Raw genomic sequence first — 288,358 nt, forward strand, 5'->3', positions numbered from 1 at the left:
TAACAGTTTTAGAAAAATGTTGAATTTTGAGCAAACCTTGAGATCTATATCATGTGATATTTCATAAATTTGCCATGAAACAGTTAACAAACAGCCCGGTTCTGTAAAGAAAAAGAACAGGGCTTTCAAATGGAGTAAAAAAAATTTTTGGCGGCCATCTTGGATTTGGTCGCCATATTGGATTTTATCAAAAAATTACCGTTTTCACCATGAGCCCCCCAATAAAACAACCAGTTATTTGTAGCAAGGTTCACAATTTTCATATCATTATTGTGATATTTTCAAAATTTGTGATATTTTTGCTATAAAACAAACTACAAATGACACGGTTTTGTAAAGAGGGCTTATAGACGAAGTGAAATTGGCGGCCATCTTGGATTTGGCCGGTCGGTCGGGTGGATCACGGCTAAAACGGCGATTTTTTTTTCAAAGTCCAACATGGCGACCAAATACAAGATGGCCGCTGATTTTTTTCACTTCGTTTATATGCCCTATCTCTCCTCTTTACAGAAACGTGTCGTTTATAGTTTGTTTCATAGCAAACTTTGGAAATATCACAATATATTATATGAAAATTTTGAACCTCGATAAAAATAGCTGGTTGTTTTATTCGCCTTTGCATTTTATGAATGTTCCTTGTAGCATTTTTTCTCAGCTTTCCAATGGTGGTTTTAAAATAAAAATCGGTTGGGGGCCTCATGGTGAAAACGACGATTTTTTATAAAATCCAATATGGCGATTTAATCCAAGATGGCCGCCAAATTTTTTTTTGCTATATTTGAAAGCCCTGTTCTTCTTCTTTACAGAACTGGGTCATTTGTTAGTTTTTTCATCGCAAATTTATGAAATATCACATGATAAGATCTCAAGATATACGGCTTTTGCAGTCTACGAAAATGATTTTAAAACGATATTTGTTGTATATACAACTAAAGCAAATACTATTCACAGTCGAAGTCAGTACAATATAGATCCCATGACTAATCTCAAGTTTTTAGTCTTGACCTTGGAATGAGGTCATACATATATTAATATTTTTTTTTGAAACGATGGTTCTACAATTGATGAAGGGACGGTAGGGGAAAGAAATGAAAATTTTTGGTGAAGGAGGGGAAGAGCGGAAAGGAAGGGGGGGGGGGGTATTGGTAGCTATGTTTGACAAGTAGTCATTTTGACTCCTACCTTTTGTCCAATGCTGGAAGGTGCATGAGTCGAACCAAGCTGTAATCTGAGATTATAACCGGATTCGAACCCACAACACCCGCCAGGGCATGTGGTTCGCTGGTACTTGTATCTTTGAACCATAGAGGCGCTGGGAGATCCACGGATCGAACTAGGCCAATTATAACCGGATTTAAAATCACTTGTCCTCTCAATCCTTTGTAGATGGCAGATATTTGTTATCTTACCACAGTAGGCTGGACAAAAAAAGACTCCACAACCCCCCATTCCATCGAACACCCGCGCTGAGAATCGCGACAAACACACTAAAGGACGAGTAATAGTAACGTCACGTGCAGTGCCAGAGTATGTTATACGAGAAGAACGCAGCCTGGGTGTCGATCTCCAAAACCAAGACAGCAAATCCAGTGTGCTCGGTATAAGAAGCGCCCCTGGAAAAAATGGAGTGCGGGGACAAGGAACATTTGTATCATTCTCAGAAAACGCGTAAATTGTGCAAGAAACTGAACGTATTCCGCAAAGGTTTTGTGTTACGATCCGAAAAATGTCGGGACAAAGATGGAGGGATCTGGTCGGATGAACATAAGGTGATCGAAAGGTTTAGGCACCTGAATAGCGCCGAGATGGAATACCAACACAGCAGGGGGAATAACTACATCAGTACGGCGGATGATGGTGGTGTGCCATTCCCACAATACCGGAAGAGTGGAAGGAGGGGCGCACGATTAAAAGTGTTGCGGAGGATTCCTTCACTTAACCTGCCTTTTCGTCGCACCAACTATAGTGCTAACAGCGCAATCACTGGTCTGCAACATGCATTCAAGCGAGTTTCGGTAGTGTTCGACTTTCATCTGTCTCAGCAAGTGTTACGTTCTAAATTTATCTCAATGCTTCGATGTTTACTTTGTTATGGGCCATTAGGGCATTGTTATCTGTTGGTAAAGTAATAACAATTAATTAACAATTAGGGTCGAATATTAAGTCCCGACGCAACACTTATTTATAGATTTCAAGGCAGCCAACGATACCATCGACCGTGAAAAGCTGTGAAAAATTGTGGACGAAAATAGCGCGTTTGAAACACGCAGGGGAACTTCTACAATGCGATGGTGTTTGCTGCATTTTATTCAGTCGCGCTAGAAGTGTTGTGAAACGTGGCGAAAAGCAGTGAAGGTTCTAAAACAAAGTACCTATTAGCAGGAGGAACCAAGCGCGATCGAGTTCGCATAGACAATAGTTTGGTAGTCTAAGGGGACGGGGACAAGTTCGAGGTTGTGGACGAATTTGTATACCTCGGGTCGTTAATGACATGGGATGATAACTGCAGCATAGAAATACGCAAACATATTCTTGACGGAAGTCGAGATTACTACGGGCTTCAAAAGACCTTAAGGTCAAGTAAGCTTTACCCCACCACTAACTGTATCATGGTAAAAACGCTGACAAGACCCGTAGTCCTCTACGGGCACGAAATGTGGACAATGTTCGACGGGGATTTGAAAGCACAGGGCGATTTTAAACATCGTTAGTCTTTGCTGGGGTGTGTGAGAACGGTAAGGTTTATTTCTAATTCCCGTCGTAGTAAGTAAAGCCATTCTAATTTTCATCATTCGTGGGATGGATTTAATGAATACTCCAAAAGTTCTTGTGCTGATTTGACTAAACACACACTTACCTTTCGATCCGTGAACTTTGAAATCACTGAAAAGCGATTGTCAAAGCATTTTATTGAAATTACGCAACTGACTTTATTTCTTAAATTCGTCGTACCGTTTTAAAATCCGTCCATCAAAATTTTTCATCGTCCGAACTAAAAATCATGACAAATGTTTTTCTGCAAAATTTCTGCAGGTCAGGTAAGTTTTTCTGGCTGTAGAATAACGACAATGCCTTGCGTGAGTCATTTTCATTTATGAATGACGGAAATTAAAACGATTGGTCGACACTTTCTTCTTCGTCGCACGAAAAAACGTAGGAAATTTGGCTGGTAGGACTTCTTTAATGATAAAAAGCATTTAAATAGATCTCAGCTCATTTTGATCAATCGCGTATGATAGACAACAAATTAAAATATTAGGGGATAACTAGTTTTGCATTATGTGTCATAAAAATGCTGTTGGATAGGACGGGAATAGGTAATTACGACGAAGCAGCAACATACCCTATATGACGGAGAAGGATGAACCACGCAGCTGGCGCTGTTCTTCGGCGAACCCAGTATCCAAAGAGTTGCTAAAGCTGGAAAGGTATAATGGGCGGCACATGTCAAAGGAACGCCAGGCAACAACCCCGCGAAAATGGTGTTCACCTCGAAACCAGTTGGTACCAGACGCAGAGGTGCGCAGTGTGCTAGATGGTTAGATCAAGTGAAGCAAGACCTGGAAAGTATGGTATGGAAGGTATGGGACAGCCATGGACCGAGTTTTAAGACGAAACATTGTTATGCAGATGAAATCCAATGGAAAGTTAAGTAAATATTCTGGTAAGATGCTCCAAAACAAATTGTAGTTATCTGTATCAATTGTTTGTGGATCTCAAGGCGATTCGAACGGTGCAGGTTGGATTCAAACCAAGCGTCAAAATAGTGAGTGAGACCTCAGTCTCAGTATTCGGTCTGAAGCAACGCCATGCGCTCTTAAGGTTAAGGTCGTCAGAGTCCAGTTGCTTTTTTACTGATTTCAGTACTTGTTGCCACTAACGTTTTGTTGAGAATAGAGTTGCTAGTAGTAGGTAATAATCTGTTATGAACAATTATGAAACGTAGAATCGCGTGTTGAACTAGATCCGACAATAATTCTATCACACAAAATATTGATTACGGTGAATTTATTATCAGTGAATTTTATAAGTATATTATCGACACTCTACGACCTTCATTTTAATAGCGAAAATAATTGGTCATTTTCATGCTCAAATGTTTTCGTTGGCATCACTCCATATAAACGTCCGTTCCCTTGGCAACGTACAACAACGACGGTCGCGGATTCGGAATTGCAATCGAAACGAAGTGAAGTTTTTCCTATCAATTCAAGTGAACAGTTTGGGCAAAATCATCATAATATCTTACTAAATAACTGTTCCGGTGGTAAATTAAAGTTTTCTGTGCCTCAAGCTAAGTTTCGCAAGTGATGTGACGACTAGAACGGCCGAAAAAATTAATGAAAAATCTCAATATTTAGTGTAATTTATGCCTATAGAATGGTTAGTGCTTTGAGTTGCAAGATCTTATTACGGCTAGCAGGTTAGTTGTACTGATTTTATTTTTTGTAATGGTTTCCCGAGTCTATGGGAGCATGTTGGTACACTGAAGAAGGGAAGGGAAGGGTGATATTCGGTGCCATACTGACTGCCATATATGTACTCTGACGACCTGGTCGTTAATGTCTTTAAGATTTGACCCTTCTTTATCAACATACTTTGATGCCAGTTGTTAGAGTATAGGACAGTTACGGGGCTAGTCCAACGATCCTACTAAATCTATAATATGACATTTCTGAATCAACCGGGGAGGAAGAAACGGGGACATCTTGTACCATCCGTTTCTGATTATTATTGATCAAATGCCGAGATATTTGTAAAGCAGTTTTTGTGGGAAACCTTCTGACAGGTAATATCAACTCCCATTTTATTCTCGTACAAATATAGTATTAAGGCCATTGCAAATCATTTTCAAAGTTTTTGTCACCCCCCCCCCCTGAAAATTGGCTTGAAAAATCGGGGGGCAAAAAAATAATTTGTAGGATATGAGTTAATTTTTTCTATAAAATCAATTGTCTGTGGGCTCTACAGCCTGAAAAACTCAAAAAATGACTGTTCGAGTCCATGAGAAATGGAAGTAAAAATAGTGAAATTTCCGGAATTCGGCAAAAAAAATTTATTTATTAAATTTATTAAAATAATAACGTATTTATTAAAAGCAAGAATAGATATGGTTTTCACGTTTAAACTTTAAGTGAAAATTCCTAAAATTCATATTTTTTTGCTCGATTAAAAAATTCTCTTTGTTTTTTTTTTCGCCCCCCCCCCCCCCCTTCAGTGGCCCAACACCGGAGGGACAAAAACTTTTTTAATTATTTGTAATGCCCTAACGTTCCGCCAAGAAATCTTAGATCATAGTAATTACTAAGACTGCAGTACTAGCGCACTAAATATGGTCAGAACCAACCCATAAGATTTCCATGATTAGTGTTAGTTTTAAAAATCGATCAAGAAGCTTGATTACTATATATGCAAGTTTTGTGGAATTTGCAATTTAGTAACGACAGTAAACCTTGCACTATACCAAAAAATTATGGCATTTCATGCGTTTTTGAGAATAATCTATGTTGAATTATGGTTATTTCAAAAAAGGCTCTTTCCCATCCAAAATTCATGGAACCCTGCCTGGATGGAGGCCTGATGGAGAGACAAATAAAAATGAAATACAAATCTTCCATCTGGGCATTTCGGGAAATTACAAATTCGACCATCGGTTCCGAGCTCTGCTGCGCGGCTACAATTCGCACATTCGCGAATCGCGCATTCGTTCGACAGTGCCGCTGCTGTAGCAGCAGCCGCCGCCGTCGTCGTCGCCGATTCTCGCACGTAATCCGAGCAGAAATCCCTTCGGAAACTTTCTCCCGCACAGTTCGCGACGCTCTCAGCGCAATTGTCTTTTTTACTCACTGCCATTTCTTTTCATCGACGGTGGCCGCACGCCGCCTGCCACTGCTGCTGCTGGATAGCCGCACCGCGGCTCGAAGCATCAGGGCTCTCCTCTGCAGCAGCGAGCGAGCAGGCAGCGGTGTGTTCTATTAAACAACACACACGCTCGACGACTCTCCTTGAAATCATCGCGTTTTAGTCGCGGCCTGCTGCTGCCTGCTTGCTTGTCACGGTTCTTGTGTGTGTCGGTGTCGAACGGGGTTAGGTTGGTAGGGTAGGCGGTCGGGCGAGGGTGGGTTTGACGGCGAGTTAGCGAACCGACGACAGTCGCGAAAATCGATGAAATAACTTCAAAAGCTGCGTCACACTGTAGTAGTTTGGAGTTCCACACCAGAAGGGCCGGAGTGATTCGGGAACGGTCACGCGGAACGTAAAGGAATTACGGCGATAAACGACGACGTCGACGACGGCCTTCGGATCAAGTACCAGTGGAGTGCATTTTTAGTGGATTAAACACCCGAACACCGTGTTCTCGCCGGACAGGACCAATTCGCACCAGCACAAGTATTTAGAATTACTTTTTTCCTGATCTCCTAGCTATTAGAGTGACGAGTGGAACCTCCCACCGAGAGGAAGGTGTAGAAATGCAGGCATTCCGGACTCCGGACAAGATTCGCAGAGTGAGTGACCGACCACCCGAACCGAGTTACACGTGCAATATTGGTACGGACGACCGTGCCGGGTGTGTCCATTTTTCTTGCGGACAAAGGCTAAAACAGATTACCGTAAATCACGAACGAATTTCGCGCGAGAACAAAAAAAACATCCTGTGCTGAGGATTGATGTTTTTTTATTATTATTTTACACCTCTGGTTTCTTCCTGCCTCGGCCTCGGCCCGACGAGTGCGGTGAGTTCAGCCTCAGACGATGACCCGTGAGCTGTGTCGTGTCTGTCCAGTGCGATGGTCAGTTTCGGAATGGAGTTGTGCCTCCAGAAGACCTCTAGCGTCTTCGTTTCTGTGAGGCAGAAAGCATTCGTAATCCTTCTATATAACAAGAAGAAGGATATGAATCGGACTCCTTACCGCGCTCGTCTGTCCACTCTTATTGACCAATATAATTCAATTCCAAAAATTAATCCATACGAATGTGCACCGGGGCGTTCAAGTGTGTGTTCGAGAGAACGGCCAGTACCAGCCAGTACCAGGAACGTTGTTGCAACAACAATAATAATAATGCATAAAATGATGATGGTCAGTTCGTATTATGCACCACGTACACACGCACACACATACATACACACACACACGTACGAAGACGACAAGCATGCGAAAACAGATACCGCCGTCGTCTTCGCCATCCATCGTCGTCGACATCGTGCATGTGTGAAAGTTGTTGAAACAACAAGCGAAGAACTGCATTTGCATGCGAAAGAAGAGGAGAGTGACCAAAAAGTGCATCAACGCATTATTTCTGTCTGTGCGATGCGAAGGGCAATAATGTGCACGCGAATGGATGGGATGGGGTTTTCTCGTCCCCCCCTCCCCCAAACGCCCATTCACTCACCGATCAGCCACCCTCTCGCAAGAAGTTTGCCTTCCTTCTCCTTCATCGTCTTAGGGTGGCTTTCCACCAGGCAGAGCCTGGACGTTCCGCTGCGCTGCGATGATGCTTCTCGGCAGAGGCTAGCAGAGTGTCCTTGCGCGCGTGCCACCGCCGCCGCCGCCTCCTGTCTCACCCCCCGGCAGGCTTGGCTCAGAGGTCAGCTCCTTGCGATGCAGTGTGCCCAACTGTGGCGTATTTTTGGCGGCAAATAAAACCTGAAATTAAATTCAGAGAAAAAATAACTATATTTCCATGCAGGCAGTTAAAGACAAACACACGCTCGGGCCGCCGGTGCGGTGTTGGTGCGACCCATCGTTGCTGGTCGGTACCTACGTAGAACGCAGTGTTTATTTAATTTATTTGATACTCGCTTGCTTGCCTCCTGCTTGCTCGCACGGAGCGCAGCTCGTTTGCAGTTTGCACTAAACTGCGACTTAAGAAGCAGGAAAAAAAGTACCTAGTAATAATAAAACCCCTATGCAGTGCATGCCGAGGCAGAAGGGAAAACAAAAATCTCATCCGCGTGCAGTTTGGAGCAGCACGGAGATACGGGATACGGGGAGAACGACGGTATCGCACATTTTCGCAGCTCAATGTTTACCCGTAAACTATCCTTCTGAAAGCGTTGTTTTTTTTTATTTCAATGATTTTCATGGCTGACGTGAGGGTCTGGTTTTGTTCATTTCCATTCGCTGGTTACAGTTTTTTTTCGGATTGTATTTTTGTGGAATATCAATCGTCTTATTTTTTAGACTAAGATATACTTATACTTATATTTGAGTTATTTATTTTCAATATTACTTATTCATCTACACACCGAACTCGATTATCCTGAGTTGTTATTTTTTACTGCTAATAGTTGAGTAAATTTAGAAGAAATTGAGTGTCAGTTTTTGGTATTTGGGACTCAGAAATGCTTATGACACTTTAATGTGATATTTTACGCTGTAATCTATCTATTCACAGACTATCGAGTCGTTTTTAATGGTGTTACCTTTGTTATATTTTAACAGAAATTTAGAAATTGGTAAAAAAACATGAAGTTAATCCGAGGCAGGGAGGGCCAATCGATAAGGTTCGACCAACTGAGCAATGTCGATGTTTGATCACCTTGTAGATCATTATCGAACTGTAAAGAAATTAGCAGAAAGGTTTTACTAGTTGTCCATTAGACGAATGTGTCTCAGAGATAGTCGAACTCGCGTAACTTTTCAAAAGGACCCAAGTAACATTCAGAGATTTTGTTGTCCCTTTCATTAGAAATGGTTCCGTACTACCCACTTACCCACCCAAAATTCCAAAATATTTCTGTATAGTCATAAACTGAAATGATTCGGTACAATCATTGTCGGTGAGGTATATGGTTCGGTACGACCATAGATGAACTAAATGGTGCGGTACGACCATTGATAAGTAAAATAATTCGGTACGACTATTGCTCAACGAAGCATATGGTTCGGTACGACCATAGATGGATGAAATGGTACGATATGACCATTGGCGAATAAAATGATTTTGTAAGGCATTCAATTAGGGCTTGTTCGCGACAAAATCTGGACACCTCAATTTTGCAATAAAACAAATTTGCTAGAAGTTTAATCCATGAAACAATTTTATATCATTTATGTGTGTATATAATTTTCAAACAAATTAACATTACTTATTTGGTATGCATGAAAACGTGGCGAACTTTGGAGTTTACCCTTGCTATGAGGGCAGTGCAGACTTGTTGGCAACCAATTTAGCTGCGTTTGTCCAAGATTTTCAAAATTTATCTATAGTTGTTGCTTGTTGTTTATGCTGGGACAGCTCTCTCTTCACCAAAGCCCAATACTGCTGGATGGGGCGTAACTCTGAACAGTTAGGTGGATTCGTCTCCTTCGGTAAAATATGGACTCCATTAGCATCATACATTTCCAAAACATCTTTGGCGTAGGGACAGGATGCCAAATCAGGCCAAAACAGCGAGGGTCATGGCAACATCATGGCTGTGTAGGAACGGCAACAATCGTTTCTGCAGGCATTCTTCACGGTATATTTCCTTGTTAACCGTTCCCGTAGTGATGTAACTTTTGCTGCATTATAACGCATGGAAACTTCGTTAAATATTCACGATAAAGCTTACTAGCGCGTGTTTTGGCCGTCGTATTTCGCTTATCATTACGGTTTGGCGCAGTCCTCACCTTGAAAGACTTCATGCCTTATCGTTGCTTAGAAGTGTGCACGAATGTTGGCGACATTTTTATTTTACGAGCAATGGTACGTACAGAAAGATCTGGTCTCCTCCGTAATATTTGTTTTACCTTCGCATCCTTGTGGTGGTTCCTCAGATCCGTTTTTGTTCCACTTCCCTTCTTCCTAGCTGTTGTCAAGCGAGTATCGAACGATTTTAAAACACTGTGAACAGTGCTTGGAGGCAACCCAAGCTTTTTGGCAAGTTTTCTTAACGAGAGATCCGGATTTTCATTGCGACCGCACTCAATTGCTTTTCGCATCTGGTCTTCTTTCGATGCCATTTTACGCTGTTACAAGTGTTATGTTTTCAGAAAGAACAGACGTACGTCAACCACTCTGCACAATATTTCACTCATTGTTAATGTATTTCCGAAGCTGTGTGTGTGTTTAGGGGTGTTCAAATTTTGTCGCGATCAAGCCTTAAAATGGTTCGGTGCGACCATAGATGGGTGAAATGATTAGGTACGACCATTGATAAGTAACATGATTCGGTACGATCATTGTCGAATGAAGTATATGGTATTAAGGTGACACCAATATATTTCCTTAACGGGAAATTAGCAGGCATTAACTTTTCGTCGTAGGGCCCAATTTCGGAAGCAGTTTTTGGGCCCAAAAGCGGGATTCTGTTTTTTTAAATGTAAATACAGCGAATATATTTTCAAGAACAGATTTTTTGTTTCAAACAAAAAATGCTCTTGAAATTGGCAGAATCGATGACGACTAATTTCACCTTAACGTTTAGCTGACTAGTAACACCAGCAACCGATCCATGCAAAGCTAATGCTTGAAAGTACGTTGCAACAGTTCTTCCAAGATTTGTTCTTCAAAAATAAAAAAATGTACTTCCTAAAGTACAAAGTACAAAGTAACTTGACCAGTATAAGTCGGTATCAAAATGATAAAAGTTGTTGAGAGTTTTTAAATGAAAAGATTATTATTATATAAGAATTAGGTTAGGTTATACCTGGCGAAAACGGTCGGATGGCCTAGCGCATTCCCCCCGTAACATTGACTTTTTTCTGAGAGGAAACACAAGTTTTCTGGTCTTTCGACTCGTAGGGTAATCCTAAGAGGAACTTTGATTTCATGTTGTCTAATTCTTATTCATTTCCACTTACATTTTATTCTTCTTCTGTACCTCTCTTTTCGATATCGAGGTCCGTTGACAATTAGTGGTGACTCATACATAATTGCATCCTAACCTGAATACGGTGAAAAGGAAAAAAATAGTTCCATGCTATTAATTATAAATGGCGCTTAAATACATTGGTAGTTTTTCAGAACCCATTGCAGCTTTAAAAATTTGTTCAAAATGGATTAACCATTTTATCTACCAAATATCTTAATAAATCTATGTATAGCTCGAACCAGTAAAACTACTTCATAACTCTCTACCATCATACGGAATAAAGTCATCTTTTCGACCACGATCGTACAAAACCACTTTATCTACCAATGAAGCCATTTCATTCATCTATGTCTTACCGATCCATAACAATTCATTTAACTATGGTCGTACCGAACCATATACTTCATTCAACAATGATCGTACCAAATCATTTTACTTATTAATGATATTTATCAATCATAGTACCTATTTATTTTAACCATCTTTGGTCGTACCAAACCATTTTAATTGAATGCCTTACGGAATCTTTTTATTCACCAATCAATGGCCGTACCGAATTCAATCAATCTATAGTCGCACCGAACTTTATACTGCATTGAACACTGATTGTATCGAATCGTCAGTAAAAAGTTTTTCACAAAATTTTCCAGTGTGGCGGAAAGCTCCAATTAAGTCGTAACGTTCGGTATTAGTCGAGTCGAACCGAATAGCGCGAGAGCTTCAATTTACCACACAGTCGAATGTAAATGTGAATAGTATCGCAATGTACTTTGGTTGGTCATGCTACTCGCCCCACAGAATAGGGCTCAATATATTTTGTGCTTCTTCACCGATGCTGAAAATATCTCGATAGTGTTATTTTTTGTTCCTGTGTTGAAACGATAAATGATGTTGCATATCGTTTCATTTTCGGCCGTAACTCAAGGTCGAACAATAATGCTATAGTGAGTTTTTGCCATTAAAAGATTTAAGTCCTAAACAGAATGCTGCGTCAACGCATCCGTCAGCGTCAATTTGAAAGTAAACCCATGGGAAAACTGTCAGAATAACGCTGACGGACGCGTTGACGCAGCATTCTGCTTGGCCCTTTAAAATCGGTAAGTTAGAAATGTTTAAAAAAATGGAATGGAGGAATGGAATTAATTTTTTTCTAGATTCTTTTTCCGAAAAGAAACGCCATAAACTGTGGTACGTTGCTAGGCTAACGAATGAAGAGAGAAAGAGGGAGGTTAAAATAGTTTTTTTGAATGCCAGAAGGGCATTGGGTTAAAAGGCCACTGCGACAGTCTTAATGATCATATTTTGTGGCAGGCCCCGATTGCTGTATAAATGGTTAGTTTTCAGTATTGTTGTTTTCGATATACAGTATTGTTTGGATTATATCTGCCACCAGTAATATCAGCCCTGGAAAAAAATATTTTATCCTCTCCAGAGTACTTAATTATTCCTTTGAGGGTCCGAACTCCGACTATGAATGGAACGGTCCGACGCGACTACAGCTAAATTAAAAGAAATGGTTCCGTACCACCCATATACCCATCCATGGTAACCCAAATAGTTCTGTATGGTCATAAACTGAAATGATTCGCTACAATCATTGTTGGTAAAGTATATGGTTCAGTCATAAATACATTAAATGGTTCGGTACGACCATTGATAAGGAAAATGATTCGATACGATCATTGTTCAATTAAGTATATGGTTCGGTACAACCATAGATTGATAAAATGGTTCGGTACGACCATTGGTGAATAAAATGATTCTATATGGCATTCAATTAAAATGATTCGGTACGACCAGTACGGTCGAACCAAGCTATAATCTGAGATTATAGCCGACCCATGCACCTTCCAGCATTGGACAAAACGTAGGAGTCACAACGACTACTTGTTAAACGTAGCTACTAATAACCTCCCCCCTCTCTATCTCACCTTTCCGCTCTTCCTCTACTTTAAAATTTCATTACTTTCCCCTGCCGACCCTTCGTCAATTGTAAGAGAACTACCGTTTCAAAAAATATTAATTATTTATACCTGACCTCCTTTCAAGGTCAAGACAAAAACACGGGGTTGATCTATGTATATCTCCACATAAAGCTGAATAATTAGACGTATTTCATCGTAGTTATATACGATAATATCTGATTAAGCGCAACTCCCTTCGTACTACTGTACAATTCGGTACTGAAAATCGTATGTGTGTCAGTTGTTATCATTATATACGATTGAAAATCAATTTGGGCGGACTTTATTAAGCTTTAGTTAAGATTCCGAATTTTTTAATAGATATTTACGATAATTCTCGTGCAGTGATGTACGACTTGGTGCTAGCTGGGTCGTATGAAAAGCTTGAGAGGAACTTTGATTGCACGTAACTGTTGTTTTTGTCTTTCCAGTAATGTGAAACTCTATCCTTCCTTCTAGTTTGTCTAGTAAATTTTTTTCCACACGCCTGTCACGCGTTATTGTGTTTTTTTTTTTGATCCGCAGGATTTTACCGAAGTTCGTCTAATTCTTGTTCACTTTTTCAGTGCCACTCTTTTCAATATCGCAGTCTCCGTTGACAATCGGTGACGACCCGTACATGTTTACATCCTAATTCCTAACATACTGAATGCGGCAAAAAAATAGTTCCTTGCTATTCATTATAAATTGCACTTAAATACATTGGCAGACTTTCAAAATCCTATGCAGCTTTAAAAATCTCCATTTAACCATTTTATCTGCCAAAAATTCACATAAATCAATAGCGTAAATTAGTAACTACTTCATACTAAATAAAGCCATCTTGTCGATAATGATCGTACAAAACCACTTTATTTACAAATGAAACCATTTTATTCATCAATGATCTTACCGATCCATAACTTTTCATTTAACTATGGTCGTACCGAACCATACACTTCATTCAACAATGATCGTACCGAATCATTTTATTATTGGACATACCCAGAGGCTGGAGAATTCGCAAATTGAATATATACACCAAGCATTGGCAAGCAACTCTATCACGAGAATTGACTAAAATGAATAGTTCAATTCGCCACATCGAATGAGCCGTATACATTCACGCTTCATAGCATCGCTGAATACGAATATCGTATACAACGCAAAAGTGCGAAACCAAACATTCTGTTGCTTTCAAAGCCACTAACACTACTTCAAACTATTCTTTATTCACGATAATGCTATTTAGGACACTTTCTGGCATTCCCGGATATATTATATCCATTAAATCGGCCGCGTTCAAAGTTCAATATTCAATTTTAAAACGAACTTGCAATGTTCATGATGAGCTATACTCGTGATAAAGTCAAATGCCGATAAATGGTCAAATGTTCATTTTTTCGTGAATTCTCCAACCACTGATCATACCTTATCATTTCACCTTTCCATAGTCGTACCGAACCATTTTAATTGAATGCCACACGGAATCATTTTATCCCCCAATGGTCGTACCGAACCATTTGATCAATCTATGGTCGTACCAAACCATATACTTCACCGAAGAATGACCGTACCATTTTCCTTATCAATGGTCGTACCGAACCGTTTAAATCACCGACAATGTTTCTCCTGATCATTTCAGTATATGACTTTGCAGAAATCTTCTGGTACCATGGGTGGGTAAATGGGTGGTACGGAACCAATTCATTTAATTTAGCTGTGGTCGCATCGGATCGTTCCATTCATATTCGGAGTTCGGCGCATCTGAGTATCGATTATGTTGGCCTGAGTATGGATTATGTTTTATTGGAAGGGTCAAAAAAATGAAAGACTATCGTTGTAAAGCAAAGAATTTTGAAAAAATGGAACAATACTGTATATCATCAACAACAATACTGAAAACTAATCGTTCTAATCTCCCTCCATATTCCCTCCCATATTCCAATCCATGATAATGGAATTATCAAATCCGACCTGCATCAGGGCTCTTTTCAAAACTATCGTATAAGTTTGGGTCGAAGAGTCCCAGAGTTCAATAAAATTTTATAGACAGGCAAACACAGCTAATGGACCTATCAACGAAACCAATGTTGAAATCAATTCAAAAATTAATCCACCATATCTTGTCATTAATGTTGTACGTCTATCAATCTTACCTTCCCGAAGTCAATGGTCATGATATTCTACCTAATCAATGTTTAAACGGTTTCAAAACACTGACCTTGGACGCATTTCGATTCAATCTTCACAGGTGTAGGCCACGGCCCTTTTGCCGGATCAACTTCAATATACTTCGGCCATGGTCCTTTCGCCAGCTCAACTTTAATACGAATTGCCGAATTTCATTCCATAAAAAAAGAAAAATATGAATATAGTTTAAATTTATGTCAGTTTTGCAAAAAGCATACCTAAAAATTTTAATGTCCGCAATAAAAACTATTAAAAAGAGGCTTTATTTGTATTTCCGGTTCCATTGTTATGCGGTATTGTGTGCCATTTCATTTGCGTTGTAAATAAAATTTTCCCTTTTTCTCATATTTCACCACGAAATTCATCCCGAAATATTGGCAATAGATCGCCAATGTGATATTCTGTTTGTTCACCATCTCACGACTGACTGACTGATGCCACATTTTTACTCGGGAAGCCGTCAACTCACGCTGACCCTTTCCCTCTGCCCCCTTTACACGCTAGGCATTCAGGTGTGGCATTTGGAAATTATCCAATAGAGTGCCTTTGTAAGTGATTCCTTACCAAGTTTGCAGAATTCTGTCGAGAGTCCATCGTTTCCGGCAGCTGTCCAATCTCTCGCCGGATCTGTTCGAGATCAGAAATCACGCGTGAGTTTTTCTGTTTTCATAGCAAGAAGCACAAAACTTACACATATTTCTTCCCGCTTGATTACATTCTGCTTTGCTTCAACTGTTACCTACTTTATCAACTTTACAACTTTAACTGAAAGTGAGCGTGAGAGGACGAATCTTTAAATAAATTACAAAGTTAAACTAAAACACACATTTAAATTACATGTTTATCTAATTGTTATTAGGTTACTTTCTAATTAATAAAAGGTCGATTCTCGCGAAGGAAAATTTTAAATTCCGTCAATATGTTTGCCATCTTAATTCATGAATGTGCGCGGCATTTTTCGCTGCTGATGTTTTCTCTGACGGTAGACTCTCTCTTTCTCTCTATGGTTCGTTGTATGAAATGCCAGCTGTGGAAGAACTAAGCAAAATGCTCACAGCTGAACTTGGTTTACATCTCATAGCAACAAAGACATCGCGTATTATAGCGAGAGAAATTCATTTGTGAGTTTTGCGCTTGTGATCAAGGTTGAAATTTCATGTGTTTGAAATCTCATTGCGTTTTTTGCTGCTATGAATTTCTCAATTCTGGTTACTGTCTCATTTAGCGTATAATGATGTATTCCTACTGAATTCCTATTCCTTTTACTGCTTTTATAGCCTTAAATCTTTTACGTATCTAAAAAAATTCGAACAAAACAAGTTGTTCATTTTTAAACCTATTTCGAAGGCGTTTGGTGTATTTATGTTTAAGGAAGGCAATGGAATATGGTTCGCAAGTATATAATTGAACAAATAATTCACACTTTGCACCAAACAAATGAAAAATATATGAGTGTAAAAAATAGAATTATCGCCCTCCCGTCATTTCTGGCAACTCTTCCCAGAAGATCCTTCTTACGCTCCTCGACCAGGGGAAACCCAAGAGCCGCGCACGGCTGTCCACTGCAACATCCCTTGTCCGATCCGTCCTATCTCGCCACCATCCGGTGGCACCCTTTCCATCGTGTGTTTTCTTCCGCTCCTTCGCACGGGCTGTGCATGTGAGCGTAAGCAAGCGGTCGGTCGGTCGGTCGGTCGTTCGGTGTGCAACTCCTTCGCTGATTTTCTTACCGGAACGTCTCGCGCCACCCACCCATCGCACGTTCGGTTGGCCACCCCGGCCCGGACGGTGGCGGACGGTATGTGTGAGTGTACCGCGTGCGACTGCGATAGCACGATCCATCATCTCGCCGCCTCCCAGCAGTTAACTTGTTGTAAAATTGCGATGCAGTTATTAAACAACTTTCGTCACATGCATGAATTTCTTTTCACGCACCCGGAGCTAGGCGCTAGCGTGGCTGAAGGCTTCATCCTTACGCGCGGCACCGTCATTTCTTCGCCGACTTTCGTGGAAGAAAAGTGCGTACAGTATAAGTTCTGGTCCGCGCGAACCCCTAAGGTCCCTTTTCCACAGGAGGGGACCCACCTCGTTAGGGCAGAAAAATCACTGCAAAAAAAACCTCGTACAGTTCGGCCTCTCCGTTTCTTTTAGTTTTTCCTTCAATTTTGGCTTTCCGTGAGGGATTTCCCAAACCAAAAAGGTGGAAAACTCCTTCACATTTCGGCACCAGCTAGAGTCAGTTAGTAAAAACAAAATACAGTGCAATATAAGAAAAAGTGCTTTCCAGAAACCAGAAAAAATAAGTTGTTAAAATTCAAAATTTTTCCATTCGCTCGAAACGACCACCGTGCGTCTCCACTCGAAACCGAACCCGAGAAAATTCAGAAAAACGAAAGAGAAAGAGAGAAAAATCAAACAGTGCTTCACTCGTTCGATGTGAATTGTGTGATAATTGAGCAAAAAGAGCAAAATGTTTTCGATTGAATCAATTTTAAAGTCTCAAATCTCCCAGAGGTAGTGTAGATAAGATTCCAGCAGGTCCAAAAAAACAACAACCAAGAAACGCCAAATACAAACAACCAAAGCTAGTTAAAAACAAACAAACAAAAAAAAAACTAAAATTAAGACAACACAAAACCACCTTTCTTCTAGAGGGGTCCAAAAATTCCTAAACACGAACAAATCGAACAAACCAACCAAACCGAACAAAACTTATCCTTAGCGTAGAAAGAGAGCGAGTAAGAGCGAGAGAGCGCGCGAAAGAGAACGCGAGAGCAAAAGTGCCAAACAGCATCCATCAATATATCGGCCAAAAGTGGGATATGATTTTTGTGTTTCACCTACGGCATTTGATGAAGACTCGGACCCCAGCAAGGGGCCCAATGTTTGCTAGTATTTCTGCAGTTTTCAGTACCCTACCGCTACTACTACTACTACTACTACTAGTACTACCACGACTACCGCTACTACGGCCAAACAAGCAATCGAACGCTGTCGAGGTGAGGAAAATGAACAACCACAACAACCAACAACAACAACAACAAGAACCAAGCTAGACGATAGCTAGCTAGCTACCCGAGCAAAAATCGGCTGAGCCCTTGTTTGTTTTAGGGGAGTAGGGAAAATTTGTTTAAAAAAACAATATAAAGAAAAATAAACGAGGTTAGTCCGTGGGTTGATTAGATCGCGATTTAAGTGGTAAATTTTTCGTTGAATGGTCAAATTGTGTCGGGTGTTCAACTCGTGACGGTGTTAGTGACTGGATCCCCATTGGTCGAAGTAGGCTTCAAACTTCGTTGTAGCGTGGTTCTCTCAAAATCAAATCAAGTGTGGACTATTGGTAGAGTGCACGGTAGGGTGGTTCTCCGATTCTTTGATTAGTTTCCCGATTAAAAAATAAGGGAGGATTAAAGCATTGGTTTTAAGTGAAATCTGGTGGTGCGCAAGTATTTTACGCATTGTACGTAACAGTGAGGGTGTTTGGAAACATAATAATGGTTGCCTTGTGAAACTGCATTTTCTTCCATTTCTCACCCAAACTTAGCTTGAAAATGGACATTTGTGTGACTTTCAATGTTTGTTAATGGTTAGTTAAGGCTTGTTTGTTTGCTAATTTAAACATGGTTGACGGAACTAGAACTTTCACTATTGTGGCATTTGTTGGGCGAAAGATGTTGATTAAATGTGAGACACCCTTGAAAGGACTATGCCCTGACTATGAAATAGTGTTCAAGCAACTAGAATATGGTAATTAATTTACCAGGAAACTAACTGAACTAACAATACTGCAATATTTTCAATATAGTAGAGATATGCTGCAAGTCTTGATAGTTTGATTTTTTTACAAGTATTTTACTGAACCGAACTTGCACACAATATTCAGATGCATCTGACGGCAAATGGCTGAAACTACGGTTCATTTGCTAATTGCCACGATGGTGCTGGGGTTTTCATCACAGACGGAATAATAAACCCATTATATTATAAAATTTTTATTGGATATGTATGACATTTTACAAAGTTCTATTACTTTATCCTTTACACAGTATATATTTTGCGCATATTTCAACATTAAATTTGATTTGAAAGTGTTATTGTTTTGTTAAATTTTTTGGTCTTAGCAACAGTTCAGTTTATTTTATACAACATTTTTCTTGACTCACACTAAAAATTAAAAAAATCCTCAATTACTGTTTTGATTTTAAACAAGAAATTTGCAGAATAGAAAGCATAAATTTTGAATATTTGTTCCTATTTTTAATATTTGAATATTGATGTACCCCAACTGCTCTAATGAGCAGCTGTAGCTTAAGCTCTTAGAACATTGCGCTGCTAGCTAATCCCACCGCTGTCACCAGAATATATCGCTCAATCTACGTCAGTGACATGATGCCCCAGCAGTCAACTCCCAAATTCTGTAAATGCTTTATTTGATCTATTTAAATTTGATCTTTCATGAAGGACGTAATAATGCCGATTTCTCCGAAGCTGTTAGGGAGGGTGCTATTTCGTTTAACATGCCGGATCTTACCTATTTGGTTTGAAAAAGCCGCTACTGTTTCAAGAAACTGTAGCAAAACATTCACTATATTAAAGATAAGCTTTGACTATCCCGCCATGTATTAAACGGATGATGAACGGATAATGAACGGTATTTTTGTATAGGAAGTCAATTAAAAGATCTTCGATTTGGTTCAATTCATGTGAATTTGTTGATTTTTATGAAAATTATAGCCCTGTAATTTATTGTTAGCCATTCAGGATCTTCAGACATTTTTTTTAAATCATAATCTTTGAATCACCAAATTGATTTCAATAATATTGGTATCAAATGAAACGAGTTTTAATGAGAATTTGTAGGAAATTATTTTGTTGACGCTGATTTTTTTTATAAATTCAAAACTATTAAAACTTGATTATTTGATTATCTGTGATTTCATAGTGACTTTCCCAGGCCTAAAGAACTCTTTAATTTACATTTTACTTATAGAAAACTGAGATTTTTTTGACATAATAAATCAAGATTTATTGGCTTCCCAGTTGGTCTCGAGGTACGGCGCTGGTCTAACAAGTCAGTCGTCGTATATTCGAATCTCGACTGGCAGGAGCGGTACAAGTCAAAATAATCGTAGCACTAGTGCCGAAATTGTCCGCACCAAATATTGTACCAAGGCTTTGCTTTGCTATCAAAAATTTAAAAATGTAAAATTTTACGTTTTTTAGATTCAACATTTTAAAGAAATATTGCTTTTTAAGCAAACCTTTTAAAGAAAGTTGCGACAAACCAATGGAGACGCATGGTGTTTTGTTTTCACCTGAAAGGAAACAGATTTTTGGCAAGAGGGAAACGGATGATTGCAAAAATATCCATTTTCATTCATTGATATGAAATGGATTAACTCGCGTCGTCTTGCAGCTTTTTGAGCATGAATAGAGAACTATGCATGTTGTCGCTATATTTCCGAGAAGTGTACCCCAATAGGGATTCGAACATTAGGCATACGGATGATAGTCATAATGGACGTTAGGCATGTTTTGCATCAACTATTTGTCGTTAGCTTGCAAGAGTCCCAATCGACTCAGTTTAAAAAGACAGCAGGCGACTTCGCGGGGCATATTGAGTAAATCAACACGAGGACTAAGGAAAACTGTATACGAATAAAACTAGACAGATGTGATTTCTGTCGGGGGGCTTCCGACGACGTTCACCGGCAGGGCTCGCGGCCAGCGGTGGTATCACTCTGAATCACCTATGAAATGTAATAAAATTTATAAATGATTTTTTATATTTATGCTAATGTTTTTGGGTCAAACGGGCTAATGTTAAACAGCATTATGCCAAGTAACTTTATGCTAATTTAGCGCCTTTCTTATTGCTTTGCGTCAGTACGGTAATTAACCCAAGTGCCTATTTATAGGTAAGCGAAGTCTTGTTAATTATGCCTAGCCTTCATTATGTTTATGCCTATCGTCCATTAGGCCTATTCTAAATTCGCTTACCACAAAATTTTTGAATAAACTTTCTCTAGCTGTAAGCCGCGCGTCACCTCGCGTCTAAACGCCATAGAAAAGTGAGCGGTCATCCTTTTCTTATGGCAGCCTGCATCCATATACTGCAAGAATTTGTTCGGAACTGTTGTCTTGCGCGGAGGCAGGACGGAGGACGCGCAACATGTGAAAAGGGCCTATGTGCAAATTAGAGACTCTCTTTGTGTCTCCTCTCTTACGTTTGCCACGGCGGCATAGATGCATTTCAATGCAATTTTTCTTAACCGTAAGCTAGCTAATAATGCCAGCAACCTTTTCATGCATAATTTATTCTATCAAGTGCATTTGCATAGCTGTAATAAGCAAAAGAGAGGAGATGCGAAGAGAATCTCCCATTTGCACCTAGGCCCTTTTCACATGTTGCTCTATCTAGACCTGATATTTTTGCATGTGACGCGACGCAGCAATTCACAAAGCGAGAAAAATCAGCGACTGTTTTATCCGTGATAGTACCCAAGCAGCATACTTTTCGCACTTATGGTTGCAGAAACTTATTTATGACTGAAATTAGTATTAAATCGGTTGCCACAACTGGTTTGTAATAACTGTGCTAGTAGGGTAGTTGGTTCTTAATATAGTTTCCATTGTATTTCTGTCATATTTGCACATAGCTGTAAACTAGAGTATCGAAAGGAACTAGTAAGATGCAGAGGACGTCAGCTAATTATTATTTTAATTTGCGAGTTAGTTGTAATTGGTGAATATACTTCAAATCAATCTATCACAAAGGATGATGCTATCAACAATTTCATGGAAATTGATGAATGCAAATCACTGTTGTAAATGGTAAGCCAGAATAGTTACTTCTTTTTTCGGCTCAACCATAGTTGTAAGCAAGCTCCTTAAGTAAGCTGATTTCGTCAACTGCATACCAGTTTCAATTAGTCGCGCTCCTGTAATATTCCAGGATTTTAAGATCGTGATTAAAGAAGGCAAGAAAGCCGTCGCGGTCTCGGACATAGAATCGTCGGTCTTTTTCGAACCAGTGATACCGGCTTCGTAATACACAATTTATAAATCCTACCCAAGGCTATATCTCGAAGATATTCGGAAGATAATATTCAAAAAGGGGCAGCTTCCCTGTTAAATATAGCAGCACACTTGATGAAGTTCGAATTGCGAACTTTAAGTACGCGCTGCTGCTGAAAGAAACAAAAAGAGCTTCCTGGGGAACAAAAACAAAAAAAAACAAAAAAAAAAGTTATTGTTATCTGTGCCCTAGGCACAGACTTTCATACTTTTCTCAAAGAAATTAGTGTCGAAACCATTTCAACCAAATCCTTTAAAAGTTTCCCTGGATAATTCCTTTTTTACAAAATTTTAGAAAGTTGTGATATCAAATTTTTGAGAAAAATTTTTTTCGAACGTACTCAATTATTAATATGTATTAGTTTATCATTTTTTTCATATTTTCTTTTCAATATGTCAACGATGTTTAGTACCGTGACCGCCCCTAATACTGCGCAGCTCCTAATTCTGCGCATTTTTGTTTATATAAGTATTTTTTAACATTGTGCATAACTATAATCATTGCGTTATTTTTTTTATAAATGTCTGTTGAATATTACGCCATTATTCACAAATGGATCATAATATTTGAGAGCGAAATAATTTAACGTGAAACTAAAAGTATTTCATATGGCAGAAAACATCGTCGTTAGCACCAACGCTAAGATTGTCCTTTTAGAAAATTAACAAATTTATGATCGAAATTCTTTGCAATGATCAAATTACCCTGCATAATTAGAAAGAATAATTAGTTTTAGTCATGTTTTAGACAAAAAGAGTGATTGCATGCATTGCTTTCCTTAAAAAAAATGCGATGCAATAATGCGCAGATTTAGGCACAGATTTTTTATTCATGTTCCAAATTCTGCGCAGTAATGGATCCTACGAAGAAATCGCGAAAGAATACGCAACCTCACCCAAATGGTTGAGTTATAGAGGCTTGAAAATTCAAGTAGAATGTTTATCTTGCATTGATTGGAATCCTGTGCTGTGTCTCGGGGTCCGAACCTACGAGCGCCAATTTATGAAACCATGTCTTCTATTTTTTTAATGTCCAACCTCATGGGGCTGTCAGAGAGTGGGGAAGTGGTTTTTGCATGAAAACACAATTTTTAGTATTAGTCTACAGTGTAATGTTCAGTATGCAGAAAACCCGAATTAATTAACCATTCACGTTATCGAGAATAAAATATTTAAAACGAGGCAATCAAAATGATAACAATATTCCTTTGCCACTCGGACAGCGCAGGAAGGCCGGATCATGGATTTAATTCTGGTAATGGCTAATGCAGGATTTATAGGTGTGGTTTCAGCGTATAAAGACATAAACAGCATGGCAGGAGTATTTATTTTCACTTTTTGGGTGCGCAGAATTAAGAGCAAACATGCGCAGAATTAGGAGCATGGGCAAGAAAGTGCGCAGAATTAGGCACCGTGGATAAGTTTACAAAACGAAAAATGTACTCAATTGTTGGTCGACTTATACATCCTATATTTTTTACCAGATACTATAGACCGTAGCACTACACGTTGCTGCTATTCACGTTGTAAATTCAAATCTAGAATACTTAGAATAGCGGAAGAATCATAAAAATCTCTTAACTGCGCAGAATATGGTACGTTCACGGTACAACATTTTCTCATGATCTGTTCATATCTTGTCGAAATTTGGTTACACTCTTAAGAGCAGACTTATGTTTCTAGTGTTAGTGCGCGACGTTAGGCCTAGGGACATTAGGCATAATGGACGTTTGGCATAATTCACAAAACTTCACTTTGCTATGAATACGCAGTTGAGCCAATCATCACTCCGTCAATACAATGCGAATCGGACCAGTCACATAACCATAACATACATTCTTTTGGCAACATAAGGGACCGTTTGGCATAACGACTTTTTGGCATAATTCTGTAAAAAATATTTTATGAATTTTCATAGATAATTCAGGAGGAGAAGCCCGCCCAGCAAACCACAAATCGTATATCAATATATGAAAATCACCTTAAATGTCTTTAAACAAAATCGAAATCGTACACAAAGCTTAATAATTCGCACCCTAGTTTATATTCAATCGTACAAAATGATGACGACTGAATTACATACGATTTTCAAGATGCGATTTTTCAAGATATATATCGGTACATTTTCATATAAGTATGAATGTAAATTGTCTACGAATAATCTGCAGTACGTATATCGCCTCCAAAATAGTACGCATTTGCTGGTTTCGTGCATCTAGTGCTATTTTTAAGAGATATATCGGTAGGGTATTGTCGTTATCGTCGGGCCACTGTTATGGTCGGGCCATCACGATTTTACAGTTTTAGTAACTCATGTTATCTATGATACAATCATTGTAAAACTTCTTACTGTGATAGCTAACTTTTCACAATATTGTGAGTTTCAATCGTGTATTCAAAACACCCGTACTGAATTCAGTGACTAAATCTTCCAAAAAAAGTTTTCCACGCGCAATGAACTTTTCTTCAAGAAATGATTCATGGAATGCAATTATCGAGATAAATTTTGAAAGTGTATGAAGTGTTTTGTGCTGCACACGAAGACTATAGAAAAATCCCCTCCAGTAAGGTGTTTGGGAAGGTAAGGTGAAATGTTACAAAAGCGCTATTTGTAAAGGTCGGGCCACTTGAGTAGTCATGGTTGGGCCATCATAATTTTAAGCGCAGAAGCGCAATAATCGCTAGAGTATGTCAGTCATGTAAAATGTGATGAAATAAAGCAAAATTAATGCGATAAAAATCTAGATTTTTGTTGTTTTTTTCGTTGTAATTGTACACTTCGGAAAAGGCGATTGTAGCAATATTTATTTTACAAGATCGCCAAAATTTCGCAAAAATGCAGTTAAAAATAGGGTATTTATACCTATATGAGCCGTTGTTCACGGAATTCTTTCTTTTCAAGTCTCTATATAGATTTCAATACGTATGTCTTTGCGGTGGTCCAAGCTGTACAACATGGCCCGACGTTGACAACATTTTTTGTCTTCACGTAAATGCCTATAACTTTTTTATTTTTCAAGCAATCAGCTCAAAACTTTCCGGAAATATATCTTATTCTTAGACCTTTGCAACGATGTATTTAGATTTTCAAAATTCCTTTTGAAACGAAAGTTATGGGCGAATTCCAAAACGTGGCCCAACCACGACGACACTCCCCTACTCTTGTAAAATGCAACCAACATACGCTAAATATGAAAAACTAATTTTCAAATAATTTCCATAAAAAATGCTCTATAGCTCTGCACAAGATAGAGATAGAATTGTCATTTCCTTAGCAAAATTGTTTATCTTTATGTTTTCCACAACTTTGCCGAAGAAACCATGTGTCTATTTACTAACATAAAAATATGTACGTGTATCCAACCTTTAGCGAACGCGAAACATATAAAATGTATGCTTACCGTACTTTCATTTGGGTGGCTAAGGACAATCAGAACCTGCACAAGTTTATAGTACTCGACATAAGCTTTAAGATGAAGCGTTGATTTCATAAATCCGCTTGCCCCATTTTACCCCATGGGCTCGTAAAGCTATGGAAATTTAAAGTTTGAATATGCGATAACTCAGCAAGTAAAGGTCCAAAAGATTTTCGGTCTTCTGCAATAATGTGTGTTTTAAGAGCTTCGATAATTTCCTAGAACATTGTATTCTTGTAAAATGTAACTAACAAAAGCTATGTATGAAAAACCAATGTTTAAAGAAATTTCTTAGAATATGTCCTATAGTTCAGCACTCGATAAAGATAGAAATTTTACTTTTTCAGCAAAAAAGCAGCTTTGCTTGTTTTTACAATATTTACAACTTTGCCGAAGAAACTATGTCTATATTTCCTTACACAAAAAAGTTATATTTTAATATATAGTAAACGATTATTAACTTTTACCTCCCAGTTGGTCTCGAGGTAAGACGCTAGTCTACTAAGCCAGTCGTCGTATGTTCAAATCTTAGCTGGGAGAGGCTGTTAGAGTCAACAGGATCGTAGCACCCGATTTAACACATCCTTGTTTCTTAAATCAATGTTCCTTCGAAGTTTAATATTTTTTACCATTAGACTGTCATACAAGATTCGTCTAATGCCTTATATCCAGTGCTGCCCTTCACTCGAGAGTACCTTACTGAGGTTGAGGCCATTTTTGGCGTCCCCTAGTGCTAGTGCCCTTGGCGAGGCCCAGTCTGGCTAACTGCCCGCTACGGTGCTGCATATAATGGCGTCATTAAAATTACCCATCGATTAGGCCCAATGATTGTATTTTGATCAAAAAGGGTCCCAAATCATCGGCCTCAAGCGGGCTCCATTGATAGTTACGTGGCGGCCATTTATATTCTGGAAAAACAGACTATTAATTCCACCGGCACCTAACATCTTATTTTAAGACAATCATTTACCATGTGTATAAAAGCTTTGCCTTTGTTTTGCGTTGCTTCTAGTCATCTCCATTCCACGCGTGAGATGGCCACGTTTCGATTAAACCTTGCGTAAGTTTATTTTTACTGTTTGACATTATCACAACGACCAGCATTTTTGATCAGTATTCTAGAGCGAGGAAGAGGCATCATTACGCACCTCGAATCAGCACCATTCTTATAACATGCAGTGGACAATAGGCTTCATTGTTGGTAAATACGGAATTCAGTATACAGGACGAATGTGAAGGGGCCCACGCTAAAAAGTCACTTTTTACTTCAAGTTAATCATTTTTATTCTAGTTTGTCTTATTATCTATGCTTGTGTTTTAATATTACGAAAAATGTTGTCTCAAAGCAAATTTATTCCGAATCAATTTCTATTCAGATTTATTAAATTCAATTTTATATTTATCTTCACTTGACTTCATCCCAATTTTAATAAATATTCATTTTTAGAGCATTTGGTTTATTTTGATTTGATTTCATTCATGTTTTAATATAAATTGCAACAAAACGATGGTATTAAACAGGGTTGCCAATATCAAAAATTGATAATATATAACGTCCAAGATTAGTCTGCAAGAAAAGTCAGGACTGTGGGAATAGAAATTGTGATGCTTAATTTCTCCTTGCTTATGTTTCTTTTAAAATAATTTCAAAAATGATACGAACAAAGTTTTAGTTTCAATCCTAAGTTCCGATTGCATATTCTATTATGTATTTGCTTGTTTGATAGAAAGCTATGCTTATTCACCTTTCTCACAATCTTCAACATATATACTCTCTAAATTATACAAATCCTAACACAACTATCGGACCATAATTTTGTTGATTATTCCTCCTACTTAAACTGACTTTTGTTATGGTTTCCTCATCCTGATAATAGGAGTGTGCACTCAATCGGGGCTGCTGTTCATCAGCAATCGAACCAGTTTCTTAACAACTACCCGGGGGTTTCCATCAATACACGAGTTCCAATTCATCTTCAATCCATCCGCCGTTGCCCTGTACGAAAAACCATTCGTCCGCTTTTCGGTGAATCCCTTTTGCTCGGCACAAAACTTTCTCCCACCGACCGCCACCGTCGTCATCCTTGTCGACGTCGTCATCGTCATCATTGTCCTGATGGTCGTTCTCAGCACACGCACGACGACGAAAACGACGAAGACGGCGATGACGATGAAGCAAGAAATGGGGTGGCGAGAAAGAACGAGCGACAGAGAGAGAGAATAATCTTATCAAACCCCCTGCCGCCGCCCGTTGCTAGGCCAGAAAAACCACCACTCCGGTTTTTCTTATTACCCACCCTGAACCCATCGTGTTTTCCCACCGCAAACCGGCAGATTGCACGAAGCAAGTCTTCGTTTGTTCTCCTGCGTCGTCCGTGAGGTGTTAGTTGTTTAATAAAAATTCAAAACCCCCTTTTCGACTTACTGAACATATTTTCCTTCTTTCGGGCGAGAGTTCTGTGACTTGGCACTTTTCCCTTTCTGTGATCTATTTCCTTTCCGAAGGGAGGAGGCCAGTTGTTTTAAACATTTTCTTCGGATGACTGTTTCTTTTTATGGCGTTCCGTTGGCTGAGATTTATGTTCTGCGGGGTGGTTCACCTAGGCGAAATTGGAAATTTCTTCTGTTATTAAACACTGTTCCTGTGAACTTTGCATCGGGCGGGAGTAATGGGGGAGGGCGGATGCTGCGATTCTTCCTGGGATGCTGGTCTGGTCTGGGCCGAAGTGCGTTTCGCGGCAGAGCTTCGGTGAAAGTTTTCATTAAACAACGAACGCGCTTCTAATTATCTAATTACGGGTGGTTTTTAAACAAATCACAGTCGCGAAAAGTTTCCGCGCAGCATTACCATCGCCGTTACTGTTACTATTACCACCATTACCACCACCACCACCACCAGCACTAGTACTGCTAACGTTACCACCACCACCACCACCACTAATGCAAACTACTAGCGAAAAAGGGCGGTCGAAAGTTTTAAACAACACCTGATCGGGCAGGCTCAAAACGGCAATTGCAAAAATCTTTATGTGTTACATCTGATATATTATTATGTCGTACATCGATGCGAACGAAAAAAAAATGCAAACATAATCTAAACCTATTATTATTAGACTATATATGTTTACTTGCTAGCTATATAATCCAAGGCGGGCGGTAATTTCGCCCGCCGCCACCCACCACCCGGCAGTATTAATCATCGTCCTTTCGGGGATTGTGTGTTTTCGTTCCCGGTTCCGTTCCAGAGTCAGAATGCAGATCCAGCACGTACGGGACCTGTGCGCCGTCCCGGGGGCGGCCGCCGAGCTCAACTGCACCGGTGATATCCTGTCGGTGCAGAACCTGCTGCCCCAGTTGGCCCCACCCGAGAACAAACCGCACCAGTGCCAGCAGTGTCTGAAGAGTTTCTCCTCCAATCACCAGCTGGTGCAGCACATCCGGGTTCACACCGGCGAGAAACCGTACAAATGTTCCTACTGTGATCGCAAGTTCAAGCAGCTGTCGCACGTCCAGCAGCACACCCGGCTGCACACCGGTAAGGCGAGAACGTTTATTGCTCTACTTGGTTTTACCCCACCTTCCCCTTCTTTGATGTCAATGATTTAATATTTTCACTAATAAATTACTCTTATTTTTACTAAACGACAGGCTTGATGGAGGTTCTCACAAAACAGAATTGCAAAAATCAATCTTTAACTAGCGTGTGTAGGTCAGTATAGAAGTGTTAACAATTGCTTGACAATCACCTCAATTATGCTTAGAAGGCCATGCCGACGCCTCAAAGGCTGCCTAATTTTGAGTTCGGTGTTCAAAGTTCCACGTGGGACCGACCGAATGGTTCCCATGGGTACGGAGAAAAATCAACTCGAGTTATGGCCTTCCTTCCTTCTCGCAGTTATATGTGGCTTTTACATAAAAGCTACCAATGGTTTTTTGATTTTTCGAATTTTTTTTGAAGATCCATAAATCGTAATAAATTCAAATATGTAATATTTCTACTAAGATAATCACGAATAATCATTTTTTCCAACCTTTCATTGTTTAAAAATTCATGTCTTTTGAACCGACTTACCAATTATAATGATTTTGGTAGTGAATGAAAAATATATTAATGTAGGGGAATGTCCCCGGTTATGAAACAGGTTTTGTTTTTTGGTCATAGCTTTTGAACGGATTATTTAATTTCACATCTTTTTGAAGCATTTGAAAAATTGAAAACTTACGTATGTTTTTGCTAAAGACAGCATATATTTTTTGCTTGACACAAAAAGTTATAGCGAAATTGGGAGACATAGAATTTTTTGACCAAAAACAAAGTGTTCCCGGTTATGAAACACTTCGAAAAATCCATAAAAGAAAATAAAAATAAAGAAGAAAATAAAGAAATATGAAATGAAAATAAAGTATTACATTCATTTATTAACAGAAAACACCTTAAATGCAAAATAATTTATTAGTTTCTTAATTTAATCATCTAAATCTAAATTGTAATCAATGTATCTAAAAACAGGAAGTTTGAGATCTCAAATATGCGGATTTGGCTCTCATGTACCTGAAAATTGTGTTGAAAAGGTTTGTGATCATTAAATTATTAAATAATCGTTTTTCTGAATTTTTCATAACCGGAGATCTTCACTGTTTCACAACAGGGGCGAACGACGAGTTTGTAAAAATTTAGGTAATAATTTTTGTGTAAATTATTTAACCTAAAATTTGTCTGTGAAATGAAATAGAAGTCCAAAACTAAGGTTATATGCATTTTACTGCATTTTTCTATTTTATTTGATAGACAAACAAATCAATGCCAAAATATTCTAAAAAACTAAAAAACTTTTCGAGCACATTTCCTACAAAATATTCTACAAGCTGCATTTTGATTGTTGTTTGCCCAAAAGGTAAAGTACAATGAGATGAGCCGTTGGTAGTAATTTGGTAGTGCTAGTTTAATAAACACGTCAAAAACGATGGGTGTTTCATAACCGCAGCCGTTTCACAACAGAGGACAATCTCCTTCTTTTCAGAAAAAAATATTGGCTTGAAGTTTGATTTTTTTTGTAATTGTATAAACTTAAAATTTTGAAATACATATTAACAAACTTTTCATTTGGTAGCAAAATCTTTCAAATCAGTTTAGTAATTCGAAAGTTAAGAACTTTTTAAAAAGAGATCTACATTTAAAATGAACAAAATACGAAATAACTCAAAAAGTTTAACCCTATGGATCAAATAAAAAATTTCGGATGTAAAATATTACGAAAAAGAAGTCATTGGAGTTTTTTCGGCTTAGCAGTCGTAAAGGCAACAGAAAAACGGAATCACTTCCCTTCTACCTACGTTTCCAAACATTTGTATGCTATTTCAAGGCTCTATAAACGAATAACAGTTACACTTTTAAGTTTGTCTTACAAAATAAACACAAGTTTTTACCAGTTTTTACAAGAATTAGGTGGCTCATCTTTTTCTAAGTTAACAGTTACTTTTACATATAAACTTAGACATATTTGATAACACATATTAGCAAAAAACTAAACAAAACTTACGATTTTTTTAACTATTACAAAATAATCTTTAAGAAAACTTCCAAGGTAAAATTTTGTATTTAATTCTGAACGACGAAAGTTGTTCTTAATCGTTTGTAGAGTCTTGAAAAAGCGTAGGTACATATCATTCGCAAGGTCGGTGGAACAAAAAAGTATCATTTTTCGGCTACATACAAAGAAATCAAATCCAAAGGTTCAAATCCGGTTATAATCTTAGATTATAGCTTAGTTCGACCCATGCACCTTCCAACATTGGACAAAAGGTAGGAGTCATAACGACTCCTTGTTAAGCGTAGCTACCAATAATCCCCCCCCCCCCCTCCCTAACCTTCCCGCTCTTTCCCCATCACACCAAAAATTTTCACTACTCTCCCCTACCGTCCCTCCATCAATTGTAGAACCACCGTTTCAAAAAAAATTAAAACTATTTTTGTCTGAGTTGCTTATTGTGCCTTTGCGCGTCGGAATATTCAGTATAAATCCATTTTTTGAAGCAAACTATAAGCGTGCATGGATAAACTCGTTATCCATGGTGCATCCATATATCTGGCATTTTGCTGTTAATACGTAAAAAATACGTTCAGGAATACTGGCAATTTTTGTCAGAATCTGTCTATAAACAGATTTTTAATGTGACGTATATTATAAACCTGTCAATTATTAGATTCCTTACTTTTACCGATAACGGTAATTTATGAATAAGAAAAAATATATTCACAATTATATAAAAAAAATTCTTTCATTATTTTGATTTAATACTATCAATAATCTCACCAAATTTCATCAGATGTATCTTGTGATTTCTAATATTCTGGGCTCCAATTCTTTAGAACTGATTAAAAGCAGCAGTCCGTACCTGATAATCACTGTTTAGTTCAGTTACTATTTTGTCAGCGTTAATTATTTTTTGATTATCTAGAAGCTATCAGCATAGTTTATGGTGTGTTTGCGACAAAATCCGGACACTTAAGTTTTGTAAAAAAAAGGATTTGCTATCAGTTGAACTCATTCACACAGGAAAATGCATAAATCTCAGATTCAACAGCCAGCAAATCTTTTTTTGGCAAACATTATGTGACCAGATTAATCAGGCTCTAGTATAATCAGAAATTGATTCACGTTAACAAAACGGCAACCGAACCAAAAAGGGGTCATGTTATTTTCTCGTTCTGAAGAATTAGAGGCCATAATGCCAGATACCACAAGATACTTTTAGAAAAGTCGGTGAGGATGTTCATTATGTCAAACCAAATATTTTTTCACGGGACAGAAATGGATGGAGTATGCAAGAATTTTGAATGAAACTAGTCCTCTATGGTTCATACGCAATACGCAATTATGCCGTCCGCCATTATGGTTCGCAAGAAGCTGGATAAAGCTTAAAGCTTGCTCTGGTAAAAATATATATTCGTGAGCAGAAAAGTTAAGGCTTAAAAAATAGAATTAATAATGAATTTTCATTAGTTTCCGTAGTTGTGCAGTATATGCGCACCAAATTTTATCGTACATATTGGCAGCACCGTAGCGTACGGTTGTCTAAATTGACCCCCGTCAGGAGCGCTAGCTCTTGAGGACACTAACTTTAGCTGCCAGTAGGTACCTATTTACGGAAAAAATTACTTGGAAAAATGATAAAATTTATGCTTCAAATCAATTTTTAAAGCAAATAAAGCAACATATGATATTTACACCTTCTAGAAAGTTACGTATTTTGATAGTATCAAAAAGTTTGTAGAACATGTCGAACCTGTTAGATGAGGTTTCGTGTACAAACAGTTTAAAAAACTGATTTTAAGGGGGTCACGACAGAAAGTCAATTATATCTCGCAAACCATATGATACAGATACTTAGTATCTTCGGCAAAGTTTAATGAAATTCTATCTAGTTCCTATAAAAAATTAATTTTTTCAAATTTGTTATCCCCTTAATATCTAATTATATGAAAATGTCCTTAGATGCAGAATACTTTTTATGAAACTTTTCTTGACACCTAAGCTCGAAAACATCAGGAAAAGCGAGAAAAGACTTTTGACCGCCTTTTTCCAGAATGGTCCCACTGACTGTGCGGCAGTGGCACTAAGTTAACTACATTTCGAACTAATTTTGCCACGTAACACTACACTGCAGTGGTGGCAACAGAGACAAGTAGCAGCAACTGGACTACTGAATATACTGAACAATACTGAAGATAGCAGTGAACTGATCCTGAATACTGACCAGCATCTTAGCTGGTTTATATAGCTTTTAGTAATAATAGCGTGAGGCGCAACAAAGCTTATTCTTCTAATGGAAGCGGGAACACATAGCGTGGCTTTCTTGCAGGTCACTCACGAATGGCATCAGTGATACCGACAGCAGTACGGGCGGCGTGTCCAAAGTCCAAACAAATATTCTATAATATTCTTCATAAAAGCAACAATAAATATGTATGGTCCTGGTCTTACCATATTAGTAGCACTAATAGATTTATTGCAGTTTCACAAGTAACCGCAATTAGATCAGATCAATTTTGTGTTGGTACGCCATATTGTATCGCTACACCTCACTTATAGTAAGTTTATAAGTTTATAGTAGAATGGCAACTTTTGATGACATGACGATTCCTCAACCACGGTTGAACTCCAGGTTAGGAGCGGCTCACGACAGCGTCCGATCCGGAGCAGGCAGTTGAACTAAGAAAAGTATTGTCTTGGCACTAAAGCTAAGCTGTAATTTTAACGAGACTCGGTAGCATTGCGCAGTTAGACAACCTACCTAAACCAACCTTACTACGAACAATCAAGAAAATTTTACAAGGAGTATTGGGCACGAAATAAGGACATAGAATGGATGCTTGCTAGTTGGAAATGCAGATCGCTGAGTTTCGTGGGCGACCTGGAAAGCCAACGATGCAGCAACTTTGCTGCTCCCGATGTCTGGTGATCAGAAGCACTTTCTTTCCCCGCAAAGATATCCACAAAGCCACACAGAGACGTTCTGACCAACGAACAATGAACCAGATTGACCACGTTTTCATAGATGGTTCTTCTCTAACATCACGAACGTATGCTCCCTACGGGATGCGGATATTAACTCTGACAACCACATAGCATGGGCGTAGCCAGAAATATTTATATTATTATTTGACATAACCTAACGTTAAGGAAATGTGAACTTGTTCTCAGTAAAATGCTATTTTGGTTCAGATTGAATCACTTTCTCATTTGACAAAAAAATTGAATTGAATCATTCGGCTGGGAGGGGCCCGCAGGCTGGCTAGGGGAGTCCAAAGGATGAAGTCTTTTCGAGACGCGATCAGGGTCGAGACAAGCTGACAGCTTATCCTGCAGGATTTTAAACATCGCTCGAAACAGATATCGAAATGAGAGGTTTGATTTTCCGTGAAGGTAGCACTCTTGTTTTGTGTCCTAAAACTGCTACTGAACTTCGAAAAGTTTGACAACTCATTTCTCCATAAAATAAACGCGTCCGAGATCAAATATATACATATTAGAGGCTCAAACGAGACGAACGTGCTCCTTCCGCGGCCGATAATTGTGAATGGCGACGAACCCGAAGTGGTAAATGAGTTTGTATATGTGGAATCGCTGGTGGCCGTGGACAACAACACAAATAAGGAGATCCTGCGACGTGTTCAAGCAGGACATCGAGCCTATTTTGCCCTTCGCAAAACGCTACGATCATGAGGCATAAGCCGTCGTACAAAGCTCACAATGTATAATCCCGCTGTAAGAACGACAGCTTATGAATTTGTCAATACTCACGGAGGACATACGAGTCCCTGCGGACGATATTTAGCGGAGTACAAGCTGAAAACGGAGAGTGGCGGAGGTGAATGAATCGAAGGCAACAGATACTGCTTGGGAAGATTGCCAACGTACATTTGGCGAAAGTCGGTAAGCTACGAGTAACCCAAGATCGAGTTGAATGGAGCTTAAGACAGTACGGACCACCCCGCCTCAAAGCTACTGACGACGTCGACGAGGATCGTACAACTAGCCCAGTAAAGTTTCGCTACGCCTATGCTGTATAGTAACAATATGTGTGCATTCAAAACTGTCAGCCGTATACCAGACACGCCAAAGCCGTCTACCTGAACATTAGCCAGTTACATAATCCACCATCCGCCAAGAACAGCCACGATTTGGTGGAGTAAAAAGCACAAGAAAACGGTCAGAGATCGTGAAGAATTAGCACAACTGCTTCGAGCTAATGACACGCACAAGTTTTACGAGAAGTGAAACCAAACTCGTAAGGGTTACCTACCGTAAACTGACATTTGCAGGAACGAGGGAGGGAATCTGATTACAAACGAACGCGAGGTGGTCAACAGATGGAAGCAATTCTTCGGTGAAAACCTCGATGACGACGTTGCAGAAGAAGGCCAAACGGACGTTAACCTAGGAGGGGTACCCATGGAAGATAGAATTATCCCAGCACCTCATCTCCACAAGAGAGAGCTCCCAGCACCTCATCAAAAGAGAAATCGGGTTGCAGAAGACCAACAAAGCCGCCAGTAAGGACTGCCTACCAGCAATGCTTTATAAACATGGCCGAGAAATGCTGACAACAGCACTGCACTGGCTTATTCCAAGATTTGGGAGGAGAAGCTATCGGAGGAATGCTGCTGCAACAATCGGGGTATAACGCTGATATACGTTGCGTACAAGAAGGTCAGATAGGCAAGACACAGATCTTGCAGAAATGTCGGGAGTACAAAGTGCTCAGGCAGCACATTTTTATTGACTTCAAAGCAGTATACGATACAGTCGACTAACACTGGCTATGGCATATACGGGGACACTCTTGAGTTCCTTGGAGACACAGCGAGTGTTGATACAAGGTGACGGTTTATCCTGCGTGGTGTTCAACATCGCTCTTGAAGGTAGGATCCGACGAGCCGGCATCGAAACGATTTTCACCAAAGGTAGCCAACCCCTCGAGTTTTCAGATGGATTTGATGTCATAGCCGGGAACTTTGCGACGGCGGAGGTAAGCTACGGCAGACTGAAAGCAAAGCCTAGGAGAACTGTGCTAAAAATAAATGCGTCGAAAACCAAAATACATGAAAGGAAGACGGTCAAAGGAGACAAACGCACGCCGTTGACAGCGACAAACTAGTAGGGGTAGATGAGTTAGTGTATTTGGGATCGCTGCTCACTGCGGACTACCACACTAGTGAGGAGATCCAGCGGGGCATTCACGCAGGTAATCGGGCCTAATTTGCTCTTCGCAAAGCTTCATGGACTACCTACCAATACCCGAATTAGCTTTAGATCGCGCAGGATAATGTCCATGAGGTTTCGTAATTGCCACTGAACTTCATGGAATAGCGTGGTCCGGTAATGTGGATTAGCTTATTGGTAATGCCTAGTGACTTAGTGAGCAAAGATGTCGAAGCGGAGACCCAACATAGTGATTCTCTGCTTCGCCAGAGCCCCTTCGCAAGCTAGATATCACTGAACTTAGAGGCCACTGGTCTAACAAGCAAGATAGATAGTCGAAACTCTGAACGGCTGAAAGAGACTGTTAGGCTGGTTGCAAAGTCTAAGTCTAATTCGAAAGATTTTTATCTGACAGTTAAATTGTAGCACTGAACTTTTACCTTTTTAACTAGAGCCTGCCTAACTCTATAGAATTTTGTTGTTCACTTCCTTTTACTCTTCCTTAGTGTTTTTGACCCGTCGCAAAGGCTGGCTTCTCTTCGCTATTGAGCTCGAGAGCGGAGGCCAGACCTTGTTAGATTCTTTCACTTTCCGATTCTGAGTAGACGTAGATGAGGATGGAAGAAGAGCCTGACCGAACGTCCGCGAGAGAATGGCTGTTCACCTGCTGATGTTCCACGTCCATACTCATGAACTCTGCTTCTGATTTCAAATGTTCCGACAAATTGAGGCTGCCGGTTCCGATAATTTGGTTTTCCGTTGAACGCTCATATCCCACGAGTCGCTGGGGAAAGAAAGTCCATTCCTTCAGAGCCTCACATTAACGTAACAAAAGAAACTAAAATTCAGTGTTCAATATGTACGTTCGAAGCTTACGGACGCAGTGTCATAGTTTCTCAATTCCTTTATTTTCTCTAATCGTTAAATTTTCTACGCATCAACAGAATCATTAGATTCTGAAACTGCCCTGACTGTATTAAAGATATGTCAAATTCGTAAATTTGACTTAAATTTTAATAGATTACATTACTAGAAACTGGCAGAATGTTTCTACCATTATACGAAGCGTTAACAAAATACAGGCATTCTCACAACGAAAACGCTCTCTATAATTAAATAACTTATAACCGTGTTAAATATCTTAACTCTCGTCATAACTGTAACATTTCGTAACCATAATTTGCCTCCCCTTTTCGGAACACCCCGCACCCCGCACTAATCAATCTAGGTGAACGTCCGTACAAGTGCCACCTGCCGGACTGCGGTCGTGCATTCATTCAGCTGTCCAATCTGCAGCAACACCTGCGCAACCACGATGCCCAGGTCGAGCGGGCCAAGAGTCGACCGTTTCATTGCAATCTGTGTGGCAAGGGATTTGCCACCGAGTCCAGCCTGCGGACGCACACTTCTAAGGTAAGTCCGTCGGCGATCACCCAGCTTTTTTCACTTTTAATTAAATTATTCTTTTTTTTTCAGGAACTTCAACTGCATCTCGGGGTTCTGCAGCAGCATGCTGCACTGATCAGCAACTCGAACAGCGTGACGTGCAATGTTTGTAGTAAGATCTTCCTGGGCGTCGATGCGCTCAACGAACACATCAAGTACTCGCACAAAGAAGTGGCTGGTAGGTATCGGGACGAAGTACGTCTAGAGGAACTAAAACAATGCAGTTTTCTTACCCTACAGTGAAGCGAAGAGTGGCGAACCATCCGTGTCCGATGTGCGGCAAGCACTACGTCAACGAGGGTTGCCTGCGGAAGCATCTGCTGACGCATCCACGAACGGGCGGGACGCCCGGTGCTCCGTTCCGCTCCAATCTACAGATGTGGCCCTGCTCGGTTTGCCAGGCGGTGTTCACCCACGAATCCGGTGAGATTCTTCCCTTATCTTCCTCAAACTTTAATCATGAATTGCCGGTTTTTTTGGTAGGTCTCATTACTCACATAGAACACATGAAGATGGACCCGAAGCACCAGTTCGCGGCTCAGTACATGTTCACCAAGGCGGTCGTAGAGCAGCGGGAGAAGGAATCCAACGCGCTGGGAATGGGAAGCAGCGGTTCGAATCCAATGATTAGCGTTAAGGAGCTAACGCAGAATAGCATTTCGCCGTTGAACTACTCGGAGAATTCGTCGACCATGGGATCGGAGAAAAATGGCGAAGGAGGTGGTGGTGGCGGAGGCGGGGTCGGTGGTCTAGGTGGCAGCAGTGGTGCTGGTGTCTTCGAAAATCATCGATTAACGAATGCAGCCGCTGCGGCTGCCGTCGTCGCCGGGGGTCACGGTAATCCGTTCGGGGTCGTGCCGGGGGATAACAACAATAGTCAGTTTTCGCGTATGATGATGCTGCAGGAGCCGAAGTTCGATCCGGATTTGATGCTTCCGACGGATGGAACTTCGTCGGCCGTCCAGGCGGCCGTAGTCAATCTAGCGACGGCCATGCGCATCGGTCAAACCTTTAAGAATAATTCAATTCACGCTGATCATCTCGGGCAGCCGAATCTGGGACCGCTGAAGAAGAAAAGTAATTTTATCAATTTCAACGAAATGAAATATCCATTGGCGAATCGTCAGAACTATCCCTCCGTTGATTCGCCGGTCGGTGGTGGCGGTGCGCTTGGCGGCGGGCAGAACCCTTGTGGACCATCGTCGGAGACGGCCATCCGAATCCAGCAGGCGGAGGCGATCCTGAGGTCCCAAGCGGAAGCGGCTCTTCGGTTAGCGGTTTCGCAGGCTCAGGCCGTAGTTTCCTCGAATGCCGGCGTCGGAGGCGGTCACGTTGTCGGTGGCCACATAGGACCTCTGGGAGGTCACCCCTTGATGGGCAGGTGCAACGATGAGAATAGATCCAATGAAAATTGTCCCCCCTTTGATCCGCACGGGGATCAACTGAGGGCGGTCATGAGAGAACACCACGCTCACCAGCAGCAACAACAGCAACAGCAACAGCAGCAGCAACAACAACAACAACAGCAACAGCAACAAAATAACGATGAGTGCCATCAATTCTCGCAAAGTCCGGTGCCGCGAAACGGGCTGGACCTTACCGACGAGTTCCTAAAAAGTGAAAACGTACTGAAAGGGTGAGAGTAGATGTAAATTTTGATGCCATATTATATTTAATTTAAATCAATACAACAAAAGAAGAAAAAATCTTGAGAGACGGGGCAGGATTAGGGCCCACTATCATGGATGGAGGGAGGGTTTTGGGGGGAAAGGTAGAAAAAGAAAACAGTTAGTAACAGGCGAAGGCGGAAGAAAAGAAATTGCAAAGAAATTAACAAAGATGAAGATGAAGAAGACGAAAGTAAAAAAAACTTACACATTGATTATTATACGATAATCTGGGACTTGAATGTGTGAATCAATAACTAAATGATAAAATTAATAAAAACTGATGCATTATGCCATATTATAGAGATGAGTGGGATTATTTTGTGGATTGGTATCACATCATTCGAGCTATGGTTGTTAGCTCTAATGAATATAACAAAGATTCTACCGTCAGCTTCTAATTATTTACCTATCACTGCTTTGTGTTTCAAGAATGTGAAGAACAAATTTAACGCTCTTCTCTACAAGATTTATTTTAAGGTAAAAAATTACTTTTCAAGGTTAGATTGTTTGAGCGATTGTACGGCCAACCAATTGGCCATGACTGTTCGGCTCTCCCATAGTTCCGACTCACTACGAGTCGGCGTATTGAGGATAGACGAGGAACAGGGCTAGAGGGTTCCTCCCCTATGCTCCTATTCTCCCCTCCACCTCTTTCGTGTCTTTATTGTTCGGCAGAGGGAGCATGCACGGTAAGAAATCGAATTTATAGAACCCCCTTCACCATTCATCGCTCTGCACAGGTCGCGTCACACCTTGGATTAGGGATTTATCCATTCAAATTTTTACATAATAGCCATGGATAACAACTATTAAAACCATCTCCTTTAGGGGCTTTGGACCCTCCGCTTTGGTTCCTAGTAGTTATACCTTCTACAAGAACCATCCTGCAGGCGGAGAGTTTACACTCAGCCTTCGCATGAGTGCCCCCTTCTCTGTTCGCATAGGACCCTAGTTTCCACCAGTGGTCCGATTTCCACTACGGAACGTATTCCGGATGGTACCACGAGGAGGTAGAGATAGGAGTTGCTGAATAAGGGCCTGTGGAACTTCGTGGTGGTTCTGGAGCGCATTATTCAACCATTTACCACCCATTTTAACGGTTGATCAACTTTTAAAGTTTTGAATTTTCCTTTAAATCGATGACATTAATTTTTCAGGTCTGTGTTTTAATTTTTGTTTTCTTTTTTTTAATGTTTACTTCAATTTCAACATCTAACATTTATACATATTTTAAATTTCAACCTTTGTTAGCTTTGGCTTTTGCATATAACTTATCATTTTTCATTTCAAATCTTAGTTTTGACTTTCAACTTTTACCTTCTGATTTTGACTTGACTTCAAACGTTTGTCTTCCAATTTTTGACGTCTTTTTGTTTTGCTGACTGTAGCTTTTTGTCTGTTGAATTTTGCCGTTTAATTTTCGACAATTGACTTTGAGTTTTGGCTTTCGGTTTTTGATTTTATTTTTAAATTTTACCCACTGACATTATACTTTAGACACATTCCAGCGTTACGGGACACAAAAAAAACACACATCTTTACTATGCAGATCGGTTTCTATTTCATCAAATCCTTGGTATTCTAGTGGAATATAAAGTACTCTTTGAACGACTATTTTACAAAGTATTTGCTAAAAACATTGGTGAAACAGGAGGCGATTTTGACTTTTTGTTTTCGATTTTCGACTTTTTTAACTTTTTCCTTTTATCGTTCAACTTAAATTCTGAGTTTTATATCTTTGATTTTGGATTTTAGACTTTAACGACAAGGTCGTCAGAGTCCATTTATGGCAGTCAGTATGACACCGAATGTCACCCTTTCCTTCCCTTCTTCAGCGTACCAACATGCTCGGGAAATCATCACAAAAAAATAAAATTAGTTCAACTAACCTGCTAGCCGTAATAAGATCGTGCAACTCGAAACACTTAACATTGCATTCTATAGGTTCTATTACTTTTTGGGGCATAAATTACACTAAATACTGAGATTTCTGTCCAATTAAAATTCATCACTGTATTTTCACTTTTTCGCCGTCAATTTTTCATTATTTTTTTTCGGTCGTCCCAGTCGTAATATCACTCGCGAAACTACGATGGTTTTACGATTGATGGAACCAGTTGTCGTTGTGACTCCTAACTTTTGTCCAATGCTGGACAGTCAGTCGAACCAAGCTATAATCAGAGATTATGACCGGATTTGAACCCACAACACCTGCCGGGGCGTGCGGCTCGCTGGTACCCATGTACCTTTGAACCATAGAGTCGCTGGACAAAAGAAGACCGCCATGGGTTCAAATCCGGTTATAATCTCTGATTATAGCTTGGTTCGACAGATGCACCTTCCAGCATTGGACAAAAGATAGGAGTCACAACGACAACTTGTTAAGTGTAGCTACCTATTACCCGCCCCCTCCCCCTTCCTTTTCACTCTTTCCCCTCCTTTCCCAAAACAATTTCACATTACTTTTCCCCTATCGTCCCTCCATCAATTGTAACAACCATCGTTTCAAAAAAATATTAATATTAATGCCTGACCGCATTTCAAGGTCAAAGACTAAAACACGAGTTTGGTCAACTTTAATTTACCACCCGAACAGTTATTTGGTAAGATATTATAATGATTTTGCCCAAACTGTTCACTATGAAAAACTTTACTTCGTTTCGATTGCAATTCCGAATCCGCGACCGTCGTTGTTGTACGTTACCAAGGAAACGGGTGTATATGTGGAGTGATGCCATATTTACGTTGAGCATGAAATTGACCAATAATTTTCGCTATTAAATTAACGGTCGTAGAGTGTCGACAATATACGTATAAAATTCACTGATAATAAAATTCACCGTAAACAGCATTTTTTGACACCGATTTGAAGTTCATTCAGCTTCAATTCTATTTTTAATTTAACCCTCTAACGGGCAACACCGTAAAAACGATGCGATCAAGCTAATGACTATTTTATCATGAAAGTACACACGAAAAAACCTTAAGTTCTGATTTTCATGCAAAAATAATTATCTGGAGGAGCGCCAGGTAAGAAAAAGTCCAATTTCTCTTTTTCCTTTTTCATGTTTAACGCTCTGCCCAGATATTTTTTCAATTCAGATATATTACAAAATTAAAATAATGCATGAAATTTACTCATAGAAAAACTTTTTAGGTCAATCATTTTGTTCTAGATTTCCTTTTTCTACAAAAGTAAAAAAGGGAAAATTCGCGCATTAATTATTTTCGAAATTTTTCGGAATTTTTGTTTTTGAAAGATGATAACTTTTGAATGCATGGTCAGAATGTTATGATATTAGTATCAAAATGTCAAGAAATCTGTACAGAACATATTTTCTATATTGCCAATTAAAAACAAATTTCGTATGCGGCTCTGGAGCTCCAAAAGCGAAGGCCGTCTACAGACGGTCTTACCCGTTAGAGGGTTAATTTTAAGTCCTATTTCAAGTCCAATTTTAGGTTTAATTCAAGTCTAATTTTTATTTAAATTTGAAAATTAATTTTCAATTTTCTAATCACATAAACAATGAACGTGAGGAACTCCGAAACGCTTGAACTGTTCCTCACCAAACTTGGCACACATATTTCTTGACATAATAGAATCAGAAAAGGAGGGGGGGGGGCAAAAGGTGGAGGTCCTAACAAAGAACCAAATAAGTAAAAAGGGCCCCGTTTCTTTTGCTTTTAGACCGCCAGCAATTATACAAGTTGCTGAATATCAAGAGAGGAGGGAACCCTTGAATCATAGCGCACTGGATAAGGAGAAGACTCTATAACCCCCTTATTATCCCTCTCTGTCCCATGGTAGCACATGTGATCCATGACATCCAATACTAGAATCTTGTCCGATGTACCAGTAGCTGGGAAACAAAAGGGGGGCAACGTCTGACACGAAGGAAGGTCCAAATTTAAATCTATACCTATAAAGAAGGATTTCTGTCTGTCTGTCTGTCTGTCTGTCTGTCTGTCTGTCCGTATGTTCCTTATAGAATCGAAAACTACTGAACCAATCGGCATGAAAATATGCATGTAGAGGTTTTTTGGGGCCAGGAAAGGTTTTAGTGATGGTTAGAAACCCCTCCCCCCACTAAGAGGGGGGGCTCCCATACAAATTTCTGCATAACTCGACAACTAATCAAGCAAATAGAACAAAATTTGGCATGTGGGTGTTTTCGGTGACAAGAATTTATTCTATGGTAAATTGAGACCCCTCCCCACTTTATAAGGGGAATTACAACTCCTGTCCTCTTTAAAAGGGGGGGCTTCCATACAAATTTCCTCATAACTCGAGAACTAATCAAGCAAATGGAACAAAATTTGGCATGTGAAAGTTTTCGAGGGCAAGAATATTTTCTATAGTAAATTAGGACCCCTCCCCATTTTAAGAGGGGGGGCTCCTGTACCAAAGAAACACAAATTTCCTCATAACTCGAGAACTAATCAAGCAAATGGAACAAAATTTGGCACGTGGGTGTTTTTGGAGACAAAATTTTTTTCTATGATGAACTGGGACCCCTCCTCACTTTAGGAGGGGGGGGGGCTCCTGTACAAATGAAATACAAATTTCCTCATAACTCGAGAGCTAATCAAGCAAATGAAACCAAATTTGGCACGTGGGTGTTTTTGGAGACAAAATTTTTTTCTATGATGAATTGGGACCCCTACCCACTTTAGGAGGGGGGGCTCCCATACAAATGAAATTCAAATTTCCTCATAACTCGAGAACTAATCAAGCAAATAGAACCAAACTTGGCGTGTGGAGGTTTCTGGAGGCAAAAATATTTTCTATGGTGAATTAGGACCCCTCCCAACTTTAAGAGGGGGTGCTTCTACACAAATGAAATACAAATTTCCTCATAATTCGAGAACTAATCAAGCAAATGGAGCCATATTTGGCATGTGGGTGTTTTTGGAGGCAACCATTTTTTCTATGATGAATTAGGACCCCTTGCCTTTTTAAGAGGGGGGGCTCTCATACAAACGAAATACAAATTTCCTCATAACTCTAGAACTAATCAAGCAAATGGAACCAAATTTATCATGTGGGTGTTTTTGTAGGCAAGAATATTTTCTATGGTATATTTTCTATGGATTTTCCCACTTTAAGAGGGGGGGGGGCTCCTATACAAATGAAAAACAAATTTCCTCATAACTCGAGAACTAATCAAGCAAATGAAACCAAATTTGACATGTAAGTGGTTTTGGACGCAAGATTTTTTTCTATGGTGAATTGAGACCCCTCTCTTCTTTAGAAAGCGAGTTATGGCCCATCTCCCCTTTAAGAGGGTAAGCTTCCATACAAATGAAATGCAAATTTCCTCTTATCTCGAGAACTAATCAATCAATTGGAACCAAATTTGGCATGTGGGAGTTTTAGATGGCAGAAATTTTTTCTATGGTGAATTACGACCCCTTCCCCTTTTAAGAGGGGAGCTCCCATACAAATGAAATTCAAATTTCCTTATAACTTGAGAACTAATCAAGCAAATGGAACCAAATTTGGAATTTATTTTACGATAGTTAGAGACCTCTCACCCCTGTGGTAGGGGGATATGGACTCTCATACAAATAAAACAGAAATTTTTGCGAAACTCAAAAACTAATCGAACTCGAGAAATTCGAGACTCTTCCATAAAACATTAGTCAATACAAGACCACAAAAACTATCTATAGTAACACTAGATCATTCAAGACGAGACGGTCGCGAGTGTTGCCGGTGACCCGCCGTCGGAAGCGCCGCCCACTGGGGGGCTTGCAAAACTCGAGATTGTGACAAAGATCATCCGAGATTCATGATTTATGTACAACACAGGTTAATTTGTGGCAATACGAAGTTTGTCGGGTCAGCTAGTATACCTATAAAAGTGAACGGAACGTATTGTGGTATGTTTATATCTCGACCACATGTCAATAGTGTTCAGTGTATAAACCTTGTTATCTGCCCATCTATCTCTAAGACTCTTTACAAGCTAAACGATATAGCACAAATGATAGTTCTCCCGTTTTTCATATATCGATTCACTACATGTTAAACTGTTATTGAATAAACACGTTTTCTCTGTACGCGGTGATTCTTTTATTTCGCGGGTCGTTCCTCCGAAACATCATTTTAGGTTATGTGCCCAGCATTGCGGATTGTTTCCTGAACATTTTCTTTGTGTAAAATGACGGAGGAAGATCGAGGTGAACGGTTCCTGTTACCGTTATTCGATGGATCCAACTTTGCTGCTTGGAGGTTCCGGATGCGGATTCTTCTCGAAGAACACGAATTGCTGCAGTGTATCGAGATAGAGGTAGACGCTATGGACGACTTAAGAGAAGAACCGAACGATGATGAAGCTGTAAAAGTGGAAAAAGCGGCAAAACGAGAGAAACGCTTAAAACAGGACAGGAGGTGCAAATTGCTGTTAGTGTCCCGGATACACGACTCGCAGCTCGAGTACGTGCAGGAAAAAGGTACACCGAAACAGATTTGGGATGCTCTTGTTCGTGTTTTCGAACGAAAAAGTATTGCAAGCCGTATGTATTTAAAACGGCAAATGCTATCGTTGAAGTTTGAGTCAGGATCTCTGCAAAATCATTTTCTTCGTTTTGGTCGTCTAGTAAGAGAATATCGATGCACCGGTGCTGTTATCGACGAATTGGACGTGATTTGTCACCTGCTGCTGACGCTAGGGGAGGACTATGACACGGTTGTTACAACAATAGAAACGATGCCGGAAGATAGATTGTCGCTCGAATACGTCAAATGTCGTCTTCTCGATGAGGAGATCAAAAGGAAAGGATTAGGAATAGAGCTTTCAAATCCTAAATCTGATGTTACAGCATTCGCCGGATCGCAGAAGAAAAATAAAAAGAAAAAGCTGAAATGTTTTGGATGTCATCAAGAGGGGCATAAGTTGTCGGAATGCCCGAAGAAGTTTTCGGAAAAGGGCAAGCATCAGTCGAAAGCTAATCTGGCAGAGTGGAGCGGTATTTCTTTCGTGGCACTGAGTAGTGAGTGTCGGCTTGATGAGGATTCATCGGAGCGTCACCGAGTGCAATGGTTCATCGATTCGGGGTGTACGGATCACCTTCTGAAGGACAAGGAACTATTCGAAGAGCTGAAGCCGCTTGCAAAGCCTGTGCAAATAGCTGTCGCTAAGAGTGGTGAATCGATTGTTGCCACCCATTTCGGTACGGTAAAACTTTTCTGCATCTTGAAAGGTGAGTACATCCCTTGTACGATTAACGATGTACTATATGTCCCGACGTTACGTTTCAACCTCTTTTCGGTTGCGAAGGTTGAAAGTAAAGGAATGCGTTTGGTTTTCAATGAAGGTGAAGTAAAAATTTATAATGGCTCCGAACTGGTTGCCAATGGTGCGCGTCGCGATAAACTCTATGTACTCGATATGTACACAAGTGAAGACTGTACTGCCGGGGCAATGCTATCTTGTGGTCGTATAAGTAAAGATTTAGAGTTATGGCATCGCAGACTCGGACATTTGAACGCGAATCAGCTTGGACAGCTGGTGAACAAGCAAATGGTAGACGGTTTGCTACCATTGAAGCGAAGTACGGACAAAAACGAGATCGTGTGTGAGCCGTGTGTAATAGGCAAACAAACGCGTAAGCCTTTTCCCGTGCGTGGTGAAAAACGGTCGTCGCGAGTGTTAGAGGTTATACATTCGGACGTATGTGGACCGGTTACACCTACAGGACTGAACGGTGAACGCTATTTCGTTTCGTTCATTGATGATTGGAGCCATTTCGCGATGGTTTTTCCAATGACATCAAAACGTGAAGTGCTTGAATGTTTCGAGTATTATGAAGCAATAGTCAGCGCGAAATTTGGACAACAAATATCTTGTTTGAAATGCGATAACGGTGGTGAATATAAGAACAAAGCATTCGTCGCGTTTTGCAGAAGCAAGGGGATCCAAATCGAGTGGACGGTTCCGTATACTCCTGAACAAAACGGGACGAGCGAAAGGCTAAATCGTACTGTCGTTGAGCGGGCGCGTGCCATGTTGGAAGATGCTAAAATTGACAAACAGTTTTGGGTGCAAGCAGTGGAGACTGCTGTGTATCTGATTAACAGGTGTCCGACTAGTGCAAATGATTTCAACACAACGCCGTTCGAGATTTGGCATGGAAAGCGTCCGAATATTGCCAAGATTCGTGTTTTCGGGTGTACAGCGTACGTGCACGTACCGAAAGAGACTCGACGAAAACTAGATGCGAAGGCTTGGAAGGGTGTTTTTGTTGGTTATTCTCCAAATGGGTACCGGGTTTGGAATCCCGTTACGCGATCGATCGTTGTTGCACATGATGTTGATTTTGTTGAGCGGCTAGAAGAATTATCATCTCCCGTAAATGTGAAGAATGGGGATAATTCAGTGATTTACATACGAAAAGAGAAAGAAGAAGAAATAGTGCAGGAAGAAACAGAAGAGCAGTCCGACGGTGTTGGAGAAGAGGACGAAGAACAGTACGAAACTTCTAACGAAGAAGAGGAAACTAGAGATGCTGATTCTGACGCTCGCCCGACTCGGATTCGTAATATGCCAGGTTGGCTCAGGGATTACGAAGTGGATGCTAATTTCGCTTTGAATGCGCTTTCGTATGTGCAAAACTTACCTGATTCGTTGACAGAGATGCAAAAGCGAGATGACTGGCACTTGTGGCGAAAAGCAATGCAGGAGGAGATGGACGCGTTGATGAAAAACGGTACATGGACCTTAGCTGAGCTGCCGGAAGGGAGAAATGCGATATCTTGTAAATGGATCTTCAAACTTAAACAATCGGAGGATAAGTTGCCGAGATACAAAGCACGATTAGTAGCGCGTGGTTTCAGTCAAAAAGCAGGTTTTGACTTTACAGAAACGTATTCGCCGGTGGCGCGAATGGACACACTACGTGTTGTGTTGGCTCTAGCTAATCAGGAAGGAATGGCAGTCCATCAAATGGACGTGAAGACTGCTTTCCTTAACGGCGAACTCTCCGAAGAAATTTATATGCTCCAGCCAGAAGGATTTCATAAGCAAGATGGTCTAGTCTGTCGGCTTAACAAATCATTATACGGATTAAAACAGGCGTCGAGATCTTGGAACACACGGTTCCATAACTTCGTTGAGCGGCTTGGTTTTAAACGAAGTGCGAACGATTTGTGTCTATACTGCCGAGGATCAGGGAAACAACAAGTGGTGATTGTTCTTTACGTGGATGATATCCTCATTGTGAGTTCATCCGAGAAGCTGATCGGTAATATTAAACGAAGTCTAGCCAGAGAATTTGAAATGAGTGACCAAGGGAAGGTCAAGCATTTTCTTGGAATGACAATAGAGCGTGACGTCGAGAGCAGAGTGATGCACATTAGTCAGCGTCGCTATTTGGAGAATTTGTTGACCCGTTTTGGAATGCAGGATTGTCGTCCTGTTTCCACACCGATCGAGAACAAATTGAAACTTACAAGGGGTGAAGTATCGAAAAGAATTTCGGAACCTTACCGGGAGTTGATAGGATGCATAATGTACGTTTCTCTTACGTCACGACCGGATTTGGCAGTTGCGGCGAATTACCTCAGCCAGTTTCAAGTTTGTCCCAACAAAGAACATTGGGTACACCTTTTGCGGGTGTTGCGGTACATAAAAGGTACATTGCATCTGGGCTTGTGTTATCATGGTGACGACAAAAGTCCATTGCTGGAAGTGTACAGTGATGCAGATTGGGCGAGTGATGTAAATGATCGTCGTTCCGTTTCGGGTGCCGTGTTCAAAGTACGTGGAGCTTCGGTCAGTTGGTTTTCGAGGAAGCAGCCAACCGTATCGCTATCGTCTACTGAAGCAGAACTGGTGGCGCTTTGCGCAGCTGCGTGTCATAGTCAGTGGTTAGTTCGTTTGATGAGTGATCTCGAAAGATTTCCTGAAGGTCCAGTCCAGTTTCATGAGGATAATCAATCAGCAATAAAAATAGCTTCAAGCCCAAAGGATTCGACGCGTCTTAAGCATATGGACGTAAAGTACTTTTATATCCGTGAGCTGCTGGATGAAAATCTGATCAAAATCGACTACATTCCGTCATTGCTGCAGCAGGCTGATATCTTGACAAAAGGTTTGCCTGCTCCAGGGTTTAAGAAGTTACGTGAGTGCTTAGGAATGGCAGAGACCAACGTTTAAGCGGGCGTGTTCAGTGTATAAACCTTGTTATCTGCCCATCTATCTCTAAGACTCTTTACAAGCTAAACGATATAGCACAAATGATAGTTCTCCCGTTTTTCATATATCGATTCACTACATGTTAAACTGTTATTGAATAAACACGTTTTCTCTGTACGCGGTGATTCTTTTATTTCGCGGGTCGTTCCTCCGAAACATCATTTTAAATAGGTCCAATGTGAATTCTGCATCTCCTCCTGCATTTTACCCCAATTTTTCTTAAGGATTAGCTAGCCAATAACACCAGCAACCGTTTCATGCGAAATAGACGCATTCAAGTACATTTATACCGCCGTGATAAGCGTAAGAGAGAAGACGCGAATAGAATCTCTCATTTGCACGTTGCACATTTTGAAATGTTGCTCGTCATATGTATGTTTTGTATGTACCGCTATAACTTCGGAATGCCTGGACGAGTTTTCATCCAACTTGACATACATTTTCCTTGACATAAGGGAACTGGCACAGGGGTCGTTACAAACGGAGATCTTAAGCAAGAGTGAAATGTCGAGATACGAAAAAAGGGTGTGATTCTTTCCCGGAAAGAAACATACCTACTTACTTATTGGTCCACGTCTACCAGTCCGGCGGAACAAAGAGCAACGCGATGCCACGCCAGTTACCGCATTCAGTTTTTCAAAATATTCAGTCTATCGCTTAAGCTGTTCTGTACGATCAGTCAATAACTTACCAGTTCTGTACTGTATCAGCATCTAAGTATGCATTCCGGTATCACTAGTGGCGAGAAATATCGTACAACAAACTGTTATCACCATGGGCAGGGGCGGTTTCTCCTTCGTCGGCTAGGTAGTTGTTCCAGGCTCTATTGTCCCACCTACAAACTGATTTACCAACTCTCTCTAGTTCTGAGTATCGTTGACGGGCCGCTGTCTTAACCGCTCTGGTTCGCGCTTGCTCAATGTCAGCTTTCGCCTCTCTCCACTCACCGATCTTCCTTCAAGTTTCATCCGATATCCACTCCATCCGCCCGCTGCGCACCTTGTCAAGGGTTTCGTCACTAGTCATGGCATGGCGAAGGCGGTCGCTTGTTCTTCGGCGGTTCTACCAATTCAATTTGTTTGACAAAGGACCTTTTCACCTAGCGATTGCCCAATTAGCGGACGTCGTAACGACATCCAGCTTTCTCCTCTCGTCCCTGGACAAGGTTTCTAACCCATGTTCTAAATCTAGCCGCGATTATTCTTTCGTTTATTCTCCCCTCTCTCGAGTAGCATTTTCACCAGAGATCAGAGTATACCAGAGTAGTGCAAGGCCAATGCTGGCCAATGATCAGTATATTCCATGTTCCGATTCGGGGTTTCTTCAGCTTGGGTAAAGAGTAACGTTATACAAACTTAATAAGCGTTGCTTCAATGGCACTCACTTACCTAATTTTCCGCTATTTCCCCTTCACGTCTTGTTTCACTTTGGAGACACTACTAACACATTTGGTTCATTACTTTCTTTTGCCGTTCTCTCCGGCACTTCAGTTGGAGTTGTGCTCCAAACGTTAGAGGGCTCGCTTCCAGGCCGACAGGCTAAGACCAAAGTAAATTCCAACGTTTAATTGTTTCGTTGCCTCAAATCAATCGGTATGAGGGTAACTAGTTCTGACGACTAGGAGGAATTCTACGCCCAGTTGGTGCGTGTATACGACCTGACATCCAAAAACTTTAGTCAATCAAGATCGTCATCAGGGATTTGAAGGGTCACATCGGCCAGTAGTAGACTGAGATCGCTGTAAACTTCGGACAATCACTACCGGAAGAGGACAATTTTTTGTGTGTGTGTGGATATTATCACTACGACCAGCATTTTGATCTATTGTGATCTTATCCAGGTGTTGTTCCGTATTTCGTTGTTATTGCAGTATCGCTATAGAGTGTCGGTGTGTTTTCACCCATTTTTCCCTCTACGCTTCTTACTACTTTTCAACCAATCTAGCTCTAGTAGAGCCAGGAAGTGCGGAGACTAGTTATAATTTGTCCTTGAACAAGAGGCTTCATTCGCACCTCAAGCAAGTACCACTCTTATAACTTGCCCTGGTAAGAGGTTTTCATTTCATTGCAGAATGCAGTTGGAAGGATGTGGAGGGGCTTGGGAATAAACCCATGCTAAAGTCACTTATCATCGAACGGCCTGATTCTACTAAGATTCGAACCCACGACCACTCGCTTATCAAGGCAGACTCGGTAACGTTGCGGCTACAGGGCCCCCCTGATTAGGCTGTAACTGAAGAATTTGTCCTTAATTTAATTCTTAACACACTTATATGGACACCCACTGGATAATTCGTTGCATTTGTTATCCCAACACTATTAAATCAACCCAAGTAACAATTTGGATTTTATTATACTATTATGATGGTACTTAAGACCAAAATTGGCTTTGAAAACCACCATAAGAGTGCAATAAAACTCACATTGTTGCTTGGGCCTTTCTACAGCCACTGTGGTAGATGTGATACTTATAAGAAGTACCTGTGCATAAGATCTACTGCACGGTACTTTCTTTTTTTCAAAATTCGGCAGGCGAACTTCGTGAATAGCAGCGATCTCCACTCCGAGTTGATGTAGCTCGCAAGCAAGCAATCCAGCTCGTGCCGATTCATGGAGTGTTCGGACATTCTAGGTACCAAGATTCCAATGGTTATCCATTAATCGTTTCCTTGTTCTTTGCCGCGTCTTATGCCGGTTGAACTGTTCCGTATTTCCATTTTCGTTTGTCGTGGTAAATGAAAGTTTCCATATACTATCCTACCGAGGTCGCGATCCAAGCTTCTGCCGTGCTCTGAAAAAAAAAATTCTCTCAGTCGGATGTTACCTTCTCCGACAATCGACGAGTTGTTTTGCTTTTGCAGTGCTTTTTTGCTTTGCTCTGCCACCGAATGAGCTTCAGTTTTGTTTCATTTTTCTTTTTCTGTCGGAGCACTTCCGAATGCATGCATGCATCAAGATAACGAAGCAAATCGTTTCGGATCCGTCTATGCCTGTCCGATATTCTATTTGGGATACGGAGCAAATAGTCTATTGTCTCCACTGTGCGAAGATGCATCTCCTAGCTTAGCTTCTCTAGTATGTACATGAAGCATTCATTTCCAGGTATGGCCAACGATCGTCATCGTTTGAATTAGATATTCGAGCTATATTTGTCGCTCCTTTCAGGCAATTCTCCTCATTTCATACCCGATTTTCATCGTAATCTTGGCAAAAGTCCGGAGGCTACAGTGAACCGGTCATCTCGCAAGAATGCCGAATGATAGTGCAGTGAAATCCGTACTATTCAAGAACTCCACCGACACCAGGAATAGAGGGATTGCTTGACTAGCGAGTGTCGAGACGCTCGACAAATTGGTGACGACACAGAAAGAAATCCGATTCCGATACCATGAATGCAATCATGAAATCATAAAGTTTGAATTCAAATCTTGACTGAACTGCCATAGCAGGCAGCACAAAATCATAAAAAATAGTCTTACGTTGTGTTGTACTGCAAGACGTTCGTGATATAATGATTATTATTCATGGTATATTTTTATAAAACATAAGCTATCACTCAAAATAATGTGAATATTTTCCATCTAACTTTACCGTACGTGAATTCAACGTAGTTTGCATTAGTATGCGTGCATTAACGTGGAAAGCAGGTAGATGTTATTGTATTTTCTAATAATATTCAATTGAAAATCCCGTAGAGAAATCCCTGTAGAGAAATTTACGTGATTTTTCACGTGGAAAGGACGTGTGGATTACTTTGCGTGTAAAAACCTGAAATCATAAGCCATTTTGCTCATTTTGAAGATTAAATTTCTACCCGTAGAGTAGCCTATGGCCGAGTACAGTAAAAAGAAAGTCATTAATACTGGACGAGGCATCCCAGCTTTATGCTGCTAGTAGTAAAGTAGTAGGGGAAAGCCACCATCATTTCAAGTACTTTCCAATGTATGTAGGTAGAATTACAGTAGATCCAAATTTGATTATCAAATGAATTTCACACTAATGCTGTTTCAGAAGGGCCAAAAGGGATTGGGCGGACCCACAAGCAGAGGCACTTGTGCGCATTCCGGGGTTATAAGAGTCGCCTTCCAGCATTAGGATCCTTCCATGTAATAATCAATTTCGCTGTACCAACTTTAACCCACGTGATGATTTGTTTGTTTTGAATTGAGAAGTTCCATATTTGCATCCAGCCTTCCACATTTATGATATCAATAATAATACTATTAATAATATAATATTAAGATGAAATGTGGTATATATAGACAAAAATAGAACAATCTCACCAGCAATCCTTCGTATGGAATAGAATAGCGTCTGTTGAGGTTCCATACGTGCTTCCAATAATTACTTTTTTTCATTCTGGTATCCATGTGCAGTATTAAAACTCGTTTTGGCCAAAGTTTTTACTAAATAGCAGGATATGTTTCATAAGCTAAAACGAAAAAAAAAATAATTAAAATAACTTATATTAGGCTTACCTATTAGCAAGGTTGTGTGGCTCCGCCGTCTGTTCAGAACCGCGGTTTTGAGATCAGGCAGCCGGAAACCACCCAGCATTGCACCTCCTAGCTTGGCTACTCAATAGAACATTACCAGGTATGGCCACGTGAAGGCGCTAGGTAGGGGCTATATTGGACGCTCATCATTTACTTTCCTCATTTCATACCCTGTTTTAAAAATCTGTACTCTAAAATACACAAAATGTTACTTTCTGTCACTTACATTTTCATACTAAATTCCAACAGCATATCGATGCATTTCAACGTTGCCCTTTTACTTTCAGGAAAACATCTACTGTTTAAGTAAGTTTTCGGGAATGTTCAAAACCAAGTTATCAAAAGAAAGAAAATCCACCACCACTTCGCTCGTTAAAATGGATTCTATGTTCCAGTCAAATGGTATAATGGTAATAATAATAGTAATAAATGTGCCATTGTTTTATTGTACATTTCCGTTCCAAGTTTACTGACTTAGCAGCAATATTGTTCTAGGTAAGATTTTCAATACTTACGGTTCACCTTAAAATATGTAATTTTCCTAACACGATATTTGCATTTGTTGTTGTTTCACAGCATTTAATAGATGCAAAAAAATAATACTTTTTTTCCCTTCCTTCTGGTTCGATACAGTATAAGTACGGACAACCATCACTTTTTTAGTAGCAAACAAACAAACAAAAAACTTGATCACGATTTTGTTTCATCCTAAATCTCTACTTGTTGTGTTTTCAGTATTAATGGGTTCAACATTTAATTATTTTCACCTCAAATAGAATAGTACCTAATAATAGTGATAGAGAGAACATTGGAATGCACCAAAAATACTGGCTTTTATGGCTTTTTTCAAATATCAACATCATCAGTGTGTCATCAGCATCAGTTTGTGTGTGTGTGTAATAGTAAAATCATTAGCATCAATCAACGTTCCTGCGGGACGAAGCAACAGGAGAGGAGGTTCTCGGCGGTCGAACCTCACGGTACCTACCATTAACTCTTGTTCCAGTCCAGCGTCGACTGGAAGCTGAGGACGCCCGTCGACGGAATGTTGTACAGCTGATTCTTCAGGTACATTCCGTTGTACGACTGATGATGATGATGATGGTGGTGATGGTGATCGGCTGCAGCCGCCGCTGCTGCCGAGTACGCAGCCGAATGGTGCATGTTGGCTGCGGCGGCTGCCGCAACCGATGAAGCCGAATAGGCGAAATGGTTGTACAGGGACTTGTCGTCCGAGGTAGGTACGTGAGAGAAGCCACCGTTGTTGGAGAGGGCAACCGCGTCCATCATGTTCGGTTCGTGTAGAACTCCCGAGGTGCTGGGGCCGCTTCCCGAACTACCACCGCCTCCTCCGGAGGCACCACCTCCGCCTCCGGCGGAGTTTCCCTGAGTACCGGAGCCTCCCACAGTGTTGGTCGGGAAGAGCTTAAAGGACATCGGCGAATGGTTTTGAGAGTGATGTGATGGCGGAGATTTGAGAGGATCCAAATTCTGGAAGGCAGTTGGCTCCAGTGGGTAGCTTTTGCTGAGATAGTTGCTGTTCGAATCTTCGACGCACATGTTCGAGTCGTAAACGTGAGATACCAGCGGGGACGTTAGGTTCATACAGGAGGAAATGGCAGACGGTGGCGGTGGTGCGGCTGCCGATACGGACACGGCAACGTTCGCTCCCTCGGATGCAGCCTGCGAACGTTGCTTTTCCTCTCGGCGCCACTTGGCGCGACGGTTGGAAAACCAGACCTAAAAAGAAACCTTTTGGTGATAAGTCTTGACGGAAGGAAAGGCCAGTATTACCTGAATTCGCGCCTCAGGTAGATTGGTTTTGGAAGACAATCGTTCCCGAGAGAACACATCCGGATAGTGCGTGCGCTCAAACTCCTTCTCCAGGTACTCGATCTGGTCGACGGTGAAGGAGGTCCGGTTGCGTTGCAGTTTGCGCTTCAAACTGAGCCGTTCCGAATCGCTGTCGAAGCTAACGGTTTGCGAAGTCGACGTCGACGGTTTTATGCTGCCGCCGGCGCTCAGACTGACCGGTGAATCCAGATTCGTGAAACAGTGCTTACCGAATGGGCTCTTGCTTTCCTGCTCGCCGGTCGGTTTGATATCAGCAGCTGAAAACGGAACAGGAGGTTGACGGTCTCGCCGTTCGTTTCCAATGCTGCAACACTCACCGTTCTCTCCGTATTTGTAGTGAAGGAAGGGCGAACTGTCGCTGAGCTGCTTGCCGGACAAGTAACTCGATTCGTCGGCGGACGATTCCTGGATGTGCGGTTTTTTGTTGAACTCTTTCTGTGCTGCCAGATTTCGCAGGACGCGGTTGATTGACGATACCTGACCAATTGAAGACAAATTTGAAAATGCGAGTTTAAAGATTTAAGGGTCAAACTTACGCTCGGAATGTTCTCCGGGGTACAAATCCGTTCGTTCAGCAGCTTATCGCGAATCTCCCAGGCGAAGATGTTCGGACAGTTTTGCTTGAACAGTGAGATCTTGTGAACCACCTCCGGGGTGGCAACGCGTGGTTTCGAACCACCGATGGCACGTGGTCGGATGCTGCCGGTTTCATAATACCTAATAAAACGAAAAGTTCTATCAATTGGAAACATTCACACGTGACCGGTTTACCTTCCGAGAATTTTACTGACGCAACCGTTCGAAACCTGCAGGATGCGGGAAATGTCGCAGGGGCGGGCTCCGGCGTGTGCTAGTTCTACGATTCGCTGCCGGGTGGAATCGGGCAGCGGCCGACCGCCCACAAAGATGCCACCCAGCTGGTTGACGCCGCTGTGGCCTAAACCAATCACAGCAAAAAAGGTTAGTAACAACCATTAACCAAATTTATTTTATCCTAATTTTTAAAAACTTCTAAAATTATTTTAAAGTTACCTTCGTTTTTGTAATCCATACTAAAATCCAGTTCGGAAGCAAATTTTTTTTTTTTTGGGTAAGAGATGAGAAAATAGGAAAGAAAAATACGACTTCGTCAGAATACGATGCACTTTAATGGTGCTGTCTCACAAAACCAAACCAACTAAACAATGAACCAAAGTGCCGCCGCCGTGCGTTCTCGATTGCGAACTTCCGGCTTTGAACTTCGTTGAATTCGTCGTCCCACGATCAGGCAGTACTTACGGACAGTGGAAGGCTTCCGGCTACTATTATTACAGTTACCGGAACCGAGGAGCATTTTCCCCGCCTGAACATTTTCGCTTTCGATTTCGGTTTCGACCGACAGTGGCCAACAACAGGCAACCTACGCATGAGGAATGGAGAAAAAAAAAACAGAAAAACAATTCCGACCCAAGGGAACGGAGAATAGAACACGGATCAGAGAAAGAGAGTGTGTCTGGCATGGACAGATGATTTCCCCCTTTTGATTTGTGTTACATTTTGTGTGGGGTGGCGAAAAATTCCCTCATTTGCTTTGGCGAGCACATGCGGAAAAAACGAGGGCGGCAAACATCATTCAAATTCTTGTTCTCGGGAAATCATCTGTTGCTCCTTGCATGGCGTTATTTAGAACCTTATCAGCGCAGCCGGTCGGTGGTCGGAAGATTCCGAGAGTGACAGACTGTGACGTTTTTGATCGGTGGAAGGTTAATTTATTCATTTATATTCGAGCCCTGCATAATGATCTGGGAGCAATGCTTGGATGGTTCCGAAAGGACAGAAAGAACTCAAGTTAGGACTACGTTTCATAGGAATTTTTGGGAGAGAATAAAACTCTAACATTCCAAATTACCGTTTATATCCGTTTTAAAGCTCTCATTTTTTTAGATTTTAAACACCTAAATTTGAAACATGGAGTATTTGCAGGTATAACGTATAAAGTTAGATTTAATATATGCAAATTTCAACAGAGAAGTCGATAAAAAATGCTACAATGTTTCTGTAAAATGTAGTAGAATAGTAAGCAACAGTCTCTTTAATGTTGACGACAAAAATAAGTTCTATAATGATTTCTATGCAGGACTTATAAAACAGATTTCCAAATGACATTATTTTGGTGAACCAACTATCATTATGAACGAGTATTTTTAAAATACAATGCTAATGAATCAAACCTGAGGTATCGTTTGATTCGAGAAATGGTAGCGACTGGCCATTTTTTTGAAACCAACGAAGCCGAAACTGGTATATTAAAAACACAAATTCTGGAAAATAATCTCGAAATAAAAACTAGCCATTTGTATTCACAACTTTTACTAACAGTTATTGTATCATTCTTAATTATAAGTGTGTTAGTTACAGAATTTTAAGATAAATTTCCTATTTCAAGATAGTCATGAAAGTAGTTTCAGAAAAATATTGTTTTGCGCAGAATTATAGATTTTCAGGCCAGCTAAAGCCTTTACTCAGAAAGAATGAGGCACACAGAAATGGTCGTCAAATAGTCATTTTAAGTCGGACTTTCTTCAACTACAATAAACTACAATATTATGGTTTGGTTTCTACTTCATTGCTTTATTGACTCTCTTCTCCATAACCGAATGCCCGCATCAAACTCATAAGATTTTGGGCAATGATGGGACCGACTTTTGATACTTTACCCACTGCTTCTCTTAAAATTAGCTACACCTTAGGCTTCCCAATTAGAACGTTACTCACTGTAACGGTAGGTTGACACCTTTTGTGGTACAAAGACACATTAGCTCTGTCCAATACAGTCCAGTTCAACACAGCCCACGCGTAATGGCAAGATACCAAAGCCGTTGAAGTTTCCCGTCGTGATGGCCTGCCAAATCAAGAACTTTTTGGTGAATTTGTCCTCTTTCTAGTTCCTTTTCAAGAATGACCAACCGTGATATGACAACTGCTATGTCCGCCTTGATATAAGTCTCGTCATCCGTCGTCCATCAGGACGACGTACAGCTTACTAGCACGAATTTGACCACCGTGTTTTGTTTGTCGTTCCGGTTCGGTGTCTTCCGGACCATGAAGACATGGACACCACCACGTTTCGCATTTTTCAGCCGACGCTTGAACAGACTTGTGAGGTGTCCACCAATATATATATATATATATATATATATATATATATATATATATATATATATATATATATATATCACATTGGCATATTATGCTAGGAGTTGTATCCTCCGCATTTGGCAGCTGTGCTGGAAAGGCTTATTGACGTATCACAGGGTTATTTCTCGGTGGCGCCAAATAACCGAAGCAGCTGTCACTACCGCCGGTCATTGTATTGCAAATTGATATAAAGGTAAGTCGTGCTATCTGCGGCTCGGGATATCCATTCTTCCCTATGTCGGGTGATTCCACTCTAGTAAGCAGGTTTCACAAGAGTCAACACCTTTCTGATCCTCACCAGCTCAGCTGGCTTCGGTTTTCTGCCGTTGTGTGACAGCCCGCCGCTAGGCCGTCTGGGTCTGCTTGAATGAAATCATCACTCAGGAAACCATCGAATGATGGATTCCCAGATGTTTCCAGATCCATCTGTGGGACGCAGTCGAGCTTTGCGCAAATAGCGATCTTTACAAAGTAATCACAGACCGCTTTAATGTGCTCTTTTGAAATCTTCTTCCATTACCAGTGAAGGGTACACATCAAGCCGTCGAGAACAGTAAATTTCGACACTGATCTTGGCCCATTAGATACCTAAATCGAGAAAGAATGGAACGGTCCTTTTAGTCATTACCGGTGTGAATAATGAAACGAAGCTGAATTCTGCTGAAAGGTTGCGTGCCCATAGTTTTGAAGCAACCATGAGAAAATAGACGCCAATAAATTCACTTTCACATGTCGCCAGGATAGGTTGTTGTCAACAGCCCGGCTAAGCTGTGTCGCCATGACCCTCTGGGTCTGTCTCTCCTTCCAGTCGAATTCCGGATTCCAGTCGACGGCTTTTCCGCAGATCTTGTTCACTTCTCTTCCCAAGGTGTGCCCAATCCACTTTCATCTACGCTCAAGAATTTCTATTCTCGGTGAATATCCGATTGCCTCCGCTGAGACGCAACACGTTTCGCTGACGGACTGCAATACGGATTTAACGTTTGAGTTGAAAAGTAACTGACCTTTACCGTCCTTTAGCGGCATCGAAGAACAAATAGATATCATCGTTGACGGCGGTGAATTCTCTTCCTTGGCCTAGGAAGTTAGTCCAGGTTCTCTTGGCCCGCCTACAAGTTTGCTTAATTGCCGGCTTTTGCCTTTTTCCATTCATAAATCTTTCTCCTCTTTTCCGTCTCTAGTTGTAATGAAGACGTTCTTGATGTCAGTCCATTGCCCTTGGACAGTTCTACCAACACCGAGACTCGGGATTCAAGTTATTCGAAAAAAGCTGTACACGTGCGACGCGCAAACATATCTCAGCGATAACAAGGTGATGGTCGGATGCAATTGGTCAATTGCATCCAATTCGTGGTCAATTCCATCCAGAACAAAGGATCTGTTAAACTTGTCACTCTGTTTTCACCAAACAGAGCCGGCGTTACAGCGCGCGATGCCTTGTGCCGATTAAGCAGCGAGGCTTTTTTTTTGTATGCCAGAAGGGAATTGGCTTAAAACGCCACTGTGACAGTCTTAAAGATCGTCTTTTAGGACAGGCTTCGATTGCTGTCACATTTTATGGACTACTCAAACCCATTGAATCCTGTGCCCCAATTTGGTGCTACACGGCTAATAAAATCAATGACGTTTTGGGACTCGGAATGGAGTGAGAGGGAAACTTCTGAAGAAGATATGCCTAGATAAAGCAAGGGCCCCGCAATAAAGCAACTGTAGAGCAGATGCCCTGAACTTTCAAGTCAAGAGTTGCAAAATCGGCAGTTGTCTGCGTCAACTTATAGAGTAGGGCGGGGCATAAGCGCGATGTTTGAAGTTGTCATCAATTTTCGTGAGATATAAAGAAAAACAACAACATAATATATTTTATAGTGATGCAGTAACTCAATGTCTTCACATTCAACTATAAATCATCTGGGGTAATAGTGTTTTGCAAAATAAATTCTTCTTTCTTCTGATCAAGTGCAGATTCGCACTTTTACCCCACTAGCGGGGCAAAAGTGCGAATACCGCGGGGCAAAAGTTCGAAGCTAGAATCGATGAAATTAGCCCAGCAGTAGCTAGCAAAACCATATTATCTGCGTTATGTTTTGGTAAGGAATATTCTCAATTTGCACCTTTTCTATTTTGCGCTGGTGTATTGCAGCCTCCGCTAGATCGAAACTTTTCCAAACGTTTGTTTTTTGTTTCAACAGCGGAAACACATTGTTTTTCTTCGGCCAACATCTGTAGAGCACACAGTTTTCTGCAGATCTTTCATTTCTAGTATCTGTAATATAGTGCCTAAAGCTGTATATAATTAGCTATACATTTTTGACTCGTCCATGAATCGCACTTTTGCCCCGTCCGTGAATCGAACTTTTACCCCGCTAGGCGCTTGACAGGGTTAGATTAAATTACGGAAAAGCGAAATATATTTTGTAAATTATTTTCGCCGTATTTTCAAAACAGATATGTGAGTGATGTAAAACCCTGCTACAAATTTTCAAGAAGTAATATCCTCCTCTTGATATCGCATTTGCCGTATAACGAAAAATTACATCAAAACCGCCCTAAAATAACATTTGCACGTAGCTCAGCAACAATGCTTCGTAAGCAACCAAAGTTTACGTTAGATTCAAGCTGTCAAAGTAGTCACCCATCCATGCCAATATAGAAAATTTACTCGGAATCTGCACCGATAAATCATTGAATCGCACTTTTACCCGCTTCGCACTTTTACCCTTCCTTACTCTGTACTTTAAGAGCGGGACTGTGTCCAGTTAGAAGCCTCCTGATTGTGCGTAGTTCACTGTTTAACTGTTTAGTCTATAACCCTGTATTTGATTCCAACCAGATGCTTTCTTAGCAGCATAATCTAAGTGGGTAGCCTTGTTCAGTTTTGACGTAGGACTACGTCTTTCAGGAAGGTAAGTAGGAAGGTATAGGGGGTAATTCCAAAAAATCTTTCTCGAAAAGTGGTCAGGTTTTGAACGCTAATAGCTAGGTAGTTTCCCGATCGAATTTCAATACTCTTACACCAATCGATTGGAAAAACTTCTAAGAATTGGCCCAAATGTAGAAAAGTGTGGATTCTTGATGTTGAACTATTGAAAAATTGAAAATAATGAATCTATGTTTTACCAGAATTCTCGCTTCGTGATTGGTTGTTGGGAATGACGTCATCAAAGTGTAAATGCGTTTCCACGCTTCGGCTTATAATTCAGTCAATTTTCAATAGATTTCCAAGATATTTACACCAATCGATCGCAAAATCGATTTGGAAAATATACCTAACTATTGATTTTCAATGCGCGTCATTGAAAAATTGAAAATAACTCTAACTCGGTCGTACTACAAATTGTCGCTTTGTGATTGGTTGGAATAATTTCCAATTATTAATGAACAAGTCTTGGTACAATTTAGGATGTACCGAGAAAGTTGATGGAAAGTACCATTTAATTCTACTATAACAAAGTCACAAGAGAATTAAATGGAATCCTACCCTTTCTCGTTGAGTGCTAATTGGCTAGAAAATTCCGTATTGAGGTGTACCACCAACGGCAACACGAGCGGTGTCGGTGTGTCGGTAACGCAGTCGTGCACGTCTGCAGTTCCCGGTCGGTCGTATTCATCGGCTGCTGAGGAAAGGAAGGTATGCTGAGCGTGTGTTGAAGCTGGAGCACTCGTTTCTGCTCGCGACAACGAAACGACCAAAATTCTCGTCACTTGCAGCTGGCCATCCGCAACAACGAAAAGTTGAACAAATTGCTGTCCGGTGTCACCACTGCTGAGAGAAGTGTTTTTCCGAACATCCAGTTGTTTTGTTGAAGCCCAAGTAGACGGAAAAGAAGGCTTAAATTTCCAACCTATCACATCGACAAAATGTTTTTTTAAGGACGAAACATAATTTAAACACTATTTAAGGTAAAATTAGCAGTCATCGATTCTGCCAATTTCGAAAGCAGTTTTTTTGTTTGAAACAAAAATTCTATTCATAAAAATATATTCGCTGTATTCAGATTGGCAAGAAGAATGCAGTATTTACATTTTTACAAACAGAACCCCGCTTTTGGGCCCAAAAACTGCTTCCGAAATTGAGCTATCCGACGAAAAGTCAATGATTGCTAATTTTCCCTTAATTCGATTGATTCTAATTGTTCGCTCCTTATTAAATAATTCTAACCGATCACCTCTCGCACTTCTGTTCGTTTGTTGCTGCTGGTTGAGTTGGCCGTCTCAGACCAGCTCCAAGTAAATGTGTTCGGTCAAGCGTCAAAATGCATAAAACCATGGGTTTAATCAAATGAAATAGTTTTAGTAACATCTTTTGCATCTTCATATAAGAATTTGTTCGTTCTTCAAAGAACGGTTTTCGGTAATTGATGAAACCTAGGAAACTTGGAACTTTTCACTCGGTTTTCTTTAGCAACACAAATTTATCCATCACCAATGCTACAGTAATAATAGGGTAAAGAACCGGTTTTAGGCAGTCTAAGCGGGTCACTGATTGTTTTACCTTATTACAAGCGATGGGTTGACTAAGTGGGGGATATCAGCATACCAATCTTCTTGCCATCTTTAGTTCTTCAAGCTGTTACCATTGGAAGACACTATTGTTGAGCTAAACTTTTGATTTTTCGCTTTAAAAGTTGGAGCGGCAGAACTAATTTTGAACAGACCGAACCCATTTTCACCCGCAAGGTGCTTTTTTAAGCAATCCTGAAATCTGAATTTTTTTACGTCCCGTTAAAAAATCCCTCGATCTTTTCCCCCTATTCAGTAAGTTCGCGTTCCTATCCGCGACCTACTAATCGGCATCTGATGCGTAATCGGCATAGCGTATCGGCATAGATGCGTAAAATGCCATCTGTCTAAATTGTTTATCGAGGCATACACTCACCGCACCGTTCGGCAAACGGTATTCGTCGCCTCTTTTATTCTCTGGTGTTCTTATGGGAAACTGCAAGTTTGACGTCTCACTCGCTGTTCATAAGGATGGTGGGAGAACAAAAGAGGTAACCATATAGCAGTACAAACGATCCGACTCAGAACAGTGTTGTCAAAGCAAATAACATTGAAACACATCGTTGCTTTATTAAATCACTGAGAAAATCTTCGAAAATTATTGAAAAAGCTGTCCTTTGTGTTGTTTTTAATAAAGAAAAATTAATTATGAACATACATTTCTCTTGAAAGTATTGAACCACGTTTTCACCATAGGAGGTTTCAGTTAATTTCAAACTTAAAATTCTTATTTCCAGAACCGAAACAGTGTCTTGGCAACACGATAGTTGTGCTGCAGCTGCTGCTAGTGGTGAACAGGTTCCGTCAATTCAGAATTTGTTTTCAGTTTTGTTAGAAAATAATAAAACTTTTGGCTAGTGACAAAGCCTTAGATAATAGAGAAAAAGAGAGTGAATAATATGGTATGTGACAATTGAGTGCTTGACTTTCAGAGTGGTTGTAATCAGTGCTGAAAATTTGATGAATTCGTTAGTAGCGAGGTGGCGATTGCTGAAGAGCAGCTGAAAAATTTACGTTTTTGGACAACAATTTTTAATTCATCATATTTCTTGTCGGAAACCCAGTAAATTGTGTTTGTGTGAATCAAATGTATAGTTAAGTAATTTGTGAAGATGATCCTATCAAAAGATTTTGAAAATATGAATAAAAAAGTGCATTTTCGGCTCATTTATGTTCAACTGATTAAAATAGGTGACACTGCTTAACTCGTTCCTTACCCTAGGAGAGAATCAGTTTCATTTATTTGTTTCGACTATGTCGGGGCCTGCTGCGATCTTCTGAAGTAAGATAAATTCCAAATCGAAATAAATTGCTGAGTGATGAATGACTGAGAAACAAATTTTTGCAGCCTTTTGATGAAAATAAAATTTTCTTCGACGTATGTCACATTTGCCTAGACCTCCTCCCCCGCTTTGTCAAAAGCTGTCACAAAATTGATACCCCTCTCCCCCCCATAAGCAATGGACGTCATTATTGAATGGTCCCTTTCTTCTCCAGTCGCTGGAAACATGCGACGCGCAAACTTATCTCAGCGATAACAAGGTGCTGGTCGGATTCATTCAGATGTTGACAATTTCATCCATCAACCCATAATTCATCCATCAAAAGATCTGTTAAACTTGTTACACTGTTTTCATCAAATACAATGAATTTTTGCCATACCAATTTTTTGGGCGATAACTTTACTTATGTCACTGTTTAACAACAATCGGATTATCGATCCCACCCAATAACCTCTAACAAACATTGTCATTTACAGTGCGCATCCAACTGGTAGCGTCACACTAAGAGCCTTGCCCCACTTGCCTTCTCTGTTCAATTTAATGTAGGTAAAACAAAATTATTCCTCGGACCTGGACGTCCAACTTTGTCTTATTTAAAATCCAATTTTAAGTTCTATTTGAAATTCAGTTTTAGGTTTAACTACATGCCCCTCATCAAGAGCTATGGAATGGGGAAGGCAAATGAGGAAGCATCCTACAGAACTTTTGCCATTCCAAGCCCCTTCCTAGTGCCTCCACGTGGCCATACCTGGTAACGCTCCATTGAGTAGCTAAGCTAGGAGGTGCGATGCTGTGTGGTTCCCAGCTGCCTGATCTAAAAAAAGTTATTAATTGTTTTCCTACAATTGCGTCAAATGCACAAGTGGAGTTTCTCAAATAAACGATTCATTTAGTGTAACGGGAAACAACACTTAGTTCTTACAGGACGAAAAGTTGACCTTTTCAACCGACCGGTTGGACACTACTGTGTCCAGTTACACTAAATGTAGATTCGTCGGTTCCTACTTTAGCACGTAACAGAAGTTGTAGTGAAAGCAATCAAAATCACTGTAAACAGATGGTGTATTTCATAGTCTTCCCTGCTTTGGAAGTGAGACGATCACGAAGAAAATGTATGGGGATCTTGAAACTTTTCGTTTATTTTAACTAATTAGAGATTGAAATTCATTTGTCCGCCAAGTTGATAGCTCGGTAAATTACGATTCACGAACCAAGCTTCGTGGCACCTTCGGGTACATTTGGAGAACCGTGGTGCTTTTTCAAGAGCCGTTCTTTTGAACGCTCTTTCCTGAGAATCGGTTTGTTTGAACGACTCGTGAGTTGTTCGTCCATATCTACTGAATATTGCTTTCGCTGGTCGCCCACCCGGGATTCTTGCAACATGACCAGCCTACTGCATTCACAAAATCTGCATCTTTAAGTATCTTAGTATAGTGGTGCCACACACTTTCTTTAAATTTACCTGGTAGCAGGATCTCAAGCCAGAGCGTGTTTTATACAAATTTGTAGGTTGCGACACCTCAGACCAATGAACCACGAGTTATGGGCACTGCTTGAATAAATGCCCATCGTACACCTGGCAAAAGTTGGAAAACTACGGTGGGCCGGCCACGTCGCAAGGATGCCGGACGACTGTGCAGTGAAATCCGTTCTCTTCAAGAACCCCGCCAGAATCGGAAATGAAGGGGCACAAAGTGCTAGATGGATCAACTAGGTTGAAGCCTGTTGAACTTAGTAAAATAATAATAAGTCAAAATACTTGTCTTACTATCCACCAAGATCAACCAGGTAAAGCTCCACACTCCACTTCCAGGATGCGAAGCGGGCTCGGTTGCCGTCGAAGATGATTTCCCGATCGCAGCCACGTACTGCAGTCAACGGCATGTGAACTCGATAGTGCCCCTCTCGTAGCCACCGTTACGTCGACTACTGCTGCCGTTGTTACAATCCGCATTGTTGGCAGAATTGTACTGCCAGGAAGCATCGAAAATATCACATTCAGCAATTTTGCTGCAATCAGATTAAAGGATGTGACCGTAAGTAAACTGAACTTGGAAACTATCTGGTTAACTTTCGGGTTGATCCTTTTCATCGGTTGGCTTCTCTTCCGTGGGATACCGCTAGGTATGGATAATGTCAGTTAACCACTGGGTACGGAATTACCAGTTGACCACTGGTTGCGTGGACTGCCAGTTACCTACTGACTCTACCAGCTAACTACTGGTTAGAATCAGTTAACCACTGATTACTGATTACGTCAACAACTAGTTTCCACTAGATCGATCGCATCAATTGGCTGGGCCAATAACCTGTTGATCTATGTGAATAGTAAAAGAAGCATTTGACTTATTATTTCACAAAGATCAACAAAGCCAACTTACGTGTGTCGAGACGCTCAAGGAATTGGCATCGAGTAGCCCAAGACCGGGTACAGTTGGGTACAGTTCTTGATATGGCAAGAGCCTCTCAAAACATCACTCGCTTCAGAGTTGCTTTGATCAGCCGTGGTTCCGCTCTCCGTGCAATATTTGCCTTAGCTGTTTGCGTTGGACTGTACCGTATGGCGCCTTAAAATCCGCATGATGATATATGATGCATGGAACAATGTACTCCGAACATTTTTGAAGGATTTATCGGAGATGAAAATTTAATCCGTTGTAGCGTGGACCCGTCCTATACAGCCCTACGAAACCTCTTGCGATTGGGGACCGACGACGTAACAATGATCCCGAGATCTGACACCGAGACGCTATTATCGTTTGTAGAGGCACGCACGGTTGACTTCTATTTCATCTTCTTTTGTCATATCGCCATTAAGATGCTCTTCAAAAACCTACTTCCGTTTGTCGACCATCAGGCGCTCGTTTGTCCCTTCGGTGTGTATCCTTTTCGAGACCGGTTCACATTCTCATAGAATTTGCAGGTATCGTTAATCCAGACTAATTGTTCTAGCTCATTACAATTTCTGTCCTCATTCTGGCGCTTTTTCCTTCTCAGGATCGTGGTCAACTGATTCCGCGCTCGTCGACGCTTGGCTAAATTCACTCTCATAGCAATGCTTAACGCGCCCGTCAGCGTAATTCAGATAGTTTTCCCAAGGGTTAACTGTCAAATTGGCGCTGACGGATACGTTTGCGCAGCATTCTGCCCGAGCTTATTTCCCTCTTTATCGCTTGCTAGCATCCCCGTTAAAACAGTCTTTTCGTGCATTCATTGCCTCATTGAAGGACGCGCATAAGTTATTGACGATGTTAACCCAGATTCACGTGATCTATACTTGATTTGAAAGCAGCAGCATTCGATCGTATGGGCAATTAAATGTTGCTGCAGAAAATTTCATGAGATCTACGTGTCCAGTTTGGGTCCTGTTTCTCTTCCTAATTAACCAACCCCTTTGATGTTCCTCAAGGCAGCAACATGGGGCCTCTCACGTTAGTGTTGTTTGTAAACGAAATTGTTTTGCTGCTTGGAGTTGAATGCAAACTGATGTATGCTGATGATCTAAGATTATTTTTGGTGAATGACTTTCCGCCGCATCGCCAGTCCAGACGTCTACAACTATCAAACAAATAAGCATGCACTCATTAGATTCGATCAAGTTAACGACCTTGGGGTCCTGCTTCACGTCAAACTCACCTTCAACTAGCATCGCACCACGGCAATATCAAAAGCTTCTCGACAGTTTGGTTTCATTTTTCTTTTTTGTGACACCATAAACCTCACTTTGTACCGAAATTCAATGGCGATTATAATCACTACCAGTTTTGGAGCCCTCAATAGACATGAGTAGATAAAACTTACTATTGAACATAATGCACTAATTTTGTATACACCTTCACTAGGACAAAGGAATTGAATCGAACAAATTTTTCAAATTTTTAAATTATAATCTATATTAGCCTATATTATGGACTTGACATGTAATTTTAGTATCTATAAATAAGCGCCAAGTAGCCGCTCTGTTAAGCCAATTACCATTCACAAAGGACCGTACCGTTTCCTCGTTGGGGTCAAATAGGCGGTAACACAACCCATGGTAGCAAGTCACGGGCAACGATGACAGGCAGAATCAACAGGAGTAGAGCGAGTTTTATCCAAAATTAACTCGTTGTACATCCTACACATTCTCATAAAAATGCACTGAAATCGCACACACATTCTCCACCCATCCAGAAATTATCACAAAAGAATCGTTTAGCAGGGACAATTTTACCGTCGCTGCCTTCAATTAGCGAGAGTGCTTCCCGGTAAAGCCGTTCATCAGTCGGGCAATGCAAGGTGGCAACGTGCCGCGCCAGTGCGCATGTGCCCGATTTGAATTCTATTATCCCGAAACTGTCTGTTGTAATGACTTTCGTCTCAACTCAACCGTGCCGAAAGCTTCAAAATGGACATCTTTCACGATTATTCGACCACTTTTTTTTCTGCTACACCGTCGAACATTTGGCCAACGCTAAACGAATGCGCGACAAAGCCACAAGACCGCAAAAACCGAAAGAATTTACCTCACAATTCGAGCATGTGTGTAATTCGATATTCTTCACGGGCCTAACAACGAACGGTTCGGTTCGGTCGGTGCTGCCCCTGTTTTTGCTTCGAGCACAGGTATTTGGCAAAGCACGAGATTTTTATCGCACGCAAAGCTTTTGAATCATCACAAAAATTTTACAATTACACTAATTATTTAAATCATACACTGATATGATTCGAAATTCTTTAATTCGGAACACAGCGAGCAACACATTCCACCACCCGCCAACGCCATCGACGACGACGACGACGACGATGATGAAGGGAGAAACATCTCGCCCTGCCAGTCCGAATTATCGAATGCAAATCGGACGTGAAAATCAGTCATGCGGAAAGGAACAGTTTCGTGCCGTTTTCAACCGGATGGCCGGTTCGGAGCGGAAAACCTGCACCGAACCGGGGTTCCGGCCGCGGTCCGCCGGACGAACTTGGCCTTCGGACCGCCAAAAAGCGGCCCGTTGGCGGTTCTACGCACTGTTGTTTACCTTGCGTGTATCAGAGCCATTAGTCGTAGGTTTCACCACAATTTCACTACTGTCCTGAAATGGGCAGGGCTGCTCGGGTCGAGTCGAGCTGGTGGATAGTTCGATGGAATCGATGAACGAGTGCGAGAGGGACAGTTGCTAGGAAGGATGCTGTGCTACAGGTACAGCACGGTAGATAGAGGGTGATGGAGAGTAATGTCAGCAAGGACGCAAACCGTGCATGGATTGGCACAGTGGGAAACAGTGAATGATTTCTATTTATAATTTGGATAATTGAATGAAGGTTAAAAATTGATAATACATATATTTGTCAACTTTCGTTCGTTGGGCTATCCTTAACTGGGCTATGGCTAATCATTCGACATTTGTAACAGGCCTGATTCTTTTTCGAGGGACTCGAGAAATATTAAAAATATTATCTAAATCCAGAAAATAATAAAATTAATAAAACCGAATACAGTTCGTTTTCTCCAATCAGCTTCACTAATTTTTGTGCCCAAAATAGGGCATTCAAGCGGCCGATTTCAGCTACATCTTGGTTCATAAAACGAAATATGCGATCAATTGACTTGATTACGTCGCCAAAGTTCGGTTCTTCTGAGTTGGAGTTGAGCACAGATGTCAAAATATCCTCATCTGTGAAAGTTTCGCTGATAATCCAATCTGGATTATGGTTTTCATCATACACCAGATCATTTATCCAAATATCGAGATCTGTGTCAGTTGTTATTGCTGCTGTTGTCCTATCAGATGCCCGATAACCGCTTCCAGTGTCTAGAAACACTTATCAAACTTCTGATCTTCGTAGCTACCGTCGTTTGGCAAATTGTCTAATAACTTTCTCCAAGAGTTTCGGATGGTTTCCGCAAAAATTTCATTCCAAGAAGATACCAACCATAAATTGCATTCCTAAACGGTAATCTTTTTCAAACGCTCTTAGATCAATCACTTTAAACACCATTGATTCTGCGCGACAGGTCACGAATAACGGTAAATGTGCTTCCTTTTTACCATTTTATTTATGACCACTGTATGAAACTAAACGCATCGTTGTGGATGACAGCAGCTTTGAACCAAGTAACCGAAAGATGCTACTAAGTAATACGTTACACATAGCTCCGCTTTGTAGTTTCAGAGTAAAACTTTTTCCATTGATCTGTACTGTCTTATACCACAGATCATTACTGCTTTCATCAACATCATTCCCCGCGCCTACAAAAAGTTGTTCCACTGCAAGGGGTCGGTCACTCGGCACAGCCGTTTTTATCTTAGGCGACTTGAAACGAGCCGAACTGTGCCGATGCTGTACCTAAAATGCCGAACTACAAGATTTGTTAAATTCGTTAAAATCTGATAGATCTGGCAACCGTGCGAGATGATTTTGACAACTGGCCGTGCTCCCATTGCATATGTAAAATTGAACCGGAGGTGTGTAAAGCCCTAATTCGAATTTTTCTTCTTGCTCACATGTTACGATTTTGGCATATTTAATTTACCTTAAGGTGAAGGTCGTCAGAGGCCAGCTGCTTTTTTACTGATTTCAGTACTTGTTTCCACTATCGTTTTGTTTATGCTCAGTTTATGCTAAGTTGCTAGTAGTAGGTAAAAATCTGTTATGAACAATTATGAAACGTAGAATCGCGTATCTACTTTTGCTGTTGAACTAGATCCGACAGTAATTCTATCACATAAAATGTTGTTTCCGGTGAACTTTATTATCAGAGAATTTTATAAGTATATTTTCGACACTTTACGACCGTTAATTTAATAGTGAAAATTATTGGCCAATTTCACGATCAACGTAAATATGGCGTCACTCCCGTTTCCATGGTAACGTATCAACAACGACGGTCGCGGATTCGGAATTGCAATCGCAACGAAGTAAAGTTTTTCTCAATTCAAGTGAACTGTTTGGGCAAAATCATTACAATATCTTACCAGATAACTGTTCGGGTGGAAAATTTAAGTTTTCTGTTTTGCAAGTTAAGTTTCGTGAGTGATGTGATGAATGGAAAGACCGAAAAAAAATTAAAGAAAAATCGACGGCGAAAAGGTGAAAATATAGTGATGAATTTTAATTGGGCAGAAATCTCAGTATTTAGTGTAAGTTATGCCCCAAAAAGTAATAGAACCTATAGAATGCAATGTTTAGTGCTTCGAGTTGCAAGATCTGATTACGGCTAGCAGGTTAGTTGAACTAATTTTATTTTTTTGTGATGATTTCCCGAGTCTATGGGAGCATGTTGATACACTGAAGAAAGGAAGGGAAGGGTGATATTCGGTGCCATACTGACTGCCATAAATGGACTATGACGACCTTGTCCTTAAATTAATATCGGCTCTTCCAAAGCTTCTGCTTGCCTAATGTAAAATACGATTATATCGCTCGCCTACTGTGTTAAACGCTGGAGGCTGGACACTGTCTTGTTCAATGTTCAAGTCCATAGCGTTTGACGCAAACTTTGCAGATTGCTTGAGCAAATCCACTCCCGAATTGTTCACCGGGATTTTGTACTATTTTTACTGAACATGTTACGCTCATAAGTTAGATTCGATTTTGGCACGAAATGACTCGAACTTTTCTTTTAAAACCGTACCGTCTAGTTCTTGTGCATCTGTTAGACCAACAGTACCCGTCACACCAATACAACTAAGCAGGATTGTTGCCAAGATATGCGGAGGTTTGCTATCAAACCCGGTTCCGGTTGTTTTCGCATATACCAATGGAATTGCGCACTATATTTAATTTTCTACGATGGCTAATGGCTTCGAGGCTTAATCAACGTTCCCAAAGTCGACAAGGCCTTCTGCTCGAACTTCGAGCCTCGAAGCTTGAATCCGAATTTTGTATTTTTTATCCTGCTGCTTCCGATTTCCGATGATTATCGAGATCCTGAACTGTACCGATTCGTTCTCTTTCTTTAGCAGCACAGCAACCACTCTTGAAAGGAAATGATTCAAATGGGAATATGAAAAAGTATGAATATGTGATTGGGTGAGAACCGACTCAATAACAAGACGAACGTTAGCCATGGGAATCGGTTCAAGCCTACGGGGTGAAGTGGCTGTCAAATTCATACATTTTCGATGTCCCACGCATAGGTACCAAAATGTTAATTTTGACAAGAACCAAAAAATTTGCTGGGAATTCCCCTTTACCGAGGACCATTTGAAAGTTGCTCTCTTCACTCCCACATGAGAAAGAGATAGCAACACACCATGCCCTTGGTTCAAGCTTGGTTCACTTACGCTCACTGATCATTCAGCTTTAACCAAAAACATTCCATCAAGAAGACTGGCAACTCTGCCAAAAGTCGACAGACAGTAACAGCAATGCTATCTACCGAGTTAAAATTTAACTAACACATACTAGTGTCTGTAAATCAAAATATGGATGTACACAAACACGTAAGCAATGCATTGCCACGCTTACACACATCTTTTCCCACCAATACATGTACACACAGCTTCCACTTTTGTCGGGAGGAGTGCGCTGTTGCTTCTGTTGCTTATCATTTGCATGGGCGCGAGGATGAGATTCCAGTCTTCTAGATAGAAAGTTTTTGCTTTAACTCAATGATATTGTAAGTTTCCCACCTTATCGAACGCGATGAATTATAATCATCGCCAGATTCGTCGCGAGCGCAAATTTCATTTATTTTGTCAAGTAAATCAACAGCTTATGTGTTATTCAAACGAAATATACACGTTTAGTTCACTCACAGCCACAGTGTTCTTTACCTGCGTCGATTTCAAGCTGCCAAAAAATTGTGCAGCGTGTTTTGTTACCAACGAAACTGACAATATTCATACCGCTGCCATTAAAATATATTGTAATTGTTCTCTATATATTTCAAATATTCGAACATTTTGTATGTTCTGGAGAGGTTACATAACCTATTGGAACAAAACTGAAACAGATTCAAATGATAATTGTAATCGTTTGTGGTTTACGAACGATCGAAAGGGTGCTCAGTGGTAAATGTTGGTTTGGCTTATTATCGTCAGAGTGTGAAATAAACTGAGAAGGCATGATCGCTCGATTCGCTCACTTTGAATTTGGTTCGCTTGCAACAAATGATAACAATTGCTGTAGGAGCATGCTGGGTCTCTCTGGTTCATTGATTTCAAAGCCGCATATGATAATGTAAACCAACAAGAGCTATAGAAAAACCCCTAGAATTCGTCCGTCAGTTACGTTTAGCGTCCACGAATTATGTCCGTAAGGGGCCACCGGGAGTACTACGTGATCCGTAGAAAGCCCGACTTTGCAGCTTACATCATTTGTCACATGTTCCGGATGTACCAAGGTATATAAATTCCTCCACTACTTCATGTCGTTTCCCTTCCAGTTCCACCTCGGCACTAACACAATTTGGATTCCCACGTTTCTACCAGCACTTTCTTTCGGCGGTTGACGGTGTTAATGGTAAGTCCCATTCTCGCATTTAAAAGACCTAAAGGTCTCTCCAACTGCTCTATGGCTTATTCCGATGATATCGCTGTCATCCGCAAAACCAAGAGATTTCGTGATGATAGTTCCGGTCCATTCCGTCGTTTGCTCTTCGTATTGCACCTTGCAATGGCAACAGCAGGTTAGAGTGCATCCACTTTCTTCAGTCCATCCAACGTCACGTACATAAGCGGCCTAGTTTACCCGCCATTGTAACGCATGATGTTGACCCATCTAGCGTCTCATGAATCTGCGTAATTAGTTTCGTCGGAAAATCACGTTCTAGCCTTATCTGCTACAGCTCAACTCATTTGACTAAATCGAAGGCCGCCCCAAAGTCCACAAACAGATAGTGAATAGGCAAATTTTATATCTGCAACTTGTCTAGTAATTGATGCAGTAAACATCCGATCCGTCTTGGAGCGATCCTCACAAATACTACCTTGGTACTCGCCGACGAAGGACTCCGCTAACGGCCCAGAGAACATGCTACGGGTGAGCAGCTCATGGCATTTGTTTTTCTCCCAGACCCTGAATTGTTTCGTACAGTCGCTTGCTTCCTGCTTTTAGAAGTTTTTTCGCAGCAGCCTTGCCTTTTGCCCGCTCAACGATTGGCTCTTTTCCTGCTGTTCTGCGATTCGTTGATCAAACTTTCCCGAGTATTCCGCTGTCACACCATCTGCCGTCAACAGCTGGCTTTTGAAACGTAGCGTCCTCTCAGTGCAGTGCAAGCCTTAGCCGCGTTCAATAACCTTTCGCGAATCTTACGCACGAAGAGAAAGAGTCTTCATTTACAGTCACCCCAATATTATGGGCCACCCAGTATTATGGGCCAGTCTATACTTTACGTTAATTTTATACGTAACAAATTAACATTTAACTATCGAGTATGAGTTCAATAGATAGAAGCAACATTCCGCTGCATGCTTAACAACAACAGATCAACAACTCTTCTTCTTCCTGAACTCACTTTACTTAGGTGGATTGCTGTCCTAAGATAAAACCTGATGAACAAAGTTTCTCCAATGCACTCGGTTGTTCGCTGCGCCCATGGTCGTCTTATTCCTACCGGATGTGAGGCAAATAGCATCTTTGCAAGGTAATTCCGGCATTCTTACAACTTGTCCTGCCTATCGTATCCGCTTAGCTTTAGCCGCCTTTTGCATAGGGTAAAGTGGTGCAGAATGCACCGCTTAAGCAAAACATCATTTTGCAGAGCAACGGCGTGTTCCACGTTTTTCAAATACTAGAAGACTTTGGGATCTTTTTTACACCTACTCCTGGTGAAATTTCCTAACAAAAACCAGTATTTTTTTGTTATTTTCGACGATTTTTAGCAAGAGTCAAAATCATTATGTGGGGCAGAACGCCAAAGCCCGTGGACAAAACGCACCAACTTTGCCCAGCTAGGCGTTAAACGCAACCAGCAAAATTTACATGTAACCACGTGTTGTATAAACTCCTAAAACTAGGCTGTCGAAATGGCGGAAGCGTTCGTTATAGCGTTTCTTACATACGCTTGTTTGCTGGGATACAATGGGTTCATATCTCAACATAATTGGCAATAAAATTTAATCATCTACTTTTCTCCAAATATTGTAAGTTAAACAATGTACAATTAGGTTTAAGGCAAATTCTGAGTCCTATACAATATATAATATTGCTACATTTTTAATAAATAATCTGAAACAAACACACGTTTCCTCGAAATAAAACCAATTTTGTTTCACTGACCCATAATACTGAGAACATTGACGCATAATTCCGACCAGGTTTAAAAGTGGCCCATAATACTGGGAATGGTATATGCTCACATTTTGTTGTTCTGCAAAAAAGTGTGTGATTTTTGAACAAGATTGCCTACAGAACATCAAATCATGGTATACCAATACCAATTAAGTTATAAATAATATGTAAATTATTTGAATCTGTGTTTCTTTCAATAATTTTGTAACAGCATCATGCTTAACTGGCCATTATGGCCAACTGGCTACTGGCCATGATGGCCAAGCGACTACTCGTTTAATTTCACGAGATCTACCTACTGGTTAAATTTCACGTCAAAGTCTAATTTCTGCTTCGCTTCAGTACAGTACAAGTTTAAGAATAATTTCAAGTCCGATTTCCAGTTCAATTCAGTTCCATTTCTCAGTCCATTTTTAAACTGAGTGATGGTGGAAAACTCCAAAGAAAAGTCAGAAAATTAGGATCAGTAACATGGAATCTTTTGGAAATACTTTTTCTTGTTCGTCAATTTCTGATGTTTCAATGATAAAATTGTCATGACTTTTGCTGTTCGTAAGTTATAGCTGAAAAACTCGGTTCTCACCACGAAGGAAAATGTAACCAAAACTAGAGAAAAGGGCAAAAAAAGGTGGAAAAACGTGGGAGAGCGAATAAAGAATAAAATGCGGTATTAAAAATAGAAAAAAAACGTGATAGAATAGGAGGAAAAACGGGACATAAAAAGTGGTAAACTAGAAAACAGGAGAAAAGAGGGAAAACTAGGCAAAAAACGAGAAGACTGGACAGAAAACGATGACTAATAAAAAGAAAAAAAGCAGATAAAAGAACGAAGAACTTTAAAGAAAACGAAGGAAATGGGAAAGAAAATAAGAAACTGAAAATACTGGAGCAGGAAAATAGAGAAACAAGAAGAGCAAAAGAGGAAAAACGATACAGAAAATAAAATAAAATAAGAAGAAAAAAAAATGAAACCAGAAAACAAAAGTGACAGAAAAGAAGGAAAAGCCGAATAAAAAACAGGGTAGAAAACGAGTTAAAAGCGAAAAAAAATCAAAAATCAGGACCGACACAAAAATGAAAAACGTTGAAAAGGAGTAGAAAATAACAAAGAACCGAACAGGAGAATCAGACAGAAAAACGAAGAGGGGAAACGAGAACAGAAAGAGTAAAAAAGGGTCAGAAAAAAATAAAAAGAATGAAAACAAAAGACTAAAGGGATAACACGGAAAAGAAAAACAGAGCATGACAGGAATAATAACAGGAGTAAAAGTCGAACGAAAAAAAAACACGACGCATGAACGAAAAACGGGATAGAGTGCGAAAAAAGCGGAAAAACAAAAATCAGGACCGAGAAAAAAGAAAAACACCGCGAAAAGACCGAAACTAAAAAAAGGGGAGTCAGGCAGAAGAACGAGACGGAACAAACGGGCTTGAAAACGCAGAGAAACGAAGGAAGAAAGATGAAAAGCAAAACAGTAGTAATCTAGGATTCAGAAAAAGGGCAAAAACGGGACATCAAAAGAGAAAAGGAAGAAAACATATAACATAAAGGAAACAGAGGGCAGGAACAAACAAGACTAGACAAAGAGAAAAACAAACAAAAAGCGAGAGAGAATGAAAGAGATCAAACGGGATATAAAAGAAAAATAAAGGAAAACGAAGAAAGAATTCTACAGAAAATGCAGAAATCGAGAATGAAAATAAGGTTAAACTGAACAGGAAAAGAAAAAACGCGACAAAAGGAGAAAAAACGGAACAGAAAAACAGGAGCAAGAGAATGGAAAAACGAGAACAGAAAAAGAGGAAAAATGGAACAAAAAAGAAAATTAAACGGGAAGAACAAAGTGAACAGCAGACGGAAACGAAAAATAGAACCGGACAGAAAAGGAGGAAACCCCGAACGAAAAAATATCGACGAACGAACGGAATGGAGCAGGAGTTAAAAAGCGATAGGACCAAAAATCGGGACCGATATAAAGAAAAATAAATTCGAAAAGTAGAAGAAAATGACAAAGAACGAGACAGGAAAAATGGACCGAAGAACGAGACAGGAAACGGGCAAAACAGACGGAGTAGTTAGACGAAAAACAGAGCAGAAGCAATTTACGATTCAGGAAAGGGCGAAGAACGGGACACAAAAAAAAAGAGAAAAGGAACAGATGAAGATTTTATCATAAGCAATCGTTAATCGCAGCATAATCGTTAAGGCACGGCAGCTACGGAAGGTTGTAATAGATATCTCTCTATAGCTTTTGCTCATTATAGACACAATTAATACTTACATGAAAACTCCTAAGTCATTTTTCTTGTTAAATTGTTCATAGCTGCATAGCAATTACTTAAGCATCTAACGCGAATAATGTTACAAATTTCTGATCAAATCAACTTTAAATACAACTAACTGGTAGGCATATTTAGTTTTCTTTAATTGAGGTTCCAGAAGCAGCTCAAGCACGCTCAAGTTCTGTAACCAACTGTCGGAATAGCGGAATAATTACATACAAAAACTTGGATTAAGGCAAAACTCGGTTAACTACCGCAGCAATAAGTGATGGTTTTTCTCTTATCACGTTCTCACTTAAACTCACTTTCCTCACTTTCACGAAATGCACCCAGAATTTTGACATTTCGACACTAGAGACAGCTCACTGTTTTGATAGCAAGCTATCTCTTTCTATCCGGTTACGCCTTGTTGGAATCTCCGTACCTGCTGAAGACGGAATTTACATTCCAATCGGAATTCAAACAAGCCATCCCATTTAATTCTCATTATCTCACATGATAGAGGCTTGCACTGCCTGCACATTTCATGACGACCGACTCAGTCAATGTTGCCACATTTAAGGATTTCTTCTTATTTTACAGATTTTCTGTATTGTTTCCGTCAATAGAATTTATACAAATGTTAAGATGTTAATAATATCTTCCGATTTAAATTGTATCCAAGCTGTTAGTTCAACCCGTTTCGCTTAAGCCTTTTCATCATTAACATGTATATGATTGTTTTTAAGAAAAAAGCCGTTTTTACCTATAATTAAAGTTGCAGAGATTTGTCTTTGTGGAAAATAGTTGTTATTTCTCAATCATGAACATTCAGTAGTGAATTATTTTCAATTGGAAACCTTCCATTTCTACAATTTCTATGAAACTGTAAATAAAATGTTAAAAACATATGACAAATCATCTTTGTATGTTAGAGAAATTTTGTCAATACAATTGACGGAAGGGAAACTAACAATTCGAAAAATTTACATGAACGGTAGTGTTAAGATTCAACGATACGATAAACAGCTCTTTTTCCCTTAATTTTAATCAATCATTATTTTGCTTCCAAATCCTGACTCTTTTAGATTATGGTTCGCTCTCACGGATAGAAATTTCCAGGAATTGTCAGAGAAAAATATGCAAACAAATGTGGCAACCCTGCCCTCAGTGGAAATGGCACGGTCGCACGGTTTGAGCGAACAGCGAAATCCATTTCAGTCGAGTTCAACGAGTCGCGGCGGCGAGTTCTCCGGTTCGGACGGTGCGTGTGTCCACAAGTGTTTAAGCAGTGGTAGTGAACCATACATACATATACATACATTGGTGAAGTGAAGTGAAGACTAGTGTGGTGATGAAATCAAGAGAATTGCAGACTTCGGCCGAAGAAGGATGATGATGAGATGCAGACACCATTTGCAACAGCAATCATGTTTACACCCGTAGGCTAGTGTTTTAAATCGTGTAACCCGTAGCAAAATCGCAGGTAAAACAAGTAATTTTTGCCTGGTGGTACGCGTTGGCTGGCTTGAAGTCGGGATCGGTCGGACCGTGGCGAAAACAGCGGCCCCAAAAGCAACAGATTACGACGTTGTCGACATCGACTGGGGGGTTAAGGGCTCTGCTCGGGCTGCTGCTGCTGCTGCTGGTTCGAGTATGGGTTGTTTCTACGGAAGGGAGTGAGCGAGGCTTGGTTTGATTTGGTTTGGGTTGGGTTGGGTTGAGTGAGCGAGCGGAGCTGTGGTCCAGTCCAGTTCAGTTCAATCCAGCCGAGAGTGAGTAAGAGCGAGAGCGGTGATGCGAACACCTACTTGGATTTGTGGTGACTGTTTGTGACTTTGTGAGAGATATGCTCCGGCTCGGTTTGTGAGCGGCGGAATGAATGAGAAGGCGTGAACGGGCGAGCGTGGCTGCGAAAGTGAGACAGCGCGAACGGGAATGGTCTGCGAGAGAAGAAAGAATCTGTGTGTAGGGCGTTTTGCGTTTGGAGAAGCTTTTTTCTTGTCTTGTCGGGTAGAAGTTACAGAAAATTTGTCTCGATGTAAAAATGGTGTAAAAAGAGTGTTTTTTAGTAAAATTTAGCTTTAGAGGCAGTGTAGTGTAAGATAAGATGTTTTCTAGCACGTACGTAGGTAGAAGTGAAGTGAATTGAGCGATTTTTGGGGCAGTCCAGTGGCATTGCCGTGAAAGGAACCCCTGGAGAAGAAGAAGGAAAAGTTGGAAGTTAAGGCAGACCCAGTGGATATTTGGCTGCATCCAGTGATACGAAGTGTGCAAAATGTTGCCTGCCCCTTAGAGGCAGTCTGGCCTGGCCAGATATTGCCGCTGCACACTGCTTTTGGTGTCAAGTATTATGTGAAAGTGTCCAATCAAGGGGTAAACTCCTCGGTTTTTATTACAACAAATAAAATTAAACAAAAAGTGTAGAAAAATATCCGCCGAGGGGTGCTTCACCAGTCCAGTAGAGTGGTTTCCCATTTAGTGCAGTGAAGTGGCAAAGCGAACGGAGTGAAAACCGAAGCAAAAATTGATTGATACATTCGGCCGATGATGCGCTGCTGCTGTTGTGCCGGAAATATTGCTGCTGTTGGCCCCGCTAATTCGTTCAATTCGCATACTAGACTCGATAAGGTAATTGGTCCGTCTGTCCGCCTCTTGCTTACTGCGTCCTCCGTCCTCCTCCCGTCATCATGTTTCAGCTGTCGAACGAGTGGAAATAGCGGAATTTTCTCCACCACTAAGTCAGTTCCCAATTTTTCTTTTCAAACTTTCTTTCACCATCACCCATCCGCACGGTTTGCTGCTTGCTTCGCCATGTCCGATGGTTCGAATCGACCCGTCCGTAACTCCGAACGGAAGAAAGCAAATCGTGCGCAGAAAACAGCACAAAACAAAACAAGACACAATCGGACAGAGACAGACCGAGATGGCTAGATAGAGAGGGGAAAAAACTGGATTACCTTCAGAAATCGCGAATTGCGCGAGCCCGATCGCGTATATCACTTACATCGTTCGTCGTTTCGTTGCTCTGATAGTTGCTCTGACGGCGGGCGCTGCTGGCTGGGATCCGGTCGTATTTTGAAACTGGCCGTGTGCAGTAGCTGGCAGCTTGATGGGGGAAGAGACCGGAATGGGAAAGGGTAGGTCAATGCAGTTTTTCCTAATATGATAAGTTGAGAGTATTTGAGGAATGAGCTGAAAAAATGCCCAACGGAATGGCATTAGCTGAGTCATGACAAGGATTTGAGCCGTTCGTTCCTTTGATTGGAACAAAAGAGTTAGTTTGCTTCTAATCGGAGGTCATTTTCATCGTAAAATATATAATTCTGGACTTAATGAATCTTTAACTAGCGGACAGCGGATAAACAGCATGCACAGGACATAAACTTCACTTATGAATTGGAAAAACGAAGAACAACTTCCTTGGAAATAATGGCGATTAGACAACTGGAAAATGTAGAACATTTGGAATTTTAATGATATAGGAAACCTACTAATATGAAGTGAGCTATACCTAGTTCTCGTCCACTCACTCGTACTAACATAAAATGGCAGCTTTCCACCATGTGATTTCCACTATGGAAATATTCCCTTGAACGAGGTAGAGAAACAAACAGAAATGGAATACATAGTAGAAACTGGCCACTGCCTCCAAGAAAAGATGCGAGCAATACAAACAATAATTGACAGTATCACCAACAATACCAGAACTAAAGAGAGTAGCAGTAGAATATGTCGAAAATATAACACGCCCTCCGCCGACAAACAAAAAAATCGTGGTGGAACAAGGCTCTTTAAGAACTTCGTCCGCAAGAAAACTATTGAACAAGGCAAAACTTACGGGAAATTGGGTTTCATATAAAAGAGCCCTATCTAATAAATATAAGGTTGAAAGCACTCCTGCAGTTGCTAGGTTACAAAAAGCACTTTTGAAAGACCATACCATGGGTGGTTTAAAAAAAGAAGACGGTACCTTTACTAGTAATTCCAAAGAAACATTGAACCTGATGGAGAAACACTTTCCAGAATTTTTTCCTATCAACAACAGTCAGATGCAAAATCTGAGTTAGGGCCAGGAACAAGTGAAGTTGAAACAGAAGCTCATGAAATAGTCAAAGCCATTTTAACTGATTCCAAAATAGAATGGGCAATCGGACTCCGAACCGTTCAAAACACATGGTACCCACCGCTTGGAGACAAACAAGGGTAATACTCATACCGAAAGCTGGTGAGAGTGACAGAACACTTGACCGAAAGCGTTTCGGTCAATCAGTCTGACTTCCATATTCTTAAAAGCTATGGAAAAAATTGACGACTTACATTAAAGCAATATATTTAAAGAAAGCTCCATTGAGTAAATTTCAATTCGCATTTCGGAGCAGTAAATCTACATTGTAGATGCATTAAACATATTAGTTGGCAAGTTAGAGAATTTTATTGATATGAAAAGTCTCATTGGTAGCTTTCCTTGATATAGAGGGTGCCTTTGACAACGCTTCTCATTAAACCACGCATTCAAGCTGGAAGTCGAGCCTAACGGAGAGTGCCGTAGGCGTATGAATCCCAAGTTGCAGCCATTACTCAAAAAGTTTCTGATCATACATCTGGCGGAAGTTGGGAGATTACGGTAGGCCGGTCACGTCGCCAGGATGCCGAATGACTATGCAGTGAAATACGTTCTGCTCAAAAATGTCACCGTCACTCGGAATAGACGCCCAACGTTCCAGATGGCTCGATCAGATTGACACCGACTTGTGTGTGTGTCAAGACGCTCAACGAATTGGCGACGAGTAGCTCTAAGACCAAGTACGGTAGAGAGCAATTACTGATGCGGGAAGAACCACCCCGGTTCTATGATGCTAGAGGAAAGAAGGATTGTTTTTATCCAATCCAACAACTCAACTCTGAACACAGCTAAATATGAATTTGACCAAACCTGGAACTGGACAGTTTCTGAACTAAGAAGCTTCCTAGGACTAGCATTAATCATAAGAGCATCGGGATGTGGCTCTCAACAATCCCAAGCTTTTGAGATAGTAAAACACCATATCGTGAATTGCTGTCTCTCGCTTGGTTATTTCTCGGCCGCAGAGCGTTGGGAGCTGCTCAAGAGCAAGAAAATGAGCATAGTTCTTCAGGGATAATTAGTTTTGCTTCCAAATCCTCAACAACTACGGAGAAAAAATATGGGTAAAATCAACTTGAAGCCTTCAGTTTGGAGTTTGGGCAGTAGAGCACTTCTCGTTTTTTCGAACTCGGAAGACAGTTTACGTTACGAACCGACTCGGAAGGCGTAGCATTTATTTTAAACCGTACTCAGGTTGTTTCAAAAAGGGCAGACAGTTGGGCACTAAGACTGAGCTCCTATAATTATAAAGTAGAGTACGTACAAGGAATAGATAACAGAGCTGATTCTCCGTCAGGATTATACTACGATAATGATGAGTCGTTTGGCGATTACACTAGTCCTTAGAAAATAGCTTCGCTTAAGGCGAACTGTTTCAAATTTGTAACAGAGAACACTCAGTGGGGTTGATTTGTAATGATCAAACCCTCAGTAGGGTTATAGACGCTTTAGACACCCCGGAAACTAGCTAGCACTTTTGCGAAAAGTACCAACAACTTCAAAAGAATTTAACTACTCGTGTGTTAGTTACGACTGGTTGCGTAGTTATTTCGGAACTGCGGAAAACAGCCTTGACAATCGCGCACGAAGGACACCCCTCAGCTGCGAAGCTTAAAACCATCCTAGGACAGCTTGTTTGGTGGCCCGAAATACCAATTGAATTGATGTGCAAAACTGGGTAGAATCATGCATCACATTTTCAATGCCAAAGTTGTTCGGGAAACAATTGCTTTAGACTATAACGGACCTTACATTAAATTCGGAGGTACATTAATTATATTTTGTTGTTGTCTTGGAGCATCTTAGTATTCTCCTAACTTTTCAGGTATTTCTATCTTAGTTATAATTGACTGAATATCAAGGTATCTAATCGCTTTTCCCGTCAAATCTGCAAACTTCGAACATACGAGAAAAATCCTCGAAAAAGTTTTTGATCGCGAGTCTTTACGGAGATATACGGATTTTTCGTCAGACTGTTTTTAACCTAAAATAAATTACATCTTATTAACTCATACAGAAAAGACAAAACAGTCTCAAGCAATAATATTCCTCTTTTATGTGCAAAACACTTTCTAGAACATCATATTGAGCTACCTGTTGAGATAAACATGTTACAAGAGGAAATGTGATTTGATGGGTCATCCAAAAACAAACCTGTCTGCTGCTGAAAATAGGTAGAAGATAGGAATTTGTTATATTCAGAAAAAATACATAAAATTGATTTATCTTTAATGTTTTGAAACTAAAAAATAGAAAACAAATTACCTTAAAAAGTTATTACTTAATTGTTGTTAATCTGAATATTGGACGACCCCTTCAAAAGCATATTTTGTCGTTCAAAAAGTTGCCGAAGATCACATTGATCTTAAATTTGCCGTTTAACCGCAAACACTTTTGTAGCAAAACTGCCACCCTGGCAACCTGAGAGTTGTCGGAAATTAACGAATTAAATTTTTCCAAAACTGATTTTGCTGGGGTCCAGAATTCTCTACTCACAATCGACTGGGATACTTTACTGAACCGGACAACTGATATTAATGGTACAATGGAATTATTCACGTTGACGCTGCAACGGCTATTCAATGACCATGTTCCATCATCACGTCCCCGATCGAAGCCTCCATGGTCCAACCGACGACTTCGGGAGTTGAAGCGCCTTAGGGCAGCTACGCTTCAGAAATATACTAGGCGGCGAAATCCAATGACTAAACTCGCGTTTTCTAACGCAAATAACAGTTACATACTCTATAACCGCTTTCTTTACTCCATGCATGTGATACGCATACAATCAGAACTTAGTCGAAATCGTAAACGTTTTTGGTCAGTTGTAAACAGTTAGCGTAAAGAAAGCGGTCTTCCGACCAGCATGTTTATAGGAAGTGAAAGTGCAATACACCTGATGGCATCTGTACTTTGTTTGCGAAGCACTTTTCGAGCGTGTTTAATTCGACTTCGGCTAGCCCAATACAAGTGGAAAGTGCCCTTCGCAACGTACCATGTAATGTAATAAACTTAAACAGTCTCAGGTTTTCTGACCAGGATTTACTTAAAGCTATGAAAAAGCTGAAACCGTCTACATCAACTGGTCCAGACGGTATTCCTGCTTGTACTAAAAAGGTGTGGGACTGCGGTGTGTGTACCACTAAGAATGATATTCACCCAATCATTGTCACAAGCAACATTTTCCGATTATTGGAAAAAGTCGGCCTGTGTTTAAAAAAGGAATAACATCTCTCTCTGCAGGATCGAAATTATTTGAAATTCTACAACGCGAGTTTAAGTCATACATCTCCATGGATCAGCGTGGCTTCTACCCTGGTAGATCCACAACCACAAACTTGCTTCAGTTTACATCTCATTGTATACAAAACATGGAAAATGGCTTGCAAGTGGACACTATTTATACTGACTTGAAAGCTGCGTTTGACCGTGTCGATCACTCGATCCTTCTGGCTAAAATTGAACATTTTACTGACTGGCTGAAATCTTACCTTATTGGCCGCTCGCTCTGTGTCAAATTAGGCAACATAGAATCAAACAGCGTCGTCAGCGTGTCTGGTGTTCCTCAAGGCAGTAACCTAGGACCGCTGCTGTTCTCACTATTCTTTAATGACGTCTGTTTCATTATTCCGCCTGGCTTTAAACTAATTTATGCTGATGATCTAAAACTATTTCTTGCTGTACAAACTATGGCGGACTGCATTGAGCTGCAACGGTTGCTGGATTCATTTTCTAACTGGTTCTGGCACAATTTACTGACTATTAGTGTGTCGAAATGCTTTGTGATTTCTTTCACACGTAAGAAAAATCCAATATTATGCGACTACACCATATCTGGAGAAACGCTTAAAAGAGTCTCAGTTGTCAAAGACTTAGGAGTATTTTTAGACTCAGAACTCTCCTTTAAGCACCATTATTCGCATATCATAGCACACGCTAATAAAAACCTCGGCTTCATCATGAGAATTTCCAGAGAATTCACTGACCCGTTCTGCTTGCGTTCGTTGTACCTTTCTCTTGTCCGCTCCATTTTGGAAACCGCAGCTGTAATATGGAGTCCATATACTGAAATTTGGACTAATCGAATTGAAGCAGTACAAGCTGGATACGCCCTCAGGTCTCTGCCTTGGCGTGATCCAAACCAGTTGCCAGTCTATATTGACCGTTGTCAATTACTAGGCATCGACACGCTGGTAAAGAGACGAAATATTTCTAAAGCTATTTTTGTTGGAAAAGTGTTAACGGGAGAAATAGATGCTCCAAATATCCTTATTTGACTTCAATATTTCAAGTGATACTTTTAAAAATAGACTTAAGCAATGTAATATGTTACTGTCAAATTAAGATGTTTAAAGTTAATGTTCAGTGTAATTTGCTTCATACTAATACTGTAGTTGTGTGTAGTTTGTAGGCATGAATCATGAAATTATAAAATTAATTGTAAACAGTGTCAAAAGATGGTGGGGTTTTTACGCTCACTTGAGGGTCAACCTCGAGTGGGCTTTTCCTCACCTACAAATTTCATTGAGACCTATAAAGGTTAGATGAAAAATTTAATTAAATAAACAAATAAACCTGCCGCATGCGTGCTTTGCCAAACGTATAGTTTAGCGTAAAGCGCTAGACGGCGATCTGGCTTGCCGACTTTTGGTTAACATCCACCAACAGTACAACGGTCTTTTCAAATATTGCGACGGCGTATCTGCCACGCTTGCGTTGAAAAGCCGCTGTTCTGATTCTAAAGGAATCTCAGAATTCTCTCGTCCCTAGTGCCGATACTGTCCTAAAAGTACCCTATGAAGGTATGAGTCCTTCGTGTCGAAGGCCCGTAGTTGTGCTCCTTCCCACAGGACGCGAGTAGATGCCGTTTGCTTCAGCCATTTTACCTTGTTCTGGTCAGAGCAAACCAATATCAAGTAGCTGTTGTTGAACTGGCAGCTCCTGAACATGGGCCTAATATCTGGAGTCTCCAGGTCTGCTATATGTCCCAGAAGAACGGCACGGACAGTCTGTAACTGATCCGTAGTGAGCAGAGAAACGCGATAATCAGCCGTAGTTATGGCTACGCTGAAAGGATCCACTAATTCCCTGTATGTGCACCCCGAGGGTGGTTTTGGTGGTAAAGGGCCCGAGCAAACTCGTTTGCGTGGTCGCTTTTTAGTGGGACCTCTGTTACTGATATTCGGTGACGCCGTTTCAGCGGATCGTCACCTCTTGTTAACGACCAGGTCCCGCTGGCAGAAGTGCGAGTTCCTCCGCTTTCTTCTTTGAGTAGCCCTTGCTACAATACCATTTCCGCCGTCGCCGTTGCGTCTTGGGGAGTCGCTTGGCCACATCTCCGGAATCTCAGGTTGCCCCGTATTCCCTGTTGGTGAATTCGGGATCAGGGATGAAGCCGAAAGTCCTCCTTCCAGCGACATGCTGTCGAGGTTAAAGTCCTCTTCCATCTCTGTATCCATCACACCGCCAGCATCATCCGTGCTTGGGGGTAGTTGAGGGTAGTTGATTGCGCCATAAATTGTATTTGTTAGCTTTTCCATCGCGATGACTGTACTCTGCCGGGAAAAAATTAACTGTCATTTATTAGCTTGGAACTGAGGGAGCAATTTACTGCACAGGGTACTCTCTGGTACCATGCAGGCTCCGTTCGACCTTGGAAAGTCCAGAATTAAATGCTGGAGGAAAATTAACTCTTTTTTAACAGATAAATTTTAGAAAGGCACCCATATAGCCAACCAGTAAAATTTTTTGCAGCGATTTTAGTTTATAGAATGTTATCTCTGGTATAGATTTAATTTTTTTTTATGATCAGGATCAGGAGCATCGAGATTATTGACATCGATTCAATAACATCGTTTCGATACCCAATACATTGCAACGATTATTGCTAGACCAATTTGATATCTGTGTTAAAGGAGAGCGCAACAGTTGTAGTATTCGGTTGTAATATGGTTGCATACATGTACATGTATGCGCACGCACATTTGCCATTTCTTTGGAAGAGCAGTGAACAGTGAAGGGCCGACTTTGCCCTTCGAAAAACGCTACGGTCAGAACGCATACGCCGGCCGCCGCACGAAGCTAACAATGTACAAAACCCTTATTAGACCGGTAGTTCTTTATGGACTTGAAGCCGTGACGCTGCTCACGGAGGACATACGCGCCCTTGCCGTGTTCGTGCGGAAGGTGCTGGCGGAGGCGTATGAATCACGAGCTACAGGCACTGCTTGGGGAGACTCCCATCATACATCTTGCGAAAGTTAGCAGGCTACGGTGGGCCGGACACGTCGTAAGGATGCCGGACGACAGTGCGACGAAAATAGTCCTCTTCAAAAACCCCACCGGCACCAAGAACAGGGAGGCCCAACGTGCACGATGGCTCGACCAGGTCTAAAGCGATTTACGACTTCTGAGGCGACTAGGAAATTGGCGACGAGTGGCCCAAGACCGAGTTGAGTGGAGACGAGGGCTTGAAACAGCACGAGCCACCTCGGCTCTATGCTGAAGAAGAAGAAGAAGCAGTGAACAGAGAATGTACTGATAAAAACGGATCGAATTGGTGAAATGTCTTCAACGTGGGGGAAGGGTTGGTAATATAAACAAGCCGATTTCTGCAAGGTAACAGAACAGCAGTTGTTTTGTTCTCGATTTTGCTAAATTGTTTCCAAATGTACATTTTCGCCGAGCAACTACAGGGGTTAGACAAAATGATCGGGACAGGCAAAATTTTGATGAAATTCAAACGGCCATAACTTCCACAAAATTGGACAATTTTAGATGAAACTAATTGCATTCAACGGGGAAATCTTTCTAGTTTTTCAAAAATATTTCAAGATTCGCAATAGTCAGCGTACGCCGGAGATATTCCGGGTTATCTGGTGGTATGTCAAAAATTGATTTTTTTCATCGCTTGTATCTTTTTCTGTCATGGAAATTTATTCATATTCATATGTTATCCCAAAACTAGATTTCATTTCCAGTCGATTGGTGAAAAAAGAACGGCAATCTGACGAGAAAAAACCAAGTTACGGCCATTTTCGTAAAATCAGTACTAGTAACATCTATTGCTCTGGCCACTTTAGGACATATCGCAAACTATGCCAATATGAGCATCAAACGTTAAGGTTTTATGAGCTATTGACACTGGAAGCATTCCCAGGTCCGCAGCGTGCCATGGCAACCCTGTTGCAGGTTGTAGGTCCCCGGCGGAAGTGGTCGTTTCAGGGAATATTCGAAATCATGTCAATATGGGTGTCAAACTTCAGGATTTTCAACTCTCGTCAATTTTTGAAGTTTGACATCCATATTGGAATGGTTTTGGTCATGTTCTAAAATGGTCATAAAGGTAAGACATTACTGGCAACATTTCCAGAACTGATTTCACTAAAATGGCCATATTTCGGTTGTTTCTCGCCGGATTTCTGTTCTTCTTCAACCAATCGACTGGAAATGAAATCTAGTTTTGGGATAAAATATGTAAATTAATAAATTTCCATGACAGAAAAAAGATACAGGAGGTTAAAAAAAATCAGTTTTTGACATACCCTCAGACAACCCGGAATATCTCCGGTATCCGCTGACTATTACAAATTTTGAAATATTTTCGGAAAACTAGGAAAATTTCCCCGTCGAATATAATGGGTTTCATCTAAAAATGTTCATTTTTGTAAAAGTTATGGCCGTTTGAATTTCATCAAAATTTTACATGTCCCGATCATTTTGTCTAACCCCTGTATAATGTTTCGCGTGGTTCGGTTTAAATATCTTTATACATCAAGGCTCAAAACGGCGCGATTTAAATCCACATATTCAATGCATTCTGATCTTTTTGAGCAATGATTCGAAAAACATCAACTGAAGGATTATATACCACTAGCTGTACCCCGCGTGCGTCGCGTCGTGTCTAACTGAGAGCAAATCGGAGGTACGGTACGTAACGCTAACGCAATGTAACTCAATGAAGTGCAACCACGATACTTTTGCTCGTCTTGAATGCAATCTGGTATGATTGGTTTGAGTCTTTGCTTAATGTGGGCTATTGTTACCACGAAAATATATTGCGCCCCTCGTTTTGGCTACAGACAAGACTCTTATATATACAGAAGATTAGCCCGAATAACACAAGCCCGAATGTAACATTAGGAGCTCCGTAACCCTACTTATTATCAATCCTTCATGCAGAATTTTATATTCTACTAATAATAACAGTAATAATAATAATAATAATAATAATAATAATGACATTAATGATGTTTCTTATAGAGTTACTGGTAATATACTGGTAATATACTAGGTCGTGCGGGTGCTGGTGTTTACTGCCGTGAGCTGGAATTGGAAGAATCCTATTCGTTGGGTAGTTACTGCACCGTTTTCCAAGCTGAAATCTTTGCAATTATGTGCGGAGCTCAGTTTGCACTTTAGAAAGAACTGATAGGCAAGATTATCTACTTTTGTTCTGACAGTCAAGCCGCTATAAAAGCCCTTTGTGCGGCTAATTCTAAATCTAAAACAGTCATCGCCTGCCACACACAATTAGAAGAACTAAGCATTCTAAATGCCGTTCACCTGGTTTAGGTTCCTGGCCATTCTGGTATAACCGGAAATGAATGGGCTGATGAACTAGCAAGATCTGGAGCAGAAAAGTCGGTTTTCGGACCGGAACCTGTTTTATCAATTGCGGCATGTTGGATAAAACAAAAGATTCGATCTTGGTTTTCATCTGAACATGTACATGATAAAGCTCTTATTTATCATCAGTATACCCCCCAGGGAGTGTACTATTGATAAGTTAACTACCAAGGATTGCAGTATCCCCTCGGGGGTACAAAAATCTCTCGGTATGTATATGTTTGTGTTTGTCCAAATTCCTCATCCAGCCCTTCCTAGTCCTCCTGTTTTCCTTCTCGTTCTCATCAGGTAAATGATGACACGGGCAAGTTGGGCAAGGCACAAATCTTCCACATGATTGTGAGGAACGTTCTGCTCGAGCCAAAGATGCTGATACCTGATACCTGATAATATACTGGTAAGAGGAGCTATTAAAAACGCTCCAGCCAAGAATCACAACCTCATGAGGCCTCACCAGATTTATACAATTGCATATTGATACAATTAGATGTAATCATTCTACCGAATGCCAATATATAGTTAAAAAATAATACGAATAAGTATGGCAAATACCTAAACAGAAACGATTCTTTTGGATGAATCAAATATTCGCAGCCCGACTGCGCTTTCAATCAGCTTGGAAAAATTGTTATCTTTAATGCCGCAGATTATATTTTTCTGTACATTTTGCCATTAAGTCAAAATATTTCCTTTTTTATAAAAATATGTCTGAGTTCGTGGATGTTACTATTAGAAGCGTAATTATCAACTTTGATCGGCTGGCAGCGAAGTATGTTGTATAAAAATAGAAGCTTAAGTTTTGAAACGGTGTGTAGCATCCAGGCTTTGCTTTCGGGCCAGTGTTGCGAAGCCCACACTCGTGTGGTCTAATTTCTTCACACACGCGCACTTATTCTTTCGGACCCTCGCTCTAATTTATTCATGCACTGCAACGAGTTTCTGCGAGTGTATGTGTTTAGCTAACAGCTACGGTCGTCGTTCTCGTTCGTCGTTGAAGCCCGAACTGCTGATACCGATTACTCGCGAGGGTTCGCACTCCCGCCCATGAATAGACTCGACGGCGAAGATGACGAAGAAAAGAAAAAGTAATGCAAAATGTGAATAACAGTTCCCTATTAGCTTCACGGGCAGCTGATTGCTCATGAGTTTTTGACTCGCGAATAAGCTATGCAGGAGCACAATGTGAGGGTGTGCAAGCGCGAGTGTGTGCGTAGCAGAATGTCTGCACACTGCAACGGTGGCTGTTTCTTTTACGACTGCGTGAGCGATGTAAGCGTTGAATACTATATTTCTCATATACTCTCGCGTGTGAGTAGGCATCGTTGACTTCTCGCTCGATTCGCAACATTGATTTCGGTTTTACTGAATGCCATAGCGAGGACTAACCTAACCTAACTAGAGGTCAGTAGACCTAGTAAAACGAATAGACCTAAACAGATGCGATTTCTGCGGATTTTGACGTAACAATTACATATTAAAATTAAAGAAGTTATCGAAAGATCCAGATGAAAATTTCATAAGAGTTTACTAGAGTTAGGTTGTTCACAATGATTGAATGAGTTCAAATTTCAGAAAAATGGGTAAAGAAATATATTAATACATAATTACTAACTTGATATTTGGGAAGAATTATAAATAATACTGGGAAATTTTGATTGCTAGATTAGGAAATTTGATGATAATAAAAGAAGTAATTTAAATTAAATTCACAAGTGAACAACATAAATCAAATGTCGTACTTGTTTAAAGTAATACATATTGCAAATAGCAATGCGAATCTAAACTTGGTTTAGTCTACATGAAATATTCTCCTATCCATTAAATGAAACTAATTTGTCTTTCTGATGTTCTGAGTTGTGCAACATGTTACTTTTATGTCACAACTTGAAAATATTGTTCGCCCATCCAGCAGCGATGGACGTAGCAAAATAGACAAAGAAACTATCTATTCCACAATCATGCCGCCACAGCCCGGCAAGTTTAAATATTATCTAGATTGCATAAAATGTGGGTTTGTTTTTGTATCCATCGGCATATTGATAGTGTTTTTCAATCGCAATTTATCCTGCCTGTCCAATATATCCATGAGGAGACGATTTGAACGATACCCTGGAGGGTATCCAAACGCTTACTAAATGTTTTTTTCTGGTAGGTTTATGAATTATTTAGAGTAAATTGAAATGTGAAATACACTGCAGTTATGGTAAAACCATCGACCACTTTCTCGAATTGTCCTAGATTGATTAAAGAATTTCTGTTTGTTACAGAGAAGTTAAATCAATATTGATTTTTATCTACCCAAACAGGAAACAATTTTCCGAAACCGGTAAATGGCACTAATTAAAAATTAGTCGTTGTAAAAGTTGAGCATCGATTTTTTTTTCTTTATTATACCGTCGTCGTAGGACTTTGCGGCAACCAGAACCAGAGTTGGTTGGTCTGAATCCGTACAGTTAACACACCACAGTGCAGCAGCTTCTGCCCAGCCAGCAGCAGCAGGACTGCCATTTTCTGTTTGCAGTGTACTCACATCCGTTTGCCAGAAACTCCGGTGGTAGTCAATGGTTATGAAATTTCCAAATGCGTATTTTACTCGTGCGTATCTATTCAGATATCATCGTTTCGAGGACGCTCGCTCGGGTGGGGCGCGATTTCCGCAACCGGGAGGTTGGGTGCTCATAAAATGCAATCAATGCCGGCGCACAACCCCCCACCCCCACCCCCAGCTCTCTAGCGTACCCCTATCTTCTTCCCGGTCAGCCAACCAGCCTAGTCAGGCTAGCCTAGACTAGGGCAGGCAGGCGCTAGTTCATCGTTCGTTTCGCCGCCGTCGGTTCGAAGGCCGACCGAGTGGTCCTTCAGAAACAAAAAAGAACAACTTTGAAAGCTGCGGGAAAACCACCCGGACACCCCCCGGGCTGCAGCCCGGCCACACTTGGCTGGCGTTCCGTTTTGAACATTTGATTTGAAGCTAGCTTTTGCCGAATTTTCGTTCTTCTGCTGGCCATTACGAACTCTAGAGAGATAGGGAGAGAGCGGACGGAACAGAATAGTCGCTGTTTTTAGTCGGCCGTATTAGAATGGGCGGAAAGTCGTCCTGTGTCATCCGGAAGTGCAGACCGACAGCGTTGTCGTCGTCGTCGTCGTTGCCGTCGTTGCCACCGCCATCCGTGCTGGCGGTGTCAAACATCAGAGTCGGAGGTACTCTTTCCTTTGTAAGCACTTTTTTTTAGACGACGACGACTGCATGGCGACGATGAACATACGAAACTAATTACGTTAACTTAGTTTCTCCTTTTGCCACCGCCGCCACCGTCGGCCGGAAGCAGTGTCGCCACCCATTCATGCATCCATCCATCCAAGCGTTTCGCAAAACCCAGCCAAGTCCAAATTTGACTCATTCATATTAATGGGAGTTTTTTGTTTGTTTCATTAATTAGTTACTTTTACTTTTCTTTCGCATTTACTCTGCTTGCTTGCTATTGCTAGAGTTGCTACCTCACGCATGCACACAACACAGTGTTTGACTCTCTCTCTGGGTGGACGACGGATGTCTTCCGTTGGCTGTTCTGTTCTTTTTGCTGACTTGACTACTAGCTATATGGTCTTGGTCGGTCGGAAATTGTATTTAAGTAGAAATTGCGAACCGCCGCGCCGCGGCGTCGCGTCGCATGCGATTGTGGACTACTTGCTTGCTCGAAGAAAATGGGTTCTTTGCACGTTTTGTTGCATTTTGCCGGTGCGGTGCCTGCGATTCGTTCGTGTCTGTCTGTCTGTCGATCCCGTTTGGCCCAGTGGGTCACGGATGCGCAGCACGTTATTCCGCGCGTTTGCTGTTCATTTTCTGTGTGAACTTTTACGGTACTGCTACGGTGCTGCTACTTCTGATTTCGTAGGCCAATTGCGTCGTCGAAGCTGTTGAATTTTAATAGGAAAAAGTGTCTTACTTTGCTGTGGACATGGCAGAAAGTGTGACCTTCGACGTGTCGATTCGATTGAATGCTCAGCGAAATAAAATAAAACAAAACGCTCGCCGGCGCGCCGTTTCCGTTGATGGGAAACTCGTACCCGACTGGAAAGCTTTGAGTTGAGAATGGTATTGGACGAAAACAACGTTAACGTTTGTGATAATTTGGATGCGATGCACCAATACAAACTAGATTTTTCCGAGAATGCGATTTTTTTGTTTTCTGTTCAAGCCGTGAGTCATTCCACTGTGTCACGCACACTCACGGTTATTGTTGTTGGTGCAAGCGTTTTGTTTCGCTGACGAATGCTGCTTTGAAGCACCACCAGCGCACCGGCGAAAACAAAGTTGCACGTTGGTTGGGTTATTCGTGATTCTGAGACATCCAGTAAAAGAGACTGATAACAACTTACCCGAGTAATACCAATGAGGGTTATCGGAACGAGAAAAGCGTGCTTAGAGTGTATCGTAATGTGCATGATTCCACTGAAATTATTTGCAGGATTATTGCGTCATGTATCGAATGTTGCTTGGTGATGTGGCTGATATTGAAAGAAAATATAAACGTAGATTATCGTTTCTCATGCACTTGAAGTTGATGGAAAAAGTACCCATTTTCTGACAGCATTGTTTTGGAGTATCATTTCTTTTGTCCTTATAAGCTAGAGCTAGACGAAAACGGTAACTTAGGGAATGGGATCGTAGGTTGTTAACCCTTTGTTAGTACTCTTGTGTCAACTGACATGCTAAAACTTTTTTAATTCTTTCGGATCTAGGTGTTTTTAGCACAGAACTGTTATTACAGAAGTTATTTGATCAAAAAGTTTCGAAAACTTACGCTGTCCATACCTTGGACAATTTGATCACAAAATTCCCGCTGCTACCTACTATATTTCAGCGAATACTTGACGGATTCCCGAGTTTTTAGATGTTTCAAAAGGTCGATTTAATGGGTTAAATTATGACTATTGACTTATAGAGGAAGTTTTTCTGCAACCCTTTTGGGTTGTTGTAAAAATAAATCGGAAAGGCATTCGTATTTTTCATATTTTCAGTTTCTCACGAAAACTGTACCACCTAGAACTTTGCACTATCACTGCGACCAGTTTTTTAATCTATTGTGATACTGTCCAAATGTTGTATTCCGCCCTTCGTTCTTTTTGCAGTATCGCTGTAGTGTGAACGAGCTTTTGTTTATTATCTGTGCTTAAGTGTTGGTGTTTTAACCCTTTTCACGTAAAACAACGGTTTTGTTTTCTATAGTTGGATACACTTTAGAATTACGAAAACTCAACATGTAACGAAAAGTGGTTACGTTTAACACGCTTATAACTCAGCCATTTTTAATTAATTTTATGGATATTTGCACCAATCGATCAGAAATTTTCCTATGCATTGATTGATATAGAGAAGGTAATAAAAACTAGTTCAGTCATTGTTGAAATAATTATAAATATCAGACACTATCAAAAATGAACGAAACCGCCGATTCGTTCTACAATATCATACAATAAGCTTTATAACATTTTCGTTAAACACACGCCGTCTTCTGTGTGCCGTCAACGTACAGATAAAAGGTATTCTGAGTGGTTTTCTGCATCGTTGATTCGATTGATGAAGGACAAACGAAGGGCATTCAAATACACGCGTCGAGCTGGGACAGCGGAGAGTATTGCCGCTTATAAACAAATGTTGAGTTTGTTTAAGGCGGCACATAGGGAAGAACATCGTGCGTGCATTGGAAAATTGCAGGAAAACTTGAAGAGTGAGCCTAAATGTTTCTGGAAATTTGTCAATAGCAGGAGGAAAAAACCCGTGGATCTAGTGAGTATGAAGTATAGGGAAAATTATTCAGTAGACGCCAATTCGTCTGCTGCATTATTCGCTAATTTTTTCCAAAGCGTGTTTCGAAACACCGCGTTACCTGATCCCGATGTTGCTTTGGAAGATGATGAAATATTAGAAATTCCACGAGATACCATTAAAAAGTATATACTTAGCTTAGATAAAAACAAATCGGCAGGTGCTGATACCGTTACGAATCGTGTGATAGCTGACCTTGTCCAAGAAATTGTGGAACCGTTGGACATTCTATTCAATTCTTCCCCCCCAATCTCTGTGGAAAGTTTCGCATTTAACACCGATATATAAGAATGGTTCAGACGTAGAAAATTATCGCGGAGTGGCAATTCAGTCGGCTATTCCTAAATTGTTCGAGGCAATCGTGTACGAAAGTCTATATGACAAAGTATATGGGCAAATATCATCGATTCAGCATGGGTTTCTAAAGGGTAAATCAGTCGTAACGACTGACCTGTGTGAATTCCATACAACCGTGACAGATTACATATCAAGAGGATATCAAGTAGACTGTATTTACACGGACTTGAGTAAAGCTTTTGATGCAGTAGGAATTCGCAGTGTACTCGATGCAGCTTATGATGTTGGCATTAGAGGCTCACTGCTAAACTGGTTAAACTCCTATTTAACATACAGAACGCAGTATGTGTACATTCACGGCTAAGTTTCACAGCCGTTCATCGTAAACTCAGGTGTGTCACAAGGAAGTCACCTAGGTCCGTTACTCTTTGTACTAGTGATGAACAATCTTTCCACTTTTATCGTGGAAGCAAATATTTTGGTATACGCCGATGATGTCAAACTGTTCTTACCAGTAAAGACCACCAAAGAATGTTTTATCTTACAACAAGATCTAGTTAACTTTGGCAGATTCTGTGCTGACTGAGGGTTATCAGTAAATCCCACGAAATGTTCTGTTTTGTCGTTTACAAGAAGATCAGCGCCGACTGTATTTGATTATAGCTACGAAGAAACAGATATCCCGCGAGTGACAGTGATACGAGACTTATGAGTTATATTCGATGAAAAGCTCTCGTTCAACTGCCATGTAAATAATTTGGTTAAAGAATGTTTGCACTAGTGCGCCGATTTGGACGCGAACTTAACGATCCGCATGCTTTGCTGGCTGTATTTATTGGCTTTGTCCGATCCAAGCTGGATTTTGCGAGTACCATCTGGAGGCCGCAGTACTCTTATCAAATAAACCGTTTGGAAGGCATTCAGAAAAAAATCGTGAAATTTGCCCTAAGGAACTTAGTACGGAACAACGACCACCTCCCTCCATATGAACAACTTTGTATGCTTGTCGATCTGGATATCGTGACCGCCAGACATAAAATAACGGATGTTGTCTTCTTTGTGAATGTATTGTCTGGTCGAGTAAGAAGCCAAGTGTTAAGCGACAAATTAAGTTTAAATAGGAGTCCCGCTGTACTTCGTCGTCGCAGAACATTCGAGCCTCCTCTACGAAGCAGAAACTATACGCAGCACGAAGCGACATGCAGGTACATGCACGAGTTTAACGGACTTCAGGAGATTATAACTTTGGATATGACACCGAATATGTTAAGACGAAGACTTAGTCTGTACTACAGAGGTCAATTATATAGTGTTTAGATTTTATGTATTTATAATTATTTAAGTCAATGTTTAATTTATAACTAATTCAATTGCTGAGGGGAAAAAAGCCTACAAAACCCAGAACAAATACAAATACAAAATCACATGTAAGCACACCTTTGCTTCTCAGACCCGGTACGACAATCTTATGCACATGCAATTTTGGTTTACTTTGATTCTAAAAAAAAGGGTCCGAATCTTGCCCTAACTGCTCTGGCCAGGAATAATTTATTTCGATAAAATTTCGACCAAGTTGATGTCCTGTAGGTAAACGGTCTTATAAAGGTGTGAAAACACCTTTGCCCTTCGATAGTTCAACCTGTTCTGTTCAACCGATTGCATCGATATACGGTAAGAATGTATTCGAAGTAGGGGGAAGTCCTCTATGGTCGGACTGCCTCTTTGGCCGGACACTAGGATTTCTCAAAAACAAAGCTTTATAAAAATATTCGGCAAGCATGTAACAATAGTAAACGGCAAGATTTCATGGTGTCTCAATTATGACATCTTTGTTTCAAAAGGTTATCAAATGAGAACTGTCGAACGGGTCTACCAATCGAGTAATTTCATAACATATCATAAAGGTGCAGTTGCAAATCTATACCTATAAAAAAGGATTTCTGTCTGCCTGTCTGCCTGTCCCTATGTTCCCTTTAGAATCGAAAACTACTGAACCGATCAGCGTGAAAATTTATATGTAGGGGTTTTTGGGGCTACGGAAGGTTCTCTCGATGGCAAAAGAGCCCTCCCCCCACTGGGAGGGGGGGGGGGGCTCTCATACAAATCTATGCCTATAAAAACGGATTTCTTTCTGCTCTATGTTTCTTAAAGAATCGAAAACTACCGAACCGATTGGTGTGAAAATTTGCATACACGGGTTCCTCCCACTAAGAGGGGGGCTCCTATACAAATGAAATACAAATTTCCTCATAACTCGAAAAGTAATCAAGCAAATGGAACCAAATTTGGAGGCAGGAATTGTTTTAATGATGGTTTGAGACCCCCCCCCTGTGGTAGGGGGATAAGGCCTATCATGCAAATAAAACAGAAATTTTTGCGTAACTCAAAAACTAATCGAACTCGAGAAATTTTAGACTCTTTCATAACCCATTAATCAATAACAAGACCACCAAAAACTATCAATAGTAACATTAGTTAATTCAGCGCGAGACGGCCACAGGCCGCAAGTGTTGCCGGCGACTTGCCGTCGGATTCGCCGGCCACTGCGGGGGGCAGCCCCCCGTAGAGATCACCTCTATCTAGGTTTATTTATTTTCCTAGATCTACTGACCTCTATTACTTTCCTTCAGTTGGGTCACCCCTGCGAAATGGTACTTTCTACGAAAAGATTTTCCGTGAAATGGTACATCCCGCGTAAGGTTTTTCGCGAAATGGTATTCTGCGAAACTTTATATTCCGCGTTATGGTCAACCGAGAATTGGTGTTCCGCACAATGGTATTCGGCGAAATGGCTTGTAATGATGGCGAATATTTAAATGCTATCTGCTTTATTTTACCAGGCTGAGCAATGGGGGGAATTGTTTTCTACTTTACTGTGAGGAAAATTTGTATATTAAAACAGCCATGAACTCCCCAGAAACTTGCAAAACTCTAGATTGTGACAAAGGTCATCCGAGATTCCCCATTTATGTACAACACAGTTTAATTTGTGGCAATACGAAGTTTGTCGGGTCAGCTAGTAAACAAATAAATGAATTGTTACCGGCGTTCCCCAGGGAAGTACCCTTGGACACCTTCTACGAATCGAAAAATAAGATTGTACTTGAATGGATGCTGGCACCCTCCAGGTCTGTGAAGCCACGTTTCCTTCCGCTTGGTAGTTTGATGCTTCTTGATCGTTGCGATCACCTGGGTTATTATTGAGTGTGCCATTCCGAGCTGTTCACCAATCCATCAATTGGTCGAATCATTAGGATTTTCAATGAGACAACCCGCGTTTATTTTGCACACTTTTTGTTGTTCCATACATATTCGCTGTAATCGCTCAGTCGAGTTTGATTAAACTCTACCGATGTAAATTCCCAACTATTTTCAGTCCAAATTTCAGGTCGTTTATACTCACGTTGTAAAAACTACAAACTAATAAGTGATACGATAAAATTGAACCTTGTCATAGTGTAGGGTTTTTTAACTAATCAGTAAATGAGCAGCGGTCACGTTTAATTCTGAATGTTAGAATATATTAGGATACTTTTGTGAACTCAAGTGGGATTCGGGGTAAAAATTACCAAATGTGATTGTTGCGCTGTTCAGAAAGTGCCTTCATTCTAAATAAGAATCAGGCTAGTACTAGCGGGGCAAAAGTGCGAAGCTCGAATCCATGAAATTAGCACAACAGTAGCTAACAAAACCATATTATCTCCAATCTGCACTTTTACCCCGCTAGGCGCTCGACGGGGTTAGATTAAATTACGGAAAAGCGAAGTATATTTTGTAAATTCTTTTCACCGTATTTTCAAAACAGATATGTGAGTGATGTAAAACGCTGCTACAAATTTTCAACAAGTAATATCCTCCTGTTGATATCGTATTTGCCGTATAACGAAAAAATACAGTAATCCCCCCAATAAGAACGCTAATAGGGACCGCGTTAATGGAAACCGTGTTAATGGAGTCTACGTAGCATATGGGAATTGACTTAATTGGTTCCAACAAGGAAGAACTCGTGATCTTGACCGTATAGAGCATTGGTGTCTTCGACAAAGTTGTTCAGCAAATCGAGGGCTTTTTGTGAATTGTAATATTTTGGAATTGCCTCACTAGTTGGCGCTAGCGTATATGAAAATATTTATATACGTGTTATAGTATGCTGTACTGCTGTACATTGCGCTGCTGACTATCTAGAAAGTTGCAGTCTTCGGGAAGGTTGCTCTAATGACTGCCACCTTCAAGATGGCATGGGAAATAGCGCAGAATTGACTCACTACGTGGCGCTAGTGTATATGTAATATGCTTATACAGGCTGTATCTTGCGCTGCTGACCAAGATCGTAATATGTACTGGTTGATGACAAAAAATTGAAGATATTTACCATTCTTTCTTGCTACCAGTCTTGCGACATGTTACTGGTACACAAGCACCGAAAAGAAATGCAAGAACAACGAAAACATCTCTTGGTTTACGTGTCATACACTCTTCGGTGTCGGGAAGAAAGTGTCACCAGTCTTGGAGACACTTTTTTGTATTCTCTTTTGCCGTTGCGCACGTAAAACAAACATACAGCTTTCCCCCAAACAAGTTGGTTTTGAATAAGAAGGTCCCCAATACACCTTATTCTCTATCACTTCTTCATACCATACCAACTACCACTGTAAGTAAAAAGCGGCAAATGCATGTCATTTCTACACGACATTTTGTATGAATAGGTACTTGATAGGATAGATAGGTACTTGATAGGATACAGAAACATTACAGGGCGAAGGTATTGGTTAGAGTCTGACATGGCATTGCATGCTGGTAAATGTAAAGAAAAAATGTAACCGTTTTGGTCCCTGCTGCTGACTATCTAGAAAGTTGCGGTCTTCGAGAAGGTTGCTCAAATGACTGCCACCTTCAAGACGGCATAGGAAATAGCGTAGAACTGACTTACTACGTGACGCTAGCGTACATGTAATATGTTTAGACAGGCTGTATCTTACGTTGCTGACTATCTAGAAAGTTGCGGTCATCGGGAAGGTTACGTAAATGACTGCCACCTTTAAGATGGTATGGAAAATCTTGAAAGTGGTAGTCATTTGAGCAACCTTCCCGAAGACCGCAACTTTCTAGATAGTCAGCAGCGCAAGATATAGCCTATATAAGAGTTTTACATATTCGCTAGCGCCACGTAGTGAGACAATTCCACAATAATATAATCTAATGTAAACCCATTGATGTACTGAACAACTTTGTCGAAGACACCAACCTTCTATACGGCCAAGATCACGATAAGGATCACAATAAGGACGTTCGACCGCGTTAATGGAATCACTCGAAACCGTCCTTATTGGAAACGTTCTTAATCACAACCGCGTTATTCGGGGGACTGCTGTACATCAAAACCGCCCTAAAATAACATTTTCACAAAACTCAGCAACTATGCTGCGTAAGCAACCAAAGTTTATGTTAGATTCAAGCTGTCAAAGTAGTCACCCATCCATGCCAATGTAGTCAATTTACTCGGAATCTGCACCGATAAATCATTGAATCGTACTTTTACCCGCATCGCACTTTCTCTTCAGTCACCAATTTTGCAAGCTGTTTACGAAAAATTTGGAGAAACAAGAACCGCTTCACACATTAAAAATGGTTGCTAATTGTGTCCCGTTTCCCGTAACGCTGGAATATGTCATCTATGCAAGGACAGCGGGGCGCTTGGTAGTGGTCGGTTGTTGGGGTTTGGCGACGAACTCCCGCTATAAATATTGCGCAGTAGCGGTTTGGTCCTAGTCGTTAGGAGGCGGGGGCGACTCTATGGTTTAAAGCTTCTGTCGACTACCGCGAACGTCCAGGCCATGCTGCGTCCAATTTACTATGTAGACCTATCTTGGGACAGTACATAAATGGAAGATAAAGATTGTACCATGGGTCGAGCCCTGATAAGTTGATAACCACTAACGGTCTAAGTGTTGTCTTCCTATTGCCACATTTATGGTTGTTCGTGTTGAAAAATTGATGGCGAGTGGCTCGGTTGAGAACAACCGATGTTAGGCGGCACTGACGACTCCACTTTTTACAGCTCAAGTAGTACAAGATGTCCAGAGCAAAACACGTTGCTTTTTGTCATACTCAAAATCGTTTCTTTAACACTGAGCATCGGACTCAGAAAGGTGTTTGATGTTAAATGACTAACTTTTTAGGTTAATTTGGTCCTCAAACTGTACATGTGTTTAAATAATTTGATAATGGTTCAATACGCTCTTAAGTTTTAGAGAACCAATTTTCGACAGGACAAAACTTCTAATCGTCAAGGTTCATTCGTATTTTAAATCCTTTTACTAGTGTTTGCTAGTAAAATTGTTCATCTAACCAACAGTCTTGGATCTCCTTACAGCGAACAAAAACACATACTTGTGACACAGTTTCTATCTTTCCCATACATCCCATCATTCAAGTTTATCAAAGAAAAAGCATCATCAGCAATGTCTTCATGTAACCCCAAAAAGTCTATGCCCCTCATTCAGTGCACGTTATCCACTCATGGGGCAAATGAAGCTTTTAAACATAATCTAATTTGAAAGCAGCGTCAACAGAAAGAAGAAAAAAAGAACCTCATAAAGTAAGTTGTTCTGAATTGTAGTGTTGTCCTCCGCTAATCATATGCAGCGAGAGAGAGAGAGTGAACATACACTATTCAGCTCTTAGACGAGTAATGAGAAGAACAAGTGGAGGGGCATCTATTCAGCTAGCAGCAGCAGCATTAGAATCCCCCCAGAGCCGAGCCAAGCCGAGCCGCGCATGGTTTTATACTCCAACTCGCGTGGTAGGGTACTAACTTTTGTGTACAGCTTTTTATCGCTCCATTCCCCGCGACGTTTTGCGCCCCACTTAAACGCTCTCCTTCCTCCGCCCGTCCGATTCATCGTCAGCAGCAGCAGCAGCGATCCTGTGAATGTGTACGGAACGACCTCTTTCGCGACTTCATTTGATTAAAACTTCCAGATAAGGCAGACCCCGGCAGCAGCAGTGCAGCAGCCTCTGATATGCCCGGTCAAGTCGTTTCTATTCATGACCGTTTTTTTTCTCTACATTTTTATTTTTATTTCTGTTTAGCGTACAACATTGTAGCGCAGCACGACGAGTGAGTGACGACTGCCTGGCCTGGCCTGCCTGCTGCTTCGTACTTTTTTAATGTTGGGCACCTGTCCTTATGGATCGGAACATAAGTGTATGCAAAAATGCGGTTATCACTGGAGACTTGAAGAAATGACGGGGCCATCCTCAATGGTACTCTTCGGCTTAGATTCGTCATTCCATCCATGATGGGTTATGTGTGTGTGTGTCTAAGAGTGTACGAACGAAAAAGTTTGCTCGAAAATGGAATGAAAAATTTCAGGAATTTTCATCATAAATTCATTTCCGCCCTGACGCAGGATTCGACTGACAGTTTCGGTCGGTAGATCACAATTAGAAGTGACAGGCAGTCAACCCTAACGGTTTGAGCTGTTTTTTTTTTTCACGGTGTGTATGTGGGAGGAGGCTATCCGAATGGGGCTGAATGTGGGTGGGAGGAGGTGGTTGGTGGATATCAAGTAAATGCAATTTCCATCAGATTTACTTTCTTTTGCGTGGTTGGCTCTTGATACGGACCCGCAACGGTCGGAGCTGTGCTGTGCGGCTGCGGTCTTGGCTTCGGCTTGTGAGTGTGTCTTGTCTCTCGGTGAACCATTTTATGTGAGGAAAGGCGCGGTGGAAGAGCTGTGGCCGGATTGTGATAAGAAGGGGGATCACTGACTGGCCCGAGTGAAGTGAGACAACAAAAATGATTTAGATTGAATTCCAACCTCTTCCTGGTTCTTGCTGAGCGACATGGAACCAGCTTAGTGCTTAGACTCGGAGCAGCTTTCTTTTTTTTCTCTAGGCTTATGTCGTGGGCGGAGTAGATGGGTGGGAAGAGGAAGAATGGGAAACGGGAGGGGGCTCAAATATGACAGATGCGACGAAAAATGATGATGGAAGGTTTTACATTTTACTTGGAAGTATCTCTTTTTATTTGTTTGCTACGTGCACACTTGATTACGTTGGTTTCGCTACGAGTGGGGGCTTCCGGGCGTGGGGACCGACACGAGAGCCGGACGAGAGAGCCGGAGGGAGGCAGCACACGACGGACGGAAAGGTTGATTATGTTAAAATGATCACTTATCTGTGTGGTGACACGATTCGCTCTCTTCTCAGGTAGGCGATGTTTAGCGGGCGAGCCACTCCGCTTTCAGAATTGTTGCGTTTGAAAGATGAAGCTACCCTCCGGTAGGACAGCAATTTGAACGAAATGACAAATTGGAGCCTACCTTATGCTTTCGGTACGCTTCCATTTCTCTTCGGGAGGATGATGATGATGCAATTTGGCGAACTTTTGGCGGCCGTAGTCTGTTGGTAAATTTGTTTTCATTTGTCATGTGATACCGTTCAGTGTGCTAGGTACGATGCCTCCGTTTCTTGGCGGTCGAATGTGTGGTTGAAAAAGTCAATATTGACGGTAAACATGTTTTGGTTATAGTTGCAGATCAGTCGAGTGTCAACGAAATGAAAATGAAATGTACAAATATTTGAATATTTCTGTGCTTTTTTATGATTATGAGGGATGATTTCAATGTAATGTACGAAATACAGTGGTAACCCGATTTTGTCACTCCCCGATTTTGTCACCCCCGATTTTGTCACGTTTTTTACCCGATTTTGTCACGCTTTTGATCTATCAAAAGCTTAGTATGTCAAATGTGTTAAAACACTGTGAAAAGTACTGTGTTCAACAAGTTGATTATCGTGGAGTTTCCACAAAAGTTGTTTCTTATCTCCACAACTATAATAGCTAGAAGGTTACTTTCTTTGGCAAAGTTTTTTATAATAATCTTCTCAAAAGTTTTGTTGAACATTGTTTTGCTCTATCTGTTACTGCCTGAAAAATAAATTTTCTATCTTACTTTTAGGGGGGTTAATCAAAGAATCGTTCATACCATAAGAAAGAGCTCTTACGCTGTGAAATTTCTCTGAACATAGTTAACCAGTATAATCAACCATTTCGGCGCAATTAAAAAACGCGTGTTTTCATACCTTTGGGAGTGCTGTGAAAAGGTGACAAATGTCCACAGAGAGGTAGAAGAAAGTGCGAAATGTCCTAAAAGTGATCAGAATGAAATATATGTTGTTCATTCTAAGTTATCTGCAAAAAAATAAAAATTGAAAAAATACCCGATTTTGTCACTGCCCCGTTTTTGTCACCCCTAAATTCATCATGGGGGTGACAAAATCGGGTCATTACTGTACTTATAGATTTTTTTTTTAATATTGTTAAATAATAACGGTTTTATATTCCTTAATAATAAATTTAAAATGTTATAGAAAAGCGTTTAAAAGTTCGTAAATCGAAGCGTTAGGTTTATAGCAAACTAGCTGACCCGACAAACTTCGTATTGCCACAAAATAACCTGTGTTAGCTTAGCTTAGCTTAGACTGATTGCACATATCAATGGTTGCACTCAGTGATTGACCAGAACCAGTGAAATTGCACAATGAATCAAATGAATGTGGTTGGGATTTACCGATCATTCTCATTGTGCAAAATTCAGTGATTCGACATAGTAATGATCAATAACTGCGCCGGCCACGTCCTTGCAATCAGGTGGGAACGGGGAAGGAATGTTAGTGTAATCTTTGCTGTTCTAGGGACCGTGTTAACCTCTGCATCCCTACAAAGATTACAGGAAGGAGTTTTGCTAGTAAGGTTGGGTTTGTTGGATCAGGATTCACCTTGATAAGTGATGCGATCGTTGCTTTTTTGTTTTTTTATAAAATGTAGAATTTTAGGTATGTTTTTCGTCTATTCATTATTCATTCGATGGTATTTAATTTTTTCATTTATTATAGTTTTGAGAATATATTTGTTCCAATGAAAAATTTGAATGAGTACTCACACTATTACTAAGTCTAAGCAGAGAGTTATATATTAGGTAAAAGTATTTATAGCAATTTAAACTCCAGACAGCCGGCTGTAGGGAGTGTTGCTAACCTGTGTTGTACATAAATCATGAATCTCGGATGATCTTTGTCACAATCTCCAGTTTTGCAAGCCGCCCACTGGGGCGCTTCCGACGGCGGGTCACCGGCAACACTCGCGACCGTCTCGTCCTGAATGATCTAGTGTTACTACAGGTATACCTCCATAGTACGTACCCTCGTTAGTACGTACCCTCGATAATACGTACCCTCCATAATACGTACAATTTGCCTCGATAGTACGTACATTTTCCAACAATGATTTTTTTTAGTTTCTATATAAAGCAGAAACATTTTTATGAATATTTATGAGTCAATACAAGCAAATGCGTTTTCAATAATTATAAATTTTTGAATAATATTAGTTATTTCTATAATGTAAAAAACATTATTTTAAAATTAAAAACGGTTCTTAAATAGTAAATTAATCAAATATGCGTTCTAAATAACAGTTATTTAAGCATTCCGGGCAGACTCATGGTCGCTACTAGATTTTGCAGATTTTTGCTCAGAGAATTCACCTTTTCTGCGATTCGCATTCTTCCCAACTGCGACGGGAGAATATATGTTGTCGTCATTATACAAGAATTATTTTACTTTCTTCGGAGAAAAAATTACGTTACACTAGTAATTAAACTATCCACATTAATTTGGTTGTAAAGTTAAACACAAATGCATTTTTTTCTCAGAATTTCGAAGATTGGACAATTATGCTTTTATTTACAAGCGTTTGCTAAATAAAAGCATGTCTGTCTCACATGTATTTTTTTAAATTTTTAACAGTACATTGCGGAAGATAGTTCCTATACTAATGTATGCGCAACCGGAACGCTCCAATAATATTTCAGGACTTTAAGATCGTCATTAAAGAAGCCAAGAAAGACGTCGCGGTCTGGTTTCGAAATACACAATTTATAAATCCCAATATCTCGAAGGCATTCGAAAGACTATATTCAAAAAAGGGCAGCTTCACTGCTAAATACAAACTTGATGAAGTTTGAATTTCGAACTTCAAGTATGCTCTGCTGTCGAAAAAACAACACGAGCTATTTTTTGAAAACTTCCCAAATGAAAAAAAAAATTCCATAAAGGACATTGTGGAATCGAAACGTAGAGAAAAGTCGCTCTATCAAATACTCTTCTCCCTGTCATCGCCGAAGAAAATTGTGCCTGTGTGAAATCTTTGCCGATTAAGAAAAAATCGTGGTAGAACTTTGATATAAACTTAGAAATAAATATTACTGTCATATTATCTTTTTGTTAAGATATTATCACACTCAATAGAGGCGAAAATTAAAAGAATATTGTTACCTAAATTGGCAAAAAGAAAATGTTTATAATGGACAATATTATTATGGGACAGTTATGCTTTTATTTTTCATATGGAACTGTTCATGTTTGAAATTTTTTGGAAAATTTTTCGAACAAAGTCCGTCTAAATTACAGCTTGTAAGGTAAATTAGGATATAAATAAGCTACTTCCGTATTTTTCTCAAAATCGATCAATATTCACATGGGATAGGTATGCTTTCCTACGCAGATAAGCAGCCTTATAGGAACTTCTCCAATTTACGCAGCCTACAGCTGAAGCTTCGATTATTGTAGTTAACTATTTTCTGTTCATAGCACTCACTCAGTGTCCAGCATATAGACTGGAAACTCACTCGATTGATATTAGTGGATTTGGAATGAAATATCCCGAATGACGGCTATTGAGCTCCTCTTGTCATGTTTCCTCATTCTAGCATATATTTACAACTATGTACCAAACCTTTACCTAGATTTATTCGATTAAAATATGTAAATTTTCAATTTGAGAGAGAATTTTGAAAAAATAGGTATTTTTGGATTCCTTTTGCTTTACTTTTCAACTATTTTTTAACAGTTGTAGTTTTTTTTCCAAAATAATTTTACTAAGATCATTATTTATTTTATAATATCTGATCTGATCTACCTAATTTGGAAGTTTTAGACAATATTTAGTATAATAAAAATAATACTTTACCTTAAAAATTGTGATTCGATAGTACGTACGCTAAACGATGTGCGGGTGTACGTACTATCGAGGTATACCTGTATAGATAATTTTTGTGGTCTTGTATTGACTAATGTTTTATGGAAGAGTCTCGAATTTCTTGAGTTCGATTAGTTTTTGAGTTTCGCAAAAATTTCTGTTTTATTTGTATGAGAGTCCATATCCCCCTACCACAGGGGTGAGAGGTCTCTAACTATCGTAAAATAAATTCAAGACTCCAAAATCTCCCACATGCCAAATCTGGTTCCATTTGCTTGATTAGTTCTCAAGTTATAAGGAAAATTGAATTTCATTTGTATGGGAGCTCCCCTCTTAAAAGAGGAAGGGGTCGTAATTCACCATAGAAAAAATTTCTGTCATCTAAAACTCCCACATGCCAAATTTGGTTCCATTTGATTGATTAGTTCTCGAGATAAGAGGAAATTTGCATTTTATTTGTATGGAAGCCCACCCTCTTAAAGGGGAGATGGGCCATAACTCGCTTTCTAAAGAAGAGAGGAGTCTCAATTCACCATAGAAAAAAATCTTGCGTCCAAAACCACTTACATGTCAAATTTGGGTCAATTTGCTTGAATAGTCCTCGAATTATGAGGAAATTTGTTTCTCATTTGTATAGGAGCTCCCCCCCCCCCTCTTAAAGTGGGGAAATCCATAGAAAATATACCATAGAAAATATTCTTGCCTACAAAAACACCCACATGATAAATTTGGTTCCATTTGCTTGATTAGTTCTAGAGTTATGCGGAAATTTGTATTTCGTTTGTATAGGAGCCCCCCCTCTTAAAGTGGGGAGGGGTCCTTATTTATCATAGAAAATATTCTTGCCCTCGAAAACTATCACATGCCAAATTTGGTTTCATTTGCTTGGTTAGTTCTTCAGTTATGAGGAAATTTGTATTTCATGTGTATAGGATCCCCCCCTCCTAAAACGGGGAGGGGTCCCAATTCATCATAGAAAAAAAAATTGTCTCCAAAAACACCCACGTGCCAAATTTTGTTCCATTTGCTTGATTAGTTCTCGAGTTATAAGGAAATTTGTATTTCGTTTGTATAGGAGCCCCCCTCTTAAAGTGTGGAGGGGTCCTTATTTACTATAGAAAATATTCTTGCCCTCGAAAACCTTCACATGCCAAATTTAGTTCCATTTGCTTGATTAGTTCTCGAGTTATGAGGAAATTTGTATGGAAGCCCCCCCTTTTAAATAGGAGAGGAGTTATAATTCCCCTTATAAAGAGGGGAGGGGTCTCAATTTACCATAGAATAAATTCTTGTCACCGAAAACACCCACATGCCAAATTTTGTTCTATTTGCTTGATTAGTTGTCGAGTTCGCAGAAATTTGTGTTTCATTTGTATGGGAGCCCCCCCTCTTAGTGGGGGGAGGGGTTTCTAACCATCACTAAAACCTTTCCTGGCTCCAAAAAACCTCTACATACATATTTTCATGCCGATTGGTTCAGTAGTTTTCGATTCTATAAGGAACATACGAACGGACGGACGGACGGACGGACGGACGGACAGACAGACAGACAGACAGACAGAAATCCTTCTTTATAGGTATAGATATCTGATGAAAATACATACTTATCAGTTCATGTCTGCCGACTTGGCAGAACAGGGAGATGTAATTAGAGATCTTCACTGCCGACGGTTATACGCCATGGCTTTCATCCGTCGCCTGGACAGGTTCTCGTCAACAGCCCCGGTGTCGCTGTTGGCTAAGCTTCGTCACCATATGCCTCTGGGTGTCTGCCTCCGCTGTCCTTGCAGATTCCAGTCGAGTGCTACTCTACTTCCGATTTCAGTGATTCCAGAAAAGTGTCAACAGCTTTAACAACGTGAGACCGAGCGTTGTCATGCTGTAAAATCATTGTTTCGTGCTTCTGCTCGTATTGTGGTCGTTTTTCGCTTAAGTGCTTGCAAATCAATCGCATCAATTGAGTTCGATACCGTTTTCCAATGACGGTTTAGTTCGATTTTCATCAATCGTCACGATGCGATAAGGAAACCTATTTCTTTTTTGCCGCTAGACCGTAGGTTGGTTACCTACGAAAAACTCATGCAATTGATGGAAAACAGCCGACCTCCTAACGCTGAAGTAAGCTCCTCGCAGTATCAATGTGCCTCAAAACAGGGGATTCCTCATTGGGGCCATTTTCCTCTACACGAAGTTCGGCCAGTCTCTTTACTACATTGTGTAAGTAGTCAATTCTCTAAAAGTTTTGGGACTTCTAGTAGCAATAAAACTTGTAGGTTCTTTTCAAGGAATATCAGAAACTGTTAATTTGGTGTGACGTTTCTGCCTACTATTTCCCTTCGGCCATCATCAGACGTCTACAAAACAATTATAAAATATATTTACTACATGGCATTTTACATACAACATAAAATTTTCAGTCAGTTTCTTTGTGACAATAAGTTTACTTGAGGTTCGTTTGCTGAAACACTAGAGAACAAAGTCGTTAAATCAAATGATGTAATTTCTTCCGTTCAGACGTAACCTGCAGTTTTTTAGTTTTAGGATCAGTAGGACTCAACCGAGAAATTAGCAAACTGGCTAGTGAAAGAATTTCAAACAATGCCAAAGAAGTATCCTAGCCGTTCAGTTAAGAGCACGAAAATTTGCACGTGTACAAAACTACATGGAACTCTTGGACCCTTCCGCTCAAATCTGTTCGATAATTTAAAAAAATGCTCAAAAGATGTGCTCCTCAACCTTTCTATGAGCCCAATTTTATTGCCGCGTCACTGTAGTTGCACACAACACGTCATAAAAGCATCATCATATTCTCGCTGAAACGGGGCCACTACTGACACGAAGTGTTCAAATGTTGGTACTTTTGCGCTTAATTGGTTGAAAATGGTTAAAAATAAGAATTACACTTTTAACACCTCGAAATAGTGGACCTCTCGTTCGCCAAGGGGCCTAACAGTTTCGAGAAAAGTTGAATTTTGAGCAGACCTTGAGATCTGTATCATGTGGCATTTCATAAATTTGCCATGAAACAACTAGCAAATGGCCCGGTTTTGTAAAGAAGAAGAATAGGGCTTTCAAATAGAGTAAAAAATTTTTTAGCGGCCATGTTAGGTTTGGTCGCCATATTGGATTTCATTTAAAAAAATCTCCGTTTTCACCATGAACCCCTCAAAAGATTTTCATTTTAAGAAAATTTCATTTCATTTTTGATCTTGGATTTGGCCGCCATGTTGGATTTTATCGAAAAATCGTCATTTTCGCCATAATCCCCGCAACCGGTTTTAAATTCAACACCACTATCGGAAAGCTGGGAAAAAAAAGAAACATTCATCAAGTTAGGTGTGCAATGGCATTAGCTAAATAAAACAATTAATTTTCTGTTCTGGAATATTTATATGAGAGTTGTAAACCTTGATACAGATTATTAATAGTTTCGTTTATTTAATGGCACTACACATGTAATTTGATGAATGTTCCTTATAGCATTTTTTCTCAGCTTTCCGTTGGTGGTCTTAAAACTAAAATCGGTTGGGGGGATCAGGACGAAAACGGCGATTTTTTGATAAAATTCAACATGGCGGCCAAATCCAAGATGGCCGTCGATTTTTTTCCACTTCGTTTATAAACCCTATTGCCCGTTTTCACAAAACCGTGTCGTTTGTAGTTTGTTTCATAGCAAATTTTGGAAATATCACTATAATTAGGGTACGGGAGGGTATTTTCAGCCCATTAAGCGATGGGATCTATGTTTTCGGCCTATGACCTAGTTTTAATGGAAGAACAGGTGGTTTTGACGTTCTTTGAATAAACAATAGTAGATTACTTACAGTCTTAAGAAAATAGTATGTATGTTGGCAAAGTATATCTATTGGCGAAAGAAAAGGCAAATAGGCTGAATTTAGAAACCTGCTGAAAATACCCTCCCGCACCCTATATGAAAATTGCGAACGTTGCTACAAATAACTGGTTGTTTTATTCAGTTAATTCCATTGCATACCAAATTTTATGAACGTTTCTTGTAGTATTTTTTCTCAGCTTTCCAATAGTGATCTTAAAATGAAAATCGCTTGGGAGGTTCATGGTGAAAACGGCGATTTTTCGATAAAATATAATATGGCGACCAATTCCAAGATGGCTGCCAAAAAATTTTACTCCATTTGAAAGCCCTGTTCTTATTTACAGATCCGGGCAATTTGTTAGTTAGTTAGTGTTGATTTCATGGCAAATTTATGAAATATCACATGATATAGATCTCAAAGTTTGCTGAAAATTCATCTTTTTTTGAAACTGTTAGGCCGCTTGGCGAACGAGGTAGGGGACGAGGTAGGTATCAAAAGTGTAATTCTAATTTTTTAACCATTTTCAACCAATTAAGTGCAAAAGTTCCAATATTTGAAGACCTCGTGTCAGTAGTGGCCCCGTTTCAGCGAGAATTACTCATTCAAAAAAGAAAAAAATATATAATTAAGAAAAATTTAAGAATAAAAAATTAGTCCATAAAGAGTCAAAACAGCCGAAAGATACTCAAAAGAGTTCACTGTCTGGTTAGAGAACCAGTTAGATTAAACTTCTCGTTCGATGGTTGACTACTGTAACAGTAGACGAGAGAAGAGGCACAATTTGTGTCTAAAAATAACTCCACCCCACAGTGTTGGTGGAATTTGAAATACGTCGCGTGGGGATTGTGGAGTTTCCTTTTTTACGAAGCTCGCTGACAGGGGAGAAGTTGGATTCAAATCCAGTTATAATTGGTTTCCATTATAGCTTGGAACAACCCACAGATCCCTTAGATTGGGTAAAAAGGGAACGTTCTGGCAACCTAGTAAGTGTTGCTTCAATTGCCCTCCCTTACATAGTTTTCCGTTTTTCCCGTTCACGCCTTATCCCACTCTGTTTGGATACTATCAAAACCTTTGCTTTTATTTCTTTCTTCTACCGTTCCCTCCGTCTATCCGCTAAACTTTCTATACCGGTATTACAACAGAAAGTTTGAAAAAAAACGCACAGAAGAGTTCAAAAGATCTATGAGAAAAGTCAAGAATCAGAAAACAATCAGAGTTTGAAAAATCGAAAACTTTAAAAGTAATTTAAAAAGAACAAAAACGGGTAAACAATAAGTCGAATGAGTCAAACGAGAATCAATACGCATCCGCAGAGGATCAGAAAAGAGTCGAGAGAAAATCAAATAGGATTATAATAGATATTATGTACATAGATCTGGAGGTGGCCTTTGATCGTGTAAACCATGGGTTGCCTTTGGGCAAAGTAAAGCTGATGGATGCGGTGTCGCGGACCTTTATGGATTGGTTGAAGTCCTGCCTGGGTGACCGGCATCTTTCTGTGCACCTGGGCAATTCGAATCAATTTTCTAATCGATCTGGTGTCCCACAGGGATGCAATCTTGTCCCTTTGCTATTTTCACTATTCTCCAATGATGTATGCAATGCGCAGGGCTATCGCAAGGAGGCACACTTCTGTATGCGGATGACTTAAAGCTCTTTCTCAGTATCATCTCTATTGACCATTGTCGCGAACTCCAATGGTTTGCCAATATCTTCGTGGAAAAACATCGAAAACCAGATCGCAAAAAGAACCTGATTCAATGAAGCTCTCATTCCGGGAACATTACTCGTAATGGCAAAGGCCAACAAAAATTTGGGATGTACCTTGCGGACCCACCAAGGAATTTTGGGATCCATTGCTTACACATTTTTATTACCGATTCGTAATTGAATCGTAACTGTAATGTAGAGTTCTCACATAGGTATTTGGTCATCCAGATTGGAAGCCATTCAATCCAAATTTATTCGATAGGCCGTTGTCGTTTGTTGAACAGGCACACTTTGGAAAGAAGAGGAAAAATTTAAAGGATTCTCTTCATAATGAAGGTTTCAGTCGATTAATTGGATTGCCCACAGTCCAGGCTCAAATCCACATCAGTACTATTACCATTCCGCGTGGTCTACAAAATACTGAACTTCTTCGACACGACTTCAGACGCACTGAATGTAGCCAGAATGACCCCATTCGTGGTATTCTTCTTCTTCAGCAGTAGCATAGAGCCGGGGTGGCTCGTGCTGTTTGAAGCACTCGTCTCCATTCAACTCGGTCTTGGGCCACTCGTCGCCAATTTCCTAGTCGTCTCAGAAGTCGCAAATCGCTTTCGACCTGGTCGAGCCGTCGTGCACGTTCGGCCCCCCTGTTCCTGGTGCCGGTGGGGTTGTTGAAGAGGACTATTTTCGTCACACTGTCGTCCGGCATCCTTACGACGTGTCCGGCCCACCGTAGCCTGCTAACTTTCGCTAGATGTACGATGGGAGTCTCCCCTAGCAGTGCCTGTAGCTCGTGATTCATACGCCTCCGCCACTCTCCGCTTTCAGTTTGTACTCCGCCAAATATCGTCCGCAGCACTTTCCGCTTGAACACGGCAAGGGCGCGTATGTTCTCCGTGAGCAGCGTCACGGCTTCAAGTCCATAAAGAACTACCGGTCTAATAATGGTTTGTACATTGTTAGCTTCGTGCGGCAGCGTATGCTTCCTGATCGTAGCGTTTTACGCAGGGCAAAGTATGCCTGATTTCCGCTGGATCTCCTTACTAGTGTTGTTCTCCGCGGTCACCAGCGATCCCAAATACACGAACTCCTCTACCACTTTTAGTTCGTCGCAGTCAACGGTTACCGTCCGTGGGAGGCGCGCGTTTGTTTCCTTTGAGCCTCTTCCTTTCATGTATTTGGTCTTCGACGCATTTATTTTTAGCCCAATTCTCCTGGACTCCGCTTTCAGTCTGGCGCAGATTGCCTCCGCCGTCGCAAAGTTCCTGGCTATGATATCGAAGTCATCTGCAAAGCCTAGAAGTCTGGCTACCCTTGGTAAAAATCGTGGCTCTCGTTTCGATGCCCGATGATCATCCCCTCAAGAGCGATGTTGAACAGCATGCAGAATAAACCGTCACCTTGTTTCAACCCTCGCCGCGTCTCGAAGGGACTCGAGAGTGTCCCAGAAGTGCGTACGAAACATATCACTCGATCCAATGTAGCTCTGATCAGTCGCGTCAGTTTGTCCGGAAAACCGTGTTCGTGTATTATCTGTCGGAGTTTGTCTCGATCGACTGTATCATATGCTGCTTAGAAATCAAAAAAGATGTGATGCGTGGGCACGTTGTACTCCCGACATTTCTGCAAGATCTGTCGGATAATAAAAATTTGGTCCGTAGCTGCGCGAGCACCCATGTAACCCGCCTGATAATTCCCTGCGAAACCTTGTGCTATCGGTGACAGCTGGCGTAACAGGATCTGGGAGAGTACTTTGTAGGCGGCGTTTACCAGCGTAATACCACGATAGTTGCAGCAGTCTAGCCGATCACCCTTTTTGTAGATGGGACAAACCACTTCTTCCGTCCATTCCTCCGGTAGCTTTTTCTCCTCCCAAATCCTCGAAATAACCCAGTGAAGAGCCTTTGCTAGCGTTTCTCCGTCATGTTTATAAAACTTTGCCGGTAGGCGGTCCTTCCCAGCGGCAAAGTTTTAGAGCAAATTGAAAACAAAATTTGAGGAGGAACACTGGTTTCAACAAGACGGCGCAACATACCACACCGCCTGTGCGTGCCACAATTGATTTATTGAACGTAGTAAACGAAAAACTTTGCCCAATGAATCCGAATGAATTGATCGCTAGGATCGTGTGACTTTTTCCATGTATGGACAAGTGTTTTGATCTATTGTGATACTGTCTAGGCATTTTTATGTATTCCGCACTTCGTTTTTTCTTTCACTTCGCTATTGACTGAGCAAACTACTTATTATCCGTGCCTGAGTGCCTTTTTTCTTCAAGTTGTTTTCTACTTTTTAACTAACGTCGGTCTGTCAAGAGCTAGAAAGTGCAAAAACTTATTATGATTTTCTGAGGGTTAAAAGTACTTCGATTTAGCGCCTTTAAACCATTGTTTGTGAAACTGTGTAAAGTTTCCGATCTATGCCGATAAATCGCAAACTATTGACAACGTCTTTGCAGTCAACATTCGCTACCTTATCACAGTGACAAACGGCCTTCATTGCAGCCAAAAGTGAACGAAAATTGGACTTTCCGATTGAACTTTCTCCGAGTCAGTTGAGGTAAACTTCAGGTATCAGCATTTATGGCTCGAGCAGCACGTTGAGGTAATCTTATGTCAAATAACGATGGCAAACAATTATCTTGCATGGCAATTAACGTCGGCTAGCAGTGTTTTTAAACTATATTAGATAGATCCTTCACAAAACCATTGTCTTCCGTGGCGCTGTGGTTGGCTAACTGTAACGGTAGTGACATCGGGTTACCATACAGGTTGAGGATTTTTTCGGGCATGAAATTTGCTAAATCAATGCTGTGAAGATCACGGGTTAAAATGATATAACATGAAATTCATACGCTGATTCTGACTTATAAGTCCAACAATTCTATAACACAGAAAAGATCAGAATCAGATAATTTGAATAATCGCATTAGCCGCACCATATGGTCCGAAAGTTACGCCAAACTCCTAAACAAGAAAAAACCCACGGTGGCAGCGCGGTACTGGCAGATTTACGAAACATTTCATTAGAAATTAGCTTCCTGCAAGCAAGCGAGCAAGCAAGAGAGACAGATCTCGCGCGCACCTATCAAAACCAACCGATCGTCCGATCTCCGGACGGACGATGATGGGGGCACAGAGTATTATAACCTCCTCAAAAACCGCCGAACTGATTTTTCGCTGCAGTTCAATTAAGATTCCCTTCCCACAGGCTGGCAGGCAGGCAGGCCCGTCGGTGGCTGGGGTGACGTGGCGCGGCGGCGGCAGGCAGGCAGTACCGGCGTAATCATTATTAGCTGAGAAATTGCTCCTTCCGCCCGCCCGCCCAAAAGGCCGCTCACACCGTCGCCATCGCCGTTGCCGTCGCCTTCGCAGCCAAAGTAGTGAGTGCTGCAAACGTTGTTTGTTGGCTGGCTGGCTGCTGTGCGCTTTGCCGAAGAGGAGCCGCCCGCAGGAAGCGAATTCACCGAGGCTGTGCTGCGCTCTGCTGTCTCCGTCTATGTATGTACACGTTCACGTACACGTACAGAGAGTACCCACCATCATCGCATGTTTCGCGCTTTGATACACGTCAGGCAGGCAGCAGGAGCCGAACCATCCAAAGCCAGTCAAGTCGGTGTGTGAACACATTTTGGTATCGGTCTTTTGTTATCCTATTATACTTCCTCTCTCGCTGTTTCCCAACCATCACCAATTGCCTGCCTTGACTTCTTTCGCCTGCCTGCTTTTAATATATGCATGCATTCATTCAATCATTTCACTTGACGATGGTTTGGTTTTTTTTTTCACTTCTCTTTCGGCTTTATTGCATTTTTTCTTCTCCTTCGAGACTTCATTGTTAGGGCACCCAATGCAACACAGTGGCAGCTTGAATGCCTATCAATGGGCAGCACAGCAAGTGGTGCGATTGTGATAAATCATGCAAATGTGTTTGTGTTTATAAAGAGCTATAAAAAACTATAAACACGACAATGTTATCTGATACAGTTAGTTTACATATTGAAAGTGAATAAATTTTTCGCCTTCTCTTGTTGTCTGCGGATTTCAAGCTGAGGAGAATGTCGATAGTTCTTTTTGCTTGTTTTTCTGTACGGCAGCAGCAACCCGCCTTGAACTGGAAAAGGGTGCAAATCGACCTTTAGCCAAAGCCAAGTGGCCAGCAGACCAGGCTGGGATCGTGTATTTCGGTATTTCCAGTAAACGGTGTTACATCATAGGATCGAATGAAAGCAAGGTCGAAAGAGCAAAACTGCTGCTGCTGCGAAAGCTGCGCGTCAAAAACAAGTTTGGTACAATCTCGACTGTCGGACAAAGTTTCCACCAAGTCTTGAAGAAAAACAAATCCCCAGCAATTTAGCGTTAATTCGCTTCTCATCCTCATCGCATCGCCTCTACTGAAGGAAACGCCAATCGACGAACGGCGAACGACGAACGACGACGACGACGATGATGATGGAGGAAAAAATTCTTCTCAAGATTCTTTCACCGAAGCAAACACATTCTTTCGCACCTTTTCTTCCGAAAGCAATCAAACTTTGCTCCCGAAGATGTGAAGCGAGTCTTCCCGCTTATAGAGAGCAGTGTTGCCGTTCGTTGGCAAGGTGCGTACGGATGATGGGTGGCTGTGTGTGTGTAGGAGTGTATGTGTGCGGGGAGTTCCACCACGAGTAACAGGCTCGCTCGTTCCACCACGGCTGTGAATAAGGAGCTGCCGTAAAAGCTTTGTGCGTTGCAAAGTTCAACGAACAATTGAGATGTTATATTGAAACTAAAGCTTCACTATCCGATTGGCGCTTAAAAGTTGAAAGATGCCATCAGCATGCATCAATTGAACTGATGATGTACGCCGATCGGTGCACAGTCAATGTTACTGTTGTTAGAGCGTTAAGTCGATGTTTTTTACCAATAAACATTGTATTATAGTTTGTTAATGTTTTTAATTCAAATATAACATCTTTGAAAACTTTCACATAACAAGAGTTTAATTTGGTAAGAAACTAGCTGAGTACCCGATCTTACTTGGGGTTTATTTTAACAGTTGAATTGCAAGAAGGCTAACTTGTCAAATCAGGGTGTCGATTACCTGGAAAATCAGGGAAAACCTGGAAATGTCAGGGAAATTCGTTGCAACCTGGATAAGTCAGGGAATGTCAGGGAATTTCATTTGAAGTCAGGGATTTTTAACAGGTGAAGAAAATATACCGAAAAAGCTATGGCTTGGCAAGGATAGCATTTATTTCAAGTAGCTGGCACATTGTTATTCATTGCCATCACAAATGCACAAATGAAATGAAAGATGGCACGTTATTTTGAGTTTGACTCACGTGCAACCAATCACAGAGTTTCGAAATCGAGTTTCGAATTTCATGAATGTGCGACTGACCCGCTCTTTACCAGACCACGCTTCTCATCAACGGTTGGACCGATTTGATCGATTTTCGTAAGGGCTCACCGCTCACCACCTAATTGATCATTATCAATATTTCAATATTTATTGGATTCTTCGATATTGATCGGATATTTAGCACAAAAGTTTTTGGGACAACTTTTGTGCTTAATTAGTTTATTTTGCATGGAAAGTGACATAAAAGTCCATGCTAGGCTAGTGGATGTTGACATATTTTTAATCTGTGCATCACTATTGTTGAGACAATACTTTTTCTGTTTTCTCTACGGCCAATGTAGCAAGATTCTTACAACACTATTCTACGCTTCGAGAACAACTATTCATTGGGTCATGGGAGATGACATTTAGAAAAGTCCAACTTTTAATACAAAGAAATTTTGCATCTAGATAATTCCAGACTTCCGGACCGAAATCAGACTGTAACCGAAACGAGAACGAATCAAACTGAACCAAAATCAGCCTTTGAAAATAAGCTACGGCATTTAACCCATTTGTGCCGGAACCCGGACTTTAATTTTTATTCTGATGTCGATCACTAGTGAAAACCTACGATTAATTCGTTTTCGGAGGATAGACCATTTCAGCATCAAAATCTTGATTTAGTCCAACAAATGGACTCAGTGGCCACATCAGTCATATGTTTGATACTCGACTGGAAGCACCCAGGGGAGCACAGAGTCCATAGAATCATAAACCCGACGTTATTAAAAGTAGATCGAATAAAAATATAAGATCTGGATTCAAATAATAGAACGAAGCTGCGTTGCTCACTTCATCGTCGCAAAAAAGATGCATTTGAATTGATAAAGACAAATGAATTCATTAAGAAATAGTAATTAAAGAGTTAACAACCAATTTAGTCTAATAAACACTTTGAAAAGAGAAATTAGCGAGATATTTTGCAACTGGATTTTTTCGAAATACACCTGGAAAAACCTGGAAAAGTCAGGGAATTTTATTTTCACCGGATAATCGACACCCTGCAAATGGTTTATGGTCCCGAATAACCATTTATTAGTTAAACCCGAATCTTACGATTCGGAAAATAAAAATGTCTGTTCAGAATTCAGAAAACTGCGGATACATTCCATTGGCCAGTGTTTAATCTTTGTATTGCAGTATTACAGTTTTTTATCCCGAATTTGTCAGCCTTTAAATTTTGTTTAACTTTTGTGCTTTTAAACTTAATTTATAAAACCTTACAGCCTGCTTGAAACTATTTTGATTCTTTGGGGAGAGTTTTTGAATAAAATGATGTCTTCTTGCGAGCAATTTGGGGTCAAAATTAGGGTATTTTTATAGTAAAAGTTCTATAGTTCTTAAACAAGCAAAGATAGAGGTATACTATATTCAGCAATGTTGTGTATTTTTACTATTTGTACAACTTTGTGAAATATGAAAAAGTCATACAACAACTATAAAAACAGCTAAAATAGAAAAACTGATTTTAACGATTATTCATTTACGAGAAATAGGATTTTTCTATCTTTGGTGAAGAGATAGAAGGTTACTGTCTTCAGCAAAATTTCTTGTAATAAAAAGCTGTATAACTTTGCACGACACATCAATGTGTTATATTGAAACTGAAGAAAAATAAATTTTTTATTTCACTTTTAGGGAGATTAATCAAAATTTGAATTTCGCGCTGGACGATAGAACTTTTAATTTTAAGAAAGTCTTCCCCATTGTCAGTTTGTTTTTTTTTGTCAGTTTCCCTATTTTGTCAGCCCAAAAATCAACGTAGGGCTGACTAAATCGGAACATTACTGTAGTTCTTTAAGTTCTTATATTGCATAACATAGCTCTTAGATATTGTACATAAAAGAGTCATAGCCGGAAACTGAAACAAATTTTGTTATGGTCGTGTTGGATTTTATTTAACTGAATACACACATCTGGCTGTTTGTACCATTTATGTAGTCTGATTAGAGTCAAATGTTGCTTAGAAAATTCTTGATCGTTTGCTATCATGAACTCATTTTTTAAAATTTTGCAACTTGATCCGGTCTGATTTCACACCGACCATATGATATCGCGACAAGCAATCGAGTTGAGCAGTTGGGTCGAGCAGTCGAGTCGAACAGTCAAGTCGAGCAGTCTAGTCGAGCAGTAAAATCAAGCTGTTCAGTCCAGCAGTCCGGTCGAGCAATTGAATCGAGTGGTCGAGTCGCGCAGTCGAATCGAATGGTTTAGTTAAGCAGTCGGGTCAAGCGGTTAAGTCGAACAGTTGAGTCGAGCAGTTGAGTCAAGTAGTCCAGTCGAACATTTTGTTCAAGCAGTTGAGTCGAGTAGTCCAGTTGAGCAGCTGAGTCGAGCTGTCGAATCAAACAGAAGTCAAGCAGTTGAGTCGAGCAGTTTAATCTAGCAGTCCAGTCGAGCAGTTTAATCGAGCCGTTCAGTCGTGTAGTCCAGTCGAGCAGTCTAGCCAACCAGTTGAGCAATCGAGCAGTCCAACAGTCGACCAGTCAGTCAAGCTTGGAGTTGAGAATCAACTCGATTACAACATCAATATTCAAATCGTAAAAGCGCAGAGCGCGAGCTTCATTGGTATTTCTACGTCTTGAAAATAAGACGATAGATGTTTTGCTCGGATTTACTGAAAGTGCAGTTTCTCGGCACCAAGTTTCCACGACGCATAGTGCCTGCTGCATTAAGTCAAATAATGTGCTTATGCATTTTCCAACTACTAGGATGAGATAGTCATCCGCAAAACCATATAACGGATAGCCTAGACCATTGAGTTTCCCCAGCAGGCCATCCGCCACAAGGTTCCATAAAAGAGGCGAGAGAACGCCACCTTGTGGACATCCACAAACGCTTTGCTTCCAAAGCCTTGCTTGCCGTAACGACGGAAAAAGCAATCGGTTACTAAGCATTTGTTCTATCCACTTTATGATTATTGAAGGCACATTATGATAACGAGCAGCCTCCAAAATGGAAGCGAAAGATACGTTATCAAACGCGCCTTCAATATCCAAAAAAGTTCCTAAGCAAGATTCCTTTTGTAAAAAAGCAACCTCAATTTTATCCACCACATCATGTAATAAAGTGGGTGTAGACTTGCCACTTTGATAAGCATGTTGTGGTGAATGAAGAGGAACTTCTACTAAGCTTGTTTCGCGGATGTGGTGGTCAACCCAATAGCAATACTACACACAAACATCCTTTTCAAAATGTGTTTGAAGTATTTGAATCCTTTGGGTATATTCCATCTGTTCCAGGAGATTTGTTTGGAGAGAAGCTGTTCACGGCCAACTCAATCGCTTCAGTTGTGACAAGTCTCCGAGCAAAAGCCCATAAGTCTAAGCCATCTAAAACGATTTCTGGATCGTTTCGAACTTCAGCTTCCACACAGCCTGGAAAGTGACTCTGAAAGAGACATTTCAGGATTTCATTGTCATTCGAACAGTATTCGCCGTTCGAACTTCGAATGTTATTAACCGGATAATCTTTCGATTTTGATAGTATTTTATTAAGTCGACTTGCCTCGTCGAAACTGGAAAGGTTGCTGCAGAACCTGTGCCAGCTCGTGCGTGCTGAAGATCGTAGAGCATTTTCATAGGCTTTCCGAGCCTGTTTGAAAGGCTCCACACGATCCCTATGACGTCTATTCCAGGCTCTCCTGCATCGCTTCTTTAGTTCCGCGAGATGAGAGTTCCACCATGGTGTTCCTCTAGTTTTTAGCGGGCAGGCTACTTCAAAAGCTTCCGCAATAAAAGATGTTGTGACATCTACCGTCACATTCAAGTCGATCAATGTCGCAATCGTCGGTTCGAATCCTTGAAATTTCGTCGCCAGTTCCTCCTCAAAGAGTATGCAGTCGGAAAATCTCGGATTAAGAAAAGTTGCAGCGTTCAAGGAGACACCCAAATGATCAAAATATATAAAGCAATGATCAGATATTGACCTATGCAACAATATGTATGCCCTAGGCATCAAACGAGGATTTGTCATACCAGTTTTGCTGAAAACAGCAAAGTTCTGGCTTCCAATATCCGTCGAATGAAAGTACCGCTTGCGAAAATATGGCTCCTGAACCAATGCGATGATGACAGAGCCATTAAAAAATTTTTCGCATAAATACAGATGTGTTGAAGATTTATTTGTGCAACTCTAACTATATGACTAGCGGAGTATATGCACAAATAATCTCCAACACAGATCAGACAGCAAATTGTAAGCGAAGCCAATTAAATTGGCCAGAACGCACTTGGCGTAAAACCCATAAGGGAAATTGGGCAGGACTACTATGCTGTTCCCACGAAACGCAAGGGACAACAAAGATCGACCGTACCAGAGCCCCGCATGGCACAGTAGGGGCAAGACGCCCAAAACACTCCGTTCGCGACTGGCATGTTTTCACCCCTCCAGCCATTCAGTCATCGGCACGGAGTTAGACCTTGACTTAGGGGCTCCTGATTTGCGGACTCTCACGGCAGGATCAGGTCCCGTGGCTCAATTTTTGCCCAAACGTACAATTCGTTGCCAACCGCCAAAGGGCATAACTGCAGATTATGTAAACAGACCGCTTGAGAGTCTCTCTCTCTCTCTCTCTCTCTGTGCTAAGCCAGCAGAGAAAATAACTCTCTCTTCCGGGTTGACCAGACCCCGCAGCCACGCCCTCTGAAAAACCGGCGCCGAACTGCATGATTAGGTAGCCGGAAACCACACGGCGAGTGTTCCAACTTCTCTGTCTGCGTACGACAACCAAGGTTGGGCACCACCAGGTGAGCTACTTTGGCTGCCGTACCCCAGCCGGCACCTCGTAGAGGTAGAGATAGGAGTTAGAGAACAGAGGTAATATATTTGCACATGTTCACTCATTTGCCAGCCTCGACTGGCGAGTAAAGGTCACCACAATGAAGGTGTGCAGTATAGTCTGACTATAACTGAATAGTCGATTCTGACTTTCGACTTCAAGCTTTTCAATTGTAGCCCCCCTACCCACGCGTTCTAAATTAACATATTCTGAAACCGGAATTTAGTCCCGGAAGACATTGATCTGCATTCTTTTAGGTTCAGCTTTGCATTGACCTAGTCAATCGTTTATCTAAAGTCACGGTCGCCTCGTGGTTATTATTATTATTTTTGCAAGTGTTGTGCGACAGTTAAAATTTTTTGTTTACCATAGCGCGTCACTGCGTGTTTCCTAGGGATGCTATATCGGTTTTATCGTTATTACCGGGCTATTTTCCAATACCGAATTACCGGTTTTCCACGATCAAAAACCGGTATTTTCGGTATTTTTTGCATGATCAAATAAAAACTCAAGAAACCCGAATCGCTGGTAAAACTTTTAGAGCATAGGATAAACTTAATTTCATGATTGAAGGTTCTACAAATAATAACTCAATTATGTAGTACTTCCAACGAGAAACCCCGAAATACCTCACCGCTGTCAGCATAGAGCCGGTGTGCCTCGTACTTTTTAAGCAGTCGACTCCATTTCACTCGGTTCATTCCATGGGCTACTCGTCGCCGATTTCCCAGTCGTCTCAGAAGTCGCAAATCACTATCGTTCTGGTCCAGCCATCTGGCTCGTTGAGCCCCTCTGTTCCTGGTGCGATGGGGTCGTTTAAGAGAACTGTTTCCTTTGTATTAGCGTCCGGCATCCTTACGACATGTCCAGCCCACCGTAGCCTACCGACATTCGCCAGCTGCACGATGGGAATCTATCCGAGCAATGCCTTTAGTTCGTGATTGACACGCATCCAACACTCTTCGCTTTCAGTTTGTACTCCGCCAAATATCATTCGCAGCATCTTTCGGTCAAATACAACAAGGGCGCGTATCCACTGTCAGCGACGTCACAGCTTCAAGTCCGCAATGAACTATCGGTTAAATAAGGGTTTTGTACATTGTCAGCTTCGTACGGCAACGTATGCTTCTTGATCGTAGCGTTTTGCGGAGGGCAAAGTAGGTCCGATTTGTTGCTTTTATGCGCCAGATGATTAAGAATATTGCATAATAAAAGAAATGTGCACTATACAGTGAAGCTGTTCAGAAAATCTTCAGTGAAAATTAACGGACTACTCTAGAGAAATGTCATAACACACCACGGAAGAGGAATTCGTTCAGTTGCTAGTACAAACTGGAATAGAAATAACTTTATAATTAGTTTGAAGAACTTGTTGGCAGGGCTGAACCAATTCTACGGGCTCCAATCATCGTCTTGAACGTCTCTGTCCGATCTAAGAAGCAAGGGTACGCTTTACTTAAGTGATGAGGAATTCATAAAGAAAGAAGAAATTGTCGCAGTGCTAGAACCAGTCTTGGCTGCTGTCAAAATGTTGCACTGAAAAACTCTACGAACTCTCCAACTACTCTCGGAACACCTTTCAGGTACCGCACTACTGCTGTTCGAGTTACTGTATTGGTAGAATTTCAGAGAGAGTTCGTATATTTGAATTTATTCGTTTTATAATTAACCGCACTATTCGTGATGACTTTATAATTTATAAAGTTTTGCAAGGTTTTATTATTTTAAAAGTCAAAGGAATAAATTCAGAAACGGAGCAGGCAGAGGAACCAAATCAACTGAACTTTCAGTATTAATTTGTCATAAACGCCTGTATGTAAGCCGCTTATTAAAAGCTCTTGAACAAAGGTTTTTCTATCACACATTTCTAATTTACCGCTAGGAATTGTTCTTTCTTTCTCCGTGGAAACCGAATGAAGGTTCTCTACCTCCGGAAGTTTTTTCATAAAGATTTTTTCTCGTTTAAAAGATGACACGGTAAATCCTCTCCGCATTGTTAAATATTATTTTGTTGATGAACCATTGAGTACCATTGATTATGGAAAGATCTTCTTCAAATCATATAATTTTTGAATGTAGTTTTCAAGAAATACTCCCCGGTATTGGCATCTCTAGTGTTTCCTATCTGCCACATAGACTGCAGAGACTCAGCGGTAAATCTTTTAAAATAAATTAATTAGTTAAGACCTTGAATTGATCGGGTGTTCTCTGCACATAAGAGGTGTGGGGGGGGGAGATGTAGCGACCCTACATCCTTAACGATCATACTTTCGAAATCTGGCTTAGATCCGGCTGGGAAATAACCACCAACCAAGCCACTTAACCTAAAATAAACCAGCCGCGTTAACTCAAATAATAAATAACGATCAACATCGGCAAAAATTGTTATGAAAAACATTTCCAAGAACGCGAACTCTTCACGCAGCGGAAATAGTAGCCAAACAAAATAAATAAAATGCACATCTAAACTGTTTCTTCCGTGTGCCTTGTTTTCCCAGCGAAACAAAAATTTATAATACTGCTGAGTTGTGCAACGTGACCGATTCCGTTGTTGTCAACCGCCTGGACGTGTAAGGATTTACCGCTTGCACGCACGTTGAGCGATGCACTTCGCTCTATCGAACTTAATTTACTAACATGACCCGTACTACGTGCATTTGAGCACCCAAATGAACACTTGCAGGAGCGAACGAATGAGGGAACTAACATGCAGGGAGCGAAATAACGGTAGGTGAAACGAGTAAGCGCGAGTGTCGTATGAAGAACTCGCTTAGGGAAAACAAATAGGTGGGGAGATTCCCCGCTCTAGGCTAAGTGATGAAAACTGTTTTCAAACAAATAAATGGGCATCGCTTCTGAAGTGATTGTGTGTTTATTCTCCCTAAAACTCCCTTATGATAATGTTTTCCTTGTTTAGCTAATAATGATGAAGGGGGTCCCGCGTGACCAAACAAACAATGCGCCTTTACGGGTATTATCCCTGAGTGATGGATATGTAATCAAGTATGATTTTACGCCAAAGGCAAAAAAAATAAGAAGAATGACGTTCCCAAGGCTACTTTTAACCTAATTTCAGAGCTACTTTAGTTCAGTTTGTCATTTGTTCTTTTGGAATTTAAGGCGAGCTCGTTATTAGTATATCTATCAAAAACTTTTCTTCTAATTTATCGCTGAATTTCTGAGAGACTTAGGATTCTAAATTGTCTGACTAATAAAAATAAATGAATGCCATCAGCTAAAAATGAGTTTTGCTGTTTCATACTATCTTAGGCAGTATGTATAAACAAAATATGATAGACCCCAGATTTTAGCCTTGAGGTACGCCCACCTAAGGAAACAGATACAGAAGTCAATTATTAGAAGATGGAAATCTAATTTAACCAGAGATGGAAATCTAATTTATCACTCATTTTTTGTTCTTTATAGAATAAGAGGTGAGGCGCAACCATTTATCACAGTAGGTAAATTACGATGAATTACCGAACTTACATTGCACCTACCATCTATCAACGATTTGTCAAAAACCATCTTGCAAACAATGAAGATTGATATCATTGAAAATGGAGCTTTTGAATGTGTAAATAAACTTCCTTGGGACCCCCACCGACCGGCCGTCCCCAGTCAATAGTGCAGTTAAGCTGAACGACGCCGATGCCGGTGCCAATCGCGCGGGGGTACCAGGTGTTTCTAACGACAGGCACTCTTTTCGAAAGCATTTTCCTCCAGCCTCACAGCCATGACGGGACAGGTTGAACTTCTCTCCGACCGAGCCGAGACCGAGATCTATCGCCAACACGCGGCGAGCGTCGTTTTATAACAATGTATCGACAAAGTCGCTCCACCGTACGTACTATCTACTACGGTCTAGTCAGGCCGAGGCCGGTCGCACTGAAACCGATGGCAGTTGTTAGTACCTACCTATCTAACCTACGTACATGTACCCATACCGACGTACGAAGGTACGAACATCGATATTATTGCAGTTTGAGAAGCTTTTCGGGTCGTCTGCCTGCTGCTGCTGCCCTTTGGTCGTCGGTCACCCTTCTTCCTCAGAAGGGTACCCATAGAAAGCCTCCGCCGAATCCGTGACCGATTCCATTCAGCGCAAACAACAAAACCCTCCAACAACTCCAACTATCCATGTGGTTCGTCGCGTGTGTGCTTGCTTGCTTGCTTGCTGTATGAGATTGTGTTTGCGTTTATGTTGCTGCATGTCAGAGTCAGCGGAGGTCGCCTTTCTTTTGTTCGGAAATTATTACTCATAATTGAGTGTTTCACTTTGTCGGTTCGGTCGGTCGGTCGGTCGGTCGGGACGGGCTGTAGCGAATGTATGAGAGTACACACAAAAGGTTTCCGTCGAATATAAAGTGTAAACCGATGGGTCCGGTATTGCTCCTCTTTTCCCTTGGATTGATTGGGTGAGTCGGAGGTTGGATGAATGGATGGAGGGAAGCCAAGTTAGCGCTGTGGACAGATCGAATTCCGACTTCAAGCCATATAGCCAGTCAATCTCCGGTGGAGACAAACGACCTTATCTATCAGGGGTTTTGATTTTTTTTTCGTTTTGGACGAGTTGATTTCTTTGTTCTTCTTTTTCTAACCTTTTTCGGCTTTTTCTCTCGTTTCAGAACTCATAGCAATGGAGCGAATCCAGTGGTGCGGTATCATCCTTATCATCCTCATTAAGATTCTGTGCGCGCAGCCACTGGCAAACAGCAACTTCCCGCTGAAGGGAACAAATGGCACAGAGAACCTTAGCAGCCGACTAGTTAGTCAAATAGTTTTTAATTCAACCTTGAGTCATCTGGCGGTCGACCGGACCAGCGGCATGGTAAGTCGGGGACTTTGCTTTCCTTTTTCTTTGCAGATATTACCTAGCAACCATCATTCCCCGGTCGTGGTTCTATTCAAGGGGAATCAAAATGTTTCCGAGGGGTTGTGAAGGATTTTCACTGTCCAAACGAACAACTTTTGCGGGAAAATATTTGCTAAACCATTTTCGAATTGTGAAACGCTTCCAATAGAAAGCCCAGTTTCTTACCGGAAGTAGTGGATCATCACCGGCAGGGGGACCTCACGGTCTTGGGACAATTCAGGATTTATTTAACAAACTTTGCGGTCGCCAGGAAATGGCACCAACTGTCCTCGGCAATTACAAAACCATTTTTCACCATCTGCTGAAAGATGGACCCTTCACACAGATCGTGGAGGGGGGGGAGCAGCAACCAGCAACCATTCATCGCGCAATATATTTTTGCCTCGTATTTTTTTTCTGCTGTCCTCCATCTAAATCTCTTTTATCCTACCGTCTTACGCTATCAACCGCTAGCCACGTTGAGTAGTAGATTCACAGTTTGCGTTGGAAAGGGGAAGCTTTAGAAGTATGTATGCTAGGCTTTACTACCGACCATAACACACCCAATATTCGCCACACCCCGTGTCGCCCGCCACACCTGGTCTGGCCTCCTCCAGGTCGAGTCAGTCGAGTGCACAGCTGCGCCATCATCGTCGATGTCGCCGCCACCGCCCACGATACCAAAGCAAGGCAAAGCTCCGTTCGTTCCTTCGTTGGTTCGTTCGTTCGTTCGTTCGTTTGGCTTGAAAACGATAGCAGCCAGAGCCAGCACCGCACCTCGCACGCACGCACGCACGCACCATGGTAGAGCATTAAACTTGTTCGGTGACTGGCAGCCATATACATACACTCGACGTCAGTTCCGATAATTTATTTTTAAATCCCCTGAGAACCATCATCCCTGTCAAACACGACGACGACGACGACGACGACGCAACCGCGTGCACGGGAAGAAAAGTTGATGTTTCCTTGCAATTTTGTTTTCTTCCACGCGCGACGCACCCATACACTTGCTTCTGGTGCTGCTGCGCGACAGGACGAAATAATAGAACTGTGTAGGTGCCCCTCTGTGCTGTGTGGAGGATATTGAACAATGTCGAAACATTTAATAGCATTTTACTCGACGTTGTAACCATGGATGGGCCATGGATGGATGGGCTCTCCTTTTTCCACTTTAGTATGTACGTAGTATAGTAGCTCTGAGAAAGCCTGCGATGCTAAAGGAGGAATATGGCTCAGCATCATCGCATCCGTTGGTCGGACGGTTGGTCTCGGTAGTGCCATCTGGTGAGAATGTTGGCGTTTAGTGGAATTCCATGAACCACCACCAGAGCCGGGCGAAAACGCCCGCGGGCACAAGTGTGTGGCTGTGATGTGGCGCGGAGGTGCGGTGGTAGAGCGATCTTATCGGTGGAGTAACGATGGAGATTTATGGGTGGACACCTGTGTTTTATTTTCTTCGCTGGCAGGCTGGCTGGCTGTGGAATCCGACCAAGAGGCGTTCGGGATGGAGCGATTTGCCTTAAAGTAACTTAGGATATAAATTTTGAGGCGCATTGCGTAATTTAATTTGATTATACCGGGACTTAATTTGATAATGTAGATTTGAAATATGATTTCAACTAGCGTATGCAATATCTTGATGAGGGTGTCGAAAAAAATCTTGTTAAATGCTTCGCATCTTGCAAGATTGATTGTGCTGACGAGCATCCTTAATCACTAGGAAAAACAGCACGACTGTACTTACCAAACTGGCACAGATCAAGCCTATCTTTTGTGCCATCTGTGCCAAAAAGTATTAGCTGCCAAATAACTTGAAAATTATGGGACACGAAGATCTGATGTCATCACTTCAAATAATGCCTACTATAAATAAAACGATTGATAAACTGCTGCTAGAATATAACTTTTTAGCAATGAAAACTAATGTAGGGACCAGATATTTGCATCAATCGATCGGAAATTTTTCTACGAATTGAAGCACACTGAATGGCTTTCAATCCTATGACGAAGGTGTTACAGGATTCTGTTTATTTCAGAGCAAAAAGTACCAGAATCTCCACGTCCCAATAGGTCGGAGATGGTTGGCTTCGACAGAAGCCTAGACTAAGTTGATGTCCTGACAGAAAATCGAAAATTTATCTTATGAAGTCTTCGTCGAAGCTTTTTGAAAATAAACTGCATCTGTTGGGACAATATCCATAGAGAATTTCTTTTCAAAAAGAAAACAATACAAAACAGGTACAAGCCGACAGAGCGAATAAGACACCTCCTGAAAGTATACAGTATTCTTAAGGCTTTGCTCGTCAATACATTTGACACCTACGGGTTACTGTGCAGCATGAACCCGAACCCGTTATTTGTTCATTCGAAAGGATGACCTTTAGTGGTTGTGGAACTGGCTGTAGTGAATATGGCTTCATTGCATTAAAATCGACGTACTGTTTGCACCGAATGTGTAGTGAAAACTTTCCCTTCGATGGTAGGGTAAGGGCACTATAATTCGACCTATGAAACCAACGCATTGCTAACAAATATATATCGATATATACAAATATATCGTCCAAATAGCGAGGTTTTTTAGAAAATATGATAGAATAGTAGAAAAGGATGTACATTCAATTGACATTTAAAAGGAAATAAATGTACGATTTATATTTTTTACTCATTTTCTCGTTTCAATTCAATATCCTATTGGGTTAATTTTCGGCCCCTTGCTTTAGTTTAGTTTTCGCCCCTTGCACGTTCTAATATTCGACCCAAGTTCAAAGTAATGTATTTTCAAAGTCGAGAGTCGTTTAAATTTAAAGGTCTTTAATTACATCATAAAAAACAAATACACTCAAGTCTTTTTTTACACGGGGGATACGTGGAGGGAGAAATAAAACCGTTTAAAAAAATACCGCGTTAATTTGAAATATGTTGTAAAAAAACCGCGTTAATTCAAAAATCGTCATAAAATAAACCGTGTTAATTCAAAAATCGGTGTAAAAAAACCGCGTTAATTCAAAACCATCGAAAAAACTGCTCGAATTTAAAAATCACTGAAATATACCGCGTTAATTCGAAAAACGATTTAAAAAAACGCGTTAATGTAAAGATCGTCACAGAAACAAACCGCGTTAATTCAAAAATCGTAAAAATAAACCGTGTAAAAAAAGACTTGAGTGTATGCACTGCAACAAAAGAAAATTTGACAGAAATACACTGAAGTCGCTTTTTACGCGAATATTTTTACGCGAATTTCGGATCTTACGCGGTTTTTTTTACGCGAATTTCGGAATTTACGCGGTTTTTTTTACGCGATTTTCAAAATTTCGCGTAGTGTTGAAATCCACAAAGTTTTTTTACGCGAAATTTTGGTTTTTTTAACGCGATTTTCGAAATTTACGCAGTTTTTTACGCGAATTTTGGAGTTTACGCTGTTATTTTACGCGAATTTCGGAGTTTAGGCGGTTTTTACGTGATTTTCGGAATTTTCGCGGTTTTTACGCGATTTTCGGAATTTACGCGGTTTTTTTTACGTAAATTTCGGAATTTAGGCGGTTTTTTACGCAATTTTCGGAATTTACGCGGTTTTTTACGCGATTTTCGGAATTTAGGCAGTGTTTTTAAGTGATTTTCGGAATTTACGCGTTGTTTTACGCGATTTTCGGAATTTACGCGTTTTTACGCGATTTTCGGAATTTATGCGGTTTTTACGCGATTTTCGGAATTTACGCGGTTTTTACGCGATTTTCGGAATTTACGCGGTTTTTTACGCAATTTTCGGAATCTACGCGGTTTTTTTTACGTAAATTTCGGAATTTAGGCGGTTTTTTACGCGATTTTCGGAATTTACGCGGTTTTTTTACGGTTTTTACGCGATTTTCTGAATTATGCGGTTTTTACGCAATTTTCGGAATTTACGCGGTTTTCTACGCAATTTACGCGGTTTGCGGGTCTTTACGCGAATTTCGGAATTTACACGTTTTTTACGCGAATTTTGGAGTTTACGCTGTTATTTTACGCGAATTTCGGAATTTAGGCGGTTTTACGCAATTTTCGGAATTTACGCGTTTTTTACGCGATTTTCGGAATTTACGCGGTTTGCGGTTTTTTTACGCGATTTTCGGAATTTACGCGGTTTTACGTGATTTTCGGAATTTACGCGGTTTTTTACGCAATTTTCGGAATTTACGCGTTTTTTACGCGATTTTCGGAATTTACGCGGTTTTTTACGTGATTTTTGGAATACACGCGGTTTACGCGATTTTCGGAATTTAGGCAGTTTTTTTTACGCGATTCTCGGAATTTACGCGATTTTCGGAATTTACGCGGCTTTTACGCAATTTTCGGAATTTTCGCGGTTTTTTACGCGATTTTCAGAATTTACGCGGTTTCTTTTTCGCGATTTTCGGAATTTACGCGAATTTCGGAATTTACGCGGTTTTTTACGCTAATTTCGGAATTTACACGGTTTTTTTACGCGATTTTCGGAATTCACGCGATTTTTTTTATGCGATTTTCGAAATTTACGCGGTTTTTTACGCGATTCTCGGAATTTAGGCAGTTTTTTTACGCGAATTTCGGAATTTACGCGATTTTCGGAATTTACGTGATTTTCGGAATTTACGCGGTTTTGATTTACGCGGGACGTATCCTTCGCGTAAAAAGCGACTTGCCTGTATTGCCTTTTCTTTATATAATAACACATTGCATGAATCCAGTGTCCTAATATACACAGTTTATGGAAATTTTGATTTGAATACTTCACTAAACGAAAAGGAAACACTCGAACTCCAGTTCCAGTTTAAAAATCTTGATTATTTGGACGTAGAGACGCAAATTTTGGTGGGGTATAGCAAAATAACAACCTTGACAATATCCCAAATAATAGCTTTTATCTACCTTTTCATTAGGAATCTATTTGATGAATGTTTCAGCAGTGGTGCGAAAACTAGCACAGGGTCAAAAACTAGATCCCTTACCCTATTATCGTTTGTTATCGTTGAAGCTGGCTAAAATTTGCATGCGTGAGAGCGTTTTGTTTTCACATTAATATTTAATGACTTAGGTTTATATTTTGATAAATTATATTTGAGAGAACAATGGTGTTTTTAGCTGGCTTCTATTTATTCGGCACTCTACTTTCTATATTTCGCGAATCTGGAAAGACTCGAATTATAAACCAGCTTAACCCGAGCCAACTCTCAGTTTGAAGGTCCTATTTGCCAAAGGCAATATTTCAGTAACAATTATATGAACATATGAGTTATACTATAATTCGATCAAACGTAGAAAATTACGTGTGTGGTTGTCTTCACGGCACGAGCAGGAATAAAAGCGGGCAACAAAAGTGTTGCACTTTTTTATAAGCTTGTTTATATAAATCTGATGATGGCTGAACAGATATAAAGCAAGCCGAAACGTAATAAAAGTAGATGAAAGTTTAAAAGTTTCACCGATTTACATCAATTAGAAAGAAAATATAAAGGAATACGGTGACAAAAACAATTGAAGCATAAAATTATGTTTGCTCGGACAATATCTTGTTATGAGATCAGTAAACATGCTGATAACTCTCTTTATTGAGGCTCTTCGATTAACTTACGTTATAATTTTTTTATTAGTTTACTGACGGCCATCCAAATAACTAGGACATTTCGGCTTTCTCATCGTTTTGGCTCGCTCTTCAGCATATCCTCAGCATAAAAATCCCCCAGAATGGATCTGGATCTGAGAATATAGAGTAAAAACCACATCTGGCAGATCCGTCCTCTGCAAGTTCATTTCTTGCGACCGTAATGGCCTGAAATCCAACGCAGAGTTTACTTACTCTACCTGGTTTAGTTGCCTTCAGTAGCGAATTCAGTCCCAGAAATTTTTTGTCGATCACTTTAAGCGCCTTTAGTGTCGCTTGGCTACCTGAGCAAATGTAGATATCAGCATGACTGTATTTTCTTTTCAGGTAGATGGTTATACATTCTATTGCAGTTATTAGTTAATAGAGTTTATTATTTATGGTAATTGTCGCTAGGTGAGAGAGCTATTTGTCGTACTTCAGCGATGAATGAAATTGGTTGAGAGGGTTCGATTGATTTAGCGGCATCTTATCCTATAGTCCTATAAGGGCCCTATTCTGTAAGTCACGTCGAGCAACTCGACTCGACTCAGTCACCGTCGAGTGTCGAGTGCGGAGTGTCGATGAATAACTGAAACAAAGCAATTTCAGGCGACACTTGTTGACCGTTGAGTCACCTAAAAAGTTGAGCTTTTCAGTGGTTGATTCAGTCAAGTTACTACTACAAACATAATACCAAAAGTGGACTAGTCGAGCAAAGTGACACTCGACGTGACTTACAGAATAGGGCCCACAGTCCTATAGCTTAGATGAGCAATAGTTTCGACACCTCGGGTGCGGGGTTTGCCTCGAAATGTTGAACAGTAAATCCGACAGCCCGTTACATTGCTTCTAATCATCAAACGTCACAAACGAGTCCAATGTCTCACTCGCTATTCTGACGCTTGGTTTTGAACCATCAAGGGTAGCGTATTAACGTATTAGCCTAATCTTTGTTGGAAGACCATGTTTAAACACAATCCGCCACAGCTTATTTCGTTTAACTGGATGGTACGCCGTCTTGAAGTCTGGTTGTTGATCTGCAAGTTGAATACTCGGCATTCATCATTTGTCGCAAGGTGAACATTTGGTCCGTCGTGGAGCGTCCCTTTCGAAAACCTTACTGGTATTCGCCAACAAAGGTTTCCTGCAACGACCTCAGTCTATGAAACAGGATGCAGAATAGGAAGTTTGTGGATCTACTGCTTATCCATCATCCTCAATCGTTATCTTGTTTCTGTTGACAGCTCCATGTTAAATGGGAAGTTGAGTGATGGCTAAATGGTCACTTATTTAAACAACACGAACGCCTCGTACGGAGGACAAAAGTTGGATGCATTTACGACTAGTTTTTACAAACAAATCATAGGGAGAACTATGGGAAACCAATTGTCACCATGCTTGTGTGAATGTGATCCATGGTAAACTTACAAGAATAAGCTACAAGAGATGCGGTTACAAGGCCACTAGTAACATACATTTAACAGAATGCATTATGCATTATGAAGAGGTTTGACAACGCTCTAACTGTATAGCCGAAGATTTCAAGACTCTATAGCGATACTGCAAAAGGAACAAGATGTGGAATACAATACCTGGAAGGGTATCACAATAGATTAAAACACCGATCGCAGTGACATTGTTCACGCAGAAAAAAAACTACCCGAATGATGGTGAAAGTAACGTGCTTGCGCTAATAAGTGTCGAAATAAGGAATAGGGATTGTCACACCACCCATGAGCATCTGTTTCCCGGTCATCGGTGGCTCACGACGGTGAATTTTTAAAAAGATCGTTCGACGAATTTTTGAGTTACGTCCATTTGAAGTTCTAAAAGGCAAATTGCTCTTATAAAGCAAATTAAAATATTCAATGACATTTCCAAAATGAACGTAAATCACAGCCGGTATTGATTTTTTATGCAACATATGCCCATTGGCCACCATTTTAGTAGTTTTACGCTGTATTAAGACTAACCGGAAATGTTCCAAATTAAGTTATCGCTGTGGAAAATGGTCAGTGTCGAACATGAACAAATACTGATCATGCGACACCTCAAATTACGCCAAAATTTGAAAACTAGTTCAATCGAAGTCAGATCAACCACCTAGCGCTACGTTGGTTATATCTGGACAAGTTCCGGAGACTTTCGGGGACACCCAGACAACTGACCAGTTTCGTCCATGAACAAAAACTTATCGTGCGACACCTTAAATCACACTAGAATTCAATAGCTAGATCAATGGAAGCCAAATCTGCTATTTAGGGTCAGGTTTGGTCCTATCTGGACATGTTTGGAGGACTCCGAGAACCCCTAGGAAAGTCAGTAACACAATGTGGTACGTGTTTGATAATAAAACCATGTCCGAAATTGGGCATTATGGTTCTAGGCACTCAATTTGCCTTACATGAAACTATTTTTAAATTTTTAGTGTGATTTAATATGATTTGGGGTTTCCGGAGGCTCCCAAACATGTCCAAATATGACCAAACCTGACGTTAGACATAACGGACGATAGGCATAATGGAAGGCATGTTTTACCAAATTTCGCTTTCCTACGAATACGCACTTGAGCCAATCATCGCTGCGTCACAATACAATGAAAACCGGGGCTGCCCATTTAACATAAATTCATTGTAAATGTATTATGACTTATGAGTCGATCGGTATCTGAACCATTGAAATCCATTCATAATTGGCAGAGCTATTAGCGTTCAAAATCTCATATTTTTATGGCACTAACAAGAATCTAAATTATGGAATGACACCCTGCGGTAGGACGTAATCCTATGTCAAAAAAGGCCATGAATAACATACATATAATCAGACTTGTGAAATCACACATCGCAGTGCTTACCACGGTAAAACATTCTCCTCCGTTCATAAATAATAGGCATCCGGTTTCGGTACATTTGACTGATTCTTACCAGAACAGATATGACACCGTACTCCTGTGCCAATTTCTTCTGTTTGGTACAATGCTACCGTATATAGTGCGCACCGAGCGGCACCGAGCCAAAGCGCGGCAACCGAGCACCTTAGTCATTCTCTGTTCGAGCTTTACTTTTTGTGCAATAGTAAGCTATAAGTTTGCCTGTGTCAGATAACGTTTGACTGACAATTCTTGTTGCGCAGCGAGCGACACCGTGTCAGCCCAGCTGGCGGCACCGAAGTGCAGTACGGAGCCCGAGTTTCCACCAGCTCAGTTCCGTACATGAACATTTTTGCCTCATAATTGTCAGTCATCTAGATTTCAGCAACTTCATTGCCTACCCCGTTGCATTACACTAATAATAAAGCATACTTTATAGTACGAAAACAAACGTTTGTTTTACGAATTCTCTCGTAGTTTTCTACCACGAAAGAATTCGTAAAACAAATAAAAATAGTAAAATACCGACACCTGTAGGAAAATAGCGAAAACTCTTTTTTCTCCGAAAAAAAGCTGACAAGATCGTGAATCGAAGTTGTTGAGCTCGTTTGTCATATTTCCGTACGAACAGCCGATGACACCGCAAACCACGACTACTGCTTACAGTAGTTATGACAGGTCATAATAGCACAAGTCTATTTTCTCTTACATACAATCTTCGCAAACCGTTCTCGTCGATAACGATGCCAGACAACAACCCGGAATCAAATGGGTTTTGATTTTGATGCAATACGAACCATTCGCAATAACAACGATTTGATAGAATTGGAGAATTAAACAAATCTAGGTGCCCATTAACGGGTGGCAACTAAAATTTTGGAATTTTTTTCTCAAAATACAAAAATACATGAAGAAGATCAGGGTTTACCGAAATTGAAGATACATTATCCATTGTCGAAAAAAGTTAGTGTACATTTGAAAACGGTTCGTAATTGGCTATTCGGCGAAGCTTTCGTTTGACATCGAAACAGGAGCGTTTTACGGCCGTCATGTCAACTTTGCGTTATGCATCTCTTGATTCTACCAATCAGCTGTTTGCAATTCGTGGTTCTCCAGTTATTTTTGTACACCAAGGAACTCAAAATCCCGAAGAAATCTTCGATTGGGCGCACTGAGCCAGATTTGTCGGGTCGTGGTTGTCCACGTATTGTCCATCTGTATGATGTTTTTGGTGAAACGGGATCAAAATTTTCTTCAAACATTCGTCTGGCACATCTTAATTGATAGCCAAACCAAACGAGGGCTTGTTTTTGAAGGTACGAGAAAGAGAAGGATGCCCTTCTGCGTCCATAATTTTGGCTGGTCTTCCACTACCTTGCTTGCGACTAGTTGTTGGGCATCTTAGGATATGGTAAACAGTCGAAGCCGCAACATATTCGCTTTTTTAATGTTGTACCGTATCCTTTTTGTCGAGATTTCTGTAGCTGTTCGTAGAAGTGTACAACGCGCTCCTGAAATGCTTCTTGTTTCGACGCCATTTTAAGCAAAACAAGGCAAGCATGCACAAAACAAAAAATATTAACAAGAATACTCTCATTTCTCTCTGAGCTCGTTTGTTGTTGAGTATAAGGGCCTCAAAAAAATTCCAAAATTTTAGTTGTCACCCGTTATAACGTGCGGCAGAAATTTAGTTAGTAAAACATTCGGGTACCAACCGAAAGAGCGTGGGTGCGAGCCCCACCTACCATTGCGCAATCCGTAAAAAAAATCGATCGTAAAACAGAGCACTTTAATTCGAATTTTGGACGTAAAAAGAGATTCTAGTGCACGTTGAACAACCACGCACGAGTTTAACATGCCAGACAGGCAGTAATCCGAGTCAATGCTCAATCTTCGGAAGGACCGCACGGCTAGTTATGACATCTGAAAACACCGGCCGTCAATAAGAACGTGATCGATCGGAGAGCAGGACTCTTCTTGTGAAAGTTTCCAGGCGTGCTTTCGGATGTTCTAATACGCAAATAAAACACTACAGATACGAGGGCATGTCCTTTGCTGTGGCAAAGTAGATGAACCTGAGACTTTCTATACCGGTAGTGAGTCGAAAGAATTCGTCGTCGACGACCTGTGCTTTTGGGTGCATAAACGGTTGACGAAACTGGTTTTATATCTAGAGCATTCTTCACACGTCTTCTCAAGAAGCTGATAGAATTGCTCTTTCACGTCCTTCGGGTTTTATAGCTACCTACACGTTAAGCAAGTTGTAGTTGGAGACATCTAAGCCATCATAGTTCAATACGTAGATTATAGACCAGCCAATGCGAATCAGCCAATTTTTGGACAAGGCGAAGACTGGAGCTGGAAAAAACCGCATTCCTACCCAATTTTTGAACCCGACAATTTTTGAATATCGACCCGACGAGTACCTATCAAAAATTTAGCATGCAGACTTACCATCTGCTTATAGACTTCAAAGCGGCGTACGATTCAGTAAGGCAAAGTACAGTTTTTCAATTGGAATTGATTTGAGACTGTTATGCACCGCAAACTCGTACAACGACGGTAACGTCATCATTTCGGGTGCGTTGCATGGCCATCGTTATTGTTTTGTGTGCTACTGACACACGAGGAAGTATGTTTAGACTGCGAAAGTAGAACTTGTTCATATATCTTTCAACTGAAGTTGAAAGAAGACTCGATTCTTGACATCGCAAATACCGAAATAGAATATCAGCAAACGCAGGTTCGTTTGTTCGTACATAAAATGTAAAATAAAATAATACCATCAACCGACGCTACTAAATTTACAACCTCTCAACGTTCTCCCGCTCCAATTTCCCGTTCCCGATTCCGGAGACCATCAATGTTTGCTCTCTCTGTCTCTGTCAAAGTGACTGCTAAGCAGATAATCTACCATTTTCTGTTTGAAGTATTCAAAAATTGTACCATTCAAGAGTGCTTTTCCCTATAACGATTCGTAATAAAAATCGCATTACACTTCCCGGGAATCGTTCCGGGATGGAAAAATAAATAACGACCATTCCTCCTCCGTTCTCCTGTTCCCCCCCAACCCGGTTGCAGTTCAGTTCAGTTGCTCGCAAAGTCCCGTCTAGCCAAGACTTGTTGAAATTTTTCCAATGGATCCAAGTTCGGTGCAAGATGATTTTGGACCGATCCCAATTCGAGTTTCATTATGAAAAGCCGACGAGTGCCCTTGTTGCTAGTGGGCAGCAGTGCCGAGGCCGACAATGAGAATTGTGCTGCTGCATGGCAGTCGCAAGCAGAAGCAAACGCACCGAAAGCCGAAAAAGTATCCCCGAGAATGAAACGAACCTTCCGGGGCTTTCCTTCCTTCCTGGCTGGCAGCTTTTTTTTTGTTCGTTTCAATTCGATGGTTTTACTCCAAATCACACTGCATAGTAAGCGCACAAGGGAAACGGCCACCACCGTCGCCGACGCCACCGGAAGAGGCCACGCAGCTGGAAAATCCTCTTCGATCTTTGCTTCGCCGGTTTGTAACAAGCACCGACGGGCATAGGCAAGTCAGTCGAAGCAGCAACCATTACTACTACTACAGAAGCAGTGGAAAACCAGAGAGAGAGAGCAGTCCGAGAGTGCCTCGAAAGTGCGCAGAATCCTTGCAGTTTGTCTCCATCATCCCGCCGCACGGGGAGAAAGTGAAACGTCAAGAGCGAGGGAGCAAATCAGTCACCATACAGTCTCGTCCGGGCGTCCCTAAGTTTTGCAATGTAAATACGACGACGGCCGCCGGTGGCGGGCGGCTGGCTCAGAGGGTGTGTAAATAAGCTTGCGTATCCTATCTTCTACCCATCGGATCTCTATCCATCCGATCCACCGCCGCCCGGTCCGTGTGCAGCTGGTTTTACATGCCCGAACGGACGGAGAGCCTTCGAACATGATAGACTGCGCCGTCGACAAATCCATCGGTTTGTCCCGGAGGAATACATATCGGAGAGGTTGGTGGCAGTGCAAGGCGAGACGAGACGGCGGAATGGTTTCTATGCCGTCACCCACACTCTGCCCGGCCTTTTGCTCCCTGCCGGGCCAGTTACCGGTTACAACCACAGTGCACGGTTGCAGAAATACTGAACTGAAAGATTCTACGAACACTGACTCAGAATCACTGTGTGGATGGAACACCGTCGCCGGACGAGACGTACGGGTACGAGGAAACTATCGGCCGGCCTGGCCAGGCCAGGCCAGCCAGTTCGTTCGGGATGGCTTTAACGTCCGGAAAATCCTTAACGGTTGGAAAATACTTTCGGCGGATGGCTGGCCGCGGTGGGTTTCAGGGTTGCCATGGATGAGTGCTGATGGTGTGGATACGGTTGGTTCTTTTTTTCTCTTCTTCTTCTATTTAACTCTTCACCCCACACGCAGTCATCCCTTCGGACACGAATTCGGATAAGCAATCTCCTCCAGCTGGCTAGCTAGCTTGGGTGGGCGATGGGAACGGGGGAACCCCGCGGCGAAGAAGCTCGCAGGCAGTCAAGCAGTGATGGGCAACGATAATACTGTTAGTCATTGAGAAAAATCGAGTCAAGGAATTCGTTTTGCAGCAGCAGCAGCAGCAGCAGCCACCAGCAAATGGGTAGATCGGATTTCTTTCTCCTGATGAGGGGTTTAGTTGTTTTGTTATCGTTTTGCGATTCCGACGGATGGCTCACGTTTAGCCTACCGGGCGGAGCGAACACCCGCTGCGGAGTTTGTTCTTATCGAGTTTGTTGGAGTGCTGAAAAAGGAACGGGAGGTCATCAGTTTGGCAGGCAAATCAAATCCGACGATAAGCTGCCTGAAACATGACTTGTTTGGTAATTTGCAGTTCAGCAACGATTCTGGGTTAGTAGCTTGTGCTTGTTGGGAGATTTTATGCCAATATCGATGGAAAACGAGATGCCGTAAAATCGGTTTGCAATCCTAGAAAGCCTAGTAAAATTATCATCAATAGAACGAAAGCGGTTTAATTAGTCAGTCTCTTTTTAAATTCTCATTGATCGCCCTAATAGTTTGGAATGGCATTTTTGTAGAATGCTTCTCTCTTTGATTCAAACGATTCCGATAGTGCAAATATGCACTTAATATCCCTTGAACCTGACCATCATGAAACGAATGTGGTTATCGGCATGCTTGGTCTAGTGCAATATACCTAGCTAAAAATGAAAGTCAGGTGCCATTTAACGCGTAGTAGCTAACGCACTCTCTAAGTTGATGAGTTTTTTTTTTCGCTTACCAAATGCAAATATGCAAAAATATAGCACCCATCTCTCGATGCTATTGACAAGTTTAGTATCGCGCGATTTAAATCCTTTCTAAGGTCGTCGCGTAAACTCGGCTTGGAATGTTGATTCCTAGCCCATAAAATCGCGAAATGTTTACGAGAGCTAAAGCCCGCTTATAATTGTTGCCCGATACAAAGAGACTTTGTGGCTTTGCACACAAATTACGCAGATATCATAAGTTTTATGCTCTTTCGTGTGCTTGAACAGATTATTAGTTTATCCAAATACTAGGGGTAGTCTTCACATAAAACTGAAATTGCAATACTAAAACAGCAGAAGCAAACAATCTAGCTTTTGAACAGCATTTTTTTTTAATTATTTTGCACTATTAAATAGACGACTATTCATGAAAAAAAACTTCGATTTGAGATGCTTGGAATTTGACCTGCCTCTTTGCTAGCCGTTGTTAACTCTGACCGCAATCCGGAAGTGAAATCGAACCGGATTTCTTTGCAACATCGCACTAAAATGGTTACGTTGACGTCATTGGATGCGCCCATCTGCTTTTTTTATACGACAGACTTCGCTAGTGCTACGATGTTATCGAATTTTACAGCCTCTCACAGTCCAAAATTCCAGCACGCGGCGATTGGCTTGTGTTAGACCAGCGATCGCACCCGGAAACCAGCTCGGAGCTGGCACGAAGGACTGTGTGTATGGTAACAGTGTGATTCAATTATTAATTGGAGCAGATTCCACGTAATTCTATTTTAAACATTCCAGCATCTCTAGCATCGTCAATCGCCCGTCAGTGAAGAAAAGGTAGCATCCGCTCATCTGTTCTCGATTTACTATCGGAACGTGAGAGGTTTTTGCGTACTAAAATCACTCAAATGCGACTGTTATTCAGTACTTTTGAATACGTCCGTTTTCCGGTATAAAAACTGTGGTACACAAAAGAGCAAAATCGAAGCGAAACTCACATTTTACCGTGTGAGCATTATCACTGCGACTCATATTTTTATCTACTATGATTTCGGCCAGTGGTTTTTCTCTTCCGCATTTCGTTTCCCTACAGCCAGGAAATGCGAAAATTAGTTATTTGCCCATTTGTTATTAACACAAAAGACTACTTTACGTACCTCGAAGCTTCATTGTTGGAAGTTTCAATATGAAGGAAAAAATGTACATTAGCCAAAACAGACATTAGCAAAAGGTGCGGTACCTCACCTTTCAACCCAATGTTTTGACTTGGAGAATCCAGTAATCGTAGCACGGCCAGTCTATTATTAGTTATCAGAAATTTGGATTTAAAATCGAAGTTGAAATTGGAATGAATATGAATTTATTAGGCTTGAAACTGAACTAGAAATAAGAGTTGAAATCGGACTTTAAATCAGGCTTCCCTCATTAACACTCCACTCAAGTAACAATTTGGGTTTTATGATGGCACTCTTATGATGGCATTTAAGACCAAAATTGGTCATGAAAACCGCCATAAGAGCACAATGAAACTCACATCGTTGCTTGGGCAGGATTCCTGCTTTTAGAATCCAGAGGGTACTTATTTCATAGTGCAGGCGATTCCCTTACCGAATTATAGGTATTTCGGGGATTTAACTCTTGGATTCTCATATATAAATCCTGGTTTTATAAGCAAGGCATTCTGAGTAAATCCAGAATTGTTTCCCACGATTACAATGCGAGGAATCCCGAAGACTATGCGCCTTTTTGGTTCGTCCGGGTTGACATAATGCATAAATTAAACTGGAATTTGGACTTGTTTGGCCTTACAACTTTATTTCAAATACAGCTGGAAATTGGATTTGAAATTGGACCTAAATGTGGAGTAATTTGAACTGGAAGTTTTACTTGGAACTAGACATAAAATCATTTTCCCCCTTTTCGTTCCATGTTTTCTCCTTTTCTGTACCGTTTCTTTGAATTTTACTTTTACCAGTCTTCTTTTTCCTATTGTTTTTTTTTTATCTTTTCTATCTTGTTCTTTTTTCTGTTGCATTAATGCACTTTCATTTGTTTACTGTCGCTTTTTTTTCTTATTTTTAGTCCTGTTTTGAAAATTTGCCTCCTGTTTTTGTTGTACTGTTCCTGTTGTTCCTGTCCTGTTGTCTTATCTCATTCATTTTCCTGTTTCCGTGTCTTTTTCCTCTCTTAAATGCCTTTTTTTCGTTTTTTTCAGTTGCATTTATTCTGTTTTTAGTTCCCTTTTCTCCCTTTGCACTCTGATTTTCCTTTTTATCCCCCGTTATTTGCTTTTTTTCTCAGCCATTTTCCCATTTTCTGTGACCTGTTTTTCTTTTCTACTTTTTCTGTCCCAACTTTCTATTTTTATATCCCCTTTCACCTCCTTTTTCCGTTCTACTCGTTTCCTTTGTCACTTTTCTTTTTTCTCTCACTATACTTTTCTTCTCTTTTTAGTTTCTCATGTTTTCTGTTCCACGTTCCCTTGATTGGTGCATTTTCCTTCCTCTTTTATCCCGTTTTCTCACTTATATTGCGTTTGTCTTTCTTTTTCTATCTCGTCTTCTATCTATTTGTATCTTTTTCCCTGTTTTCTTCTTGTTTTTCCAAATTTTCTGCCCGCTGTTTCCTCTTTCTCTTCTTTTCCTGTCCTGTTTTTCGCCTTTTCAGCTCCGATTTTTCTGTTGGTTTTTCTCCTTTCGGCAGTTGCTCTTTGCTTCCGTTTTCCGTTTTTTTCTTTCGTTTTATAGTTTTTTTCTCATTTTCAGGCTCATTATTCTTGTTTTCGTGTCCCCTTTTGTGTTTGCTGTCTCGTTAACTTCTTTTCTATTTTTTCGTTCTATTCCATTCTTCATCTTATTATGTCCTATGTTTCCTCCTTTGGCTGTTTTATGCGGTTTGTCTTCCGTTTCCATTTTTCCCTCTTTCCGTTTTCATTTCTCAATTTTCCTGTTCGGGTGTTTTCTCCTTTTCTATCCCGTGTTTTCTCATATTTTCTGTTGTTTCTACTTTTCTGTTCAGTTTATTCTATTTTTTCGTTACGTTTCTCGTTTTTAGCCTCCCAGTTGGCCTCGAGGTATGATGCTGGCCTAATAAGCCAGTCGTCATATGTTCGAATCCCGACTGGGAGAGGCTGTTAGAGTCAATAGGATCGTAGCAACTGGCCCTGCAATTGTCCTGCACTCTAGCAGCTAGTTGCGATATCTGTCGTATAACAAAACAGAAGGTCAAGTTTCGATAATGGAATGTAGCACCTAGGCTTTGCTTTGCTTTCCTTTTTTTATCGTTTCTTTTTCGTTTACAGACAAAAGAAACGGTTTTTCTGTCTAGTCTGCTCGTTTCTTTTTTTTAACAGTTTTCCCCATTCCTTTCCGGTTTTCCTTATTTTCTTTCACTCTTTTTCTCTCGTTTTACTTGTTTCTGATCGCTGTTTCTTCTTTTTTTCCAGCCTCTTGTTTTCTTGTTTTCCTGTCTCGTTTGTCGCTTTTTCAGTTCCTCTTGTTTTTCTCTTTCCTGTTCCATTTTTCGTTGCTGCGTTTTTTTGTCATTCTTAAAAAATCTGCCTGTTTTGTGTTTTGTTTTCCGTCCCGTTAACTCCTTTTCTGTTCTTTGCTCTCTAGTTTTGCTTTTATCTTGTTTTTTATTCTTTTCTCCCACGTTTTACCTATTTGTTAGGGCCGGTTTTCTTTATTTTCTTTATTTTTCAATGCCATTTGCCCTCCCATTCCCATTCCCCTTTCTCATTTTATCCCATTTTTCTCCATTTGCATCCCGTGTAACCTCTTTCTCGCTTTTCTCGTTTCCTCTATCACTCTTTCCCTTTTTTCTCTTTTTTTTCTGTTCCAATTTCATGCCTCGTTTTCCCTCTATTTGTCCCGTTTACTCTGACTTCTTTCGTTTTTCCTTTTATCTGCCCACGGTTTCCACTCTTATTTGCATGTCCAATTTTATGCCTTTTCAGTGCTGATTTTCCTCTTGTTTTTCTTTCTTCCGTTTTCCATTTCGTTCCGTTCCGTTTTTTTTCTTTCGGTTTTCTTTTTCGTTCTCATTTTAAGCCCCATCTTTCCTGTCCCGGTAACTCCTTTTCTGTTTTTCCGTTTTCGTCTGTTCCGCTCTTCCTTTTATTACCCGATGTTTCCTCCTTTTCTGTTTGCCTTCCGTTTTATTTTTTCTGTCGATTTTCCATTCCTTCTTCTATTCTCAATTCTGAATTTTGCTGCTCAACTATTTTCTCCTTTGTTTAACTTTTTTTTTATATTCCGTATTTTCTCGTTTTCTGTTTCGTTTTTCTTCTTTTCTATCCATGTGCAACTACGGCTAGTCTTCCTAAGCTAAGCGTTTTTCTTCTTTTCCGTCCACTTTGTTCTTATTTTCTTTCGGTTCTCTTTGCATTTCCTGCTTTTCTCTTCCAGGCCTCCCCTCTTTTTTGAGCAGTCTTCCTCTTCCTCTGGCAATTTTTCTACCGTTTTATTCTTTTCCACTTTTTTTTCTTTTTACCCTCCGGTTTTTCCTCCCATGCTATGATGATTTTTCTCTCGTTTTCCTTATTTCTACCCTTCTCTTTCTCTCCTTTCCCATCCCGATCAGACCAGTATTTTGATATGTTATGATTTCGTCTAGTTGTTCTTTCCTTTTTCACAGTTCGTTCGGCGGCGACAGCCAGGAAGTGTGAAAACTAGTTATCATTTGCCTTAAGATAAGAGATTATTTTACGAACCTCGAAGCTTCATCGTTGGCGAATGTAGGGGCGTGCCTAGACATAAGCAAAATCCTAGGATGGCGAAGCAACTCTACTCTACTTATCAGATAAATAACGGTCGATTAGGCTGAAAACTTCGGACTTCCGGGGTCAATTGAATTTGAAACCAAAGTTGAAATTATACTAAAATATTAGAATTGGAACTGGATTAGAAATTAGAGTTGAAATCGGACTTGAAATCAGACTTGACATAGGGCATAAATTAAACAGGAATTTGGACTAAATTGGGCTTGAAGCTTTATTTCGAGTAGAACTGGAAATTAGACTTAACGTTGGATTTGAAATTAGACCTGAATTTGAAGTAATTTGGACTTGAGGTCTTACTTCCAATTGGATTGGAATGCGATTTAATCTTAAAAGAGAAATTGGAGTCTTCGTTTGAAATAGGACTTCCTTTAAATTTTCCTTTAAATTGGATGTAAATTAGATTTATTTTGGACTAGAGGTTAGATTTGGCACTACATTTAAAATTGGAATTGAAATTTGATATTCAAGACATTAAATTATACTTAAATTTGGACAAGAACTCAAAATTAGACAGGAATTTTTAATTCAAATGAGAAAATTGACATTTTTTGTTCTACTTTCTCACACGTTCTGCTTGTTGCTTATTTTCTCTTTTCCAGTCCCGTTTTACCGCTATTTGTTTCGTACTTTATTATTTTCTGTACCATTTTCTTGGTGTTTGCTCGCACCTTTCTTCTCGTTCCTGCACAATTTTAGTAGTTGTTTCACTTTCTTTCGTTTACTGCCCCATCGTGTCGGCTGTTCCGTTTCTTCCTCTTTTAGATGTCCTGGTTTTCATTCTTTTCTGCCACTTTTATTCTGTTTCTGGCTCCCTTTTCTCATGATCGCCGGTTTTCTTTTTTTATCTTCTTCTTTTCTACCCCGTTTTATTACCTTTTTGTTTCTTCTTTTTCTGTGTTATTATTCTTTTCCCTTTCAGTTTCTCTTGTTTTCTGTTCCTTCTTTTCTTTCTTGCCTCATTTTTCCACCCTTTCTTATAGGACCTGTGCGTCGAAGCGGCGGCAGCGTGCTTATTTTTCCCATTTCAAATTAGTCTAAAATAAATCTTTCAAATAATCTTTAGATTAATTATGTCAATTTTGGAAAGATTTTTGAGATGATTTTTCGACTTTACAGTCGCTTGTTAGCAGCTATCCTGTCTTCCATCTATTTGTCCCGTTTCCCCTCTTCCTTTTCCTTTTTTGCTGCTGTGTCCACTTTCTCTCCTGATTTTCCTCTTGTTTTTCTCTTTTCTGTTCCGTTTTCATTGTTTGCATTCTGTTTCGTTTTTGTCATTTTTAGGTCCATTTTTCCTCTCTTCTGGTGTTCAGTCTCGTTAATTTTTTGATTTATTTCCCGTTTTTTCTTCTTTTCACCCCCATATTACCTTTTCGTATGGTTCTTGTTCTACTTCGTTCATTTTTCTGTTTAATTTCCATCCCACTCCCTTTTTGTCCCATTGTTCTTTATATCCCAATCTCGTTTCTTTCTATCGGTTTTCTTTTCTCTCGCTATTCCGTTTTCCCTTTTGGTTTCACTTGTTTTCTGTTCCATTTCCCTTTCTTGTCTCTTTTTCGCTTTTTTACTTTCTCGTTTGCCCCCGTTTGACCTTTCTGTTTGATCTGTTTTTCTTTCGTACTTTTTCTGCTCCATTTGCCATTCCCATTTCTCATTCCCTTTTTGTCCCACTTTTCTCCTTTTATAGCCCGTTTGACCTCTTTCCCGGTTTTCTCGTTTAGTTTGGTCTATAGGTTTTCTTTTTCTCTCATTTTTTTCTTTTTCCTTTTGATTTTTCTTATTTTCTTTGTCCTATTCTATTCCGTTTCATGTCTCGATTTTTCTCTTTTTCTGTCTCGTTTTTCCTCTCTGTCTTATTTTCCCACCTTTTCTGTCACTTTTGTTTCTCTTATTTTCCTGTCCCATTTTTCGCCTTTTCAGTGCCGGTTTTCCTTTTGTTTTTCTGTTTATTTTTCGTTTTTTGTTTTATGTGTTCTTTTTCGATTTTTAGACCCATTTTCTCTATTTCATTCATGTTTTGTTTTTTGTCCCGTTTACTCCTTTTATATGTTTTCGTTTCCAACTTTCAGCCCCGAGTTTCCACTTGTTTTTCTCTTTTCTGCCCCGTACTTCGTCTTTTTTGTTTCGTTTTGTAGTTTTTTTCTCATTTTCAGGCCCATTTTCCTTCTTTTCGTATCCTATTTTGTATTTTTATGTCCCGTTAACTCGTTTTTATTTTTTCATTTTCCATTTATCTTATTATGTCCTGCGTTTTCTTCTTTGTCCGTTTTATCCGGTTTGTCTTCCGTTTCCATTTTTTCTCTCAATTTTTCTGTTTTCATTTCTCAATTTTATCAATTCCTGTTGAGGTGTTTTCTCCTTTTCTTTTCCTCTTTTCCATCCCATTTATTTATCCTTTTTTCCGTTTTTCTACCTTTCTTTCCAGTTTATTCTAATTTTCTTTTCCCTTTTGGGTTTAGTGATGGCGTATTGGTCATCGGGTTACTAGTAAACTAGTTTATTTGCTGTCTAGGCCTACGTTTCAAGTATTTATTTCCTCTTCATCAGGGTGGATGTTGTTTGTTTGGGTGGATTTTTTCTTCTATTAGTCGAACTACAACAGTCATGTACAACAGACTGTACAGACTGTACATAACACAGCCCTGATGAAGAGGACTATCCTTGAAGCGATAAATCCTTGAAACGTTGGCCTAGACAGCAAATAAACTAGTTTACTAGTAACCCGATGGCCAAAACGCAATCACTAAAACCAAAATTAGTAACGTTGGCCAAACAAGCCTTTTGTTTCTTTATCGTTCCTTTTTTGTTTACTTCCGTTCCCTTTTTCTGTCTAGTCTCCTCTTTTCATGCCTCTTTTACCGATTTTCCCTCCGGTATTTCGTTTACTTCCGTTCCCTTTTTCTGTCTAGTCTCCTCTTTGCTTGCTTCGTTTTCCGTTTTTCCCTCCGGTTTCTCAGGTTTTTACCTAGTTTTCTTTCACGATTTTTCCTTCTTCCTTTCTTCTGTTTTGTTTTCTGTCTCTTTATTTCCTTTTATATTCTATTCTTTGCTCTCCGGTTTTCCATTTTATCTTCCGTTTTTTCTTATTTGCTGCCCCGTTTTACCCTTTTGTTTGGTTCGTTTTTCTTTCTTTTTCTGTTCCATTCTTCATTCCCATGTTGACCCATTCCTGATTCTAATTTTGTCCCATTATTCTCCTTTTATATCCCGTTGGACCTCTTTCCCGTTTCTCTCGTTTTCGACATTGGTTTTCTTTTTTCTCTCTATTCTTTTTACTTTTGGTTTCTCTTATTTTCTGTTTCAATTTCCATTTAATGTCTCGTTTTCCCTCTTTTTCTTTCCCATTTTCCCACCTTTTCAATCGCGTTTTTTTCTAACCCATCTTCTCTCTATTTGTTCCGTTTTTACTGATTCCACTTTCTCTTACTTTCCCATTCCATTTTTCACCTTTTCATTGGTGACTTTCCTCTTGTTTTTCTCCTTTTCATATTTACTCTACAGTTTCCATTCCTTTTTCTATTCTCAATTTTTTAATTTCCCTGCTCAAGTATTTTCTCCTTTTCTTTTCCTCTTTTTCTTCCTTTTCTATCTCGTATTTGCTTATTTGTTCCGTTTTTCTCTCTTTTTGTCCAGTTTGTTCTTATTTTCTTTCTGGCTTTCTTTGTCTTTCCTTCTTTTCTCTTCCGTTCTCGTTCTTTTTCAGTGCCTTCTCCTGTTTTCTTGCTTTTTGTTTTACCTTTTTGCTTCAGTTTTCTTCTTTCCGCCTATTTTTCTTTTTACCCCTCGTTTTCCCTCCCATTCGGTAACGATTTTTTTTCGTTTTTCCTCAATTCCCTACCCTTCTCTTTCTCTACTTTCCTGTCCCGTTTTTCGCCTTCTCAGTGGTGATTTTTCTCTTGTTTTTCCCTTTTCTGTTCCACGTTTCGGTTTTTTTTTTCATTTTTAGCCCGTTTTCATCTTTTCCTGTTTTTGTTCTTTTTCCTGTTTTTCATTTTTTAGTTTTTCGTTATCGGTTGTTCCGCTCTACCACTTTCATCCTCCTTTTCTGTCGCATTATTTTTTACTTTTTATTTTTTGTCCAGATTGTTCTTATTTTTTTCTCGTTTCTTTGTTTTTCCTTCTTTTCTTTTCCGTTCTCGCTTTTATTTCGTGCAGTCTACTCTTTTCTTGCTTCGTTTTCCCCGTTTTCTTCTTTTCCACATTGTTCTCTTTTTATCTCTTGGTTTCCTTCTTATTCTCTCACGAGTTTTCTTCGGTTTTTCGCTCTTTTCATGTCAGTTTTTCTTTTTTTTTCTCGTGGTTTTTCCTTCTTTTACTATCCTGTTTGTACAGTTTTAGTAAAGTTTTCAGTTTTACTATTATAACTGGAGGAAGATTTTCAAAATATTATTTCTTATTAGGCCATTACAAATATTTTCTAAAGTTTTTGTCCTTCCGGTGCTCGGCCACTGAAGGGGGGGGCGAAAAAAACAAAGTGAATTTAAATCGAGCAAAAAAAACATGGATTTTAAGAATTTTTATTTAAGGTTTAAACGTGAAAACCGCATCTGTTCTTGCTTATAATATATACGTTATTATTTTCTATGCAAAAATATACGAATAAAGACAAAAACGAAGGAAATTTTTTTTGGATGATTTTCGGAAATTCCATTGTTCGAATTTCCATTTCTGTTTCGTGCTAGAAGCGTTAATTCAACTCGGAGACTCATTTTTCGAGTTTTTCAGACTGCAGAGCCCACAGACAATTGATTTTATAAAAAGAAATTTGACTCATATCCTACAAATTATTTTTTTGCCCCCCGATTTTTCAAGCCAATTTCCAAGGGGGGGGGGGGGGGGTGACAAAAACTTTAAATATGATTTGCAATGGCCTTATTGAAGTCATTTTTCGTTTCCAGCCTTTTAATGGTAAAAATTCTGAATCAACCTCATGTTGTTATGATGATTTCTTATTGAAGTCAGACACACGCGTGAATGATGTATAATAAACAATTTTTCATAACGATGGTCTTCCAAATAGTCGGAGCAAATCGTAGAAGCAAGTAAAGAAACATAGGTGTTTCATAGTATCCCCCCTCGAGGGGAGAGCGCATCTCCCCATACGACGTGAAGGGGAAACGAGCGGAACATTAGATAAGTGGAAGGTCATTGCTTGCCAGTGCACTCACTGGGTTCGTAGTTTATTCCTTTTTTCTCTCCAGTCTTTCAAATTGCGTTGTAAAAAAAAAGAAGAAAATTAAGAAATTCCTGTTCGCTGTGAAGTGACGACCGATTAAATCATTCATTTCCGCGATCGTTTTGCCGGTGTACTTTTAGAAGGGCAAAAGTTACAAATTGAGTATAAAAAATAAAACACGTTTGAAAGAGCCAGTAGTTTGGAGGCAAAACCTTTGAACCTTTGAAAAGCCTTTGAACCTTTAGATAGATATCATCGCAGAATATATACATCGCAAATGAGCGAAAGGAGGAAAACTTTAAGCTTTCGTTTCGCTTTCTCTATGCTAATAAGTAATTAGTCTGGGTGTAAAAGACACAGAGTGTGTGCCCTTCAAATGTATATTATTTTTTACAACAATTGCAAACTTTACGAGATATTGTGGGTTTTTGATGTTTTGTTCAATTGTAAATCAATCCAAATTATTTACTTCCAGTAGATTTCGGCGTTCTGCGAACATGTTGTGAAATAATGCAATGATTTCATATCACATATTCATATCATACAGCTTACCGGCACAAATTTTCACGGAATTTGTTTGAATTTTGCTGCGTTAGGGACATTTTTGATTTTTGTAGGTCTTGAAAGTGTTACGTGCCTTAGCTCTAAGCAGGTCAGGACTAACTGTGCCTAATTTAGTTTAATAAAAAATGATAGCCCAAGATCGATTCGCAAACGACCCGTCGTGGAAGCACGAAACACCGGGAGCTTAGCTACTGAATTAACTTTGCGATAGTCTGCAGTACATATATACAGAATGTAACCAGCTTAGCTGATCTAATTTAAAACTGTAGGGCGTTGTTGCCGAACCGAACGAGAAACATGGAACGATAACGAGGGTGGTTTCTTCAATTACGTGATATTTACGCTACCGGAATATTTTTGTTTAAATAAATTTAAATCAAGCCAATCATAACGAGGCTGGCTTCACGGTGGTGAATGTTGTGTGGATTCGTTTAGAAACTAGATTCAGTCTTTCACCTTGTCCATCGGCTGCTTGTTACATTTCCGATTTTTACGACTTACTTTATGAGTGAAAAGTAACGACGACTAAAATGTTGACTATGAATGCGAGGTACAATTACCTTTCCAAAATCTTCTCTAATAACAGCTCACAGCTCACACATGGGGAACTATTCAATCACCATTAAGCATTACTGCTGCGTACGATTGTGTTACTATTCGACCCACTGTTGTGCTGCGCCGCACGATAAGAAAATCGTTCAATCTCAAAGCTACCCCCAGGGAACATAAATCCAATAAACCAAGAAGTCCCTCACCCCTCGCTCGTTCCGTTCCCCCTGTCCGTCATTCATTTCCATCGTTCAATATTAACCACCGAATCACAGTCTTCACCGAATGATCTCGTTCGTTCGTACGTACGTTCGTTCGTAAGCATACACACTTTCCCGTGTTTACAGTTTGCTAATCCTTCAAATGTGTGCAAACATATTTGCCCTGGAAACCGTGGCCGTGCGTGGTTCGGTCCGACACGGCCAGGCCTGGCCGGGTCTGCTAGCGCCGCCGCCGCCGCCGTCTGCTGGCTGCTGCTTCGCTGCGCTCGCTCTTTCGCTCGCATTCCTGCTGCATGCAATACACACACTTTTCCTGCCCATCCATCCAACCATCCGTCCATCCATTCATGTCGACTTGAGTCAATTAGGAATCCCAAAAGAGCAAGTAGAGGGGTAGAGGTAGAGGAGGCGAGGTACCCGGCAACGGAGAGGTACAGAGGTTTACTGTCAACCAGGCATCAAACAGTCGCGCGGCGGAGGCGCTTACACACTCTCACACCCACCCCCGAGAAGAACGTCCCAGGAAGCAGGGAGGAGGATTCATTTGGCAACCAACCACCACCAGCCAGCGTTGCCAGACTTTGCCGATCGAAAATCCGTAGTTTTACCAGTTGTGTTTTATTCTTAGAATTCTGACCTTAATTTCGTTTCAAAATTAGGGAAAAAAGCCAAATTTTATCAAATTAGTGTTCGTTATTTTGTTTAAAAAGTGTAGAGTAAGGAGGGGTAAAAGTGCGATTCAATGATTCATCGGTGCAGATTCTGAATAAATTAACTACATTGGCATGGATGGGTGACTACTTTGACAGCTTGAATCTAACGTAAACTTTGGTTGCTTACGAAGCATTGTTGCTGAGTTATGTGCAAATGTTATTTTAGGGCGGTTTCGATCTAATTTTTCGTTATACGGCGAATTCGATATCAACAGGAGGATATTACTTGTTGAAAATTTCTAGCAGCGTTTTACATCACTCACATATTTGTTTTGAAAATACGGTGAAAAGAATTTACAAAATACATTTCGCTTTTCCGTAATTTAATCTAACCCCGTCAAGCGCTTAGTGGGGTAAAAGTGCGATTCACGGACGGGGCAAAAGTGCGATTCATGGACGAGGCAAAAATGCATAGCTATTTATATACAGCTTTGAGTACTATATTACAGATCCTAGAAATGGAAGATCTGCAGAAAACTGTGTGCTCTACAGATGTTTGCCGAAGGAAAACAATGTTTTTCCACTGATGAAGCAAAAAACAATCGTTTGGAAAAGTTTCGATCTAACGGAGGCTTCAATACACCAGCGCAAAATAGGAAAGATGCAAATTGAGAATATTCCTTACCGAAACATAACGCAGATGGAAGATAACATGGTTTTGTTAGCTACTGTTGTGCTAATTTCATGGATTCGAGCTTCGCACTTTTGCCCCACTAGTGGGGTAATAGTGCGAAACGGCACTTGATCAGAAGAAAGAAGAATTTATTTTGCAAAACACTATTACCGCAGATGATTTATAGTTGAATGTAAAGACATTGAGTTACTACATCACTATAAAATATATTATGTTGGTGTCCTTCTTTATATCTCACGAAAATTGATGACAACTTCAAACATCGCACTTATGCCCCGCCCTATTCTATACTAATGTCGATGTTTACTGCCCTCTAATATACTAGAGGCTTTTTACATCGATGAAGCCCGCTTCGTTCCGCCTTCTGCGTTTATTTATAGCCTTTTATCGTTTTTATCTTTGTTTATTGCTTAGTTTTTTGTCACCCCTTTGGCGGTTTTTCGGTTATCAAGACATGTTATCAATTTACCATCTTTTCAAGGTTCTTTTTTTGTTGCTGTTTTGGCGTTGTTTTTTTATTTTATTAATTAGTTCCGTCGTACTTTAGTCGTCTTTCGTTGTCTTTCCATCGGCTTTTGTCGTATTTTTGTTATCGTTTCATCACGTTTTTCATCATATTGTAATCCTTTCGCCGTCTTTTGCCATCGTTTTGTTGTGTTTTTTCGTATTCGTCATCTTTCTGTCGTATTGGTCGTCTTCATAGCCTTTTTGCCGCATTTCTGTTGGTTTTTTGCTTTTTTTGTCGTCTTTTCGGCGTAATTTTTCCGTCTTCTTTTGTCTTTTATTATCGTTTCGCTGTTTTTGTTGTTATCTTTTTATCACTTTTTTGTTATTTTTTTATTTAATTTCAGGTCCTATTTGTTGTCAAAACAAGTAAAATGTCGTTTTTACTGTCTCTTTTTGGTTCTTTTAAACGTCTTTTTTGTCGTTCTTTCGACGTTGTTTCCTTGTTTTTCAACATACTTGCCAGTTATTTTCATCGTATTTTAGTCGTCCTTCATTGTCTTTACGTCGACTTTTCGTCGTATTCTAGTTATCTCTTCGTTGACTCTTAATCATATTTTCGTTCCCTTTTCATCACTTTTTTGTCATTATTTCACTATTTTGTTTTGTTTCGCTGCCTCTTCGTTGTCTTTTCGCCATCTTATTATTGTTATGTCGCCGTTGTCTCGTCTTGTGACATCATTTTTTGGCATTTTTTGCCATTTTATTTTCGTTGTTCGCTTTCTTAATGCTTTTTAAATGTCTTTTTCGACGCTGTTTTGCCGTCTTTTCGCCGTATTTATCCTTTGTTCCGTTTATCTTTAGCCCGTCGTTTCTTTGCCGCCTCATCGTCGTTTTTTGTCATCCTATTGTTGTCTTTTCAACGTCTTTTTGCCATCTCTTTACCTTTTGCTCGTACTCTCTTTGTTTCGTCTTTTGACGTCTGTTTTTGGCAATCGTATCGGTTTTGTCGATAGTTTTTGTTGTTGCTGTTTTGGCGTCTTTCCGTCATCATTTTGTCGTCATGTTGTCGTCTTTTTTTCGTTCTTGTCGTTTTACCGTGTTTTGGTAGTCTTTTCGTCACTTTGTTGCCATTTTTTCATCGTCTTATATGCTGTCACAACAAAAATGTTGACTAATGATTGTTTATTAATCATTCTGTCGTATATTTCTCAACTTTATCTCTTTATTTCTTTAATTCTGCTTTACATGTTATGCGCCGTTTTGACGCTTTTTCAACATTTTTTCATTTTTTGTATATTAATGGAATTTCCATCGTAGTTTTGTTGTCTTTCGTCGTCTTTTCGCCTGTTCTTAAACACTTTTGTCATCTTTTTATCGAATTTTCGTCGTCTTTACACCGTTTTTTCTTCTTGCTCTCCAGTTTTCCTTGTATCCCCCGTGTTGCCCCCATCTTTGGTTTTTCCTGTTTTCCCTGTCTTTTTTTCTCATCCCATTCCCATTTTGTCACATTTTTCTTTGTCTATATCCCGTTAGACGTCTTTTTCTGTTGGCATCATTTCCTCCATCGGCTTTCTTTTCCCTCTCTCGCTATTTTCTTCTCCCCTTTGGTATCTCTTGCTATTTATTCCGTGTTCCATTTCTTGTTTCGTTTTCCCTCTTCTTATTTTCCGTTTTCCCGCTTTTTTGTCACTGGTTTTTCTTTTTATCCCGTTAAAGGCCGACTTTGTCATACATTCAACTGGTATCTCTCAAGCGAACGAAGCTCTTCCTGGCGAAATTAGGATAGAGTTTGTGACAAGGTTAATCCCTGTAGCTGATTGCTCAGATGGTACAGCAGTCTGGTGCAATTACCAAAATTTGCATTGTTCAAATTCTTAGAAATTCCAAAATTCGTTTTAAATCGACACTATGAAGAACACAATTTGCTGGTACCTAAGGTCGGACCGAACCGAATACTTCATTTAACAATTACTGTACCGAATTATTTGACTTATCAATGGATGTACCGAACCATCTCATCTATCTATGGTCGTACCGAACCATACATCTTATTCAACAGTAATTTGGTTGTCACCGCGCGGCTGGGTTCGCCTACGATGGATCTTCGTCTACTTTCCTGACATAGGCACGAAAAACATGTTTGAAGATCTGAGACTAATTAATACATGAGTGTGGTATAGTTTAAATGCGTAAAGCACTCGAGTACTAATCGAGAAAATGTGGGTTGGAGTCCCACTGCCCACAAACTAACCCAATATTTTCAGCCGCAGATCGAAATTTTCCCAGCATTCAGTCTAACATTTTTCGCACCAAACGCTCCTCTGCTTTAATTAAAATAGGTTAGGAGCTGAAAACCGCACGACCCCGCACCTCCTGGCTCGGCTACTCAAGTATAAAAATTGAAGCATTTCCAGGTATGGCCACGTGAAGACGCTAGGTAGGGGCTTGGGATGACTAGAGCTATGTTGGGCGCTTTTTTTTAGTTGCCTTCCCCATTTTATATCCCAACGACAAAGAAATGACATTAAGACAACAAAAAGATGGCAAAAAGCCGTCGAAAGAAAAACAAAAAAGCAGCAAAAAGATGACAAATAGGCGAATGACAAATGACAAATAAGCGAATGACAAATGACAAATAGGCGAAAAACCCATTGAATAAATACGGAAAACGGCAAAAATACGATGAAGAACCGCCGAAAAACGCCAAAAGACTGATCAACCAAAAAAGGCCATAGAAGACGATATAACAACAAATCACTTAAAAATGAGCGATGTAAAGATAATGAGAACAGGGCTTGAAAAGGGATCGCAAGTTAAATGTGACTGCCGTGAATGCGAACTTTCCGCATTCAAACTCCGCTTTTTGAACGAACAGTTGACTGTTTTTTGAATCCAGTCAATCTGCCGCTTGCGCTGCTGCCGTCTTACAATTCATGCGCCATCTCAGCAAAAGCAAACAGTCGATCTCCTGTTTTGCTTTGCGCTTTGAGAATATAAACTGCAAACTGACTGGAAGCATACGGTGACTCGGTGACATATATTTCGTTGCTCTTTTTGTCTCCAAATCGGCTGCTCACAGTAATAGTTTGTCACCCGGACGTCGGTCCGACGTAAGCAAAATATTCGTTTGTATTGGACGGAGTCCGACCGACTTCTTCCATGCACATGTAGTAGTTGTTTTTTTTTTTGTAGTATTGAATCATACGATTGTGCGGTTGCTTTTCGTTAGCATGGTGACTGCCAGTCATTTGACTGTTTTGCAGTCATTCGCTGCTCCAAACGGTGAAGGCAACTTGATCGAAACGAAAATGTTAAAAAGCTTAAGAACGCGTTCGTTCTACTGCGTGCAATCGGCGTTTGACTGAGCAAACTGCCAGTTGTGTTATGCATAGCGTTCGTATTCCACCACTAAACGGACGGTATGAACTTGAAAGCGCGTTAGTGGGACTGCGGTAGAAAAAAAAGGATCGGTCGGAGCCCTGGATGAGAATACAATGAAAAGACGTCAAAAACAACAACAAAAAGAACCTAAAATAATACAAAAAATGATAAATACGGATGAGAGAATACAAAGATGATGAATAAAAATGATAAAAAATCGTCAAAAAACAGCAAAATACACCAAATAGACGGCGAAGTGGCGGCAAAAGACGGCATAATGACAACGAAATTAATATTATGAAAAGTTGAACAAAAAGCGACGAAAAGAAATAGTAACAAGAACCACAAAAAAATACCAAAAGTCCTTTAACCGTTATGTGTGCGACAAAAAAAACACCTTTAGCAGGGCGACAAGGGTACCCGGGTACCCAAAATTGATATTGTTATAACATCAACAATTTTAAACCGATTTCGACGAAATAGGTGTCATTTGATTCGTTTATTTATCTAGTTTTGAACCATTTGGCCATTTGGCCACTAAAAGACATACGGGGCCCGCAAATCCGGAATTCCGACAGAGTGTCCGCTGTGAGGAAGAGAAATGATTGTATTGCAGGAAAATCAGTCATGCGGATATAAAAACTCTAAAAATTCATACAATGTACTATTTCATATAATGAGATGAATCAGGTTGGCCATTCCGGAGTAGGTTCCTGTGGGGTCATGGGTGGCCAGTTCAGGATTGGAGGTAAAACCTAGCAATATGGGTATCAAAGTTCTTGGAATTAGTTCGGTAGGTGATATTTTTTACATTTCGATGTATTTTGATTGGTTATTTCGAAAATGGTTTCTACGGGGTCACAGATGATACCGCAGGATTCAAGATAATGCTTAGCATTATCAGAACCGTTCAAAACGTAGAACCATCCGTTATACATTTGGAACCAGTTCCGAAATTATCAATCAGTACTAAACTGACCATTTCAGTTCAAAACATCTAAAAGATCCGCTAAACCAATTCTAATATTGGATTAGGCACCCAACTCGCCATCTGTATCCCTACAGGAACCAAATTCTGGAGTGGCCAATGCGATCTAAAGTCACCAATTTATATAATTAGATGAAAAAAGGGTCCACAGTGTCAAGTTCAAAGCTAATAGGTTTACTGAAAGCTGATATTCTTTCAAAACATGCGGCTTCCCACATTTTACCGGATGTTGCTCCGGAATTACCGATTCCCGGGAACTACTTGTCATTTGATGGCCAAACGTTTTATCTAATCAAAACTAGATAAATGTACGAATCAAATGCCACCGGTTTCATCCAAATCGGTTCAACATAACTAAAGTTATGAAGATAGCAAATCATGGGTACCCGGGTACCCTTGTCGCCCTCCTACGTAATAAAAAAATTCAAGTGACTCTCATTGCTAAACCCCTTTATGGATATGCACCAAAAAACCTCAATTACTTAAGATCAACGAGTTTTACGATGTCGCAAAATTTCAATGACGTATGTTTTAAATTGAATGAGTTATAACTATTTTAAAACTGAAAAGGTACCCGGGTACCCTGTCGCACACATAACGGTTAAAAAGCAAAAAAAAAATGTGACATATGTGACAAATGTGTTAAAGACGACGAAAAGATGTCGAATATATGACGAAAGAATTACACAGAGCCAGTAAAAAGACAACTAATAAAAAACAAGACGACAGAAAAATGGCAAAAGGTGACGAAAGGGCAAATAAAAAAATGGCGAAACGACAACAAAAGACGTTGACGAAGAAAAGACGCTAAAACAACGAAACAGTTTTGGTCGTTACAGCAAAAGCTGTCGATAAACAAAACAACAGAAACAAACGCAAAAAATACAAACAGTTGACGAAAATAGGACGTAAAAACAATAAAAAATGACAATAAGACTATGAATGCGAAGGAAAGATAACAAAGTGATGACACAAAACCGACGAAAGACCGATCTGCCGAAAAAGACAAAAAAAACTATCAATCCAAAAAAATCTAAAAAGAGAGAAAGAAATGATGTAAAAAGGACGAAAATACTGTGCAAAGACGCCAAAAGAGCGATCGACCAAAGACCTCGAAACCCGATAAAACAACAAATTGCTGAATAGAGACAAATAAACGAGGTAAAGATAGCAAAAATATGATGAAAAGACGCCAAAACAACAACAAAAAGAACCTAAAATAAAACAAAAAATGATAAATACGACAGAGACGACCAAAAGATAACGAATGCAAAAGAAGACAACAAAAAAATGACAAAAAGACAGCAATAAGATAACGAAGAGATGCTAAAACAGTGACAAAAAATGGCAAAAAACATCACAAAACACCGTTTGAAAGTGTCAAAAACGACGGTAATAAAAACATGAAAATACGATGAAAATGACGAAAAGACGCCAAAACAGCAAAAAGCCATGAAAAAACAAAACAAAAACAAACACGACAAAAAATTATTTTAAAAGCTTAAAAAAGCGATGAAATGTGTAGAAATAGACGACTAATACAGGATACACCACGAAAGAACGACAAAACAACAGTATGAAACACAACATTTTGAAAAAAAAGACCACTGCGACAGTCTTAAAGGCAGTCTTAAACAATAAGACGACGAACAGACGCCAAAATAGCGACAAAAACACGACAAAAAGACGTTTAAAAGGGTCAAAAAACGACAAACAGCCGACAAAAATGGCAGAAAGCCGTGGAAAACACAAAACCAAAACAAACACGACAAAAATCATGTGAAAAGTGTCAAAACGACGATAAAATATTTAAGAAAAATACCACAAATATAGAAAAGATGTTTTGGTTGTCTGAACATTGCACAGTGGTCCAGCAGCGAAAATTAAGTGGAAAGTTTTTTGTGGCTCAAACCCCCCCCCCCTTGGAAATTGGCTTGAAACATCGGGGGGCAAAAAAAACAACTTAAATTTTTTTTTATAAAATCAATTGTCTGTGGACTCTAGTCTGAAAAACTCGAAAAATGAGTGTACAAGTTGAGTTAACGCTTCTAGCACGAAATAAAAATGGAAATTCGAATGGAATTTCCGAAAATCGTCCAAAAAAATTTTCCTTCGTTTTTGTCTTTTTTTCGTAGATTTTTGCATAGAAAATAGTAACGTATATATTATAAGCAAGAATAGATTCGGTTTCCACGTTTAAACTTTAAATAAAAATGCTTAAACCCAAGTTTTTTTTGCTCGATTAAAAAATTCGCTTTGTTTTTTTTTGGCCCACCCCCACCCGCTTTAGTGGCCGAACACCGGAAGGACAAAAACTTTATAAAATATTTGTAATGGCCTAATGCGAAATCAATGACTAAGTTCCAGTTTGGCTTGTAAACACATAACACATAATAATTTTTTATAGGAAAAATATAGAAGGGTAATTCCTTCTACAAAGTTGTTCCTAAAGATTATATAAGTAACTTTGCCTAAGACATAGTAGACGTATTTAAGGCGTTTCTAACTCACAGGGTGTTTTATAAAAAGACCTCTCAAAAATCACTTTTTCGCTGATTACTTCAAATGCAATGGTTTTATTGCATCATAATGTTCTACAAAGTTGGTTATCTTACAAAATGACATATTTTTGTTGAACATTGTATGTTGAAAACTCCTACGTTTAACGAGTTCTAACGTTTTTCCTGTGTTTTTTAGTCTATTTGGCTTGGAGTTTTATCTCAAACATATGTGAAAATAAAAATGTCTTTGGAACTTTGGACTATGTCTTTGGAAAAGTTACTTATATAATCTTTAGCTACAACTTTGTCGAAGAAATTATCCTTCTATCTCTTTCTTATAAAAAGTTATTATGGATTATGTGTTTACAAGCCAAACTGGAACTTAGTCGTTGATTTCACATTAATTGTCTTTTAGAGTTGAAGAACTTTGCTGAACATTGTTGGGAGCTATTATAAATCGCTTAGCCGCAAAAGTAAGTTTCCACTTAACTTTCGTTTCTGGACCACTGTGCATTTGGGTTAAATGGCCATTGCGACTGCGACTATCAAAGATCAAAGATTTGTGGCAGCTTTGGTTGTCTTGATCAAAACGACCACACAAAAAAGACGATGAAAAAATGACAAAAAAACGAAAAAAAAATCTACAAAACAGCGATGGTGAACGAAAGTGAAGGTGCCAAAAACATAGCAAAAAAGACGACAAAAGCGTTGAAAAAAGCGACGAAAAATGCAAAAGCGGTGGCCAACTAATGACGAACAAACGACAAAAATTTGATGTAAACAAGACTAAGACCTACGGCAAAAACGCACCGAGAAAACAACAAAAACATAACGATAAAATGACATAAGAACGACGAAAAAACTGCAAATAGATGACGAAAAGGCGACAAAAAGACAGCGAAAAGATGACGGAAGGATGACGAAAAAGTGATGACAAGAAGGGCGCTGAAAATAAAAGACGAAAGACGACCCAGAGACGCCGAAAGAACGCCAAAAAAGTGACAAAAATCCCGGCTGGCATTTTCATATGTATAAAAAAGGTAAAAATCAGCATTACGTACAGATATACATGCTAAATAAATTGTATTTCATGTACAAAATTGGCATATCCGTACTATTTTGGAGGCGATATACGTGATTACGAATAATTTTGAGTGTTACGACTATATAAGTATTTATATACGATAATATCCGATAAGGCGCGAGTCGCTCAGTACTACTCTACGATTTTGTGCTGAAAATCGTATGTATGTCAGTCATTATCATTATATACGACAGAAAATCAACTTGATCCCACTTTATCCAGCTTTAGTTACGATTTCGAGTTTGTTAGGAGATATTTACGATAGTTTTCGTACATTGATATACGAGTTGGTGCTAGCTGGGATGTCAACAGAGATAGTTGAAAATGACGATGAGATTAAAAATAGATGCAGAAAAGGCAATAAAGAGACGATTAAATGACAGTAAAATAACAACGCGAAATGCCAAACAGATTACAAATCACAGAATGACGGTTAATGGTGCAAAATAGGCTATATCTCGTCATTTTTACCTCGTTGAGGCCACCAGCACTCGATTTCTCGTGTTTTTTTTATAAAAAAACATTTTTACCCTTTTAAAACTACGACAACAAAAAGTTCTGTTTTGACCGTTCCGTGCAGGTGAAACAGATTTTCAACCTTTTCCGTAGTTTTTGAAAATTGATCCCAAATCCGCTGATCTGGCATCACGGCCAACCACCCCTACTTCCGCGTGTTATGACATGGAGGTGAAGCCGAGCCGGGGCCGGGTCCGACGGACGGGAACGACGGGGAATGATTCCGAAAAGAGCCCCTTTTCAAGAGATTTATCACGAAACGGAATTAGAGACCAAAGTGCACCGTCGTCGGTCGTATAGACACACGGCGAACACGACGAGCGGCGATATTCATCTCGGTCGGTTTCCATATTGATGAAGCCTTCGCCAGTCGGCGCGTCGGTCGTGGGTCGGGGGTGTTGTGTGTGTGTGACGAGCGTGATCGGTGCAAAGGGGAGGGTAAAATTACGAGAAGAACAGACTTTATGAGGGAAGTTTTCCGTTTTCGCCACGCTGTGGTATGGCAGGCAGGATTCGGAATCGGAAAAACCAAACATTGCCTGCTTGCTGCTAACTGGGATCGGTTGGGAGGGGGGAAGGAACAGGTGCACTGCCTCTGGCAGTGTCCTGCCCCTTCCTTCGGAACCGTCGTCCTCATGTAGGTACTCATAAATTTGCAAAATTTAAGGGTTGCTTCACCGACCCACCACCCTCTAGGACTGACTGTAAAGTCCTAGAGTGGAGCGCGCTCTCGAGATCAGGGCAAACTTTAACAAAGTATCAATCGAAATTAATTTCATGCCACTCCTTGGCCGCTTGCTGCGTGTGCGGGTTATCGCACCAAGGAACGAGAGGAGGAGGCGCAATGCAAATTGAGTGGTTGGCTTTTGGTCCTTGAAAATCTGCCGTTCGGGTTTCCCCCCACCCACGACAGACCTCAGAAAGAACTGCCTCCAGGCAGTACAAAAGGATCAAAAACAGACATTTAATATCATCGTCGTCGTCGTCGTCGTCGTTGTCGTTCTGAGGCGAATTGAAACAGCGGAGATTTTTCGGTACGCCTCCGGCGTCGAACGAAGAAGTAACAAGGAAGGAAGGGTTGGGTTTTCTGAATTGACGCGCTGATTTTGTTGTTATTCATAATGGAAAGTTACTGTGTTCTCTGTATCCCGGTTGAATGCCGGAAACCGAACCCGGAGGGAGGAGTGTGCATAACTTCACCGCGCTTGTCGGAATGAATGGTTTACGGTTGAAATCGAGATGGAGAGGCTGATATTGGAGAGTGCGAACATTTAGAATAATTTAATGGTTGAATGGGTTCGAGAAGGTTAAACTAATTAGCTTCGCTTGATTGCCCTTCTTTTCTATTCAATGTGTGCTAATCGTCTGTTTTCTGTTTGATTTGCAGGTCTACGTTGGCGCCGTCAATAAATTGTATCAGATTTCGGGCGACCTCAATATCATCGCCGCGGTTACGACCGGTCCGCAGAATGATTCGAACGAGTGTTCGATTCAGGACTGTCCGGCGCACATCAAGCGGGTGCCGACGGACAACTGGAACAAAGTGCTCCTGATCGATCACTCGGCAAGCAATCTGATCGAGTGCGGATCGCTGTTTCAGGGCATCTGCCACATTCGATCGTTGCAGAACATCAGCAACGTCGTGTTCCGGGGGGTGGATGCGGTCGTGGCTAATGTCGCCAATGCCAGTACGGTCGCATTCATCGCCCCTGGGCCACCGGTGCCATCGGAGAACAACGTCCTATACGTGGGTGTGACCTTCACCGGCAATTCGCCCTACCGAAGCGAAATTCCCGCCGTAGCCTCGAGAAGCTTAGCGCGAGACAAGTTCTTCCAGATCGCGTCGTCCGCCGTGACGACCGGTACGCGTATCTTTGTCAATTCGTTTGCTCGCGAGTCCTTCCTCATCAACTACGTGTACGGGTTCAGCTCCGAGCGGTTCTCGTACTTCCTGACGACGCAGTACAAGAGCAGCGCCCACAACACACCGAAGGAGCTGGTCACCAAGCTGGTTCGAATCTGTCAGGACGACTCGAACTACTACTCGTACACGGAAATTCCGGTGGACTGCATCAGCGAAAGCACCAAATTCAACATCGTCAACGCAGCGCACGTGGGGAAACCGGGTCCGGATCTAGCGGAAAACCTCGGCATCACCACCGAAGACGATGTCCTGTTCGCCGTGTTCTCGGAAAGCAACGACTCGAAAAACGTGAACAAATCCGCCCTCTGTGTTTACTCGCTGAAAGCGATCCGGCGGAAGTTCATGCAGAACATCAAGTCCTGCTTCAACGGGCAGGGCCAACGCGGCTTGGACTACATTTCCGTTAACATGAACTGCGTTCCGACCAAGCTGCAAACCATAAGCGAAGATTTCTGCGGTCTCGATGTGAACTCCCCGCTGGGGGGCGAACAGGCGATCGCCTCCATTCCCGTCCTGCTGTCGGAGCTGAAAATGACTTCGATCGCGGTGACGACCACCTCCAACTTTACCGTCGTCTTCATCGGCACGCTGACCGGCCAGCTGAAGAAGGTCGTCATCGAGTCGTCCAACTCGGCCCAGCAGTACGCGCTGATGAACGTAGACGTCGGTTTCCCGATCCTGCCCGACATGTCGTTGGACAGTGTAAAATATGATCTGTATTTGATGTCAAAGCATAAGCTATTTAAGATTAAGGTCTATGATTGTTCGGTGTATACCACGTGTGTTGCATGTCTATCGGCGAAGGATCCCTTCTGCGGATGGTGTTCCCTAGAGAATAAGTGTAGTCCGAAAAGCGAGTGTCAAGATAACTTTAAGGATCCCCTGTCGTGGTTGAGCTACAAATCCGGCAAGTGCACGACGATTACGAGCGTCAGCCCCAGTCAGCTGCAGCGGACGACCGCCCGCACGCTCGAACTGATGATCGAGAATCTGCCGAATCTCAAGGAACCGCTCGTCTGTGCGTTCACCTTTGCCAACATGGAGAAACCCATCATTACCAACGCGACGAAGAAACGGAACGGCGTCAACTGTACCACGCCCCGGACTGACCTACTGCCTCAGATCGGATACGGAAACAGTGAGTGGTTTTTTTTTTCTTCTTCTGACATTTTTATTTCTTTGTTTAGATGATAGGCATCGGTTAATGGCGAACTGACCGGCTACGTATGGGAAAGCGACACGATATTATCGATTGTTCGTCCGTTATCTTCGTTTCGTCCATTCCGGGAGCGACCGTTTTTTTCCAGCCATCCTTTTCCGTGACCGTTTTTTTTTTCTGTTACAGCTTTGTGTTGCGAAGAGGGGGGAGAAAAACACCGGGGTCTGTGTGAGGTGAAAATCAATGTCCATTAGTGTTGATTTGCTTTCGGTTGTTGCGAGCGAGGGAAAAAAAGGGTTCGATTAGATTAGTGGAAGGGGTGGCAATTATCGGAGATGGCGAGTTAATGTTTTCGAAGCATAACCATTTCCCGGGGCGTCGATACCAATCAACGGTGCCACCGGCGGCGGTGGTGGTTCGTGTGTTAACGGAAAAACCGGGGCCTTTATCGGGCGACAGTTTAAAACAATTTTAAATAAACCATCCCGGGGAAAGTTTCACCATAATCGCAGTGTATTAGTAGATTTAACAAACAGATTGCTACTGGACCGATGTTAGGACATTATTTTGTGTGAACGGAAAAACTTCACACCCGCCGGACAGGTGGCTTTTTATCAAAGTGAAGTCTTTTGGAACGGTGCACAGTTACATCTCTCTTAGAATTCTACCCTCCTATCGCCGGTGGGGACAATCCCCTGGCTGACTGACCGACCCCTATTGACTTTCATTTTAATTGCTTTGATGAATAGTTTCACTGTGTGTTAGTTAATTCGCTGTCGCATATATTTTATTCAGTGAGCGAACTGTTATTGCAGGGATTTACGGCCTAGCTAGCGCGCTCTGCGTTGTTCAATTCCATTAGGGCGGTAAGGGCTTTTGGGTTGTATGTAAGAGTTAGTCTTGCCAAGTTTCAGTTCTATTTGAAAAAAGCTCAATCGTTCACTTTTATTGTAGAAAATCCATCTTGTAACAATAGGTATGAGAATTACGTACAGGTTGGTTGGTCTCCTATAATTACATTACCACACCCCATAAGTATCTGTATTTTTCGCACATTTGAAGCACTTGTGCTTATTGTGGTCGGCGCCTGGCAGCTGCGTGACAGTGAACTTTTGACATTGGTTCTATTTCCGCCAGTGGACACTTAGTTCTACTAATACCTACTATTTAAAACCGTTTGTTGTGACTTTTCTGCTGCCCTCAATAACTAACCACAATCTGCTTTACGGAATGGTTTCAATGGTGTCGCGTAACACTTTTTCTATTGCAAAGTGACTCACTTTTCAGGGACGAATTAGTGCCATTTTCCGAGAAAGTTCACACTGTTTTACTTGATTGCTCAAAATGAAATAATTGGGTAGACACTAGTGTCCAGAAGTGTTGAACCTCTTAAAAATTAGTGGAACATTTCCTTAGATTTCTCCGAATTCTACTTGCTGAAAAATCAACACTTTCCAATATCTTTTTGGAAAGGGAAGTGACTGATGCGAACAATGATTAACTGGATGAATTGGAAAATTACTGGAAATAGACCAAAAATATATCGGGTAGTGCAATGGCAGGTGGGACTCGCTCTTTCGGTTGGGGCCCGAATGTTTTACTAACTAAGCTACTGCCACCCGTTATATTAGGTAGTTTGATACCTAGTTCTGTTTTATTCTCCAGTTCTATTATTCTACATTCCCATTACACACTCCTCTTGCAACGATATTGCTTTTGTATGAGTGCTCTTTGTTTCTACCGTGGAGAAGATAGACTGTTATCTACTCGATCAGTGCGATAGAAACGTGCAGTGCGTTGCCGACAGAAAAAACTTTCCAATATTTCTTCTATCAATCGTTTCCGATATTTCGAAGCTACAGTTACGCAATTTCACACATTTATACAAATAAATATATCGGATTTTGAGAATATTACAGCTTTCCCAACGACTGCTGCCTTTCTAGATATTTGGCATAATTGTATAACTGGGAATATAAATTAATTCAAACCGATTTTCTAAGTTTACAACCCATCAAAATCAAAATGATTCAACAGATTAATTGCAGTATGTCCATTTTTTGCCATTTCTCGAAACATTTCGAATGTCGTCTAGAAACAAATGATTCGTCATTAGAAGTGACCCAAGTTTTGAACTAATTTTCGATCTCTTCGAAAATGTGAACCAGTGGATCTGCCAAGTCTTGCTGCATGGCTCGGAACCGGAAGGAACAATATCCGAAGAATACGGCGAGTGCGGTATTATATCTCATTTGAGTATTTTCAAAGAATAATCTTCAACTATTTTTGCGACATGAGGTCGAACATGGTTATATAGTAAAATAATTTTATTTTATTTATTTTTTTTTTCAATTTAGGCCATTACAAATGTTTTATAAAGTTTTTGTCCTTCCGGTGTTGGGTAACAAAAAGGTGACAAAAACTTGGAAAATGATTTGCAATAGCCTTTTCATGTGGGTATTTTCTGTCGGTATCTTTATACGTGAGCCTCTTTCAGTTTTAATCTCTTTCCATGAAGGACTCTTTTCAGCTATTCAGCGGAATGCTATCATACATGTCGTAATATATGATATCGATCGACACATCCCGAAAAGAAGTCGCCGTAATACTTCTGACTCAATTCATTCTTGGCACACGAATGAGCTACGTCAGCTCAAGTCATACGAAAGAGCAGCATTGAGAAGATCACGCTTTCACTAAAACTCCATAATGGAGAGATATATCAGTTGTCCAAACGCGTCAGTCGTCAATGGTTTTCAAGTTTGGTTTCAAGTCAATACAGCATTCAATGCTTCACCCGAAGTCTTTTTGGAACAAACAACGCAGATCGTCCGGCCTTGTGACATCTATGGAATACTACGGGAAAATTGCTGCCGCTTCTCAGGGTTAATTTCGTTTCTTTTCCAAGAAGTTCGCTAGTATTTTCACAACTGAGCAATTGAGAATTTACCACGTTACCCTAGTAGCTAACAATGTCCCAGTATATTTGCTCAAACGCTGAGAGCCATTGATGTTTAAACGGATATCATTTTGAAGGCGTCTTCAAGCTTAAGTCGTCCTTCCATCTCGGACTGGACGGCGTACCTTCTGTATTCCTGAAGAAATACATGGCCTGCTTGCTGACATGCCTGCCGTTGCTCTGTCTATTGCAAATGTCCATCTTTAGTGCCAAACGAATATCATCGTGTTGGGAATTTACATAAATATCCATAAAAAAAATTAACAAACGTGATGTTAACAATTATCAAGGAATCACATCGCTAGGTGCAGTCTGGAAGTTATTTGATTTGGTGTTCATGGAACTTTAACTTTCTCGCTGCAAGCAATATCTGAGTGCAGATCAACATAGTTCCAGTTTCTAGCGCTTTACTACGACTGATCAGCTGTGTCTTAAATCCTGCATAATGGAATATATAGTCCAACAAGCTCATACAGTCAGTCATATATACCGATTTGGTCGCAGCCTTCAGGTAGACCTCAAGGAAGTCATCTAGGCCCTTTGATTTTTCTGCTTTACTTCCACGCGGTGTTACTTAGTCATCAAGAGCCCACGATTTTCGAATCACCCCGACTGATGACTGTCATTTTCTTCAAAATCAATTCGATGCCTTTGTCACTTGGTGCGACATGAACCTTATGTTGGTTAACCCAGAAAAGTGTTCAGCAATCACATTTTCTCGCAAAAAAAAACGATCTAATCCTGTTTCGATATCCGCTCGAAAGCATAGCAATTGAATACGTTTCGCATATTAAACATCTGGGAGTTACCTGGGGTGGGAGATTTACAGTTAACGTACAAGCAGCATATTTGTATATTGTTGCCAAAGCCTTAAGGCCTTTAGGGACTGTCTTCAAGGTTGCAAAAAATCCTCTAAATATACGGTTTCAAATCCCTATACGGTTCGTCCGACTGGAATTCTAACTATCAATAGTACTAAGAGAATTGAGCCAATTCAGCGTCGATTTCTTCGATTTAGTATTTTACTCTTTTGACCGTGTGTTTGTAAAGTTGACAATGATTTGGGCTAAACCCAATCTGTTATAATAAATTAAAATGAAATGCCAACTTAAAGGATGCCCACGGTGAAATAGCAACACACAAAACTAATTTGCAAAAATTGAGTTTTCATCCGATTGCCATAAAATTTCAGGGTATCAAATGAAACAAGTAAACTTAGTTTTGCCGTCTTTATTTTATTTTATTTTATTTTGTTTTATTTTATTTCGCCAATGGCCGTATTTTGTCCAGTCCACCGTAGCCTACTGACTTTCGCCAGATGACGATGGGAATCACTGTTTGCCTGTAGCTTGTGATTCATACGACTCCGCCACTCTCCACTTTTAGTTTGTACTCCTCCTAATATCATCCGCTTGAACACGGCGCTTATGTCCTCCGTGAGCCGTGTTACGGCTTCAAGTCCATAAAGAACTACCGTTCTTCGTACGGCGGCGTATGCTTCTTGATAATAGCGTTTTGCAACGGGCAAAGTAGGCCCGATTTTCTACTTTAATGCGCCGCAGAATCTCCTAACTAGTTGTTGTCCGCGGTTACCAGCGATCCTAAATACAAGCAGAACTCATCTGCCACTTCTAGTTCGCCGCTGTCAACAATTACCGTCCGTAAGAGCCATGCGTTTGTTTCCTTTGAGCCTCTTTTTTTAAGTATTTGGTCTTCGACGCATTTATATTTAGCCCAACCCTCCTAGACTCCGCTGTCGTCGGATCACCCCCTCAAGAGCGATGTTGAATAGCATGCAAGATAAGCCGTCACCTTGTCTCAACCCCTGTCGTGTCTCAAAGGAACTGCACCAGTTTATCCGGAAAACCATGTTCGTGCATTATCTGCCATTGCCGGTGTCGATCGACTGTATCGTATGCTGCTTTGAAATCAATAAAGCCAAATCTGTCCAGAAGATCGTAGGACATTTGTGAGACTTCAGAGGACTTTTGCAGACACTCTTTAAATACACCTGTCTTTGCATGGTATTTGTAGTCACAAAAAGTCTTGGCAAACTTCGACATCTTCGGATTTCGGAGGTTCTCTGGAATAGCAAATTATCCTTGACAGTGTACAACTGGCCGCCCGGAATCTGGTTGAATTTTCACGTATGTCTCATCGGCCATAACGCAGCACCGTGATTTCGTCAGCTTTTGATCGTATGACTTCCGGGCACGACTTTCCGTTACGTTCCGTATTCTGTTGGAGCCATCTGTACCTTGAATGTACGTAATGTAATTCAGCTCGAGGTTTGGTTTCCCGTCGAAGGCCCCAACTACGCAGGTGCGATCCTTAATAGAATACGGGTCACTTTTTTGGCTTACGATCGACAGTCAGACGTTCTTCGAACCGTTTTATGACACGAGAAGCCATAGAACACGGGAATGTGCAGAATTTTCTCGCGAACGAGCTGTTCAAACGGTTCAACGGTTCAAAAGTTACAGCAATTTTACCGTGGACACCCTTTATTCGCTGCAAGGAGATGGCGAAGCTATTCAAGATACTTTGCGACACCGAACTTTGCATGGAACCGCAATCCATACAGTCGACGTATTTTAAAGATTTTTACATCGTCGTCGGTATAAAGCGACCGACAGCCAAGTGGCAGGGGTGCCGATAGCTCATTTATAAATAAACAGAAAAGAACAGTGGTTTAAGGTTGCTTCTCTGCTTTACGCCAGATCCGGGATACACGAACTCGATCTTCAAGCTGTGTTTGTAATCACCGAACCGCGACGCTGAATGAGAATACACATTTCCACAGCTGAGTCGATATGTTCATTTATACTGCATTTGTCGTACTGGTACGGGCTGGTACATTAATCACTATGACTTTTCCACGCACGTTTGGCAGTTGATTGGCAGTAGATTGGGGGAATTTGATTGCAGATCCGCCAGTAAGCGTCTTGCGGAGGGATAAGTAGGCTCGACTTCCAGCTTGAATGCGAAGATGAATCTCGTTACTCGTATTATTGTCGACGGTGACCAGAGATCCCAAATATACGAACTCATCAACCGCTTCATCGCCGTCAATAGTCACTCTCCGTGAGAGGTAAACGTTGTTTCTCTGGGGCCTGTTCCTAGCATATATTTGGTTTTCCACGCATTGATTGTAGCCTAATCCTCCTAGGTTCCGTTTTTAGTCTGGCGTAGATTGTCTCCCCGGTCTCAAGGTTCCTAGTAATCCATTCCATTGCGCAAGCATCTACGCGATTCAAAAGGATACGAAAGTCCCTTTAAGCACGCACACATCGTCCGTTCAAGAGCAGCTTTCATCAGCCATGTCAGTTTAGTAAAAAAAAATGTTCCAGTGATTACCTGACATACCTCTTCGCACTCGACTGTATCGTATGCTGCTCTGAAATCCACGATGCCCCACGAATTCTCTTGCTATTGGGGATAGACGACGTAACAAAATCTGGGAGAGTACCTTGTAGGTGGTATGATATGAAGCTCTTTTTATGTGGCACTTTCCAAGTGAGTCACTCCTTGTGAATCTCCTTTCAAATAGGTTACGCAGGCTTCTGTCATACTCACGCTAAGTCTCACTATTAGGACTGTTAAATGTACTGGTGGTTAGTGACATTAATTTGAAAACATTTGATTTTTCTTTTGCGACCACCCTTACTAACACACACCAGGATTCCTGCTTTCAGAAACCCCCCCCCCCTCCTCCAATTTCATAGTAAAGGAGATTTCTTCATCGAGATATAAGTATCCCGCGGATTTCTCATACAAAAATCTATAAGCAAGGCATCCTATACGAATCTTCTTCAAAATTGCTCCACACAATTGCTATGCAAGGAACAGAGGCTCGGTGCGAATCTTTTTGTTCGTTCAGTTCGATCAGTTAAGCGACATGTTTCCAGCACTTTTTTCCTGTATAAACTCATCACTGCGATCAATTGATCTATTCTCAGTTTCCCGCAGTCTCGGTCTGGCTCGGCATCGGTATGTCTCGGTTTCGGTCTCCATTGTCGATCTCTCTTGGTCTACCTTGTTGGTGATGCTACTAGTCTCCCTAAGTCTCGGATTGTGTATTTCTCTATTTTCATCAGCCTCGATCTTCCTCGGTCTCGGCCTACGTCAAGGTTTGGTCCCGGCCTTGGCCTTTGTCTAGGTCCCAGCATTGACTTCGGTCTCGATCTCGGTCTTAGTCTGGATCTACCTCGGCCTTGGATCTCGAACACCGTTACTCTGGGTCGTCACCGGTCTGGATCTGCTTCAGTTTCGATCTCGGTTTTGGTGTTGGTAGGTAGCCATGTTTCCAATGCCAACGTGTCAGCGTTAGAGTAAACGAGATATCACTTCATCGCTACGCTTCACACAAGTTAGCTCTTTTCGGCTGTCAGTGAGGCCTACAACTGTGAGCTTGCAGTGATGTTAGCTCTTGTCCATGCAAAGCAAAATAAGATAAAGGTGCCAGTTAGCTGGTTTCGGCCTTGGCCTTGCTTTCGATCGTGCCTTCGACCTTGGTCTTCATTCCAGCCTTGATCTCGATTTCGATCTCATTCTGGATCTAAGTTTTGTCCTATGTCTCGGTCTCGATCTTGGCCTTGGATTTGATCTTGTCAATGGCCTTGGTTTCGGCTGGTCTTCATTCCAGCCTTGGTTTGGATTTCGATCTCAGTTTTGGCCTTAGTTTCGATCTCGATCTTGTCCTTGCTTTCGATCTGCGCTTTGGGCTTGGTCTTGATATTGGTCTGGACCTTGGTCTCGATCCCAGCCATAGTCTTTATCTCGATCTCGATCTCAATCTCAGTTTCGATCTTGACCTTGGGCTCGATCGTGGGTTTACCATCGATCTCAGTTTGGTCTCGGCTTTGGTGTCGGTCTCACCCTTGACCTTGGTCTCGGCCTCATCTTACTATCAATCTCTATCTCCCTTCGCAGTTGGCCTTGTTCTCAATCCCTGCCTCGGCTTTGGTCTCAACTCGACTTTGATCTCGGTCTTGGCCTCCATTGGACTCCATTTCGACCTTGGTTTTCGTCTCGATCTAGATCTTAGCCTCGTCTCGATTGGTTTCCATCTCGGCATTAGCTTTGGTCTTGATCTCTTAATTCTTACAAGCTAGTCGTCATACATCCGGCTGCGAAGTTTGTCGATAAATAAGGGTGAAGTTTTAGAAAGACGTTAAACATAAGACTTGACTTTGATCCTGATCTCAGCTGGTTATGGTATTGATTGCGGTTTTAACCTTGGTCTTCATCTCGATCTCCGTTTTTGTCTAAGCCTCGATCTCGGTCTTGTTTCGATCTCGGCCTCGGTTTTGATTGAAAAAACGGTTTTCGAATTCCAAAACCACGAATTTAAACAATTGTCCCAGGAGGCCAAAATTATATTTGGCCGAATCACGAAAGGCTGAATCCTTCTTTGGCTTAGTCTTGAAAGGCTTAAAATGAAAAGTCGAAATATTTCGGAAGCCTGAATAGGAATGCCTACTGCCTGTAGGAATTATTTCTTAGTGGAGTCCAAACGAGCGGTAGCGAGTAAGGACAGCATACACTATACTCAACATTTGTGCACGTTGAAGACCGTGAATATTTTCGGCCGAATATTACATTCGGTCATTCGTGTATCGACCATTTGAAATTCCGTCATTTGGTCATTTGGGGTTTCGGCCATTTGTGACTCGGCCAGTCATAGATAATCCCTCGGTTGCGGTCTGCATCATTGGTCTCTCTAGGTCTACCTCGGTGGCGATTTCAGTTACTCTGAAATTCGTAACCGGCTGTTAGAGTACAGGAAAATTACGGGACCAGTACAGCGATCCTACTGACTCTATCTAGCAAGCACCACCTAGCCGATATTCGAACATACGACGACTAGCTTGTTAGGCCAGCATCGTACCTCGAAGTTAACTGGGGGGCGTGGTTAACATCAGTTATGATCTCGGCCTTGGTTTCGCTCCCAGCCTAGACCTCGGTCTCGATCTAGGTCTGGATCTACGTTGGCCTTGGTCTCGGACTGCCTTAACTACGAGCTCGGCTTTGCTGTCGTTTTCGTCCTTGGTCTTGGTCTCGATCCCAGTCTCGGCCCTTCTCGATCCCGGCCTTAGGTTTGATGTCGGCTTTGCTGTCAGTCTCGGCCTTGGCTTTAGTTTCGATCCCGCCTTTGTCTTGATTTTAATCTTGACCTTGGTCTCGATCTCGGCCTTGGACTGAATTCGGCTTTGCTTCAATCTCGGCCTCAGTTTTGATCTCGGTCTCAATCCCAGTTTCAGCCTTGGTCTTGTTTTTGGTTTTGATCTCGGCCTTGGTCTAGAGTTCGAGCTTGGCCTTGGTCTCGATCTCGGCATTGGCCTTTGGCTCAATTTAGACTTTGGTTTTGATCTCGGCTCCACCTTGGCCTTGGTGTTATCAATGGCCTTGATCTCGATCCCAACCTTGTCCTTTATATCTGTCTCGACCTTGGTCTCGATCTCGATCGTGGTTTTGTCCTTGGTCTTGATCCCAGCTTTGGTCTTGCTTTCGATCTCGGCCTTGGCCTTGGATTTTAACAAATAGTCGTCATATAACCGGCTGCGAAGTCTTAGAAAGACGTTAAGCCCAAGCTTGATCGCAGCCTTGGTCATGGTATTGATAACGATCTTGGCTTTGGTATCTGCCTGGCATTGGTTGAGATACCTCAGTTTTGATCTTGGCCTCGGTGTTGGTTTCGGGTTTGTTCTCAGCTTCGATCTCATCCTAAATCTTGGCCTATGTCTTGGTCTCGGTGGTCTCGTCTTCTCAATCTCGTCAAACTCGGTTTAGTCCTTGGCCTTGAGCTGCGTATCACCCTTGGCCTTGGTCTCGATCTCGGCCTTGGTCTCGGTCTTGGCCTTCCTCTCGATATCGACCCAAGCCCAAGGTTTTGCTTTAATCTTAATCTCAGCCTTGGCTATGGTATTGATCTTTGCTTTGGTCTTGGTCTCGATCTGTGCCTCGGTTTCGATCTCGGTCTCGGTCTCGGTCTTGACCTCGATCTTGGTCTTGATCTAGATATCGCCCTTGGTCTCTCTTTCTTTCGCAGTTCTTGGCAACATTTGTATTCAGCGGTCGGATATTTAAACAGATCTGTATTTCATCATAGAAAGCAAAAAGATTGTTCTCAAAATAATATTCATAAAATTCTAATTTTGCTTCCTGTTTTATCAGTTAACCAATATATATTGTAATTGCAATCAACTAACTGATCATTTCATTTTTCCCCCCAATCCCATTGCAGACCACTTCAACGCGCAGCTCTCGATCAAAACCTCCCAAGGGCCGGACATCGTATCGACGAAGTTCACCTTCTTCGACTGCAGTACGCACCTCTCGTGTACGCAGTGCGTCTCGTCGCAGTTCCCGTGCGATTGGTGCGTCGAAGCGCACCGCTGCACGCACGATACGGCCGAGAACTGCCGCAACGACATCCTGGTGACGGGCATCAGCCGGATAGGCCCTAGCTACCGCTCGGGGCCGGGTTTCTGTCCGACGATCAACGTAACGGGCGACGGGCCGGAAATTCTGGTACCGGCCGGTTCGAAGAAGTCCGTCAAGGTGAAGGTGCATATCATCGGTCAATTCATCGTGCAGACGCGGTTCGTGTGTCAATTCAACGTCGAGGGTCGGGTGACGAGCGTCAACGCCCAGCTGCTGGGCGATACCATCTACTGTGACGCGATGGAGTTTTCCTATACGGCGAAGACGCCGAAGCTGACGGCGACGTTCGCCGTCATCTGGGGTGGTTCGAAACCGCTGGACAATCCTAATAATATACATGGTGAGTTTGGTCGGGTTCAAAACAGTTTGGGTTGGTTTTTTAAAACGAGTTTTTTTTTTCGTTTCAGTCGTAATTTATCGCTGTAGAGATATGTCAGATAGCTGTGGTGTTTGCTTGGCGTTAGATGAAAAGTATAAATGTGGTTGGTGTTCGTCGTCTAATACATGCGAGGTGGAGGATCAGTGTGGGATTTCCGGCAAGGTTGAGGGGCTGGAGAAGAAGGATTGGCTGAACAATCAGCAGACCTGTCCGAATCCGGAGATTCATTCGTTCGACCCGAAGACGGGTCCGTGGGAGGGTGGAACGAACATTACGATTCGGGGAATTAATTTGGGGAAGAAGTTTGAGGACGTGTATGGGGGGATTAAGATTGCCGGTATTGATTGTATGCCGTTCCGGGAGCTGTACGTGCAGACGAAGGAGATCGTGTGCAAGGTGGATGGGCCTGGGGTGAAAACGCATCGGTCCGGACACGTGGTGGTGCAGATTTCCGATTTTCGCGGTGAGTCGACGTATGATTTTGTGTTTGTTGATCCGGAAATTACCGATTTTGGGCCGAAGTTTGGACCAATTGCCGGGGGTACCATTATTAAGATTGTCGGTAAGGATTTGAACACGGGAAGCCGGGTGCAAGCGTTCCTGGATCAGCACCCTTGTGAGATTTTGAGGTAAGGCTTTTCTCCTTTGCTCTTTTTGGTTAGAAATTTAATTATTATTTTGGTTAATAGTACCGACGAGAATGAGGCCACCTGTAGAACGACCGCGGTTTCGAATCAGATGCAAGGAAAACTGCGAATGGAATTCGACAGTGGAAAGCGAGAGTTTGGTGGGGATAACTTTGAGTACGTGGCGAACCCGTCAATCGACTATGTCACCTCCGGTGACCCCGGACAAACGAGAACTGCGCGAGGTAAGACTCTTCTACTCCCCATAATACCGACAAAATTAAAGCCAAACCTTTTTTTTCCAAACTCAGGAATCCCAGCTGGTGGCATTAAAATCTTCGTAGTCGGCCAGAACTTTTTCTCGATTCAGAAGCCGAAAATCTACGTCTACTATATGGATCAGATCTTCCTGAACGAGTGCCAGTCGATCTCGAACAAGGAGATGCAGTGCAACTCGCCGGAGATCGACCTGCAGGAGGACGACACCCTCTTTTTGGACGAACCGCTGCAGCTGGAGTACGGTTTTATCATGGACGACGTTAAATCGGTGAAGAATCTGTCCACCAAGCTGGGCAGTCGGTTCGAGCTGTACCCGAATCCGGTTTACTTTCCGTTCGAGGAGAATCTGAAGCACTTCAACAGTGAGTATTTGACGATCAACGGTCGGAATCTGGATCGGGCGTGCAAGGAAAGCGATGTGGTAGTTAAAATCGGTAGCAATGCCATCTGTAATATCACCTCACTGTCGCGGCAGCAACTGACCTGTCGACCGCCAGTTGATCAGGAAATCAAGAAGGTCAACGTGAAGGTTATAATCGGGAACTCGCTGACGTATGACATCGGTTATATGAGCTACTCAACGGCCAGTATACTGCCGTCGATCAACAACAAGGCGGTCACGATGATCGTCATCGGAGGTTCGATAGTTTTCTTCATCATATTCATCGCGCTGGTCATTGCGTATCGAAAGAAAACGAGTGAGAACAATCGTGTGCTTAAGAACATGCAGGAACAGATGGATATCCTGGAGCTGCGGGTGGCCGCAGAGTGTAAGGAAGCTTTTGCCGAACTGCAAACGGAAATGACGGATCTGGGTGGGGACATTACCTCAGGAGGTATACCCTATCTGGACTATAGGACGTATGCTATGAAGATTTTGTTCCCGAATCACGACGATCATGTCGTGCTCCAATGGGAGAAACCGGAACTGCTTCGGAAGGAGAAGGGATTACGTCTGTTCGGTCAATTGGTGATGAACAAAACCTTTTTGCTGCTGTTTATTCGGACATTGGAGAGCAATCGGTACTTCTCGATGCGAGAACGCGTTAACGTTGCTTCACTCATAATGGTTACTCTTCAGAGTAAGTTGGAATACTGCACGGACATCCTGAAGACTTTGCTGGCCGAATTAATCGAAAAGTGTATCGACGGAAAAAGCCATCCGAAGCTGTTGCTAAGACGGACGGAGTCCGTAGCGGAAAAGATGCTTTCCGCTTGGTTCACCTTTCTGTTGTACAAGTTCTTGAAGGAATGTGCCGGCGAACCACTGTACATGCTGTTCCGAGCCGTCAAAGGTCAAATCGATAAGGGTCCGGTGGATGCCATCACGCACGAAGCGCGCTACTCGCTAAGCGAGGAGAAACTGATTCGGCAGATGATCGAGTTCAAGGTCCTGACGGTGTACGCGAGCATTACGCAGCCTCCGATTCTGTGCAATAATATCGAAATGATTCCGACCAACACGGAGAACATTCCGGTCAAGGTGCTGGACTGCGACAGCATCGGTCAGGTGAAGGAGAAGTGTCTGGACACGATCTACAAGGCGATCCCGTGCAGCCAGCGGCCCAGGAAGGAGGATCTGGATCTGGAGTGGCGCACCGGCAGCTCCGGCCGGGTGATCCTCTACGATGAGGACTCGACCTCGAAGACTGATGGCGAGTGGAAGAAGCTGAACACGTTGCACCATTATCGCGTCAACGATGGCGCCTGTCTGAGTCTGGTACCGAAGGAAAGCTCCATCTACAACATTACGTTAATAGGGGAAAAGTATCCGGAGAAAATCCACAAATATGAAACACTAAACATATCGAAGTACGTTTCGCCGTCGCCACCGTTCAGCCGGGCCGGCAGTCCGATGAATGTGGACATGCAGGAGAACAGTATCAAGTACTGGCACCTGGTGAAGCACCACGACAGCGACGGCTCGAAGGAGGGCGAGCGGGTCAACAAGATGGTCTCGGAGATCTACCTGACCCGGCTACTGGCCACCAAGGTAGGTGCTTTGTATTTCATATAACATCAAACGCTGACTTATCATACCCAGCAGTTACAATTATTCGGAAAAGGTTCATATTATAGAAGCTTTCAACGAAAAATTTAACTACAGTTCGCCATTTTGGAATTTAAAATCGTGTCAAACATTAATATTCGCCTTGCACTAGTCACTCCCGTTATAAAAAAAAACTCGACGTGAAGATTTTTAAACAAAATACTGCAGAATAATCTATCATCTTGAATTTTAAGATGACATAAAACATCTAATTCTATTTTTGACTTCTAACAGCCACTCCCATTCTAAAAATTTCCTGCCATGCCGTTTCTTTGGAAGAGTTTTCTTGCAAAATGCTAAATAATTGTCCACCATATTGGATATCAAAATGGCGTTGAACATCCATTTTGGACCTCTTGAAATGTTCATTTTGTGTATCATCGTCGGTTTGAAGATGGCATCAAACAACATTTCCTAACAAAATACTGAATAATCGTCCGTCATCTTAGATTTCAAAATGAGGTTAAACATCCATTTAGTTTAATTTGTGCGGCTTTTCATGCAAAATATGAATTAATCGTTCGCCTTCTTGTTATTCAAATAGGCGTCAAACATACATTTTAAATTCTAACAAGAATTTCTGTCCTCCAAAACTCCATTTTAAAAATTTAAATTAAAATTTTAAAATGGCGTTAAAGCAGCCATTTCTGTTCAAGTCAATTTTTACGGGTTTTTATATAACATGTAAAATTTACCGTCAAAAAACGACTTTAATTTCCAACGGGAATTTCCGTTCTATAAAAGTCCATTTAGTAATACCAAAGCCCATTTTGTAGGAGTTTTCATGTGAAATACTAAATTGCCCACCATCTTGGATTTTAAAATGGCATCAAAATCGACTTTTTTTGACTTCGTTCAGCCACTTTTGTGCTTAAATAATCTATTTTATAGAGATTACAGAGGATTTCCGATTGGCGTTAAATGTCTGTTTTGACTTTTTACAACAATTTTGGTTCGATAGAAAAGGTTTTCGAGGGATTTTCATGCTAAACACTAAATAATCGTCCACCGTTATTGATGCCAACAGCCTAGAGACGGGGTGACTCGTGCCGTCTCAAGAAGCCGCTTTCAATTTCCCAGTCATCTCTGAAGTTGCAAATCATTTTTGGCTTGGTCGAGGCTGGTGGCGGCAACCTTACACCTTCAAGTCCAAAATGAACTACCATTCTAATAAAGCGTTTTGTATTTAAATTGTTAGCTATGTGCGGCGGCGTATGCCTCTTGATCGTAGCGTTTTGCGAAGGGCTTGAATGCGTCGCTGGATCTTCTTAGTTGTGTTGTTTTCCGCGGTCACCAGCGATTTCAAATACACGAATTTATTTATTTAAGCATTTATTTTAAGCCCAATCCTCCTAGGTTCCGCTTTCAGTCTGACGTTGATGAATACCCTTGGTGACAATCGCACCTCTCGTTTCGCGTTTGTCCGCTCGTCGGATCACCTCCTTAAGAACGATGTTGAACAACATGCAGAATAAGCCGTCACCTTGTCTCAACCCTCTTCGTGTCTCAAAGGGACTCGAAACACATCACTTGATCCAAGCCATAGCTCTAATACGTCGCGTCAGTTTATCCGGAAAACCGTGTTCGTGCATTATCTTTCACAGCTGGTCTCAATCGATGGTATCGTATGCTGCTTCGAAATCAATAAAGATATGATGCGTGGGCATGTTGTATTCCCGACCTTTTCTGTAAGATCTGTCGGATGGTGAACATTTGGTTCATGGTGGCGCGAGCCCGCATGAAGAGCGCGCCTGTTAATTCCCTGCGAATTTCTTTGTGCTATCGATGACAGCCGGCATAAGAGGATCTGGGAAAGTACCTTGTAGGCGGTGTTTACCAGCGTTATGCCGCGCTAGTTGCAGCAGCCGAGCCGATTACTCCTTTTGTAGATGGGACAGACCACTTCTTCCATCCATTCCTCCGGTAGCTTCTGTTTCTTTCAAATCTTGGAAATTACACAGTGTACAGCCGTTGCCGGCGTTTCTCGGCCATGTTTATGAAGGTCTGCCGGTAGGCGGTCCTTACCAGCAGCTTTGTTTGTCTTCAGCAACGTGATTGACTTCTTGGAGATCAGGTGTCGGGACATTACTATCTTCCATGGGCATTCCTAGGTTAACTTCCGTTTCGTCTCCTTGTGCAACTTCGCCATTGAGGTCTGATTAACGAAAAACGAAAAACACCTCGCGCTCGTTTGTGATTAGATTCTCTCCCTCGTCTCTATGCATGTCAGGTTTCGGAGTGTATCGTCCACCATGTTGTATTTCAAAATGGCTTTAAACATCTATTTCTGACTAACCTTTAAATGGTTTATTGTCAAGAAAAATACTAAGTTATCGTTCGCCATCTAGGACTTCACAATAGCGTAAAAAAATCAGTTTTTATTTCCGTTCTTAAAACGCCATTTTGTAGAACTTTTCATGCAAACAATAAAATAATGACAACTTCCTTTCTCTATAAGTCCATTTTGCAAGAGGTTTTTGACTTTTAGCATCCATTTTCGAAACCATTAAGAAGACCATTGAAAGTGGTGAATCACCGCTGGGCTAAAATCAAATACAGAAAGACCATTTTTTGTAAAAGTTTTGACGCAAAATACTGAATCGTTCTGGTTGAAATAACATCTACAGTAGATTTTGGCTTCTAGCCGTCATTTTCTTTCCAAAACCGTCTAACGGGTGACAACTAAAATTTTGGAATTTTTTTTCAAGCTGTCAAAAAAAGGCAAAGATACATGAAGAAGATCTGATCTACCGAAATTATCCATTATCCATTGTTGAAAAAAAATTAGTGTACATTTGAAAACGGTCCGTAACCGACTGTCCGACGAAACTTTCGTTTGACATCGAAACAGGAGCATTGTACGGCCGTCTGGTCAACTTTGCGAATGCATCTCTTGATTCTACCAATCAACTTTTTGCAATTCGTGGTTCTCCAGTTATTTTTGTACTCCAGGGAACTCAAAATCCCGAAGAAATCTTCGATTGGGCGCACTGCGACAGATTTTTCGGGTCGTAGTTTTTGGGTAAAAATGGGATCGAATGTGTATTCAGGAACGATTGTGTTTTTTGGCGTAATGCGATGATGCTCTATTCGGCCAAAACACGTATTGTCCATCTGCATGATGTTTTCGTAGAAACGGGATCAAAATTTTCTTCAAACATTCGTCTGCTGCATCTTAATTGATAGCCAAACCAGAGGGCTTGTTGTTGAAGAAACGAGAGAGAGAGAACGATGTCCTTCTGCGTCCATAATTTTGGCTGGTCTTCCACTACTTTACTTGCGAATAGTTTCATATAAGGATATGGTAAACAGTCGAAGCCGCAACATATTCGCTTTTTACATGTTGTACCGTATATTTTTTGTCGAGATTTTTGTGGCAGTTCGTAGAAGTGAACAACGCGCTCGCGGAATGCTTCTTGTTTTGATGCAATTTTTAGCAAAACTTAGCTAGCATTTTTTTTTCTCTCTCCTGTAGAGCCATATTACAACTGCGTCCATTGATAAGGAATATTGTTGTATGACCCATATTTGATCTGGTGTTAGTTAGATATCCTATCACAATTAAGGTGTGATGGACAATGGTTAACATAGCACACGGTCCCCGTTAGGCTCGACTCGTTGTGTAAAGCCTAATACTCTACCAGGATCGCTTTGCCAAATTTCGAAAGGCTCTAACAACCCCTTTCCAAATATTGACATCCTTTGATTGAATAATGCTCCACAATTGCAGAGTATATGTTCAATAGTTTCTATATCTAATTGGCAAAAACGACATTCAGTAGTATCATTTTTACCTATTTTGTTTAAGTGATATTTGCTCGGGCAGTGACCAGTCAACAGACCAGTAATTACCCGAAGATCTTTTTTACTAAGATTTAATAAGATCTGGGCTTTTGCTGCATTTGGTCTTATGAATCTTTTTGCTTGTCTGGATGTGTCCGTGGCGTTCCAATTTGATTCTACCATGGACATTTCCCATTTTCTTATTTCGGTTCTTAGAGCACACTCCGGGACTCCGCAAAACGGTTCCGGACCAATGAAGTTTGATGCAGAACCTTCTCTTGCTAGACTGTCGGCTTTTTCATTTCCCTCAATACCACAATGACCGGGCATCCAGTATAAAGTTACTTCGTTCCTACTGGCCAATTGCCTAAGAGAGAGAGAATGCATTCCCACACTAGCTTCGATTTACAAGTAAAAGCTTTAAGCGCATTGAGAGCCGCTTGGCTATCTGAAAATATGCGGACCTTTGCAAATCTGTACAGCCTATTTAAACAGATATTCGCACATTCAATAATGGCGTGAATTTCTGCTTGAAATACTGTTGGGCTATGACCCATTGGTATAACTTTCCGGACTCCAGGGCCAAAAACCCCAGATCCAGTATTTTCACCATCTTCGACCCATTAGTATTAGTATTAGTAACACAATTGAACCTTGATGCAAACTTGGCCCACCAGACTTCCAAACATAGCGGCTTGATTTAACCACTTTGAAGGGAACGTCATAGTTTGTCTTCGTTGTCATCCAATCTTCAATTGTAGGAATATCTGAGTTTAGCCTAAAATCCTTAACGATCCTTAAATGTCCTGTCAGATCACCGTGTAAAATCTTGTTATACCGTTTGAATTGCAGGGCACTTTTCGCGGCCTATTGCTTCACAAATTGATGCAGAGGCAACAGGTTAAGAAGGGCATCCAAAGCAACTGATGGTGTACTTTTCATTGCTCCAGTTATTGAAATACAAGCAAGCCTCTGTAGTTTACCTAGCTTTACTTGACCGGTTACCTCATTAAGTTTGGTTTGGGCCACCATACAAGTGAGGCGTATGTAATTTTCGGACGAACTATTGCCAAGTAAATCCAATGGACAGTTTTTGGTCGTAGTCCCCATGTTTTCCCCACGGCTTTACTACAAACCCATAGGGCATTTGTACCCTTAGTGATAAGTTGGCTAGCATAAATAAAACAAAAAATACTGACAGAAAGAGGAGAGAAAGAGCTAACACATACACACACTCATTTCTCCCTTAGCTCGTTTGTTGTTGAGTTTATGGGCCTCGAAAAAAATCCAAAATTTTAGTTGTCACCCGTTATCTGTAGGGATTTAGCATACCGAGTAGAAGTACACTAAAGTCGCTTTTCACGCCATATTTTACGTGACTATTTTCATGCGAATTATGCTCTACGCGTTTATTTTTACGCGTAGTTATGAAATTCACGAGGCATTCACGAGATCACGAGACAAAGGTCAAGAGGAAGACCAAGACCAAGAGAGGCCCATACCAAGTGGAAGACCATCACCCAGAGGAAGATCAACACCAAGACCTAGAGGAAGACTAAGAGCAAAACCAAGATCAATAAAAAGACTAAGAGTAAAAGTAAGCCTAAAGTTAAGAGTAAGACCAAGTACAACAGGAAGACCAAAACTAAAACCTAGAGGATGACCAGGTCCAAGAGCAAGACCAAGACTAAGACCAAGAGGAAGATCAAGACCTAGAAGAAGACCAAGACCCTGAAAAGACCAAGTGCTAAACTAGAACTAAGGGCGAGACCAAGCTCAAGAGTGAAACCAAGACCATGCTAGCACAGTTGTTACAAACCAGTTGTGGCAACCGATTTATGACTAATTTCAGTCATAAATAAGTTTCTGCAACCATAAGTCCGAAAAATGTGCTGCTTGGGGAGTAACGGCAAGAGGAAGACCAATACCAACAGCAAAACTAAGGCACAATACCAAGGTTCAGAGAACGACCATGTTCAATAGAAAAATAATAACGCAGAGTGCTGAAGGAGATTTTTTTATTCCTGTATGGACTCATCACTGCGACCAGTATCGTTGATCTATTGTGATATTGCCCGGGTGTTTGCTGTATAACCCGCACTGCATTTATTTTTGCTATAATCGCTATTGATTGAGCGATATGCTTATTGAATTTTATGCGTGCTTTTGTGTAAATTGGGTAACCTTCCTTCAATGCTTTTCTCTACTTTACCCACCTGGTTCCACATGACAGCGCGCAGTCCCCAATTATAGCCATCCTTGGCGTGGCTAAACCAGTGCATTTTACTACAAGAGTCATTTTTGTACTGTCAATATGCCCTATCGGTATAATATAGAATTCAGCATGAAGGAAGGGTGATGAGGGGCCTGAGAATAAACCCACCCATGCTAAAGTCACTTTGACATCGAATGGCCTGATTCTACTAAGATTCGAACCCATGACCATTCGCTTATCAAAGTAGACTCAGTAACCTTGCGGCTACAGAGCCCCTCGGAAGGAGAATTGATTGAAAAGATGGAAAACTGAGAGTAGAGTAGGGCGGGGCATAAGTGCGATGTTTGAAGTTGTCATCAATTTTCGTGAGATGTAAAGAAGGACAACGACATTTTATATTTTATAGTGATGCAGTAACTCAATGTCTTCACATTCAACTATAAATCATCTGCAATAATAGAGTTTTGCAAAATAAATTCTTCTTTCTTCTGATCCAGTGCCGATTCGCACTTTTACCCCACTAGCGGTGCAAAAGTGCGAAGCTCGAATCCATGAAATTAGCACAACAGTAGCTAACAAAAGCATATTATCCTCAATCTGCGCTATGTTTCGGTAAGGAATATTCTTAATTTGCACCTTTCCTATTTTGCGCTGGTGTATTGCAGCCTCCGTTAGATCGAAACTTTTCCAAACGTTTGTTTTTTGTTTCATCAATGGAAAAACATTGTTTTCCTTCGGCCAACATCTGTAGAGTACACAGTTTTCTGCAGATCTTCCATTTCTAGTATCTGTAATATAGTGCCTAAAGCTGTATATAATTAGCTATACATTTTTGCCTCGTCCATGAATCGCACTTTTACCCCTCTAGGCGCTTGACGGGGTTAGATTAAATTACGGAAAAGCGAAATACATTTTGTAAATTCTTTTCACCGTATTTTCAAAACAGATATGTGAGTGATGTAAAACGCTGCTACAAATTTTCAACAAGTAATATCCTCCTGTTGATATCGCATTTGCCGTATAACGAAAAATTACATCAAAACCGCCCCAAAATAACATTTGCACATAACTCAGCAATTATGCTTCGTAAGCAACCAAAGTTTACGTTAGATTCAAGCTGTCAAGTAGTAGCCTATCCCTGCCAATGTAGTCAATTTATTCGGAATCTGCACCGATAAATTATTGAATCGCACTTTTACCCCTCCTTACTCTATAGCTTCGAATTAGTGGATGGTTTACTACGAAAGAAAACGCGTCCGATCACGTCCCAAATAGAAACTAGCTAGAATAAAAGACATGGAAAATTAAGTAAGGGAGGGTCATTGGAGCAATGTTTGTCGAGTTTGTATAACGTTCCTTTTGACGTAGGACTACGTCTTTCAGGAAGGTAGCTGGTGTAGGGTCATTCCAAAAAATCGAAAAATGCGAGCGTCACGAAAAATGAAAGATGAAAATGAAATGAAAATGAAACTTATTAAGCATAAGCATAAGCATAGGATACCGCTCGTGTGCTGCTACTCCGTTATTGACTAGGACCGATGAAAATTGCAAAATGATGGCTGGAAAGAGCATACTTGGGACAGCACACTATTTCTCATTGTGCAACCTTATCAGGTCCCTGCATGCTGATCAATACCGACGCTGGCCACGTCCGAATGCGGGTCCTGGTGGGATGGAAAGGAATGTTAGTCCAATACTTGTTGCTACTGAAGACCAGGGAATCCTCTGCATCTTCACAAATACTCCGGGAAAGGAATTGATGTTAGTAGGGGGAGCTAGATGGATAATGTAAGTATGTAGGCACCAGTTACATGAGACTAACCTGGATATTCGAAAATTATCTTGTAAAGTCAGTAATTATGTAAATTAAGATATAAAAAATACCTTTTGACCAATTTAATATAATGCCAATGGTGCTCATATCCAACCATAATTTAACTTATATCGAAAAATACTATGCACATGCGAGATTTACGGCTCAAAAACCACGTGACAACTTGAACTTATCCGCGATCAGGGAAATCAGGGATAATGAAACGAACCAATAAAGTCCCTACGTTGATAAGCATTTCTTCTTATCAACGCTAATATGCACAGATATAGCGCCCTACACGCTTTGTTGAAATTTGACTTACAATTGGATGCAAAATTGAACTTAAAATTAGAATTGAAGTTGACAATAAATTGGATTTAATTTTGGATCAATATTGTAAATCGAGCGAGAAGCAAACACTTCCCATCTCACTCACAAGCAAGTATGAGAAGCATAGCATCCAACGCTTACACCACTGACGCAAGCGTACGATAAACAACCACCAGTGCTGTGTGCATACATTCTGCTATCTACACACCCGCGAGGGCGCAGGCTCGCAGCATCTTCCTGCACCGTTCACTCACGAGGCGAGCAACTCGTGAGCAGCTAACAGCCCGTAAGGCACACAAGATTATAAGGATCTTCATCTTACGCCCTCCCTTACACACGTGGTTGGGAGTGCGAGCCCTCGCGATCAATCGGTATTAGCTGCTCGGGTTGCAATGATGAACGAGAGCGATGACCGTAGCTGAAACACTGGCAAAGACTCGTCACAGCATAAGTGCGGGAGTTCGATAGAGATGCCCATGTTGGCTTGTTTGTTGAAAACTTAACATGAGAACAGACAGAGCGGGGAAGCGAACATGGACACGAAATTAGAAAGTTGACATTTTTCGTCCTACTCTCTCACACGTTTTGTTTATTTTCTGCTGCATTTTTTCTACTTTCCAGTCTCGTTTCTCTACTTTTTGCTAAATTTTTTCTCTATTTCTGTACCAATTTCTAGGCTTATGTTCTTACTTTCCTTCCGTTTTCCTCTATTTCTATCATTTTCCTTTTTTGTTCCGTATTTCCTGTTACATTTTTCCGGTTTTCTTCGTTTTCTATTACATTTTTTCTTATTCTTATTCAGTCTTTTTTTCTTCAAATTTCACTCGTTTTTTTGTTATTTTCTTTCCCTTTATTCGTCTTTTCTCTTCTCTTTTTCTTTATTTGCTTCGCAGTTTTTGTCTTTTTCCAGCTCTTTTTGTCTCCTTTCTTTCTCGTTATTTGCCTTCGAATACCGCGTTTTCCCATTCTATTTGTCACGTTTATTTAATCGTCTCCCTTTTTCCTTTCCTCTCCAGTTCTCTTTGTCTATCTCGTTTTTCATATTTTTCTCTTCCATTTTACCTTTTTCTCTGGTCCATTTGTCGTCTTTTTCTTCTCTTTTTCCGTCCCACTTTTCCGTTTTTAACCCTATATTTCTCCTTTTATATCCTGTTTGAGCACTTTCTCCCATTTGCCTCGTGGCCTCGAACGGTTTACTTTTTTCTCTCGCTGTTCTTCTATTTTCCCTTTACTTTTTTTTCGGGCCCGGTCTTTTATCGCTTTTCAACTTTTCTTTCCCGTTTACCGTTTTCGTCTGTTTCGTTCCTCCGCTTAATATGTCCTACTTTTTCTCCTTTTCTGCAGTGTTCTGTTTTTCTTGGCCATTTTATCCCTTTTTTCGTTTTCATTTTTACTGCGCTTTTTTCTTTTCTGCTCGCGCTTCTCCATTATCCTGCTCTCGCATCTTCACTTTTTCTTTTCCTCGCTTTCTATCCCGGTTTTCTCAGTTTCTGTTTTCTCCTCTTTTCTCATCATTCTTAGTTTTTTTTTCATTCTTCATGTGTTTCTACGAAAACCCCTCGTTTTTGTCTCGCTGCTTGAAGAAAAAGTTCTCTTTTTCATTTTTTTCTCTTTCTTTTTGTGTCTCGTTTACCCTCCTATTCTGTCTTGTTTTATCTTTCGTTTTTCTTTTTTTATGCCAGTTTTTATTCATACCAATAATAATGAAACCAATTGATTACAAAGTACGTACTATTGAAAAATTGAAAATAATGAAAAGCATTGTCCTACAGGAAATCCTCGCTTTGTTATTGGTTGGAAGATTCTTTACGATGATCTAAACCTATACCAATTTGATATCTGTGCTTGGGAAGTAAGGCAAAACAAGTGACAAAGTTTGCCCTCGTCTCAACAATATTTCTTAACACCGCAATTAAACCTAGCCAATTTTGATGTCCTTGCTTGGGAAGTGCTCCAAAAAGAGTGACAAAGCCCTCTCGTGCCAACAAATTTCTCTCGAACGCGATTAAACCTGCCAGAAAAAATGACTAGAGTCCATCGTCTCAACAGATTGAAAATTCTTTACGACGAGACGATTAAACCTAGGCGAATTTGATATCTGTGTTGGAAAAATGCGCTTCAGCTGTTGTGTTCGGTTATGATATGATTCTGTAACTCGGTAACCTTACGGCTACGGAGCTCTTCTTCCTAACAGCATACTTGCACGCATCCTTAGGTTGTAGTATTACGACACGTACATTTGATTATGTTTGTCATACTCCATTGTAAGAGTGACTCTACTTTATTTTATATCCGAGTACGAAGGCTCTGCAATCGTTTGAAAGTCTCTGCCGGCTAAGGAATATCCTGGGGTAATAGCTGTCACATCATTTGGATCGTCAATGGCCTCGAATTCAGTATAGCTTCGGTCTGGCATAGAACCGAACTAAACTCTTTGAGAGATAACTGGTGTTCTGCTAAAACGAGCCGCAAATGACACTTGCACTTCACTGATTTCACACCCGCTTCCCATATTTTTCCACAATGAGGGCATCGTGGAGGCACTCCTTTGTACACATAACTCGTTTAAAGCTTTCTGATGTGATGGCTTCTGATTTTAAATGAGGTTTCAGTTTACAGTCGGTACAACAGAATTGGATGCTGACTGGTCAGATAAATCTTTTCGTTTTGTTAAAACGTGTTGTTGTTGGATATTGGCAAACAAAAAGGGAACATGCCTCAGATCGGATTCTACGCTATCCGCAGAGTTTTCATTGGATGGTTTACCTTCGGGTTTCTCAAGTTTCTCTCTTTTCGCTTCCGGTGAATCGTCCGAGAAGAGCTGTCGAATTTGTACATACCTTGAGGACTTTCCTGGCCGTATTCCACCTCTCGTAGTTACCATCGAATGTTAGTAATGGGACTTTCAGTGGAAGAATCATTGTTTGGTTATTCAGTGGTTATATTGATACCGCTGGTATTAGTCACTAGTCACTTTCACTTCGCCGTATAAAAACATAAGATTTGTTACTTTGACTATTCTTGACTAATTATTTTCGTTCTCTCGTTGCTAACAGGGCACCCTGCAGAAGTTCGTCGACGATCTGTTCGAGACAATCTTCAGCACCGCACATCGAGGTTCCGCACTACCATTAGCAATAAAGTACATGTTCGATTTCCTAGACGATCAGGCTCTCTTGCATGGCATCACCGATCCGGAGGTGGTGCACACCTGGAAGAGCAACAGTTTGCCGTTGCGGTATGACCTCCCTTCCACGGAATCCCAAACCGTTCTTCAAACTAATGGATGTTTTACTTTTCTAGATTTTGGGTGAACCTCATCAAAAATCCTAACTTCGTGTTTGACATTCACAAGTCAAACATAGTGGATTCTTGCCTATCGGTTGTGGCTCAAACTTTTATGGACTCATGTTCAACTTCAGATCATAGGCTAGGTAAGTGACCGATCAACCTTAATCCTCTTATAAACTAACTGATTTTTCTTCCAATACAAACAGGGAAAGACTCACCTAGTTCTAAGCTTTTATACGCTAAGGATATTCCATCGTATCGTGAATGGGTGGAACGATACTACAGCGACATTCGGGAGATGGCCGCCATATCTGATCAGGATATGAACGCGATGCTCGCCGAAGAGTCACGGGTTAGTAGTGTTTAGTTTTGCTGAAGCGTTAAACAATTTTCTAAATAAGCAATTTTCACACCCACAGCTCCACACGACCGAGTTCAACACGAACTGCGCCCTGCACGAGCTGTACTCGTACGCGGTCAAATACAACGAGCAACTGACGGTCACCCTGGAGGAGGACGAATTCTCGCAGAAGCAGCGGCTTGCCTACAAGCTGGAGCAGGTGCACGGTATTATGTCGGCGGAGTAGAAACCGGTAGACGGTAGACGAGAGAGAGCGAAAGAGAAAGTAGCAGAGGGGAAAAAGGGAAATGAAAAACTTTGGGGTGTCGAAACTGAATTGTGTAAGCTAAAATAGTAACGGAACAAAAAACCAACATTATTAAGTGGAGAGTGTGAAATTTATTGTCGAAGCAAAACAAAAAAAAAAAACACAAGTAAGCATACAACAATGTCGTATCTATTTTTAACAGTCGCTTTAATTGATGATTGAATTGGATCGATCGCGCGCGCGGAAGAAGAAGAAAAAGCAAAGAGGAAGACTTGAGGCAAAATTTTCGAGAAACACCGAAAAACAAACCCGTAGGAACAGGAAATTTCAATTGGACATAGGTACAGAATCACAGAGAAGAAGAAAAAAAAACACAAACCAACCAACCAACCATACACGTGGAAAAACAACAGGAAAAAATTTGAACACGAATCGAAAAAAAAAATGGAAAAAAGCTTATAATAATTAAAAATATCTCATATAGCTCAAACAAAAAAGTCTAAATGTAATAAAAATGAAAAATTGTGTAATTGATGTGTTATAAGTTATTACTAAAATATAAGCTGATGATTTTATTAGTAAAACTACAGAAAGCAGTGTATTGTAGCAGTGTACTACAGGTAGTTTGAAAGAAAGGCTTTGTTTTTGTAAAAGATTATTTTATGAAATGTTTTTAATTACAGGTCCAAATTAAACTATTTTAACAGTGAAAAGCAATAGGAAAGAATTTTGGAACAAAAAAAATATACCGGTTCTCTTCCACTAGTCAATCAAAGCAGGCGATGAATGCAGAACGTCAATCATCTTCATATTTTCTACAGCAATTCTGTTATTTGACGGTGCAGATAGTTGATTTGTATGATCGAAGTAACCTGCGAACAGAAGTGAAAAAATTTTGCGTGCTGTATTTTTATAGTTTTTTGCTAAAGTACAAGTGCAGTGTTGTAGTTGAAAGTGCAGTGTTGTAGTGAGTGTATCAAAGGCATAACAAGGGGGATTAAGACCACCTGCATCAACCCTCGGTGTTCCGGAGCCACTTGAATGGCATTGTTCTTATTTTCGGCATTCCACAGTTTTATTACGGTAATGAACGGTAATAAACATCAACCATTATGACCGCCACCCTGATCTTAAACGGTCAGAAAGGGATTCCAATCATCATTGCCCTGAACATCAACCGATAGACCAAGCTTAGCTAGCAGCCGTCCAGACTTTGGGTGAAGCTTGAACTAATAACCCGAATTTGCTATTTCAATGTACCATAAAAAACGAAAATACGGGTGAGAACTTTTTGAAATTACATTATTTTTTGAATTTTACTTCGTGAAACTGTGCATCTCTGTTAGGTCTACCTACCAGAAAGAAGACCAACCATACGCTAAATTAGATGATACAATTTTATATAGTGGGAATCGGGCAACGCCGGTAAAAACAAACAAGATCGTGTACAAACAGGAAAAGTCTATGTCCGGAATGATTTTTCACGTTGATCCCATTGCAACGTGTAACGTCGTTGCTCGCTATGTCTGTGTAGCAGTTCCAATAAGTCACAGTTTTTACCAGTCATGTTGAAAAAGATTATCCCGGTAGTGAAATAGTAATAATTTCAATGTGAAAGCTATGGAAGGCAAGGTATTATGTTGGTGCCGAACGAGGATGTCGATTATGAAATGGATGCCATTGAAGAAAATTTCCATGGGAAGTGGAGAAATTTTAAGATTTATCGTTGAAACTCCGTTAAAAATAAACGTAATTATACTGAATTTATCAATACTAGCTTAGAAACAAACCCAAACGAAGATGAAACCAAAGTGAAAGCATTTAAATGTGGGTAAAAAGGATGCAGTTAAATGAACAATTTTGAATCGGCTAGGTATTGTGAATTATTTTAAAATATGTCACCTTAATAAAAACCCATCTGTACTAGTTGATTGTCGCTAGTCAAGAAATGTGGTTTCTTTCTGATGAAGCCAGAATACAATGTGGCTAGTCACTTATAGTAATGGCAGGTAAAAGTTGATTACCACAAAGAGCAAAATGTTGGTCGCAGTGGTGTTATCCTTGCGATAAAAAAGTTCATTCATTAGGGCTTTTGGTGGTATTTTCGGCATGCCAGGCCAGGCCCCTTACTTGGACCTGAAGAACCAATTTATCAGCACGAAACAAATTTGTAATCACAGTAGTGTACGTTGGTAAAAACTAGTAATAGTTTTTCCCGCTGCAATGCACATAAGAAGGGCCCTAGCTCAAGCGGCCAAAAATGCCGAAAATAAAATTTCACATTACAGCACAAACAAGAACGGTAATGACCAGCGGTGCGTTAACTACGCGGATTCCCGAGGCCTGGTCATCAAAAGCACGTTGTTTACCCGTAAAGATATTCTGAGGATAACCTGATTAACGAACTACGAACCAAATGGACCATGTTATCATCGACGGCCGGTATTTCTCGAACATCAGGCTTGGATTATAGCAGTACATGTGTGCTCAAAACTATCCACGGTGTAACTCTAGCTTCCTGCTTTTGTGAAGCATCTACCCTCGAAAACGGATGGCAAAGGATATACTCGGTCGTAGCAGAAATCGCAAGGGCAGGTCTAGCTAAGGGAACACTGAGTGCCCGAAATTGTTTGTCAAGGAATGCCAGAAATTGATGGAGATAACTAATCTAACTATTCAAGTACTAGCCAAGTATCGAGAAGGGTAGAACGAGTTGGCCATGATCCTGACGAAGAAAAACCGTTGGAAGATTTAGAACAACTATTTTCGGTTAATGATACACACATGTTCATGACCAGGTCCACCTATCTCGTAAGGGCTATACACATGAACCTGACATGGGCAAGATTGATCGAGGACGGAGATCAGTTGATCACAAACGAACGCGTCGGCATGTGGAAGCAGTTTTGCGATGAGCAATTCAATAGCACTATGACGGAAGGAAGCGAAACGAAAGATACTTTGGGAGTTCCCAGGAACGATCACGAAAAGATCCAACGAGAAATCGTACAGCCAACAAAGACTAATAGAGCCGCCAGAAAAGACCACTTCCCGACAGAACTCTACAAACATAACAAGGAAACACTTGTCTCGGTACCTTAATTGAGAAATTTCCAGGATTTATGAGGATTGAATAGTGTAATTACAACAGCACCACAATGGTCAACAGTGCTTACAAGAGTTCGTAAGACATTACCAAGTGACGACTAGCGCTACTACGGATCAAATTTTTACGCTCCAATGAATCTCTCAGGAACGCTGAGAGTACAATATGATCACAAATCATTTTTTCGTCGATTTTGAGCAGCTATACATAAGATGACACACCCATCAGCGGAATGTAGCTATCGCGACCCCGGTGAGGTAGTATACCGAAAACTCAATTACCACGAACAATGAAGAAAGAAATTCAGGACGGAACAATCGGTATAGGACACGGCAAGGGACAAGGAAACGATTAAGGGATAACGATTGGAAACTTGGTACCTGGAATAACCGAACTCTCCATGAACCGGCACGGGCTGGTTTGCTTGCTCGAGAGCTGCATCAACTCGGCGTGGAGATCGCTGCTATTCAGGAAACTCGGTGGCCAAATTTCGGAGAAAGGGAGTTCCGTGCAGTAGACCCTATTGCAGGCACTTCTTTCAAGTACCGCATCTACTACAGTGGCGGTAAAAAAGCAGAACATGGAGTCGGTTTCGTAGTGTTGGGAAAACAAAAGCAACGAGTTATCCGGTCGAAGCCCGTAGATGACCGTATATGCGTGTTGAGGATTAAGGGCAAATTCTTCAACTATAGCCTAATCAACTTATACGCACCGACAAATGATAAATCCGATGATGCTAAGGACGAGTTTTACGACAGACTTGAGAGGACCTATGGAGAGTGCCCAAAACACGACGTGAAAATCATCATCGGAGATGCAAACGCGCAGATCGGGAGGGAAGAATTCGTCCGTCCAGTTATTGGAAGACATAGCCTTCATCTGTCGACCAATGATAACGGTCTGAGGCTCATAAATTTTGCCGCGGCCAGAGGAACGGCCATCTGTAGCACCTAGTTTCCACGTTTGAATATTCGGAAACACACCTGGAGACTCTAGCTCCCAGATCGATCATGTTTTGATTGACGGTCGACACTTTTGGGATGTTATCGATGGACGGTCTTTTCAGGGACCAAATATCGACTCTGACCACTATCTCATAGTGAGTAAGATTCGCGCAAGGCTGTCGATCACGGCGAAAGCTCGCACTGAGAGGACGCTGCGTTTCAACATCCAGCGGTTAACGGCAGACGGCGTAGCAGTGGAGTACGCCAGGAAGCTTGACCAGCGAATCGCAGAACAGCAGATAGAAGAAGAAGATATAAATGGGCTGAAACAGCTGCGAGAGAGGTGGAAAGCACGACGCGTGAAAGACAGCGTAACAGCTGGTTTGATGCCGAATGCCAGAGAGTGACAGATAAAAAGAACCAGGCCAGGAGTCGCATGCTCACTGTGGCAACGCGTCAAAACAGAGAGACTAGAGCTACGGAAAAAAAATTCCATCGTCTAAAGAAACGCGAGTACGAGGAGCACGTGCTCGCCGGTGCAGAGGAGCGATACGCCAGCAACGACATACGGAGTTTCTATAAAACGGTGAGATGCAGGAATTTTGCCATGCCTGTGATGTGCAATGATAGTGCTGGCAACCTGCTTATCGACAAAACGGCGGTAGCAGCCAGGTGGAAGGAGCACTTCCAGACACTATTGAATGGAGAGGTAACTACGGAGATCAGCAGGGACAGGGTAGGAATTGTAAGCGATGGTCAAGCTGTGGAGCCACCTACACAGGAGGAGATTAAAAAGGCAATCAGTGGGCTGAAAAACGGTAAGGCTGCTGGGAAGGACGGTATCCCGGCTGAACTTCTAAAAGCGGGGAGCGAGCGGCTGTACGAAGCAATCCACCGGGTCATTGTCAGGATCTGGGAGGAAGAACAAATGCCGGAGGAGTGTTTGGATGGCCTCATTTGCCCAATTTTCAAAAAGGGACATCGAATAGAGTGTAAAAACTATCGAGGAATTACATTGTTGAATTCTGCCTACAAGGTGCTTTCCCGTATCCTGTTCTGTAGACTGAAACCGATAGCGGAGTCCTTCGCCGGTGAGTACCAAGCTGATTTTCGTGAGGGTCGCTCCACGACGGATCAGATGTTTACCCTGCGTCAGTTGGTAGACAAGTTGCGGGAGTACAACTTGCAGACACACCATCTGTTAGTGGACTTTAAGGCGGCGTACGATTCAGTTAAACGAAATGAGCTGTGAGAGATAATGCTAGAACATGGTTGTCCGACGAAACTAGTTACGCTGATTCGTGCGATGCTGGACGGATCCAAATCATGCGTTAGAATAGCGGGTGAGACCTCAGCTGCTTTCGTGACGTTGGATGGACTGAAGCAAGGGGATGCACTCTCTAACCTGCTTTTCAACATTGCCTTGGAAGGTACATTACGAAGGGCAAACGTAGAAAGGAATGGAACTATCATCACGAAATCTCACATGCTTCTTGGTTTTGCGGATGACGTCGATATCATCGGAATCAACCATAGAGCAGTGGAAGAGGCCTTCGGGCCCTTTAAAAGGGAAGCGGCGAGATTGGGACTTAGATACTGCCAAAACGAACTACATGGTTGCTGGTAAGGAACGTGGGAGCCCAAGTGGTATTGATGCCGAGGTGGAATTAGATTGGGAACGATATGAAGTAGTGGAGGAATTTATATGCCTTGGTACACTCGTGACATGTGACAACAATGTAAGCCGCGAAGTGAAACGACGAGTTGCAGTCGCGAATCGGACTTTCTATGGATTACGTAGCCAGCTGAAATCCCGTAGTTTGTAAATTCGCACAAAACTGGTGCTCTACAGAACACTAATCCTCCCAGTGGTCTTTTACGGACACGAATCATGGACGCTAAAGGAAGTTGATCGGCGATTGCTTGGGATTTTGAGCGTAAAATTCTGCGATCTATACTTGGTGGCAAAATGGAAAATGGAGTGTGGCGCAGACGTATGAATCACGAGCTGTACCAAGTATACAAATATGCTGATATAGTGAAGGTAGTGCAATGTGGCAGGTTGCGGTGGGCTGGACACGTGGCCAGAATGCCCGATGGAAGAGTAGCCAAAACTATTTTCAGCAGAGAACCAGGAAGAGGCCGTATACTCCGAGGCAGACCCCGCACCCGGTGGGTGTGTGCTGTCGAAGACGATGCACGTTCAGCTGGTGTTTGTGAGGATTGGAGAACGGCAGCCCAGGACCGACGGTACTGGAGGATCATAATTCGTTCGGCGCAGGATCGGTAACGGACCGTTGCCACTAAAAGAAAAAAAAAAGAAAAGAAGTAGGGTATGTTGCTGCTTCGTCGTATTTGCCTATTCCCGTCCTACCCAACACAAATTATTAAAAATATCAGCGATTTTTATGACACACAATGCAAAATTAGTTATTCCCTAATATTCTAGTTTGTTGCCTCTCATATGCGATCAATCAAATTGAGCTGAGATCTATTTAAATGCTCTTTTTCATTAAAGAATTCCTAGCAGCCAATTTTCCAACCTTTTTTCGTGCGACGAAGAAGAAAATGTCGACTAATCGTTTCAATTTCCGTCATTCATAAAATGAAAATAACTCAAACAACGCATTGTTGTTATTCTGCAGCCGGGAAAACTTGCATAACCTACAGAAATTTTGCAGAATAACATTTGTCATGCCGTCCTACACAAATACGTGCGCGCTAGCTTCGTAAACATTATTGCGATTTTTAGTTCGACCGATGAAAAATTTTGAAGGACGGATTTTAAAACGGTACGACGAATTTACGATATAAAGTCAGTTGCGTAATTTCAATCAAATGCTTTATTAATCGCTTTTTAGTGAATTTAAAGGGCACGGATCGGAAGGTAGGTATGTTTGAATCAAATCAGCAGCAGAGCTTTTGGAGTATTCATTAAATCCACCTAAGAAATGATGAAAATTAGAGTGGCTTTCCGTACTACGACGGGAATTATAAATAAACCCTAGGTAACATGTAGGTTTAGATATAATAACTAACTAGAAATTTTGTGAACGCGGAAGCAAGCTGCTTCAAACCAACTGCGAAGGCTATGCAAATCGATGGAAATCGATGCGTTGAAAACAGTAACGTTTAGGCTAACGAAGCCCTGCTTATTCGAATTACACGCAGCTGCAAAAATTACAATTGAGGCACACCGAAATAACGCAGCGATCTGAAGGCGACCGGGTCTACCACCATAGCGAACATCTGTGAAGGTTAGCTGTCACCAAAATCCCAGCCAAACAGGCAGCACTGGAAATGTCAAATACGCGAGAAAATTAATACAACGGAGCCTCACCACATGTTGCTCGTTCTTTTGCTCACTGTCATCGGAATGTCTCGGTTTGCTTGAGCCTGCAGCGCTTCGTGCGCTGGTAATATAATCGGTAAATATATAACTCGTTCAGTTTATTGTGAGAACTGAGAAGCAAAACTTTTGTCAAATTCAAACAACGCAAAACAGACGCGCGAATGCGTCAATCCTGTCAAGTGGTTCGTAGGATTTGGAAAAACCCTCAAGGGGCTGAGAGGTAACCTAAAAAAGGAACACGTGAAAAATATATAATATCATCGGTATCAAGACGAAAAATACAAATCCGGAGCGAAAAATTGATTTTTTCTCTACGCCCCTAGAGTCTAACAACGAAAGACTGGAGCGAGCGAACTGGTTCAACCAGCACTCCTTCGCACAGCTTGAAAGAAGCCCTTGGAGGAAAAGGTAAATTTGAAAGTCTAAAAACACATGATACATACTGATATAACTCATTGCATTGTAGGGTCTTTTTCTATTTGAATATTCTTTCTTTCTGATGTTTGCTTCTTGTTTACCGGAACACTGAAAAAGCAAGCAGAAACCAGACGTCGAACCAATCATCGGAGCACCGGTGCTGTGCGCATCGGTGCGGCGATCATTCCACTTTTGGCACACGGCAGCGTATAGCGGTCATTAGTTGTTGAAACACCGGTTCGGAACGAGCCAGACACGGCGACCGTCAATCAGTGCACACTCACACTACCACTAAGAGCTAGGAACGTGGGCTATGGGAGATTTATCGGATCAGATTCATCAGATGTGTGGAACTTTTTTGTTATACGATTTGGAAAAGCCAAAGTTTAATGTATTACAAAACCATTTATATTCTAAGTAGAGCAGAGAAAACCTTGCATATGCAGACAACACACAGCATCCAGGCCAAATATCGTTGCCCGCTATGTCTGTGTAGCAGTTCCAGTGAGTCACAGTTTACCAGTCATGTTTTGAAAACGATCACCCCGGCTGTAAAATAGTAATAATTTCAATGTTTTAAAGCCATCGAAAGCGGAACATAGAAAACCAAAAGCATTCGAGGCATTATGTTGGTGCCCAACGAGGATGTAGTTGATGAAATGGATGCCATTGAAGAGAATCTTTCCATGGGAAGTGAAGAGATTCTAAGATTCAATGCTAAAACTCCGAGACCAAGTGGTGTGAATAAACGTACTAATTTTATCGGTATTGGCTTAGAAAACAAGCTAAGATGAAACCAAAGTAAAATCATTTAAAGGATGGAAAGATTTTGGATTGGGCAGGTAGGTATTGTGATTTATTTTAAAACATTGCACCCCAATGAAAACATCTGTGTTACGGAATGTATTAGCGAATCCTCAACAGTGGCGTTTCGAGTATTTTGAATACGCCTGTTTCAAAAAGTCGACACAGTAAAGGACCTTCCTCAGTATTGGTGCAACTCACATAGAATAGCTGGTTCAGGACGTCAAGGTAAACCATTTTTATTCCGTACTGCAAGATTGATGTTTTTACGTAGGACTACCACTTTCAGGCAGGTAGCTGGTGTAGGGGGTCATTCCAAAAAATTAATCTCAAACAGTGGTCAGTGGTAAACGCTAATAGTTTACCAATTTTTTGCCTTCTTGCACCAAACGTTCGGTAAATCTTCTACGTTTGAACCGAAATAAAGAACGTTGTTGATTCTTAAATTTGAATATAATGAAGCTTTGGACAACTGGTTATCCTCGCTTTGTGATTAGTTAGAAATAGACATCATCAAAGTTTTTCGTGTTTTTTTTAAATAACAGGCAAAGTGACGTCCCAACAGGTCGAAGATTGTTTGTTTACCTAGACCAATTTGATGTCTGTGTTAGGGAAGTGTGCCAAGAAAAATGACAAGCGTTGCTTGTCCCAACAGATCGCAAGCTCTTAACGGCGAGACGATTAAACCTAAACGAATTTGATATCTGTGTTGGAAAAGTGCGCTACAGCTGTTCTATATTCATGCACACGTTGGCTATTTCATTGAAAGAGTGGTGGCGAAGTGGTAAAATGTTGGTTGGTAATAAAAACAATCTTCGATTTCTGTAAGGTAACAGGACATTGGTTTGGTTTGAATACCCGATCAGACAAACATAACAAAATTATAACAAATCATGATATTCTGTTACGACGGTTTTTCTAACATGATTTGTTATAATTTTGGTCTCGTAAGTAGTTAAAATATCAAAAATTCTATCAGAACTTCTAAGCAGCTGAAGCAAAATTATAACAAAACTTGTTATGCCTAGAACAAAATTATATCAAAATTTGTTGTAATATTTCTAACAGGTTTTGTTACAATTTTGTTAAAATATAACAAAAACTTCTTTGTTCTTTGTGTTAGTACAACTATTTTCAAGAACATGCACAAATAGCACAGAAAAAAAAAACATTCAGACATTTTCAAAAATTGCTCCTTCTTCAACTGGGATTGAACTCGTGACATATCGCTCAGAATGCAACTATACCAGAACTACTCTTGAATGAAGGAGAATTAAATGCTCATATGATTTTGCCGATAGCTTATTCGGGATTGTTCGGCCCAGAGCCGTGATCAAGAACCAGAAATCGAATCCGTTTTATCAGTTTTACTTTAAGAATGCTGCACGAAGGACGAAGTGCCGTCAAAGATATAACAAAATAAAGCCGTCAAGATTTTTTTGCAATGAATTTTACGAGTATGTTTCAACTTTCGTGCCTATAGACTTTTCTGCTCATTTTGGCAGGATCCAACCACCGAAATGATGCGTAAAAGAAACTATTTCTCAGTAACTATGATGTAATTTTGTACTATGACTTTGTGATTATGTAACTTTGTAAACAAAACATAAGCCGAGAATATAACGGATAAGATTTAATTTTATCGTCCATCTATATGTTCTATGTTGTTTTGCTCTGTTACGTTCAGCTCCAAGCATCTAGCAACAAAATAAAAGTTTGAGTGAATGAGAGATTCTTCATAAAATTCTACTACATGCTATAGTTGAAGCATTAACTAAAAAACTAGTTCTCTCATATATGAAATTCTACAATGACGTTCAAAAATAACTCTTTACGATATTTAAACAAAGAGATCTGTCAATACGTTCTGTAAGCCTCCTGATCTCCAGACATATTACCTGCCGCATGACTGTATCTTGAAGCCATCTAGTAGCAGCACAAAGCTCCGTGTTGTGTTCGATGCGACAGCCAAGGCTAGCGAACTTTCCTTGAATGACGTGCTGATAACAGGACCAACCAGCCAAAGTGACCTGTTCAGCATTGTGCTACGTTTCCGAACCCATGGCCACGTTTTCGCCGTAGATGTGTCGAAAATGTACCGGCGAATTCTCATCGATCCCTCCCAGACTCGATACCAAAGAATCTTCTGGCGAACGCACCCGTCGGGAGCATTGAAGGTGTTGGAGTTGTTGACCGTTACATACGGAACTTCAGCTGTCTCATTTCTCGCTGTGAGATCGCTTATCCAGTTAGCCCGTGACGAGAGTAAGAAGTATCCGGAAGCGGCGGAAGTGATCCTGAACGATTCTTACATGGACGACATCTGTCATCCGGTCTGGTCGGATTCGATCGAGTCAGCCAAGAAGTTACGCCGTGATCTGGAGATACTGATGGGTGAAGGGTGGATTCCCTATCTGAAAGTGGTGTTCCAACTCGGAAGAATTCCTGAAGCGGATCGAGAAACCTTGGTACCCATTCAGGACTCCAGTGTTAATGAAGTGATGAAGGCTTTGGGACTCCTGTGGGACCCGAAGAAAGACCTGTTCCTGTTTCGCCACAAATCGTCTGATTCGACAAGGGTCGAAGACAAGATGACAAAGCGGAGTGTTCTGTCCCAGATCGCGAAGTTGTTTGACCCTTTGGGACTTGGTCATCGGTGATCGTCGAGGCGAAAATGATTATGCAGTGCTTGTGGGCTTCCAACCTTGAACGGGATGACCCTGTGGAAGGCGACTTACTCCAGCGGTGGAGCTCAGTGCTGCCTTATTGCTGGCCAAACTGGTAGATAAGGTAATTCCAACCCTGAAGCTGCAAATCCGAGAAATCAGACTATGGTCCGATAGCTAAATAGCGCTGGCTCCAGGTCTTCGTTCGCAACCGTGTAATCCAAACCAACAGGCTGACTGAACATTGCCATTGGAGTTACGTCAGCACGGACCAAAACCCGGCGGATATCGTGTCCCGAGGATTGAAACCAGCCCGCTTAAACAAATGTCAGCTGTGGTGGAACGGTCCATCCTTTCTTTGCGAAGCCTACTATGAGACTGAGCCGATAGAAGTTGTTCCTGATGAGCTAATCCCTGAGTTGAAGGATGCGGTCATCGCAAACCCAATTGTGATGAAGCCCGAACCCAGCTTCGAACGTTTCGATTCGTTTTACAAGTTGCAGCGTGCTGATACCCATATAGCACGCGTCGTCCGTCGTTTTCGAACTCCCAAGGATGAGTGAGATTTGTGTGACCGATTGACCGTAGAGGACATACGTAAGGCGATGGATTACATTATCCGTGTCCTGAAACAGACTGAACTACAGAAGGAGATCCAGTGCATTCAACGTGGTAAAATTTCAAAGCGTTTTGCCGCGTTACAATCGTTCATAGCCGCCATGAAGCGGAATGGGAGTTCATTCCCCCGAAATCGCCTAACTTCGGAGGATTATGGGAAGCCGGAGTAAAGGTGGTAAAACTGCATTTATCCAGAACTCTGGGAAACGTGACCGTGACCTTTGAAGAGTTCTATACCGTGCTGACTCATGTTGAGTAAATCGTCAATTCCCGACCATTGTACTCTTCGTCTGATGATCCGAATGATCCACAACCGATATCTCCAGCCCATCTGATGTTGGGTCGGCCTTTGGAGCCAATACCCAAACCATCCTATACGGACGTTCCAGCCAATCGTTTGTCGAGATGGCAGTACCTCAATCAGCTGCGGGATCACTTTTGGAAAAGGTGGTCTAGAGAATACCTATTCAGTCTGCAATCCAGAGCGAAATGGACCAAGAGACAACCCAGCATCGACATAGGCACAGTGGTTCTATTAGCAGAAGATAACCAGCCAGCGCAAGCGTGGAAGTTGGGAAGGGTCATCGCAGTTTACCCAGGCAAGGACAGTGTCGTACGTGTCAGCAGATGTACAGACGGCGTCCGGAATCTACCGTCGAACAGTAAGCAAGTTAACCCCATTGCCCCAGCAAGATAACAGCGAAAACCTGCAGTCGATTTTGGAATTGCATTCCAACGAGCGCTTCCAGCAGTAAGCCTTCCAGAACGTTCGGGAAACATCTCCACGCTGCCTTCACATGCTAGCAACGTATGCCATCGAACATCCTAGAAACATCCACCAGTACATATAGCTGAACCTTCTCGAAGTTGCTCGAGGCCACGCAAGTAGTATAAATACGGGCGTTTTAGCCGAGAGCAAAGTCAGTCTAATTTCAAACATTGTAGTGTGAAGATCAAATAAAAGTAAATAGCAGCAGTAGAGAAAAGGTGTAAAGGAAACCACTGACGTTTTCATTTACATCATACTTCCTTGGAGCGGAATAAGGGCAAATACCACCAGTTCTTTTAAGAACTGTTTTGAAGAGTGAAGTTTTCTCCCGATTGCCAATTCCGTTGCCAGTCCACCGCAAGCCGTCCCCAGTTCCCAGTGCGGACATAAAACAGGTGGTCTAAGGCGCGCATGGCGACTTCCAGAAGCCGTTGGGGGAGACTTATAGAGTCCACTACGCTTCTCCCGGCCCTAACGAGCTCTTGCTGCTTGTCCGGGGGTGCTTATTCAGTGTATTCGCTCCTAACCTCCATTTTTGGAGGTGCACCCGTGCGGTGCCTTGCAGCAAGGCCATGCAATGCAAAACTCATATTGAACAATGTGAAAATCACTAGGTCACCCGCTAGGCTCTGCTAGGCTTCTTTAATTATCCTTTGATATCAACGGATTTCATCGGTGGTTGTTAATAACTGTTTGTACCGAATTGAAACCTTTAGAGCTCGTCCTCCCTTTTCAGAAGTTAGCGTATCGAGGTTACGTTTGTTCTCTGAACCTTTAGCATAGTGCACATATCGAAAACGGTACGATTCATTATCCTAATCTACTATTACCAAAGAAAGATTTATGCGCTGATTAAACATTTTAGCAGCCATAATTATTCAGCCAAAGCTGAATATGCATCGAATAAAATGTATGTAAACAATTCTACAATACTTATTCAGCCGAAAGTGGAGAACTTATATAACCTATTTCGTTTGAGGCTGAAAAAACACTTGTTAAGCAGTTATATCGCCTCTGTGCGCCTTGATTCAAGCTTTGAGCAAATTGGTTATTTAAAAATGCGCAAAAGCCTCTATTAAGCTACATTATAGCTTCAAAGCAGCTATTTAGCAAGCCCGAAGCTTGACTTAAGAGCTGAAAAAACGTTTTTATTTCTAAAACTAAACCATAGTTCAGCCACAGGTTGAATAAATTCCGCTGAAAAACGTTTGATCAGTTTGAAATTGTTACTTTGGGTAGCTGCTTTCAAAGCTGCAATGGAGGTTAATAGAGGCTTTTGCGTGTTTTTAAATAACCAATTTGCGCAATGCTGTCAATTCTATTTTTAGAACCAGAAATAGTTTTGCAATGCTTTTTCAGTCGCTTAAATTAAAAAAAAATTGAAACCGTATTTATTTTGCTATGGCATCGTATGCCATATTATTTTAAATTTCAGCAGTTCAATTCCCGAAAGATGACGACATGCATTTTCAATTAGCTTGCATATACGAATTCAAGTTATTCGAAATTTAAATATACGATGCCATAGCAAAATAAATATGACGCGTTCTATTTTTTTTTTAATTTAAAAATAGATTATTTTTTATCTGCATAAAGGTTGATGAGATGTCGGTTAAGCGACTGAAAAGCATTGCAAAACTCTTTCTCGTTCTCGTTCGTTATTTAAAAACACGCAAAAGCCTCTATTAAGCTCCATTGCAGCTTTGAAAGCAGCTACCCAAGTAACAATTTCAGGTTGATCAAACGCTTTTATAACTGAATTTATTCAACCTGTGGCTGAACTATGGTTTAGTTTTAGAAATAAAAACGTTTTTTCAGCTCTTAAGTCAAGCTTCGGGCTTACTAAACAGCTTCTTTGAAGCCTTAGCTTCTTTGAAGCTGTTTAGTAAGCCCATAGTTCTATGGTTTAGTTTTAGAAATAAAAACGTTTTTTCAGTTCTTAAACATGTAAATTTGGTGATTTTATCCAGCTTTGGGCTTACTAATAGCTGCTTTCGAAGCTGCAATGACACTTAATAGAGGCTTTTACGCGTTTTAAACAACTAATTTGCGTAAAGCTAGAAACAATGCACACAGAGGTTATATAAAGGGCGATATAATTACTTAACAAATATTTTTTCTGTCTCAAACGAAATAGGTTGTATAAGTTCTCCAATTTCGACTGAATAAGTATTGTAGAAATGTTTACATAAATTTTATTCGATGCATATTCAGCTATGGTTGACTAATAATGACTGCTAAAATGTTTAATCAGCGCATAAATGTTTCTTGGGAGGGCTTTTTTTTATTAGGATGACAAATAGTTTATTCAGCTAGTATAGCACAATTATTGAGAATATTGACGGGTTGTGGAGAGGTTGAAGTTTCACCTAATCTGCTTGTAACAAAACGCGCTACTCACTTTTTTGATAGCTTGAAATCGTCGCAGAAAGAATCTGCTTGGCTGTATGTAAGTTATAAGTACATATTATGCTTGTCTAGCACGTAAGCTATTGATTTACTTGACAAAATAAACGATATTTGCCCCCGCGACGATTCTGGCGACGGTTTCGCCCGCGACGGTTATAATTCATCGCGTACGAAAGGGTGGAAAATTGACAATATGTGAAGCAGCTGATTTACAGCGCGTTCGTTGGCTGCTTAAACATTTATAAAATACAGCGTCTACCACCTGTATTCAGAGTTAAATCAGCTGTAACCAAATCAGAAACATTTTAATTCAGCTTCGGTGTTTGTTGGGTAGGCTAATAGAGCCGCCGGAAAGGACTGGCTTCCAGGAGAACTATACAAAAATGGTAAGAAACCACAAATTGAAAGTAAGAGAAACTATCGAAGGAATGGATGGAAGGAGAGGTTTATTCCGTCTACAAAAGGGCGATCGGTTTGATTGCTGGCATCGCTGCTTACAAGATGCTTTTCCAAATCTTGTTCCATCGGACATTTAACATCACTATTGTGTCCGGCCACGTCGCAAGGATGCCGAACGACAGCTTGACGAATTTGTTTTTGTTCAAGGACGCCGCTTCATCAAGAATAGAGAAGATAAGGTCAGTAAAAACATTATTTTTGAATGCAATATGAAATGTGTAGTAAGCGAAAATCAAACAATTATAAATTATAAAGGTTTACGGTGATTAACTCCAACAGAAGAGAAAAAATTTGTTTGATGGAAGATGCGAGGAAGGCTCACTAGACGTTAGACTGTGAAAATGTTTTCCCCGGAAAACAACCTTTTCAAATGGCACAAATTTTCCTCCCATTTATCCAGACATGCGCGGTTCGTCGCCTACTGTTCAAAACGTGGCGCCCCGTACGGATCGTAGCAACCCCTCTCTCACGGCTATCAGCTGGCAACTGGTTGACAGCTGGATAAACAGCAGCAACAAAAATAAATAGAGAGAATAACGTCCAGTGCCAGTGCCAAGCGAGCAGTGTTTCCAGGGGCCCAATTTTCAGCCAGCCAGCCAGTACAAATCCGTACCCCGAGCTCGAACCATGCCGCGCAGCGAAAATGTCGAACCGAAGTCAGCAGTTTGATGAAAAACCTTTGTTTTCCGTGTTTTGATCGCGGCTCGCGGTGTCCGAACGCAAAGTAAATACCCGTAAGCTTGCCCTTCGGTGTGCAGTGTAGTGTTTTCCGACGTCCCAGTTCCGTGTACTCGATGTAATTTCGGATTTGACCAGAAGCAGTCCCAAGTAGCCCCCGCTTTTTCATTCACTAGATGGAAACTTGCAACTAATCGATATCTTGTTTTATTTTTTTTTTATTTTTGCTATCCTCTCACACCCCTTTCCCGTATCTGCGCTTCGCTTCCGAATTGCTGCTGGCGTTCACCTGTGAAGTGTGATTGTTTTTTTTTATTTTCCTTTCCGTGAAGAAGAAAAAAAAGCGAACCCCTAAGGATAGTGAAAACATGGCCTACTGCCTCTGCCTGGTGCATGGGGGCAAAAGTTCAAATTTTGACCCGGAAACGAAATATTAGGTCATCGGAATCGGAACGGGAAAAATGAACCAAGCTCGGTTTTGACATTTGTGCTCTACTGTATGCTGCTGACTCGCGGAACATTCTCTCTTGTTCCTTGCGGGCGGTGGTGCTGTGCTGTGATCCCCCCTCTGACTGACTGGCACCGACTGGGAGCGGTTGGTAATTTTCCGCGAATATCCCGTTCCGTCCACGGTTGAATGCCAAGGGTCAGTCTGTCGCATCGATATGGAAAATTGTCCCGTGAATAATCAAGCAGAAAAAAGACAAGCAATGTTGCTGCACATCATAACCAAACCGCAGCAGAGCTAAATTTAGCGCTCCCGTCCGACTTCATCTCCGCTTGCCATCCCGTTCCCCGTCGTTGATGGCTCTGTGCGGTTTCCACGGTGAGGAAAGCATCCCGCAGGGATGTGTGCAATCGTACGGAAGCAAAGTGGTGCAAGTGAATGGCTTTTTAACACCCGCCTGCTCATCCTCCCCTTACGTTTCGCGAGTTTCGCTTCGAAAACGGAAGGAAGGTTAAAATTTCTAGCTTTACCCTACGTTGCTCAGCAGGCTGGTAGGCAGAATCCACCCAGCCCAGTGCTTCGCTGCTGGCTGTCGTCACCGTCGTCACCGTGGCATCCTCCCCCCCAGGACAGGAGGATGTTGGCTACGTGCCAAATGAGTAATATGTTGCGATAGCTGGAAAGCTGGAGCTCGCGGAAAACGAGGTGGCATTAGCAACAAGCAAGCAAGCAAGCGAGCAAGGCGAGAAAAAAAAATGAAAGGGATAAAAAAGCGATAGCAATTTTCCTACTGTTATCGGTTGGGCGTAATGGACTTTCGCGGCGTTGCATACGAGTGGGTGTATGTGAGTGGCTGTACGGCTGTGTGTGTGTGTTGGTGTGTGGGTGGTGGGTTTTGATAGCAGTAGCAGTGCCAGCAGATTGGAAGATTAATGCTCTTTCGTGTTTGATTTGTGATATGTCGAAAGTTTAGATTGCGATAGTTGAAAAATGGGAAGCATTAGTAGATTGAAATTCCCCCTAAACTATGTCGGTTACACTTTGTGGTTCAAAACTTTGAGACGGGCTTTGGTTTAGTTTGGCTAACATTTTGTTTGATTTATGTCGATTGCTCAATTTTGTTGGAAACAACGAAACGACGGGCACATACACCTGGTGTTCCCCAAGGATCAATCGTGGGACCTATTTTCTTTGTCAGAAGTGTTGTCCGACAAATACTTGAAAACTTTAAATTTTATTAAACTCAAAAGCACATCAATACTTGAGAACATTTATGATTCTTTTACCAACTTTGAAAGTACTCATAATAATAGTAATAATAACAATAGTCTCTGTAATAGTTAAGATAATAAAAATAATCATAGTAATAATTCAACGGTTGACTCCACCATTGTTGATAAAGTTGTACGCAGGTATCCAGCGACTGACAGTGGTAACCAATATAGCGGTTTACTTGGCTACCAGTTCGTTCCTGCACTATATTTCTGATGGTCGGCTCGTTTGCAGCGTAAAATCGTTCGTACGTGTCGAACATGGACGCACAGGATCTTTCATCTAGCCGGCCGCCAGCACGCACAGATTGTACCGATCTGAGTTCATCGTTAGCCTTCGTGTCCTGGCGACAACGGCCGTAGAGGTGAACATCGACCTCAGCGTTGCTGAAAGTCGCTAGTTCCTTACAAGTTTCATCAGCAATTGATGCGATCACTGTTGTGAAGAGGAAAACTCCAACGAGCAACGGGATGCGTACTGAAGACATGATCTTCAGTCGACAGGACGGGTTGACCACCAACAACTTGAAACTAAACTTGATCAGTAACTTACGATAACTGCGAGTTAGTGAAAGAAGCATTTTTAAATAACTGCGCCTAATGCAGACCGTGCAATGGAAAATTACGATTATACACCTATTTGATAAACTTCAAGCAGCATTTGTTCTGCTTCGAGTATAGAATTGAATAATTTTCTGTTGGTTTTCTAGTCGAACAGTCAAATCCTTTGGTGGTTTTCGGAAATAAGCTCTTGGATACTTCTACTGGACTCCAATGTCAAGTCAAGTCAATCTTCTTCATTGAAGGGATTCCACAAATTTCGAATTTTGGTTGAAACTATACTTTGATATAACAGTTTGATCCCCTTGTTTAATCTAGCAGGAAATCGAACGATTTTACTTGCTCATCGCCCAATGTGAGGACTTTATCATGCTGATATTTTTTTCGGGTTTTTTGGAGAATAAATAGAAATGAAAGCAGCTTTACTTATGCTGTTACTCATACAATGTCAGTTTATCGTGGAATTTAGTTAAGCAGGAGCAGGCTTTTAAATCTGTTTTGATTTCATCAAAGCCAATTCGAGTTAAAGAGACGATGACGAACGGCGTACCGTTGAAAGCTAGTAGAGGAGCTGATACTGACTGGAATAACTGTTCTTCGAAAAGCGAGGGACGATTGAGAATTGAACGAACTCGGAGAAGCTCGCAGAAAAAGAAGATATTCTTTGATCTAAGAAAGCAGCTAACTCTTCAAGAAGTTACTGGCCTGAAAAAAGGATTTGATCGTGGAAGTGGCTGAGTATAGAAATAGGAAGGAACTTCAATCAAATACTGAATTAAACTGCGAAATGGAATGGAATAATCTGAAACAAATCTACCGATTGATCTCTCAGGTACTTTTTTATCATATACACTCCTGTTAGGATAGATTTTTCAATAATTTTAGCAGTACCAGCGATGATTTCGTTGTGCTATGCCTCAGTTATCTGAGGCCATCCATCCATCCATCCATCCATCCATCCATCCATCCATCCATCCATCCATCCATCCATCCATCCATCCATCCATCCATCCATCCATCCATCCATCCATCCATCCATCCATCCATCCATCCATCCATCCATCCATCCATCCATCCATCCATCCATCCATCCATCCATCCATCCATCCATCCATCCATCCATCCATCCATCCATCCATCCATCCATCCATCCATCCATCCATCCATCCATCCATCCATCCATCCATCCATCCATCCATCCATCCATCCATCCATCCATCCATCCATCCATCCATCCATCCATCCATCCATCCATCCATCCATCCATCCATCCATCCATCCATCCATCCATCCATCCATCCATCCATCCATCCATCCATCCATCCATCCATCCATCCATCCATCCATCCATCCATCCATCCATCCATCCATCCATCCATCCATCCATCCATCCATCCATCCATCCATCCATCCATCCATCCATCCATCCATCCATCCATCCATCCATCCATCCATCCATCCATCCATCCATCCATCCATCCATCCATCCATCCATCCATCCATCCATCCATCCATCCATCCATCCATCCATCCATCCATCCATCCATCCATCCATCCATCCATCCATCCATCCATCCATCCATCCATCCATCCATCCATCCATCCATCCATCCATCCATCCATCCATCCATCCATCCATCCATCCATCCATCCATCCATCCATCCATCCATCCATCCATCCATCCATCCATCCATCCATCCATCCATCCATCCATCCATCCATCCATCCATCCATCCATCCATCCATCCATCCATCCATCCATCCATCCATCCATCCATCCATCCATCCATCCATCCATCCATCCATCCATCCATCCATCCATCCATCCATCCATCCATCCATCCATCCATCCATCCATCCATCCATCCATCCATCCATCCATCCATCCATCCATCCATCCATCCATCCATCCATCCATCCATCCATCCATCCATCCATCCATCCATCCATCCATCCATCCATCCATCCATCCATCCATCCATCCATCCATCCATCCATCCATCCATCCATCCATCCATCCATCCATCCATCCATCCATCCATCCATCCATCCATCCATCCATCCATCCATCCATCCATCCATCCATCCATCCATCCATCCATCCATCCATCCATCCATCCATCCATCCATCCATCCATCCATCCATCCATCCATCCATCCATCCATCCATCCATCCATCCATCCATCCATCCATCCATCCATCCATCCATCCATCCATCCATCCATCCATCCATCCATCCATCCATCCATCCATCCATCCATCCATCCATCCATCCATCCATCCATCCATCCATCCATCCATCCATCCATCCATCCATCCATCCATCCATCCATCCATCCATCCATCCATCCATCCATCCAACCAACCAACCACTTCCGAAGATCAAACACTGAAAACTGTTTTGAACTGATTCGGTACGATTTATATATAGGTCTTGATGGAGAGTCCAAATTTCTTCTGTTGCCTCTTTTCCGTTTTTTCTACCTTTCTAGTTCTCGCGCTTTCTCTTTCTCTTTGGCTCCCTTTCTAGCCTTCTCTATTCCTCTCTCTCTTGTCCCTCTCTCCATTTCTCTATCCCCCTCTCCTCTCTGAATGTTTGGTTTTTCTTTATCATCTATATACTTTTAGATAATTTAATAATTTTTATTTTGCTATGCCTTTTTGTTTTTCCACGCATTTAATACTTTTTCTATCCTTTGTAAGTCATTTTTATTTGTTCATCAATAATTTTTTCTGTTAAGCCGAAAAGTATTTTTTTACTTTAAGCCTCTTTTTGGACTGTTTTACTGTTACCGCCGAAAACCTGCATAAAAGACGACAAATTGCGGAAAAAAGACAAAGTAGTGATGGTAAACATGGCGAAAATACGACGAAAAGACGTTAAAACAGCAACAGAAAGAGAAAAAAAACCCACAAAAAGTAATTTGTTGGCAACAAGCCGCCAACAAGACGAATCGACGATTACAGACGATTAGATGGCAAAAAACGAAGGAAACACGACGAAAGAACGAATAAAAGACGACAAAAAATTGACAAGAATGGCAAACAGTCGTTGAAAAAAGCAAAACAAAAAAAAAATACAAATACAAATACAAAACGATGAACAAAAAACGTAAATACGATGAAAAGATGACAAAAAGACCATGAAATGACAACAAAAATTCAGCAGAAACAGAAAAGAGGCAGACAAAAAGACGATGAAGAAGCAACAAAAAGGCAGCAAATAGGCGATGGAAACCTGCCATCGGAAAAAGGTGAAGGCAAACAGGCGAAAAGCCTATCGAAAAAAACGACGGAAGATGACAAAAATAAAATCAGAAGCCAGCAAACAATGATGAACCACAAACGCCATAAAAGATGATAAAAAATGACAGCAAATCACCAAAAAGAGACATAGAAACGCTGCAGAGGTGGTGAAAATACGATAAAAAGACGCCAAAACAGTAACGAAAAGTTCAAAAAGTTACAGGAAATCCTTCAAAAAGTCTGAAAAAGGCGAAACGACGACAAAAGACGATAAAAAGATAAAAAGATAAAAGATACAAAAAAGTAAGAAAAAACAAAAAGTGCCAAAAACAGTCTAAACAGTCTAAAAAAACGATGAACAGATGATGAAAATACGATGAAAAGATGACAAAATGCAAACACTCGTTAAAAAAGACAAAAAAAATGAAATACAATAACAGTCATTAAAAAAGATGAACAAAAAACGTAAATACGATGAAAAGATGACCAAAAGACCCATGAAATGACGACAAAAATTCAGCAGAGACGGAAAAGAGGCAGCAAACAGGCGATAAAAAGACGATGAAGAGGCAACAGAAAGGCAGCAAATGGGCGATGGAAACTTGCCAAAAAGGTGAAGGCAAACAGGCGAAAAGCCTATCGAAAACAAGACGGAAGATGACAAAAATAAAATCAGAACCGCTAAAAAAAACTCCAAACAATGATGAACCACAAACGTCGTAAAAGACGATAAAAATCGACAGCAAATCACCAAAAAGAGACAAAGAAACGATGCAGAGGTGGTGAAAATACGATAAAAAGACGCCAAAACAGTAACGAAAAGTACAAAAAATGAGAGGAAATCCTTCAAAATGTCTCAAAAAGGAGAAACGACGACAAAAGACGATAAAAAATTGTCACAAAAAGTAAGAAAAGGTGACGAAAGGACGTATAAAAGACGACAAAAAATCGACAAAATGGCAAAAAGCCGTCAAAAAAAATAAAAAGTGCCAAAAACAGTAATTAAAAATAAACGATGAACAGATGACTAAAATACGATAAAAAGATGGCAAAAAGCCAGCGAAAACGCGACAGAGAGACGACAAAAAGACGACACAAAGGCAGCAAAAAGACGAAGGAAACATGATAAAAAGGTGATGATAAAAGTTCTTTGAAAAAAGACGGAAGGCGACAAAAATACGATCAGAAGACGAGCAGAATCACTGAAAAGAGACAAAAAACGATGTAGAGATGGCGAAAATACGATCAACCAACGCCAAAACCGTAACAAAAAAGACAAAAAATACTAAAAAAGGCAAACGGTAAAACAACACAAGACGACAGAAAGACGAATCCATCCATCCATCCACTGTTTTTAAATCGTTTTGATATGATTTATATGTACGTCGTGATAGGTAGCCCAAATTTCTTCCGTTCTCTTTCGGCCGTTCTCTTTCTACCGTTGCCTCTCTTCCATTGTTTCTTTACCTTTATCGTTCTCTCGCTTTCTATTTCTCTTTCTCTTCCTTTCTAACCCTCTCGATTCCTCTTTCTCTTATCTCTTTGTTTCCTCTCTCACATCTTGACGTCTGGTTTTTCTTTAATGGGGAAAAAACGTAAATACGATCAAACGATGACAAAAAGACCATGAAATGACAACAAAAATACAGCCGAGCCAGAAAAGAGACAGTAAACAGGCGACAAAAAGACGATGAAGAAGCAACAGAAAGGCAAATGCTTCGTGACTGGTTGGAAGGAAAATTTCATTTGATTTTTCTATAACTATAAGTTACAGTATAATTAAATGGGCTTTTACTCTTCCTCGTTGATTTGTCTTAATGATACCATTACTGCTATGTCGTTCCACTACGGACAACACGAATGCTTTGACAATTATCAAAAGAGCCTCTTTTGATAATTGTTACATTGAAAAATCTACTGATCTGCTATGATACTATCTGCTGAGCTGCTAACTTTCCGCAAATACGTTAAAATGCATTGCAAACTATGGGTTTAATAAAATAAAATGGCCTTAGTGACATCTTTTGCATCTTCCTATGAATGTGTTGTAAAGAATGTGTTCGTTCTTAAAATAACGGTCTTCGGTAATTGATGAAACTTGGAACTTAGGACTTTTTGGATTTTGAATGGCGGGAATAAGTTTTCTTATTACGGGCGACATTTTCTGCCACTTCCAAAACGTCTGAATGCTCTATTTATTTTCGGTGTTCTCTCGCGTAAACCGTGGAAAAGTTACGCGTTGTAGATGCAAAATTTTCGCCTTTTTGTGCGTGTAGCTGCTTCTCGGTTGGCTTGTTACAACAAAGTTCTATCGCGTTTCTGTTCGGTTGTTGCTGCCGGGTGAATTGCACGACACGTCGTCTTTGAAGGTACCAAAACTGTCACCAAATTTACAAATTCCAAGTAAATGTTCTAGACACGGCTTGTAACTATTAAACAAACGGCCCTTTTCAGAGACTGATGCTTTAAACTGTTTAGCAATGGAGCAAAAAAATTTCAACATTTCGCATAATTCAATGGCCCTGAAAAGGGCCGTTTATTGCGATAATACTGTTTAGAATCCAGATAGTTTCTGCTCCCTTCTTTTGTGTTTGCTGTTACCACAGCGAGCAACGCGACGGATGACCGGCCGGCAGATGTGTCATCTTTTAGATTGAGACGACTCGTTTCGCATCGAATTACTGCTGTAGCTCACTTCTTTTCGTAGGGGGGGGGGGGTGTACACCACTCCTTACACTATCAGAAACCCTATTTGCGTTTCTCTTAGATGGGCCTCCATTGCCACGTCTGGAATCTAGAAATGTAGTTTGTACTAATAAAGACATGCATAGTAATGGAATGACAAACCATGAAAAATAGGACGGACTAAGATGCCGATCCTAGTAATTTCAACTTTTCTATCCGATTTTTTTCTCCTTTATGTCCAATTTTTCTCTACTTCTGTCCAGTTCATTTTATTTCTTGTTTTCTTCTATTACTCTTTTTTCTCTCTTTTGATATTCCATTTTCCCTTCCATTTTGTTTGATTTTTTCTTTCGTTTTGCATTTTTTCATGCCAGTTGCTGCTCTTTTCTGATTCGCGTTTTTCCTCTTTTTCTAACCATCCATTTTCATCAGTTTTTGTCATGTTTTCCTTCGTGCTTTTCCCCATTTTTTCTCCTTCTGTCTAATTTTTTTCTGTTATGCTTCTTTATAGTTCATGAAATATGAATTTTTGAGTTGGGTAAATAACTAGCAAAACTGAGGTTTTTCAGTTATAACTCAGGAACAACAAGAACTGTTATCATGAAAATTTTATCATTAAAAGATTGGAAATTCAGTACAATGCTTCAAAGCAAATTTTGTACGGTAACCATGACCTAGTGAACGGAACATCGTTCCGTTCCGGTTCCGGCTGCGGTTCGAAATTTCCATTTAACTATTGTAGGACGACTGAAATCATTCAGTTCAAGTCGGGCGGAATACCATGAGTTCTAATAAGTTTCCATTGCTCATCGGAATCATCTTCGCCGTGTCATCATTCCAAAGCACAGCCGAAGAGTGGACACCTCATGACGACGAACAGACTTTCGAGGCCTACACTCACTGTCTGAACGGTGCATCGGCAGGTGAACAATTCACCGGACACTCAGTGTTACGTTAAATGCGTCGCCGAAAACCTACAGCTGTTCGATCCGATCAAACGCAAATTTCTACCGGAAAGATTCGTTCAACAAGCGCAACAATACTACAAAGTTGATTCGACGAAACTTGAATCTTTCATACGGGATGCTGGATCAATGCTAGCCGGAGAGCTGCCAGATTTATCCTGTGCGTCCGTGTTTAACAAATATTCTGAATTGTATGCCAAACATACGGATGTAGTTCTACGCATGCTCCATGGGCACTTTAGGGACCCGGGCCTAGCTTACCGGGAACTGAGAAAGTACGTTAAAAGTGACGGTCAACCATATGTACAGCACTGCGAGAAGCAACACCACGCCAATTGGAGCGAGCCCGAGAAAGGTTGTTTTTCCATGGAATTGTTGGATTGTGTCCAGCGGTTATTTCGATGGGCTGTCGCCCATAATATGGCAGCCGTAAGTTGGGCTTTAAAAGCTTTATTCTCAACTTGCTTGCTTTAGATTGTATGTATTTGTGTTTCATTCCCCACAGCTCTATGAGCTCCTGATGGATTACGTTTGGCCTGACTACGGTGCTCTGCTCAAATATGAGCAAGCGAACTGTCCCGAACGGCAGGATTGTGTAGAGCGCCCTTCCAATGATGCTCTGCGAAAATTGAAGCCTGATTGGAGAATACCGCTAGCTGAATACGATCAACTATTGTTCATGAAACAATTTAATCTCACCGATGATGGGCAAATTTTAATTTACTGAAACGTAATATTTGGCAAGAAACTTTCTAGTATAAACTTAGGAAAACAGAGCAAAAGAGAAACATAAAAGATAAAATGAATAGGAAACGACCCAAGTAACAATTCTAAGTTTTATTACGTTCCTGTAGTGGTTTTCACGACCAACTTTAAAAAGCTGCTAATAAAGCTAAAAGCTCCACCAGAACCTTCTGATGACCGCTATAAAGCTTCCTTTTGACCAAGAGGCCCACATTCTTCAGAAGGTTTTTATAACCTCAAGTCATAAGCTCAAGTAGGTTTTGTTACGCTCTGTTGAAAACAGCAATAAAACCGATTATGCTTGCCATTTTTTTAAATATTTTTTGTCCTATATGTTACTTTTTGTCAGCGTCTGTTCATTGTATTTTCGCCATCTCTACAGCGCCTTTTTGTCACTTTGCAGTGATTGTGTTCGGCTTCTGATCGTAATTTTGTCTTATTACGTTTTTTTTCAATGAACTTTTCGCCTATTTTTCATCACCTATTTATCACGTTTCCTTCGTGTTTTTGCTGGCTTTGTGCCACCTCTGCGTCGTTTTTTGGTTCCCTACTTGTCGTATTTTTATGGTCTTTTTGCCATCTTTTCATCGTACCTTTGTTTTTAATTGCTGTTTTTGGTACTTTTTGTCACTTTAACCAGCTTTAGGTCATTCGTGACTTCTGCGGGGTTAGGATTTGAACCCGGGTCCTCGGCGTGAGAGGCGTGAATGCCCTGACCCCTACTTTGTGTTGTTGTTTTCGACGACTTTTTGCCATTTGAATTAAAATGGTGCCAAAATCTGTGAAAGGTGCATATTTCCCCCTGCTAAACACGGTGGTAAAGCTTCATCCAAATCAGAGAGGTTCATTTCAGATTTCGGTTTTGACGTAGGACTACGTCTTTGTTTAGTATACTGGGACTGGGTAGCACTTTGTGAAAACGAAAATAGAAGTGTAACGTTTGAATGAAAGATTTTAAATGGTAATAACTAGTAAACAACTGAACGAAGCTGAACAATTTATATGTCGTTGGATAGATAAAATGACCAGCAATTTTATGGAGGGCATAAGAGGGAGGCTCCCCATACAAATGAAACATAAATTTCCTCAAAACTCGAGAACTAATCAAGCAAATGGAACCAAATTCGGCATGTGGGGTTTTTAGAAGGCAGGATTTTTTTCTATGATGAATTGAAACACCTGCCCTCTTCAGGAGGGGGGCTCCCATACAAATAATATACAAGTTTCCTCATAACTTTTTTAATCAAGAATTAATCAAGCAAAAGGAACCAAATTTCGCATATGGGGGTTTGTGGAGGTAAGAATTTTATCTATAGTGTACTGAGAACCCTTCTCATTTTAAGAGACGGGGCTCCCATGCAAATGGAATACAAATTTGCTCATAATTCGAGAACTAATCAAGCAAATGGAACCAAATTTGGCATGTGGGGCGTTTGGGGGGCATGCATTTATTTTATGATGTTTTGAGACCCCTCACCCCTGTGGTAGGAGGATAAGGACTCTCATACAATTAAAACAGAAATTTTTGCGTATGTGCCATATTTTCTGCTATACGTAACAAGCGGTAAGCTGTGAAAGTAACCTAGTAAAACCTTCTCGGAGCAAAAGACAGTGAATCGATGCCGTTGACTTACGTGCCTGTTGCCATTCATGTCAAAACAGAAGGACATTCGAATGGCACGTTATATTTGCGATGAACGTGCTTTGGCTTTAATGTTATTTGTAACCAATGGCCCTTTTAAAGGTCACAAGCGAGTTGAAGTAAAATTATTGAAACATGTCAAGCTACGCATAATCATATTTAATACAATAATCTGTGGGCTGGTCGTTTATTACTATTTCAACCTTTATGATGTACACAAGAGATTTTTAAAAGAAATATCTATGCCTCAATGGTTGTACTTATGAACCTATCAAAACCACAATTGCATTCAATGGAGCATTGAATTTGAATATTTCGCTCTTCTCTTTCAAACATTCACTTAAACAATGACACTCACAGATTCTTATAAACATACATATGCCAGAAATGCAGTTTACATTAGTTTTTGATCTAATGATCTGATATAGTCCTACGTCACTCTTTCGTACAACCCTTAGGGATGTATACCTTGTAGTTTTTTTTTGAGGATTTCGCGTGGAATTGCTCAAGAGAAAAACACGTGTGAAAAGCTTGAGGAAAAACGGGACTGAAAATAAGAAAAAATGGAGCAGGAAACGGAGAATTCGGAACAATGAAATAGGAAAAATGTGAGAAAAGAAAGAAAACGGATGAAAAGTGAGAGAAAGAATCAAGAAAACGGTACTGAATATCAGAAAATACGGAAAAAGGTGGAAAAACAGGACTGGAAAAGAGAACAGAAAAGGGCTAAAACATGTGAGAGTATAAAACGAAAAATGTTAACTTTAAAAAAGTGGTGAATAACCCTGCGGGTTAAAACCATTTTTAAAATATTTCAATTTAAAATTCAAGTAAAACTTTGGTTTAAAGAAAAAAATAAATTCTAAGCAAAAATTGTTCCTTGGGTTGGTCTGAATCTAAATTTTTCATTGACACCCTGCGATAAAATATGGGAGCAGAAGAGTGGACAAACGAGAACAGAAAAAGAGAACATAACGGGATAGAAAAGAAGTAAAAACGAAAGAAATCGAATACCGGAGCCGCAAAAACTTTACAAAAAGTCGAAAGAAGACAAAAAATTATAACAAAATCAGAGGGGTTGTGTACAAGACACGGCCGCATATATAGGTGACGCAGGACTGCGTAAGTCTCTTTGTAGTGATAGTAGCATGTATCCATGCTTGTAATCATTTGATTCTTCATATATACATGCTACATGCGTTGTATATAACATTTATCAAAGTAGTAACATTGCATCCGTTCAATCCTCAAAAGATTTCAGAGTTATTTCTATGTGCATTTGGAAACAATTTAAATTAAAGATTGTTTTTATTACCCATGGTTCCCCACGTTGAAGGGATTTCACCAATTCAATCCTATTTTATCAACAGCACATCTTTTCACTACACTTCTAATGAAACGGCAAGCATGCGTATTCATACAGAGTCATAATATAACCGAACACTACAGCTGTAGCACATGTTTCTAATACAGCTATCAAATTCGCCTAGGTTTAATCGTCTCGCAGTAAAGAATTTGGTATCTGTTGGGACAACGAGCTTGTGACATTTTTTCTGGCACACTTCCCTAACACAGACATCAAACTGGACTAGGTTTAATCTCGTCGCGTTCGTAAGAAATCTGTTGGCACGAGGGGGCTTTGTCACTCTTTCTGGCGTACTACCCAAGTAAGGACATCAAAATGGTCTAGGTTTAATCGCGGTGTTAAGAAATCTTGTTGAAATAAGGTCACTTGTTTTGGCTTACTTCCCAAGCACAGATATCAAATTGGTATAGGTTTAGATCACCATAAAGAATCTTACAACCAATCACGAAGCGAGAATTCTGGTAAAACAGAGGTTCATTATTTTCAATTTTTCAATAGTTCAACATCAAGAATCTATACTTTTTTTCATTTGGGCCAATTCTTAGAAGATTTTCCAATTGATTGGTGTAAGAATATTGAAAATCGTTCGGGAAACCAGTAAACTATTAGCGTTCAAAACCTGACCACGTTTCGAAAAAGATTTTTCGCAATGACACCCTATACCAGCTACCTTCCTGAAAGACGTAGTCCTACGTCAAAAATGAGACAGAAAAGGTAGATGTGAAACGGTCCTGAAAATAGGGAAAACGAAAAAAGAAAGTCGAAAAACGGAACAGAGGGAATCTAGGACTCAGAAGAGGGTGAAAACCGGGACAGGAAAACAATTGAAGAGGAACAGAGAAACAGGAAACAACGGGTAGAAAAAGGAAAAAAGGGAGAGAGAGAGAGATAGATAGATAGAGAGAAACAGAAAACGAAAACCGATGGAGGAAATGAGAAAATGGGGAAGAAGTTTAGGACAAAACAAGAAAAAAAGGAAAACGAGATAAACGAATTAAAGAGGTAAAATGGAAGACAAGGAGACAAAAAAAAACAACAAACAAATATAAAGATAAAATAGGAAAAACGGAGCGGAAAGGAAAAAACGTGGTATCCAAAAGAGGAATACGGAATAGACACACACAGATTTGGAAAACACGAAAACCGGAAACGAAAAAAAAGAGAAAGGAAAAAGAGTGTAAACGTGAAAGAAAATACGAAAACCAGTGAAAAGCATGAGGAAAAACAGAACTGAACATAAGAAAAAATGGAACAGGAAACAAAGATATCGGGACAATGAAATGGGAAACATGAGACAGATAAAAAAGAAAACGTGAAAAAGGGGGTAAAACGGATGGAAATTGAAGGCAAAAATCAAGAAAATGGTTCTGAAAATGAACAAATACGGAACAAAAAGTGGAAAAACGGAACTGGAAAAGAGAACAAAAAAGCAACAGTAAAGCCGAGAAACAGGTGACGGAATAAAATGAAACTTTAGAAACTCAACTTTGAAAAAGTGATGAATAATCCTCTGGGTTAAAACTACATCGAAAAAAAATCGTGTTTGAGTTCAAGTAAATCTTTATGTCCATGTCCGGTTTGAAGAAAAAAAATGGTCAAGTTTAATTTAGTCCAAATTCAAGTCTAATTTAATGCTCAATGTCCCTGTTGATATTGTGATAAGTAGTAAAAGATTTGCCACCCTACGATTAGTTCGTTTTTGCAGGCAAAAACAATCATCTGACAGGTCGGGTGTGGCTCACCTTTTGTTTATGTCTGGCACGCTAGTTAGTGCAACAAAGTCAAGAATATTCTAATAAAGATAACTGTTACTAAACTATTATTAAAACAAGCTTAAGAAAGAGAACTGTTTAGTTACATTTCTCATATAGAAAATGAAATTAGATTTAGCATAAATATGAAACTCATTAAAAATAATAGTGGAAAATTCAAAACTGATTTCATAATTTCAAAACAATCAATAGTGATTTAATTAAGGAAATTGACGATTTACATATAATCTTACAACTTGCTCTTATTTGACATTCTATTAAGACGCACAAAAAACGAATCAAAAAACAATTGAGAAAAAAAAACTGAGACTCAGAAAACTAGTTAGCGAAGAAAAAAAAATCAGTTCGGCAACCCATTCGCCGAAAGCCTCTGCGCTGCGCCTCTCCCCTTAACCCATGGATGGGAATCCATGGGTTGATGGGCGCCCGCTAGTAAACGGTGGTAGGTACCCACTATTATTACAAATACTCCAGAGCGCTGCCAGACGGAGGCCGGCCAGAACCATGCTCAACTGAAAGTGTCGCGATGGAACACGTTGTAGGTGTTGTAGGCCGGAGGGGGACGCCGAACGACGGGTTGAGACCATAAAATTTGCAAATTCGATTCCTCGAACTGCTGGTTTCCGCTTTATTTTTAGCTCGGAACGAGTGAAAGTCACCAACCAAGCGAGCGAGATTCTCGCTTTGGTTGGTGGAGGGACCGGAACTGGACGGTACCGGTGCCGGTGGACTGGAGGGATTGTTTTTATACGATAGGAACTTATGGTTCGAACTTAGAAGCTTGTACTTACTAACTGTAACTGCATGCTTCTGGGTTTGATTGTTTTTTATGTAAATTGATAAAGTGATTTCATGTAGGCTTCTGCTGTTAGCTCAAGTTTTGTTGGAGGAAAGGCAGGAAAAGGAGTGAGTGGGTTGTGCGGTTGGCCGATAGCTGGCGAATAAATGAGTGTGTAGTAAAAACCCCTCCTTCCATACGGAGATTTTATGGACTTTTTCGCCGTCGTTTGCTGACGCCGTCTAGGTTCTTTCGGTGAACTTGGCAAACTACCCGATCACGAGCCAAAGCCCGTCTTGGCTTGGGCTCAGTGGCAGCACAGTTTCGTACCGGTTGCCGACGGAGCCACAGCTGGAGCTACAAGGATCCGTTGTTTCCGTTGTGTGTTGTTTTTTTTTCCTATTCCGTTCCAAACACGGCGACAGGAAGTGGACGGTATCGATTTGTGACCCCAACCGATAGTGAATTGAAGTGACACTTTGCGGTTCGTCAAACAACGCCATCCATCGGAATGGGTTCCCGCAGCGAGGAGTCCCGGTAAAACAGCAGTTCCTAATTCGTTTATCGCGTAACCATTCATTGTGTGCTTAATCATTCATTGTGCAGCCGTGATTTGTTGCTTTTCTGTGCGCCCCGAATCCTCGAGTCCCGAGTCGGAATGACTCGCCGAAATGACCCTCGTGCAGAATTCATCGCTCTAATTGACCGGTTCGCTTGAATTAGCAATTCAGTCGAGCCATCTATTAGTGGATCATAAAATCTACATACATAAATACGATTGAACGATACAAGTGAAGCTCCAAAACGGGGTTAGAAAAAAAAAACATTCGCGAAACCAGCGAGCCACGGTCGTGAGGAGAATATTAAGTGCGACTTCCGAGGCTTGATATTCGGTTGAAGAGAAAAGCCATTCGACGTGGGACTCGAAATAAAAATCCTAGCAATCAGCAGAAGAGCGTCCAGTAACAGCAGCAGCGGTGTCTTGTTTATCGTTGGCTTGGGAAGAGTTTTCTTTCTCCTACGTACGCCGTTCACCACCTGTGTGGGTGGACCCCACCGCAGCAGGTGGGGGTGGCGAACATATGGATTTTCCAAGAATAACAACAAGTTAGAACGATTCTGTCTGTTGTGGGCTGCGCTTGTGGGAGGGGAAGCAAAACATTACCTATTACCGGAGAATCCGTGCGGTGGTGGAAAGTTTCGTGGAAATGTTTTGGCGAATCTTGTTTGGCCTTGCTTGGATATTTTCCTTCTCCGTTAGTACACCCCCAACCCTGGGAGGTCGGAAGGGTTTTCAACGGTTGAACAAATCCTGAGCTTTTGCAGCCAGAAAAACGAATTTTTAATTCAAATCGACGGTGCTGGTGGAAACAAACAACCGTTACCGTCACACCGACTCCAGCCGCAGTCGCGATGTATGATTTTCCCTGCTGCTGCACAGTGACGCACGCTGTGCGGTTTTTGTTGCAGCAAAACGCTCTGGGTGCAGAATCCAACTCCAAAAGGGGGGTGGTTGGGGTGGTGAGAATTGCAACACGAACATTTGTTCGGAAGGAGAAGGAAAAAGGCTGGCTGGCGCGGCCGGCGGTGTGATAAAACTAAACCGGAATGAGCATGACGTTCGTGTGCCGTACCAAATTGCAACTTTGAAATGGAACAATTTCATATAATTGGAAACAGCTGCTGGTTGTGTGATGAATAAACAGACAAATAAAGTAAACTCAGTGTGGGCAAATCTGGTAAAATATACAATAACATGTTAATGCTGTTGTATCCAAGCTTGGAGCACGAAATGTGCCTCGAAAGTAACCCACAAAATCGACAGAGGCTAAACCATATTTGAATAAACTCGAAAACGCAAAAGGAATAATTATGCTTGAATTACATAACTGAACTGCCATATATCATGCTTAATTTAGTTAGCGAATAACGACACAGTTTTTGAGTGTCACCATTCGGTTTAGTAGAGTCTCCTCACTTCAATGGACAAAATAAAGAAAATGAAAATTTTGGTCTAAAAGAATTCCTAAAGGAGTACAAGTGGCGTCCAAAGTATTTCAAAGAGAGTCCTAACGGAGTCCAAAAAAGTCCAAGAAGAGGCCAAAAAGAGTCCAAGAAGAGTTCAAAAGGAGTTCAAAAAATTCTTCTGAGAAGTCCGAAAAGAGCTCCAAATAAATTCTTGAAGAAGTCCAAAAATAATCCAAAAACAGTCCAAAATAAATCCAAACGGAGTTCAAAGTTCAAAAGAAATTCCAATCCAAAAAGATTCCAAGAAATGTTTAAAAGGAGTTCAAAAAGAGTTAAATTAAAGTCCAAAAAGTCCAGAACGAGCTTAAAAGGTCTCTGCGCGGAGTTTAACAGGAGTCCAAAAAGAATCCGGAAAGAGTCCGTCGCCTATATATAAGGGTAAAGCTGACATCAATACCAATACACAGAATGCCCATGATGCGTACTTACACAACGATGAAAAGTTGTATTCGAACTTATTGAACACCCTGTACTGAATTCTGCTTTGCCGATAACGAAGCCTCTTGCCAGGGCAAATTTATTAAAGTGGTACTGGCTCGAGGTGCCTAAAGAAGCCTCCTGTCCAAGGGCAAATTATAACTCTTCTTCCCCCTGCGTGACATAAGTAAGATTAGTTGAAAAGTAGTGAAAAGATGGAGGAAAAAAATGTAAAAAATACAGATAATACGGCTCAATCAGTAGCGATACTGCACAAAAGAACGAAGTGCGGAAACAGAAAAAAGAACACTTGGGCGATATCATAATAAATCAATATACTGGTCGCAGTGATGATGTCCATATAAAAGAAAATCGGTGGTAGCTTAAACTGGGAAAAATCAACAAAACACAGCGAAAGTTGTGGATTGGACCATGAGAGAGGTCTTGTTTATACGCAACACGATGACTTACTTTACTTTACCTAGCACACTAGTATTAAAAGTCTTCGTCTTCGTTCAAGTCGATTAAAAACTGTTTATCGCCATGATCGCAGTCGATTTATATTTCACAAATCACGTTCGATCTGTTCCAATCATTTTCGCTTTGTCTTGAGCTTTTAGGTCCTCAATAAACAATTTCAAAAGAAGTCCAAAAAGAATTCCAAAAGAATATCCAAAGGTATTCAAAAGGAATCTTTCAAGGTGTCCAAAAGAAGTGCCAGTAGAGTTCAATAGGAGTCCAAAAAGAGTTCAAGAAGAGTATGTGTTTGGTGCCGGTTCAAGAGTCCACGAGTTTTGCAAGGAGAGTTCAAGAGGAGCCCAGAAAGAGCCCAAAAGGAGTCCAAAATTCATCCCAAAGAAATCTACATGGAGTCCAAAAAGAGTCCAAAAAATACAACTCCCAAAATATCCAAATGGAGGCGTTTAAAATAGGTCCAAATAGAGTTCAAAAGGACTCCGAAAAGAGTCCCAAAGGAGTCCAAAAGAAGTGGTTAAGGAGTCCAAAAGGAGTCAAATGGAGTCTAAAAGAAGTTCAAATAGAGTTCAAACGGGGTCTAAATTGACTCCAAAAGAAGTTCAGAAGAAGTCCTAAAGGAGTCCAAATGGAATCCAAACGGAGTCTAAATGAAGTCCAAAAGGAGTCCGAAGGAAGTCATAAAGGAGTCCGAAAGGAACCTTAAGGAGTCCAAAAAGGGTCCTAAAGGTATCCAAAAGGAGTCCACATGGTGTCCAAAGGAAGTGCAAAAGGAGTTGTAAATGCCAAAAGGAATCCAACAGAAATCCAAAAGGAGACTCAAAGATATTCAACCGTAGTCTTTTAAGGTATTCAAAAGAAGTGCAAATAAAGTTCAACAAAAGTCCGAGAATAGTCCAAATGGAGTTCAAGAAGAATCTGTTTCTGGTACCGGTTCAAGAGTCTGCGGATTTTCCAAGAGGAGTTCAAAAGTAGTCCAAAAGAAGTCTAAATGAACTCCAAAAAAGTCCTGAAGGACTCCTACTGGACTTCAAAGAAGTCTAATAGGAGTCCAAAAAGAAACTTTCAAGCAGTCCAAAAGGACTCCAAATGGAGTCCAAAGGAACTGCAAGAGGAGTAAAAAAAAATTCAAATAGAGTCCAAAAGGAGTCTAAATTGATTCCAAAAGAAGTTCGAAAGGAGCTCGAAAGAAGTCCAAAAGGAGCTCGAAAGAAGTCCAAAGGGAGTCTTTCAAGGTTTCCAAAAGAAGTCCAAGGAGTTCAAGAGGAATTAAAAACGTTCCGAAAATAGTTCAAAAGAAATTCATAGAGGTCCTAAAGAAGTTCAAAAGAAGTCCAAATGGACTCCAAAAGGAGTTCAAGAAGAGTCCGAAGGAAGTCCAAAAAGTATTCAAAAAGAATCCAAAAGGTATCCAAGAGGAGCCTAAAAGAAGTCCGAAAAGACTGCTAAAAATCCAAAAGGGGCCATTTAAGGTGTTCAAAAGAAGACCAAATGGAGTCTATAAGGTGTCTAAAGTTGTCCAACAAGAGTCGAAATGAAATTCTAATAGAGTCCAAAAACGTCCAAATGGAGTGCAAATTGACTCCAAAAGAAGTCCAAAAGCAGTCCGAAAGAAGTTCAAAAGGAGTCCAAAGCGTGCCTTTAAGATGTCCAAAAAAGTCAATGGAGTTCCAGAGGAGTTTGAGATGTGTCTGAAGAGTCCAAAAAGAATTAAAGAAGTTCAAAAAGTGTCCAAGTGAAGTCCAAACGATGTCCAAAAGGAGACCGAAAGGACACCAAAGCGAGTCCTTTAAGGTGTCCAAAAGAAGTCCATACGTCCACCAATAATCGAAAAGAAGTTCAAAAAAGTTCAAAGGAAGTACAAAAACTGTTCGAAAGGAGTACAAAAGGAAGTCTAAAAAGAGTTTGAAAGGAATCCAAGAGGCTGTCAGAAAGCAATTCTGGTCAATTCCAAAAGAAGTTCAATAGGAGGTTGAAAAGAGTCTAAAAGAAGTCCAAAAGGTATTTAAACAGAGTTCAACATGCCTTCAAAAGAAGTCCAAATAAGTTGTAAAGAATTCCTAGAGAAACCCAAAAGGAGTCCAAAAAAAGTTTAAAAAGATTTCGAAAGGAGTCCAAAATCAGTTCAAATAGAGGCTAGAAGGTGTCTAAAAGGAGTCCAGAAGAGTTCAAATACTGTTCAAGGTGAATCCAAATAGGTTCCAAAAGGACTTCAGAAAGAGTTTAAATGGAACCTGAAAAGAATCTAAAAATAGTCTAAACGGAAGAAGAGTCCAAAAGGAGTTCAAATGGAGACACTAAAATGAATCCAAAAGATACCAAAAAGAGTTTAAATTGAATTCAAAAGGAGTTCAAAAGGAGTCTAAAGAAAGTCGGCCAAAATGAGTCGAAAAGGAATCCAAGATAAGTTTTAAAGCAGTTTCAGAGCAGTCCAATAGGAGTCTAAAGAGAATTCAAAATAAGTCAAATCGTAGTTAATCTAAACAAGCCCAATAGAAGCTCAAAAAGAGTTTTAAGGAAGTCCAAGAAATTCAAAAAGAGTTCAAAAGAAATCCAAAAGGAATTAAGAGGAGTCCAAAAAGAGGTCCAATAAATTTTTAAAGGAATCCAAGAAAAGTCCAAAACAAGTTCTAAAGAAGTCCAAGAGGAGCTCAATAGGAGTCCAAAAATAGTTCAAAGAGAGACCCAAAAGAATATGTAAAGCAGTTCAAAAGAAGTATAGAAACAATTCTGAAGAAGTCCAAAAGGAGTTTAAAATGAGTCCAAGAGGAGTCCAAAAATAGATCCAATAGAATTCCTAAACTAGACCAAGAAAAATCTTAAAACAGTCTAAAAGCAGTTCAAAAAGAATAAAACCAATTCAAAATAAGTCCAAAAGCAGTCTTTTAAGGTGTCCAAAAGAAATTTTAATGCTGCCCAAAAGGATTTCAAGGGCAGTCAAAATAGAGTTTGAGTTGAGTCTAAAAGTAGTCAAAAAGAATTCCAAAACGAGTTCAAAAGGAGTCTAACAGAACTCTAAAAAAAAGTCCAAAACGAGTCCAAAAGGCGTGTAAAAGGAAGACTAGTAGAAATTGAAAAGGAGTTTTTCACGATGTCCAAAAGAATGAATGTCTAAATGAAGTCCTAAAGGCATTCAAAAGAAGTCCAAAATGAGTTCAAAAGGAGTTAAAAAGAGTGTAAAACGAGTTTAAGAGAGGTCCAAAAGGAGTCCAAGAAAAGCCCAAAAGGAGTTCGAAAAAGTCGTAGAAGAGTCCAAAAGAAATCCAGTCCAAGTCCAAGAAGTTCAAATAAGGTTCAAAATAAGTCCAGATGTAGTCCAACTAGAGTCCAAAACAAGTTCAAAAGAATTCCTAGAGGTGTCTAAAAAGAATCTAATAAGAATCCACAAAAAGTCTAACTATAGTCCAAATAACATCTACAACGGGGTCATCCCGGTGTAATGGTTAGCATGTACGCTTTTCACGCCGAGGACCCGGATTCAATTCCCAACCCCGCAAAACTCACGATTGACCAAAGTTGTTAAAGTGACTATAATCAAACAAAAAAAGGTCTATAAAAAGTCCAAAATCAATCCAACAGGAGTCCAAAAGGAGTTCGCAAGAAATCCTAATGTCGAAGAGTCTAGCAAACCAAGAGTCCCGAAGCCCAGGAGTCCAAGAGTGAATTGTAAAATGATTTCCTCCATACATTCTTCCACTTAGTCTTTTGTCATATCAGATCTTCAAGATGAATGTATAGAGTAGGGCGGGGCATAAGTGCGATGTTTGAAGTTGTCATCAATTTACGTGAGATATAAAGAAGGACAACAACATAATATATTTTATAGTGATGCAGTAACTCAATGTCTTCACATTCAACCATAAATCATCTGCGGTAATAGTGTTTTGTAAAATAAATTCTTCTTTCTTCTGATCAAGTGCAGATTCGCACTTTTACCCCACTAGCGGGGCAAAAGTTCGAAGCTAGAATCCATGAAATTAGCCCAGCAGTAGCTAACAAAACCATATTATCTTCAATCTGCGTTATGTTTCGGTAAGGAATATTCTCAATTTGCACCTTTTCTAGTTTGCGCTGGTGTATTGCAGCCTCCGTTAGACCGAGACTATTCCAAACGTTTGTTTTTTGGTTCATCAGCGGAAACACATTGTTTTTCTTCGGCCAACATCTGTAGAGCATACAGTTTTCTGCAGGTCTTCCATTTCTAGTATCTGTAATATAGTGCCTAAAGCTGCATATAGTTAGCTATACATTTTCGCCTCGTCTATGAATCGCACTTTTGCCCCGTCCGTAAATCGCACTTTTACCCCACTAAGCGCTTGACGGGGTTACATTAAATTACGGAAGAGCGAAATATATTTTGTAAATTCTTTTCACCGTATTTTCAAAACAGATATGTGAGTGATGTAAAACGCTGCTACAAATTTTCAACAAGTAATATCCTCCTGTTGATATCGTATTTGCCGAATAACGAAAAATTACATCAAAACCGCCCTAAAATAACATTAGCTCATAACTCAGCAACTATGCTTCGTAAGCAGCCAAAGTTTACGTTAGATTCAAGCTGTCAAGGTAGTCACCCATCCATGCCAATGTAGAAAATTTACTCGGAATCTGCACCGATAAATCATTGAGTCGCACTTTTACCCGCATCGCACTTTTACCCCTCCTTACTCTTTAGAAATGACGTTCCACGACATGCTGCTCATCGTTGGACGTTGCCGTTCATCTTGATTTGCAAGCTGTGCTGCTCAATCATCGTTTTGTGTATTTTTGTACTTGTTTTGGAATTGACACTTTGAGCGTCTTTCTACTGGCTTACAATGAATCTTGGTGAAACAGTTGCTGTGCCTTTTCATCCGCAATGCCCTTATTCTGGTCATAGGGCTTTAAATATTCTTCAATACCATACTTTTAGCGGCGCTTACTTATATTACTTAGTCATCAGACCTACGTGTACGCATAGTACGATGCTTAATTTGCGGTCTTCAAGCTGTTCGAGTGGCACCCTGTTGCCAGAATATTTTACCTCAAAGCCAAATGGAACACGAATTTCGTTGATTTGATAACTTTTCTTAACAATGCCTAGAAGTGGCTAGCTTTAAAACAACAATCGATATTTTGCTTTGGAATGCTTGTTGTTTGCTATAACGAGGAACAATGCTACTAGCGTTTCGGGGCGGAGAAGCATCCATTAATCTTAATATGCGACAGGGAAAAGGAGAGAAAGGGCATAAAACTATGCCAGTTTCTGGTGTTTTGCAAGTGCTCATAAAACTTACTTTTCCTGCTGCTGCACCTGATCCTATGATTCCACTTAAAACTTTGAAGATATCTTTCCGCATTACTCTTTTCTACTAAGCAAATCTTAAAAACAAGAATAAAAATGGAGGCTTGGAGGCTTGGGCTACAAATCTATGCATTGAATTGTTAGAAAACTTTACTGGAAAACTTATCAGCAAGTAGTGAAAAGCCGTAAACGAAAAAGCGCTTGAAATCAAAATGACGCAAATTGGGCCAGGATCTGAAATAAGGAACGAAATCACAAAAGTTTGTCTTAGAGGTTATAAGACAAAAGAGAAGCTTTAAAATATAAAGCAGGCTACTTTGATAGGCAATATTCGAACCATGCATGGGATTTTTCTGGCGTGGCCTACTTTTCGCATCTAACCTTCGGTTATGTGTTGTTGTGATGTTGACAATTTATTCAAAGCTCTGATCCCCGGATATAAACAACGTATTACAAGCGCGAACCGTGGGTTATAGTGTCTTGCAAGCTAGCTTTCTACAATCAGAACACGTTCGAAACTCCTCTCTCTCTGTCTCTGTCTTGACTACCAGTTTTCTCTATCATCGGTCGGAATATCCACCTAATCACAGCCGTGTCGTGTACGTAAGTACTGAGCAGCTACCATTTCGTTTGTCCGTTCCGATTCCTATTTATATCGACTTCTCGGCTATCACATTCGATAAAGTAGCAATAAACAAACTTAATCTGAGGGACATCGCCTAGTTTTCACTATCCGTACCGGGGTGAAACGCTTTCACGCTTACGCTATTTATAGGTTATGTCGCAAGGAAGGAATACCATTATTAGCTAACCCTTTCCTCTGTCTATTTTCACTTAGGCACCTTTCCAGTGTTCGAACTAATATAATCATTTTCTTTGTTCTACTTTCTCTCCACTCTGGCAGCTATGGAAAATCCCATGTACAACAAGAAAACATACGTAACTGATGGGTTCTCTCATGGATGCTACTGGAAGACAAGCGGACAATTCGAGTTCTACGCTGATAATCTGATCCATCAAAACAAATTCGAAGCGAACATGAATCATCACCACTATATGAACAGCGGAACCAGTACCGGCAATCAGACGTCGAGCAGCAACGGTCCCTACCGGGGTGGTGGTGGTGCAGCACCCGGCAGTGGTGGCGGCATGGATTCGTACTACACAACGGCCGGCTCTCGGTCCGGCTATCCGGCTCGCGAAACTGGCGTCGGTAGCGGCGGCAGCACCGGCCATAACTCCGAAATGCTGGGCTCCTACAGCAGTTACAACAATCCAACGGCTTATCAACAGCAGCAGCAGCAGCAGCACCTTTCGAATTCGGTGTCCGGATCGGACGGAGCCATCCGAACTGGACGAAAACTACCGAACGTGTCGAAAAATGGCAAGCGACAGCTGCCCTCGGTACAGGGCCGGAGCAGTTCATCGCTCGGTAATTCCGATTACCGGGTGGCCACGCAGTCTCCCGTCAGCCGGAGGCTGCCGGTTCCGCAGAGGAACGTTAAAACTGGTGGCGTTCAACCACCGCTGATCGATAACTTTAACATCGATCTTTCGGTGAAGGTAAGTTCCTCTGCTGTCGAATAGCTCAAACCATGAACTAACATTCCGGTTTTTTTTTGTAGGCCCGCAAAAGTATCTCCGGCTCGATCGACGACGAAAACCTGAAGCGATTGAACAACAACATGTTCGGCAACTCGATCAACTACTTCTGCGATCTGTCGCAGAACAAGGAAAACTTCATGACCACTTCGGCGTTCTACATGGACGACGACGACGCGGACGAGTATTGCTACAGTGATTTTCTGGTCACATCCCAGATCACACTGTCCAGCCGGAAGATCAAAAAGTTGCCAAAGATACAGTCCGGCGTTAGCCAAGCCGGCCAGCAGCCGGGCCGGACAACACAATCATACATTTCAACGGATATGAACGCTTCCTATAAAGGTTATGCCGCGGTTACGGATGGACCGTACACAAATCCAATCTACGACGATACCGATTATTACAACGATTACGGGACGGGTTACGGGGACGTGCCGGCCCTTGAATACAACAATACTTCATCGGTGCCCTCCAGCGGAGGGCGTAGCGTATATTCGACGGCCGGTGGTTCGAACAAAACCGGCAATTATTCGTCTTACAACGATCAAAACTCAATCGGTGGGATGATGAATGGCGAAACACGTGGAACGAAGGCCAAGAAGATGCTACCCACAATTCAGTATAATCAAACGAAGGCCAACAGCAAGAATCAGGAGCTCGGTTATCCGTACAAACAAGCAACATATCCGACGACCACCGCCAGCAGTGCTTATCACGACGATGGTCCGTACAACGGCCTGAAGGAAAGCTATGATAATCATGTAGTTGAGAAGCGGCACGAGGCCGTCACGAAAGCAAGTCTGATGAATGATCGCGTGAGTTCGTTGAAGAATCGTAGCAGTAGAAGCACCACTCCGGTGTCAAGTAGCGCCTCAACCGGCAGCAAACAGCTACCGACCGTAAGCAATATGTATTTGGACAACTATCAGGGTTACGATGCGATGAATCACATCACAACCACATCAGCAGCGGCCAATTCCGGGCTGGGTGTCGCGTCGAGTCAGTATGGCATGGCATCGACCGGCACCGCCGGAGCAACCAGTCAGTATTCCAGTATGCACACAACCACACCGAAACAGTTGCCAAAGCCAGTGGCGAGCAATAAGAACAGCAGCAGCAGCAGCAACTATCTGGCCAGTCCGGAGAAGAAGCCACCCCTTCGCCGTACGCCGGAGCTGTCCGATCCGTACGATAACCATCTCGATCCGTACGATATGGGCGGTTCGTCGTATGGGGCTCAACCGCCGCCGGCCATCGTTACCACCAGTGCGGGAGCATCGCGGAGCCAAGAGCCGACCCCATATGCGAACGATCGACGTGGCAGCTCGTACGGGGATGTCCATCGCAATGACCCGTACGGTGATCCTTACGATGTCCATCAGGATGACCCGGATGCGTACGTTACGGGGTCGCTTCGCGAAGACGACCCGATGCTGATGGACGAACCGCCGCTGACGGCGACGGTCAGCAAGAAGCTCGGCAAGGACGGTCAGCCGAAGAAGCAGTTGCACTTCTTCGACGAGCGGGAAGAGTGCTTCGACGAGGAGCTGGAACAGCTGGAGCAGGCGGCCAACGAGAAAGGTAAGCAACAACAACAGCAACAGCAGCAGCAGCAGCAACAGCAACTTGACGGTCTGTCGATGTTGGATCCACCATCGATGGATGCCGGTCACCCACCGGCGGAGAAAAACGACCCGATGGCTGGGTTGACCGGAGTGGAAGCAGTTTCCGCCGATATTGGGAAGGACCTGACGCAGCAGCAGGGCAAGCGGGAGAACTTCAACGCCCGCGACAAGTGGCTGTGGGCGTACGACCAGATCATCAACGTGAGTACCCTACTAGCTGTTAGTTTTTAGTAAGATTGTTTTGTTTTAGTGTGTGTAAATCGGTACTTCCACAAAGGTTTTCAGCTTAGTGTTGAGGCAGTTTGGCCGGAAGGATGGGAGAACCCGTGGCGGTGAAGAATGAATAAAGGTACGTTTGTAATTGGGCAAAGGGCAAGTTTGAGATTACATTTGACCCGCAGCTTTCCAACGATTCTCAATAACCTTAAACAGTTTTAGATTTTTTCAAATTAGAAATTGAAGTATTTTAATTGATCACAGGGTTATAGACAAGCTAAACAGATTATCTACCCAAACTACTCCATTGAGCTCGTAGTAAACTACGTACAATCACGGGACTCCTAACAGGACACAGCCCCGCGCATTATCATTTAAAGAATATCGGCAAGATACCATCTGACACCTGCCGCTTTTGTAACTCTGAACCTGAAAGTTCAGCGCATTAGCTCTGCACTTGCGGGGCTCTTGCTTTATCAAGGCACAACTTCTTCGGAAGTTTCCTTCTTACTCCATAATCCCAAAACGGTCATTGGCATTATTAACCGTGTAGTACTGAATTGGGGCACAGGATTACAACTATCCGGCTCAACTCCAGCAATGGGTATGAGCGGTCCGTAAACTGTGTACAGCAACCGGGGCCTGTCGGGTAAAAGACGATCATAAAGATTGTCGTAGTGGCCTTTTAATGTCCTTCTGGCATACAAAAAAATCTAATAGATGGATAAAATACTGGCAATTCCGCCAAAAAATTAAAGAGACAATATTTCTACAATCTTTTCTGTTGATGAAAAATCTTGAACATTCTCGCGACTGAGTGATTTTGTCTGTTTTTATACTGTTTTTCATTTGACAAATTCTAAAAATTTCGTGCTGTTACTCGCTCGCTTCGAGTTTAAAATTTATTCTTTTATTTTTATTAAAGTATGGACAATTTATGAGCTCATGTCAATTTCATTTGTAATTTTTCACTTAATGAATATGTTTTTCTTCTTTGCATGAAACATATTTTTCATATGAACGTGCACAATATAAACTTTTCTTGACGACTGTTCAGGAAAATTTATTCTACCCAGCTTTCATCCATATGATCGTTTTGATGACTTTGTTCTACAATTTTAGTTTCCCTTCCTTTCTAAGTCAGCTTCTTCTCAAAAGTTACTTTTAGTAATACACCGATCCGATAAAATCGTCCGTCCGAGTGCACTTTTAGAACACTTCTTCTATTCTACTACTTCTACTATTCTACTTCTATTTAAGCTTTATTTTTCCTTAACTTCACGAGCCAAAAGCGATAACTTTGTAAGGAAAGGTTCTAGAGATTTGCAATCTTCTGCAAAAATGTGTACTTTAAGTCCTTCAATAATCGCCTAGAACCATATATTCCTGTAAAATGCAACCAACATAAACAAAGTATGAAAAACTAATTTTGAAAAATTTCCAAGGAAAATGCTCTATAACTCTGCACTCGATAGAGAGAGAAATGTCATTTCTTTCGCAAAATTGTTTATCCTTACATTTTCTATAACTTTACCGAAGAAACCATGTGTCTATCTACTAACACAAAAAAATGGACGTGTATCGCGCCTTTAGCGAACGCGAAACACATGAAACGTATGCTTGCCGTACTCTCATTTGGGAGGTTAGGGACACGTGGAACCCATACAAGTTTATAGTACTCGACTTAAGCTTTAAGATGAAGCGCTGATTTTATAAATCCACTTGCCCCATTTTACCCCATAGGCTCGTAAAGCTACGGAAATTTAAAGCTTGAATATATGATAACTTAGAAAGTAAAAGTCCTAGAGATTTGCGGTCTTCTGCAAAAACGTGTGTTTTGATGGCTTCAATAATTGCCTAGAACATTGTGATCTTGTAAAATGCAACTAACAAAAGCTAAGAATGAAAAACTAAGAATGAAAAGCTAATTTTTAAAGAAATTTCAAAGAATATGCCCTATAGTTCAGCACTCGATAAATATAGAAATTTTATTTCTTCAGCAAAGTTGCTTGTTTTTACAATATTTACAACTTTGCCGAAGAAACTATGTCTATATTTCCTAACACAAAAAAGTTATTTTTTTATTTTTATTATAGTAATGACTAATTTTTGTTAGTTTTGGATTAAGGAGGATATTCAGACTAATAAAAGTGCTGAAAACCATAAATGATAAAATGAAAGCAAAAGACACTAGGAAAAAAGGGCTTTTCGCCCTTTTGGACCACTGTGTCCTGGTGTCCATCCTCGCATCAACGATCCAAACGTTTTGAACTTTGGAAGGTTTTTTCCTAAAATTAAAAAAGAAGAAAACTTATCCAATTTAATTCTACTATGTATATTTTATTCACGACAGATACGTATTTCGCCTACGACTTGCAGGCTTCCTCAGTGTCTGTTTTCGAACTTCCAACTTCCAAAGGTTTTTTCCAACAGCTGTTTCGCCCATACCACAGTTTCTTGCGATAGCCTAGTGCGTTTCGCAATTTTGTATACAAATGCACCAAACTCAAGCCGTTTGATTCAAAATGTCAAAGCTATGGTTTGATCACATTTTTATATGAATGCTTTCGAATTAGCGGTGAGTTCGAATCTTAGTAGAATCAGGCCATGCGATGTCAAGTGACTTTAGCATGGGTTTATTCTCAGGCCCCTTATCACGCTTCCTTCATGCTGAATTCTATTTTATCCCGATAAGGTCTATTGACAGTGCAAAAATGACTCTTATAGTAAAATGCACTGGTTTTAGCTGCACCAGGGATAGCTATAATTGGAGACAGCGCTGTCATGTTGTCCTTTCCGTTTCAATTTACCCCGCATTTTAGCGACCGCGTACAACCAGTGTATCTATTTGGGTTCAAGTTGAGCTCAAGTCTGCTCGCACGCTGGATCATTGAGGTTTAGAGTGGAATATCAAACTTAAGTACCGTCATCCGGGGATACTTGCAAAACTTTTTAATTTTGACTTGGGATAACTTTCGAAGTGTATCGTTTAGGTCCAAGTGTAAGCAGCCAAAACTTGTATAGTAGTTATAGTACTTTTGAATTATGTTTATGAGGAAAACCAAGTCTAAACGAATCTGTGGAAAGAGCCAAAAAATGGGATGTTGCCAGTTACCCTTACATGGGGTTACCTGCAACACTTTTCTGATTTTGCGTTTTTTTGAAAAAAAAAATTGATGTCAAATCACAAATGACTATTTAGTCATTTTGAGCGTGTTGGCAGCAGGGCCCGGCATCGTCGAAACAAATAAATCAAACTGACATTCTCTTCCCTTCGCTTCATATATAAAGTGACTTGCTTCATTTGTTGAATAGAACGTTTCAAGCAAGCTTCAGTTGAAGTTGGTGACTGTTTCAATTGACGACGGCAGAAAGTCAGGCACGATTTGTCGACATTGACAACGTGAACTTTAATATGCGTTGCATTATAGGAAATGTTACTCAAATTCAATTCATTTGCATTCATAGTTGCTGCCCTTCTTCTGAATCTTTGATAGAAAAGTACAAATGAAAAGTTGAAACAGATAGTCATGACGAAGTGAAACCCGTTTCGCTGACGCTGACTGAAGCCAGTTTGACACTGAAGCGGTGCTGTTTCTGTTGAAACCGAAGCTTCACTGCTTCATTGTTGAGTGACGCTATGCAATTGAAGGTGACATTGTCGGGCCCTGGTTGGCAGTAATACAAGAGATTCTGAAGGCTTGTTTTGCTTCCTCACATCATCTATTGCTTTTTGTAAGATATCCGGTGAAAAAGCAGCACGTAGGCGTGCTCTAAATTGCCTTTTGAAATTATGTGAAATTTAATACGATTTTCAGTTTGTATAAAAACGGCAGAAGAGAAAATAACATTCTACAGATGCAAACATACTTTGTGCATATTGTTCTTTTACGATAACTATTTATTTTACAAGTGCTGCAAGTTTCGCTATATGGAAAGTAACAACACGAATTCATCATTTATTCTCCAAGCTCAAAACACAAACAAAGCTCAAAGTTGCTTACAGATGCACCAATTGTGTACAGGAATTAAATGAACAACAAATATTTTTGAAACGGTAGTTCATTTACAATTGACGAAGGCACGGTAGAAGAAAGTAATGAAATTTTACAGTGAAGGAGGAAGAGCGGAAAGGTGAGAGGGGGAGGGGGGAGAATCATTAGTAGCTACGCTTGACAAGTAGTCATTGTGATTCCTACCTTTGGTCCAATGCTAGAAGGTGCATAGGTCGAACCAAGCTATAATCTGAGGTTATAACCGGATTCGAATCCACAACACCCGCCAGGGCATGTGGCTCGCTGGTGTACCTTTGAACCACAGAGACGCTGGACAAAAGAAGACTGCACAACCCCCTTATACAAATTGTGCCTCTTCCTCAATCTATTGTAATCGAATCACCGAATTGAGAAGTTTTTATCTAACTCGTTTTACTCACGAGACGACGAAACTGTACAGGCACTTGCGACTTACAAGGTACTACACGTGACGTTGCTCGTCCGTTAGCGTGTTAGCCGCGATTCTCAAACGCGGATCTTCGGGTTGAAGGCTCCGTATTTTTTGTTGATAAACTGTACACAGCTTTACACACTTATTTTTCCTACCCTGTAAGCGAAAGTACTTACCGATCGTATAAGAACAAGCAAAACAATGACAAAATGGATTAAACTTATTTAAACAATAGAAAAACATCTTTTCTTTAAAACGGCATTGACTAGAAATTGGATTTTTAAAATCTCCGTTAAATATTGAATGTTATTATTCATCAACCACGTTGAGTGAATGACTGAAAATTATTTCATTTTGAAACAATTTACAGTTCAATTCGAAGAACTTCGATCTCGTTTGTCTCAATATGGTGGAATTGTTACATTGGACAAAATCAAAAGTGACGCGAGAAATGGTTTTGTAAACAAACAAAAGCGTCAGAGTTGTCAAAAGTGCGATGCGCGGAAGTGTTGCGAGGAACCCTGTCGTTGCAAGTATCCCAGGATGACGGTATTTCATTTTGTTCACAATGCCGACATCCCAAGCAACAAATCTAAAGGTGCTTAGTTTTATTAAATTTTGTATAGGTAGTTTTTATTGCGGAATAATGATTATCTAAAGCTTTATAGTGGTCATACCCATTGCAAAGAAGAACGAGTCATATTTAATACCTACTTGATGTTTCATAACTGTGAAATTGGTGAAAAAATCTATTTGTTATTTCACATTTTTTAAAGGTCGCCATAAAATAACTTTGATAGGAGGGTGATCTGACAGTAAAGCTTAATCTCTATTCCTCGCACTAGTATAAATTTTCAAGTCAGCAAAGCAGAATGTCTCACTATTTTAGCTTTTTGGGGGCAGCAAGTTTCTTGTGATGCTTTCTAGAACAGACCAAATGCATCATAGGTTTCATGAATCTCGAATAAAATCTGTACTCTCAAGATGGTTAGCATTTCGGGTTTTAACGATTGCATCATAACGTGGTTGTATGTGGGTCCTCAGATGGTTGTTATAACAGTGAGGTCGTCATAGTGGGTTTCAAAATTTGATTCTGAAATCTACTTCACAATGAAAACAAAACCAAAACTGCTACTTGAGTTGTTAGCCCAATCCTCCTAGGCTCGGCTTTCAGCGTAGCGTAGAATGCCTCTGCCATCGCAAAGCTCCTGGCTATTGTATCAAAGTCAGGAGTTGGCTACTTTTACTGAAAATCGTGCCGCTCGCTTCGATGTTTGTTGAATAGTCTCATCCCTCGCTAACCCTCTCGAACGGACTCCAGTGTCCCTGAGATATGCACGAAACACATCACCCGATCCCATGTAGCTCTGATCAGTCGCGTCCGTTTGTCCGAAAACCCGAGTTCCTAGCTGGGCTCGATCTACTGTATCGTATGCTGCTTTGAAGTCAATTAAGACGTGATGCGAGGGCACGTTCTGCTCCCGACATTTTTACAGGGTTGTACGAAAGAGTGACGTAGGACTTTATCAGATAATAAGATCAAAGACTAATGTAAACTGCATTTCTGGCATATGTATGTTTATAAGAATCTATGAGTGCCATTGTTTAAGTGAATGTTGAAAAGAAAAGAGCGAAATATTCAGATTCAATTCTTCATTAAATGCAAAGGTGGCTTTGAAAATATGTGGACGGGGTTTCATAAGTACAATGTCTGCAACTTTGAGACAAAGAGATTTCTTTTAAAAACCACTTGTGTGCATCATAAAGGTTGAAATGGTAATGAATGACCAGCCCACAGGTTATTGTATTGAATATGATTATGCGTAGCTTGACATGTTTCAATAATCTTACTTTAACTCGCTTGTGGCTTTTAAAAGAGACATTGGTTACAAATAACATTAAAGCCAGAGCACATTCGTCACAAATGTGACGTGCCATTCGAATGTCCTACACTTTTAGATTCACTGTCTTTTGCTTCGAGAAGGTTTAGCTAGTTTACTTTCACAGCTTATCGCTTGTTACATAGCAGAAAATATGGCACATACGCAAAAATTTCTGTTTTATTTGCATGAGAGTCCTTATCCTCCTACCACAGGAGTGAGGGGTCTCAAACCATCATAAAATAAATAAATTCATGCTTCCAAAAACGCCCACATGCCAAATTTGGTTCCATTTGCTTGATTAGTTCTCAAGTGTTGAGGAAATTTGTGTTTCATTTGTATAGGAGCCCTCCCCTCTTACGCCCACCATAAAATTGCTCTCTTACCCCCCTTCAAAATTGCTGGTCATTTTATCTATCTAACGACATATAAATTGTTCAGTTTCGTTCAGTAGTTTAGTAGTTATTAGCATTTGAAATCTTTCATTCAAACGTTACAATTCTATTTTCGTGTTCACAAAGTCACGGTGTTCAAAATACCGTTATTAAAAAATAAAATAGGCCATTTAAACGGAAAATGCCAGTTGGTTTGTATTGCCATGCTACACCTCTGAGCCAATTTAAAAAAAAAATCAATCGACGAATTTTTAAGTTACGCCCTTTTGAAGTTTTAAAGGGCAGATTGCTCATATAAAGTAAATAAAAATCTTCAATTACACTTCCAAAATGAACGTAAATCACAGCCGGTATTGATTTTTTATGCAACATATACCCATTGCCAACCATTTTAGGAGTTTTACGCGGTATTGGGACTAACCGGAAATGTTCCGGAATAAGTTATCGCTGTGGAAAACAGTCAGTATCGAACATGAACAAATACTTATCATGGGACACCTCAAATTACGCCAGAATTTAAAAACTAGATCACTGACAGTCAGATCAACTACCTAGCACCACGTTGGTTATATCTGGACAAGTTCCGGGGACTTCCGGGAACACCCAGACAAGTGGCCAATTTCGTCCATGAACAAAAACCTATCGTGCGATACCTTAAATGACACTAGAATTCAATAACTAGATCAATGGAAGCCAAATCTGCTATCTAGGCTTAGATTTGGTCATATCTGGGCATATTTGGGGGACCCCGGGAACCCCTGGGAAGTCAATAACACAATGTGGTACGTTTTTGATAATAAGGACATGTTCGGAATTGGCCATTGTGGTTCTTGGTACTCAATTTGGCTTACTTGGATCTATTTTAAAAGTTGTAGTGTAAATTAAGGTGTTGTATGATGAGTTTTTGTTCATGTTCGAAATTGGTCATTTCCCTGGGTTTTCCGGAGTTCCCCAAACATGTCCAGATATGACCAAACCTGAGCCTAGATAGCAAATTTGGCTTTCATTGATCTAGTTATTAAATTCTAGCGTGATTTAAGGTGCCGCACGATAAGTTTTTGTTTATGGTCAAAACTGGTCACTGGTCCCGGTGTTCCCGGAAGTCCCCGTAACTTGTCTATATATAACCAACGTGGCGCTAGGTAGTTGATCTGATTGTCAGTGATCTAGTTTTTAAATTCTGGTGTAATTTGGGGTGTCGCAAGATAAGTAATTGTTCGTGTTCGATACTGGCTATTTTCCACAGCGATAACTTCATCCGAAACATTTCCGGTTAGTTCCAATACCGCGTAAAACTCCTAAAATGGTCGGCAATGGGCATATGTTGCATAAAAAATGAATACCAGTTGTGATTTACGTTCATTTTGGAAGTGTTATTGAAGATTTTTATTTACTTTATATAAGTAATCTGCCATTAAAACTTCAAAAGGGCGTAACTCAAAAATTCGTCGATCGATTTTTTTAAAAATTGGCTCAGAGATGTAGGATGGCAATACAAACCAACTGGCATTTTCCGTTTAAATGGCCTATTTTATTTTTTAATAACGGTATTTTGAACACCGTGAAAGTGCTACCCAGTCCCAGTATAGTAAACAAAGACGTAGTCCTACGTCAAAAGTAAAAATTAATTTAAATTATTTAGCAGACCTATGATGCTGTTTGCTCCAAAATGGATGATGCAATCTAATCTGTCAAAATATTTTGCTCAATAGTAAAGAATGTGAGTGTACTGGTGTCCGGCCGTCGGCGTATATGAGATTCTGAGCGTTAAGTCGGCTGGTCAAATCGTTTACGAATAAAATGAAAATTAAGGGGCCAAGCTGACTACCTTGCGGCACACCAGATGGAGTTGAAAAACTGCCTGATTCAACCACTTTCTCTATGAAATTTAATGCACAAAACGTATAATTTTTCAAGAAAGTATGGAGACTCATTTTAGCCTCAAATAAATTAAATGCGTAAAAATAGAACCATTTCATAGAAATTTCACGTAAAATTTCAGGTCAAGATCTATTTGCAGCTCAATTTCAAGTTGAATTCCATGCAGGCTTCCATCGCGCCCAGAAAAAATCTTAATTCTCTATTAAAACGTAGAAAAGCACAGAAGATGAATCGATTTGCTTTCTCTCTGTTGGATGTTACCTTCTTCGACAAACGACGAGTTTTTTTTTGCTTTTGTACTGCTTTGCTCTGCCCCCGAGTAAGCGTCAGTTTTGTTTCATCTTTCTTTTTTTGCATGCTTTCAAGGTCACGGAGCAAATCGTTTCAGTCCATATAGTTACCTGTCCGATATTCTCTCTGTCATATGAAGCAAATAGTCTTTTGTCTCCGGTGTGCGAAAAAAAGATAAGCTCTGCTTGTAGAGGCACTTCTACGCATGCTCCTTCTACGCATTTAATTTTATGTTTGATTTAACTCAGATTTAAAATAAAAGTTTCAAGTTCAACTTCAGGTATAATTCAAGTCAAATTTTACGATAAATTCAAGTCTATAGTTACAAGTAAAATTTTAAGTCCGATTTCATATCCCGTTACATGCCCTATTTCATGTTTAATTTTAGGTCCAATTTGAACTCGAAATTTAGGTTCAATTTATAGTTCAGTATTAAGTTTTAAGTTAAAAGTTCAACTTCCTGCTCAATTTGTCGTAAAGCTTCTAATCTGAATGGGCAATAGGCCCAAACTTAATGTGACGACCAATATCGAATCCAATATTAAGTTCAATTTTTAAATGATATTTCGTGTCTAATTTCAAACGCAATTGCAAGTCCAATTTAAATCCTATTCCAACTTTATATCTAAGGGGAAGTCTAATTTGAAGTCTAAATTCAAGTCCAACTACGCGTTTAAGATTAATTTAAAGTTTAACTGCCGGTTCAATTTGAAGTAAAGCTGCAAAGTCAAATGCATGCCAATTTAAAGTCCAATTTTAAGAATAATTTCAAGCATTATTAAAAGCATATTTCATTTCAAGTTTTATTTCATGTCTGATGTCTGTCATGTCTGAAAAGTCCAATTTCCAGTTCGATTTTGAAGTCAGCCTACAAGACTGAATTGACCCTAGTTAAGTTCAATTTCATATCCAATTTCATAGCAATTGTAAGCCAAAATTTACATTCAATTTTGAGTCCAATTTCAATTCCATGTTCAGGTGGAGTGTCCAGACGTGGTAATGTACAGCATCGGTTTCTGTTCAAACTTATGTTTAAACTAGTATTTTATCATTCCGGGAATGTGCGTCTTTGAAAGAGAAAAGTAACTTTCATCGTCTACAACTGAGTACAACAGCGGTTCCCAACCTTTTCCGGTTCGCGAACCCCATGGCGGATCTCCCTCTCAGTTGCACGCACTTCCGGTGGTTGGTCGCTGGCAACCCTTTCGGTCTACGCCCGTCTCGTCCGGAATCGTCGTTGGTTTTTTATAGACGATTCAAGATGAGATGGGCACAGGCAAAACATTTTTCACGGAATTATACTAAAAGGTCGTTATGCCAAATAGTCTCTTATGTTTATGCCAATGTTTTTATGGCAAACGGCATTATGCCAAATGAATTTATGTAACCTGGGCAGTCCGGTTCTTATTGTATTGTGACGCAGCAATGATTGACTCAAATTCGTATTCGTAGGAAAGCGAAATTTTGTAGATTTGCCTAAAGTCAATTATGCCTATCGTCCGTATGCCTCACTTCGTGCACCCGACCAAATATATATTGGATTGGACCGCCTAGTTTGCATTAAGGTACGATGCTAGTTTAACAGGTCAGTCGTCGTATGTTGGAATCTAGGCTAGGCTAGGCGATGCATGAAAGGTAGAGTTAGTAGAATCGTTGCACTAGTCCCGTAATTGTCCTGTACTCTAACAGTCGGCTGTGAAGTCTGTCGATAAAGAAGGGTCAAGTTTTAGAAAGATGTTTAAGCGTTGCTTTTTTATATACTGGATTGTTCAATGTCAGGTGAGAATCGAACCCAGGTTTCTCGATTGCCGGTCAAGTGTGATACCTCTACACCACCGCCGCACCCTTGTATTAGGTAGGTGGGTACCCAAGTAACAAATTCAAGTTTAAGATGCACTTGAAGAGGTTTCCAGCATTTGCTCCTTAAAACCGAATATAAAACTTGCAATTCTACAAATCTGCGATAAAACAGCCATAAAACCCTTATAAATCTGGGGAGGCCCACACTAAAGAAGGTTCTCAAGAATATTTCTAAAGGTCCTTTTAAAACTTGTAATTCTTAACGATATGTATTTATAGTGACTTCCAAGAGTCGGTTGAAACTAAAAGAAAACCACCACAAGTGTTGTTGATTTTATGGTTGTCGTCTGAAAGAACACTTGCAAGACATCATACACTTTTCACAGTCTTAATTTTTTTAAATTGACTAAAAGCTATAAGAGAAAAAGCATTCACAGAGATTGCTTTTCCAAAATGGATATAAATGAAAATTGAAAATAAAAGCAGCTGCTTTGTTGTCAATCAATGAGAAATTTTCCATGTCACGCTCAGTTTGTCGATGTTTTTTTGGCATGAAAGTTAGAAAATTTTAACGCTAATTTTAATTGCTAATTTATTGCTAATTATTAAAAAATTTAATTAATAAAAAAAATTCAATAATTTAATAAAGAAGTTGATAGATACCAAATTTTTAACAAATTGCGGCAAAAAGTCTTTTAAGTGTCCAAACATTTATTTAAAAATATAAGATCACTTATGGTATTGCATAACAATATATTTATAAACGCCCATATGCAATTGGGTAGAATTTCAAAAGTAATCAAATCAGTCCTGTTCGCCATTTTTCAATGGTTTTATCTAAATCAACCTGAAAGCGCTTATTATACTAACATTTCTTGCACAAGACAAAGAAAAATTTTCCAAGAGGTCGATAAGTTGATCTATACTTATTGTATTCTTGAAGAAGACAAGTTGTGCTTGAACAAAAAGCAAAGTCGTGGGCTTAAACCGTCATTAGACATTACCCTTCTTTATCGACAGACTTCGCGGCCGGCTGTTTAGAGTACAGGAAAATTACGGGGCCAGTGTAACGATCCTACTGACTCTATCAAGCAAGCACCGTCTAGCCGAGATTCGAACATGCGACGATGTGCTTGAACAAGAATTGTTTGAATTACTTAAGGAGATCAAGTTTTTTGCAAGATAATCATTCTCGTATAAACAACGAAAACGTCAACAAAGTGTCAATGTAAGATGTTTTTTGTGCTGGATGTTCACCTACTTATATTGAGTTTAATATTTTTTAAGTACAGCAGTCATTATGATTACCCATATAAACTGATTTTAAAAATTAAAAGAGGGCTGCACGGCGGTTCCATGCGTAAAGTTTAATCTGCAAATTTTTTTATATACTTTGTCGTTACAACCGTCTTTAAAAAAATATGCTTCAACTGCTTCAACCCCTTCGAACATTTTCCCAACACCGGTTAATTTTCTATATTCAGTTTAAAAAATACAAACAACTCTACAAACCGACACCGGTACCGTCTCCGCCAAAATACAATCGAACTAAATTTTCTAATAACATACAAATCAACCATTGATGCATCATCACCGGCATAGTCCTTCCTCAGCTCATTTGGAAATCTTCATTGCTTTTTGATTTCGCTGATTTTTCATATGAAATCTTGCTAAAGTTTCGATTAAAAGATCCATATTTGTTCAATTTTCTCCTGGTTCAGATGCCCATTTTGACAGATCAGTTGTTTACGCTTGAATCTTCTTTCTTCAGAGTATGATTTCTCTTACAAGAATATACGGTCTTAAGACGGTTTTATGGTAGCATTGTTAAGACAAACCAATCTTGCAGAAGAATGTCATAAATTTTTGTCAAAACTGTTGCTAGGTTTTAAGGAGCGTCGTTTTTGAGCAGAAATCAAGTATCCTTTAAAACCGCTTATAAGGTGAATTACACTTATTGACATTTCAGTTTTATGCGTGATTCTTCAAGTCACCTTCAATCATACTTCAGAAATGTTAATCAAATAAGATAACATTCACTTGAGGAAAAACATTATAAAACCTGATAGATTTTGCAATGCTCTGATAAAACTACTATAAGAAATGCATAAGACCAATTTGCTATTGGATTGTTACTTGGGTAGTCTTACTTAGCGACAATTTTGTTTTTGTGTAGCTGCTCTTGTTTATGCCGCACGGAAGGTAGATCCACATTTTATTACCAATTGCACTATACATCCTAAATTTTGAAGATCAATTTCAATGCTGTGTGTTGTCAACGAATAACGCAACGATCTCGATAAACCGTTGTAAAAATTTGCAATTTAGTATCACTCGCTCTAAGGCTTGAAAATGTAAATGCAAGATTAATGTAGCCACTACCCAAGCAACCAAAAGTTCGGATTTCACTTAATGAACTCGGAAGTTCTTATTTGGTTCAAATTCAGTTCCGCAGGACTTTCTTGCTAAACAACATGATACTACATTTCCAAACCGAACTTGATTCCTAATAAAGTACCGTTAATATTTGTAGCAACTTGAAAGTTCATCATGCGACTTGAGAGTTTGATATTGAAGCGAAACTTCGACGCAGACTCTGAAACGGCGAATATTGATTGAATAGTGAAATTTATACTCCGGTATTGCTGCAGAAAAAACTACCGCTTACTGCTGCTGAAACATTCAAAACAAACTGGTGAACTGTCAAACGCAAGTTCACATAAAGCTTCGCGCGTATTGTTTTCGAACCATTCAGTTCGAAAAATGTTTCGCGCGTGGTTTTTCTGATCTGTCACATTCGGATGAAGTTTCGCGCGTACTATTTCAAAACTTTCACGTTCGGATGAAGTTTTGCGCGTACTATTTCTGAACTTCAAGTTCAGATCATGACTTTCAAGTTCAAAATTAAACCAGGGGCTGTCCTTGATGTCACAGTAAATGAGAAATCAGTACATCGAGTGAAATTTATGCAGATTTCATATTTCAGCAATGGAGCAGTGGTATGTGTCTAGGTTATCAAGAGGAGTACTCGAGTTCGAAACTCGAGGCAAGTTATGAAAATAAATTAATATTAATAAACAATCATTATTCTTCTGATCTAGGTTTTCTAGGTTCCACTTTTATCGGAACTTTTGGTTGCTTGGGTAGTCCACTCTATATCACTCATGTTTCGGCTTCTTCGCAATACAATGTACTGTTGTCGACTTAAGTTATTACTCAACATACGTTTCATACATGTTCAAAAACCTTTACGGGTCATTAAAGACACCCGTTAAGTTTATGTGGATTTCTGGGGTAATGAGCACTGTCGTGAAACGATAGAAATGATACGCAATGACGCATCCGCGGCCAGAAACTACTGAACTACTGCAGTCACCACCGGAGATTGTCAAATACGGCGTTTCAAAAAAGTATTAAAGTAAAAGGCCTTTTACTTTAAAAAGAAAAAATAAACATGATATCCTTAAACGGTGCACAATTCTATTTGTTGACCTTCTGAAATGTTAAATTGCGGAAAATAAATTGCGGATAAGATGGAGTTTTCCCAAACAAATAAACTTGCCGAAGACTCTGGTGCCAGTTTTACAGATAGGGTAATATTTTAGCAACACAATCCTCGTTGTAAGTTACAAGAATACCGCGTTGAAAAATTACACTCAATTTAGCCAACGAGTGTGTGTTAGCAATCCTCGGAAAAGGATTCATTCGTTCAACCTGATTTTTTTTCATCCAGATCGTCGATAAAAAAAACTAAGGAACTGCAGTGCTCGACATTGTAACAGATTTATTAATAGTCAGCTTTGTGTGCTTTATTTGCGATTCGATTGTTATCACTTTCACCCGTTTTCGAAAACAAGGAAAATGCTTTTATGTTGTAACTACCATAAAATCCCCACTTTAGGAGCGATAAAATGATGGATCTTTTTGATGCAGAATGTTTACACAGGTAATAAAAGTTGCCGAATCAAAACCCAGCTGTGCTCATAAAAGTTCTTTTTTTTTGCATGCAGCATTATGCTCCTTTATGAAATGCTTGCTGATTGTACTCCACACACTTACAACTCAAATCATCCTTTTCATTCGACGGGCATTTTAGTGTTTGTGTTTTTACGTGACTTTTTACGTCAATTTTTCAATTTCAATTTCAGAGTGGAACTTTCACAGCGATTAAAAATCGCCTGTTGCTGTGAATAGTTATACAGTTCAATCATTGCGCACATGTTTTGTTCTACTAGAATGTACTTTTCGAACAAACTGGCAATCAGTGAAAATTGAAAAAATATTGAGTTCGCTACTTTAATGAGTACAATTACACTGGCTTTTAAGGCGTTTTTTCTAACTTTTAACTACTTTCAAAAATAAACCAATTTGTTAAAAGATAGTAGAAGAGACGATAGGTGATTAGTTTTCTCCATTTTTCCAACACCAACACTCATCTATTCTGCATAACAGTAATTCAGGTATTATTTTTTCATGACTTTTCAAGATTTTATCTTAATCACCACGACATGGCATTGGACAACCTTCGTCGACCGCATAATTCCATCGTCCCGTACCCGAATCACACTCGGCGAGAGCTGACACACAGCTGACATTGGGTAACCATCTGCATAATTCCTCTATCTAAAGCACAATCTTTACCTAGGTTTTGTTGTGGTGCAAAATATTCATCTTTTGCAAACCGCACAACAGCGAAATAGCCGTGTCCGCACGTAATTTGTTTGTTGATTTGGCGGCTTTCGAGAATCTTACGAGAGTGTTTATGTAAACATTGCTGCTCGAAGACGCTGGAAGTTATTTTTCTTTAATCATTTTTATGCAAATTAGCTTTCATCACGCGCTGACCGGAAGCTGTTTTTAAACTGTCTCGTTTCGCCTCAGCTCAAGTCCAGAAACAAGACTAATTATCTAAACGTTGATTTGATTCTGCGAAGAAAAAAAATCAACTAGTAAGACGACCTTAGCTGGTGTGATGTTATGTGATGTGAAATGTCGGAATCAGTAATGAGAAAAATGGGCTCTGCCCACCCGCTTGCCAAGTCAAGCGGTCATTATATCGATCACGTTGATGTTTTCCCGGAGCAAAAAAAAATGGAGAAATCAAGGATAATGTTTTCCGCTAACGCACTTCACCGCTGCGCTGGCCTGGCCGAGCGCTGCTTTACATTGTTTCGCTGTAAAAGCTCTCTACTTCACGCACGGTTGCTCCACTCTATACAGGAGGAACTTCCCGCCAAAAGGGGTGGAAATGCGAAAAAAAAAACAACACAGAAACCGGATGCGATATAAATTTGCCAAACAATAGGCAACTAATTACGGTCCGGAGCCGTCGTCAAATGGCTTGGCCTATTATTTATGGCAGGTACCATCAATTCACGCCTGGCCTTCCTTCATCAGCAGCCAGCCAGCCAGCCAGCAAGAGGCCACGAAACAAAGGAGCAGTTTCTGCTTGGTTAATTTTTAGTGCGAACGCATGGTTTGTGGTGGAAAAAAATTGCTTCTATTACTAGAAATTTAATTATGGAATGATACTCTCCAGATACCGGCTTCTTCCGCTGTAAATTTAATCGAGAATTCTCGCTACAACAGCGTTGTTGGAAGCATCTGAAAAAGGAAAAAAAAATAACATAAAATAGTAAAACACTGCTGCATCCGCCCCGATGCGATGCGCGAACGAAATTCAATTTACTCTAATTTTATAACCATCCTCACTCCGGTACCCCGGCACCCCGGCTTCCCGGGCTTCCCGTGCCGGACCGGCTTGGCTTCCATCATTATTTTTCACAGAAGAGAATTTACTGTGAAGAAAGTTGAAAAGAAAAGAATGAACAGAATGAAAAGCGGCCTATCAGCATTATTTTCCGGTTCTTCAGCTGTGTTCTCTGTGCACAGGACCGATTGATTATCCGAAAGAAAAGCGACCGGCGAAGGCGAAAGAAAGGAGGCGTTATCCCATTTTCGGGGGCGTCCGTGCTGTTGTCTAGCCACTGGCGTGCCCAGGGTGGGGTATCACACCAGGGCATGTTTTCCATTTTTTGTTTAACGTTTAATGACATTATTCAGCCAATTTTTGTGGCTAAAAAAACTGCACTAAAATTATACAAGAATTCATTCAAATCCTAAGCGTGCTATTTCATGCCTTATTGGAATACAAAACATCATAATTTTATGACAATAATCGTATCGAAATGCTAGAAGTATGGCACCAAAATGATATAAAAATTACCGAAACAATGACATAAAAATTAGTTAGAAAAAACTCAAACGGCGGGAATATGATAGAAAAATGATGTTAAAATAATATAAAAATAATAAAAAATCCTACCGCTGTCACCAGAAATAAAGGAGCGCTGGGACTCCCTTCGACTTGTAACCAAAATAATAAAACCGTAATTAGTTTTTCCCGCCAATCACAAAAGTTGACGATCGTAAACTGTGACGAATCTAAATCGTGTTCTTAAGCTAAAGGCAGGAAAAAATTCCCGACCTACCTTGAGTCCCTAAGCGTTTTCTTCATTCTGGCCATTGTTATATTGCACTCCGCGTTTGAGTGCCTCGTTCACTCTCATTCCCGCATATTCCCGTGGTGGTAAATAAATTGATAAACAAAGTTGACTAAGCGGCGGGCGTCTCTCTTCGCTTTCCGTACGCACTCTCTGAGACATCGTTCCAGCTGAGCGGTTTACTGCCTGCCTTTACTGCCCACGCGGTTTCATCCTCTCAAGCAGTCAGCAGCTTGACGTATTTGTATAATTTGTTCACGCCACTGTAAGTGAATGCCGAAAAGCATGTTTATCTGAGTTAGTTTGAAGACTGTTGTTATTTTTCTGTCACCGTTGGTCGGTCTGCTGCCTGACCAGTGCGGCTACTTTAAACTTTGCATGAACTAACCGAGAACCGGGAGGAGCCAATGGTTGTTTTTTTACCATGTACCATATTGCAATCAAATCAACCAATTTTAAAAGTGTTGAACAATCATTAGCGAACTTAATTGGCAGATAATTTTCTACAACGTTCGTGTACCACAAGCTTGTTCCAGAAGGAAGCAGCCTAGTAACATCGTTGACAAACAGCGAAAACAGCAAAGGTCCCAACAAAATGCTTTCTTAAGGTACTGCGGAAACGTTCTGAAACCACCTTGATTAAGAAGAGCCTAGTTTAACGGTAATTTTGCATTTACGAAGATAAGACTTTAGTCAGGAAAGCATGTTGGATAAAACTTCCAATTTGTCTAGGGTTTGATGGTCGACTCGATCAAATGTTGCTTTCAAATCAGTATAAATCAGTATCGATTTTGTTGCCCCGTTCCGTGGTGCACAGACACAGCGAGGTAAATTCCAATATGTTAGTTGAAACAGATCGGCCAGAATAAAAATCATGTTGCGACGAAGAAATATAGTTTTTTGTACAAAAAAATAACCGATCGTAGACAATAGTTTCAGAACTTTTTCGGCAACCGCACAAGGAAGTAATTCCGCGATAATGCTCCACGTTCTGCATGTTACCTTTCATAAAACCAGGAAAAATGTACGACGATTTCCAGGTATCAGAAAATTTTTGGGTTTGCAACGATAGGTTAACCCTGGAACGATCAGCTCCAAATATTGCATTTATTTCATTTATTTTATAACTTATTAAATATGCGTCCTAGTGACAAACAGTCTTCAGTGAAAATGAGTATTTTAGCATACTGAATAACTTTGTAGAACACTCGAAAGCAGTAAAAAAATCGCAAAGTTATTGAGCATAATTGATTTTCAGGTGCTCCTTTTTAACACATCATTATATTTCGCAACCGGTAAGAAATAGATAGTTACTATATTCAGCAAAATTGCTTATTTTAGGATCTTCTGCAACTTTTTGAAGAAACTTTTGAAATCATTTCAAAAAAACAAAAGTTCGTATCACCCAAATAGGTGAATTTACGGTCATCCTAATAGTGCAAAAAGATGCGCTATATTTTATTATTAAACCTCTCTGAAGACATTACCCTTGAAAAATTACGCAGTTTTTAGTAAAAACTTTTTACCCAATTGCTAATGTCCGCGTTTTTTCAAAATTTGGCCACAGTGCACTGGCATGGGCATCTCTCTCGGACTCCGTTATTCCTTTTTTCCTGGCCTGCGAAGACCTGTGAAGCGCGGGCGTAAGAAGAAGAAGAAAAGAAGAAGTTAGGCAAAATCTGCAGTCATCTGCATCCTAGTCACGCTCGTGGGCTGTTGACAGCTCACGAGCTTTTGGTTTCGCGAGCGGACTGCGCAGAGCAACGTTACGAGACTGTGTGCTAGCGAGTGTGGCGGTAGCAGAACGTAGACGTACAGTAACAGCGGTTGTTTGTCGTACGCTTGCGTTAGAGGAATAAACGTTGGATGCTATGTTTCTCACACTCGCTAGGGCATCGGGTCGGCATCGTTCGCTTCTCGCTCGATTGCCTCGCTCGCTCGATTCATCGCATAAAATGAATATAGAAATAACACAAAAATGATAAAAATTTTGTTATACAGTTGACCCCCGTTTGTTTGAACGATTCCTCATGCAAACTAACCGGGTTCGTTTTTAATTTGAACAACTAGCAACCCTACATATGCTGAAACTAGTATGAACTGGCCGCCCTGCTCTTTGTTATTGTTTTGGTGGTTTGATCTAGTTTCGTTTAGTTGGTAGTTGCAAGCAGCGAATATGTTATTCTCCGATCGGATTTCTATCGTAATCGTTGGGAAACGAAATGTGAAACTGATTAAACTAGGATTAAACATGCTAGATCAGTACAAACAAATCGTGTTTATTTGCATTGTCTGCGAAGGTAAATGATACCAAATGGAGAATGACATTTGAACCATTTTTAATTTGCACATCGTGCACACCAGCGGGGTTCAAATTAAAAAGTTTTCAGATTAAAAACGGTCAAACGAACAGGGGTCCGCGGTACAGTATTGTTCCGATTATATCAGCCCCTCCGTGAATTTTGGGCTGATATAATTGGAAAATTGATATAATCGAAAAAAAAAATTTGTTTTGCTCAAGGTTTGCCAAGTTTATTAATAAATTATGTTCTTTTTTTTTGCATTATTAGGGTGGTCATGTTTCTAAATATTAGGGTGATTCAAAAACATTCTTATGGTTGTCGAAATATGATTTGTATGTAAAAAGCACTTGAAAGCACTTTTGAGGATACAATCTGAAACTTTTGAAACTTGAAAACTGTAATTTTTGAGGATACAATCAGATACAGACAACTGATATTTGCTTTTACAGGTTTTTTGTTGTATTTTCATTTGTGACTTATTTGATCTACCACCTATTACCACCTTGAGAAATATTTGACCTCAAAGAAGTGCTATTTTTCAACGAAAAAGCTCAATATCTTGGAAGATTTAGAAAATAACGTATCAAGATATTCCACTAAAACGTGGATTTTAGTAAGACAAACAACTTTCTAAAATACTACGAACACGTAAATTTGACCAGAATAAGTTAGGAACAAAAAAACTAATATTTTTTTGAAACGATGATTCTACAATTGATGAAGGGACGGTAAGGGAAAGTAATGAAGAAGGATTTTTTCGGGAATGAAGGGGAAGGGTGGAAAGGAAGGGGGGGGGGTATCGTTTCAAAAAAATATTAATATATGCCTGACCGCATTTCAAGGTCATGACTAAAGTCACGAGTTTGTTCAACAAAAAAACTGTTTTAAGGGTTTATCCACAAATAACTCTTCATAGCAAATTTATATGAAGAGATACAACTATGATGACTGTGACAAAGTTGTTTGTCTTGATATTTGTTATATCTTTGCTGAACACATCAAACCTGTATCTTGAATATGTGAGAAAATAAATTTCGTATTTCACCTTTAAGGGGATTTATCACATAATGGTTCCTGTCAAATGAAAGATTTTTTTATACCAAGAAATATTGCCAAAGACACCATATGCAAAATATCTCGCGATTCGGCATAATCTCACGCGATTATGTATTTCGCTGGTCGGATCACTGTGCAGCCTTGGCCCATAAAGGGTTAAAACGCCTAAAACAGTCATTTGGTTGTTCATACAAAGGAATCATTAGGGTCAGTCCCGGCGTAGTGGTCAGCCTCTCACGCCGAGGTCTCGGGTTCAAATCCCAACCCCGCAGAAGTCACGAATGGCACAAGCTGTGAAAGTGACTAATCTAACAAAAAAAAAAGAATGATTAAATAACTTGAAAGGAACCATTCAAAAAAATTATTTTTGGGGCTGATATAATCGGAAAAAAAGTTGATATAATCGAGTGTAGATATATTCGGAACCATACTGTAATATTTTTTTGCCTAACTTTAAATCAGTTTATATTGTTGCTGTTGTTTTTTTTTGTAAATTTGGATTTGATGTTAACTTTAACTTTGTTTTGTTTCTAATGAATTTCAGTTGAATGAATTCAGTGTGAATTTTCATTTTTTGACGTAGGACTACGTCTTTCTTTACTATACTGGGACTGGGTAGCAGTATGGGAAAATGAAAATAGAAGTGTAACGTTTGAATGAAAGATTACAAATGCTAATAACTACTAAAATACTGAACGAAACTGAACAATTTGTATGTCGTTGGATAGATAAAATGACCAGCAATTTTATAGGAAGGGACGAAAGCAATTTTAAGGATATCGTAAGAGGGGGGCTCTTATACAAATGAAAATTTGCTCAAAACTCGAGAACTAATCAAGCTAATGGAACCAAATTTGGAATGTAGGGGTTTCAGAAGGCAAGAATTTTTTCTATGGTAAATTGAGACCCCTCCCCTCTTTAGGAGGGGGGGGGGGCTCCCATACAAATAATATACAAATTTCCTCATAACTCGAGTACTAATCAAGCAAATGGAACCAAATTTGACATGTGGAGATTTTCGGAGGTAAGAATTTTTTCTGTGGTGTACTGAGACCCCTTTCCTTCTACGAGTGAGGGGGGCTCGCATACAAATGAAATGCAAATTTCCTCATAACTCTAGAACTAATCAAGCAAATGCAACCAGATTTGGCATATGGGGGTTTTAGGAGGCAGGATTTTTTTCTATGGTATAATGAGACCCATCCGTCTTTTAACAGGATGGAGGGGAGGGGGAGATTTTTTTCTATGATGAATTAGAATCTTTGCTTTCTTTAAGAAGGGGAGATCCCATATAAATGAAATACAGATTTCTTCAGAACTCGAGAAGTAATCAAGTAAATGGAACCAAATTTGGTATATGGAGGTTTTTGGAGGCCTGAATTTATTTATTTTATGATGGTTTGAGACCCTTGTGGTAGGAGGATAAGGACTCTCATACAAATAAAATTTCAAAGCCACCATTGCATTAAATGAGGAATTGATTCTGAATATTTCGCTCTTCTCTTTTAAACATTCACTTAAACAATGGCACACACAGATTCTTATAAATATACATATGCCAGAAATGCAGTTTACATTAGACATATTCCACGCACTACACCAATAAATCGGTTTAAAACTGCATATTTCAACTCATATTATACTGCATATGAACCAGTGATTATTGAACTACAAAGAAAACATAGTTCTCAACATAATCAATATACATAACGTTTAATAATTATCACATTGAAGTGTAAACATATTAAAACATGGTGGAAAAAGTGGTATTTCTGCGATGGTGTCCCGTTACGAAATGTAACTTGTTATATCTACCTAAATAACAGTCTAAATCAAAAAGTAAATACTACATTACAAAGTACATTTAACAGACATAATTTAAAACTTGTATAATAACTTAGTCACAAACGTATTTTTTGCTAGCGGGAGCAAAATGTCAATGAAAGTCGGGTCCTCGTCGTAACGGGAAACGCTGGAATGTGTTATTAGTCTTTGTCCTGATGATCTGATATAGTCCTACGTCACCCTTTCGTACAACCCTTAGGGCTGTATACCTTGTAGTTTTTTCATAACATATAGATATGATATTAATATGACAATCCTCACACTACATGTAGATCCTCACACTACATGTAACCGCTGGCTCGGACGGTTACCGACTGACTGTTGCTAAGCGCAAACCGAATAGCTATATGTCTATCAATCTGTGCGGTTGCAACAAATACAGTCAACAAAAATATATTCGTGCTGGATAAATGTGCGAATGAATGATAGAATCAGGCATGCGTCATAACAAAACCTTGATATAAGACCACAAAGTATAGACGGCTTAGTGGTGTAATTGGTTAAACAACACGCTCAACTAGAGCTGTGAGTTCGACTCTCACCTTCGCTAAGTCTATATTTTTGGCCTAATATCAAGAATTTTTAGTTTGCCTGAATCTACATTTCATCTACAATAAGGTATAAGGTATATTACAAGGTATATTTTAGGTATATAAGGAAAATTTTGAACTGCTTGCTTGAAAAGTAAAAAAAGTTATAGGCATTTCCGTGAAGACAAAAAATGTTGTCATAGTCGGGCCATGTTGTACAGGTTGGGCCACCGCAGAAAATCTAAGACATACGAATGTGAAAAGAAAAGAATGAATTCCGTGAACAACAGCTTATATAGATACAAATACCCTATTTTTAATTGCATTTCTGCGAAATATTAGCAATCATGTGAAATCAATATTGCTACAATCGCCTTTTCCGAAGTGTACAACTACAATGAAAAAAACTACAAAAACTTAGGTTTTTATAGTATTATTTTGCTTTATTTCATCACATTTTACGTGACTGACATTCTCTAGCGATTATTGCGCTTCTGCGCTTAAAATTATGGTGGCCCAACCATGACTACTCAAGTGGCCCGACCTTTACAAATAGCGCTTTTCTAGTATTGCACCTTAGCCTTCCCAAACACTTTACTGGAAGGAATTTTTCTTTAGTCTTCGTGTGCAGCATAACACACTTCATACATTTTCAAAATTTATCTCAATAATTGCATCTCATGAATCATATCTTGAAGAATCATCATTGCGCCTGGAAAACTTTTTTTGTAAGATTTAGTCACTGAATTCAGTACGGGTGTTTTGAATACACGATTAAAACTCACAATATTGTGAAAAGTTAGCAATCACAGTTACTAAAACTTTAAAATCGTGATGGCCCGACCATAACAGTGGCCCGACGATAACGAGAATACCCTACCTGCATCATATGATTAGCGAGATATAATTGACTTTCTGGTGCGACCCCCTTAAAATCAGTTTTTTAAACTTTTTCTACACAAAACCTCATCTAACAGGTTCGACACGTTCTACAAACTTTTGGATACTATCAAAATACGTAACTTTCTAGAAAGTGTAAATAACATATGTTGCTTTATTTGATTTCAAAATTGATTTGAAGCATAAATTTTACCGTTTTTACAAGTATTTTTTTCCGAAAATAGGCACCTACTGGCAGCTAAAGTTAGCATCGCTCGAACCGCCATAGAATATAGTATAAGTGTGCCAAAAATCTCTGCCGGGTCTGGTCGGGCATTTTGGTTATTTCAATTATGAATTACATACATATATGCTAGTTTTAGTAAGTTATCAGGGTTTTATTATTCCTATATGTTCATAATAATTTCACAGGACCTCGTGCACGTCTGTTTCGTTATCTGTTGCAGAATTATTTTCGTTCTGTTACTTTTCGACTCCATTTTCGACAGTACAAAAATTGAAGAAAATTAAATAGACCTCAAACCAAACTCAATCAAAATTGACTTATCAAACAAAGCAAGGATAATTTTAGATGAGATTGCGATAAAAGCGCTTAAAGTTATGTGGAAAGGGCTAAAAATAGAAAACTGGGTTGGAAGTTTTGCATAGAATATTTAGATAATTAAAATTAACGTTACATAGTCAATATTTTTAGCCAATTATTAAAATTTTTCAGTTCATCCAATCTTTCATTTCACATTTCAAAGCACTTGAGAAGTGCATTAAAATTAAAATTAAAAAATATGGTATATTAATACAATTAGCAAAAGGTATTTACAACAAAAGGTTATTAAAAAGTATTTGGTACTTCGCCTCTTCTACCAAGGACTTTGGACACGCTAATGCCCAGCATTATTTTCCGGTTCTTCAGCACCGCACCGCGGTTCGAAAGAAAAGCATGGTGGAAGGAAAGCCAGGGCGTTATTCCATTTTCGCCGGTCGGCCGGTGTTGCCTATAGTAATTCGAGGAAAAAATCACACCGGCTGCTGGCTGCTGCTTGATGCATCCGGATTGTTCAAATTTATGGAACATAGCCCCCGAATGTGCGTGTTAAGATCTCAATCCGAGGCCACCACCGGTATACCGGCATGCCGGTGTACCGGTGTGATAGGTAGCAATCCTCCCACAGTTATCGGCACACTAATGGCACTGCGTGCAAATGATTCGAAATTTGCTTTTCTTTTGTCGGTACCTACACTTTGTTCGGAAGTGAAGCGATTCTGTTGGGGCTGTTAGCTCGATTACTTCAATCTAAGAAAGGAGAAGCTCTGCTGGATATTGTTATTTTTTTCTTCACCATTTCAACTCGTTATTATGGAGGGTTGCCATGACACTGCCTTATTCGGAGACGGTCGTTAATCGCAGTGGAAGCTGCTAAAGCAGGTCGCCCCGCGTGGGTAGCGAAAGCTCGCCGGAATACCAAGAAGCTGAGTGGGTATTAAAAATCAAATTTACTTCAAAACGTTCCGGCATCGTTAGTCGTCCGTGTGTGCACAGGTACAGGTTGGCGCAACTTATTATTGAAATATCAAACAGTCACTGTTCAAAGTTTTCAGATAAAGCCAAGCTTTTCGGATTTTCTTAATCAATTTTGTTGCTGATGGAACTGACAGCGGGACTGGGGGACTTCGGGGTGACGGAAAAAGTTCCTGGAAAAGGACACTTCCTTAATTACCCCTAGGTTGAGAAGTCATCAAAGTCGAACAGCATACGGATTTGGAACCGATTTTCAACTTGCAAACGGCACATTCGGCAAATAGAGTTACAGCAGTTGGGACTTTCTGTCAACTTTTCCCGAATTGTTTGCCCGGATTGTTCCCTTATGCCGGTGCACCGGCGGTGAAGTTTGCTAACAACGATATCCACTTACCGGGAATGTGGGAAGGTCAGGGATGCAGCAGCTCGAGCAGGACCCGGCGGCAATATGTTTCTGTACCCGTCCCGGGTACTTATGGTGTGTGCTCTCTGTCTCTCTTTGTGTCGACCGACCATTTGGGATATATATTACGGCGGTGCTTCACTTTTATGGGACTTTAGCTGAGCATTGATAAGCAGTGAGCACGACAAATAGTGTTGTTTGCATGTTTGTAGTTCGGATACAAAGTTATAGTTTTACAATTTATTTCTACTCGATATAAATCATCTTCAAACTGAGTGTGTTCTGAACCGAAAACTTGAACGGATGCATAGCATCCCAATAATTTGTTCTCCAGTCCTGGATTTTCCCTTGGACTAATCCGATCCGTCCATAATGCCCGGATCAGCATGCAAACGTGTTTAAATAACTTATACTTTCCCTTTGTGGAATGTTTTTCTCTTCCTTCAATAATTTTCAACAAAAGGGCCTTTCCTCAACAAACGCTCACAATCCGATCAAAAAGTATGCTGTAATATAAACTTCTATTAAACATTCCGTATTCGTTAAGCAGCAGAACAGTGAAGCGGGCGTTGTTTTTTTTTATTTTTTGCTCAATTCCGACTTTCCATTGTAGACAAAAGCACCACTGGGGGGCTGCCTTATTTCCCATAAGACCCTCTCACTCTATTCGTATCATAAAACAGCAAGGTTCTAAACCAAGTTGAACAAATCTACAATTCATGCCTTCGGTTTGATTGCTTTTGATTTTCGATTTACGAGAACTTGGCTGGTTGGTTGGGTGGCTGGCAGGCCAGCTGGAAAACCGAATAATGCTGTTAACATAAAATTAATTTCACTGCTTGCCTAATTGCTCGCGAGACCTCTCGGAACAATTTTAAACGCATTTGCTCTTGTTTGTTTTGCCTTAAATCTTTCGCTTTGGTACTGCATTTCCGCCTGAACCGGCCGCTTCGACCACTAAGAAGGGGTGGCGGGTTTCGTTCCTGTTCCTGTCGGACAAAACTTTCGGACAGCACACCGCAGCGGCGCGGTTTTTCAATACATGTCATAATTTTTTTTTAATATTCCGTCTACTGGTTGATTTGGTTTTTTTTTGCCACATGAATGTGAAAAACGGATATTCCAGTAATAAAGCGTTTCACGCGTGTGGTACACCACAATGCGCATTAGTTTTTATTTCCTTTTAATTTTAAAACTGGAACTTTGCCTTACCCACCTAGTAGTGAAGGCAAGTCTGGCTCGCATATGTCTTGCTCTTGTTTACTTCAAGAATCAAACGTTGGGCCAAACAATTACCACTAATTTATGAAGGCTTTGAATGGTCCGAAATCTAGATTCAATAAGGTGATCTCGAAAACCTAGCAAGATATGCTCATTTCAACTCTATACTGTATAATAGTAAAGCCACCTAGAATTGATTTTAGGGGCTTGATCTAAAATAATTCTTTAACAATGTTTGGGTAAGGGATTTTGGGATCCTCAAAATCCACAGTCATTGCAAGTAATGTCTTCTCGGTTCTGTACGGACAACAATTTACATTCTGTACGGACAGCAAAACTAAACTAGCTTCGACTGTTTCAAGTGTTCCTCCATTCCCCGCTTTTTAAATGTTAAATATTACCAGAACGTACGTGGAATGCGTAGCCTTCGGCCAGCTTTCGAGTCGCTTCCAAGTTGGGTGACAGTCGAGTTGGCTCCTGTTCTTCATTTCAACATTACGCAGCGCGGATGCGTGTCATACAGCCCGATTCGTTCATTGGTGATGAGTCCACGCGAGACATAAAAGAAGAAATGCTTATCAACTGAGAAACTGTATGCTTCCGAAATCGATACGTTACTTTTCAGTATGCTTGATTTTTACTTTCAGGTATAGTGAACCAAACTCTTGAAGTTATTGAGATGCAATCACAACGTGTATAACAGCCTGATAATAAATCGGCCGGTGACTAGTTTCTTTAATTTCAGTCTCATTTTACGTTGTTGATGCTAAGAGGTTTTTAAATATCCAAGTTTGCTCGTAACAACCTGGTGGTTCAGCATTGAGTGTTTTGTACAGGAGTTCAGCATTGCTTGCTTTCGTACCTCCATCGTTGCAAAAATCAGCAATTTTTTTTTCAAATTTCTTACAAATAATTGATTGATTTATTTATGTGAATAATTTTGCTTACTAAACAATAAAAGGCAAAAATGCGATGGCAAAATTCGGATATGGTTAATAATCTCGCATTAGTTTGCGTGGAATCAACTGAACAAAACAAGACCTGTGAAGCATTTTGTAATCGTATTTCCGTTTCGAGCTAATCGGACAATATGTATAACACTAATGTGCCACTTGCTCGACGGTCGGCACCCCACCTGCTAGCTCCTACCACACCTCAGTTGATAACTGTCCATCTTCTCATACAAAAAAATAATTACTGAGACCACCAAGTAGAAAGATGCGGCTGTAGTTTAATTGGCAAAACACTTGAGTTCCGACCGAGAGAGTGTGGGTTGGAGTCCCACCTGCCATTGAAAGACCCAATATATTTTTGGCCTCATATCGAAATTTCTCAGTTTCATCCAGAGGACAATATGTGTCTAAAAATAACTCAACTCTACTAAAGGTAATGGTGGAGCGAAAACTAAAAAATTCTCGCACGCTTCTGTAAATGCTATGGAGATTACTCTTTGTCAGCCCTCTATGGTTCAAGGGTTGCGTAATATCGGCGAATCCGGGGGGTTCTAATCTGGTTATAACCAGCTTCCTTTATAACCTGATTCAACTTGCAGAAGATCGCCCGACTTGACAAAAAGCAACGAATTAACTTCAATGGCCCTCTCTGTATCTCATTTTTTGCTCCCTTCATGTGATGTAAAAACTTTGGGACTAAGTGTGCGACAAAGGAATAATGCATGTCAACTTCTTTTTCTGTTAGATTATAGCCACTTTAACAGCTTGGGTCATTCGTGACTACTGCAGGGTTGGGATTTGAACCCGGGTCCTCAGCGTGAGAGGCGAGCATGGTCACAACTACTCTGAAACTGGTCCCAACTTGAAAAAACTGATAAACAGATTAATCCCGCCAAATAAATCCTCAAAATCACTAAGCACCAATCGAAGAGTCTCTCTCTCTCACACTGGTCTCAATCGTATTAACTTCTCTTCGTCGCTAATACTTCTCTCTCTCTCCATCTTGCTTTTTCCTTGCTCTGTCTCTTTCTCGCTCTTTCTTTTTTCTCTCTTGCCTCTCTCCCCAGCTCTTACATCTCTCTCCCTCTTCCACACTTTCTTTTTTGCTCTTTCTTTTTTTTGTGAAAAAAACATTTAAATGAAGCACTGAATTAATAGCTCAAACGTGTTTTATTACATCTAAAACCCTTTTCTCTCTTTTGCTCTTACTTCATTTAGACCCTCTCTCTGTCTCTCTTTTTCGCTTTTACTTTTCTTTCTCTCGTTCTTTCACTCTCTCGGGTTCACTTTTCTCTCTCTCTCAGCTAGGGCTCATTCTCACTCACTTACATACCTCTCTGTCTAACTTGTACTTCTCTCCCTTTCGCTTTTAGTCTCTCTGTCTGTCTCTCCTGTTCCCTGATCTCTGTCTCTCGCTCTTACTTTTCTGTCTGTCTCTTTCTCATTTTTACTTTTTGCCTCTCTCACTGTTACTTTTCTTTAAAACCTTTTCTTTGTCTCTCTTATTTCTCTTTCTCATACTTTTACTTTTTTTCTCTTTCTGTCTCATTTTGACTTTTCTTAGAGTGGTTTTAACCCAGAGGGTCATTTACTAAAAAAAATATCTCTGTCTCTTTCGTTTTTCCCTTTTTTTTCTTTCTGTTTCCCTCTCGCTCTTACTTCTTTTCCATCACTATTATTTTTCTCTCTTTCTCGCTCTCATTTTCTCTCTCTCATACCCTTACCTTTTATTTCTCTCTGGCTCTCACTCTTACTTTTCTCTCTATCTCTCTCAATGTTACTTTTCTATCCCTCTTTATCTCTTTCTCTCTTGTACTATTACATTTCTCTCATTTTCTTCCTCTTTCGTTTTCTTCCTTTTCCTTTTTCTCTTTCCTTTAGCTCTCATTCGTTTTCTCTTCCTTTATCTATTGTTTTCTTTCTGTAAATTGTTTTCAGTTTCGCTTTAATTTCGTTTAAGTTTTCTTTAATATGCACAGATTCCAAAATTATCATGCAGGTCTGGGCCGAAGGATTACAGTAGTATAGCCTGGGTTGTGGCCTCTTGATTTTTCCTTTTTAGTTTTAAAATGTACCTAAGTACGTTTAGAGCTCGGGCTAGGGCTAGGGCTGAGTTCAAAAAAGGCTTCTAAAGGGTTGGCCACTTGGCAGTGAAATGGTTTCATAGCTATCAGCTTCTAAATTTTGTTAGCAGTTTCATAAACTTGGTCTTGAAACTATTTAAAGAGTACAATAATATATAAATTGTTACTTGGGATGTCAAGTTTGTATGTCATTCAGGTATTTTAAGGCGACCTGACATTTTCGAAAGTAGACGTTTGCAGAAGACTTTGCTTTGGTGATGAAAGAAAAGTCTATCAATTCTTCGTTTTATTTTTTGAGACAACGCACAATAGTCGGGAAATTGCAAATTTTGTCCAAAATTATTTTTTTGTTTCAAATTGATTCTAGATTATATTTGTAACAAAAGAAATGATTTAAACATATAAGAGCTCATATTTAGGGTTATTTGGAAAAAAAATGATTGAATGTTTCCGATATAAATATTTGCTTGACAAAAAAAATTTCTTTCTCGAAACTCCCTTCAGGTGCTAAATAAATTTAATGACAAAGATAATCAAATTTGTTGAAAGAGCAATTAAAATTTTAAAGACTTGCTAAAAATATGACAATTTTAAAATTATTTTTTTTTTCGGAAAACGTCAAATCATAGCAAACTTTTAATTCATGTTTTGATACAACATACTTCGAGCTTTCAGACGCACTGTAAGAAACTGCGGCGACAAGAGGCGACAAGAGTTGTTTTTTTATTAAAGTTTATGAGAACTTCATTTTTTTTATAAGTAGCCTATGGCGCACCTCATTGAGTTTAAATTTGCTTTCATTTCATTTTTCAATAGGCTAAGATATTAGTTTTAAAATGATATATAACAATAATATTTACATCCGCGAGAACTATTTAATTTTTTGATTTTTTTAAAATGACTTATTTTTCAAACTTTTGAAATGGGCAACTTTGACGCCTTATTTCTACATGATATTTTTTTGACGTAGGACTACGTCTTTGTTTACTATACTGGGACAGGGTAACACTTCGTGAAAACGAAAGTAGAAGTGTAACGTTTGAATGAAAGATTTCAAATGCTAATAACTACTGAACTACTGAATGAAACTGAAAAATTTATATGTCGTTGGATAGATAAAATGACCAGCAATTTTATGGGGGGTACGAGAGCAATTTTAGGGACGGCGTAAGAGGGAGGGGGGGGGGGGCTCCTATACAATTGAAACACCAATTTTCTCAAAATTCGAGAACTACCGTCAAACGGGGTAACTTGCTACAGTTCTCAACTATGAGTGCAAGTGAAAACTTATCTGTAGTACATTTGAGGACATTTAATTAATACGAAGTTATTAGGTCTACCATAGAACAATTTCACATATTGAGAAAAAATATGCGATCAATATTGGCTGTTGTAGAATTTTTTAACTAATTTGTTACTAGTAACCCCTTAAACGGGGTAACTTGCAACAAGCAATATTTTTTGGAAATTGTATGAATTTAAAGATTTGTATGACTTTCTTTTGACTTGATAATGCAAATGATAATCCGACTTCTAATGCTTTTGCTATGAATATACGCATAAATGTCCTATGTCACGTTGGTAAAAACAATTTATGAGCCCCGTAACGGAAATTACAGAAATAACTTTTTATATTAGTCATGCAGTTGATATTCCTTGTTTGGATCCAATAGAGCTGCCTTTTAAGGACCATTCACATATTACGTAACGCACTTAGTGAAGTGGGAGTTGTGCAACAACGCATTACATGTCGTATATCCATTATGCAAAAACGCGTCATGAAGTGGAGCGGGAAAGCTAAAAATCATCGATATCTCGGTTACGTAATATATGATTGTTCATTACGTTACGAGTGATCGCAATTAGACACTGTCATATTGCTGGTCGATTCTCTCAATGAGCTTATTTACGTTTTGGCAGCTTCTAAGGCCATTTTCAGTATATCCAGAGAAAAACTGGCATATTTCCGACTTACCGAAAGTTTCTTACACTCTTCAGGTGTGCTTTAGTATTGTTTGATGCAAAATTAAATGATAACGCGCCTCTTGAAGGTAACGGAAAACAGCTTTTTATATCTACCATATGTTGCAAGTTACCCCATTTAAGTACTTGTTTTACGAATAACGTGGTAACAAGTAAGATAAACAAAACTAGTCATCATAAATCAATTATTTTGTATCCTTATTGTTCATTTTACTATAAAAAATGTATGTTAGGCTTCTTTTATTTGAAGTGCCTGTGGGCGACACACACGTTTTACTGACGAAAAATTGACGGTGAATTTGACACCATCTTGTGGGATTTTTTAAAAATCATCAAAACAGCAGAAAATCAACATAACAGTGTCTAAGGCTTCTTTGAAGTGTTAACAACAAGAGTCAGTGACTGATATAGACTAAATATTGAAGTAACAGATCAAAAAGTACATTAAATTGGATCGATATAGTGTTGTTGCATGTTACCCCGCTGTTGCAAGTTACCCCGTTTGACGGTAATGAACCAAATGGAACCAAATTTGACATGTGAGGGTTTCAGAAGGTAGGATTTTTCCATGGTGTACTGAGGTATGGGTACTTGGTGTACCCCTTCCTCTTCTAAAAGGGGGGCTCCCATACAAATGTAATGTAATGTAATGTAAATTTGCTCATAACTCTAGAACTTATCAAGCAAATGGAACCAAATTTGGCATGTGGAGGTTCCAGAAGGTAAGATTTTTTTCTATGTTGGGTTATAACCCCTCTCCTGTCCCTCTCCTTCCCTTCTAAGAGGGGGGGGCTCCCATAATAATGAAATACAAATTTCCTCATAACTCGAGAACTAATCAAGCAAATGGAACCAAATTTGGCATGTGGGGGTTTTCGGAGACATAAATTTATTTTATGATGGTTTGAGACCCCTCACCCCTATGGTAAGAGGATAAGGACTCTCATACAAATAATACAGAAATTTTTGCGAATGTGCCATATTTTCTGTTTCGCAACAAGCGGTAAACTGTGAAAGTAAACTAGTAAAACCTTCTCGGAGCAAAAGACAATGAATCGACGCCGCTAACTTACGTGCCTGTTGCCACTCATATCAAAAGAGTAGGACATTCGAATGGCACGTCATATTTGCGATGAGCGTGCTTTGGCTTTAATGTTATTTGTAACCAATGGCCCTTTTCAAGGCCACAAGCGCGTTAAAGTAAGATTCTTATAAACATACATATGCCAGAAATGCAGTTATATTAGTCTTTGATCTAATGGATATAGTCCTACGTCACCCTTTCGTACAATCCTTAGGGCTGTATACCTTGTAGTTTTTCTATCAATTCTATCATAAAAATATAGACGATTTACTACAAAACCGCGTTGAAGCATGTGCTAAAATGTGAAATTTTACATTCGGCCATTTTGGCCGTTACTTTATATGGAGCACTTCTTATGTGCAATGTTACGAATCGAGCGAGAAGTCAACCTCTGTCTACTCACATGCGAAAGAGTATGAGAAATATAGCATTCAACGCTTACGCCGCACACGCAGGCGAAAAATAAACAGCCACCGGTGCTATTTGCAGACATTCTGCTACCCACACACTCGCGCACACACATCCTCACATCGTCTTCCTGCCCGTTTCTGGGCACCACCATATCCGCTGTCAAAAACGAATTACTGACCTGGGAAAAGCTAGAAATAGCATCCAGTTGGTATAAAGCGCAGGGCTGTAGACAAGCTAAACAGTTTATCTACCCAGACCCTGCAGTAGTTAACAAACTACTTACCTTGACGCGTAGGGAACTGCGCACAATCACGGGACTCCTCACCGAACATTGTCCCACTATTTACTATTTAAAGAGAATTGGCAAGGTCTTAACCGACATTTGCCGCTTTTGCAATTTAGAACTAAAAAGTTCAGCGCACATGCTCTGCTCCTGTGGAGCTCTTGCGTCTTCCAGGTTCAGCTTCTTCGGAAGCTACCTATTAAATTTATTTATTAATCTTTACAAATATGCACTCATTCACATATTTTTGCAGAAAAATCTTATCTAATATTATCGTGTACTGCAATAAAAACCAGAGGGGTTGTGTACAAGACACGAACGCATATATAGGTGACGCAGGACTACGTAAGTCTCTTTGTAGTGATAGTGGCATGAATTCGTGCCTTTAATCATTCGATTCTTCATGTATACATGCTATATGCAACATATATACATGCTACATGCGTTCTATGCAACATTTATCAAAGTAGTAACATTGCATACGTTCAATTCTCAAAAGATTGTGCATTTGAAAACAATTTAACAAAATCAAGGACACAAACTATTGCTTTCCTGCTACCTTACTGAAATTAAAGATTGTTTTTACTATTCATGGTTCCCCACGTTGAAGGGATTTTACCAATTCAATCCTATTTTATCAACAGCATATCTTTTCACTACACTTCTAATGAAACGGCAAGCATGCGCATTCATACAGAGTCGTATTATAACCGAACAGTACAGCTGTAGCACATTTTTCCAACACAGATATCAAATTCGCCGAGGTTTATTCGTCTCGCGGTAATGAATTTGCGATCTGTTGGGACAACGAACTTGTGTCATTTTTTCTGGCACACTTCCCTAACACAGACATCAAATTGGACTAGGTTTAATCGCGTTCGTAAGAAATCTGTTGGCACGAGGGGGCTTTGTTACTCTCTCTGGCGTACTTCCCAAGCAAGGACATCAAAATGGTCTAGGTTGAACCGCGGTGTTAAGAAATCTTGTTGAAATGAGGAAACTTGGTCACTTGTTTTGGCTTACTTCCCAAGCACAGATATCAAATTGGTATAGGTTTAGATCATCGTAAAGAATCTTCCGACCAATCACGAAGCGAGAATTCTGGTAAACCATAGGTTCATTATTTTCAATTTTTCAATAGTTCAACATCAAGAATCCATACTTTTCTTCATTTGGGTCAATTCTTAGAAGATTTTCCGATCGATTGGTGTTAGAATATTGAAAATCGATCGGAAAACCGCTGAGCTATTAGCGCTCCAAACCTATCATTTTTCGTGACGCTCGCATTTTTCGATTTTTTGGAATGACACCCTATCTCAAAACTTGCCGTAAGACGTAGTCCTGCGTCAAAACTGTCAAAAGATCTAAACCCTTACGGAGAAATCTACATACATGGCGTCACAGCGACGCTCGCTGGTTTTCTTTTATTAAACATGAGGTCTCTGGTAAGCAGAATTAGGAAAACTAAGAAATCGACTAGACTGAAGCCGTTTCTTAAGTAAAGAATTAAAAAATTCGCCCGGATAAAAGCGACTTTTGCCTATTGTTAAGAGTCAACCCGGCTGGGCTTTGAAAAGGGTGTTCATTGATCCCCAGCTTATACAAGATAAAAATTAGCATTACGTACAGATATACATGCTAATAAATCGTATTTGATCCGTAAAACTGGCATATCCGTACTATTTTAGAGGCGATATACGTGATTAGGAATAATTATAAGCGTTACGATTATATGTGTAATTACTAATTATATACGATAATATCCGATTAAGCGCGACTCACATCATGATACTATACGATTTTTGGCTGAAAATCGTATGTATGTCAGTTATTAACATCTTATACGATATAAAATCAACTTGGGCCCACTTTATCAAGCTTTAATTACGATTTCGACTTTTTTAAGAGACATTTACGATAATTTTCGTATATTGATATACGAGTTGGTGCTAGCTGGGTCCCGTTTTGTGTTGGACATACATATGGTACATTATGTGCGCAGTTTTCGAACCTGAATCGGCGAGACACTATTTTGCTAAACCTGATTAAAAAGTTTAGAGTAAAATCACAGCCTTTTTACGGGCGAGAAAAGCAAACCGAAGGCTAGACTTCTAGCATGATCAATCACCCACCATCTAAATTACGTGCTTGTGAGTGAATTGCAGTTTTTATTTACACCGCACTCAAAAAAATGGTACTTAAGCCGCACTAGTGTTCGTTTCCGGTGACATTAACAGCGAGCAACTGAAGTGGGACTGCTGGCGCCTGAGTTATTTTATGGACGACATTTCAACCGACCAATCTGTGAAGTGTCGTTTTCCATTCAATAGTACCTACCACAGCCTGCAATCAAATAAAAACTGAAAATGGGACCTCCCTGACTGGCTAAGGGTTGTAGTTTTATGCGCACAACCACCATTCACAGTCTTCAATAGTAATTTTCCACCTCATAAACGTTCTGTAACACTCAACCTAATTTGTATAATTATTCTGGTGCTGGCTGGTGGACGATGCTTTTCTGCTCGTGTGCAGCAACTCACCGCCAGCTCACGACGACGACGACGCCGATTCGTGCGCTCAAGCTAATTTTCGTGTCTAATTAAAAAATAAATTGCACATTTAAGATTGCCCATCAGCGAACGTCGCCGTCAAGGTTCTCCCATCCCTGTGCTCCTGTGCCATGATGGGGCAATAACAAGTCGAAAACGAGCAGCTCAAAATGCAAACCGTGACCCGTACTATTTGCGGTTCAAGAGCGACGCGCCAATGTCAAAGTGGCAATTACTTCCATCGCTTCGTGTTCGAGGTAAGTACGCTAAACTGTCTGGCTTTCGAAAAAAATTCAATCCAAAGTACCATTTTATCCCCCATTTCTCCTATTGAAATTCAACTGTCAGCATGGTTTTACGGTAAGCTCAGAGCTTACTTTGACTGATATCGTCGCTGAATGCATTTTACAGCCCGACCAACCAACCAGCCAACCAATTTGGCTGTCATGAAATATCGCGCGATTAGTTCGATCCGATATGTTATCGGTTCTCCCGTTCCGACGACGACGACGACGACGGGGCACTACCGGTTCATAAAAAATAAACAATACCCTGCAGGATTCGAACATGACACTCGGCAAATTCCATTACTACAGGCAATCATTTATTCATTTAGTGTCGGTTCCGTTCGGTTCGGCACGGTTTTACCCGTTTTTTTTGTTTCTCAGTGCGCTCACTCCAAGAGGGAACACGCACATACAGTCATCAGGCTCACACTTGTACTCGCACACACAGACACTTGCATAGACGCTTTCCATCACCGGCAGGATTGTGGGTTCGCGTGTCGCTGGCTTTTGAGCTTATTCTCGGCTTAGTCCTTCTCCGCTTCGCTCGATTCGCCTTCTCATATGACGCGACGCAAACCAATAGCAGCAACAATAGCAAACTAAAAAAACGACAACAACAACAACATCGCAACCGGATCCTGTATGAGAAATTGTAACCATTCAAGCGAAACTATATGACAGAATTGGACTGGACGGGACAGGATAGGATAAAGAAGGTGGGACGGACGGGGCGACTAAAGGTCCATGTCATGGCACGCTATGTCAGCTCGTGCCAGCTAGCAAAGCCACCCAACCCAGCCTGCCAAGCCAGTCAGCCACAGTCAAGTCAATCCATAATCCCATTTTGCCTTTAAAACAGTACATTTTTCCTCGAAATCCTGTGCTCCACATCCCCCCCCCATCCAACCCACTGCACCGTAAAACAGAATTTCACTAGCGCGTTTTCTGGAGGGTTTTTCTCGTTTTTTTCCTTCTATAGTCGTTCAACTAGCTGTTTGCTTCAACTGCTGCCGTACTGCCGTTGTAGTGCTTGTTTCGCACTCGGTGGAGTACCCTACAGCCGAACCACACTTTCTCTCTGTCTCTCTCTCTCACTCTCTGTCGGACTCGACTCACCTTTAGAGTGACGACAGACGACCTGTACTAAATAGTATCCTCCTATGAAGAGGGGAGGCGTGCAAACGAAACGGGGAAAAACAATGCTTTTGTCGCGGCAACGGCGCGGTGCATTCGATAGTGTATTTTTGGAGCAAAATTATGGCTATTTTTATCAGGTTGAGCACCTGTAATTTGGTCGATCCATTGTCGATGAGTACGCTCGTTGGGTCTGCTTGCTTGTTCGAGTGGCTGCCGGTGCTGCTGCGGCGGACAGTAATGAATCGAGAGGAGATTTACGGGCCAGACGACAGGTGGAAATAATGGCTGACTGTGTGCCGATGCCGATGGGTGGGGGAGCTTTATCGAAGCAACCCTTGATGCATCCGACGTCTGCACTTGCACTCGCCCGGTTGACAGCACTTAGGTTGGCGTCGGCGTCGCCGTCGGTGGTGCATGGTATGCAAAACAACAAAAGGAAAAAAGGATCGAACGACAACCAATGGCGAAAGGGGTATTCATTTGTTCGGGTTATGACCTGTAATTTGCTGGCAAAACTGTTGGTCGGTTGAAAGGTGGAAATTTGATTATCCAAAGTCCGCTTAGACGTTTTTAGTGCTGCTGTTATTAAGCTGATAACCGACGACGGGAATTTTATAGTTCAGGCCACATAACTTTTATTTTTCATGGGCTATCAAGTGGCGGATGCAAGAATTTGAATAAATTTAAAAGTGTCGAAAAATCGGAGAAAAAACGAAAATGTTAAATTTAATCACAGAGCTTAACAGGGCTGGAAGACGTTATAGTGCCTTACGGCACTACATTGTCATTACAGTATCTAAATTTATACACACTAGCGTCACTATCAACACTAGCGGGCCTGAACATTAACAAAAGGTGGGGCACCCGACCTTTTAGAAGAGAATATTTTAGTCTAAAAAAAGCGGAGTAATTGTTGGATGGCGAATCTACTTATCATAAAAAGAAAACCGTCCGATTAGGTTGAAAACTTAGGATTTTAAGGTGTAATAGGACAAAATCAAAGTTGGATTTGAAATCGGACTTGACATAGAATATTAAATTAGACTTAACATTAAATTGAACTTCAACTTTTACCGAAAATGGTTACGAAGTTAGACAGGAAGTTTTACTAGAAATTAGAATTGATATTTCCTATCTTATTCTCTCATACGTTTTATCTCTTTCTTTCCAGTTCCGTTTCTACACTTTTTGTTCCGCTTTCTCTCCTTTTCTGTACCGTTTTCTTGGTTTTTGCTCTCACTGTCCATTCGTTTTCCCTCGTTTTCTCTCGTTTTCCTTTTTTTCTGTTCTGTATTTCCTATTTCATTGTTCCGTTTTTTTGTTTCTTGACTCATTTTCTCTTATTCTCAGTCCTTTTTTTCACGTTTTTCACCCGTGTTTTGCTTTCTTTCCCATATTTCTCTAAAACTTTTCATCACCATCCTTCTTATTTTTCGTCTTTATTCGTTCCGGCTTTCTTCTGTTTCATACCCTATCCCTAAACCGTCTTTTCGTTTATTCCCTCTGTTTTACCTACCCTTACATACCTACTGGTTCATATGCGCTGGCAGTTTTTTATACTATTTGCCTCCTTCATATATATAGTGAACATTTTACTCGTTTTTTTGTTTCCTTTATCGATTATCCTCTCTCTCTCTCTCGACATCTCTTTCGCTTGTTGATTTGAAACAATCACCGCCACTATAATGTTTGTTCGATTCTATCGACGTTTTTCGGTGAATTCTGGTTGATCCTACCAGCAATATATGCTTGTCTCAAAGGTTAAGCCATGCATGTCTAAGTACAAACAGATATAATGTGAAACCGCATAAGGCTCCGTATAACAGCTATAATTTACAAGATAATTTAACTAGTTACTTGGATAACTGTGGAAAATTCACAGCTAATACATGCAAAATGCAGGAACATCGCGGAACTTGTGCAACTATTAGTCAAACCAATCGTCCTCCGTTCCGCCGTAAAACGTCGATATCCCGTTTTTCGTCTGTTCCTCTCAAAATGCTCGTATGTTCATCTTAATATGTCATGTTGTGATATTCTTTTCCGTTTACACTCTCTTAATTTTTTTCTTTTCCTGTCCCGTTCCCGCTCCTGTTCTGTTCTTCTTTTTCTGTTCCCGTTCCCGTCCATTTCCCTGTTTTATCCCGTGTTTTCTTTTCGGTCCAGTTTCTGTCCCGATTTTGTCCTTTCTCGTTTTCTTTATTGTATTTCTTTATTATTCCTGATTTTTTCTTATCCTCTTCTCCTTCTGTTCTCTTTTTTCGTCAAGTCTCTTCTATTTTCGTCTTTTTTCTTCCTATTTTATTTTTTTCTCTTTCTCCACATTTTCTTAACTCTGAAATTAAAACTGTGCTTTAAATTTGGCCTAAAATTGAACCTGAAATTGAAATCAAATCAGATTTAAAATTGGGTTTAAAATCGTACGTGCAATTGGACTTAGAAATGAACTTGATGTTGGATATTTAAATTTGGATTAAGTTAAACTTGTAGTTTGATTTTAAACCGGACATGGACACGAAGTTAGACGCAAAGTTTTACTTGAAATTAAGATCGACGTCCTGGGATTCCTGTTTTATTTCGTTTCGTGCCCCCTTTTTCTTATTTTCGGGTTTTCTTCTTTTTTTGTTTTCTTTCGTTTCCAGTTTTCGTCTTTTTTAGCTCTGTATTTCCATTCCTTCTTGTTTTTCGCCTTTGTCCCTTTTATTTATGCTTCGTTTTTCCTTGTTTCCTGGCACGTTTATTGTGCTTGAGGCTCCCTTTTTTCTTTTGATCACCGGTTTTCCGTCTTTATCTCCCAGTTTTCATCTTTTTATCTTTCTTTTTTTTCTTTTTCTTTGGTGAGTTTTTCCTGTTTTTTTTTCTTCATTTGCTTGTCCCATTTTCCTGTTACGCGTCCCATAAAAGAAACATGCATCGCTTGACCTTTTATTCCGTTTGCCTTCTTTTCTGTATCGGTTTTTACTTCGCCATTCTTGTTTTATCTTTTGGTTTCTCTTGCTATGCCTTTTCTGGCTCGTTTTTTTCTTTTCTAACCCGTCTTTCCTTTATTTGTCTAGTTTTTCCTCCTCCTCTTTTCTGCACGCTGTTTCCTCTTCCCTGTTATTTATTACCTTTCTAGGCCTGATTTCCATCTCTTTTTCTCTTTTCTGCTACGTTTTTCTCGTTTTCAGGTCCGTTTTCCCTCTTATTTTGTCTCATGTTTTATCATTTCCAATCTCGATTTGCATTTAGGCCATTGCAAATCATTTTCAAAGTATTTGTCACTCCCCCCCTTGGAAATGGACCTGAAAAATCGGGAGGCAAAAAAATAATTTGTAGGATATGAGTTAATTTTTTTTTATAAAATCAATTGTCTGTGGGCTCTACAGCTTGAAAAACTCGAAAAATGACTGTACGCGTTGAGTTAACGCTTCTATCACGAAATAGAAATGGAAGTTCAAACAGTGGAATTCCCGAAAGTCGACCAAAAAAATTTTCTTTCGTTTTTGTTTTTTTGTTCGTAGATTTTTGCATGAAAAATAACAACGTATTTATTAAAAGCAAGAATAGATTTGGTTTTCATGTTTAAACTTTAAGTAAAAATGCCTAAAATCCATATTTTTTTTTGCTCGATTAAAAATATTCTCTTTGTTTTTTTTTCGCCCCCACCCCCCTTCAGTGGCCTTATTTTTTTCTGTCTCGTTTCCGTCTCTGTTCTGTGCCTCTTTCTCTGTCATCGTTTTTTCATTTTCCTGCTCCCATGTTTTCTTTTTTTCTTTTCCTCCTTTTTTATCCCGTTTTTCTCCTATTCTACCTCATTTTTGTTTCTTCGGGCTTCGTCTTTTTTTCCACTCAATCCAATCTTTTTCTGTTAAGAGCTAAAATTGATATTAGACTTGTATTTGGACTAATTTGAACTTGAAGTTTTGCTTCAAAGAACTTTACTTGAATTTATTTCAGTCCTGTTTTCTCTCTTATTCTCTTATTTCCGTCTTTTCTCTTCCCTTTTGCTTGCTTCATTTCCAGTTTTTGCGTCTTTTTCTAACTCTTTTTATCTCTTTTCCTTCTCGTTTTTCGTCTTTTGCTTTGTGAGTTTTGATACCTTTTTCCCCGTTACTCTCTGGTTTTTCTATTTTATCTACCCATTCCTCGTCTTTTTTCTCCTATTGTACTTTTTTCTTTGGTTCATTTTTCCTGCTTTTTTTTCTTTTTCTGTCTCATTTTCCTGTTCCGTGTCCATCTTTCTCCTTTCATGCCTTATTAGATCTCTTTTTTCCATTTTCTTCGTCCCCAGCACAATTTTTCTACTCGGCTATTCTTCGTTTCTCCTTTGTATTCTCTTGCTATCTGTCCTTTTTGTCTCGTTTTCACTTCTCATTCTTTTTTCAGTTTTTTTTCTTTTTCTATCCCATCTTCTCTCTATTTGTCTGGTTTTCCTCTTTCTGTCGATTGCTTCCTCTCTCGTTGTTATTTTGCCTGTTTTAATCTTGGTTTTCCTCTTGTTTTTTTTTCTTTTCTGCTCCGTTTTAACGAAATTTTACTAGAAATTAGCTTTTCATTTTTCGATTCATTCCGTTTTTTCTTGTTTCTGTACCGTTTTCTAGGGTTTCGCTCTAACTTTTCTCCTTTTTTCTGTTTTTGTCTCTTTTCTTTCTTTTCTTGCCTCGTTTTATTCTGTTTTTGGCTTCTCATTTTTCTTCTTTTTCTCCTATTTTGTTTTAGTACATGTGCTTGGTTTTATTTTATTCTTTTTTTGTTCCATCATCCCGTTCCCTCTTTGGCCTCTTTCCTGTTTTCCTCGTTTCCTACATTGATTTTTTTTCTCGCTATTCTTTTCTTTTTCTTTTGGTTATCTGTTGTTTTTCTTGTCTCGGTTCCCCTCTTTTTCACTTCCGTTTTTCTACCTTTTCTTCAAGTTTTTTTCTGTCTCAGCTGCCCTCTATTTGTTATCACACGTTTTCTCTCCTTCCTGCCTTCTGACCGCTTTGCCTCCTTCTGCCCGCTGATTCCTTTTTCTTTGTTGCATTCTTCATTTCCTGTCCCGTTTCCTTTTATCTGTTCCGATTTTCGTTTTTCCTCTTTTCTTTCATTTTTCTATCCCGTTTGTCTATCCCGATAGTTTCTATCACGCTTTCGAACTAGAAGCAGAACAAGACGGAGACAGAGACAGGGCCGACAGATACAGGGACAGGATAGGGATCGGGATAAGGTAGCGACAGGGTAGGAACAGGGACAGGCATAGGGAGAGGGACAGCGATAGGGACCGATACAGGGACAGAAAAGACCAGAAAACAGAAAATGTCAAGTCACAGTCAAATGACCCAAGCACACTCAATGTCAAAAAGTTGCACGTCAGAGTTCAAATCGAAATCAAAACTCAAAATTTCAACAAAAGTATGAGCTCGAAAATCTAAAGGCAAAAGGCCAAGTCGCAAATTAAAGAACAAAAGTCAAATCAAATTAAAAAGGCACCACAAATCAGAGATTCAAAATTCATTTGAAATTCAAAATTCTACATTTACAAGTCAAAAGTAAAAAAAGGAGATCGAAATTTTATATTGGAATTAAAACAACTTCAAACAAGAACAAGAATAAAATCCAGCACAATTTTTTTCACCTTTCTATCCCGTTTTTTCGGTCCAGTTTCTGTCCTTATTTTCTTTCTCGTTTTCTTTTATTGTATTTCTTTATTATTTCTGTTTTTCTCCTCTCTACCCCCTATGTCCTCTTTCCTCTTGTTTTTCTCTTTTTGGCTAAGGTGTTTCTCGTTTTCAGTTTTTCTTGTGTCTCATTTTTTGTCATTTTCAGTCTCGTTACGGCTTTATTTTTTTTTTCGATCGCTGTATTTGGTTTATCTCTTTTTAACCTATTTTCCATTCCGTTTTTTTGTTTCGGTCTGTACCGCTGTTTCTATTATTTTGCCATACTTTTCCTCATTTTCTGTCACGTTCGGATTTTCTTTTCCGTTTTATCCGTTGTGTTACGTTTACACCTTTTTCTCTCAATTTTTAATTATTTTTCTATTGTGTTTTGCCTCTTTTTCTGTTGTAATTGTTCAATTTTCCTGCTTCCGTTTTTCCTCATTTTCTCGTTTTTTTTGTTTTTTTCATTTCTCCCCTTTTTTCCATTTTTTTAATCCAATCTTCTCGGTTTTGCCTAGTCCTTCCTTTTTCTTTCCCGCTTTCTTTTCCACTTTTTTCTTTTATTTTTGTTCGTTTTCCTCTCTATATGCCTCTTTATAGGCAAATTAGTAAAAATTTATTTTCAAACCCCTCAGCCGTATATCCTTCGCCTTTGACAAACCCAAAGAAAACGCTAAGCTCTTTGCTCTTTGCTGAACACTTTTGGACTCGCGAAGACACATTACTTTTGGCTTGTATTTGGACTAATTTGAACTTGAAGTTTTGCTTCAAACCGGATATAGAAACGAAATTAGACTTGAAATTAGCATTAACATTTTTTTGTCTTATTCTGTGGCCTGCTATACCACATCTTAGTTTCGTCTTTTCTCTTTTCTGTACCGTTTTCTAGGGTTTTGCTCTCACTTTACTTCTTTTTCCTTTCGTTTTTTTCTTTTTCTGGCGTTTGACTTTTTTCTGTTCCTATTTCAATATTCCCGGGTTCTTCGTTTCTTGACCAATTTTCCTTTTGTTTTCTACTCGTTTTTTATTTTCTTTCCTGCTTTCCGTTGTTTCCTCTTTTTCGTTCCCAGTTTATCTCCTTTCTAAGCCATTTTATCTCTTTTTCTATTCGTTTTTCGTCTGTGTCTTCGTCTGTTCCGTTTTCCCACTTTTTTATGCCTCATTTTTCCTTGTTTTCTGACACAGAGTTCCTTTTTTACTCGTTTTTTATTTTTCATTTGTCATCTTTTTCACTCCCTTATAACCTTATTTTGGTTTATTTTTATTTTTGCAGATTTTCTTTTCTTCTTTTTTATTGAATTTTCCCGTTCCGTATCCTATCTGGTCTTATTACGCCTCATTTTCAATATCGTTTTTTACTCCCTCGCTATTCTTCTTTTTTCTTTTGGATCCTCTTGCTATCTGTTGCTGTTCTTGTCTCGTTTTCCCTCTTTTTCACTTCCGTTTTTCCACTTTTTCTGTTAAGTTTTTTTTTCTTTTTTTGTACCAGTTTTCCTTCTTTCCTTTTCGTTTTTCCTTACTTATTTTCCTGTCCCGTTTTCGCCCTTTATAATCCTGATTTTGCTCTTTGCTTTTTTTTTGTACCGATTTTTGTATTTTAGTTTCGTCTCGTTTCGTTTTTTCTGTTCCGGTTTAGTTTATTTTTTCATTTTCTCTCTTCATTTTTTCTATACTGTTCCCGCCCCTGTTTTATTCTTATTTTTCGGTTCTTGTCTCTTCATTTTTTCTGCAGTATTTTCTCCTTTTCTATTCCTACTTTTCTATCCCATTTTTCAACTTTTCTGTGCAGTTTCTGGCTTCCTTTTCTTTAATGTTTTTCTTCTTGTGTCACTTTTTTCTCTTTTCTTTTCTCCCATTTCCTCTCCAGTCCCCAGTCCAGTCTTTTGTTACCTCGTTTACTTTTAATGCCCCTTTTCTTTCCCATTTCGTTGTGTTTTCTTTCGATTTTCACTTATTCGTGCCAGCTTTTCTTGTTTTTCTCTTTCATGTGTTTCCTCTTTTTCTTTTATAAATACTTATATAATCGTAACGCTCAAAATTATTCGTAATCACGTATATCGCCTCCAAAATAGTACGGATAAGCCAATTTTGCGCATGAAATACGATTTATTTAGCATGTATATCTGTACGTAATGCTTAATTTTTCCTTTTTTATACATATGAAAATGCTAGCTGGGAATTTATGGTGGAAATCAACTGTGAAAAAGTTTTCTTTAATTTCAATACAAAATTTAAGCCAAATTCAATTTAGAAATATTGCAGACGACAATCCGTTTTACCAGTATTTCATACAAGGCTTTGTAAATTTTGCTCAGTTTGTTGTACAAGTAAGCGTGAGAACAACTGAGAAGCAAAAGTTTAATCAATTTTCTCAATATCGCTTCCGTGCATTGATTTATCAGCAACTTTTTCAATCACATTTCGATCAGACAAATAGTTTTCCAGCTATCCAGTTTGTGGATAATCGCTTTTTGATGGAAAATCTTCTGCCGAAAAGAATCTTCACATGAGAATGGAAAATGCAATTAGCAACCACCACTATGCGTGGAAAGTTCTATATTCTATTGCTGTGTGTGGGTATTGTTCAAATAAAGTTAAACATTTGCTTCCGCGATAATTAAACGAAGCACTAAGCGCTTCGTTCAGTTTCTTTATTTTTTGTGCAGAATATTTGAAATAAATAACGGTGCTCTCTTCGTACGCTGCTTTTGCACACACTAAAATAGAAGTTTCTGCTAACCTAACGAAACTTAGAGGTTCAACATTCTAATCTAATCGCAAATGGTCGCATTTCACTTGCCTGAAATACTTCGCTCAAACTCGCAGCATCAGCCAGCAGCAGCAGGTTCGAGAGCAGGTTTTGATGATGAAACCGTCCGCACATGTCCGCCACCGGAAATTGCTTTTAAATTGTCCGACGGGGGAAATCCAGCGCAGAAGTACTTTCGGCGAACGTATCCTCCTCCTTCTCGTCGTATAGTATAACAATTTCACGAAATGAGCGAACATTACCATTACTCGTGTTATGACCCAAAAAAGTAGAACCCGTAGTAGAAACGGGTGTTTGGCAGATGCATGCCAGAGAGCTTCTGTGTTGTTTTTCGGTTCGGTGGTGATGTTCAATGAATGTCGAGAATGTCTTTATCTAAGTCTTTTACTCATCCAATTGAGAGGGTCGGTAAAAACTGCTTCATCAATTTTGTTTTGTAAAAGTTTTCAGAACTGGCACTGTAATTAAATGCGTAAATCCTTTTCAATTTCAAGTTCCGTAATTATAGTTATCCAAGCACGAAGCGAGAATTTGGTAAATCAACAAGAGCAAGGGATTAAACCGTCGTCAGTGCCAAAGCAAATAGTGATTATCTTAAGACAGTAAGCGAATTTTACGGATTTTAATTTCCACTTCAATTTCCGATGGCGAAATCTCTCACAGATTGTCTATTGTTTGAATAAATTAAAACTTTTCCGTTGTTTTGATTAAAGAAGCCAACCGCAAAAGTATTTGAAAGATTTAGCATTTCTCGACTGTTTTTTCAATTCAGAAGAACTCGACTGGAATGGTGATTAAATGGTGAATGGTCCCCTAAATTATTGAACAATTGTGGTTAGTGCTGTTCATCAACTTAAAGCTCAATTTGCTCGATGACTGACTCAAACTAACAAATAGTCGAGCTTTTCTTCCTAGCACGAACGACGGGGTACGTGTTCGTACAACAATGGCTTTGATGCTAGACAGAATAACCTTGCTTTTTTTTGAATGAGGTAAAGTGCTGATAAAAATTATTCCTAGCGGCCTTCCCCAGCTCAGGTGCAAGGAGGAATGATGATAAATAGTCCCCAGTGCCGGGAACGGGCATGAAAAAGCAACCAGCAACTTTGGCGCTGCTGCAGTTTCACAGCAGTTTTTTTTTTTGCTTTGGCGAAATTGATTACAGCTAGTAAAACGAGAAGAGCATCAACGTCAAAACTTCCAACAATCGATGTCTGGAGGAATTCGGTCGCTTTAGTGCTGCTCGCTTTTGGTGTGACTATGAATTTAAAATCTATTTTGCTGATGTTGGAAGACTTGAAAATGAACCCGATTCCCAAAGGCCAACATTTTCTGAAAATCGAAACATGAAATTGAAAATGCTTTATCACAAGGAACGGTAATAAACACTAGAAAACAAATTAAATTCAAGCTCTGCTGCAGTCCCAAATGCTAGCTAGCCACTGCCGTGTAGCCAGAATCAGGACCGGAGTAATTATTTTCACATACGGTTTGTTCCACTCCCCCCCTCGAGAGAAGCAACATTAAGAAAATGCAATTTCCGTGCCGCTTAGAAATTTTAATTTCCTAACTCCGGTTACCAACAATCTCGGAAAGGAGTAGAATATAAAAAACAGAAACAAAAAAAAATCCCATTCCACATTCGCGACCTTTTTCCGTGTTGTTGCGGGCTGCCTGCGGGTTCCTGGTACACTTTTGTTTTTATTGCACAAGAAGTGATTTAGGTCAGTTTTATGCGTTCTCAAGAAACTCAAACTGCACGAAATGATACCGCGGTCGGTACCTCCTACCTAACCGAAAGTGTTAACCCGTCTACTACCTGCCGCTCGGATCAGGTCTGGTTTGGTCTGGTCCTGGTCTTTATGGGTCGTAAAAAAGCTGTGAAAATCGTTAGCGGCCCGAAGAATGTTGGTCGCGCTCGGTTGGGTTCAATAATCGGTAGATTATGGAATTTATTTTGCATTCTTGTGAATCGAAAAAATGAGAATTTATTTTGAGGTGGACTGAGATTTCGGTAGGCATACAATATTGTTACGTGTTTCGAAATGAAAACCGGAACCAATTGATCCATTTTCGGCCTTTAGGATTTTAGTCAGAAATTATCTGTTTGAGACATGGTGGGACTAAAAATATCACACCTTTTTAATGGCTTTTTCTACTACATTAAAAAATATATTTTCCTATTTTGACAGCGGTTTAATATAGCAAAGTGGGAAAGAGATTACTCTTGCAGAAGTGATTCGAATCCATAACTCCGGTTTTTCATAACCGGTTCAATGGATTAAAAGTTATGAGTTTTTAAAGCAAAAGAGATTAGCAAAATCGACAACATTTGGGGCCAACTTTTTTTAATGGAATAAGTTCACGCAATTTTAACAAAATCGGAAAACTGTTAAATTTTGGTACATCGTGTTTTCATGAAATAGTTGAGTGAGTACAAGTTGTTATTGAGTACTTACTCGAGTAAGTACAAGTAAAAGTAATGTGTAAAAGAAAATGTTAATCTTTGACAGAATATACCTTGCACGTTACGCAACGGCCGTTAGGCATAATGGACGTTAGGCATAAATGCAAACGTGCCAAGAAAGCTGTAACGGAAGATCCTACGGCGTAGAACGAGTAGCCCAGCGACCTCCGGGAATAGTTGTCTCAAAGTAAGAAGACGAGTTCAGAGAGCTGAAAACACAGTAGACCGGGTTGAGCGTATGTTGGATTTCCAATCGACATTGAAGAGGGAAATAAAAAGGAACAAAACGAACTGCTTCAAAAAGCAATGCCGTAGCATTGATGCAAATCCCTAGGGCGGCGACGCATACCGTGTCGTCATGATGAAGGTCAAAGGACCAACGATAACTGTGGACCTCGGTTCAGAAAAGATGAAGAGCATTGTAGAAGAACTTTTCTTGAGGCTCGACCAAGAACTTTTTTTCCACAGCAGTCAGCCCCACCGTTCATTCAATTCCATAGCGTCTGTTTTGTACTGGAGCTGGAACGCCATGCACACACTACCGCCAAACTTCATTCCGTCATACCTTTGATTGTACAGCAGAACGAATGCGTTCTGATCTTTTTTACATTTTCGGAGCAGCGAATGACTGCAAAACAATCAATTGACTGGCACTCACCGCACTAACGTGCATGGAAAAAGTCGGTCGGACGCTTGTTATTTCAACTTCTGCATTTTTTGGTGTATATGACATTAGGGTGGCCATCTTAATAGCCGAGTGCAAAATATAAACTTTTTAATGACTTAAGTTAGCTGAATAAAATGTGCAACAAAGTTAAAGAACATTAAATTTTGAATTACTTTGCTGAAGAAATGAAAGTCCTTTCTCTTATGGTTGATAGGAAGAGTAACTTAGTTTTTTGGTCGGGGTGGACCTAAAAATTTTTTCTTAATATCTCCTTTCGTGTTTATTTCTCCCAAATCTTGCCTTCTGAGCACACTCACATCCAATGAATACGCACATTTTGTTTGAAGAAATCAAGTCGCTATCTCCTTCGGTTCTGTAGCTATAGGCATTTTTTTCTAGAAAAATGTGCATTTTTCAAATGTCAATAACGTAAAAACTGCTCAAAAGCAGTAAATCAAATTTTGTATAGATGTTTAGTAATATATTGGCCACCGAAATTAATTGAGATCGCATCGGTCCAGGTCGGCCCTTTTTTGCTAGACCGTATTGAATAATGGAGGAAAAATTACCGTTTTACTTACCAAAATTACAATTTTTACATTAATAAAATGGATTAAAAAGCGAAAACAAGCCTAAATGTTTGTATTTATCTTAACCATCTGTAATCAGCTTATGAAGGTGGCTCTGGGTTTTTTTCGAGCTATTTTTTCGTGGTAGAAGCGTTAACTCAACTCGTACACTCATTTTTCGAGTTCTTCAGGCTGTAGAGTCCACAAACAATTGATTTTATAAAAAAAATTAACTCATATCCTACAAATTATTTTTCTGCCCGCCGATTTTTCAAGCTAATTTCAAGGGGGGGGACAACAACTTTGAAAATGATTTGCAATGGCCTCATTAACATTTGAAAAATTCATATTTTTCCAGAAAAAATGCCTACAGCTACAGAACCGAAGGAGATTTCTTCAAATAAAATGTGCGTTTTCTATTCCTGTGAAAGTGCTCAGAAGGCATGATTTATGAGAAATAAACACGAAAGGAGATATAAAGAAAAAACGGATGTTTTAGGTCCATTCCGCCCAAAAAACTTTAAATAGCTCCAGCCCATCAATCATAAGAGATTTCATTTTTCAGCAAAGTTACTCAAAATTTAATGCTATTTAACTTTGCTGAACATTTTATTCAGTTAACTTAAGCCATAAAAAAGTTTATGTTTTGCACTTGCTTACTATGATGGTCATCCTAATGTCATACACACCAAAAATTGCGGAAGTTGAAATAACAAATTTTCTCCGAAGATAATATACACCTGGGACTAACGGTTTTAGCGGACCGCCATCCGGGGTGAGATTGTGCCAAAACTAAAAATGTTTATTTGTGAAAATTTATTATATCTATAGAAACTGGTGACCTAAATTCAAAATGATCATGAGCATAACATATTTATTCATAACTTAGAATGGAACACAGATAATATTAGCAAAGTATTTTGCCTAAACAGGGTTTCAAAGTTCGCGATCAAAAATACGCGGAAGTAACGCTTGTAAAAACTGTCCCGCATAAACCAATCCAAACAAGAAATCGCATCAACTTGCTATCTTGTAGGTATATAAACTAATCATTTACAATGTATTGAAAGGTTATTATGCGTTGGATAAATTTTGATTACGAAAATAATATTTTTCGAAACTTTGTACTTTTCGAGCTACACGGGGGTGAGATTGTGCCAAGCCATAATGATCGATCCAATTTGTGGATTTCACATACACAACAAAAATACGTCAGTATACACCAGCACACTCACATTCTTTACTATTGAGCACAATATTTTGATTGCATCATCCATTTTGGAGCAAACAGCATCATAGGGCTGCTAAATAATTTAAACTAA

General features: G+C 40.4%; 3 protein-coding genes across 5 annotated transcripts; 2 read left to right on the forward strand and 1 right to left on the reverse strand.

Moving 5' to 3' along the window:
- The first annotated feature begins 6,201 nt into the window (after positions 1-6,201).
- Positions 6,202-39,526, forward strand: LOC128742579 (zinc finger X-linked protein ZXDB). Its single transcript, XM_053838985.1, has 6 exons — positions 6,202-6,390; positions 28,673-28,962; positions 37,362-37,546; positions 37,610-37,757; positions 37,820-38,002; positions 38,063-39,526. Exons 2-6 carry the CDS (start codon positions 28,680-28,682, stop codon positions 39,217-39,219), a joined length of 1,956 nt encoding a protein of 651 aa, XP_053694960.1. The 5' UTR covers positions 6,202-6,390; positions 28,673-28,679; the 3' UTR covers positions 39,220-39,526.
- A 14,865-nt stretch (positions 39,527-54,391) lies between these two features.
- Positions 54,392-59,403, reverse strand: LOC128732432 (paired box protein Pax-6-like). Its single transcript, XM_053825681.1, has 7 exons — positions 59,276-59,403; positions 57,079-57,199; positions 56,572-56,756; positions 56,337-56,517; positions 56,118-56,277; positions 55,741-56,057; positions 54,392-55,686 (listed from the first exon to the last, which is right to left on the reverse strand). The coding sequence occupies exons 1-7, from the start codon at positions 59,401-59,403 to the stop codon at positions 54,937-54,939; spliced, it is 1,842 nt and encodes a 613-aa protein (XP_053681656.1). The 3' UTR covers positions 54,392-54,936.
- Positions 59,404-79,482: 20,079 nt separating this feature from the next.
- Positions 79,483-194,426, forward strand: LOC128745393 (plexin-A4). 3 transcript variants are annotated; one of them, XM_053842478.1, is made up of 12 exons: positions 79,483-79,722; positions 80,358-80,867; positions 129,506-129,708; positions 166,373-168,047; positions 178,274-178,813; positions 178,881-179,481; positions 179,542-179,723; positions 179,790-181,750; positions 193,005-193,186; positions 193,252-193,382; positions 193,446-193,591; positions 193,659-194,426. In XM_053842478.1, the coding sequence occupies exons 3-12, from the start codon at positions 129,517-129,519 to the stop codon at positions 193,824-193,826; spliced, it is 5,778 nt and encodes a 1,925-aa protein (XP_053698453.1). In that variant the 5' UTR covers positions 79,483-79,722; positions 80,358-80,867; positions 129,506-129,516; the 3' UTR covers positions 193,827-194,426. The 3 variants fall into 3 exon arrangements, with proteins under 3 accessions (XP_053698453.1, XP_053698435.1, XP_053698444.1); XM_053842460.1 differs by lacking the exon at positions 80,358-80,867; XM_053842469.1 differs by lacking the exon at positions 79,483-79,722 and having other exon boundaries at positions 80,229-80,867.
- Positions 194,427-288,358: the final 93,932 nt, after the last annotated feature.

Source organism: Sabethes cyaneus, chromosome 1 (assembly GCF_943734655.1).
Source record: "Sabethes cyaneus chromosome 1, idSabCyanKW18_F2, whole genome shotgun sequence".
Lineage (NCBI taxonomy): Eukaryota > Metazoa > Arthropoda > Insecta > Diptera > Culicidae > Sabethes > Sabethes cyaneus.

What these genes read in the sequence shown, in the direction of transcription:
- LOC128742579 (XM_053838985.1), top strand. Translation starts at nt 28,680, where the DNA reads ATGCAGATCCAGCACGTACGGGACCTGTGCGCCGTCCCGGGGGCGGCC. An exon ending in GCACACCCGGCTGCACACCG is followed by an intron (nt 28,963 to 37,361) that starts GTAAGGCGAGAA and finishes TAATCAATCTAG; the next exon opens with GTGAACGTCCGTACAAGTGC. An exon ending in TGCGGACGCACACTTCTAAG is followed by an intron (nt 37,547 to 37,609) that starts GTAAGTCCGTCG and finishes TTTTTTTTTCAG; the next exon opens with GAACTTCAACTGCATCTCGG.
- LOC128732432 (XM_053825681.1), bottom strand. Translation starts at nt 59,403, where the DNA reads ATGGATCTGGAAACATCTGGGAATCCATCATTCGATGGTTTCCTGAGT. An exon ending in AACCGAAGCCAGCTGAGCTG is followed by an intron (nt 57,200 to 59,275) that starts GTGAGGATCAGA and finishes CCTCATGCGTAG; the next exon opens with GTTGCCTGTTGTTGGCCACT. An exon ending in GTCAGTAAAATTCTCGGAAG is followed by an intron (nt 56,518 to 56,571) that starts GTAAACCGGTCA and finishes TCGTTTTATTAG; the next exon opens with GTATTATGAAACCGGCAGCA.
- LOC128745393 (XM_053842478.1), top strand. Translation starts at nt 129,517, where the DNA reads ATGGAGCGAATCCAGTGGTGCGGTATCATCCTTATCATCCTCATTAAG. An exon ending in TCAGATCGGATACGGAAACA is followed by an intron (nt 168,048 to 178,273) that starts GTGAGTGGTTTT and finishes ATCCCATTGCAG; the next exon opens with ACCACTTCAACGCGCAGCTC. An exon ending in TGCTCGCCGAAGAGTCACGG is followed by an intron (nt 193,592 to 193,658) that starts GTTAGTAGTGTT and finishes TCACACCCACAG; the next exon opens with CTCCACACGACCGAGTTCAA.